Genomic DNA, 233,300 nt, shown 5'->3' on the forward strand with positions numbered 1-233,300 from the left:
CGCCTTTAAAAGGGGATTGGACAAGTTTCTGGAGGAAAAATCCATTATGGGGTACAAGCCATGATGTGTATGCGCAACCTCCTGATTTTAGAAATGGGTTATGTCAGAATGCCAGATGCAAGGGAGGGCACCAGGATGAGGTCTCGTTATCTGGTGTGCTCCCTGGGGCATTTGGTGGGCCGCTGTGAGATACAGGTAGCTGGACTAGATGGGCCTATGGCCTGATCCAGTGGGGCTGTTCTTATGTTCTTATACAGTTGTGTTTGGTGTACACCAGCAGCGCTCAAAGTCGCAACCACTGTGCAATGGGAATGCAGTCCCCATCTAGGCCGCATCCAAGCATTCTGCCTGGGCACCACACAAGTCCTCCTTGAGGACAGGGACCTCTGGGCAGTCAAGACAAAAGGCGGCACAACAAGACATCTGGCCAGACGCAACTGCCCAGAGCGTCCTGTCCTCTGAACGAACTTTGCACACTACTGGGCGGAACGGAAAAGACCACTCACCAGCTGGACGGATCTGCCCAAATGCTGGACCCGGCCCCCAGGGTGGGGTTTGAGCAACCCTGGTGTACACCGTAGGCCAGTGATTTTCAACCTTTTTCATTTCACGGCACATTGACAAGGCACTGAAATTGTCAAGGCACACCACCAGTATTTTTGACAATTGACAAGGCAGACCATGCTACCAGTGGGGGGGTGACATACCCCATTGGCTCTACTAAATGTCCTTCCCCCAAATTCCTGTGGCACACCTGTGGACCACTCGCAGCACAGCAATGTGCCATGGTACAGTGGTTGAAAATGGCTGCCATAGGCCAAAGGCAGGATAAATAATTTGGCAATTTACATTCCAAAGATAGCCCAACCACAAAATCCCTATATAGCTAGTATTGGTGCAAGCAGATTGCCCATGTCAAGTCCCCTGCTTTCTTTTGGCCTGTAGGCAAGGGAGGCAGTATTTGTTGAATCGGGCAGTACACCTGGATAATCAAATGTGCTAGGGATCAGTAAAGCCATTTGGGATGTGCAGGATGCAGAGGGAAGCCAAGCCCTCTTCCTAACCAATGAGCTCAGGTTTTGCTCTAGTAGTCCAAACAGAAAAGGGCAGAATAGTGGTTGTCTAATCACAATTAAGCTACATATATAGCGACAAATACAACACATCACTACCCTCCCATCCTAACAGGTATGCAGGAGCAAGGAGCTTCATTAATCAAAGTTTCTGTTTGTTCGACCAACGGTGTGTATTAAGCAACTACCTTTAGATTTCTATATAGTTGGATCACCAGAGGCAGGGTAATGGTCAGCAGTTGGTCATGTTGTGCACTGGCCAAACAGCCATGCCGATCCCTAAATGCTCAGAACTGGTGGCAGTGGTAGCACTTAATGTGCCATTGAGGTGAGCAATGGGTGCCATGGGGCCCCCAGTGACCTGGTATCAGTACTGCATAGCAGAGCAACATGGCTATATATGATGCACAACACACGACTCCACTCCCTGAAATTCTTGAATATGAGTTTCCTTGGATTTCCACAGAATTCCCCCCCCCCATTTAAAATGGCACATGGGGGATGGGGGCTTGGTTGAAATTGAATCAATGCTAGGAGCAAACTACTAATGCTCTTCTACCATGGTTTCATCTATTTTGCAGGGGTGCCTCCTTGTGCTATTTCTAATTAAACCTAAGCTCCAATCAGGGCATGTTGCATGATTCAGCACATGCACAACTGGACCCTAACACATCCCAGAGCAGACCTCCAGTTCTTACCCACTGCACCAGGATACTGACCTGGCATATTATGCAACAAGATCAGACCATCATGAGTCAGCCATGCTTTGCCATGCTTTGAGACATACAAAATTATGCAGGGGATGGACAGAGTGGATAGGGAGATGCTCTTTACACTCTCACATAATACCAGAACCAGGGGACATCCACTAAAATTGAGTGTTGGGCGGGTTAGGACAGACAAAAGAAAATATTTCTTTACTCAGTGCGTGGTCGGTCTGTGGAACTCCTTGCCACAGGATGTGGTGCTGGCGTCTAGCCTAGACGCCTTTAAAAGGGGATTGGACAAGTTTCTGGAGGAAAAATCCATTATGGGGTACAAGCCATGATGTGTATGCGCAACCTCCTGATTTTAGGAATGGGTTAAGTCAGAATGCCAGATGTAGGGGAGAGCACCAGGATGAGGTCTCTTGTTATCTGGTGTGCTCCCTGGGGCGTTTGGTGGGCCGCTGTGAGATACAGGAAGCTGGACTAGATGGGCCTATGGCCTGATCCAGTGGGGCTGTTCTTATATTCTTATGTTCTTATGTTCTTATGCCGCCACAGAAATGCAAAACACCAACAGAGCCTTGTCACCTGCACAGCTGTCACTGTCACCACTACCTCACCGGTGCCAATAAGGGACTAGTTTGGCAGCTCTGTCACCCGGCACACAACCTTGCTGCGTCCTCTTGCCAAACTTATCTTTCAGGCGCTTAATCCACAATGCTTGTATTCAATCACCTGCTAGAAGAGTGACAGAAAGGCTCCGACAGAGGAAATCCCACTGCTCTTTGCAAGAGAGCATTCAGACAAACTGTGCAGCCCCAGCATTCCCTGGTGGTCTTTCTTTTGGAAAATGTTGAAGGCAGGCAGGCAGCATTAACTTCTTCCCTGGAAGAAGAGGATACTAAGGAGAAATCAGGAAAGAAACCGACCTTATCCCAAGGCTGCAACTATGTGCAAATGGAACTTGAAACACCACAATCCTGTGCATATTTATCAAGAAGTAAGCCCCACTGAAGCCAATGGGATTTACTCCAAAGCACTGTAAATGGAAATAGGATTGCAACTCTTAAATCATATTCATCACCATTTGGATAGGCAGGTAATGAAGGGGATGGAAAGGACCAGGTAACCATGTGTGTGCATACATACAAATTTTAAAAGATATCCTTCCTCACTCCTGAAGGACTCAAGGCAGTCCATTAAAATAATAAAATGCATTGCAGTTCAATCACATGCATGTCTGCTCAGATTACATCCCATTCAGTTCAATGGAACTTCCTCCTCAGTAACTGCGCATAATAAGTTTGCAGCCTTACGGAGCTATAGTCAAGGATGGCTGAGGTTGCAGCTGGCCACAAAGGGCTCAGAATAAGCGTGATATAAGGGCTGATGTCAATGACAACTTCGTGGCAAGGAGATGGGAAAATCTGCCCAGTTTTCTTGGTGAATATAATACCTGGCCCAGCCTTATGGCCTCTTGAGTGAAATGCCTGTATCTTCATGTCACCACTGGCAGCTGCCAGGGATGTGCAATGCTGGCACCCAGATATATATAATTGGCCCAACTCAGAAGGGAAAAGCCCAAACCAAGCATCTGCCCCTGCCTCATGGAGCTCCATTACGCAGAAGCTTTTTAAGGCAGCCCTCATGCGGAGAAGTTTTAAATGTTCCTCCATGATACGTCCTGCATCTGATGGTTCACCTTTCCTGCCCCTTCTCCCTCACTGCTCCAACACAAGCACAGAAACCAAGAACAAATTCCAAGGCCAGCCGTTAGCAGAGGCATCAGTGCGGGAAGGAAAACCCAAACCCTCCCTGCTCTGTTTCAGAAGGCATCATAGGATTCCCCAGGAGGACCTAGAGAACCCTGGATCATGCACTGGCCAAACCATACAAGACTAGAAACCCAATCATTGAAGGCTCCTCCCTCCCAGTTTCTTAAACCCAGAAGCAGCCAATGGGGATTCTGATCCAATCGGTAAGGAAGTAGGGCCATTTTAATCCAACCCCTGCTGCTTTCCAAGTTTTTTTTTTATTTAAAAAACAGGAAGAAATCTTCAAAGTTCTCCCTTATTGGACAAGCATGGCACAGGCGCAAATCCTTCACATCCAAAGGAAAGGCTGGGGTCATTCTACAGCACTGGCAAAACTGATATACTTATGAGTCAGAAGTTATTATGAGTCACTTTGTTGCAGTTTCATCTTGAATATATATAAACCACCAGCAGACCTTTGAAGCTTGCTGTGAAACTTTTTCCACCTATTCCGTCCCTGCTGGGGCTGAAAACATTTGTGCCTCCTGCATGGAAATGGTAGGTCTGGCTCATGTGCTGCCTCTCGGAATGAAATGGAATAACTCATAGATCCAGCCAAATATCCACTGGAAGCAAAGAAGAATGAAGATATCATTTTGGTAGCTGCAAGACCAAACCGATCTGCTTTCTGATTCTTTGGCTTTTATCTAGTTTGTGAATAGCTCTGGGTGGTGCTTTTCAGACTCCGTACAGCCTGAGAAAAAAAAGTCAGAGTGTTCTGCCTGCCAGTGTTTCAAGCCCACAGGATGCCGTCGTCTGTGCAGTTTTCAAATACACACTATTTGTGCCACCCAGCGCACTCGGCTTGAGAACAATACCTCTCCCTCCTGGAATGGAGATGATGCCACAATTACCCGAGACCACAAGCTCTCCCAGAGCACCCGTGGAAACGATGGAACAGCAATCAGGGCTTTTCTTAAAAGGATATTCAAAGTCTTTGCAGTGTCAATAGCTTGTTGCCGTCAGCAAGCCGCAGAATTCCTGGCCACTTAGTTCCTGCAGCAGAACTAGCCTACAGGATACCAAATGCTGCCTTTTCTGATGAAAGTTAATTTGTGGTCATGGAATTTAAAAAATGTATACTTGTACACTCAAGAGAGTGCTAGGGTCATCCAACATTCAATTGGAAGAACGATGCCAATTTTGCCAAAAGCCCCAAACAAACTGGATATAGGAAAAAAAAACAGCTAAGAAATTTTGTTTGTTTTTTCATATGCATCTCTCCTAGGGAAAAACCAAACTCTTTCTTTTTAGGGGGGAGGGGGTAATCAGAACCTATTCAGAGGGAAAACATTTATTCACCCACTACTGCCATGGTCCTGATCCAGATGGGGGCCCCCATGTGGCTGATTTAAAAAAAAAGACCACACACACCCCTTTGATTCAAAAAGCACCCCTGTGCTTCTGTCTTTTATAATAATTTGTCCCCAGAGGGAAGCTGCTGTTAACACCTCATGGGCAAAGGAGTAGCTGGGGATGCATTTTTGTCAGCACCACAATGAGGGGAAAAGGGTTAAAGCCCTGTTCCCATTCACTGCATGCATGATATACATCACGGCCACTGTGGCTACTCTTTTTTTAGAAGATGTAAGCACAACAGTGCTTTTAGAATCTGGCCACCACCACCCCAAGTCTGTCTGGCTTGAAACCCCTTCCTAATCTTTTGGTCCTGGTGGGGCAGCAGAAGCAATAAACAGTTAAAGAAATACAGTATTTAAAATGATCTTGCTTTCTGAGAATGTTAACCTCAATCCTGTTTTTAATGCCTCAAACCTCCTGTATGTAGGGAAGCAAAACCACAACGGGAGGGAGAGGTGAGTTTTCATACTTGATCCCTGCTATGATTTTGATCCCAATGGCAGTCCCCCCCCCCCCAAAAAAAATGACCTTCAATTAAAGATTTGTTAAAACTGAAGATAAAGTGTGCCAGAGAGGGGACTGGGATAAAACCCCTGATCTCCATGATGTGGAGATTTCCACTCACAAACTACCATTCTGTCTTCCGCATGTGTTTTTCTTAGATGCTTTTGCTACTCATACAAAAATAGTGATGTGCAGGAGTTTGTGACCTGCTAGAACATCTGTACCAGTTCCTCAAAGGGCCTTTGTAGGAGGAAGCCGAATTTTGTTTCAGGTCAACTACAACTGCATCTCTGTACCTTCACAACCCAAGAGCAGGGGTGCCCAAACCCCGGCCCTGGGGCCACATGCAGCCCTTGAGGCCTCTCAATGCGGCCCTCAGGGAGTCCCCAGTCTCCAATGAGCCTCTGGCCCTCTGGAGATTTGTTGGAACCCGCACTGGCCTGACGCAACTGCTCTCAGAGTGAGGGTGACTGACCACTCGTGTGAGCTGTGGGACGAGGGCTCCCTCCACTGCTTGCTGTTTCGCGTCTGTGATGCAGCAGCGGCAGCAAAGGAAAGGCCAGCCTTGCTTTGCGCAAGGCCTTTTATAAGCCTTGAGCTATTGCAAGACCTTCATTCATTCATATAAGTTCATCTTTAATATATTCATTTATGTAAATTTATTCAAATTTTAAATGTAAATTAATTCTTCCCCCCCCCCAGCCCTCGACACCGTGTCAGAGAGATGATGTGGCCCTCCTGCCAAAAACTTTGGACACCCCTGCCCAAGAGGAATCCAGTTGGTTTTCCTTTTTTCACCCATTTATTTTGAGGGTCAACCTCCACTGAGTGGTGACCTTGGCTTCTGACGCACCCTTCATTTAAATTGCTTGTCAGCGTACAGCATACATAGCACATCATCAGGTCTCTTGCAACCTGCTGACATACAGTGTGGGAATTGGAGCATTACAGCAAGAAAGCGATGCCAAGCAATATTATTTGCACAAGGCCATCGCTTCCCTGTTGTCAGCTCGATACCTGCCTTCTTTCCCAGCGTAACAGAGTCATTACACAAAGTGCTCCAGTGGTGCAATTTTCTTTCCACGCTCTATTGTTTTTGCAGCATGACTGAAGACCATTTCTGGAGGATAGCAACAAGCTCTTCGACCTGCTGGGAAGTTATGTGCCCTTGAGAAGTCTCAGTAATAACATTTGCATACCACTGAAATTAAAGCACTTGTATTCATCATCTATCAACCAGAGCACTCACATTACGCTTGACACCAACAGGATTATTTTCTAAAGCATAGCTAATAGTGTTTATGGTACACAAGACTGAGGATGTAACGGCATCAGCCCTCAAATGCAAAGAACTGGCTGGCTACGAATAGCCCAATCCTATCCAGCCCCACGCTCGGGGCTCCAGCAGAGCTGAAATGGCTGTCACTGGATCCTATGGGCACTGGGCTAGCGCTGGAGGTCTCCTTGGAACAGTGGCGTCACTAGGATTCACGTCACCCAGTGCGGGAGGCCTGCACGTCACCCCATGCAGTGGGTGGGGCAATACCCCTGATGGTGGGCATGGTGATGTACCATCGCCCTACCCCCACTGGTTTTTTGGCTGTACCTTTTGATAGAACACTGATATTTCAATGCAGTTTATTTCATTGCATTCTGCATGAAATAATTACGCATCAATTGATATATACACATCAATTGATATATAACATGATGGTATTATTCCTCCAAACTCTGATTTTAGTGATTTTGAAAACTTGTAGAGTCACACACATATACCCGTGTCAACTTACTAACACCTTATTGCAGCAGTTCTTAATCTTTTAGCACTGGGACCCACTTTTTAGAATGACAGTCGGTTCAGGATCCATTGGAAGCGATGTCATGGCCAGAAGTGACATCATCAGGCAAATTAAAATAAATTATAAATGATTAAATTAAAAGAAATAATTAAATAAGGGGGAGCCAGTCCTGTTCCACCAAGTGAATCTTCTCTGTAGTCTGCCTGCAATAACACCCCCCCCCCAAAAAAAAAAAAAAGAATCAGTGAGATTTCCAGCCCTCCTCAGTGCCCAGTTTAAAGTTCTTCTATTTCAGGCATATCAAGATAAAGACCCTTCTGGCTTTATCTTGCAAAACAGAAAACATTCCCCTTACCAGTTCAAGCCTTTTTTTGTCCTTTTTAGTGAGGAAGGGGAGGCTGCCTTCTGTAGCATTTGTTGCTACAGTTCCATTTGTTACTCCAGTTCCATCAGATTGGGACCCTTCTGGTGTTCTCACATTCCCCTTTGCCTGGCCTGATCACAAGCCAAGGCATGTCTGCCTACTCATGAGTAAACGCGACTGTGAGGCTGCTTCGCTTTCCATCGGGCTCAATAGACCCACAGCTGGGAGGGAGGGACCTCCTTCTTGGGTGTTTTGGGAGGCTGCATTCATTGGATCAGGACCATTCTGATATTGTTGGAGTCCTCACAGCCTGCCGTTTCTGACAGACTAAGGCAAGTCTGCCTATTCACGAGTAAACGCGCAATACGGCTCGGTTTCACTTTCCATAGGGCTCCATGCATTTTTTCTTTCCAGGTTTTTGGCCATAACTTTTGAAGGAAAGGAACTATTTCAATTTGATTTTTTGCATTGCATTCTGCTGGGGAGTCCACATCCAACGGTGTATGGCATGATGGGTTTACTTCTCAAATCGCAATTTTAGCGCGTCATTCCCCAGTGCGCGTCACTCCCTCTTATGTGTCACCCGATGCGGCCCGCACCCCCTGCACTCCCCTAGTGACGCCACTGCCTTGGAAGAAGGGAGTATTAGCTCCCTTTCCCTGATAACATTGCTGTGACGCCATTGGGTCTCCTTGGCTCTGTGCCTGCCTTTGAATGGGTGCAGAGTCAAAGAGGCCCATGTTGGGCTGCCCAGCCCAGGAGGGGGGACAGGATATGGTGGAGGAGGCTGCTGCTGTCTTAACCCCCTCCCAACCCGATCCCTCTCTCCACCTGCCCAGTTCCACCTTCTTCCCCACCCTCCATCCATCCTGAATCGCTGTCAGGTGGCCGCATAACTTAGCATAACAGAAGCACCAGCTGCTTCTGTGGCATCCTCTTTGCCGCTAAGACCCAGCACTGATGGCCCCTCCTTGCAGGGTGCCACAGACATGTCTTATGGCATGTTTTCAACACCCAAAGACAGTAGTACGGGTGTACCACCAGCGCTGGGCCCAATAGCATTAGAGCACGTTAGCTCTACCTTCTCTCAGAACTGAGACCCCATCCACACAACTAAGTACCACTGAATGCAAAAGGGCAGAGTCAAAGGACTCTCTCTTTGCCAATTATGCATGCTTCCAGAAGAGTAAGTAAGGCTCACATGAAACTCCAGAGTAGCATGTCTAGCAAACATGTTAGAGCCTTAGGCCACCCCTTGTTGTTTTCTGCTCTAACATGTTTGCTAGACATGCTACTCTGGAGTTTCATATGAGCCTTACTTGATCTTCTGGAATCATGAATAATTGACAAAGAGAGAGTACTTTGGGCAGCATTTTGCAAACTGCATTGTGACCAAATTTTTGGTGGGTCGCAGGCCTGTGACCAGAATCCACTTCTGGGCAACGCCGGTCCATGACCTCAGTCATTGGCTGCGTCGCAACCCAGAATGCCCTATAGAAGCTGCCTGCAAGGCATTCTGGGGCGTGACAGGTGCAACGCAGCCAATGACATGGGTCATAAGCCGGCATGATCTTGAAGTAGCTTCCGGTTCACGCCCTGTATTGCCTCACAGCTTCCTGGTTGCAGTGGGCCTGGGACCTACCACAGATGACAAAGTGGGTCACGAAGGTAAGAAGTTTGGGAACTCTGATCTAGGGAAATCTTTGGGAATGTCTCTGCCTCTTGTCCTTGAAGAGAAACAGAGATTCACAGATGGAAGCAGCAGCCAGTGACAAAGCCGTGAGGTCAAATATTCCATTAACAGCTGCCAGAAAGGATGCCAACATCACTTAGTGTTACGGAAACGCATAGTGAAATTGACAAGGTCCAACTAATGGATATTAAACTTAGAAATTAGAAGGGCTGTGAGTTGCATGTTAAGGCACTGTCAAATGAATGGAGAGAGAGACGGAAAGGAAGCCTTTGACTCAAGTGGTATCAGTCTAATGCAAATGAGACACTTCGGCACAATGCTGGATTTCCCACTGATGCATGCCCAGTACAATTATGACACATTTTCCTGTATGAGAGGGGAATATGGGAAAGGTGATGAAAGATGCATGACCTCAACAGCCAAATTGAGTTTATTCAGCAGAGGGAATAATCTACAAAAGAAGCTTATGAATGCAAATGCCATCCTCCCAAGGTTGGAGGAAGTCCTTTGGAACCAGAATTAAGAAGAACTTGAATCTGACCATGTGATCAGTAGTACCAAACCGGAGAAAAGGAGAAGAGTGGTTCAGCTTGCAGAAAATTGTGGGTAGATTTTCAGGAGGCCAAAAGCGGAAGAGAGGTCTGTGGGTGTAAGAGAGAGACACACACACCATTGAAGAAGCAGAACGACAAGTATTAAAATGTAGGAGGTAGCGTCCAATTATCCCATGAATTAAAAATGCTCCACACACAACTATGTTAAATGTAAGACAAAACAAGTCTCCCCCTCCCAGAAATTGCTATATGTGATCCAGCAACGATATACACAAATATACAAAGGCATATAGTCATAAGAATGTTGCGCCACCGAGCACATTTCAAATGTGCCACCAAGTATTTCAAATGTTGAACACCTTCACAGATTAATATTTTAGCAAACACTGATAAATATCAATTTATCAATACGTTTATCAGTTTATGAATATCCATGACTGTCAACGGTATCATAAAAAATACTTCAAAGGATTGCCCCAAGGAAACTCACTGAAGAAACATACTATGGGCATCTGATAATGTTCTCATTTCATCTCCTCCTTACAGTTTAATACATGACCAATGACTCCAACAGGGACATGTGGTGCAGGGCAGCAAGTGAGGTTGAACTGCCCATTGTAAAGCACCACAGCTGCCCCACCTAGTTACATCTGGGGAAGCTCTCCTTACACCTGAGAAAGCAGGTGTAAGGTGAGCCTCCTTGTGTATAAGGAGGCAGGGCAGTTGTGGTGCTTTTCCATGGACTACAATGGGCAGTTCTGCCTCACCTGCTGCCCCCGTACCACATGTCCCTGGACTCCACAGGTAAGGTAAAACCTTGTTACTTCATGCAAAGTATAAATCTGTATTTTCTTCATCCAAGCATACACAAAAGTGTGAACTTCACCTCTCCTTAATGAACTAAGGGTCCAATCCTATCCACCTTTCCAGTACTGGTGCAGCTGCAGTGCAGCCTGGAGGAAAGGGAACAAATTTTTCCATGCTTTGAGGAGGACTCCGTGACTGCCCCATCACCACAGGATGCAGCGCACATCCCAATGGCACAGCTGCACCGGCACTGGAAAATTGAATCAGATTGGGACCCAAGTCATTATTTCCAGGCTGGTGAAATCTGGAATCTCATGTCTGCACCAAAGAGGCAAACTGCATAGAGTAATTTCTTAAGTGTATTTTCTATTTTGCTGTTAGCAGTTATACCCATCCATATCAACCAGTGTTTTTGATGTGTGCGGTACATTTGAATGTTACAGTAGGCAATTACTGATCACGAGGCACTAATAATACTGCATAATACAGCAAAAATCTCTTGTCTGTACACCTTTGAAATACAGTGTATTGTATAATGTCAGTGTGGTACACAAGTGTTAGGACTTTAATTTAAAAAAGTGATGAGATCACATACTAGCAGTTTCTATATTTTTTTCATCTTGGGTGTAACTGTTATATTTGTGTTATGACAACTGCTGTCTTTCATTTGGTTTGGTGACATCCCAACTCAACATGGTGACATTAGCAGACTGCAGAACGTGCAAGCAACCAACTTCATAATAATGAATAAAGGAAGGCTATGTTTAATTTCTTTTAATCATTAAATCATGATCGTTTCAAAGCAAAATACTGGACATGATGTGAAAACATTCTAATAGATTATCCGTAATTGTTTACAAGATGCAACCATAGACAATGCTCATTTTCTATACATACATGTTTATACATTTTCATTTGACGATTACCAAAATTACTCAGTACATAGCAATTCCCCTGATGAAGACAAAAATAAGATTTAGATTTCCCTTTGCCCATTCACTCATCAAAAACCTCACCAAAAAACAAAAACAAAAACACAACAAAACACAGGCTAGTTAACAAGAACATGAAATTGTGATATTATATCACGGAGTAAAATCCTCATTCGAGTTTCATCCATTTCAGAAAACACAGTACATTCACCAAAAGACAGATTTCCAAAAGGAGTTTGCAATGCCTCTAAATCCTGTTTTGACTTGTTTTTATCAAAAGTTTTAACTAAAATGCATCCTTCATAAAAAATAGTTGCATCAATAATTCTAAAGTTTTAGCGTGCAAATGCCATGTGGAAACAAAGCCAAAATGAAGGCAGATGTTGAAAATCAGTCTTCCCCCAAAATGAGAATGACAGAACTCATTTCTTGCCTTAATCCAATTCGTTTTTGTGGTTTGTTTTGGAATTACTGAATAATGACATAATCTAAAATGATGGATGGCCAAGACATTCCAGAGATTCTGGAGAATTTGCTTACAAGCCCTCAACAGTAAAATATAAAAATTCAGATGGATATTGGAGGAAATAAAAGATATTTTTCAGGGGTTCCAGAAACATGAAGGTCCAGGGATGGATGGCCACTAGCTTGTTACCCAGGACTACATGTTTCCAGGCCTCAAAGCCCCTCTTCAGGCACTGGACAGAATCAAAGAGTGCAACTCACCCTCTTACGATGGGCAAGGAAAAGGCAGCCTCTGAATTGAACAGACTGTTGTAAATATTAGGAGGCTTGCTATATGTACTCAAAATTCCAGGCTCAAGAACTGACTGCAGGAACCAGGGCATATCCAAGGATGGCTATTTACGATCTCAGCCCAATCCTGTACCACTGCTCATCTGTATGTATCCATGTCAATTAAAAGCCAAGTTGTTCATTGGTTAAGGAGCAGACATCAAGTTGTTGGTTAAGGGGCTTAAAACCAAGTAGCAGTGGTTGGGATTAGTTTATCACATTTTCAGTTAGCATTACTATAGGGTGAGCGTTTTTTCAGGGTTTCCAATTCTTCTAGAGTGCCCGCATATGGGGAAATAGAGATAGAATATTGTTTTCTCCACAGTTGTGTTCAATGGAAGAATTTTCAAACGGTAGCATCACTGGATACGTTCACTCCAAGGAACACAATGGGAAAACCTTTTCTCTTGAGCTTGTTTCACAATACGGATGTATCTCATTAAGCAGCCAATTGAAGGGAATAAATGGAATCTGATCTAAGGTTAGCAAGGCAGATAGTTAACATTCAATTCTCACAGTCTCTGGAATACTGGTTATGGTCTGAGTGAGACCCTCTGATGTTACCCAGCCAAGGTGGTAAAACAATGAAAATTCAAGTAATTTATAACACATTGACACACTGCTAGGGTTTCTCTGCTCCCCTCAAAGATTACTTGATTACAAAGATCAAGGACGCACATGAACTTCTAGTGAGCAAGTTCACAGCCAACCATGGGGGAAAAATCTCTTCTTGACATTGAAAGATAACATGCTAGATCACAGCTGTGATGTTTAAACCAGTGGTCTTTAACTGTGGCCAGAGGACACACAGCTTGCATATCCCATACAGGTCACAGGTGCTACGTTTCTGTAGCAGAATCATAAATCTCTTGTGGTCATATTTGAAGAGACATGATTTAGGCAACAGATAAACACCCATCAATTTGTTTCCAATTCAAAAAGTTAAAAACATAGAACAAGTTCAGATCCTGCGCCTGAACTTGTCTTCAAAGAAACATGCTACAATCCAAGTTTTTCAAAAACAGTGTCATCGGCGCTCGAGTTTCAGTTTCAGCACATCTTAATCACATTGTACTTCCAACTAAATGTTACAAAAACAAGCACAAGAGACTAGAAGGTTCCTATATTGCCACATCCATCTCTTGTTTTTTATTTGTGTAACACCAAAATCTCAACCTACGTAGTTGCCTTTAAGATATAGAAGTGTTAAATTTGTTTAAAATAAAATTTGTTCTAAATATTTTGTTTAGAATAAAATGAACTCCTTTTCATTCTATTCATTCGTTTAGAATAGAATGAACTATGTTTTCCCCCTCTTGGTATCATCAGGAAAAGGGTCTATAGCAAAGCGAGAACAAAAATGTGCTTTGCATGCAGAAAGCTCTGGTATCTCGAAGCATCACTGGCATCTTGAGGTAAGGATGCAAGAGACCCCTGATTGAAATGCTGAAGAGCTGTCACCAGTCAGTGTAGACAATACTGGACCAATTTCCTGATTTAGTACAAGGAAGCATCAGTTGTTCAAGACAGCAGAACCAGGAAGTGACCCTCAACTCAAAGCCCCACCAATTCATACTGATCCCTCACATAGCAACCAGCTAAAGACTCATCTATCAAACAGTGAAAGCTGTTCCTCCTTGCCCTCCCCAGTATGAAAATTTAGACTGTAAGTTTTCTTAAGGACAGGAGCCTGCCTTTTTTGCATACACTACTCTGTTCATCGGAGCTTTAGAAATATTTAAAATATTCCTTATAATGCCTTTGGCAGGTATTCAAGAAAGTTTTATTATACACATAAATAACCTAAGTGTAAAGCAACCCTCAGAATTGAGGCCATAACTGTAGCTCTGAGTTTTTACCCGACTTTGCTATAGCAATTATACTTTGAAACAACGGACTTCTAAATTATATTTTACAGGATTGTGATCATGGAATAATGGTTTCACATAAAACAAGGGATACCTGGTTACCACCTGACATTGTCTATACTTGCCTCATCCCTGAAACAAATTGCAACTGCAGGACATCTAGTTGAAAGTGAACAAGTTTTGTCTTGGTGTGGAATGAGTACAAGATGTGGTAGGCCTTTTCAAAGTTTTCATGGTTGCCACAATAATCTTGAAAATATATTAGATGTCCTGTGAATTGGTCTTCAGTGAGTGGGTCATGTTATGAATTAACATGGTCAAATGCACGTCACTGTAACAATTTCTGTGATTTTAAAAATTGATTCCCTCCCTTCCCCCAAGATTGGAAAACCTCAAAACGTTGGAACTATAACCAACTCTTCCTGCTGGAGAGCTAGCTCTAGTTCATCTCCCTCCATAACCTGTAGATATATTTTATTATGTCTTCACATCCCACATTCCATGTCATCAGCTTCCACTGGTAGGAAAGAAGAGACATACAGCATGGCAAGGACAACAAGGCTGTGGAAAAGTTTCACAACAGATCATGAAGGGACAAAATCTGACACAGGACTGCCTCTTAGATCCACCCATATATTAGTTCCATTCACAAAGAAAAATAAAAATATACATTAAGAATGTAAGTGGAGTCAATAAGGCAGGTATGAAACAGGATCAAGACTACTGCTCTAGATTGTGCCTATTACAATTGCACTGGAGTTGTTGCTAAGAACCAGCCTTTGACTGAATGTACCTGCTTAAAGACTAATAGTGTGCATTGAACATAGTGTACCAGACACTGAAAAGCATATTGATTGGTGATACAATCTGTCCACTGCAGCAGAGACGATACAAGTTGGTTGTGTTTTCAAATTACTGTTTTATTGTAGATGCAACCCTAAGCAGCTGAAGGGGTGGATCTCTACTTCTCAACACTCTCCATGATGCCTAACAAAGGTGTGCAGACTCTTTTGCGGGAACTGTTCCTCAAGAATTAATCTGATGAAAAGGTTCCAAATATAAAGACAACTATAATGTTATTCTGTAGACTAGTTTCTTTCAAAAGAACATTCTCCTGCTCAAAGCAAAAAACACTCCAGGATGAATAATTGGGGAAAAAACCAAGGTGGAACAAAAAAGCACTGCTCACCAAATTTATCCTACTGACTTTATTATACAAAATTTTCTCTCCCTGCTGCTACCAGCACAAAGGGTTAGGTTGTTATCAGTGCTATGGAGGACTATAGTAACCATTACAATGTTCAGCTTTTCTACCCTATTATACCAATTTCTCAGCCACATTGCCAGTGTTATTCATACTCATGATTTACACTGTAGGACCCAGAATTCAGATGACATCCAAAAGACAAAGCAGTCTTACTGACTAAATCAATGAAGTATGATTCTGAACACTAATCCAGTGAAGAAAATTTGGTTTATCAAGATTAAAAACATTCTCTAATGGGATGCTTGACCAACAGAGAATTAAGAGTTATAGGATAACTTCTACCCAAACTATCACCTCCTCCCAGAAAACTACAATAGTTTGCAATCCACTAACACCCCAATGCAACCATATGTATAATATGTGGGCTACAGCTCAGTGCCAAGTCCATTCAACTCTCTGGAGCCAATGCCCTTTGTGTGCTCACTGGAGAAGACCACAGGTGTCCCACCACAATTAGAGGCTTTACACAGATCAAGCACTATCCAGTTTATTGCTACATGTGTCACATGTTGCCTGAATGAGAACTATATATGTAAGAATTTCAGTGCCAACAGCAGCTCAACTTACATATACTATACTAGGAATAGCCAAATTGCAATACAGATGTATTCCACCCTTCTACGTATACATTTTTTTCCTGTGTCTCCCCCACCCTTGGATTTTGTATACCTTTCCAAGGCCAACAGCTACTTGGATATTTTATTATAGAACCCAACCACACATGAGAAAGATCGGTTGCTCAAATTCCACCCCTTGATACACAGTCTGAAGAAGAGCACTACATGATGGCAGCTGCCAGTTCTCCATTTGCTGCTGGGTAAGGGGGAGGAAGAGGAAGAGCAGTCAAGGATTGACAGATGACAAAACTTGGAATGAGCTTTGTTCAGAACCTGCTCACTAAAAAAAATCCTTCCCTGAACATGCCAAAACTCTTATCTCATGACTAAGTTGCAAAACCAGACTGAATAAAACTAGGATGGCTTGCAAATAGATTAAAGTTGAACGACAAAGCTACGTTGCTTATCAGATGACACCATAAACCCTAGGATGCCTATTTGAACACTTGCATACAGAACTAGCCTTGATGCTCAGTGCAGAGTATATTACATTCTTCTGCTAGCAATAGCAGAGCAAAAGGTGTGTTCCCCCTACTTTAGAGCTAGCCAGTTATTCAAGGGTACGTCAAGTAGTGGAAGCTTTTAAGGACATGTTCTGATCTCTGATCCACACACAAATGTTCAGTTTCAAACTGAAGTTATTAATGCCTGGTGAAAGCACACTCCCACTTTCAAAATGGCACCAAAACATTTACTCAGTTCAGTCAGACGAAATCAAAGTAGCAAACCTTTGTGCTCATGAAATGTCTCAGCATACACACCGAACTGCCTCTCTACTGTACAATTCAATTATGCCAAGAGAAGGCACAAATATCATTGAGTAAATTCAGGAGGGTGGAGGAAAAGGAGACAATGGATATAGTTTCCAGTGAACACCTTGATGACAAACTTTGCCTCCCAAAAGATAATAAATTAAAGACCATGCAATCCTTAAATTAAAGTCAAGATCTGCTTCCATGTTTACATATGATTTAAAACAAAATAAAAATAAAATCCAAGATTTACCCTTGCAAAACTTTTCCCAATGATGGGAGCATTTTGGTTAAACTACTGTCAATGCAGTGTAAGGAACACAGGTGTTGTCAGAAAATAGTTTTAATTATTTACAGAATGATTATCAGAATGATTACATAAAATACAGAAGAAAAATGTACACCTTGCACAGAAACAAGAAAAAAAAGACGCTGATCAAACTCACAGCTGATAACATAACTAAAGCACTTTGAATAAGGCAAACATTGAAATTAAAAAAAGAAAATCACAAGGGCTACAGGGGGGAACACACAGAAATGCAAACTGAGGTTATGTGTTTCTTCAAAGGAAGAGAACCAAAAATCAGGCTTTGAAATGGATGTTTCTGATAACACATTTCTCCTGTGCCAGCAGGCCATCATTAAAATTATAGGTGCATCCCCACCCTATCCAAGACGGTCCAGAACCTGCCACTCCCAGGGCACTTCCAATTGATGGTGGACCCAGAGTGCCATCTGTGCAACGTTTCATACAATACACAATACACACCAGGCTGGAGTGCATAGCTTTGAAACTGCGCAGGAACCGGGAATGTTGCCCCCCCCTTCCTGGATCTAAGGAGGTTACACTAACAGCACTCAAGATTTGATTTTGCTGCAAATACATTTTGAAATCCACCCTTCTGCAAAAGGGAGCATGTTAGAAAAGTGATTTGGATCCTTGGTTTTCAAATTCTGACCATGCATCACTCAGCTCCATAAAGATCATTTTGGCATATTGTTCATAAGGCTGTCCCGTGGCCTGCAGAAAGAAAAATGGAACAATAATCAGGATTTGACTGCCCAACTGTAAAGGCAAACAAACAATCTTTATTCGTGTGAGAAGTGACTAATCTAGAGCTAATACCAAGGAACAAAATTAAAATCACCTTGGGACAAAAATGCACTCAGTAATGTGCTATGTCCACAGCTACATCCAGCATGGAGATGGGTAAGCTTGCTACTGTTGAATCAAGAGTAGTTACAGTAAAAGGGAGCATGGAGAAGGCAAGCAGAGTTCCTCTAGTTCAGTTATTTTCAACATTTTTCATCTCACGGCACACTGGCAAAGCACTAAAATGCTCAAGGCACACCACCAGATTTTTGACAATAGGCAAGGCACACTGTGCTGCCAATGGCCCTACTAATAAATGACCCTCTCCCAAATTCCTATGACACTCCTGGGGACCATTCACAGCATACCAATGTGCCACAGCACAGCGGTTGAAAATGGCTGCTCTAGTTGCTCAAAACAGCAAGCCCCTAACCTGGAAGCTTTCTTAGGGGTTGGGACAAAGCCCCTGCCAAGCGGCTTATGTGGTGGTATGGTTGGTCTTTCTCAAATAACCCTTGTATGGGGAAAGTGCAACAATAGCAACACACAGGTTGAATTTCTGCCAGACAGTTCTCTGATCATCAATTCAACTTGCACTACAGGCTTGAGTCATCATAATGCTACTGTGATACACTGAATATGTACAATGCTACTTACGGACTCTAGCTAACTGATTCAGCAAAAAACCCTGCCCTCTGGCAGTCTGAGGAGATCAACTGGTGTCTGGACCACAAGATAGGAGCAAGCAGAGGGAATATTAGTTGCTTCTTAAGCGCATAGGAGGAATTTGGCAGAAGGTGTCAGGTGAATTGTCACTCATGCTCACTCACCTTATCTGGATGAACAACGAGCACTGCCTTCCTATAGTACTTCTTGACTTGGTCTGGAGTAACCAGATCTGCCATGCCAACTGGTTTCCATTTGGTTTCACCTTCCCAAAGCACAGTGTGAAGAGTAGATAATAATGCTCTTATATTTCTCTCTTTCCCATCAACCCAGTCTAGAAGCTAGAGATAAAAGGCAGAAGTCCAAATAAGCAAAAGCACCCCCAACATATTTGCAGTATTCCATTATCAACTTCAGGTGCTCCTTATGGACAAAGTTTCTCATACAGCCACCTATACACAATCATATTTTAAACTGACATCTGGGTTGATTATTGCTCATCACCAGGAATCACCTTCTGATAAGTAGGTAGGGAAAGTTTTGCAAACTAGGAGTTGGATATTATTTTCTTTTAGGCCATCAGTACCTAACATGTGACTAACCTAGTTATGGATGAAAAATTGGGATAATATTCAGAGACTTTGCACAAATGAATGAATGAATATCTGTGAGCAAATGGAAGCCTTGGACCCAACAAGCAGTGCTTTCCAACTAAGCCCCAGAATTGTTCTGTTGTGCACATTCACTTCAACGCACAAGAAAGAGAGAGAGGGAATTCCTCTCAAGCAAGAGCTCTGGTGGGGCCCCCCAAAGGGCTCGTAGGTCAGGGTCTTACATTAGAACTAGGAGTTGTATTCAAAGCAAGAGAATAAGAGGCAGTGGCATAGCTAGTGGGGGTGGGGAGGCGGTCCGCCCCTGGTACCACCCTTGGGGGGGGTGTAACACCACAAATGCCCCAACATTGCTAACATCTGGAAGGTTAGGAGTAACCCCATCATGCCATATACCGTTGGATGTGGAATTTCCAGCGGAATGCACTGCAAAAGACTGGATTGAAATACCCCCTTTCCATCAAAGGTTATGGCCAAAAAACCGGAAACAAAAATTGCATGGAAACCTATGAAAAATGAAACTGAGCCATATCGCACTTTTACACATGAGTTGGCGAACTTGCCATAGTTTGTCGGAAAGGGCAGGCTGAGAGGAATCCAATGACACCAGAATTGTTCCTATCCAATGAAAGCAGCCCCAAAAAAACACCCAAGAAGCAAAGCCCTCCCTCCAAGCAGGCGAATGTATTGAGCCTTATGGAAAGCGAAAGTAAGCTACACGGTTACGTTTATTCGCGAGTAGGCAAATGTGCCTTGGCTCCTGGTCAAGTCAGGCAAAGAGGAATGCAAGGCTAGCTGCATGGTCCTCATCTAATGAAAGTGGAGCTCAACAAATGCTCTAGAAGGCAGCCCCCCCCCCAAGAATAAACCAGAGGCTTGAGCTGGTAAGGTGGGCACTGGGGAGGGCTGAAAATCTCACTGCTTTATCTATGTTTGTGTGTGTGTGTGTGTGGGGGGGGGGGGGTTATTGCAGGCAGGCTAGAGAGAAAATTCACTTGGTGAAACAGGGCTTATTTATCTTTTTTTCTTTAATTTAATTATTTATAATTATTTTATTTTGCTTGATGATGTCACTTCCAGCCATGACATAACTTCCGATGGGTCCTGGACAGATTGTCATTCTAAAAAGTGGGCCCAGTGTTAAAAGTTTGAGAACCACTGCCTTAACTCAAACCAGGCCAATGAGACATCCTGGGGGGGGGGGTGACACCCTAGTGACCAAAATTCTGGAAATTATGGCTTTTAGGAATACCACCATCATGTTACATACCATTTGATGCAGAATTTCATCCATTGCTTGTGGGGAAATATTCACTGCATGATTTTCTGGCCATTATTATTCATTCCATGTCATGACTATTACTATCTCTGTCTCACCTACCTCACAGGGTTGTTGTGAGGACAAAATAAGGGGAGAAACCATGTACACCACCCTGAGCTGCTTAGAGGAAGGGTGGTATAAAAAGTGAATTAATTAATTAAACAATATAATTAATAATTAATAATTAATTAAGTCATATGGGGTGACAAAAATTTATGGGCCCTGGGTGTTAAATGACCTAGCTACGCCTCTGATAAGAGGTCCATAACAAGCATTTACAGAAGAACTTTTACACCTTAAAACTGGCTTTCCTGAGCCACCCCTTACTCTCCACTCCATGCCACACACTCATCATTCCACTTTACTTTTTCTTCCCATTCCTGTTTTAATGCTTTTGACTGGGATGCTCCCCAATGCACAATTTTTCCTCCCATCAGGCCAGACCGCTTGTCTCACCTTCTGCCTCAGCCCCCAAGTCTTTTGACTGAAGGGCAGGGTAGCTGCGTGTTTTTGTAATAGAAATAAACCAAACTGCAAAATCTTCAACTTATGAAGCTGCCTTACCCCAAGTCAGAAAATTGGTTCTCCATTGCCCACTCTGACCAGCACTGTCTCTCAAAGCCCTTTCCCAGTTCTGCTACCCAATGTCCTTTATCTGGGAAAGTTCCTATTTCATCCTGGGACCTGCTGCATACCATGCTCTGCTACTGAGCTATGGTCCCACCTTTTCCTCCATCCCCACCACCTCCAATAAAACTTCCCATCTCCATAGTTGTTTATCAGGCCCAAATTCTCCTCTCCATCTCTCCAAGCAACCTGGTTGGCTACTAACAGAAAATCAAGCATTTACAGCACATCAAACCTTTAGTTTCAAAGGATCCATATCTTTAGACATTTCTTGCTTCCTCATCTCAGCAATGGTCTTTGGTCCTTTTTTGTCAGATTTCGATGAGAAACCTTGATTAGGCAAAAGATCCTCAAAATCATTTTCTGAAACTTTGGGTTTTTGTCCTATTAAACGATATAAAAACAATGACGTTCACTGAAAAGTTATTTACAGCAATTTATTTATTACAGCAATACCTCTTGTAACACATGGGATCAGTTTCAGAAAGTTGAGAGATGTACAAAACAGTGCTAAAGAAGGTTGAACCATCACAGTGAGGGAGGAAACTGATGCTGATTTGCCCTGGGCATCCCAGAATGCACTGCTCCAACTGGCTATAACAACTGTCAATTATGCTGGGACAAACGGGCACTGTAATGAATCAGCAACATTCTGGGAGACATTGTCATATTGGAAACAAGATACCAATTTTTTTTGTATTTGAATCTATTCCACTCATCTTACTTGGAAAACTATTGACACATTAAAGTGACCTTTTATGTGATCCCAGGCATGAATTATCCCTTTACTCAAAGATCAGTGAGCTTTGCAGGGCAAAACCAATAAGACTGACCATTGACCTCCTATACATACACAATCAATGAGAGTGAGCTAGTGAGAGCAAGTGAGCAGATGTGGCATAGTAGTTAAGAGTATGAGCTGGGAAATACTTGATAGAACTTCATCTCAGTTCAGGTAGACCACTATCCTTACCTCATCCTCTCTCTGTCTCAGTCCCTATTTGGGACAAGGAGAAGATAAAAAGGAATAGAGACTCCCTGTAACTGGCAAGCAGTATAAGACTCTCAAATTAGGCACATCAGAAATAAAATAGCAGGGACTTGATGCTGTTCAGCCAACACCACAGCAGCTTTTACATGAAGTACTTCAGCAGCCTATCTAAGATACCTGGAAAACAGGTTCTCCACAGTCACTAGCCCAAACTCACCCAGTCAGCCTCGTATCCATCACACTACTTTTAACACCTGAAAATGATTCAGGAGGCAGAACAACTGCAGTCCCTAGGCTGTCCTGGTCCCAAGCCCCTGAGGTTCCCAGCTCAAGCCCTGGAGTCCTTCACAGTTTGACAAAGATGACTGATTGGTCACCCATAAAAGAAAGCTGGAGATCAAATAAGTAGCTGAAAGAAAAATGTATCTTGATCAAGAGGGGAGAATTAGATAGAAAGTAAAGACAATGTGCAGGTAAACTCTGTTCTGTGAACAAACCCTATTCTGTGGAGATCAACTCAGAATCTGGGAAACAAAGTATCAAGCACAACGTTATCTGTCATTATGTGCAGAACTTACCAAAGCCAGGGGCCCTGATGCCTCTCTCTTCCCGTCCACCAATCACACTGAAATTCACAGAGTAGTTGGGTTTTGGTTGTGTACTTGGCTTGGCATGCTCTGGTGGTTTCGGCTGTGCCTGAGATGGCCATGATGTGCCAGGTGGCTGCTGTTTGCCTGCTTGCCACTGATTCCCTGCTTTCCGAGATGGTGTGGTTTTTGAAGCAAAACTACCAGCTGGGAATCCTCCACTAGAAGTACCTGGACAACAAGGATCAGTTTTATTGTATTTGTAGCAATTCTATTTTCTTGAAGCCAAACACAAGACAATCAAGGACTATCACAAAAATGCAGCCACGTAGCTTTCTTCAACACTATAAACACTGTACCCTGAAGCAAAAATGTAGCACAGAAGCACTGTAACACTTACAGTCTGAACCACAAACTCAGTGGCAGAGATGTTGGGGGAAGGGGGTTAATGTGTTGCAATCTAGATTAGTCTGTCAAGGCAAACAGAAATTTGCAATGTCTGCGAGCTTCTCGCGTGGGCTTCTAAATGAGGTTAAGGAGTAGCCAGTAGAGATGTACTTTTCTCTTGTGGCATGTCCACCCCCCACTCTAAATGTAACCATCTTAAGAGTTCAGAGGAGCACGTCTTTGCATGTATATCCCAGTTTCAATCTCGCAGCAAAAAGTTTTCAAGGAATACAACTAGTGGGAGGTCTTTCTCCAAGCTCTTGGAGGGCAGTTAATAGTCAAAGTGGGCTACAGTCGGCATGATGGACCATGGCAGCTGGATTCATCTTGATTTCAGGGATCCTATTCAGATGCCTAAACTTTGCTACCTTCTAGATTGGAGTACTTCTACAATGCATTCTGTGGGGTTGCCCTTAAATACCATTTGGAAGCTATGGTTGATCCAAAATGTAGTAGTGAAGATTTTAACTTGGACAGGCCACAAGTCCAGAAACATTTACACTGGTTACTGTTGTTAATCTCTCTGCCTAAAGAGATTCACCTGGCCTCTCACCTCTTGCTGGTGTTTAAGAAGGTGACAAAGGCTCATTTTGGAATACATAACTGAATTTGGTCTATAATTTTAAGCTGAAGAAAGTTGGTTGAAATTGTTTCCTGGTTGCATTTTAAATATTAAATTACATGAATTTAAAAAACACACCCACACACAAACATTTTCATTTATTTAAACCACGCAGAGAGCCAACTTACTGAGCTATTAACTCTAAATATGCTGAATTTTAACACGCTTTAAGAGTTCACTTTCTTTTGATAGTCCCATACACACTTACTCGGAAGACTAGTTCTCAGGTTCGCAAGGTCAGCAAAAGGATCCAAGTTCTGCGATTTTGGTTGACTAAACGAAAGACCTGAGGAGACACTTGCTGAACTTCCTGTTGTAAAAGCTTGACCTACCCAGGAAAAAAAAAACCTGCCACATTAGTACAGTCACAGTCATACTTTTTTATACACTGATTTTTTAATCCACAGATTAGATAAACACTGATGGCCACTGCAAATAACAATGACCCAGCCAATCAGTGAAGAAGGGAGAAAAAAACACATCCTCATTCTAAAAACTGCATTTCTAGGGAATAAGTTAGAAAGTCAGACTATTAGAACTGCTATTTTCAGCTCCCTCCGAGAAAAATAACCCTGAAAAATGGAGTTGAGGTGATTAATCACTCTTACATTCCATTCCCCACTGAGTGAAGGTGAAGGGAGAGGCCACCCACTTGGAGCGAGCTGAAAACAGCAGCCCCAATTGACTACCCGACTGACTTGTGTTTTATTTTAACTGCTTTTATTTAATATAGTTTTTGGTACGTGCAGGGAGTCCCAGCACCAAACCCAAGCCAACACCAAGACACGACTGTAGTGGTAAATCATTTTAGTTACCATTGGGATAGTTACCATTACCAATGGGATGGTGACAACTCAAGCATGACCTGCAGGACAGTCAATGACTACAGCTCTGGATCAGGATTAGACTGGGTCAACCTTCTACTCCTACTGTATACTGTTTACGGAAACTCTTCCCTGGTTGGTTTACATGACCAGATACTCTCCAGCTCTAAACGCGTATGACATTCCTCTTGAATTCTAGTTCATTTTTTTCCTCAGTTATTCTGCTGCAATCTACATCTGTACAAGTCTCAAGTATTTTGCAGAATTGGCATGCCAGTCTTACAGAAGCTGATGGCTCAAATGATTTTATGAAAGTACGAAACAAACAAAGCCTTTACCTGTGAGTAACCAGTTCATTAAAAGACTATAAAAAGAACTGCAATCAAGAGGCTGGAAGGAGGGCAAGACAACTTTAAGATTATGTACATTGGCTTGCAGCCACCCAAAGGGGAAAAAGAGCAAATGTGAATTTAAAGAAGCCCCTGCTGGAGTAGTTTTTTTTTTTTTGGAACAAGGATGATTGGAAGAAAAGGCGAGAAACAAGGCAAGATAAATAAGGGAAGATAAAAGATCACCCTGTTGGAATGGTACGCATGGAAAAGAAATTAACAATTAATCTTTAAAGGATGGAAATAACTTTCACTTTCACTTTTGCCGCAAAAGGTTTGACTCAGGTCTGAACAATTAAAGGTATGCTAACTTAATTTGACAGTGTTATTAACTTGAATTGGATTACTGACCCACCCCTTTTGGATATAAAAACTTAAAGATTATCTTTGACAAGAAGGGATGCAAGATAATAAGAATTGGATGACTCTATAACTGTGGGAATGTTTAGACACTGATATTGACTTGAAATAGATTATTGACTTATTCCTTTTAGATATAAAATTTGGGCATTAGCCTTACAAGAAGGTGAAGCAAGATAATGAGTCTCGGTTGATTCTTTAATTGTTAGACCATTTTATTTTTATTTTTTATAGCCAGAGTTATATTGGCTTGATTTGATACTGATAAGAATGACATCAAAAAATTTAAAGGATGTTAGTGAAAGCCAGACCTCATTAATGGATATGTTGCAAGAATTCAGAAATGAATTGAAGCAAGGGTTGGAAATCTATCTGAACAAATGAGGCAAATAAACTCCTCCCTGACAAACAGACAAACAAAGAAAAGTATGGAGTGGATGGAAAAAAGCATGGATCAAATGTCAGATGAAACTAAAGAATTAGAGATTTTTGTAATGAGACAGGAGATGGAAAAAGCAGCATATATTATCAGAACTCAGAATTTTCAGGAAGAAAAAAGAGAAAGAGAAAGAGAAAAATTCTCAGAGAAAGAGAGCACGTCCTTTCAAGAAGAAGAATAATCTTTGGATTAAATTCAAAAAGAATAAAATGGAGGAAAATGGAGAAGAAGAAAATGGAGAAGAAGAAAAGAGAGTGATCAAGAAATATAAGAGAGTTAAGAGGAAGAAGAAGGAGTGGAAGGAGCAGTGAGAGGAGCAAGAAGGAAAATATCAACAAGACAGAGAACAAAGAAAATACTAAGACAGGAAGTGAAAATGGCTGAATAACAAATGGAATTTTTTTGTAGATATTAATGGATTGAATGCTTCTCAGAAGTGAGGAGTATTCCATTAATTATGTCAAATCAAAGCAGATGTAAATGAAAACAAAGTTGGAACACAAATATTAAGATAATAAAAGTGGTATTTTATATAATTGTTTTATAGATGAAAATTTAATTCCAGAGGAAGTAGCAAAAATGTACCCTGGGTCATCTAATAACCGTTAGATAAGCAAAGAGATTAAGGGAATTCTTTATTATATGCGGTGAATATGTGGAAAGCAAAGAAATATTGGAAAGTGACATATATTGTTACAAGAGATATTGAACTATGTAATACCATTCAAACTGGAAATATTCCTCTTAAATGCGATATTAGAAATTGAAGATCAATATAAGAAACATTTTATTGTACATATCAGTATAGCAGCAAGAATATTGTATGTGCAAAATCTGAAGCCTTTTTATGATTGGATAAATAATTTTAGTTAAACAATATTGATTGTTTAGTTAAAACATTAATTAGTAAAATGACAAATTTGATAATTTTTGTATCAATGACTATTTTTCTTTTCAGTCGTTGTTGATTTCTTTTTTGGATTAAGACATGTTGTAACCTATGTAGTCCCAGTCCTAAATTTAATCCATTTTCCTTACCTGTATCTGTAATAAATAAATAAACTTTGCACAAAAAACAATATAAAAATTAAATAATATTTTCTACAATTAATTCAAATATATTAAGAAGCATTAATACACTATCAATCTCTTGCTATGAAATTCAGCATGCTCTGATTGAGGCAAGGCCATAAAAGCAAGCCATTATGCTGAAACTAATCATTTATGTTTACTTATGTTAATAATGTTAATGCTATGTTATGGGTGTTAATAGTTAAACTGGTTATTGGTTTAACGTTTAAGAAATAAGGAAAATGCTATGTTCATATGTTTAGCAAGCCCACAAACAAATTTGCAAAAATCACTGCATTTGTCTGAAGCAGGCCTGAAACAGCAAAAGCCGACAAGCTGTAAATCAGTCTCAAGCAAGCTGTCAAGAACAAGATAAGGTTCAAGCTTCAAAGCACTGTTTGTGAAAGAAGCTGGAATTTCCAGCTGTCAAGTTTAATTGGTATGATAAATGAAGCTAAGCTGTAGTTTCATTTTAAATCAGAAATACACTCCCAAGCTTGAATGTCAGAACAACTGAACAGAGAATCAAAAGGGGATTTTTGCATTCAGGCTTCCTTAAACCAGAAAGGAAGAAGGCTTTTGGATTCTTAGAACATAAAGCAGACAGGCTTTCCTTTTTGAACCAAATACAGTTTGATAAACACTGGGAAGGGCTGTTGAGACCAGAGTTTCATGTCAAAGGATCACAAAGTTAGCATGTAAGCCAAATGATGCTTCAATATTTTAATAGTTATTGCTTAGAAGTGTAAATTAATGTTAGTAGCATCAGAAGTGAATTTTAGCTGTTAAAATAGTTTGACTAAAGCATAAATACACAGAATAAGTGGAAGCCATTAAATTAAAAGCCACAAAAGTGATTCAGTGAAAAGGCAGATGCCTGGCTAAAGTTAATTAGGAGTTTGACAAGGAGACTCTAGAGAAGTTACAGTTTACAGATAAAACTCTTATCTAGGCAAGGGCATTCCTAGTCCAGTTTCATCTGTGGGGAGATGGGAAGGGGGCTAGCAAGTTGGGCTTTCCAATGGAGTGCTTGAAGTTTATATACAGTAGGAAGGGGGGAACAAGAAGGAAGGAGGAGATGGACTCAGCTGTTTCAAATGACTGCTTCTCCCTCGCTCAGGTGCACCCCCCTCCCACACACAGCTCATTGTCTCCTGCTCTGTCTTGGGTGCCGCTCCAGCGATGCCTCCGTGGGCGCAGGTGCTGAGTGAGCAGGGGCTGCTGATGGCTGCGGTGGCAGATGCCCCTGCCCTGTCCTGCCCTGCACAGCCTAGCCCAGCGCATCGAGCTCCTGCAGCTGGGCAACAGCCTGAAGGAGCACATGGAGCGCACCCGCTCAGCAGCAGCCCCAGCCTGAACAGCCTCCTCTCCACAGAAGATCACTTTGTCGCTCTCTCTCTCTCTCTCCCTCCTCCCTCCCACAATAGTGATTGGCTGCCTGGCAGGCTCACTCACCTCCCCCCACCCTCGCTGCTTGCCTGCCCTGGAGATAAGGTGGGGCAATGATTCAGGCTGCGTTTCTGGGAAGAAATTTTTCGCCTTATAGGCGAGTATCTACAGTAAATCTAGCAAGTGCTTTGTATATACATGATACAGGTCGACCCTCGTTATCCATTGGGGTTCCGTTTCGGAACCCCTAGTGGATAAAAAAATCTGTGAATAAAAAAGCAGTGGTAAAATAGATTTAAAGACCCACTTCCAGGTTTCTTGTTTCTCCGTTGCTCTTAATGGATTATGGTCGTGCCTCGACATCCACAGGGGTTTGATTCTGGGACTCCTACTGATACCATAAAATGCGTTAAATAAAAGCAGTTAAAAAAATTAAAAAGTGTGTCCCTTTGCCATTGTGATTTAAAAACAGTTTTTCTTAGTGTTGTAGAGAGACAGTCAGCAATTAGAAATGCAAAGGATTCCCCCACCTTTGCCCGGCTCAGCTGAAGACTGGAACGATCACTTGCATGACTGTCTCTCTACAACAGTAAGAAAAGCAGTTTTTTAAAACTGTGATTTTAAAAGGAAAGGATTTCTTTCCCCTTCTCCAGGGATCAGCACATTCCTTCTCATTTGCAGTGGCCATTCGTTCTGAGTCAAATTCGTGTATAAAAAAACTCGTGTATAACAAGTTGGACCTGTATTTTAAAGTCTTTTTACCTACCCAGTAGTTAGGCTTCAAAATATTAGCCTTTGCTACTAGCAGCTCTACATACTTTTATTTAATAACAAAACTAATTACAACTCCTGTACATACCTTCAAAAGCAGACTTCTTAGGTTGCGTTGGTGCTGCACTGCTGATTGTTGGAGAGTCTGCCCAAGAATCCCAGCCACCTAGAAGGTCTGGCTGGCTCGCAGAAGAAGAAATCTTAGGTGGGTCTGGTGCCAAGTTTCCTAAAACATAAGCCAAATTCTCTGCATTAGGTAAATGCACATAAAGAATTTTGCACACAGACACAGTACCATACAAATCCGGGGTATCAAACTTGTTTCAGTCGGCCAAAGAGCATTCATGGGACCTGCTGAGGGCCAGAAGTGACGTCATTAAGAAGGTAGTGATGTCATTAAGCAACTGATGACCAGGAAAAAGGCAGTTTGTTGTCACCTAGGAACTCATTTGCTGCAAATGACAAAATAGAAAATATGCAAATCTTGATCATATTTTAAGATATGGGAGAGCCCAATTATTCCATAGGCTGCCTTTTCAGCAGCACCACTTCTGCCAAGGAATTACTTTACAGATCAGTAGCCGAGAGGTGCTCTTCAAAGTGATGCCTTGGCAGAAGTGGTGCAGCTGAACTGGTGGTCCATGTGATAATTGGGCTCTCCCAGCATCACCCTGTCAGCAGTGCTATGTCTGCTGATGCATCACTTTGCAGTTCAGCAGTTGAGAGCAGCTGGTGGAGGTGCTGGGACAGTCCAATCACCATATAGACCAGATAAAGAGCTTCCATGGGCCATATCCAGCCCCCAGGCCTTATGTTTGATACCCTGATATAAACATGCAGCACTGATACAGGTAAGCCCTCTCTTTTTTTAATTTCCTATTTCAATTTCAAGATGTTTATTACACTGTTGCTGTAAAAATGAATTTCTACATACTTCCAAAAAGTCATTCTCCCATCTGCAAGGGCATAAGATCTCTTTTATACAGCTGTGCATCACTTAACAACCTTCCCCTACTAATAGACAATGACCAAAACACAAAAAAGAGGCTCTTAATGAGGTAACCAGGTCTCCCATAGCCTGCAGCCTGTGCAGGGAGTGTTGGTAGGGAGTGTCTTTACACAACAAAGGCACTAGATGGGGTCGAATGCTTGCATAACAACCTAATCACATAATGACGGGGATTGGAGAATGTATCCCTGTCCTTAAGTGACACACCTGTAGGAGTAAGTACAATAATTCCACAGAAGTGGGTCCCTATGCTACACATTCAGGTACTGAGCAAGAACTTGGTTTTTCTGGGTGGCCTTTGTAACTGCCCAGATTTTTATTTGCTACTACAAGGACTCTCTGCTAGCTCGGATTTTTGTTAACTTTCAATTGACGTTGTGTTTTACTGCCGTTACATTTCCGTTATTATTTAAATGTTGTATTGGTGATTGATGTCTGTTAGCTGCTTTGATTCTAATATGAGAAAAATGAAATATAAAAGTTGTAAAAAAAAACTTGGTAGATTCTTATTTCATCACAACTGAATCACCCCCTTTTCCTAAGACATTAAAGGCAGACACAAAGTTTTCCCTCTCCATCCATACAACTACCCTTTGGGGTAGGCTTAGACTAAGACAGGGGTCTCCAAACCCCAGCCCATGGGCCAGATATAGTCCATGGCAAGGCTCTGGCCCTCCAGAGTCTCCCAGGCCCATGTAATCCTTCACAGGCAAGAGGAGCTCTGCTCCCTTCACCTCCAACAGGTGTTACAAGGGCCAGAGAGCACTCCCCAACTCTCAGAACACCTTCTAAGAACTCCCAAAGGCCTTAGAAGGTCACTTTCAGTTTTTTTCTGAAAACCAGAAGTGACATTTTAAGGCCTTAAAAGGCCTTCAGAGGGCCAGAGAAGCCGTCTGGAAGCTTCCAAAGGCCTTTTAAGGCCTTAAAACATTACTTCTGGTTTTCAGAGAAAACTGGAAGTGACCTTCTAAGGCCTCCCATAGGCCTTGGAAGGTGTTCACAGGTCTGTAGCCCTGTGATTTAATACTACTAACAGGAACATTATTTCTTCTAATGCTAACTTCTTCTCAGGATAGATTGAAAAGTTGCTTCAGTTTTCTCCAAAGCCAGTTTGTCTTGCTGTCCATCCACATCCTATCTCTTCTGCCCTAAAAACACTTCTTGGAGAAAATTTAATCCCTCTAACCATTTTTAGTCATTTGTGGAGGAGTAGTCAACATATTCTTACCTTGCCCTCTCAACAGTGTCTTGACTTTTGGGTAGTCATGAATTCTCTTAGGGTTCAGAGGGCAACAGGAAAAGCTGTTGTAAGCTACTTAACGATATGCCACACTGCTGACTAGTAGCAGAAGGTTTAATGGCAAACAGATGCCCATCATCTGATCTGATGTTTTCTTTTGGAGCTTCCAGAATCTTACCATGTATATACCCCGTTATGTTCCACACTTGCTCCAAGGATGACGAAACTGTTCATCAGGGCCACCTATCCAAGAATAAAATTATTCTCGATTCTCCTAACTTTGCATGTCTATTAAATCACCCTGACAACGCAACTTCATCATCGGAAAATATTTGTTTCACTACCAGATCTTCCCTGAGAGCCAAGGGGTTTTATTGGCATGGTGTACCAAGATTAAAGTAGCTCACAACAGTTCCAGCCGAAATTTCATTTGGTTTTTGCTACCATGCTGAATATTTCCCTGTGCAATGAAGACGCATTTCACATGCAACAAAGTGAAGTATGTTTATACACCAGAAAGTGGTACATTCTTATTTTCTCCTGTAGACTGGAGGTCATACCTCCTCAAGCACCTGCAAGTCTACAGAATTATGTTCCAAACATCTTCTGATGTGGCTTCTTCCACTTTGAGAAATACTTTTATATTTCAAAGTTTAAGTAAAAAATCACTAGTGAAATAGTGTTCATCCACAATAAGTTTACCAAGTTTCTCATAAGCCTTGACTTACAGACATTTACAGCTGTCACTTCTTTATGAAAGAAATTAAAAAACAAAGAACAAAACTCACATATAGAATAGATTAGGGTGAGCAAGACTAGCTACCCCATACTTTCTATTTGGTTGTGCCCAAATCAATCCTTAATCAATCAGCCAGATTTCTGTGTAGCCCCAGGGCCTAGATTCAGACATGGAGCTTTGAAAACACTTGAGACTGGAGGAGGGGGAGAGGGGTTAAGACAACTGACAGGACCACCATCTTCCCTGGAGAGCATGGAGTTGTGTTTCCCATAAACTCAGAGTTGAGCTTCATTTTCAGTTTCTGGCTGTTTGGATCAACACTGATTTCTAGGTGCCACTAATTTGTAGACGTAGCAGCATTTTATGTACATAAGTTACCAAACTCGGATCAATCTGCACATTTGCTAGTTATTTATGCATATTCTCCATTCATTTGCAGATAATCCCTGCTACCCAAGCTATATACTACACAAAGTTCCCTGTTTTTTTGTCAATTCATGTATACTGCATTAACATCATATGAATGAATACTATGGCCATATGCAGTCATCATCACCCTGTCTAAGAAAGTGTGGATTGCTGCCAGAAATTAGCACAGATCCTGCACACTTCTCTCTTCCCTCACATACCTGGTTAAACTGAATCCCAGTGTCTTATATTACAGTCTCCTATGGCATCTGAATGTGGAAACTCTGGTCAAAGCACTTCATACAAACTAGGGCATCAAAATATTAACATACATAGATGACTATGATGTTTAACATTATTCCCATTGACAGAGAGCAATGTCTGTATCAAAACTGAACAATGTTGATGAGCTTCTACACACTTCCCCCCAATCTAGTGATTTTCAATTTTTTTCATCTCATGGCACACTGACAAGGTACTAAATTTTTCAGGATACGCCATCAGTTTTTTTTATATAATTGACAAGGCATACCACACTGCTGGTGCGGGAGGGGCCTCAAATCCCCAATGGCCCTTCTAATAAATTATCCTCCCCCAAACACCTCCAGCTGACTAATCACAGAACACCAATGTGCCATGGCACACTGGTTGAAAATTGCTGCAGCTCCACATAGGGAAGACTGAAAACCAAGTACATTGTTCTCTTGTGGTTAAACCTAGCAATAATTCCTTAATACATTTCTGCTTGACATGTGTGAATATAATTTATGTCCAATTTCTCGCATTCTAATACTCTAAAAGAAAGATTTCTTCTGTACGAAGTTCAATCTTTTTGTGAATGGTCATTTAGCATACAATGTCAAGGAAGAAGGGCAATCAGTATTCCGGTGACCTTAGAAATGGGTATTTTTTAGCCTTGCACATCAGCCAGCATATGGTAGCTGAAAAAGGTTCAAATACGTCTCTTAGCCAGCATAATTTCTCCATCATTATCTCCCCAGCGCAGAATGGAATATAGGCCACAGAGTTTACCATCCTCTAAACCTCACTTGTAGACTGCAACTGATATTTTTAGAGAAAGACACTGTGTCTTTATCCAAGGTGCAGAGCTGCTGCTATTTATGTGTCATTAAGTCGGCAGAAAGATCTCTTCCCAATTCCACAAACAGCTATTTATAGAATTAATCAGAGGAGAAATCTAAGCAGCATATGTCTGTGTGTGTGCCTGCACTTCCTGTAACACCGCAGAGTTATTAGGAGTAGGAGATAATTCTATTTTACACATCCTGTAAAGCCCATAGATGCGGAGAGCACCTTTCTATGCCGGTGGCAACTGTGCTCGGGCACCCAAACACACATTCACATCATTTTCATGTATAAGTAAGCAGATGGAAAAAAGTGTTTATGTAGTTATGATCAAACTTCTTGTTGCCATATAAAAAAAATTATATAGCTGCACAATAAGAAGCAATTGAAAAAGTGGTCCCATGTACAAATGTGTCTTCTGGACTCTTAAAGTAAGCAAAGAAATGCATTTCCTCAGGTGCAGCTCTGTGCACAGGGAGTTTTTGCCCTGAGCCATGGAGAGACCACTAAAATCCTGATGGTATGATTTAAAAAAAAAAAAAATCAAGCGTAAGTACCATTGACACCACAAATATTTGCATTCTGTTCTTCAACAGTTATGTTTCATTTACAGAATAAATGTCACCGTCAGAAGAACTTACAACTTGATAACAAACATGAAGCAGTCTACTGTAATTTGTATTTCAGAAGCACTAAGCTATTTGTATGCTGGAAAAAAAAATCTAAAGACACATTTAGATCTCTGTTCTCCAAAAGAGAACTCAACTTTCTATTTACCTGTTTCCATTTCCCTCATATTTTCTAACTAAAACCGAATTGTACTCTAAACACAACTGATTAGTCTATATTAGGAGTGCCCAAACCCCAGCCCTGGGGCCACTTGCGGCCCTCAAGGCCTCTCAAAGCAGCCCTCAGGGAGCCTCCAGTCTCCAATGAGCCTCTGGCCCTGCGGAGATTTGTTGGAGCCCACACTGGCCCGACACAACTGTTCTCAGCACAAAGGTGACTGTTTGACTTCTCACGTGAGCTGTGGGATGAGGGTTCCTTCCACTGCTTGCTGTTGCATGTCTGTGATGCAGTAGCAGCAGTAAAGGAAAGGCCAGCCTTGCTTTATACAAGGTCTTTTATAGGCCTTGAGCTATTGCAAGACCTTCATTCATTCAAGTTCATCTTTAATATATTCATTTATGCAAACTTCTGTAAATTTATTCAAATTTTAAAATGTAAATTAATTCTTTTTTCCCCCCGGCCCCCAACACAGTGTCAGAGAGATGATGTGGCCCTCCTGACAAAAACTTTGGACACCCATGGTCTATATCAGTGGTTCTCAAAAGATGAGAAATACAGGATTTCCAATCTAGCAGATATTATCTATATTGTTAAAAGCTGATCTACCTTTATTGAAAATGAATAAAGAGGTGGCTGTTGACCTGCACTATCCAGAAAACCAGCAAAACTAACGAGATTAGTTATTCCTGCTTTACGGTATTACGCTGTGCTTTTAAAAATGACAAATGCTCTGCTTCGTGAAGTTTTAACAATCTGAAAAAGTAGTGTCCAATGTACCCCATTTAACTACCCTCCCACCTCAAAAGAAAACAAGGGTCACAACTTAGATATCTGTCAGCCAGACTGAAGTGGAAACTACAAACACACACCTCTGACACTTTGGAACACAAAGCTTGTTAAAGTAGCAACACCAACACGTTGATCCATTCAACACTAATCCACCCTGACTAATCCGAGTGGAGTGTGTCATTGAACAAGCCATGTGATGAGACAGGGAGAGGAAGGAAGTCACATCTAACATGCACTTACCTAAATTAAGGAAGTCTGTGCTAGAAGAAGGAGGTGGTGCACTGTGTGTCGAAGGAAACATACCAGGTGCAGTTGGTGCATTCGGACTAATAAAGTCACCAAAGAGATCAGGACCAGTAAGAGTTGGATTGTCGGGGCCAGAGGATATTGTAAATGGGTCAAATGGGTCAGCTAGAGAAAAAAAGTCATCAGAATTACTTGAGAGACTTCTAGAAGTAAGTTGCTGGCATTAAAAACCCAGTTGCACCCTGGCACATTTGGGTGCCACATGAGACTGATTTAGATCCCTACTTTCTAGGACACTGTCAAGACGACACTGTTTTCTGCCACCCTCTCCCTAGCATTAGAGCTTAGATGCTACTGCACAACACAGGGATTTCTGCCAGTCACTGACAGGAAGAAGGACGATCTCCTCTGAGATCATTTGTCAGACACTTGTATACGTTTCGCCTGCTAAGTCCTGTACAAGGAAAAAAATGTGCACCCACTAAAACTTTTAAATCCATCATGCTGAAAGAGCAATCATTTTACCAAGGAAACAAGTGGGAAATGCTACAAAGTAATCAGTGGAGTGAAAGCACAGATATTTTTTTTTTGCAAAAAGTAACCAAAGTTAAACTAACAGCAATATCAAAGCCATACTGTACCAGTCTGAACAGAAGGCATGGTCAATTTTTCAGAAAGTTGAACAAAAGGTTGAGAGAACAAATGAAGGATGCAGAGAGGCAGCCTCCGGCTGGAATGCTTTTCACGGACCACTGTCAAGCAGTAGCTAATTGAAGCTGCTCAGGAAACAGTATTTATACCCGGCAGGGAGAGGCACGCAACGGTCAGCAGGGAGCCTGGCTGACACTCTACCTTGCAATGGCTTGCACTGGGGCAAAATCCTTAAAGAGTCAAGAGCCTGTTCAACCACTCACACTCTCAGAAGTTAAGACACAGTAGAGCCAATTTACAACAGCACTGCAGCAAGGAAAGTTATCAATTTCAGGAAGACAGAGGTAAACAGAGGGAGATTTATTGCCACTGCAGGTTTTCATCACATAACTGTAGAATGTAATAATGAACAAAGTTCTCAGAAGCAGCCGAGGCTCCCTATTTGCATTCGCTCAAAACAATTGCAGCACTGTTGCTATCATGCAACAACGTTATTTTTAAAGCACAAGGGCAACATGCTCTCCAAATGTACCTTTTGTCCTGCTACAGAATTGGGGTTGGCTTTCACCAACTCTGCCATGTTTTAACAGCAACATCAATACTAAAAAGACATTTCCATTCACTAGAAGGCATATTCCTTGGCTTAGAAAACACATGGGCCTCTATAACAGAATGCACCATATAATAGTCCTACCTGAAGGTCAATACTCGGAACTTGAATTTTTTTTTTCTGGCTTTACTGAATGCGCAACCTCTAGGCATTTATCCAATCAGATTCTTACTACTGTTACAATGAATCATTCAGGGTCTAGCTCAATAACCAAATGGTAGGTCAGGACCACCCAGGGTTCAAGGAGCTTTTTTGCAAGCATCTACCAGGCTTCTGACATAGTCCTGAGTATCCCCAAGCAGTCGGTGGGTATTCCTTCCAGCTCAGGACAGATGAGCTTCAAACAATCACTCAATTTAGTCTTCTTAGCAAAAAGTGCGTTTTCAATTTTACAATAACTTTATACTAAGCTTGGAGAAGCTCTGCCACAAAATTCTGTTGCACATCTGTCAGCCTGAGCCATCTACACAAATGAGAAGCAGTAAAACTACACCCCACATATTAAAAGTCTATCATGTTAATCTGATCCAAGATGACAGTATGCTCACATCCAAGTTAAAGGAAAAACTAGAACAAAATTTCTTCTCATACTGGCCTCCTACTAAACAAACTTAGGGCGCAACCCTAACTGCACCTTATGCTGGCCCAAGTCCCTTGGGCCAGCACAGGAGCGTCACAAATGTGCTGTAAAGCATGTTTGCACCTCCGTTGGAGGAAGCCGCGTCAGCGTATTTAGATGTGCCGGTGCGTGGAGGCTTCCTTGCTGCTGCTTGTGTTGGCGCGCCCGCGCCGACACAACCAGCAACAGTAGGCATGGGGGGCAGGGAGGAAGCGGGAGGGGGCGTTTCTGGGTGGGGGGAGGGCGGGCAATGGGTGGCCCCGGGGGCGGGCGCTTGGGGAGCCGGGGGCAGGGCTGGGACCCGGCCTTTATGCCAGATCCCAACTCCTGTCCCCGCAGAGAACGGGGTGGCTTCAAGTCGCTCCGCTCTCCTCGGACTTGTGCTACCTCCAGAGGTGGCGCAGGTCCGAGGAGACCCATTGGGGCCAGCGGACCTTACCCAGGAGTAAGGGGAAGAGCTTCCCCTTGCCTCTGGTTGACTCGCTGCCGCCAACGAACCTGCGTTGGATGCAGTGCAAGCCTCCTTGCTTGCCTGCTCCAGTGCAGGTTTGGATTGCGCCCTTAGGAGCTAATCCTAAAGTGGCCCAGCACCTGCGCTGGGTGCTTTAAATGTGCCGTAAAGCACATGTATGGCACCGTCAGAATACGGAGTGCCAGTGCTGGGCCAGCACCAGTCAGATGCTGGACCCAGCGCCTGCAGGAGGTCGCACCACAGCCAGGGGTAAGGATGATCACTGGGTGGGTATGCGGCCTCTGGAGGGCAGGGGGAGGAACCGGGGCAGGAGGGGGGCAGAACTGGCGGAGCTCTGGTCCATGGTATCCTGTACTCTGTGTTGGGCTGGTAGCTGGAGCAGACTTCCAGTTGCTTCCTGGCGCTGGTTGGATACAGCAATAGCCGCTTTGGCACTGCTGCTCCAGCAGCTGGTGGGAAGCTTAGGATTGCTCAGGGCCAGTCAGGCTATGAAGCAAACAATGTGGCTCATGTCATTGGCAGGTGGTGAGCAGGAGAACTGGCAGATTCAGGTGACCTTTCACTTTGAGTCTGCTGCCACATCCCTCCTGCAGACTGAGCCACCTCCTGCTCACCTTTAGCAAGCAGGAAGCTGATAATCCACTTCCCTTCCACTCATCCCACTCCTTCCCTATCCCTTTAAAACTTAAAGGAATCACATGAGGAAAGCAAGAGGTAAGTCAGTAGGGGAATAGACCGCCATTGCCAGTGATCCCCCCCCCAAAAAAAACACACGAGGAACAGTGATCAGCTTCACTCACCCTGCTCCTTCCTCATGCAATCTCTTTAAACAAGGGGACTGCATGAGGAAGGACCAATTTAAGGGGGTAGAGGAAACAGTCACTTACCTGGCTCTTTTTTGCAGTCCCTTTAAAATAATCAGACAGTATGGTGCACGTTGGGAGTTCCTAGCATGATCAGAACTTCCCGTTTTGACTAATATGATCACACGGGAAGAAACATGTTAAGTAAAGGTGGTTTTGTTTTTTGCTTCACTTTTGCCAGCAGCAGATCCAGTGTCAGGCACTAGATCCATTTCAGTCATCCCTGCACTTACTTCACTTTAGTGCTACTTAGACACTGCTGCTCCTTGCAGAAGTTAACAATGTGGCTTATGTCATTATTAGCCCCATTCCATCCTTTTGTGCTCACGTACACTGGAAAAAGATCAAAAGCCAGCCAAAACCACTAGCAGTTAAGCCTTTCTCCAAGATTACAATCAAAAGGATATTCTTGCCACCGATTTCTACACAGGTAGACAGAGCTCATAGGTTCATAGCACAGGACCGTCCTCACAATACTGTTAATAATAATAATAATGGCAACTCAGCTGGAACCAGATGTTTCACCCCAAAGTTTAGAATTATTTTGGTACATGTTTGAAAAAGAGACCTGCCAAAAGCAGTAGTACTGAGCATTGCAGCTGCGGCCCTGAAAGAAGTTACATGGGATCATGCCCCAAGAGACAAAAACCAATCAGTAACATTAGGGAAGTTTAGGGATCACATGTATCCTTCGCCTTCCATGACTATAACTATACAAAGCAACAGTGGAACCAGACTGCTTTGTATCAGTCCAAATATACTATCTCCCTATTCCTGCTATTTGCCACCTCTTCTTTCCAGGATGGGACAGATCCGAAATGCAGATTTGTTTTACACTAGGGCTTGGTTTGAATATTACTTTCTGCCCTGATAAAGGGGCAGGAAGAAGGCCTTGGACTCCTTCTCTGTGATTTACTGCCTTAACCTGCTTTCCTGAATATAAAATCTGATTAGACCATGGGAAGTAGTGCTGAATAAACAAGCAATTTCCCAGTATAATTCAAAAATGCACATTGCCATGTAAGCAAGGGCCAGAAATTTATTTAGTGCATTATGCACCACTCTTCAGTTTATCAACACCCAGTGCAGACCACAAAACAAGAATATAAGTTGAACACTAAAACTTTAAAGGTTCAAAGCACAAGGCAACACAGCAGATAAAACCCAAAAAAAGAAAATAAGACAATAAAACAATCTGACAGGAAAGCTATGCAGAGAAAATATCTGCCTGGTACTAACGAGACATAGTATTTGGCAGCATGGGGGCTTCTTCTGAGGCAGCATTCCCTATACGAGCCACCTCAACAGAGAAAGTCCTCACCCCTCTTACTACCTACTTAACCAGAGGGCTGCGGCACTTGGATGAGGGCCTGTATAGTAACACAATGTAGCAATTACACATATCAATCTTTCAAGGCTTTCCAACTAGCTGCTAATAAATGTGTTCATGTTGCTTTACAGCTCTTTGTTTTGTTCACAAGATGGAGGAACAGGAACCCAAAACACAGGCTGGGGCTGACAACTATTCCACAGTCTCCCCTACCAAGACACTCTCCATTTTCTTTAACTGCTAACTCATTTGCTGTTTTGCTATAACCATGAAGGCCTGATATACACCAATTAAAAAACAACGAATGAAAATGGAAGATTGCCATTCAGACACAAAATCATGACATACCCCAAGTGCCCAAAGGGGCACAAAAATTCCCAGGAGCACAGTAGATCTAAACACAGAAAGAAATGGGAGGACAGTTGGCAACAGAAATGAAGGCCTAGAACAAACTCTCTCCCTGAGAGTTTGGAAGCCAAGTCTTTGCGAGGGCAGGGGGTAGCAATGTGACTGGGACAATTGAGCTGCTGCTGGGGAGGTAAGGGTTTTGTTTAACTTACCTGGGGGTCGCTATGACTCTCCAAAAGGTATGGGGAGCATGGAACCCCCTCTGCAGCCCTCTTGGCAGCTTCAAGATGCTTTAAAGGGGAAAAAAAACTCACTTCCCATTTCAAAACGAAAACAAAGTGGTTTTTTTTTTTGCTTTTCACAGGACTTGGAAGCCTCCGGGGGGTTTGCAGAGAGGGTTGCATGCTCCCCAGCTCCTTTGGAGAGCCATAGCAACCCCCAGGTAAATTAAACAAAACCATTCCCTCCCCAGAAGTAGAGTGATTATACTGATCATGTTTCTGACATCACTGTGGCCCTGCCCTTTAAGGAGGCAGCTACAGAGCTTCCCTGGCTGGGGCATCGCAATGCCCCAGTTTGGGAACCTCTGTCCTAGATAAATGGAAAGAGAAGCTGTTGTTCCACTTGGTTTTTATATCAGAATGTCAAAGAGAGAAAAGACCCCATTACACACCTGTGGAAGAGGAAGCTACAGCAGAAGGAGAAGCACTCCGAGTATTTGCTGAGGGCTGAGGCTGGCCACTGAAAAAGAATTCTGTGCCTCCTCCCAAAAGGTCTGCAGTAGAATCTTCTGAAGTCTCTGGTGCACCACCCACAAAGAGATCGTTCAACAAGTCTGCATTGCTTGAGGAACTCTTCATCTCTGAAGGAGGATGGAGCAATTCTGGTGGAGCTTCTGAATCCAGTCCGAGCAAATCAACACTGTCTTCCACAGAAATCTCTTCAGGTTGAGCGACTGGAGTTTGAAAGTCAGCTTCAAAAAGCTGCTCACCATCTTTTTCCAGCGTTTTTCTCTCTCGTTCATCAACGGGTCTACCTTCACTGGGAAATTTAGCATATTCTTCATCTGAAGCCTCACTTTCATCCCTTTCCTCAGTTAGATCAGGAGTGTCTTGGGAAAAATGACCCTCGAGTGCAGCTTCAGGATTTTTGCCCTCTGTTTAGCAGAAATAACACTGTTAGACATTCTTGCAACAAGTCTACTTTAGTAATTCTGGTCAGCAGCTAGCTTTATCAATGGGTCATTTTGATAAAGGAGAATGGGGTGAAGGACCAAAGTTCTGATTTCCACTTGTCTGCTGTCATCCTGTTGCCACTGGCCCAGTTCCCTCAGAAACGAGACGCCATTCCAAGAGCCTGGACGCAACTGAGAGAAGATGTTTTGGAAATCCTTATACCCAGAAAGCAAGCGAACTGCACGTAACGGTTTTGTTCTCGCACAGCAGAGGAAGTAAAGAGAAAGTCTACTTATTTAGATTTCAGAGTGACAGTTTGCTACCAACAGTCTTGCAGAGACCTCCTGCAAAACTTCACAGAGGAAAGAATGGAGGGGCTGAGCGACTGCCATTTCAGAAACACTGCACCTGCACAGTGGTCACAACGAAGAGACAAAAATGTCCACAAAGCAGGGCTGTGTGGAGGCTGACATGCTGAAGGAATGGGTCATGCTCCATTGTTTTGCAGGGCTGGGGCAGCTTGAAGGATTCTTAACTGTGACTGGGATAGGTAAGCAAGGCATAGCCAGAAAAGTGTAAGCTATGCAAACATAGGCTGCCACCATCAGGTCACCCCTAAATCCCCTGCACCATGACAGCATCCTTAGGCTCTTACTTGATGTTGGGTCAAAGATAGCACTGCTAATGACAGCTTTTCTTGGCACACAGTTTGATTGCAGAGTGAAGGATTTTTAGGTTTTTGAGGTACTGAGTGCATATAGCCCTGTTCATAAGTGGTTCTGAAATGCCATAGGGATGACTATTCTAACAAAATGAATGAAGGCCAGCACCATACAACAGAAAGTGTAAAGGCAACACAGCATTTGCTAGTGGGTTTCCTTTACCTTGCCAATCCAGCGTGTGGAAGAAGTTTGCCTCTGTATCACTGCTCTGAGGAGAGTCTGCCTCCATAGGGCCCCCCTCAGGAGATGGTTCTGACTTGGATGCTTCAGCTTCATACTGGGCAGTTGACCCTGGCTGTCTGGGCAGCTCAGGCTTACCTATCAGAGAAAGAATTCAGAGTGAGCAAGCCTTCTCTCTTGCAGGAGCCAGTAACTTCTTCCCAGACATTTGTGCTCATGATTAAGACCACAATGAAATGAAAGCTGCTGAAGCCATCAAACACACCCACAGACATACCCCCAGAGCTTGACAACCTAGCAGGAATCAACAGGGGAAGAACTTTAGGGAATTCATGATTATGAGCAAATTCCCCAACAAGATACAGCAGGCTAGAAACCCAATGCCGATACACCAGAAAATACAAGAGCGAAATGGACCTTCCTCGTATGCTGTATTGAAACTATTTGTCTAAACCAGCCTCTACTACCCAGATGTATATAATTTGCTACAATTCCTGTTTTTTATACCCTTATACCTTCAGCAGTCACTTGTTTGATAATATTTTGATGCAAGAAGTACTTCTCTCTCATTATGCAATTGTTATTTTTCTATGTTTAGGTGTAAGGTGTGTGTGGCTTTTAAAAAAAAAGTTTTCATCTTTCACAATCAACCTGCGTCTTGAAAAACTGTCCAGAATTGTGTTTTGGAAATTTTTTCTTTTAAAAATACACCACAAACTCATGCAGGCACACACACTTACCAAATTTGGTTAAAATCTCTTGCTGTTCTTCCCGACTGGAGAAAAGGATTTTGGGATTCAGGCCTTTGATGTTCAAGTTATCCCATGGGGCTCGCTCAGTGCTGGGTCTATCTCGAGGCTCCACTTCAACTTCTAGATTCACTTGGAACAAGTCAGGGTATTTCTCTTGAATATCACATGCATCCAGATCATACCTGCAGTAACATTTTTTAAAAGAAAGATTAAAACAGCACAGATCTTTAAAAAAATTATATACACATATAGATAAAGCACAATCCTTTGATAAGTTTCTTTGTGTAATACCCACTTGAAGAGAACATGAACTGCAATACGACTTGCTCAGAAAACTTCCTTGTAGGTTGTGCCATTCAACAGTAAGTATTTACCTAACTCGCAGCAAAATTCCTAGCATTAAGAAGCATAAACCAAAACTGGGGAAGGTGTTCCCAAATAGCTAGCCAACATACTTCGCAAACTTCACAGTGGTGGCATTCCGGGGTACAAATCCGGTGTGAAACTGGATCTGGAACATCTTCATTGAAGCCATCTTGTGAAGGAATAAAAAAAATGGATCATTGAATAGCCCAAGCAGCAATGCACTCTGTCTGATTAGCACTCATCCTTCCAAAGCTTAGCGCTTTGTCACTATCATTCTCTGACTTCTGGTATTATGGCAAGCAACTTTGACCAGGGAAGTTTTTTATATCATAGCAATTTAAAGTTACTAGAATTTGGAGGCTATTCTCCTGTCACGCCTTTCAAATTCACCGCAGGCACTCGCCTACCCCACAGATAAGTTGAGGGCAAGTTTTGAGTCAACAATCATGGAATTTTCTATGACCCTCAGATAAGTCAGGAGTTAAACTTAGGGGGGTGTCTGACTATAGTTTTGGCTGATTTTACCTGAGGCCAGATCCTGAAAAATAAACCTACCACTAATTGTTACCTAAGAACTGTAGTCTCTAATTTATTAAAAACACAGTAAAAGTACTGTTGCTTGAGAAACTTGGTGCCTGCCTGCCTGCCACTTGAGAAAGGAAACTGTTCAGAGTGGAAAGGCTCTGTTCTCTGATTGACCCGGAGATCAGGCAAAGTGAGAATTGGAGCTTAATTACTTGGCAAAAATTTCACATACTATACGTGAGTATCTACAGTAGGTTTCAGATGGTCACTCTTGTCCAACCACATGGTCAAATGCACTACGTGAAACCAGAATCAAATACCATTGCAGGTATGTGTACAGCCCAATGAACATCTCCCTCCCACGAAATTCCAGAAAACAAAGGACAGAGTTCCATAGTCTTCATCTTACCTTGGCTTGGAGTCTGCCACCTATAGTGGACCTAGCATGATAGATCACAATGAGGACATCTCCTTGGACTGTAATGCCTAGTGGAATTACTGCTTTGCCATCTTCAATTTTAAAATCCCTAAGCGGGGAAAAAAATGCAATCGTATATTAGTGTTCAATAGCAACCACCATTCATAAACTTTATGCCTATTCGTTCGTTTGAATTCTACAACTTCCAAGGACCCAGGGCCAGTGCTATTTAGGCCAACTAGGCAGCCGTCTAGGGCACAAACCTCAGAGGAGGTGCAGTACTGACCTTTAAGGGGCATAGTTTTATACAATTAGTGTTTTTTTAACCCATGCAAGAAGTGCAACTGACAATTTACATTTTTTTTTAAGGTAAATACCACAACAGTGCTATGGAATATAATTATAAAGTCTTATTAAATGTTTCTATTTCAGTTCACCTTGCCTAGAGCACAAAATAGAACAACATCAGCCCTGCAACCACCCACATGCCAATTTAGAAGTTCCAGAGTTTTGCCTTTTCATAGCTGAACTGTGAAAAATCTTACAGATACAAGAAGTGACCTTAAAAAAGTCAGATCCTGGAACAATATAGACTTTCTTTTGTAATGACTATACATGGAGTGGTAGTTACTTTGTGGAAAGAGTGTTTCTAGGACTGAGGATGGACAGTGGATGAAAGGAATGGCTAATTTGGGGGAGTGGAAGCCTTAATCCTTGCAGCCTTTTGTAGTTTCTGCTTACTTCATTTTATCATACTCTTGTGAGGTAGTAGTTACTCTTTCATCCCCGACATAAACTTCACAGAAAGGTCTACAACCGTTGCGCTGCTTGCTAAACAGAGGGACTGGAGTCATGTTGATGGATTTCACAAGTATCGGCTTGCTGTGAGGAATAATAGGCTCTTCTGCCATCATGTCACACATGTATTCTATATATCTGTGAAAACAAAGAATGCCACAAAATATGTACAGCCCTGAAGCATATTATATTTTTGGTTGCTGTATGTGCTGCCGAGTCAATCTTACACAGCCTTGCAAGGCAATCCACAGAAGTTGCTAGACCACAACTTATCTAACCATAAATCTATAGGCACATAGCTTACCTGAAGGGAAAAGAAATACAAAAACCACAAAACACATTTCCAATTTACAAAAGATACCTTGCATGGTCCCTGGGAGATGTTTGATTGACAAAAGCAAGTGACTATCTACAAGGATGGATTATGCAATAGTTTCTATGGTGGGTATAGTTAAGCTTATAGTAAGAAATTAACATTTTTTGTTTTAAAAAAATTGCTTTATACATGCAACTTGCTATTTGCCTATGGCTTAGCAGCCACTATTCTAGATGAGTAACAGATTCATGCACCTGCTCTCTCAGGTCACCCACAAGCAACTACGCAGTTATGTGTTTCCATAAACTCGGCAGACTGAACTCTCCAGTGCAGTGGGGAATTTCAGTCATGCCAGCTGGCTCCCATCCTTGCAGCGTCCTGCACAGTTAGTGTAACACTTGAATGTTAGGCAGGGGATGAAAGGAAGCATGTTGAAATTACAATTTTGAAATGCTGCTGCTACATCACCAGCGGACTGCGAGGGGTTAGAGGGGACAGCAGATTCAGGGTGCCTTTCGCCCCAAACCTGCCTCCACCACCTCCCTTCCATAAACCAAGAATGATCTGCTTTACGCTGGAGTGAGTGCGCACTTGAACACGAAGCAGAGAGTTCCCCTATTTACAGTACTTTGCACCTCGCGCACTGCCTTGAAACCCGGAAGTGTGGTTTCACCGGAAATCCTGCACTTTCAGATTACAAGGCAGTGTGTGAGCAGCATGGTAAACCTTTTGGTTTGTTGGGGTTTTTTTCTGACTCAGAGACAGTGGACCTGAACTGGCATTTCAGGTCGTGTTGCCCCTACCTCAGTCTCTCACTTCTACAGAGTATATTCACTTTTATCAAAGAGAAGACAGTTTCAAGGAATAAGACTAGTGCAGATACTATACCTTTTATGCGACGGCCAAATTCCTGGGGGACATCGTTTCATGCTAAACATATAAACAGCAGCTTCAGCAGTAGTAAACAGACGGCAAAAACATAGAAATGAACAAACAACAACAGCTGATGCTGCTTTTCCGTCCTACAAAAACAAAAACACAAAGCCTTGAAGTAGACCCAAAATCCAACAAAACAATGCAAGATGTATTTGCTAGGTATTCTTTTGATAAATGTTGGCAAAACATCTCAACTATTGATAGGAAATGGCATTAACTGCACAACTGCCAGCTTTTGAATGAAATAAAATCAAAAGTCAGAAATTCAGCACTGAATCCATGCGCTGGATAAGGGCATATCATCCAGTGAACTCAGACGTAGAAAGAAAGAATTATGTGAGCAGAATGAAGAATAAGGGCCTGTCCACTTTCTCTGTTGACTTATGTCTCAGTCTTTTTCCCCCCAAGACTAAATAGCTCCAAACCTTATTTCTTTCTGCACCTTTCCCAGATCTCTATATGCTTTTGGGGATGGGGGTGACTAACATTGTGCAGTGCCCCAAATGAGGGTGCACCATAGATCTGTAAAAGTTTACTGCAAGTTTTATTTTTCATCCACTTAATATAGATGGGCTCCTGTATTCGCGGATCAGGTACCCGCAGTTTCACTTATAAGTGGATAGGTGGATCTGGGGGGAATCCCCCACTCCTTCATTACAAGTCACTTTGTTTTACTGTAGTAACGCTTGCAGTGCAGGTGCTTCTTGCTTAACTGAAAAACTGAATGTGCAGGCAACCAGCCTGCACGCTGCATGCTACCGAGCAACTAAGAGGGAGCAGGACAGTTGACTGGATCAGCATTTCTTTCAGTCAGGAAGGTACTGCCAGCCTTGCCTTAATTCAAATACAATTGCTACTTACAAGGCAATGTACTATGCAAACATTCTTTGGATCCTGTTTCAGCCATATATGCATATTCTTGCAAATGCTATAAAGGTTTTGAAGACTTGGTGCACGTCTTGGTGGCCAGCCACATTCAGAAACCTGTAAGAGAGAGAGAGAGAGAGAGAGAGAGAGAGAGAGAGAGAGAGAGAGAGAATGTATATGGACCAGGTGAAAAGAAATTGTAAGTGTTCCTAGTGTTGAACTCAGAGAGTTACACACCAACAGGAACATAGCAGTTGTTTCAAACACATTCCCTACTTGCAATGCAACTGAACATGGATCTCATAAATCAGCTTCATACTTGAGCTCCATGATTAGCGAAATTACACTGCTGCAACTTCTCTTAAGTAATGGTTCATCCAAAAGGTACTAGCAATCATGAGACAATGTACATACATCATGGGGGCAGCACCATCCACTTGTTTAAAGCCCACTGAATCAATAACGTAAGCTATCACTCCTCAAAAGACAGGCAACATTGTACGGACATTAGTTCTACTGGTACATAACCATTCCTGCACAGGTTTCCAGAAAGGGAAAGGGAGACCTACGGCCCAATCCTATCCAACTTTCCAGCACTGATAAAGCAATACCAACAGCTTGTATGCTGCATCCTGCAGTGGGTGTAAAGGAATGTTTGTTCCATTACCTCAGGGCTGCACTGCAGCAACACCAACACTGGAAAGTTGAATAGGATTGGGGCCCTAGACAGAATGCTTTAGTTGGAAGTCTGAACCTTCTACTATAAAGGGTCCAGCAGCTTACTGGGACTACTTGGCCTGTCATCAGTCAGATATTTTAAAGAACAACAAATTTAATAGACCACTTGGATGAGACCAAAGGATCTTCTCGTGGCCCAGTATGCCATCTGCAGAGTGTTCAGCTGAAATTCACAAGCAGGGCACACACTTATTTCTGTATGTCCCCAGCATCTAGTATTCTCTAGCAGACTTTTTTTTTTTTAAACCTACCAAGGCCAAGAGATATGACCCAAACAGGTCTAATCCCCGTTTAAAGTGATTTAACCCAGTGATCTTCAAGTTGTCAAGAGCCACCTTAAATCCCAACCTGCAACAGGAAATCCAGCATCAAGAGCCTAGCTGGTCAGCCAGCAGATGGGTGGAAGAACAGACACATTGCCTCAATTCCTGAACTTTACTTGTTCAGTGGCAGCCAATCACTATCCGTAACTTTCTGCCCCTTCTTATATTTTAGGTCAATTGGAATGGAGGGGTGCAAAGAGTGGCACAGCAACAATGTGCACTAAACTTTGAAAAACAGGACAAGGTAGCAACAGGGAAGTGCAGATGTGAGACTGACAGCCCAATCCTATCACCCACTGCTCCACAGCACGCAGCTGTGCTGCGTCCTGGGCAGGGGGGAGAAGAGATTAGATGGCCAGCAAAAGTTAACTTTTTTAATTTACCTCCTGGTCATCCACCTGATGACCTATGGATCTCTTTGGAATCACACAAGCTGCTCTGCTGGAGCAAGTTCAAGAAGAGGAAGGGGCAGAGCAGGCTGAAAAACCGGGGATAGGATCTGGCATGCACCTTTGCCACCAAAATCCACCCCATTCAGCCCATTCCACACCCTAAACCTCCCCCCTGAACTACCCACAAAACAATCCACCACTTTACCTAGAATGGAGGCGATTTTGGTGAATGCACAGAGCTACTGGCTGGCTCCATGTGTTACAGTGGTGCAACATCTGCGCCATCACAGGGCTTTTTATGACCGTGGACTGATAGAGCAGCAGTTGCAAATGGCCCATAGGACTGGGGCATCAGTGAATCCACTGAAGATTTGAGGGTTTGGCCAAGTTAACCCCTCCAAAGCCAAGTCTCTGCTGGGATTCATCTCATCTAGGATCCTTAGTATAGTGTTCAAAATATGCAGGGTCTCAAAACAAAATGGCAATAGCAGTCACTGACACAATTCACCTGACATTTTTCACAGCCCACCTACTGAAGACCTGTGATCTAGCCTAATTGCCATTACCATATCTTGGTACAGTGGTGAATTTTATAATTCTGTATCTCTTATTCAATGGAGGGTTACCCAAGAACTAAGGCCAGTCTCAGAACATCCATCAAGGAAGGTTAGATACCACTAATCCATACTGCATACCATCTAGTGTCCACAAGCTCAACGATGGCCCTTGCAGAAGAAAGCCAAATAAGAAGAGCAGAAGATATAACAATTCCTTCCATCCCATTTCTACATCCTAGGAGCTTTCTTACAATTTCATACCAACCAAGAATCCATCAGGCTTACAAATTATCTAAGTGAGAAACAAGCAGTAATAGTTTACAAACCCTATTGTGAAATCTTGAGGGTCTGTATGTTCTTGAAGAAAGATTGTAAACAGCATAGCGTCCAGGATGTTTTGAGTCCAAGAACAACCGTACATCTTCTATGTTATTTTTTATGGCCGACTCAACACCTTCTGCGGGAAAGGACATCACTAGGAGGGAAAATGGACAAGGTTCAGGTTTGTGTCCCATAGAGACAGATAAAAAGGCAGATTAATAAAGGTGATCTCTTGCTAATTGGGTAAAATGCACTTTTTCAAGTGAGTGCGCCTCTTATTTAGCAGGGGGAGAGTAACTGGCCTTCCTCACCCCAGCAGTGTCTTTTCTAGCAGCTGTCTGCTTGTGTTTTGCATCTTTTAGATTGGGAGCCCTTTTGGGACAGGGAGCCATTAATTATTTGATTTTTCATTGTAAACCGCTTTGTGAACTTTTGTTGAAAAGCGGTATATAAATACTGTTAATAATAATAACAATAATAACAACAACAATAATAAACTTTATTTGTATCCCGCCCTTCTCCCTGAAAGGGACCCAGGGCGGCTTACAACATGTAAAAACCAAAAGCATGATTTAACACAGATAAAAACATATTAAAAACACATTAACAGAGGCCATAAAAACAGTAGTTAGAATAAAGTCAGAATAAAAAGTGCATAAAACAGCAAAATCATAGAGGAATCCAGTCTGTCAAAAAGAAACTAAAAGATGTATAAAAGTGTTAAAAAGGCCATGGAATCAGAAGGCTTGTTTAAAGAGCAGGGTCTTCAGGCCTCGCCAAAAAAACTCAAGAGAGGGAGCCATTCTCAAGTCAAGGGGAAGGGAGTTCCACAATGTTGGTGCCACTACTGAGAAGGCCCTATTTCTTGCCGCCGCCCCACGAACCTCCTTGGGCAGTGGCACTTGTAAAAAGGCCTTCTCTGATGACCTGAGAGGACGAGCTGGATTGTACGGGAGTAGGCAATCTCTAAGATAGCCTGGCCCAGAGCAGTATAGGGCTTTAAAGGTCAAAACCAGCACCTTGAATTGGGCCCGGAAACGAATGGGCAGCCAATGTAGTCCCCGGAGAAGCGGACTGACTAAGTCAAACACCTAGCTCCAGTGACAACACGGGCCGCCGCATTCTGCACTAATTGCAGTTTCTGAACCGTCTTAGGGGCAGCCCCACATAAAGCGCATTACAATAATCTAACCTCGATGTCACCGTAGCATGGATCACCGTGGCCAGGTCTGCACGATCCAAGTACGGACACAGCTGGCGCACCAGCCGAAGCTGAGCGAAGGCCCCCCTAGCCACAGCCGCCACCTGGGAATCCAGGAGCAGCTGCGAGTCCAGGCACTAGATTAATACTAATACTAATAATAATCTCATCATACCAACAATTCTGGAAGTGATGTATGATATATCCAGATCGCCCTTCGCGTAACTGAAATTTTAAAAAGACATTGCGAGTTAAAATATGCAGAATCTGAATTAGTTCAAAACAGCAAGGCAGAATTTTCAGTCTAAGAATCTTACCAGGATCACCCCAACCATCTTTCTTGCCTTTCAAACAGGAGTAATACCAGTCAAAGCAACCCCCAAAATCTTTTGAAATTATATATATATATAAGCTACAGGGTGGAAAAGGAGTGAAAAAGATTCTTCTCAATGCTCTACCTGAAGAAGCTTCCCGCCCCCCACCAAGATTAGTAGCCAAAGCACTATTCAAGAATTAAGAATTTAAGCCACAACAGAAAAAGAGTTTTCTTGACTTGACACAGTAGAGCAAACACATTTGTTGTATCTTTAAAACAGCAAAAGTTGCATCACTTTCTCCACAACTAGAAAGACACCATATAACGTTCAACAGAGTTACTGTGTGAACCTACAACTCTCTGCAAGTGCTATCCTATGTTGGCCCCTTGGGTAGCCATCCTGTGTTACAGGGGACAAAAAAAATAGTGCTGGAGTCACTGGGATAACAGCAACTAATGTACCAAAACAATAGCCAGGTTGCACTATCAGCAGCAGGGAACATGCTGCTTCCCACAATCAATGCTAAAATCCCTCAGATCTGCTGTCTCAAATGTAGCACAGGAACTGGCTTCTACCTGCAGGGTTGTGTGCACACTGCACTAACACACATCCTACAAAAGCAGGACTGTGCAAGTAAGCACACCGGCAAGATTGCTCTTAGTTTGCATAACTTATTCTGCTTTTGGAAGTCTAAAAAGTGAGTCAAGCTATCCAGGGCACTTGAGCCCCACCGTCTAGCCCATCCAACATAAGGTATATGGGCCGAATTCAGCCCTCAGAAGCTCTTTAACTAGCCCACATGATTATTGGGCTCTCCCAGAACTGCCATTTCAGCAGCGCCACTTCTGCCAAGGCTCTGGGATGGAGAGATGGAACGAGGCCTCAGAAGGCAATGAATGCTATGGGGCAAGGGGAAGACCAAGAGGGGTGAGAGAAGAAGCTGCTAAGGTGCTAGGATATCCCAGTTATTATGTGGGGTGCCCTTTCATCATCACTGCTTCTGCGGAGCTGTCACATCACAGACCACTCCTCAATTGCTGAGTTGCAAAGTAACATCTTAGCAGAAGCGGTGATGCTGAAAGGGAGGACCGAGAGGTCACTAAGCATTCCCAGTGTGATAACTGAGCTTTGCCATATCTTGAATATATAATCAAGACTTGCACGTTTTCTCTTTTGTCATTTGCAGCTAATGTGTTCCTAGGTGAAAACAAAGTGCTTATTTCTGGCCATCATCTGCTTAATGATACCACTTCCTGCTTAATGATACCACTTCCGGCCCTCAGCAGGTGCCATGAATGCTATCCAGCACACTGTATGAAATGCATTTGACAACCCTGATCTAGCCATTCATATTCAGCAGCAGCTGTGGATTCCGTTATTACACCAGGCACTAAATCCATGCATTCACAACATGGAAATCATAAAAGGGTGCTTGTTCAAATTCAAGGTGAGATCTGAGATGTGCCCAAGTTCCTGCATACTGGAAGCCACTCTCCTTGACAATATCAAGTCTACGCTGTCTCACAGAATAGTAAACATATCTGCATTGGGCTCAACAGAAACATTTTTAATGGCAAGTTACAAGTACACAGAAAGTGCCTCCATAGAAATGAATGGCATTATGCAGCATGGATTAAGTGAAGCACCTTTTAGGGGGAGAAACACACACACACACACAGAGAGGATGCAGCTAGGATGCAGTCAATGAAGATGTCATAAGGGTGTCACAAACCTAAACAGTTGAAGAGTGAACAGAAATACAAAAACATGTTAACCTAGCTCAGCACCACAGATGAAGGAATTTAGACTTTTTCGGGAAGGTAAGTGTGTCTACAGTGCGAAAGGGATAAGCACAGTCAATGAAATGCTGTCAAGGCAGGAAAGTTATACCAAGATCACAATCCACATTCACTCTCCAAACAGGCAACTTTAAGAACAAAACTTTTACATGCCCTTTAGACAAAAAGGATCTAGAAAAAAGTTTCTACTTAGAACAATACTACAACATCAACATGAAGACAAAAAGGTACTTAAAATATGCTGTGTTTCCTTGCAAACACTACTGTGTAAAGAATGGGTAACAGCTTATCCTCCATACCTACTTTACCCAGGCTTTGCGCACTGGAGAGGACACTTTGTTCCAGAACCACCATTCAGAGTGCGATACTATAGTCTTCCAAGACTGAAGACTTCCAACAACATGTGTAAAGAGCTCCTGTGCAAACACTACTGTGTAAAGGTTGCTTTCTTTTTTTAAACAAGAGCCATGCACTGAGACTTGAACTCAGTTAGTTCAATTTCAAAGTCAAGCTCCATAACAAAAAAAAAAAACCCAGTCAGCAGAATCAGTCCTGAACTGTACCCACTTCACGTTGCCAGCAAAAGGATGTGTGCAAATTTTTGAAGGATTCTGCACATGGAAAGTTAGCACATCAGGGACTCCCAGCACATGGAAAGTTAGCACATCAAGGATGAAAGCTTTATAGCAGAGTCATCTTCCTACCATAGAGTTAGAAGCCTTTAAACATAGTTCCCCTCCAATTCCATTATTACTAACAGTATTTATATGCTGCTTTTCAATGAAAAGTTCACAAAGCGGTTTACAGAAAAAAATAAACTAATGTCTGTAGTGAAGTGGTACAGTCTCAGAAAAGGTGATTCTGCTGTACAAGAATGCTGTAACACAGAAACTCGCATTTTCATTCAATATGATGCAGAACCTACGTGTGCTCTGCACATTTGTAATTTTCAATTAATTTTTTCCCCATCGCTACAGAAGGGGACACCAGCGAAGTTAAGAACTTTCAACTTTTATTCAGGCATCCATGAAACCCCAACACTGAGCAACTGACCTTTAGCTCTGTTTTGACTTAGCAGGCCTCTTGCCTTAGTGTCCATTCCTTTCCAACATGTATCACTTGCCCTAAAGCTCACGTTCCAAGACCTATAAAAAATTTTCTCTTCTTGAGTAAGAGAATGGCAGGGGCCAACTTCCCCCCAACACAATTTGCAAGTTGTCCAAAAAATAATAATAATAAAAGATCCTTTTATCACCACTATCATTTCTATAGATATCAATGCTGGGGGAAAAAATTTGCATTTCACAGTTCCTTGCAAAATTTTTTAGAATCTGATACATATTTTAGGTACATAACAGAATACAGAGGGGAACAGGTGAGGACTGTTTCAGGTATCAGTCTGACAAAATGCTCCACATGAAGAGATTCCTTACCTCTCAACTCTCTTTTAAACCAGATGAGGATAAACTCTACTGGTCCCCAACGTCTCTGGTATGTATAGCAAGGTCAGAGGAGTCGTCCATCTTACTGGACTTTGAAGCACTCAGAAAAAACAAGAACCTTTCTTGATGTTTCTGAGCAGCTCCAAACCATGGTATGAAGTAAAAAGCTAATCTAGTCCCTCCCCTGAATCTTCTTTCAGAAGATGGGGAGAGAAGAGAGAAATGGGCAGGTTCTGTGGCAGTAAGTGCAGCCAAAGTTGGCCAGAAAAAAAATGTGTTGACCACTTATGATCCAAGTATGTTGTTGAGCTGCTGCAAACTGAAGTCAGATGCTCATGTTAGATTTGCCCTTCCTTAATAATTTGTCTTTCAGTATTATCTGCTGACAAACCCTTGAAAACCATTTATCCAGGCAAAATGCAGGACTATGAGCCGATTTAGACAGCTAGAGCACCCTGGGGAGCTCTTAACCCAGGATTGCTTGGTCATCTGAATTAGCTGACCAAGTGACAAGGAACATTTTGCTACATCAACTTAAAGCACAGTAATGGGGTTGTTTGCACAGACTGTCTTTAATTGGCAAGTGGCTAATAACAGAGGTTGCTCACATAGTGAAGTCAAATTAAAAACATCATCCAGTTCCAGGATGTTGCAGCTGTTTTAGCTCTCAGTGTAGCATGAGGAAGCACTAAGGTAAGCCATGATGATATTGACTTGACAATGCTAAATGGGAAAATTAGCCTAACCTCAGGCAAACTGTAACAGTCCTTCAGCTCCTCAAACTCTTCTTAGTGTGAAGTTCAACAACTAGCTTCCACAATGAAGAACTCTGGGACATCCTCTTTGTCTCGACTCATTAAAAGTCTGCTCTGGTTAGCAGTACTTTCCGAGACAACATGCTTGAGGAACAATGCGAGTCAATTCAGCTGCTTCTGATCTGGTGTGAATTTGGCATGGCACAGGATCACGGCAGGGGCCAGATAAAGTTCTTAACCCACCAGTTATCTGCCCTATTCCATGCAATGGAGAGCTGAAAGAAGGCAATATAACAAGGACATCCAAACTTCATAGGCAAGTTTGGAATTCTGAATGAAGCCCAAATCCAAGGCTTGAAGGAAAGTGTTTTGACAGATGCCACCTGAGTACTCTTATACATTTTGTGAGATCAAGGTGATTCCTGGTGGGGACGACGACTGGATATTACAACTTTCGGGCTAAGGGAATGACAATTTAACAATTAATATGAACAGAACTGTGTGTGAACAAGCCTTAATTTATATTGACGTGATGCCAAGATAGGTAACAAATATTGCAGGAAATAAGCGGCTTTCATTTAAAATTGCTAAGTAGTTAGTACGTTAACATGCAGAGCTTCCAACTTATTTTGCCTAGTCATATACCACCTGGAAATGTAGAACCATTTTCCAACCCACTGAGTTTCATTGAAATGTGAGATTTGTGTCCAAGCTGGGGAGGGGCAAGATACTCAACAGCTTGCTTTCCTAACAGATGGGAGGGAAACAGTACCCCCCAAAATGGGAATGGGAAGATGCAGTCATTCAGCAGATTAATTCTTTAAAATCGTCATGCTCTGAAGTCGCATGTCGTGAAGACTCTCAACCTAAGGTTTCACATTTAAGTATCATGCAATGCAGCTGCTAGGTGGCAATTCTTCAACCCATAATGGCATATGTCTATCGACACCCATAGACTAACAGAAGTGATCAGCAAAACACTACACTCAGGTTATACTCATGTAAGTCAATAAATATCACAGTTGTCAGTTAACATTAGCAAGTAAGGTCACAGCTGGCTTCTTAGCATGCAGCACACAGAACACAGACCAACATATTTACCTTGGATTGCTAAAGAACGTGGGTATGGAATGATGCAAAATGAAGAGGGGAAAAAATGGGCAAAGTAATGAACATAACATGCAGAATCAAGATGCAAAAAAACCCAGAACCATCACAAGAGCTCCACAACCTTCCCCACCACCAAAATCCTGCTATCTTCCCCTTAGCAAACACCTTAAGCCATTACCAAGTCAGCAACACACCATTAAACGTAATAAATTAATAATGCTGAAGGCCAAAACAATCTCAGCTTTGTCGCTTGGGCTGCTTTGTAAAGCATTCAGTGGCACCACATAAATAAAATAAGAAGCTATTTATGAGCTTAAGCACCAAGTGCTACAGTAAATGTAACCAATTCATTCCATAAATGAGAACGGAAGTGAGCAGCGTCTACACTACAGGCCACAAAAAACTCAGCAGGTGCCAAAAGGATGCGTTTCAGTTAGCCTAATTTACACAATTTGCATCCAACAAGACATCAAACATATTACATTTTTGCAGTGTGTGTCAATTCCAGAGAGATACTGTAACACCACAAACGCCCCCCCCCCCAACGCTTACTAGGAAACAGCCTTGATTTCAACTGAATGTAAGATAAGTGGGCAGTCATAATAGTTGGAAGTTCAGACAATCAGCACTGCTCAGCTGCAATACTTCCATTGTCTACCCAGTGCACAGGGATAAAATCCAAAGAGCTATTTTAAATTAACTCAAAGGATGTTGGAATTTTTTATGCTTTCCTCCTTAGTAAGCAAACATGCACCCTACTGCCTCCCAGATTTCATTCTGCAAGATCCTTTTGAAATTCTGCTCAATTTCTCAAGGTTTGCCACATCACACAGAGGCTACCAGTGCCAAGTTCCCTTCGTGCGTGCAGAAGTATCTTGGTCCATGGACATAACAGGAGATACTTTGGCATGAACTAGCACAGGTATTAGACCACTCATTCTAAGACTCCCCTGTGAGCAAAAAAGGAGGGTACCAAAACAACCTGGCACCAGGTTCCATGTAGATCACCTGAAGCTGACAGTGAAACTTTTGCTTAAGTTTCAGCTAACCACTATAAAATCATGTGGGCTGAGTTTGGAATATTTACTTAGGGCCACCTTTGATTTCTGGCACAGACCTGATACATGATTTCACCACTGAGTGAACTAGAGCATCCCTTGGATTATTAAGCACACCTAGCTGCAAAGGCACTGAGACTGCCTTTAGCTTAAGATCGAGAGGTTGAGGTGCCTGGAGAGGAAGGCATAGAAACTTGCAGTGTTTCTGAGCCAGATACTGCCAAGTTCTTCCCACAATCAATGCCCAGATCCCCGTTTTCCTTACAAGCCCATCCACAGGGGGGCCAAAAGTCTTGTGGCATCAAAAGATGCTTAGTAAAGTGCCACAGTGTTCACCTCTTCCAGGAGATGCTCTGTTTGAAAGAAATGGTTCCAGTCCATCCCAGAACACTTTCTCTCTGACAGAATACAGCAGCTAACATTCAAGCTCTAAGCATCTGCAGTGGAGAAAGACGTACAGCTGAGTGATCTATTCCTGGTCTGTTGCCTGTAACCAACAGAGCAGATGCAGAAATGTATCATGGGTATCTGATTGGTTACCTCACTGCCAAGGTCATAATTGCTCCAGAGCATTGGGCCTGAACCTCTCTCCATAAAAATCAGTTTCAATTACTTACTAGCAAAATGCCTCTTGCCCTAACAAGGGCCTTTCTTCTTCCACCATCCGGTTCTTCTCGGTGGAGACAAGACTGTCAAGTCTCAAGGGAGAGGGGTATTTCCTACCCCTCGGTCAATATTTTCTCCCAATTTACCCAAGTTACTTCTATGAGAGAAAACAAGAGTGGGCACTACCAGCACTATGGGAATACTATGCTCAAGATGACCACTCAAGAAGTTTGGCATTCGCACCTGCAACAACGTCTTGCATAAGCAAGTGGCCAAGTATCACTTGAATAGGAAGTCATACAGCAAATGTCATTATTCAGGTGGGAGCAAGATCTCTCCCATGCCTCCCCCAACACTGGTGTCTACAGCATCTGGGCAAGGGTGGCTTTTGCACCCAGATTCTGCTGTGTCCCCAAACAGAGCACCTCCCTCCACAGACTTCAGATGGGAGTAGACAACTTCTATCAGAGGAAGCTTCCATTGCTTCCATGTGTGGATGATAAAATGTGTAAGGGAAGCAGGCATGACTGCATGGGTTTTGAAGCCTTCGTTTGCCCAACTGCAACAACTCAACTCCTCTGCCATACTGACTGCAAGAAAAGTGTGCTGTTGCCCTGTTCAAGATTAAAGGGCAAGGCCTGTGGGAGGATGGACAAGAACTAGTGAAGAACTGTGGTAAACTCTTCTGCTGACTACTCAGTTTGTCTAAAAGAGCATCTCAGCAGTACATGGAAGACCAGATTAGATGCCTGTTCGGTTGGGGAGCCAACAGACGGATTGATGCAGTGACTCATTTCTGGCCAACACACACCACATCGAGCAGAAGAACCATCACCTGTACGGCAAACATTACACTAAAAAAATTACATGACAAACTAAGGACCCTTTCTTATGTTATGGAGGCAGTCCGACAGCCACCAAAACCCCCACACTGCCTTGGACACTCTGAAAAGCATGCCCTGCAGCAGGTTACCCTGAGCACCCGTTCCTTTCCTCACTTGCACTTCTTCCCATATAGCTGCCACTGACTTAGGATGGAATGAAGCACAACCCCAATTGTTTAGCATTTCATAAGTTACTAAGGTGATATTAAGTAGACCCATGGAGAAGGTCTTCAAGATCTACCATCCTCATCAACATTGAAAGTGAATCCAAGGCTAGAATAAGAGACAATATCTGTGACATCTAAAAATGGTGCCTTGGGCTTCATTTCAGTAGTTCATGCTTCCATTTTGGCCCCAGATCTCTCTCTGAATTTATTCATTCTCTTCCCAAACCATTCTCTCCATGACACAGCAAGAAAGATTGCAAAACTACAACTCCACACTGGACCCATATCACTGTTTTTTTTTTCCAGCTAGAATATCACATTCTTCTATCAGGTCTAGCTATGGATTAAGTGGTGGTGATGTTCATGATATCAGTACATCAAGACACAAGAAAGTTTCATGAGATGATAGAACAGTATGAAGCAAACAAGTCATGTAGTTGCCGATTTCTGGCAACAGCCATTTGTTTATTAATCACACCTAGTTCTGCCTTGAGCTTATATAGTTTTATTAGTATCCTTTTTGACATTAAAAAGGTTCTGACTTTTCAGACCTGTAACATTTCTAGTACACTATAGGCTTAGGAGCGAATATTTTGTTTCTCTCTGAATTTTAAAGTGATCTTTCTAGTTGACATATGAAAAACTGTGCACACGTAGTGCTACTTGTGAGAAAGGCTTGCCCTGGAAGCCACAACATTCAGCTTCAGTAAAGGATGGTGCCTAGAGGCAGTGGTGGGCCTGGAGGAGGGGAAGGGGGCAAATGCCCCAAGTGATGCGTCCATGTGGCACTCCAGACTGCACAGGAAGCCTCTGGAGGCTTCCAACGCAATCTTAAGCAATACTTATGGTTTCCCGGAAGCACTGTTTAAGAACATGGGGAAGCCTCAGAAGGCTTTCCCAGTCATTCCTAGCACCGCACAAGGTTCCTCTGCACTGGATAAGTATGGGGAGTGGCATCGCAGACCTTTGCCCCGGAGCATGGCAAGGGGCAGTTCCGTTACTGCCTAGAGCAGTGTTTCGCAAACTTTTAGGGAGATTTACTCCCTAAGAAAATTTTTGCAGGGTAAGGGCAAGGGCAGCGACGCAATCCTCAGGATCGTGTCACTAAGGGGGGGTGAGGTGGATGCTATTACTCACACAGGGTTGCAGGACATTGCAGGAGGTGCGGGAAGCCCTGCGCAGCCCTCCGTAGGATTCCCCGAGGTTTGGAATGTTCAAAACAAGCGATCACAAAGCACCTCCTGGAAACCAAAAGTGCTTTATGCTCGCTTTTTTTGAACACTCCAAGCTTCGGGGAGCCCTGTGGAGGGTTGCATGGGGATCCCCACACTTCCAGCAGCCTGCTGCAGCCCTGTGTGAATAAAAGCAGCCCCCTCACCCCCCCCTTAGCAACACAATCCTGGGGATCGCATCACTGCCTCCCCCCTTAAAAGAAGGGGGAAATTTTACACAACCCACCAGTTTTTGAACTACTGGCCTAGAGCAAGGTTTCAACAACATAATACAGAGAATGAGAGATCACTTTTAAAACACAACAATACATGAAGCATCCACCGCATTGAGAGAGGGATTACCCTTTTCTCTCTCAGTCAAGTTGCTTAGCAGAGCTGCTTTTTACTTACTTGGCCACAGACTGGATAACTTTAGAAGACGTATCCTTTATGTTTGTCAGAAACCTCTCTGTTCCACCTCTGAGAATATCGAAGAATCCTCCATAAGTCTGATCGACTTCTGCTACTGTCATATCTAAAGCAAATACAAGTTTATGAGCCAAGTGTATTTCATCTCCATCATTACTTCTGTTCATGGCCAGCACTTTAACATAATCAGTTTAATTAACATGTTTTAATGTACGAACATTTGATATGAGCATTCACAAAGGTCTCTGCCACTTCCTGGGCAGACAGATTGAACTGCCCTTTCATTTATGTGTTACATTTAAAAAAAAAGCCTTAATCCTATTATTAAGCTAATATTTTTCTGCAGCAGTAAGAAGCTCTTGTGGACTGCTACCAAAACATTAAGCAGCTTTAAGCATGGCCTTGGACACATATACAGGGATTTGTGCGATCTAGAGAGTAACAAACAGGATGACCCTGTTAAGCGAGACACACAAAGCATCTGTTTTCAGTCAATATTATTTTAGGGAAAATGATCCTCTGACTCCCTATTACACTGTTAGCATTACAGACCTGTACTGTACATGCAGTACAACTGCTGCATTTAAATTGGTTTCAAATTTTCAACACCACCCCCAGCCACAGGAACAAAATACTTCAATTCTTCCTGTAGTTTTCCTTTAGCAGCTATGAGTCTAGGTTCTCACTTTCCGCTTCCTGTTCTAAAGTAAAAGGAAGAACAACCTTTGGCAGAGTGCTTGCAAATGAACAGAGGTGAGTCGTGAGTACAACGCGGGGGGGGGGGGGATTTGAGAACCACGGATAAGTGAAACTGCAGATATGCAACCTGCAGATACAGGGGGATGCCTGTACAGTTTTCATCAAAAAACTATGTCAAGCTTTGACATACATGAGCTACAAAAGCCTGAAATCCCAAAACATTTCTGAAAAAAGTTTCATTTCCAAAGTGCATTATACCTGCATTATACATATTGTTGAGCTGCCCTGCAGGTTTGGAGTTCTGCAGCACCACACCTGAAGATGTTCTAGGCTGTGCGTTATTTCCATAGCCTCCATTTTGCTCAAGGAGCTACAAAAAAAAAAACAATCATTTCCAAAATGAGCAGTTATACATAACACAAACAACGCTACAGAGTATGCACGAGATGGTGCAGCACAGAGCATGCATCTTCAGCTGGTGGATCATAACTCACAAACAGGTCACATCCTGACAACAGATGTGTTGTCCACAACTGTTTTTTGTTGTTAGTTTCTTTAGAAGAACACACTCTCCTATAGATAAGTGACAGGAAAATGGCTCTTACGCACCCATGCCAATTAATTAAGCTTGCCTCACTTTATGAGTCTTGGGCTGACAGTTTGGAATTTCTGTGCAAGAACCATAGTACTAGCTTTTTGCTATCACTTACCTCTGTGATAGGGGATTTTGGGTTCACATTCCTGGCAGCTGCAATTTCCTGCAGCTGATTCACAAGCTCAGTGATGGACAACCTCTCTTCTGGGTTTACCTTCAAGGCAGAACCTAAAAATCATTACAAAACAGGCATTTCTGTAAGCCACTGTAGGATTTGCTCATCTTCTGGATGAATCTCACCCAGTTTTTTCCCCCTTTGACCCTACCAGTCAAGTAAAGAAATACCCTAGGCAGCTAGCAGCTAAGTTACTACACTTATGTACTTAACATAAAATGTAATTCATAAAAGTTTTGTCACATATCAAGATGTGCTTTTAACTTTACATTGTGAGTTGTTATTTGATTGTAGTCCCTAGGTTTTATCCAGATTTGCTGGAACAAAATGTCACTCTACACAGGATCTTTCTTGCCCCCTCTTCTCCAATGCGGCTCCCTGAGCTGCCACCCTTCTCTCAGCAATACCTCACCTGAGGGCCAGGGGATTCCACTGAAAGTGGATGAGATGACACGCATAAGGCTTTAACAGCAGTACTGGTGGATCAAGCTAAAGGACCACACCACCCTTCCTATCACTTGTGCGTAGTCTCATAAAACTGAATTGAAGGCATAATTTTCTCACTCACTCTCATACTGATGCTCACCTAAACTGGCATTCAGAGGCACACTGTTTCTGATCCTGGAGGTCGCATGTGGCTGGTAGCCAGTGAGAGACAAATTCATGGACCATTACCTTAAAAGTAATCTAAGCTAATAGCCATCACCACAGCTTGTTGATGCAAATTTCACAGATAAATTATGCACTGTATGTGCATGCGCATACACAGAGGGGAGGATCACAAAAATGGCACCTAACCACACGTTATTTCTGCCCAACACTGCATATACACAACAGGGACCAAATGTGTACACCTGTGGGCCAGGCAGAAATGAGCCCTGAGGAGGGCTCCCCGGACCCCACAAGACTGCAACACAGGCTGCAGGTAAATAAAGAAAACCCTCCTGTTCCCAGCAGCAGCGTGATCCTGGGGAACGAGCTGTTGCCTTCCCCCCTCACCTACAACAACTTATCTTGGGTCTCAAACTCCTGACAAGTTTGGGAACCAAGGTCCTAGGACACATGAGGCACACTTAGGGAGTCCCTACAAAAGCCTTAACATAAAATGAAAATTGGACCTTAAATCCCTGAAGACCGAACAATTCATTCTCCCCTCATGGGAAAAATAACTGTACAGTGCATCACCGCCTTATACTTACGAATGAGATCATGAAACACTGTGTATCTTGTGTCATTTGTTGGGATGGAGTATTTTCCGTTGACTATTCGAAGTTTAGCTCCATCTTCAAATGGATGTTGCCTAAAGCACAATAAGTAGAGGATGCAACCCAGTGCCTGCAGTGACATACCAAGAACACAAAAGAAAAAACCCACAACACAAAAGGTTAAGTCAGTCAAAAAATTAATCAGTTATGGAAGCAATCATTGTGTTTCACCAGAGAATCTGATCCAGAGTTCAGGGCAGGTTGCCATGTTCAATAGCTACTAACAACAAACATAACAGCTAATAAATAAACCAACCATGTTTCACCCAACATTTCACCTAACCACAGTTTGTTGTCCCAATCCTGATCCCATATACACAGTGAAACCATGGTTTGGCTTAGCCATTTAAGCCCTGCTGCTGGAGAGAGATATCAGTAAGTTGCTTGTCATCCAAAATGGCACAAGAAATTCAATCCCATCCTTCATACTTCTTCAGTAGTATTCTCATCTTGATCTCAAGCCAACCAGACTACTCCATTCCGTCAGAGTGAACACAAAAGTAGCATCTTTGCCAAGATGCATGTAACACTATATGATAACCCTCCTGTCTGTAATGTCCTACCAAGCAGCAAAGGCAATTTTACCATTCCCCAGCAGCCCCAGATTTCTTATCAGGTACAGAAGTGTTCTGAAGTCCTTTCTGCCACCTAGTGGAGCAATATGGAACGGCCAGCATACCAAATGGTTCCACATACACTACAGTAAGTTACCACTCTGTAAATGGTCATTTATACTTGCATGCTGCTTTCACCACTGGATAACACTCATTCCCAACCTTGGTGTTTCTCCATTGACCTCAGGCCAAAATCTCCAAGTTAAGATACATACTGCCATAACAAGAGGGGAAATATCCAACTCCTCCACCAGTAAGGTTAGCTGTTCATTGCATTACTCTGTTAATACATTCATATCGCTACATCCCATCCAATAAAAAATAGCAATAGAAGCTGTTTCTTCTGCTTCTCTCTTTTTTTCTTTCCAACTTCTGATAAAAGATCTTGGGTTATGCTTTATAAAAATATTACATTCATGCAACAGTGGCCTGAAAATATACTATTGGGTTTTGAAAACTTACTATATTCCCCCCCCCCTTTTTTAAAGAAACGTTTAAAATGTTTTAAAGAAATAGTGGAAGTTCAAGTCTTCTCTCCTCCAATTCGGGCAGGGAATTAACAGACCACATGGTTCAAAACAAACGGATGTGAAGGCTTTTGGGGCTTGATCTGGTGATTTTATGAAGATTAACAGTGAGCTAGGGCAGAAACTCACCCATTTCTTACATAGCAACCAGCTACTTTCATGCTGTTGAACATCCAAATGTTCAGAAACAAGGCACTACACAAGGTCCAACAGATGCAAATGTGGTTGAAATACCTACCCATATATCCTGCTTTTCATCAATTGGAAAGTTTGAATACAAGTCTATAATCTCAGGAGTCCTATACATTGGTGTTGTGTTCCTTGTGATCTGGAAACAGAAAAGCAGAGATTTACGGTTACATGTCTTTCTTTTCTTAACTTTTTCTTAAGTTACTTTATATATCTAGAAAGTAAACCAGTTACTTTCAAGTACAAAGTTCTTCTTTTTCATCAAAATAACCTATTTGCCAAATTTTGGTTTCTGAGCATTATCTCCTGCAGAAATAACAGCTTAAAAAGGAAAAAGAAAAAAAGAAGCAATCTCAGCCTTTGCAGCACACAAATCAGATACACTACAACATGAAACTCAATTCCCTAACAGTAATGACCTGCAAGTTTGGTCACTTCTACCCAAATTCACTTTGCGCACTTATCCTCCTCTTTGAAAACTCATGGCCTTCAAGGAGAGTATCGTTGCCTACCATTGACACTTCCTCCTGTTCCCACAGAGCCACTCGGGTAGACTCCATATATTCATAGCAACGAAAAGTCGCTTTTTAACAGGGGCAAACTGTTGGTTTAAAGTCTGCTGAACAGTGGATATTTGAATAGGCAGTGGTTCAGAAGGATGAATACCAAAGAGATGGGGCACATGACGATGACCAACCGCTTCTTCATGTCAGTGGTTTCAAAATATCAAATATAAGGAAAACTAAGCCCTTTCAAGATATGATCCAGCCATCCCACTAGGCCAGAAATAGGGAAAAATGTATCCAAAGATCCAAAATTTTGAAAATAAATCAGTGGCAGGTTTCTCACCTCCTCTTCAACTGTTGCTCTTTTCTGCGCAGACCAGTTGTAGTCTGGGTAATGTGCTATGGTTGTGGCACTGCCAAAGTCACACAATTTAATTGTTCCTTGGTTACTCATCAGCATGTTTTCAATCTGCAGAGATAAAAGTCAGCAATTTAAGTACATAATGGTATACACATTTATTTAAAAGGCAGCTATTCATGCATAATGATAAACTTATGACTTCAAAATAGCAAGAGAATTTATCAACTCACACACTGAACAAATGGAAGGTTTACTGAGCATGACTCAATAAAATAACTCTGCCTTTAAATCCAGAGTATTTCCATTTCTGTAAACCTCCCTACAACCAGAATGCTTGTGAATAGATGATTCAAAAGAATAAACACACATGCAAGAATGTCTAATTTTTAAATTGTTTTAAATCATTCTTAAATTCCTTTTATTATGCATTTCACTTGATGAATTTTTTATTTTTCTTGAGAAGCGGCGTTTTAACAACAATAATATATGGATTCCCACATGGGGAAAAAAGATAAAAACAGTCTGAAAATGGAATGTAAATAGATACTCCTGTTTTTGGCATCACATATCATGTGCCTGCACATTTATGAGATTATTATCTACAGAAGTGTCCCAACAGATCCCATACAGGTTACCCCTGTAAATTTCCACAGATACGTATTTTAAATATTATTCAAACTCTGAAATTCTTCAGTTGAACATGCTTTACCAAGCGAAAAATCTGACATTTTAATCACACGGAGCACAAGATATTTCTGGAAATACAATTCTAAACAGAAAACAAAACATTATATGGCACTGACATGAGTCATTTCCTCCTGCCTGTCAGCACGCTGCAATGCCCTCAGCTATTACTTATAATAAGGCTCACAGGCACTGCCATAGGGACAGGTGTTGGTCCTGCTCTTCTGCAGGCCACATGCACAGACTACCTACACTCTGAACTAAATTAGACAGTGTGCCGGGGCCAAGAGCCACCGGAGCCAATATATCTCCTACAGGCACAAGAACACTCTCCCACTGGAAGTAATGAGCCGAAGTATCACAGTACACCTCCAGTACACTGGGTTTGCCTAGCGAGTGACCAGCAGGGGGGGTTAAAGAGCTCTATCAGGCCTTATGGGGAATCTAATCTTTAAAATATCCATTTCTTTCCTCAGCTCCTGGAGGCAGGTTGACATAGGACTACAAATATACAGAAGACTCACTTCTAAAGGCTTCATCTGTAATTTGGCCCATACCTGAAGCCACTTTGGATAGCTTTATACCATTCTTCTAATGTTTAAACATAGACTGTCATGCTGCAGTCTTTTCTGGCACCTATACTTACTATAGTATGTCAAGTTTCAGACGAGGCACTGGCTAGAAGAAGAAAATCCTCTGTAGGACTTCGGGTTGCTGAACACCATTCCTTAAATAGTTCAATGATTTACTAGGCACTGAAGGAAATCCATACTCTAAATGCCCTCCTGTCCCTCGGAAGTTAATGTTCACAATACTTGCTATCCCTGTTCAATCAGAAACCTGATATAATAACTAGAAACCAAAACTCAACTCTAACGCTTCAGCATATTATGCTATACCTATGTAACAGGCACTGAAATGTCTTAAACGTTACCATTTAAGCAGCTACTCTTGGAAGAATTTTGACTGGTCATTGAAACCAGCAATGTTTATATTTTTCTACCTAAAGGGGGGAGGAATAAAACCTGCTCTATGGTTTTCAGGCCCATGGTATATTATACTATGAAAGATGAACATGCATGCAAATACATTAAAAACGTTTTCTAATCTAGACCAATTTATCTAGAGATTACTCTGCATTTTAGATCGCCTAGGGACAGTTCACAGTCAGTCATATGGATCTATTACATGGACTATTTGATGTGGTTGGCCCATGCGTAGGTCCACAGTGCCTGTGACTAAACCGCATGCACACATAGCTAATCCCATAGAACCTTCCAGCTCTTCATTCTCAGTCAAACTAAACGAGCTGTTTTGTGATCAAAACACAAAGTATGTATTAGTGCCACTACTTCGGTTTTGTAAACAAACTGGAAAAGCTTCTCCTTTGCGTAAGTGAACTGTTAAATCACCTAAAAATACTGTACCTTTAAGTCTCTGTGAATAATAGGAGGCTTCTGCTTGTGCATATGTTGTACAGCACGGCATGTCTGATAAAATATCTTCAGAACTGTGTCACACGAGAGGGGCCCTTTGGATTCCGCTTTCTTTAAAAATTCGACCAACTGCCCTACTGACATAAAATTCATGTTGGTGTACACAGTTTTCATATTAAGAAAAGGAGATACAATGTTAAGGTTTGATCACACAAAGACATTTCAACTTTCCTAACAAATACAATGATAGAGGGCGAGTTTTGTGGTCTAAGCACATAGTCAAACTAAAGGAGGATTGCTTGTTTAGGGTACTTCCATTACCTCCTGCCCCAACTGGGAGAAGTAGCACTTACAGCCTGTCTTGCAGCATCTACTGCCCAAGAAAGAAAAACCAAGGAGGAGGAAGAATCAGGGCAGCAATTTTCAACCACTGTGGTGCAGTACACTGGTGTGCCACAAATGGTCTGCAGGTGTGCTGCAGGAGTTTGGGGGAAGGTCAGACATTAGCAGGCCAATTAGGGGATACAAGCCCTCAGCGGGCAGTGTGATGTGCTTAGTCAACTTTCAAAAAACTGATGGTGTGCCTTGACAATTTTAGTGCCTTCTCAGTGTGCTGAGATGAAAAAGATTGAAAATGGCTGATTTAGGGAGAGGAATGGGGTGCATCTCTTCACTGCACAAAGAAAATTCTAACACAAAGTGGGTTGGGCTCAATACCATCATGAGGAAACAGAAGCTGTGCTACTTCGTTTTTCCCTTCTTGAATGACAGGCACCATGAAACTATGTGGAAGTTCTCCCCCCAACTGCTACCCGAAGCCAGTAGGAGGGATTAATCTGGCCTCATGACTGCCAGCGTTCTTTATATCTCTCATCAACTAACTCATAATATTATGGTAAACATTTGATTACAAGTATTTTAGACCCTGGTAATTCTGCATGAATGAAATATTTACCACCCTATCTTCAATTCTTCATTCTCTAATCATGGCCTACCTCCAAGGGACTGGGTGGGTGGGAGGGTATGTGTGTGTCCTGAGCACTGTCAGCTACAGTTCCTGCTGCCAGACAACAAAGCCCAACAACTTCAAATGCAAAGTATCTAATAGCTTGGATACAAACCAAAAGGGGAAAACCAAACAAAAAATCTTTATTACTTTTTATTTCAGTTTGGCACAGGGATGAAAGCGTCACCACGCCTGTGTGGCTTGTGCAGCAATTGCCCTTCAGTCTTGGTCACACCAATTAATTAGAGAGCAAAATTTTAATCTGCAATTAAAGCTGTGATTAAAGCTTGCAGCCTTAATTAACATCCATCAAAGGAGGGGAAAAGTGTAACAATGTGGCAGAAAAGAAAATGACTTTAAGCTATTCCTTCATTATGCCTTTCCTCGCATTAGTGCTAAAATCCATGTCAGAAACAGACAGCTGGAACGGGCTGCCTCTGGTGAGAGGGCCTGGGGTAACAGCTATGCAAGTTGTATAGCCGTGTATTCCTAAAGGACAACGGTGGACTATAGTGTCTTTTTAAGCAGATGATGCCATCCTAGCTCAGCTGTAGTAGACCATCAAGTTATGATTCTGTACAAGCAGCATTTTACCTCTACAAAGCTCCGTTAGCAAAAGAAACTCCCCTTGCCCAGTATCAGATTCTTCTTTTCCTATCGATGCAGCAGAGCAGAACTGGACCACATTTGGGTGACCAGATAGCTTTTTCTAGAAGTTTGTATTTGTTAAGGCATATACTTAGAACACCTCTGCGGAGTCATGTGATATAACAAAGCACAATCAATTCCTCCAAGTCATTGCTCTCTCAAATCCACGAACACCCAGCTCACTTTGAGGACATGGTGTGTACCAACAAAGGCATCAAAAAGAAAACAGGATTTTCTGAATTTTGACAACCATTTGGCAGTCATGCTCTGCCCTCTTAATAGGTTATGGCTTTAAAGCAAAGCTTGACTTGTTAGGCTGACTTTTTAAAGGGTTAGCTGGGTGTGACATTAATCATACCACATCTGAAATCATGTATACTGGATGTAATTGCCAAGGAACTTCAAGAAATATAAATGTGACACACAGTACATGTGGTGCTCAAAGTGTCCTGCTGTGCCATGAATTAGGAAAACAGAGCCAAAGCAAACATTGTTAATGTTCAGGCCTTCACTGTACATAACACAGCAAAAGGAAGCCCGGTGTTAACAAACACGGGGTTTGTGAAGACAATTCTAGAACTTGTTGACACATGTGGTCCCTTAAGAGAGCTATTCAAAAAGGACCCCTCCACACGCCACTGATTTTGTAATAAAATTAGGCACGACTTTTGTATGTCTTCTAAAGGATACCATAAAACAAACTTCCTGAATGATGGCTTTGTTCTTTTCTTCTTCATTAGATAATAATCTCTGTAGAGAGAAGATAATATCTTTACTATAACGTTAGCTGCGTAACCTTATAATAAATAAATGCATTGGAAAGAAATATTCAAGATTCAGGCAACTCGGACGCCATCATGCGACTGTGAATTAAATGCTTGTGCTTTTCTTAATCAAAGTCCACTAATACCCAACATGAGGTTGCCTATGAAGACTGTCTGGAAGTGGCAGCTAATGCAGAATCTTGTGGCTTACTTCTGAAGGATGAGTCTATAGGAGGTGCATTACTCCTATTTTGGTTGCTCTGCTGATAATGACCTTCAAAGCCCTAAACAGAGTTTCACAGGGTTCTGGAGAAGCCAAATCATGATTTCACTGGAGGAAGGAAAAAGTTAAAATGCAATACATTTTCACATCTATTGTAGAGTTGGGAAGGGGGGATCCCAGGCAACAGGAACAGCAAAATTACTGCAGCCTCATGAGAATTATAAGTCAATTTGCAAGTGTTCCTTCACTTTCACCAACTGTGATCTGAAGCCTTTGCAAACCAAAGGTTTAAAATTTTATTCTTAAGAAAGTTTTTCTTTTTTAATTTCTCTCAATCAGCCAAATTCACAGTCAAATTATGGGCAGCTAGTTGTTAAATGCTGTGGAAGTGTCTAGTAAAAGTTAAAAGGTTTGCAATTTGTAAAAAGTGATCTGTAAAAATGCCTGCAACAAAAGCTTTAACATTGGACACTGTTCTAGATTGTTAAAAAACAAAGAGGCACTACAAAGGACAGAAACCCCTTTTGGAAGTTTTATCACTCCCTTCAATCACAATCCTCCTTCCATTTATTCCAATGAGTTTGCAAAAATGGACAGCATCACATGCCAAGATTACAATGATTCTCTGTATTAGCACTGCACTAGAAGAGAACATTCAATGAGTACACAATTAAGCTAGAGAGGCCTATACTTGGCATTACATTCTGTTTCCTCTATGAGTACTCAGAAGCCAGCAAGAAAGTATGTCTTTGACCTATAGGACTAATATGGTTGGGTGGAAGATGCAAGTTTTAAGATTGATGGCCGCTTCACCTACACCAATACCCATATTGCTAAGGTACCAAGCTAGTAAAAAGATACCTGCATGCTCACTTGGGGCCTTGCAGATGTCCACATGCTGTTAAGGCAATTTTATTTCAGAAAGTTTAGGTGGTTCTTTGAGAAGCTTGATACAATTCAGAACCTCACTGAGTTTCCTAGCTATTTGGATGAACTGCTCTGTGGTTGAATTGTTGAATTTTTCTGGTATGTTCTTATTGTTTATGAAGTAGTCCGATAATAAATACTACCTCTAATAAACAGTTTTTAATGTGGTTACAGTAGCCACCTTCTGAGGTGTAGGCCCTAAAGATGGAATATAAATGCATTAACTCTCTTCCCCACAACCAAGAAAGGAAGTTAGTATACTATTTCTTGGTTAAATCCGCAAGTGACTTGCAAGTATATGTGACCTAGTAGCTTTTGTACACTTACTTACAGGTCTATATTTAGTCTCACTTTGTATACTGAGGGAACCTACATAAAAAATTTTGCTAATGTTTTGAACAGAAACAACCAACAGAATAATCCCAAATACAAAAATTAAACTACTTTACTAACCAAAGTTTTTCCCCTAAGAGAGTCATAACCTCAGCGCTAACAACTTCACCACTGAAGAGTATGGGGCGGGGGGATGAGATGGGGGAAGTGAGAGAGAGAAATACAAGCAGTCAGTATGTACACCCGTAAAGGGACCAAATGCTGAACACACACTAAAGGAATACAGGGACTTGAAAAAAATATCCAGTTAATATTACGTTCAGCAGTTACAACAGTCTTAAGACAGGACATGGTGATGTATCATTTTACCTAATAATTTTTGTTAATTAGTTTAAAGAATGTTTTCAGACTCTAGGTTAAGGCAAATCTAACCACAGCATAAGCAGGAGGGAGGAATTTACTCCAGAGAAGAAACAGGTTGGAAAGAGGGAACATGCATTTCTGAGGCTGGCTCTTAAATTTCCTAACAATGGTGAAGAGGCAACAGTCATATCTACAAATACATAACTTACCAACATGTGAATATGTTCAAAATATATCGCATGCTATTACTTCTGAGTGCTTATAGAAATTAACATCAGGTAACCTATTGTACCAATAAGTGGGTCTCCAGAAGATGCCAACAGACTACCTGGGAGCCAACCCCCTACGTATTAATTTTCAAGATTACCACCGCAAGCGGTGCATCTGTCCCAAACCTCAGATTTCAAAGAAGAAAAAGCTGCATACTGGAAAGCAGGACAAAGAGGGTTTTCAAATAAATTTATTGTTAGTTATGTTTGATGGTCACTGAGTTAACTGTTAACCGAGTCACGACTCAGCTGGGGCTCCAATCCAGAAACAGAAAGTTAGCTTACCTTTAAAGCATAATCTTTGCCACTTCCAAGATCCTGAGCTTCATAGACAAAAGCAAAGCCACCTAGGGAGAAAAAGTGACAGTAATGAAACTGAAATGTTTCTGGACAATTAGCTAAGTTAATACAGAAAAAGAAGAGAAAAAAAGTTCACTGTGCCAAGCCTGCCTATATGAGGCCACACATTTAACCAAGATAAGAATGCAGTAGTTAATTTACCTTTCCAAAAGCATACCCATTCTTCCATTGCTCACACTGAAAGTGAAGTTAGAGGAGAAAAGGCAGAACAACACAGACTAACCTGTATTGGAACAACATCCTAAAACCTGAACCTTTTGCATGAACATTTTAGAAATAGGTTCTGTTCCTCCCTCTCAAGGTATCCTGTGTATATCCTGTGTATGCTATTTGTGTTACAAGTAACAGAATCAAAAAGAATTCTGCAATAGAACCTTACATTACTTGATATGTCTCTTCTACCATGAAGAGATGTTCTAGAAAAGCCCGAGATCCCTTCAGAACTTATTAGAAGTTCCTCAAGAAGAAAGGAATGTCAGACAAGTTTCTCTGAAGCTTGTCAACCAACTAGCAATTTTCCCTGCAATGTGCAGGGAAGCATTGATGGTGTTCTTGGGTGCAATCTCCTGGTCTCTCTGGGAAACAAAGTAGCTCAACAGGCCAGGACAGTGCTCACATGAGTCAACTGTGCAATGTAAAACATGCTCAGAAGCTTCTACAATGCCCAAGCTTTCCACCATGGACATGACTGTGTAGAAATTATTTCCTGAAAAGGAAAAAAAAAACCCTGAAAGCCATTGTGTCCAGATACAACCTCATGAATAACCCAAGTTCCTATGCTGTTTTCTTTGTGTAAAAGCTGGTCTAGAACACAAGAAGTCACATTAGAGAGTCAGATCAGTACTCCATAGTTCAGAACTTTGTAAAACACTGAGCTTCAGTGGAGGTGTAGGGGGGTCTTTCCCAGGCCTACCTGGAGATGCCAGAGATTGAACCAGGGACCTTCTGCATGCGAAGTAGATTTCCTGCCATTGAGTTACAACCACTAAGTGCCATAACTGGAAATCTAACAAAGCATATACAACCAATCTACAGCTCAGGTGCTACCAGTAGGTTGGTGACTGAGCCACTCCTGGACAGAGACAGGAAGGCTGGTTAGCCACCCATAGTTAGGCTAGAACTCTTTCCAGCAGCTCCCTATGCTGCATTGCTACATGTTCCCAGCAGGAAAAGCAACACACACACACACATACTGGAGACTGCCTACATAGTGTAGGGTACACTAGAATGGTGTGCCTCTCTCATAGGTAGGGATCTGCGGCACATTTGACAAAACAAGGAGTCACTACTGCTCAAACACAATGTATCAACAGTCTACCATTAAACACACACACCCAGGAGGCTATAATTTGAGATAATTGAGAACTACTCATGTACATAGACTGTAATTTATTAGCAGGCACATGATTTGTGCTCTCAAAAACCTTTCAGACCTTTAAATGGATAGTTGCAAAATAGTCTGTTCTCGGGTTAGCATTCGGTTTCCTGCTTAGAGGAAACACCACAGCTCTGAGTCAGAGGTATAAACCAGCTGCTTTGAAAATTGCATCTTCTTCCTGAAATACCATGCTGCAAGCATCTAATGCATTATCTGTAACAGCATTAGATGCTTGTACCTGTACATCAGGTTACTGAGACTCCTGGAGTCTGAATCTGTTACCTATTCTTCCAGAAAAACAGCTGAAAAGTTTCAGTCTCATAGATTGAGTACTCTTAGGCTACATCTACACATACTGCACAATGAGGTAAGAGACTACTAGACTGTACCATGTCAGATTGGGAGGGGACGTCACATTTTTGAATGCCTTCTTGTTTTGCTTTGTTGCTTCTTCATTCCCTGTAGTAAGAAGATCCACCACCGCACAGAGCAGTCTGAGTGAATCTTTCTTCCTACATGCCAGCTTTCTACTTTCAGGGAATTTTTGCTGCTGCTGCTGTTTTTAAAGAGAAACTATAAAATGAATCCTTCACACAGGGTCAGCTTTACCAACACATTTGTATACATACATACCCCCATGCATGCTTATCATTTGATGACTATCATCAGGCAATGATTTCCCTTGCATAAAAGCACCACAGACTAAATACTAGACAGCTATTGTCATCACCTCAGGTCGCCCAAATTTGACACTTTGAGGGCTCAATCCTGTGTTTCCCTGCTGCCCTGTGGTACAGCGGCGCTGAAGTGGCCGCTACTGTATTCTGCGGGGATAGGGAAGCAGCCGGAGGTCTCCTCAGGGTAAGGGAACTTCTGCTGGTGCAGAACCGAGGAGACCCATGTCTGGTTTTGTGGCTCAGGAGGGGGTATAGTATTCGGTGCTGGCCTCTGCCCCATCCCTGGCCCCTCCTGGGCCCATCCCTGGCCCCTCCAGCCTGCCCTCCCTCTGCCCAGTTCCATCCCCTCCCTGAGAAGCCTCCCTGCCAACCAGGGAGGGAACTCACTGTTCCATGGTGCCACCAGACAGCCATCCAGCACAGAGGGCCAGCACCAATAGTGCCATGCAGCACTTTTGCAACCTCCATTGCCGGGCAGCATGTGCACCACTGGCACCGCTCTGGCACTGGATCGAGCTGCCTGGCAAATAGTTTGCACATTCAGTTGTAAATCCTAAAACACCGAGCTTTCAAGTTATGTACATGCAAAGTCATGCTCCACTATTCAGAACTGTCTTATATCACCCCATTTCCTACTTTTTAAAACACTGTGGTCAGGTTGGAATCCGGTACCCCAAGTATAGAGATGTCGATGTGGCTAAATGCCTTACATTATTTTTTGAAGATTCTCTCGCGACAGGATAACTTTACTTATTTGATCTTTTCGGATCCTTTTGTAGGCACCTGGGAAAAAAGGTGCTTGGATCATTTCAAACTCTGTGATCTCTCCCCAGAGTGTTTAATGACGATGAGCCCGAGAGATGCAAAAGAAATTTTGCATCAGAGGTTGGTAGACCTTGAATTGAGATCTGCAAGAGCCAGACTTTCTGTGTATGTTTTTCTTGGGGATCAAGCTCTTGCGTTTTCTCCTGCCAGATATTTTTATAATGTTATTCCTAAATTTAGGGTTGCTTTTACTAAAGCTAGGTGTAATGCACTTTTATCAGCTGTTCTTTTGGGGCGTTATGCAAGGCGTCCCTACTCAGAGAGACTGTGCCCCTGCCCTCAAAATGTGGTGGAGACAACTGCCCACATTGTATTGCAATGTCCATACTATGATGATTTGAGATCAAAATTTATCTCCCCGATCTTCGGTATTGAAACGGGGATGCAGGTGGAGGAAAAGCTTGCTTTTTTGCTTTCTGATGTATACTCAGATATATCACTCAGGGTTGCCCGCTTCTGTTATGCTGCACAGTTGGTAAGGAAGAAAATTGAGAGTGTAAATCTCTGATTTTATGATTTTACGTATGTGTACATATTACACATTACACATATTTTACATATGTGTAACGGGGTGTTGGTTTTAATTCTGTGTATTTTGTTTTGTTGTTTGTGATCAGCTGGTCAGATGACCGTAAATAAAGTATCTATCTATCTATCTACTTTTTAAAAACAGAAGGCTCTTAAATTGTATTTCAAGGAAGGTAAAGCAGTGAAGAGATATTGCATACTTTTACAGAGATATTGGGTCTATATTCAGTATTTACTATTCTCTCCTACCGTTAGTGCTGTCTTTCTTTCAGAGTTAATGTTGTGCATGACAGCAATCCATTTCCCACCACAGCCAACATCTGTTTTACTAAATGATCAAATGGGGACAATAGTGCCGCTGTATGGTAGCTACATTTACCTGATTTACCTGACAGTGTGATTAGCAGTATTAAAGCATAGTCATGGCCTGGTCATCATTTTGCTCAGGGTAGAGCCATATTACTACATTACACTGTTAGGTGTTCTGGACCTCTTGGGACCAGTCACAGGCAGGTTTGCCCAAAACCTGAACAGTCTTTCACTAATATTAACTCTAGAAAAAATTCCTTGTTATTAAAGAGAGAGAGAGAGAGAGATCATTGCCAGCCCAAACTGCAGCTCTTTAAAACACACACCCCACCCCTAGGGACAGATCAAAGGCCAGAAAATGGTGCCCAAAATTTCTGTTTCATGGTCATGCTACACTTGGTCCAGGCACAGCCTAGAATTACACATACTGTACAGTACTACTGCCTCTTACAAATGCCTGTTCGTTAAAGCTTGCTTCTCGTTTAGTTGTTTCAGAAAGTCATGAGCAAAAATCCTTCAAAACTACTGAATGAACACAAACCCTGAGGAACACAGGAAATTCATACTGGGATCCAAATCAGGAAGCTGCCACATCAAAACATTTTTCCCCCTTCAACAAACCAATCTAAATTTTCTCTCATGTGCCTTCCACTGCCTCAAGCAGCAGTTAGCAGAGACTTGGGCATTCAGCTTCCATTAGAGGAGTACCATATGGAATCAACTGCTGACATGATATCTGGAAATACGGCTTCAGGAAGCCTGAGACAAAGAGCAGTATCTTATTAACTTTCACAGGTACTGAAAGTGATGCCTACATTTTAGGGTCCGGGACAGACATCAATGCTGCATTCCACGATTCCATCTCTAGTGGTCCTTACTCCAAATCAGGGGTGTCCAAACCTTTTGGCAGGAGGGCCACATCATCTCCCTGACACTGTGTTGGGGGCCAGGAAAAAAGAATTTACATTTCAAATTTGAATAAATTTACATAAATGAATACATTAGAGATGGGACTTATATGAATGAATGAAGGTCTCATAATAGCTCAAAGCCTATAAAAGACCTTGCGCAAAGCAAGGCCAGCTTTTCCTTTGCTGCCACTGCTGCTTCATAGACATGAAACAGGAAGCAGTGGAGGGAACCCACAGCTCGCATGAAAGGTCAAACAGTTGGCCCTCGCGCTGAGAGTTGTTACATTGGACCAGCACGAGCTCCAGCAAATCTCTGGAGGGTCAGAGGCTCATCAGAGACTAGAGGCTGCCCGCAGGCCAGATTGGGGGTCCCCAAAGGGAATCTTCAGGGAAACTTCTTTAGAGAATCTTCTCTCCCCATTCAGAAAACACTGCAATGAAATGTTTCGCTGATCTGTGTCTCATTTTTTCTTGTCTTCATAATACCATGCTGTCCAAACACCCATACAAATAAGACACAAAACCTTACAGTAAAGAACACATAACATACAGCAGCTCTCACCCCCCAAATTAGCTCATTTGCATTTTTATAGCTGAGTTGAACAGTATAGAGCCCATCTTTCTTAGTTATGACTAACTACTAAAACTTAGGACACAATCTTCCAGCAACTATGCTATTAACACCGTCAGTAGAAATTTGTTCCTGTTGAGCAGGTTAGTACAAATCTCTTTTCAATGAAAAAGGTGAGCTTTTTCCAGTTGCGTTTAGGAGACGTTAATAAAAGCATGAACCAAGCGTCAGGGTTTAAAAAAAAAAACAACCAGAAACAAATTTTAGTTCACAAGAAGGAAGACAGTCTGCAACTGTGAGTGATTCAAGACTGCAGTTACTGATTTCTCAGCCCCATTAGAAATACAAGGATTCATCCAGACAAGCAGAAGATATAAGAAGATAAAGCAGATTTAAAAGAAAAGAAGGAATCCCCACCCCCCATCATCCTTAGCAGCCCTAATGATGAGCTACTACCAGCACTGGGGAAGGGACACAGGAAACTATTGTCACACTGCAAGTCACAACTTCTTAGCAGAGGGAGGGAGACTGCCCCCAACCTTAGTTTCAGACCTAGCACTGGAGTTTAGCACCAGATAGTGCAAGAATAGTGCACTTCCAGCTGAATATTTCAGGAGAAAGTTCACAAGTCACGTAGGAGATGCTCTTGCACATCCACCACGGAGCAGATAAGGCTCACTGAAGTCAAGGGACTGACACAGGGGTAAGTTTTCATAATTTCATTGCCGCAGTAAAAGCTTCATATCTAGGATATTCAGACAACAAATTTCCAAAGAATCTTTGCTGTACAGGCAGATCCCATCACATAAGGCACTAGGGACATTCTTTTCAAAATACAGACTAGTTTCTCAGTCAACCTTGCCTTTAAAGACATGGGATGACTATGAAGGAGTATTCTTTACAGTTCTGTTCATGTTGATGCTTCCAAGCAAAGAAGTAGTAATAGGTGAAAACTAAACATGGAGAACAGCTCTTCTTGAAACTGGTATGGGTCAGTGAGCTGGTTGCCTACATGTAGCGCATGAAGACTTACAGCCCCACGGATCCTGCCTTTAAATTATCATATTTCATGATGTTGTTTTAGAGCTTGGATTCATCTAGGTTGCACAACAAAAGCTCTTTGAAAATATATTGTCTGAACATCTCAAATGTGATGGGTCTTACCAAGAAGATGCCATTATGCAAACTTACACCTGAGTTGTCCCGCCAACTTCAGCTCGCTTTACTCCATCCATCTGGGTTTAGCATTTTAGAAATAGGCCACCTCAGAATGCCAGGTGCAAGGGAGGGCACCAGGATGCAGGTCTCTTATCTTGTGTGCTCCCTGAGGCATCTGGTGGGCCACTACGACATACAGGAAGCTGGACTAGATGAGCCTTTGACCCAGTGGGGCTCTTCTTATGGGTCATATGAGAGCTTTCTCCAGGTGATCTGCATGCTTCCAAATGAAATATGCAGCCAATAGTCAGCTTAAAATAGCAGCAACCCATCCAGTAAGTAAGAAATTATGGAGCACCGCAGTTCTTCTGGAGACAGGAGACTGCCTCCTTGAAATCTCCCTACCCATCTCACCACAGGGTATACAGCAATACCAAGCTGCCTTAAAAGTATCAGACCAATGATTTATCTAGCCTAACCTTCTAACTGGCAATGTCTCTCTCTGAATCCCAGGCACAAGACTTTCCTGACCTGGCAACCCAAAGTTGTTTAACTGGAAGTTCCAGCAATTGAAATAGGGACATTCTGCACCCAAATCATGCGTTCTTTCATATAGCCACTTCCTAGGAGAGTTTCCCCTCCCCCGAGCCTGAACAGCAGCAGTACGGCTCACACTAAATAATAAACTGCTTTTGCAGAATCAGGAAAAATCAGAAGTACAAAGAACATGTCCTTCAAAGAAAGAACAAACAATAAGACAGTTGATCATGGTCAAGCTCCTACTCTGGTAATAGTTGTACCACTTGGAATATGACCACAGGGGTATTCCAACAGCAAACAGAAAGGTCTTTCATAGCCATTCGTACACTGCTCAGGGTTGAGAACTTAAGAGAAAGAGGAGGTTTTTGTGTGCTGAGGCTTTGGCCTCTAGGCACTATGGTAGAACAGGGTAAAAACTAGGGCAAGTAACTAAAAAGAAGAAAAATCACAATGTTTACAAAGTGTGCCTATTATACATCATATTTATTATACCATATAAAAATTGATTGCCAAGTTTGCAACAAATCCAAAAGTCTTATGAAGAGATTTAAAAACTCTACCTATTGCCAGAAGCAGCTTTTGGGGAGGGAGACAGCCTCCACATTATGCTTCAAGCTGCATGAAAGGACTCCTCAGGACCACTTCAATGTCCAGCCAACTCCCTGGTTGTACCCACTGAGAGTCTATTTACCATTGCAAACAGAAACAGGCCTTTGGATTAGGTATGAATGCCAAAGGCTCACATCTTTTCACTCAAAATGTGACTGTTCAGCATATGTTGACAGCTTGGAGCTACTGAGAAAAATAAAGGCTACGGTTGTTTTTCAGCTTGAGAACAGCCGGAAGCAAAGTCTCTAGTATACTAAAAACATGTAGTTTTCTGTGTAGTTTACTAGAACTAGAAGCACGATTCGAAAACAAACGACAAACTACACAGAAAATGGCATCCAATTCAAGAGTGTATGGAGTCTTTATAGCCTTCATAAATCTCACAAAGGCTTTCGACCTGGTCAGCATGGACGGCCTCTTCAAGATTCTCCCCACGAGGACATGAAGGGCACTGTAGTCTTTGATGGCTCAATATCAGACCCCTTGGACATCCAAAGTGGAGTGAAGCAGGGCTGTGTTCTTGCGCCAACCTTGTTTGGGATTTTCTTCGCTGTCCTGCTGAAGCAGGCCTTTGAAAATGCAACAGAAGGCATCTATCTCTGGACCAGATCAGACGGAAAGCTCTTCAACCTCTCCAGACTGAGAGCAAAGTCCAGTTGAAATGTCTACGTGACTTCCTCTTTGCCAACGATGCAGCTGTCACCGCCCACTCTGCCAAAGATCTCCAGCAGCTCATGAATTGTTTTAGCAAGGCCTGCCAAGACTTTGGACTGACAATCAGCCTGAAGAAAACACAGGTCATAGTTCAGGATGTGGACTCATCTCCCTGCATTACAATCTCTGTGCATGAACTGGAGGTTGTCCATGACTTTGTGTATCTTGGCTCAATGATCTCCAACACTCTTTCTCTCGATACCGAGCTAAACAAATGCATCGGTAAAGCAGCTACCACATTTTCCAGACTCACAAAGAGAGTATGGTCCAACAAGAAGCTGACGGAACATACCGAGATCCAGGTCTACAGAGCTTGTGTCCTGAGTACACTACTGTACTGCAGTGAGTCCTGCACTCTTCACACACGACAGGATAGGAAGCTGAACGCTTTCTACATGCGCTGCCTCCGACGCATCCTCAGTATCACCTGGCAGGACAAAGTTCCAAACACCACAGTCCTGGAACAAACTGGAATCCCTAGCATATATACACTGCTGAAACAGAGACGCGTGCGTTGGCTTGGTCATGTCGTGAGAATGGACGATGGCCAAATCCCAAAGGATCTCCTCTATGGAGAACTTGTGCAGGGAAAGCGCCCTACAGGTAGACCACAGCTACGACACAAGGATATCTGCAAGAGAGATCTGAAGGCCTTGGGATTGGACCTCAACAGATGCAATACCTTGGCCTTTGAGCGTCCCATTTGGAGGCATTCTGTGCAGCATGGCCTCTTCCAGTTTGAAGAGACACTTGGCCAACAGACTGAGGCTAAGAGGCAAAGAAGGAAGGCCCACAGCCAGGGAGACAGACCAGGGACAGACTACACTTGCTCCCAGTCCAGAACTCCTGAACAGGCCTTTTCAGCCAAACTAGATGCTATTCCAGAACCACCATTCAGAGCGCAATACCATAGTCTTCTGAGACTGAAGGTTGCCAACTAAGTGGTTTTAGCCATAAAGATGTAGTGGCTACCAGCACCACCCTGTCCCCCGAACAGAATCATTACAATGGAGGCAACCATGCTTTTTAGCACTGAGCTTGCAGGAAAGATTGCTGGTGTGGTGAGTGTGCTAGAGGAAGAAAAAAAACCAGTACTCGAGCACTGGAAGCTGAAAAACAAACAAAGCCAAAGAGAATGGCCACCATAAATGCTATATATACTTTCCCCTTTTGCAAATGTATCCTTAATGTTTTCAAAGACAGGGCTTTCAAAGACAGGGTTTTCTCTGAATGTTGCCCTCTTTACATAAAATTGCCCTGCTAACCAATGTGAAATGTCAGCCCTGCTGCCTGCCTGCAGAAGGTCTCCAAAGTGACTTTTAGTGCCCAATTGGGTTAAAACTTAGGGCAGCCATGTGAGACACCCATGTGAACAAGCCGGAATCAATGTGGGTTTAGCTGGGGGGGGGGTTCAACCTCAGCTTAGCCCTACATAAGTTACAATCATCAATCCATTGCTGATGAATAACCACACACAACACATTAAACTCCATGAACACAACAGTGCCGGCCTGCCTTTGAAATTTGGGCAGGAAATTATTCCTCGGAGAATCAAGTCTCTCTAAGCAGCTCTGCCACCCACAATTAAAATGTGTTCTGGACCAAAACACTTGCTCTTTAAAGCCTATGTATAAACGTACATAATTCCAAGTGGAACATGTTAACACAGGATTATTCAGTACCGCAGAACTTCCAAGGTTGCTTATCCTCAAGGGTATTAATCACATGTGAGTGTTCCTCCCCTTCTCAGACAAAGCTCTTAAACAATTCATGCCAAGCGACACTGAAAGTCTCATTGTGCTCAGAAGCACTGCTATTTCATTCTAGACAAAAGCTTCCAGGCTTTAAAACCAGTCAATTAAAAAGACTCCAGTGATTTTTAACCAATTCCACCATTAACAAGTATTAAACTGCAATACAGTATTCATCTTGACATTGCAAAAAGGATTCTTACAAACAGCTCAATTGAAACAGGTTCATTAGTATTTTTTTTTAATCCTATATTATAATTGGCCAAACAAAGCAGACAGTTAACAATTAGCTAGGCAACAACATAAGCATTACAACATTACAACATTAATAACAACATTAGCTAGGAAGCAACATAAATGGAGCTCTGAATAGTTCTGCAGCAATGTTTTATTTACCATTAAAACCTACCTACTGAACAAAGTAGTTTTTAACACATATGGCTACTTTTCATGTTATGTTCATAGTCGTCAAAGCTGGACAAATTTCATGCCCCTTCCAATGTTAGACTGTAGCAGTATGCGGTGCAGTTTGTGGTTCAGACCACTCAGAGCTCTGCAACACTGTAAATGGTTGTAACAGTATCAGCACGAAGAGACATTTTTATAATGTATGAACACTCTGCGCATAAGAAATTAGATACACTCAATGTGTCAAATGGTCTACAGCAGGGGTCCCTAATGTGGTGCCCACTGATGCTCCTGCAGAGGTGTCTGATGGCATCCGCAACCACTACCACCACAGTCTAGCTCAGTGATAGTGAACCTATGACACTTGTGTCAAAGGTGACATGCCACAATATTTTGGGTGACACAACAGCATTCACCAACACCCAACAAAACTGAGTTTTACTAATATTTCATTTTTGTAATTATTTGATGTTTCTGAATACATACCACCACACATGATTGTACTGTAATTGTTTTTTAAATAAATGAACACGTAAAAAATTGTTTCTCTTTTATTCATACCGGCGGGGGGTGTGAAACATCAGCAGAGTCGAGTTAGGCATTTTCCAAATTTGCAATGCCGAGCCCAAAAGGTTCACCATAGCTGATTCAGCTTCTACCCCACCTGCTGTATTGGCGTGTACATAATCAGGTACATAGGGAAAATGGAGGAGAAGGCAGAGCATCTCTCCTCTTCTCTTGCATGCACTTCTCCCACTCCTTTCCTATCAAGATACAAGTGGACTAAGCCAACAGGTTTCCAAGAGAAGTGTTAACAAGCAGAACAGATAAACGTGAGGCAAGGAGATGGTAGCAGAGACAACGGTGGGTAGAAGGGACCAGAGGAGGATGGCAGGAAGGTGGGTGTGTATATGTGGATGATGTGCAAAAACGCCCGTTGTTCCTGGTCCTGCCCCCCGCCCCGCCCCTCCCCGCACCGCCGCAGTGACTCTCACCATTTCTTTCCAGAACTCCAGTGAAGCTCAGAGGCTTCAGAAACTTGATGACTCCTACACTACAGCAAGCAGGGAACAGATAACTTTTGCTTCAGGTACTTACCAGCCCCCTTTCCCTAAAAACAGAGCAAGCTTGAAGTTAAGGTGCATGTGAATGTACATACCACATTTAATTGCCATCCCTGTTTCAATGCTCAAGGGCAGTGGTTCTCAAACTGGTGGGTCATGTGACCCACCAGTACATGTAACCCTTCCTCTGTCCCTTTAAGTGTTGGAAATGTAAAGAGATTGAGGGAACTTTTGACCATATGTGTTGGACATGTGAAAAAGAAAAGAAATATTGGAAAATGATACATAAAATGTTACAAGAGATAATGACTTGTGTAATACCATTCAAATCGGAAAAATTCCTCCTAAATGCGACATCAGAAATTAAAGACCACCACAAGAAATACCTTATGGTACATATTAGTACAGCGGCAAGAATATTATATGCCCAAATGTGGAAATCTATAGATGCTCCAATTAGAGAAAAATTAATAGATAAGATTTATGAAACAGCAGAAATGGATGTTTTAGCAGAAACAATAACAGAGTGATATAGGTAGAATAAGAAGATATTGGAAGCCTTTTTATGACTGGATAGATAATTTTTGATAAATAATAATGACTGTTTAGATAAATTATAAATATAATGACAATGTGGTAACATTTGTACTGATAATTTCTTTTTTTCTAGTCATTTCCTCCCCCCCCCCCCAAGAATTCATGTTGTAATCCATGGCCAAGATCCTGATGTGTAACCTGTGTAGACCTACCCCTTTGTCTAGCCCGTCTCCCTGCCCTGTATCTGTAATAAATAAATAAACATTTTAAAAAAAATAAGGGGCGGGGGAAGGGAGGCAGCGACATGATCCGCAGGATCAGGTCGCTAAGAGGGGGGCGAGGGGGGTGCTTTGCACTTCGAGAAGGCAGGGCTGCAGCAGGCTACAGGAGGTCCTGTAAGGCTCGGAACTTTCATGGAAAAGTGGGCGCAAAGCACTTCCGTTTTGTAGAAGATATTTTGCGCCCGCTTTTAGTGAACATTCCAAGCCTCAGGGAGCGCTGCACAGGGCTCCCCGCACCTCCTGTAGCCTGCTGCAGCCCTGCCTCCTTGAAGTAAGCGCAAAGCACCCCCCCTCGCCCGCCTGAGTGACACGATCCTGGGGATTGTGTCGCTGCCCTAGCCCCTCCCCCGCAAGAACTTACTGAGGGAGTAAAGCTCCCTCAAAGTTTGAGAACCACTGCTCAAGGGAATTCTTATATCTTATAAAATTCTCTTGCATTTCACAAAACATTCCAGAACGTGCTAGTGCCAGTTCAAATTTTGAGGTACATATAACAATAGAATGCATCTCACATTCCCCCTCCCACCCCCCTCAAAAAAAACCCAGGCACAATGATAAAGCTAAATTCCAACTTTGAACACTCTTGAAGATGGGCAACATGTTTCATTTTGATTCTTCAGTGTTTGTGAGAGTCACCTTGTATAAACAGCCTTAAAGAGATGTCACACCCTCAAGTTAAACGCTCGCATAATTCAGCCACATGTTGGGGGAGGCCCCACAGGAAAAGGAAAAGGAATACACCAAAGTCCCTAGAAACATGCAGCTGGCACCCAGGATTCTGAACACTATCCCAAACCTAATTGCTAGAGGTATTTGAGAATAGTGTTTTGTTTCAAAAATGTGTTGAATTAAAATGCAAAATGTGGTGTTTTTATTCACAGCTGAACACACAATTTCAATGTTCCTTACTCATTACCTATGGATAGAGGTGTTTGAAAAATGTGGTATTTTGTGTTTTTTTTGTTATCAACAAAAACACACACCTCGACTTAACCCATTTTTGCCCAGCCCATAGATCTGAGGTATTCAATCTGTCTGTTTGGGCCTCCCTAGTGAGGCATGGCTAGCCTCCAGGGGCATCACCAGGGAGAGAGGTGGCCACAGCTGCTCTGCTCAGCTGCAGGTGCTGCCTCCTGACTTGCTGCTTTTCTTCGGCTGTGAAGGAGGTGGGTGAGGCAGTGTGAAACATAGGGGGGGGGAGGCATCTCAGGGAGGCATCACCTGCCTCCTCCCTACTTGCTGCTTTTCTTCTGCTGTGAAGGAGGTGGGTGGGGCAGTGTCAAATGGGTGGGCATGGGAAACATGGTGGAGGAGGTGGGAGAGAAGGCTGGCTGGGCAGCAGCAGAGGTGCATCTCATCAGCTCAGGGCGTGCTCCTGGCAGGCTTCAAACTGGGAGGGAAGCCTGACCTAGAGAGAGCAGTGAAGCACTTGGGAAAGAGGGAGCCCAGACTGCTCTTGGGGGGGGGATGTCCAAATGCCCCAGCCTGCATTCCTCTGTCTTGCCTGGGGGAATAGGGGTGGCATCTGCATGTTGGGGTGTATGTGTGTGAGCAGCCCCCATCTACTTTGGGGGTGAGTTGTAATCTTGCTGGGTGTGGCTGCAATCCTATCCACACTTTCCTGGGAGCAAGCCCCACTGACTCAAATGGGACTTACTTCTGAGTAGACCTACATAGGCATAGGGTCGGTGTCAGGTTAACCAAGGATCTTTACCTTTCTCTTTTTCCTCCCCCTTCAAAAGAGAAAAAAAGCCACTCTTGACGGTTTTGTCTCCAAAAATTGATTAAAAAATAAAAACACCCATTCCTTTTCAGCCACCCCCCTTTTTCCTCCTGCCTCCTTTTGAGGGGGTGGAGTTACTTCCCATGTTAGCTGGTATTATAAGACAAAAGGCACAATCCTAGCTAAGTCTACTCAGAAGTAAGTTCTATTGTGTTCAGTGGAATTTACTCCCAGGAAAGTGAGGTTAGGATTGCAGCCAGTCTCTAGGTCTCAGTTTGCATCAGTTTGCAATTAGCAGATACACACAAAACAAAATCTTCCCCTCCCCCAGCAAATTCATCCCCCCTCCCTTTCCAAAACCCTCCAGGTGTGCTGCTAACAAACTCAGGGCACAATCCTAACCAGGTTTACTCAGAAGTAAGTCCTATTTTGTTCAATGGGCTTACTCTCAGGTAAGTGTGGTTAGGACTGCAGCCTCAGAGTGCTGGCAGGTGTTTTTTTTTGTTTCTAGTGTATAATTATAACACCTTCATCCCCATTTTGGGGGTAACTGAGGTGAGGTGATGTAATGGAGAGTCATGGCCAATGGCCACAAGGATCAGGGGAGCTGCAGGTTGGAAAAGTTCAAGAACCACTGCCATAGATATACACATTTGGTCCCTGTTGAGTGAATGTAATGTTGGGCAGAAATTGCTTAATCCCAAAGCAAAGTATATATACAACATGACGTGAAATTCCAATGAGTGTTTAGTGTGGTGTCATCAAAGCTCATTTCTAATGTAGTTTCTCCCCAAACCGAGATGCAAAATCCACACTGGAAAAATCAGTAGAAATACACATCTTTGCAGCAATTTGCATATAAAAAACAAACTTGGACAGCTGGGCATGCTTCTACTATCTGCTGAGAGTCCATATGTAAGATTTTAGGAACTTTCTGAAATACAGATAAGCAATTAGCAGCAAACATACCCTAGCTATCATCAGGTTACAGTAGGTGTGAACAGCCCACCCACTCACCCCCCTGCAACTCCTCTTCCGTCACAGTATGAGGCTCCCTTCCTGCGGAGGAAAACACAACTCAAAAACTGAACACATTTGCTAAGGGGAAACCACTCCCTTAAGACCCAGAGCAGGTGGCCTACGAGATAATATCCGACAGTCCCCAGTAATTTAACCATTTTACCTCACAGCAATTAAATATTCACATGCAACTGCATTGCAAACTTCTCACTTGGCCATTTAATACACAAAACTGCCACCGTCTCTCACAGCTCTTAAGAGTGGCTTGAGCGCCCAGCACTTTTGAGTATGCCAAGATGCTTCCAAGTTGGTTAATGTGGGCTTTAAATAGGGCACAAATTTAGTCATATGTAACCAAAAATTTTAAAAAAAACCACAACAGCTATAACAACTACAGGTGCCCAGTGTTTTGGCTAGTCATAGCAGGCAATTAAAAAAAAAATTGTGAATAAAAGCAAGCAGCTAATTTTCACACACAGTGTCCCAATACAAGATCAGGAACAACTGCTCATTAACTTTACCAGCTCCAAGTTGGAGTTGGAAAAGGCAATAAGAGGCATGTCAGTTTGGCCCTGTGCTACTGAGATTCTTCAGGGACTTCAGTGGCTTAAGCCACCTCCCCATCATGCTTCCTAGCTCCAGAGTGGGGGAATCTTAATGGTTTGGCTGTGCACCATTGGGCAGGAGGTCTGGTCTAGAGGGTAGAGCCTCCGATTGCCTGAAGATAACATCCACAGGTTGCTGGTTCGAGGCCACCGGCACCCTGAATGGTGAGACCTCGAAGCAGCTGACAAGCTGAGCCGAGTTATTCCACCTGCTCTTTGGTGCGAGCAAAGAAGCGTCTTGGCTGCCCTCCATGTGAGAGATGAAGGAGCTGCTTGTCAGCTTGTGTGGGAGGAAATTGGAGGCCAGAATGTGATACCAGATCAAAAAGATCCATCTGAAATGTTGTGGTTCTTGAAAGATAGAACCTTTCCTCGATTGTAAAAATCCCTACAGGGATTTAGAACAGCCTGCCCATGTAAACTGCCTTGAATAAAGTCTGAGGAGAAATCTGACGACCAAGAAAGGCGGTACATAAATACATGTATTATTTATTATTATTGTGCCTCAGTAAAAGAGCAGCCACATCATCCCAAGCCTTCCTCACAAACTGTGAGCTGGGAGGAGGAGGAAACAAGGATTGCCATGCAACTGCAAGGATGACCCCTGCAGCTCCACACTTGGGGAGAAGACCAAAGCTTGTTCACCCCACCCACCAAAGGACAGCAGCTTACCAGCCTCAACCACGATGGACCGCAAGAGCTTTAGAACCCCAACCATAGAACCATAGAAAATATCTATGATTTTTCAAACCAGTTTTGCCCGCCCTCCAACAAGCTAGCCTGTCAGTTATTGTTTGAAATTCCCTTACAGAAAAATCCATATTTTTAGAAGTGTTGCTTTAAATACAACACAGCTGATATTTTGCGGGATGCCCAGGTATTTTGCAATGCCCAGGCAGGTGGCAGGCAAAAACAGGATTACAGAGCCCCGAGCAAGACACCGCTTGCTATAAATGCCTGGTGGACTGCATTTGGCCTGGAGGGTCACCTGCTATACAAGTCTGTGCTACAACTCAGCCTCCTCAGAAAAGCGCTCAATTAACAGAGCTCCATCATCAGCAAGTCAAGTCAAGGTTGTGCAATTGGTTACACACACTACCAGGCAGTATATTTAGTTCAACATTGCCACAGCATGTTGGCATGCAATTGCCACCCACTGGGCTACATCTTCCAGAAGCCTTCGACTTAGGTTGAAATGTTCTATCATTCAAGCATATACTGCTTCCACGAATTGGTCTTGTGTTTCCAACACATTTTTCACTGTCAATGTCACATCCTTTGTAGGCTAAACCACTGCAACAGTTGCTTATGAAACATCAACTCCCTCTTCCTAAACTGGTGAAAAGAAAAATTGTCCTGCCAGCAGACTTCCTGCCTTTTCTCTCTCAAACCCACAAAAAAAATCTCAATTTGCAGCATTCAAGACTACTAGTGTTAGTAGACCATACTGTAGGATTACTAAGACAATAGATATCAAAAGCTCTGAAGACTTAAGAAAAGCACTAGACAGATAAGACTGCTGCTATTACCATCTACTTAAGGGCACATCCATACTAGAGACTTGTTGGTTTTAGACTGGTTTAATTATCACAATTTTCCCAAAGGCTCTTTGGAATTAGTTTGGCAGTGTGCCAAGAATGCTCCAAGGAAAGAAATGATTCTCAAAGTATAGTCTGCTTATTTCTTACCAATCCCAAGGTCAACCCCTTATCTTCTTTCGTCTGAGTTTTTGTACAGCTACATCTGAAACTAAAGGAAGGTGGTTCCACCTAGGTTGTAATCTTGAGGGTGACCTCAAGAGCTAGAAACTACTGATAGGTCTTGAGAATTGCAGCATGTCGGTGGCATCAGTGTGCACACACAACACACATTGTGCTCAGAGAATATCACAAGCCATGGGAATCTGAGCTTCCCTCTGCTTTCTCCCCTCTACCTTGTGAATCTTCCTCTTTCCCCCAGCCGCTTAATTCACAGTTAACAGTTACATCTGTGCTGACCCTTACAAAGATTAAAGTTAACCAGCATTCCCATCAAACCAGGTTTGACATGGGTTTACAAATCCCACTGCAAGCCTGGTTGCCTTTTAGTCATGACTAAGGACATTACAAGGAAAGATAGGGGAGATCTGAGAGAACGAGAAAGGGTTGCAGGCAACTCTTACAGTAGAGTCCTAAGTACATCTCCTCAAACTTCATTGGGACTTAGTCCCAGCTAAGCATGTACAGGATTGCTGCCTTAATCACTGGCACCAGGTTAGAGAGCTGAGAAGCTTTACCTACGCTGGACCTAACTGCTTCTGAGAAGCCAAACCAACAAAATCCATTGGATGAATTGTTACAAAAAGCTAAGAAAGGTGTGGGCAACTTTTATGTATTCCCATGCTGATTTTAAAAATGTCACCCTCGTATCAAATTCGCAGGCTCCTTTCTCAAATTATATTCTAAAACACAGAAGACCAAGACTGCACAAAATGAAATGCTAGCCTTGGCATTCACTAGAGAAATTACATGTAGGAGTTTTGATTCAATAGTGGGATTTTTTCCACTCTATGTTAATGGATCAAATATCTCCAAAGTGAAATTTTAAGCGTATTATGTCTTGCCACATGACACAAAAAGCCAGTTAGCAAACAACAAACAAGCAGACGGCTTCCATAAACCTCCTTTCTGTTCTCAAGTCTTGTAACCTCACATCCCCAAGGATGACAAATGGAAACACAAGAAACCTGATATTTACATCCAATCATTCTAGCACAATGCATTATTTGCCACTGCTTAGGCAACTCTTGAAAGTTGCTTTACTCTGGATGGAGAGTGGAGATGACAGAAATTTAGACTTCTTATTTCTTATCACAGGAAGGGAATCATAATTCTGAAACACCACCACCAAAGTTTCCTTTTAACTATTAAGTTAATACATCAGAGATAGGTCGTTTACGACTTGCAGGTAGCTTCTGTTTGGTAGTAGAGCATTCAAACAGTACCACAGAAAACACTGTATAAATTGCAAATAATGTTACAATGTATCATTTTATGTTTTTTTAAAAGCCATGCACTCCTGCCTAGCCCTGTTCCTCCACAACAGCTGCACTGTCCAAAGAGCGATGACTGCATGTTATCGCAATTTTCAACTGGTGTGCCACAGTACATTGGTTTGCTGCAAAAGCTCCAAAGGTGTGCCACAGGAATTTGGAGCACAGTAGTTGATAACTGAAAAACTCTTCTGGGTTCTGCAGCTATTTTTAGGGCAACTGTATGTAGTAATGAATTGCCTGTGGCCTCTTACTCCGCCAGCCCCTCAGAGCCCGAGGAGGAAGAGAGACAATTTGTTACTACAGGCGAGCCCCAGTATCCATAGGGGCTCCGTTCTGGAACCCACTCCTCCCTGAGTTAATTGAAATCAAGGATAACAGGGACCTCCCTGCTCTTCGGAGGCAAGGGAATGGCAATGTATGGACTTTCGCTCTTACAATTTGAAGAGATCGTATGAGCAAAGACGATGGGCAAATGAATTAACATACCTTGAATGAGATGCAGTGATGGCCATGTGCAACAGCTTTAAGGACTGCATCTCAGGCTCAGATACCCATTTGGTCATTCTTGCTTCAGGGCAGGGGTGTCAAACATAAGGCCCGGGGGCCGGATGCGGCCCGCAGAAGCTTTTTATCCAGCCCTCAGGCTCTCAGCTGCTGAGCAGTGCTGAGGTGTTACTGCTAAAAGGGCAGCCCCCAAGAAAATTCGGCTCTCCAAAACCCAGAAATATGATAAAGATTTGTGTTTTCTCTTCTGTCATTTGAAGTTAATGAATTCCTAAGTGAGAAAAAGTGCTTATTTTTTGTTATGACCTGTTTAATGACATCACTTCCTGCCTAATGACATTACTTCCGGCCCTCAGCAGGCATCACGAATGCCATTCGGCCCTCGGTATGAAACGAGTTTAACACCCCTGCTTTAGGGCATAGACAGAGTTCACACGGAGATACCAATCGGATTCATGGCACCTCACTGCTGTCCCAAATGAACAATGTGTGCATTTGGGGTCAGCCTACCCATAAGGCAAATGGCAGCAACTACATCAGGTAGTGGGCTGGACGAGATGACAACCTGACAAGGGGCACCCCAAACCTCATGTCTGTTTGCCACTGCCTGCAACCTGCATGAAGCAACCCAGATGCTTCACCCCGCACTCATTGAGAGAAAGTGGAGGATCAGGGAAGCCTTGCCACTTCCTCCAGCACCACTGTCACAAGTAATTAGGAGAGTACTGGAGGGAAAGGCAGCAGGGAGGCAAAAGTCCCGTTGCAGTTGCTCTCTTGGAAAGGGAGTAATTAAAACAGAATCACTCTGCTTCCTATTTGCCCACATCGCAGCAGTTTGGTGGACAAGGAAAAGGCAGACCAACCCCACCTGCTTTTACCTTCACCTCCACCACCACCTGTTTGATCTTGTCTAGCCATGTCTCCAAACAGTGTGGGCAGAGCAAGGTGGGAGTGAAAGAGAACTCCATTCCTATCATGCTCCACCCAGCCTGTTTGTCTGAAGACGCAGCTAGGCAGGGACAAACAGGCAGTGACAGTAGCAAAGATAAGAAAGAAGGGAGCACTTTGGGACTGCTGCACTCCCATTTCCTTGCTGTCCTAGCTGCTTCTTTAGACAGCCAGGTGGTTGAGGAGGCAGCAGTGACAGTAGGGTGTTTGCATCAAAACAGGGGCAAAAATTTGGCACTAGCTCAGCCACCGTTTAACCTTGGGCCAGGACTGAGTCAGCTACACCAAGCAAGCCCTGTGGCTTGTTCAATGTAGGGAAAAGTTTGATATGGTGGCTCTCAGTGAATCATCTCTTCCGTTACTGATCCTTAGAAGCTTCCAAAGAAGCTGAGAAACTGGACTGTGCTCAAAACTGTGCCCTTCCTCTTTTGCCCAACTAATACATATAGAACAAGATCATATATATATAAGATCATATAATATATGATCATAAAATATATGATCATATAAGAATCATATATCATCAACATAAGTAAACCAGAGCCAACATACAAAGCACCAGATTATCATCAACAAAATACAAGTTATCCTAATCCACTGAGAGACATCCACGTGTATTAACAGCCTCCCATGGGCGTTGTTGAGGCAGATTCAGACTCACTTTCGATTGCATATTCCCAACTGCATTACAACACTCATCTGAGCACTATTAAATGAAATTATCTAGCCCAGTGGTTCCCAAGTTTTAGGGGGAATTCACCACCAGCTGCCACTCTTGTTATCACCTGAGCCTCTGCTCAGCTATTTTCAGCCCATTCTAGGCCTCCTCACATCTTGGTTTTGTCACTCCAGCCAGTGAGAATCCCAGTACTCACCGCCAACTGCTGCTCTTGCTGATGAAAGCCTCAAATTTCTACAGACACTGCTCTCAGGAGGAACTACCGTTGCCTTATTTCAAATTACCTCAAATCCCTTATTTCAAATGACCTCCATTTTTCTAAGGGAATGTATCTTATTTTTACAACATCAGCTTTGTAGAACATCACTGAAGTGCCTTATTTCAGCACCAGATCCGGCAACGAGAACAGCAGACATTGGTGAATCCCGGACCTTGTGTTGGTCGCAATGTGCGAGTCACAATAGACTGCTATATTAAAAATTGGATTGTGGAATGAGAATCTGTCAGGACCCTCCAGAAGTGATGTCATGGCCGGAAGTGACATCAGGAAGCTGGAAAATTTTTTTTGCAATCCTAGGCTGCAATCCTACCCACACTTACCCAAGAGTAAGTCTCATTTATTATCATTGTTAAAAACATATACATAGTAGCCTGTTAAAAGTACAGATCTGTAACATTTCGCCAAATGCAATCACATACCATGGCCGGATCAAGTCTAATAAATTAAAAATAAAATATTGAAATGAATGGGGATCCACCTGAAATTGCCTCGCAACCCACATAGTTGATCCCGACCCACAGTTTGAGAAACACTGATCTAGCCAGTTCAAGTCAAAGCACAGACACATCTGGAGTCACTAGATCAGTGTTTCTCATTCTAAAAGTGGGTCCTGGTGCCAAATGTGTGAGAACCACTGCACTAGATATTATGTCTGACTAACCTATTCCTACAACCACACCAGGAACAATGTTGGGGTGGTCCCCTGGTGGGGGGTGGAAGTGGAGGAAAAAGACCAGATTTTGGCTACAGTACTTGCTGAGCAGCCCCAGTCATTTTCAACATTTTCTGTGTTGGACTGAGCACTTCCCATTAAGGTTAAGTGATCTCAACTGACTTGCTCACTTTTTAGAGACATCTACACAAATCTACCAAAATTATGCCCAAACACACAAGAGGACAATGAGACTGGCAATGCAGATTAACACTCCACATTCATCCAGATGATCAAAGCTAGTATAATCACAAGCTGCCAGACTGCACAAGCTGATAGAAAGGGACAATACATGATAATATATTTTCCAAGCACAATGAAGGTGGGGATCATTTCTGCTGTGATTTCCAGGAAAAGAATGCAGTAGGAAAAAGAGAGGTGCTTTAGTGTTAGAAAGACAGCACAAAAACGAAGGGCCAGCTTCAGAAATGCAGCCTGAAGTTCACAGGCCACCAACAAATGTGTATCAACATTGACACAAGGTAAAGGGAAGACACATAAACTACTCATAAGATCTGCAGTTCAGAGGGCTATGTCTTTCCGCAATTCCCCCCCCCCCTCTGGGTGGAGCTTTCTTAGAAATATGTAGCTTCCCATTATGCCATCTACAGGCTTCACTCTGTGAAGCTGCTACAGCCTCTACTCACCTACACTGTCTCCAGACAGTGCAGAAGTTGGTCTTGGGCTCAGAAGATCCAAACCTCACAGCCCACAAGGAGAGACCAGGTGAGCAAGTCAGACAAAGCAGATACAAGGAGCCAGTGCAACTTGCCCACCTGTATGCTGTCTCTCTCTCGCTGGGTGGCATTATAGCTAGGTGGTCTCTGGGCAGCACAGTGAGGCCCAATCCTAACTACTACACCACCCAGAGAGAGAGAGAGAGAGAGAATGAGAACATGAGCGCACATAGAAAGCAGAGTCAATAGCTTCTTGTTATCCTTGCCACCACTTGTCCATTCCTTCTGGGTGGCCCAGTAGACAGCTGTGCCACCCACTGGGAGAATACATGCAAACAACACAGACCATCGCACATAGAAGATTAGCAGCTTGCTTTCCCTAACTGACCTGTGGTCTCTCTGGGCTGCACAATAGTGAGGACCGATTCTGCCCAATTCCAACCCAAAAGAAGCAGACAGGTTACTAGCAAGACCAGGAAAAACCAGCAAGTGAAGAGGTGAGAAAAGAGCCATCTCTACTCACTTGTCTCGCCGGGTGGCTCAGCAAGAAGCTGCAGCACCTTACAAAGACAGTGATCCCAGCCATTGCACTGTCCAAAGGGGGAGTACAAATGAGTAAGCAAAATCAGCAGAGGCCCCTGCTCACTTGCCTGCCTTCTCCCTCTGGGCAGGGGTGGATATTGGGAGAGGAAGAAGAACAATCAAGCAGAAGCAGTAGCTGTCACTTGCCACTGTCACTCGCTCATTAGCCAGCCAGGTGAACAAGCTACCAGTGACAATAGTGTCAGAAGCCAACTTGGTTCACTTGCCCACTCCCTTTGGGGTGCAGTACCAGAAACACCCAAAAGGCAAACACAGGGGGTCAATCCAGAGGAAATGAGCAATGGTAACAGCAAGGAGCAGCCACTTCTGTGCAACCCAGCAAGGAGCTGCTCCTATCACCATCCCTTTGATCACCTGTGCGCTCCTTCATATTGGGGAGATGCAATGACAAAGAACAGCAGCCATTTCTACTTACCTGCCCACTCACTTTGGGGTGCAGTGCCAGCACCACCCAAAAGACAAGTGCAGAGGGTCAATACCGAGAAAACGAGCAGCAGTGACAGCAAGGAGCTGCCTCCTCTGTACAAGCAAGAAAATGTTCCTATTGCCACCGCCAATCCCCTTGGTCACCTGTGTGCTCCCTCTCACTGGGGTCATGCAATGACAAGGAGCAGCAGCCACTTCTGCTCACCTGCCCACTTCTTCTGGGTTACAAGGCTTGGCCTTGACGCAGAGGATGGAGAAGACAGCAAGTGAGCAAAAGGGAGGCAGCTCCTCTGCCACCCACCTACCTGTCTACCTTGGAAGGTTAAGGTAGCAATTCTGTCCACGCTTACCTGGGAGCAAGCCCGACTGACTACAGTGGGACTTACTTATAAATAGTTATGTATGGAATTGGGGTCTCAGTGAGCAAAGAAGAAGCTGTCTAGAAGCAAGGAGGTGGGTGGGGAGGCAGGTGAGGCAGAGCCTCCCCACAGGGGTCCTTGGCAAACCGCCATCGCTCTTCGCAAGCACCCACCCAAGCACCCACCACCCATGCACAGAGCTTGGGTGCCTCACACTGCGGTGGTGCTCTTTGAAGGACCCCTGTAGGGAGGCTCTGCCTCACCTGCCTCCCCACCCACCCCACCTCCCTGGCAACGGGGGAGGTTCCAAAGCTCCCAAGGCCAGCACTGAGAGGCCCTCCCCAGTGCAGCTGAGCCCCCACCACAGCCTCACCCTATAAGGCTCCTTGACCCCAACCAAGGACCCCAATAGAGAAGGTGGGGGGGCAAGAGGCTCATGCGGGGGCCCTTCCATGACCCACTCATCCCAGGGGGGGCTTCCCTCTCCCCCCCCCGCACCTTCGGCGATGACCTTCTTGATGCGCAGCTTCATCTCTCCCATCTCCACCACCTGCCCCACGAAGTCATTCTGGTCCCGGCTGGCGGCCCCCAGGGAGCCTGGTCCGGACAGGAAGTCCAGCGCCGACTGAAACAGCGACATGGCCAACGCACCAGCCAGGCGCCAAAGGGGAGGGGGGGAAGGAGAGAGCCAGGCCGGTTCAGCCGGCCGCTCCCGTTGCCGCCACCGCTTACTCCACCAATTCTGGCCTTTCTCGACCACCGTACTCTGCTCCTCCTCTCCCCCGCGCCGCTGAGTTGGGCTCACACGCCCCGCCCCATTCCACCTGGTAGCTCTGCCCTGAAACCGTAGAGTAGGGGAAAGGCTAGAGTGACACTAAGGGGTGCTTTCCGGGTTTTAGAAAAGAAAGTTCCCAGTGGTCACCATTAGCTATGAGCACCGTAGAGGCTGAATTAAACTTTTAATGTTCCATGCTAGATAAAACCTGGGACAGAGCAGGGGCTCTTGGCATTGCTGCTGCGTTGTCCCTGGGGGTGGGTATAGTCAGAGACTGCCCTTCCTTCCACCCTCTGGTATATGGCGGTAAAAAAAAAAAACTGGGTTGCTTCCAGTAGTGTGGTCATTAGAAGCCCTTCTTAGAGTACACTAAGAACTTGGTGGGCCACTAGACACTAGAGGACACTAGAGACTTGGTGGGCCACTGTGAGATACAGGAAGCTGGACTAGATGGGCTTTTGGCCTGATCCAGTGGTGCTCTTCTTAAGTTCTTATGACAAACCTATGCTTGTATATTCAGAATTAGGACCTATTATCTTCAGTGAGACTTAGGGTGCAATCCTAACCCACTTTCCAGCACCCACATAAGGGCAATGCAGCTCCGAAGTAAGGAAACAAACTCTCCCTTACGCGGAAAGTGAGTGCCACCTAACTGCAGGATGCAGCACATGCCCCATTGGCACAGCTACACCAGTGCTGGACAGTTGGTTAGGATTTGGTCCTTAAGTTGCAATCTGATCCACACTTGGACTATGATGCGACTTACTTCTAAGTAGACATGCAGAGGATTGGTCTGCAACTCAGAGCAAAGTGTGCCTGGGATGGCAGCCTTAGCCTCTCTGCAAAGTGAAGAGGACACCATGATGGTCACACAGATTCTCCATGCAAGGCTGCCCTACACCACAGGATCTCTGGTTTGCATCCCCTCTCCCTCCCTTGCCATCTTAAGACAACAACATTGAGTAAATATGTTTGTATTGGCAATGGCATCACATTTTATGTCTTTCTCAGAATTCAAAATACTCCTACACAGAAAAAAGAAGACCCGCTTGTGAGAGAACATGTTCTTACGTTATGTTTTTATGTACTGCCTTCGCTTCGACTAGAGGTGATGAGAGAGGGCACAATGAATTGCTACAGAAAGCAAAGCTAGGAGGAAGTCCTAACTTGTTTCATGATTTTCACAATTATTGTTTACTATTGTGACTATTATTACTATTATTGTTATTAAGCTCACTATTGACTACTAATACTATTATTATTAGTTTCAGTATTAACTGACTAATTACTATTATTATTAAGTGACTATAATTATTATTAATTGAAAATTACTTTCAATTAGTTCAATTCACTTTTCAATGGTCTTGAAAAGTTCACTATTATTATTATTATTATTATTATTATTAAGTTCACCAACAGCATTTTATGCAAGGAAACTTGCAGATAATACTCCATGAGTATCTGTCCTTTTTGCCTTACTAACAAGAACTGAAAACCCAGAGCAAAAGCTAGTGCGCTCAGAAGAATTATGACTCTAGTCTTTTTTACATCTATGGTTCTTATGCCACCGAACTACACCGAAAGCGCTTTTTTCCGCCCGGACAGAAACCGGCTTCAGGAGCGCAGGCCACGCCCATTCCTTCACATCAGACCTACGCTGTCATTTGTCGTCCCCGCCCACTGCCCGCAAGCCACGCCCACCTCCTGGCTTGGCACGTTCCACACTCTTCCGGTGCCGGAATCCTTTCCTGGTTCTGGTATCTGCCGCCCCCGCCTGTAGGTGCGGGGGCGCTTTCGTCATCGTTTGGAATGTTCGTCGCGCGCTGCGCAGCTGACAGCGAAGTGACGTCATTCTGAGGCTGTCAGCATTCCAATAGCTCCTTTCACAGGAAACAGGGTGCCAGTGGCATAGCTAGAGGGGGTGCAAAGCACTAAGCTTTGCTGGGAGTCTCACCACAGAGTGCATGCAGACCCCCCTCCTCCCCTTCAGAGCCATTCCAGGTGGGGGAGCAAAATGAAGGGGTTCACCCAAGGCAAGGGAGAGGTGCTGCTTGCACGCCGCAGCAAGGCTCCCTCCAAGACTTAACGCTTTGCCCCCCACAGCTATGCCATTCTCTGGTGCTGAAAAGGGGGCCATTCATTTCTGCATACAGCCTGATCCTGTGCATTGTGAAGGAGGCCTCACTGTCAATAAGGCATGCACCTCAGTGAATGTGCACAGGGTGATAGCCCCCCAAAAAGAATGCCCTTTCTGCATGGGAAGAATGATCTATCACTGTGGTTCTCAACTGGCAGTACGCATACTGCCAGTGGGTGGTATTGGGTAGTACACACAACACCCTCCACCCAGCGGTGAGATCGCAATTGGAGCTTCTAACAGCAATAGGAAACTAGAGCTGGCGGGCAGAGTGCTAGCACGTGGTTTTTGAGTGCAAGAAAAATCTCTCCTTCCCACCCACCCTGAGCCTTTTACCAATCTTGGAAGCTCCTGTTGCGGTCTTCAAACCGAAAGTAACTGGCGATATGTCATTGCCAGTTACTTCCGGTGTTACCTCCAGGGACAGCACAACAGCAAGTGGTACGTTGAGGAAGCAGTGTTGAGAACCGCTGGTCTATCTCATCATTTGTCGACATTTGTCCCCCGCCATACCACTTCACGTGGTCCACCTATTGGAAGTACCACCGGAAGTAACTGGAGATGATGTTATTACCAGTTACTTCCAGATTGGTAAGGCAGACATGATGTGACAAACACCGGTAAGAGGCTCAGGGCAGAGGGGAAAGCGTTTTCAAGCTTATGAAAAGCATTGCTGGAGCTCTGCCTGCTAAGCTGAGCCACCTACTGCTGCTTATCATGTTGTGTTGTTGGACTCTCTGGGTCTGGTCTGGGGATCCCATGAGTACTACCAGATATCACCTCAGGTCCACCAGTGGTGCAAGTACCACTGATTGAGAAACATTGGTCTATCAGATTCTGCTTCGTGATTCCTGCAGCAACCAACTGGAACCTCACTGGTGGGATCGAACAGGATAACTATTTTCTGTTGTTTAGCTTCAATATCTGATATTTAGACATACACTGCAACTAAACATGGAGGTTCTATTTAGCTATCAACACTAGGAAATGAGTTAAGATAACTTAGGTTGCAACCCTAATCAAGCTTACAAGAAAGTTAGCACCATTGGCTGCAATGTGACTTCTGAGTAAACATGCATAGGATTGTGTTACAAGGCTGCAATTCCATACAAACGGTCCCACTGAAGAGCAAGTTCCAATGAAGCCAATGAAGCTTACTTCTGAGAAAACATGCATGGGATTGCACTGCAAATCTTGGCAGAGGAAGTCACAAACAAGCCCATATTGGCTGAGAGGCTTGTTCTTCCCCACCCATTCCATGGGTAAACATCCTATACATAATCAGACCATATAACTCAAAACCGGTCTTCATTCCACTCCAAAATTCCATTCCTTGCACTCCAAACATTGTTGCAGAGTCAGCTTTAGGCCAGTTTAGTCAAACTGGGCCCCACACCTGTGCCAGCAGCCACAGCCTTCATATTGAGGTAAGACTCCATGTAGAGGTTAACACGGCAAGCCGAGATCTTCTTGGGCCTACCTGTCCACCCCTGCTTCTGATTGGTCTGAAATTGGGCCACTCCAGAAGCAGTTGACAGTGACAAGACAACATCAGTGTGTCATCGACACCTACTTCCAGAAGGGCGTGCCTTGTGCCACACACCATTGGCCCCAGCCCACAGTTTGTCCTGGTGAGCAGGGGGGCCCGTAGCAGAGGGAGGGCCTCCAAACAATTGCTCCTGGTTCCCAAACTTACCATGGTCATAACACCATTCATTCGTGGCAGCCTCTTCTTCCCAGCTGTCCCAGGTGGCACCATCTTGGAGAGCTGCCATCTTGGAGAGCCAGGAAGATGGGTGCCACCATCTTGGATCGCATGACATCCAGGAGAGCCAGAAAGAAGCTCCCAGGAACATCCTATGGTGGCCCTGTGAGTTCACCACAGCACCTTTAGTTGCCACAGCACACAGTTTGGGAACCACTACTTCACAGGAATATACTATACAGAATGCATACATTCAATTATCACACATTTAGTAAACAAGTATTACTATTTTATTCTTATTCATCACATGTTTATTCTGCTTCTCAACAAAAAAAGTTTTCAAAGCTGTTAATAGGAAAAGGAATGAAAAGGTAAGTTCTCTTCCAAGAGGGTCTCACAATTTAAAAAGCCAATGACAGCCAGTCGGAGGGACCCTGTTTGGGGATGAATATAGGCAGTTGCTCTTTTGCTGCTAAATATAATACAACCACTTAGACTTGAGAACCAAATGGAATGATTATATTTGGGACAATTTATAATATGCATTATTTGTAGTAGCTTCAACATTTGTTCTTCTGCCACGTCAATTTATATTCTTTAAAACCTATCTGTCAAAATAACTCTAATAAACCAACTTTTTAGGTTGCTCCCACGTAAATTCTTCTCTTCCGAAATGTCCATAGCATGCAGTCTGTTGATAAATGGGACTCTTCAGCTTCAGCTCCCTACAAGCAAACAAAAACAGTTTTGAGATTTAGGCTGCAGTCGTATAACACTTGCCAGGGAGTAAACCTTACTGGTCCCAACTGGTCTTACTTCTGAGTAAGTATGTGTAGGGTTGCACTGAAAGTTTTGTACTTTTATAAATTTTCCCAAAATCAGCAAAATACAGATTTATAATTATTACCAAATACTTCTATTATAGATTATTACTTATAATACTACAAAGGGCTTTGTCCAGTTCTGAGTCAGCAAGATCAGAATTATGGGTCTGAGTTCTCCAGAAAGATGTAATCAACTTCTAGCTAATTCTAAAATGTGTCAACTCTTTTTCTAGTTTCTCTGAAGGCCGAACTAAAATGCAACAGTCCTGTGTTCCATCTCATGTGTCCATCTGTGCTGACTGAGTTCCCCTTACTCTCTTTGTTTTCCCCATATATTTCACTTCAGGAAAGTCCCAGTGTAAGGTTTAATAGGAAGGAAACTTCCCTGAGACGATGTGAAATCAAATGTGTGCACTGAGCCTCCCCTCCTCCCACACTGTGCCTTCCCTCAGCCTGTTGTTCCAGCCACATTTCTCCATTCCCATCTCCTTTACAATATCAGAACTGGGAATGGAATACAATAACTGGAACTACTGGCTACAGAGAGGTGTCCCTGTCCTGCACATTCCTTTTACCAGTGGTGGTGGAACCCAGAATGCCTCCCGATTCCATCACCTCTCCACAACTACAAAAAAAAAAAAAAGGAAAGCGGCCATTTACTATGCTCTTGGGCATTTTGTTCAGTTGCAGAATTGGAGGACTTTGGATTTGATTTAAAGGGACTGCATGTGTGAAGGAGCTCCTTTGTTCATGCAGTTCCTCCAACTCAAACAGGAGTCCTGTACTTCTATCTTTGAAGAAACCATGTCTGGAGCAAGCTAAGGAGGCAGGTGATTCACTTTCTACTTACTTTTAGTGGGCCAGATCTGGCACCCTCACTAATCTCTCCCCTGCACAAATGGGGCTTACTGTTCTGCAGGGGAGGCTGCCATTGTCGCTGCCTATCTCCCACCATGTTTGCTCCACCCAGCCACTTCCACATTTTGCCACCCCAGCAGGCTCTGCACTAGGATTTCCTGGCAGACATGGCTGGGGAAAGCAAGGGGGGGGCAAGATTGGCAGCAACAATGGCAGCCTCCCAGGTGGAATGGTAAGCTCTGGTCACATCGGGAGGCTCTTTTCAGTGCACAGCAGACTCCAGTTTGAAGACCACTGATCTATGTGAATGGTATGAAAGGAAGGCACTACCACTCCATTCACTGGTATGGAATGTGGACACAAGGCAGTTCAATTGCCCTAACATTTCAGTTCATCTTATCCCAAGTGCCTGGGTGGACAAGAAAACTGCATTTCCCAAGATTTTCTCAATTGACTTGGGGAGCCCCAAGACACCCTGGGCAGCTGTCTGCATAACCTCTTGGACTGAGTAGGTCTTGCCATTTCTGTCTTGGGAATGTGCATGTGTGTGTGGCTCATATTGGAGTTCTGCACATCGCTGATGCAAAGGCAGACCACTACACTGTATCCCTAAATCCATTCAAGTCAAACAGACCTTATGATGGGCCCAAGGCGAAGATCAAAATTCTTCTGAACAATATGAAGCAGCTCTTCTTCCGATCTGTCCGAAGTGCCGTAGTGAAACACGGAGATGGCCAGAGGGTGACTCAACCCAATGGCATAAGAAAGCTGAGGCATACAGTACATAGAAAGTCATTGCAGCTAATGAGCATTTTAGTTAATAAGAAAAGATCGTTCAACACAGCTTGGGATCTCTTGCAGGTCATTTATCAGAAGGACAGGCTGTTAGGCCATTACTACATTATCCTGCTGGGTGATACAGCCCAGTGCTTTTCTTCTGCCCAGAAATATATAGTCTCAATCTTAAAGGTGACTACAAGGAAGTAATGAAACTGCTGAAAGCTCAAGGGTAACATTCTCAATGTATTCCCTTTTCGGCTCTTCTTTGGTACAAGGAAATTTTTAAAAAATTAAAGAGTATATACATTTGATGTATAAGAACCTTTGCATACCTGTTCAATTCTTAACATCTCCTGTTAAAAATGAGACCAGGGCTGAAACAGATTACTGCCCAAGGGCAAAATCCTATCCAACTTTGCAGTGCTGATGTAGCCGTGCCAACGAAAGATACACTGCATTTTGAGGTGGGGGGGGCAGTCCTGGAGACCTCCTCAGAGTCATGGAATGCTTGCTTGCTTACCTTGGAGCTCCACTGCAGTTGCATTGGCACTGGAAAATTAGATAAGATTGGGCCCTAAGATGCTGGAAGGTTGCCTCTGATCAGAAAAGAAAGAAAGGGCACAATGAACTAACAGCCCAATCCTATCCACACTTTCCTGGGTGTAAGCTCCATTGAATCTAATGGGACTTACTTCTGAGTAGACATGCATAGGATTGGGCTGCCGGGGCCTAAGCTGAAATCTGAACCAGGGGTTCCCAGTTCACAGGGTCTTAACCACTGCACAAGCTTACTGCTACAAGTCCTGTTTACGGAGGATGCTGCCTAAGAGGTAGGACTGGCTGTCTCTCACCTGGACCAGGACTCTCCTGCAGAGGCCAGCTTTCACCAAGGATTTTGCCACCCAGCGAGCCGCATACGCTGCAGAACGATCAACTTTCGAAGGGTCTTTCCCTGAGAAGGCACCTCCTCCATGGGCTCCCCAGCCACCATAGGTATCCACAATGATCTTCCTGCCAGTCAGGCCAGCATCACTCTAAATAAATAAATATACGCACACACAAATTTATCAGGACTTTTGGACACATGTCATATTCATTATTCAGGATTGTAGCAACATCAATGTACTTCTGCCATATCAAGAAGAAGGTAAAAATAAAGGTCCATCTTTTGTGGTATTTGGTGTCCACTGATATATACCATTGGTCTCCAAACCACGGGATGACTGCATTCTCAAAAAGCCTTCCCCTGGCGGCAGTGAGCTTTCTGTTCTGAGCAGCAGCATCTTATCCTTCAAGCTGATCACATACATGTTCCACCAGCAGCAACTCACACCAGGCAACCACTTCCACTGCCCATTATCCCAGCAGGCTTTGAGACCCACTTTCTAGGGCAGGGGTGCTCACACTTTTTTGGCTCGAGAGCTACTTTGAAACCCAGCAAGGCCTGGAGATCTACCAGGGGGGAAGGAAGCGTCTGACAGACACCCCCTTTAATGTATGGAGCCCCTGCTGGAGTCTAGTCAGTTTAGTCAGTTTTGTTGCTGCATGCCTGAAGAGCAGCTAAAGTGTCAGTTTCAGTGTCAGTTTAGTGTCAGCTAAATATGTCCTCTAGTCACTAGACGAAACTGACATATTAACAGTTTGGAGAGACAGGGGTCCGCGATCTACTCATTTTGCCTCGCGATCTACCGGTAGATCGCGATCCACCTATTGAGCACCCCTGTTCTAGGGAGAAGCGGCTGCCCGGCAAGAGTTGCTGATATGATTTTGCATTAAGTACAATAAAAATACAGGAGAGAAAAATGTCTTCTAGGGAAGCAGTGCAAAGGCATAATCTTATCTTAATATTAAAAAAATTAAACATACAAAATTAAAAGCCCTCAAAAAATTAAAAAAAGATATCACTGTAACTTTGTCTGTTTGCAAGAGCATACCGGCACTTCAGGATGGCGTAAAAGAAAAGTTATTAAAATTAAAAAGACCCTGCTAAATCAGAAGAAGAAAAAAAGTCCTTTAATTTTTATTTCTTTTTTGCACAGCTCCAGAGTTTAGGCCAACATAATAACTTCCTTTCTTCCTGTTTGAGTCCATTTATCATGAGCTCTTGCCCAAATTCCAAACATACGCTGCTGGAATGGACAGTAGATTCCTACATCATGAGGTCTGGTCAAAAGTTCTGGTGGTTTGGAAAGCCCAAACTGATAAAAAAAAATTCAGCAGGTGAGACTTTTGCAGGCATCCCTGGATGCCACCTGGTGGTTACCTACAATATCAGCTGCATCTGAGAAAGGCTACTGAAGGCAACACTGTTCAGGGAATGATCATCAGCCAGGAGTTTCCTGCAGGGCATATCCATGTTGTACACATGCCTTGAAACAAAATTGTCTTGATTTTAGCAACACTAAGTTAAATGGAAAATGCATGCAATGGCTAAAAATGTAAAGATTTAAACAATTCCTTGAGATTTCTTGATGCTCCTGGCAAAGTTAGAACAGTCCTATAGCAATTCCAGGCAATTTTGCTAAGGGGAGGTGAGGGTCAATTGCCTTGCGACCTGTCTGGGGGACGTCACACTGGCTGCAGCCAAGACGCAGCTGCCGGCATGCACCCTTCCCCAACAGCATCACAAATACAGTAAAGGCCTCCAGAGGCTTGGTGGGTGACTGGGGGCTGGGGGGGGGGAATGATGCTCGGGGGAGGTGGCAGAGCAAGGGGCGACGAGCGGCAAGGGACTGTGTTCACCACCACCTCTTGCAAACAGTTCCATTTGCTTTTTCTTTAAAGAGGTGGCTGTGGTGAACACACTCCCTTGCCGCTCGTCGCCCCTTGCTTTGAGGGCCTGGTGGGCAACTTTGGGGGTGCGCAGGAGGGGCCTGGTGCTGGGGAAGGCAGCAGAGTGAGGGGGCAAATTTGTTTTTCATTTTTAACTTTAAAAAAAACCACAGGTGTGACTTTGTACCAGAAGTGACATCATTGTGAGCTCAGCCCCAGGCTCCAAGATAATTAGCTACACCACTGTATGCAGTTCCTTATAAAAGGTAGGACCAGCAAACTCCTCTTTATCATTCTCATTTGCCCTTCATGATGATGGTGTGCATGGAGGGTAGTGTGTATGGAGGGTGTGCATGGTGCGCATGGAGGGCAGGCATACTATAAGGCCTCTGGGGGTTGTTGTGTATCTCTGAGAACTCAGCTACAAATCAAGAAGACTCCAGTTTAAATATCACCTTTGCCAAGAACTCACTAGTTAGTTCAAGGCCAACCATTTCCCCTCAGCCTTCTATCTGCAACATGGGGGGGGGGGATAAAGCTCACATATCTTGCAAGACTGTTGTATGGGCCGAAGCAAGATCATATACACGAAACATTCTGAACATTTGAAAGTGCTACACAAATGCCCTCTTTTCCTCTTCAACCAAACTTGCTCCCTGTCTCCAGCAACCCAAGTCATTGAGAATCAAGCCTACGCCTATCTTCATAGTTTCATGCCATTTTGTCTTGGCCACACTGAAGTGTGGCAGAACACTGACAACCGGCTCCTTTCTTGTGTTTGTGTGGGCACACGCACGAGGGCGTTGATAAAAAAAAGGCCCATGGATGGAAAGGATGGAGCTTAATTGTTGTGTTTAAAGAATATGGGGTGAGACTTCAAGATGAAGACCCCAAAGTCCCTTGTGGTTGACCATTGAAATATCCTGGCCCAACCCAGGAAGGAATTCCATTCCAGGTGCAGGGTTGACAGTTATTAGCGCAGTACCTTTGGACCACCTTCTAGAAAAGCTTTACTTGGCAAGAGGTGATAGACGGTGTTCTCATCCAGGTATTTTGCTGGAACCACTTCCTTCACAACCTTATCCATCAGCTCTTTCTGCATTTGCTCTAATGACACCCCAGGAGCATGATGTACAGAAATAACCAAAGTGTGCACACGGATTGGTTCCACTGCACCACCAATTTCTTTGTATTCCATTGTGACCTAAAAAAAAAAAAAATCAGCAATAGGGAATCAGATTAAACTTCAACATTTCTACAGTCACTTATTCAGTTGTTGGTTTTCACAAGCCCTTCTTGAACAAGTCTAATTTACTGATTTTTGTTTGTTTGTTTAATGCTCAAACATTTTATGCTGGTCTGTTCAATGATCAGTTATTTTCTTGCTGCCTGATCCAAAATATTTTTACTCAGAGATCATTTTTACTCAGAGGTCAACCCCATCAAAATTCCAGTAGCACTTTTTTTAATTGGTAAGTGCAGTTAGCACTGCAGCCTACATTTTCAGTATGTGACACATGGATTTGTGGATACAGACAATTTTGAACAGTGGTTCTCAAGCTTTACCTGGGTCATGGAGCTGCTGCAGCCTCTTCTTCCCAGCTCAGCCAAACATGGCTGTCTTAGATCTCAAGAAATCTTGCAAGACCCAAGATGGTGGCATCCAGATCTTGCAAGATTTTGTGAGATTCAAGATGGCGGCATCCAGAAGAACAGGAAGGAAAGGCCACTGGGGCAACCTGAGGTGCCCCTATAAGTGTGCCATGACACCCTAAGGCAGTGATTTTCAACCTTTTTCATCTCGTGGCATACTGACAAGGCAATAAAATTGTCAAGGCACACCACCAGGTTTTTGACAATTGACAAGGCACACCATGCTGCCAGTGGGGGCTCACATCCCCGTTGACCTTACTAATAAATGATCTTCCCCCAAATTCCTGTGGCACACCTGTGGACCACTCGTGGCACACTAGTGTGCCACAGCACAGTGGTTGAAAATGGCTGCCCTAAGGCACTGCAACGTACACTTTGGGAACTTCTGACTTAGAATATTGTTTCAAGAATAGTATCCTGATGTGCCAAGAGAGAGTTGTTCATCCTTTGTTAACCTGATGTCTTCCTAATAGGATGATATTGTCTCAATAGAGGACAATGGTTAGAGCTGACTATCTGACAGGGCAATTCCTCTGCAAGGTGGAGTCTGATGAAGTCAGCTTTCTGCCAGTGGATGTGAAAGTTTGAATTTGGCAGTCAGACAGAGAGCTGCAGATTTAGCTGGACTGGAAATGGCCTTGAGGGCAGGGCCTCAGAGAGGAATTTTATCAGGGAGCGCAAAGTTTCTTTTGGACCCCCTCCCAAGAGAGAGAGGAGTAAAACAGAGTTGGGGATGGTGGTGATGAGAACTGGCAGAACAGGGGTAGGAAGAGGGCAAAACAGGATGGGGGGTGTTGGTGACAGCCAGAAAAGTCTTGGGAGCCCAGGTCTACTGGGCTTCCCTGTGCAGACGGAGCCCAGGTCTACCTATCCATGTGGCATCAACAACTAGATATGGCAATATGGAAAACCAAACACACTCTTTAAGTCTTTCTAAAATATTTTAAATATAGAAAATCACTATGGAAAATTGGCATCATCATACTTAGGCTCACACTAGAATGGAAAGTGTCCTGCATGGACCAAAACTTACATCTGCAGCTGTAGTCACTTAGGCTGCAATCGTAACCACACTTTCCTGAGGGTATGCCCCATTGAACAAAATAAGACTTACTTCTGAGTAGATCTAGTTAGGATTATGTCCTTAGTTGTGTCCCTGAGCTCCTAGACACTTCTTCTGTGGTAAGTGGATCCACAAACCAAAGAGCTACTGTTGGTAGCTCCCAGATTTGACGCTGTGTTTAGGAGTGTCATGTATGCATTCCTCAGTCCAGTGCTTTTGTTTCGTGGAAGCCCCCAGCATCCCACATGGGAAATGAGTTCAGTTGAGATTGGAAAATATGATCCTTGGGAATTTCTGGGCCCTCTCCTTCGGCTCCTGGGCCCCCTTTCGGACCCTAGGCCCAGGTACAAATTACCCCGTTTTACCTCTCTCTCATGGGCCCAGCTTGAGGGCTGAGGGGGATCTACATTTGCTCTTCAGGTATCTGATGCAGGATTAGCTGCTAGCGAGCTGCTGTAGAAGTCTGTTAGCTTTTATTATAATCTGCTGCCATATTAACAAATAGTTCACAGAAAGATCAAGCTGCCTCCTCCATTCAAAGGAAATGAAACCCTGAAGGCTTGTGGACATCTTGTCACTTAGGGTGGGGAAGAGCATCTAAGAACATTCTGTTTGGATGTGGGAAGCTCAGATTCAGATTCAAACTCATCATGAAACTCATTGAGTAGCTTTGCACAAGTCAGACAGCATGTGATGCATATTTTAAGAACAACCAGGCATGGAAAGCAAACTTGAGCCCTCACTTCAGTGACGGAGGCCTCTCAAGGGAGCACTGCTGAAGAATTAATTTATCTGGAGGTGATCCCTGCAGAAGCCATAACAGTCATAAATAACTTACCAGAAGCAGCTACCCAGCAGGCACAACAGTGGAAAGGGGTTGTTTACTAGGGGATCAGTTTATGCCAGCATTTTTATTGGTACGTGTATGCCTGTAGGTCAGGACCCAATTTCTGGTGGGACCTGCAGAGCCTCCAATCAAAACAAAGGTGAAGGAAAGATAAGATATTGCCTCAAGCTATTGATATTGCCTGAGGTTACTCAAAAATCAAATAGCTGCTTACTGCTCTGCCAAGAGCCAAGCTCCTGCAGTTCGCAAGGTTGTGTGCATATAAGGAGATAATGTTTATCTTTTTTTCTGGTGTGTTTTTTTCTAAGTCAGTCAATGACAGGTAGTGAGGTCAGGTGAAGGAGGGGACACATAACTAAGCCCCTTAAGCCTTTAAGCTATTTATTAGGGCTGCTTCATTACAAGAAATTGATCAATTTTTTTGCAAATAAATATATAAATACTTGTAAATAAATAAATAAAATTATTGTTTCTTTCTAGATCGCTTTTTAAAGTCTCGTTAAACTAGGTGGGTTCCAATAGAGGGTCATTTTAAAAAGTGGTCCCAGTACTAAAAAGTTTGTGAACCACTGCTGTAGAAGATATGGTAGTGGATAAATGTAAGCAGAAATTTAAACATGTTGGTCTAAATCAGAGGTCTCCAAACTTTTTGGCCAGAGGGCCGCATGAAATATCTGGCGCTGCGCTGAGGGCTGGAAAAAAATTTAAATATAAAATTTAAATAAATAAGAGATGGAACTTAGATGAATGAATAAATGAATGAGCGGGCTCATTCACTCAGCCTCTCCGGCCCTCAGAACAGCCTTCAGGTGCAATCAGAACACAGCTCTGGTCACGTTCAGTCTGGTGGGCCAGAGGCTTTCAGGGGATGAGAGGCTGGCCGCAGGCTGGATAGAGGCTCACTGTGGGCTGCATCTGGCCCCCGGGCTGGGGTTTGGACACCCCTGGTCTAAATTGACAAGAACAAAAAGGCCAAGTAGCACCCATGGGACTTGAACCACCAGCAAGCTGGGATTATGTTTAACAAATGAAATTTGTATCTGAAGTAACCACTAGGCTGGCCCAAAGGCAAGCACCTGTGCAAGATGTATAAGAACCTGTTCCGCAAGGGCTTTGATAAAGCGAATAGTAGATCACCGGTTCCCAACCTGACCACAAGTGGTCCATGAGACCCTGAGAAGTGGTCCACGAAGCCTCAGAAAAAAAAGATTACCTTTAATCGCTTCCAGTGTGTTCCCCCATGGACCACCAGAGAGGGCGGAGAATGAACTGCCCACAGCCAGCAACAAAAGCAGCAACCCACAAATCCTCACTATAAATAATGCATCTAATAAATCTCTAATTATTACAAATTTAATTGTATTTTTTGTGTGAAGGGCTGGGAGTTGCATGCATGGCCCATGAGAGGGGGTACAGAGGGTAATTTGTACCTGGGCCCAGGTTCAAAAAGGAGGCAAAAGGAGGCTTCCCAAAAGTTTCCTGGGATCTTATATTTTCCAATCTCACCAGGACTTACTGCCCACATGGGATGTGGGGTGCATGGCAGCTGTGGCTGCTGCAAGCCATACATGCTGGGCCAAGGAATGCATACATGTCACTCCTTAGCACAGTGTCAACTCTGGGAGGAAACTGGCCTGCAGATCTGCTTACCATGAAGGAGTATATCAAGGACATAGCTGTGGAACTACAGTTGCTGCAGAAGTACATTTTGGTTCACACAGGACACTTTCCATTCTAGTGTGAGCCTAAATATGATCTAATTTTCTGCAATGATTTTCTACATTTAAAATTTTTTTTAGAGATTTAGGAGTCTGTTTGGTTTTCTGTATTACTGTATCTATCTGCTGACACTGTGTGGGCAGGTAGACCTGGGCTCCACATTGGGAAGTACAGTAGATCAGGGCTCCAAAAACTCTTCGTGCTGTTCAACCCTCCTCCTGCCCTGTTTTTCCCCTCCCCAGCCCTGTCGCCACCCTCCCTAACTCTGTTTCATGTCCTCCCTTTCCCCTTTGGGAAGGGGCCCAAAATAAACATTTTACCCCGTAATAAAATTCCTCTTGGAGGCCCTGATTGGATGTGGTCCTCACCAGTTCCAATTTTTCCAGTTCCAGGCAGGAGGTCTGGTCTAGTGGGTTGAGCCTCCATTTGCCTGAAGATAACATCCAAAGGTCGCCAGTTCGAGGCCACTGGCACCGTGCGACCTTGAAGCAGCTGACAAGCTGAGCCGAGTTATTCCATCTGCTCTGAGTGTGAGAGGATGGAGGCCAGAATGTGCAACCAGATCAAGAAAGAAACATCTGAATGTTGTGGTTTCTTGAAAGATAGAAACCTTCTTTCAAACTGTAAAAATCCCTATGGGGATTTAAATTGCCTGCCTATATAAACCGCCTTGAATAAAGTCTAAGGAGAAATCTGAGGACCAAGAAAGGCGGTATAGAAATACCTGTATTATTATTATTATTTTGTCTCAGTGGTCCACGGGCTCCTGAAGGCTGGGAACCACTGCAGTAGATGAATTCAATCCTCCAAGGGTAGAGCTAATTTCCACTATGCAACTGGCAAGATCAAATGGACTATACTACTTTGGCAGCAGATAGGGGGCAGTTTGCAGGTCTGGCTGCTTCCTCACTTTCATTTTTTTAAAATTATCCTTTGTAGAAAACTAGAATGTCAGCCTAGCCTCATCTGACATGCTGTTTTGTTTTGTTGCAGTTTTTTTTCCATGGGACATGATAATATAATTACAAATATTTTTATTCCACTTGTCAATAAAAAAAAAAGTTCACAAAGCAGTTTGCGTAGCAAAAATAAATCAATGTTCAAGTTGGCAATTCCTCCTATCGCTTGTTTACACTGTCTGGAGTAGGAACAGTTCAGAAATAGTTTTCGCATGACAAGTTTCAAACAAAAATTAAACTGTTTACAATATTTTGGCTTCTGAATGGCTTCAGCGGTGCACCTAGGAAGACCATAGCATTTGAACTGTCCCTAAGTCCTGATTATTCCCATGCAACATGAGTATTCATATGATTTTCAGGACCATAGCTACGCTTGTGTATTTGATCGTGCTGTTTACCAACCTGTGTTTTCCCATCTGGTCTAAGCCAAGGCAAAGTTCCATTTCTTTCCAGAGATTTGATTTTTGCATTAAGTTTGTGTGCAAGCAGGATAGTTAAGGGCATGCACTCATCATTTTCATCAGTCGCATAACCAAACATCAAGCCCTGCAGTAGAATTCACACAGATATTACAATAAATGCATTGGTTTCTTACATAGACTTTATATTCCTGCCATGTTCAAATGGCTACAAATATTTCCTATAAATCAAACCATTTACAGGTGGAGTTTGTTTATCTGCAGATTTTATAGCCATGTATTTGACTCATTCTGAACCTTCCAAAGGAGACTAGAGCTCTGCTCCAGTCGCTGCCAGAGGATTTAAAGGGCCGAAAACCACAAGTTTGCTTAACCATGGTTTTTGGTATCCACAGAGGGTCTGAGAACAGATCCCTCATGGATACCCTCACCTGTAGTATAGTAAATATAGTAAACCATAACGCCCCATGGCAGCCTGAAATACTCTTCTGGAATACCGACATGATGCAACTTGTCTCTTGTCCTTCAAAACTTGAAGTGAAACCAAGCCTAAGCTACAGGTGACCGTGTCAGATTCCCATGTGAGAATCAAGTTGCTACCACGTTTCTACAAAGCAAGGATTTGGGGGTCAGGGGGAATCCTTAGTACAACCCATGGGCAGGCAGGAAGGGAGGACGAAAATCACCCCCCACCTCCCCAAACTCTTTTTGAATAAGCAATTTTTCTTACTTTGGGAGCTAATTCTGGTCATGAAGCACCATCATGATGAAAAAATAGATTTTTTTAAAAGCTATGTGCAGGGGCATGCTGCACAGAACAGCTCCTCTCTCCTGCCTTTCCATGCCGGACTATAATGTTCCCCATTGCTCCACTTTGTAGAGGTTCAACACAACCTGGCTGCTGTCAGGTCTCACTACACCCTAAGAATGTGGAAAGGGTTGTAGCTCAAGAGAGTCCATGCTTTGACAGTGTAGACAGGACTGAGCGAGAGAGACCTCTTCCTCCCCCATTTTGCTTCTCCTAGTACAATACTGAAATTTAGGATGTATGTTTCTTGTGGCAGGGCCCTGAATTTTTTGCTTATGAACCTCTGTCACCCCCTATATCTGCGGACTCAGCTTCCATGGTTTCAGTTATCCATGGTTCATAAATCCCCCCCATCGCAGTCATGCTCATCTCATCGGTTTTTGTTTTGTTTGCCCTCCTATCGTTATCTCCTGTGCTGTCTGCTTCCCACTTCCCATTATCTCAGCCTGAGATGCTTTAGGAAAAGAAAAATTACTTGGTCTCCAGCGCCAATGTCATCATCACCCTTTCCACAGGAGATGGCCTGCTTGATTTCATGACACTGCTGTTCCAGGGCTACCAGCACAGTGCAAGTCTTGTAATCTAATCCTGTGAAGTTAATATTACGTATATGTATTTATTTATTAGATTCCCACCTTTCCTCCCTAAGGGCATCCAAGGCAAACATACAATATGCCGCAGACAGTCGCCTATAAGGTGATCTCACAGATAAGTCAAGGGCAGGTTTTCAGCCTAAAAGCATGGAATGTTCCACAACCCTCAGATAAGTCAGGCTAAAACTTGGGGAATGGTGTTTGTGAGGAGGAGCCACAGAGCCTGTTTGCCCTGAAGCCTGTTTGAAAGGGGGGAATGAATCTGAGCCATGCCACTGTTTTTGAAGACATTAACAAGGTGCAGTATGTAGTTCTGTATGCCACCTCCCCTAAAGCAGCAGAAGTGAACATTGCCTTGAAATGCTTAAAAAAAAGATCCAGGTTTGAAACTGCAGAAAAGCATACGCAATTTTAAAAACCATCCAAAACAAGGGCAGCACCAATAGAAAGCAACATAAACAACTTACCTCAGCCCAACACCCTGCTTCACTTGCTGCCAGACAACTTTTTATACGGTTACTGTCATTTATGAGGCACTTCTGGGTTTGGAGTTAACAAGCATGCTCGGAAGACTCTACAAGGGAGCTTCGGACAAATGTAAACAAAGTTGCCTGTTTGTAAGCTGTCTGCAATCACTCAAAATGTTCCTCAGACGTTTCACAGACCGTCTGCAGGCACTATTAAAGCTTCTCCTGGCTGCTTGAATCACCCTGACCCCACAGATAAGACAAGGAGACAATCTATGCTTAATTTATTGACAGAAATTTCTCACCTTATAGGCGAGTATCTACGGTAAAAACTATAAAATACATAATAAATAACAAGGAAATATTTTAAAAAACGTATAATACAATATTAAAACCAACCAGTGGCAATCAATCATCCAAACAGCCACAATAATTAGTAAAGCCACCCATAAAAACAGCAGACATACCACTAAAAGATACCTTGCTGAGGTCAGAAAGCTTTTTGAAAGTAGAAAGTCTTTAGACCTCGCCAGAAGGCTTCTAGAGAGGGAGAATTTCTTAATGCAAAAGGAGAGAGAAATCCACTACCAGAAGTAACTGCCACTATCAAGAAGGGCCTATTTCTAGCCGCCATCTCCCTAACTTCTATCAGTGGTGGCAAATCCAGAAGGGCCCTCTCAGATGACTGAAGAGGATGGGCCAAATTATATATGGCCCTCTCCACAAAATCATCACATAAGGCAGTTTTTACCATTTCCTTAAGTGTTAGGGATGTGTACCTCTGATTCTGCCCACTTTCTCATGCACGTACCCTTAGATATCACTCTTGTGGATGCCCAAAATAAGTATCTGACAAGGCTCACAACAGGAAGACCCACAGTGCCAACTCATCCATGAGGCCAATTGACAGCCCAATCCTGAGCTGCATGGAGCGTGGGGCTGTTGCGGCACTGAAAATGGCTAGCATGGCATCCAACGTACAACCAGGCAGCTGCTGGCAGCTCCTTGGGAGAAGGAGATGTTCATCCCCTTCCCCTGGGTGAGGAAAGTAGCCCTGCAATGGGGCTACTTGATTCTGTGGCAACCCTTGGACTGGCACAGAATCAAAGAGCTCCAAGTCAGGCCTTGTGGCCCAACATGGAGCTCAGAATTCGGTGAAGCTGAGCTCCACGGGTCCCACCCTCTTCCCACCTCACTTCCTCCCTCCACCATACCTCTCCCAACCCTCCCCCCACCTCCACCCACCCCCAGAACACCTCCTCACAGCCTCCTCCCGCTCCTACCTACCTCTTTGCCACCCAGTGGTTCGGGCGACTATAGCCAGCTGATAGAGAACCAGCTATCCCCCCCCCCAGCACTTGCCCAGCATCTGCTGGCGCTGGGCTAACTCCAACACTTGGCCAGTGCTAAGCCCCACAAATGGCAGATTGGTAGGCATGCCCATCTCTATCCACCTACTTGCCTCCACTGCTGCTACTCCTCCTTCCCCTCACTCTCCTTCCACTCCCTGGATTAGAAGAGGACATGGGGGAAAGAGAGGAAGAGGAGATGCGGAGGGGAGCAGAGTGCTGAGCTAGAGCAATGGAGAGGGGGAGAAGCAGAGGCCAACACATCATTGGCAGCATTTGGCAAGCCACCTCACGAGGGCTTACATATGCATGCTCTGCTCCAAAGAGTCGCAGAGTACCAGCGCTCCTTACACTTCAGGTAGACATAACCTACCAGTCAGCCCTCAAACCAGTTCATATGTCAGAGCATACCACTTACTGGCCCTGTCGACCAGACACAATCTGGATGAACGTGTTTCAGAGGAAGCTAGTGGCTTCGGTAGAGCCACTATGGCAGTCATTTTGGTAAGCACACAACCCACCTTTGGAAGAGTCATCATACCCAATCTTCTTGACTGTATCTCTCACAACTTGCTGGTAATCGACAACTGCTTTAGAAGTAATTTCACCACACAACAAGATCATCCCAGTTTTGGCCACACATTCTGCATAAACACAGGCAGTGCAACAAAGTTAATTATAGACTACTATGTACCAAAGATTTTTTGGGGGGAGGGGGTTGTTTTTTAAAACCATCAAAGACATATGTGAGCTCCCTTGTACTTTTGAGTTATCTGATGAGGTTCTGCTCTGAGTACTCCCTTTGCAGTTACTATTTCCAGCACAGTGCACTGCAGAGCTTTTTCTGCTGTGGCACCTTTTTAAAGAAATAATGAAATCTATTTTATAAGACACATCTGCAAGTAAAGGAAGGTGAATTTTTTTCAAGCAAGTATTTGGAGTTAAGTATTTGGATTCAGCATTTTATTTGTTTGTTTGTTTATTTGCAGCATTTTTATCCCCTTTCTCCTAAAGGGAGTTCAAGGCAGCTAACTATGAAAAACATAAATCTTAGAAAAACAATTAAAACATTGAAACAAAGCAAACTCCCAGGATCACTTTTATTAAAATATATCACTTTAAAAGGGTCAGCCCCTAGTATCAGTCAAAACCTTCCTAAATAAGAAGGTCTTGAGGCCCGACAAAAGAGGGGGAGCTGTTTTTAATTCCAGGGGAAAGGAGTTCTATAAGTGAACACCACCGCCAAGAAGGCCCTACTTCTAGCTGCCGCCACTCCTCACCTATACTGGTGGCGGCACCATCAAAAGGGCACCTCAGATGACCTGAGAAGATGAATAGGATTATATGGACAAAGGCGGTCCCTCGAATACGCAAGCCGTAAAGGGCTTTCAAAGTCAAAACTAGCACTTTGAATTGAGCCCAGAAATGAACTGGCAGCTGGTATAGCCACAGAAGCAATGGTCCGACTGAGTTAAACCAACAAGCTGCAGCAACCACAGGGGCGGCCACATTCTGCACCAGTTGCTGTTTCAAGACCGTCTTCAGAGGCAGCCCTGTGTTACAGTAATCTAATCTAGATGTCACTAGAGCATGGGTCACTGTGGCATTCAGTCTGAGTAATGCTGCAAGCCTTGTTAGATTTAGATCAAGCTTTAGTTGATTAAGTCGTAGAATAATTCTACTGTTAGCCCTTTCTCTTCAAACAACCCAGAAACACGTGTTTTTTATGTATTCTAAAACAATCACCTGCAAAGGTTCTAGCAAAACTCAAAGCATGAGCCTCTGTATTTTGTGATTCTGTTTCTCGTCTTTCAGTTCATAAATAAGGCTTACCACAAGCGACTTTGGCATCTGGATCAACCTTGATATGGGCATCGAGAACAGCATCGCTGATCTGATCGCACATTTTATCTAGAAAAAAAAACACATGAAGCAGCCATATTTTCTATGGGTCATGAAATTCTCCAAATTTGTAAGAATAACCCTAGCTATAACAAGAGCAAGAGACACCCTGTTGGAGTGGCACTCTATGACAATTACTGACAGACTAACTCTGCATAGGAATTTAGCCCAATGCACAAGTTTCATTAACATTTTGGCTTCAGTTTCCAAAAGGAAGCTAAACAGCAAACATGCAGCTGTGTGTGTGCATGGATGGGTGGCATTTTCTAAGGCAGTGCTTCCAAAACTGTGGGTCGCAATTCATAGCTCAGGCTCTTTGTCCTGACAGGGCATGCAGATATCCTTTTCAGTGCACAGACATCAGGCAGGTTGAAGGGGGGCAAACACAATTCTATATCCTTCCATCAGACATCTGCAGTAGGCAACTAGGATGTGATTATGTAAAGAAATTATCAGGGATGGGAAAACCCAGCCTGGCATGACTCGAGTTGAGTCTAGAGACACCGCCCCCTGCGACTCTACTCCAAAACGAGTCATAACAGAGTCACCCTTTTGCAACTCGATAGGACTGAGTCAAGTCACCCCCCCTTTAAAAAGCCCACAGAGGGAAACAGGGCTGCTGCTGGGCGGTGTACACACTTCGGGGATGCGTTTCAACATTCCCCACCGTCCCCACCCACCCCAATGCCTGGCAGCAGCATGGAATGCACCCAAACCTTCCTTTCCCCTTCATGATCTTCATGGCCCTCTAGGGGAAGGCCGACAGGAGCCGAGGGGCATCCGGTTCGGGACTCCTCATCCCTATGGGATGAGGATGGGGAGGTTAGAGAACAACAAGACAAAGGCAGGGTAGGAGAAGAAATTGGCAAAGGTAGCGTGATGGGATGTGATAGACAGTTTGGCACAATGAGAGGATGCGGGGACAAAGGAGCGAATAAGCAGCCCATCCTAGGGCATTCCGTGTACAAATGCTTTTATGCGAATGCCCGAAGTCTACGAGCAAAGGTGGGAGAACTGGAATGTCTGGTGACAAGGGAGAACATTGACATAGTGGGCATAACGGAAACCTGGTGGAATGCAGAGAATCAGTGGGATACCGCAATCCCGGGCTATAAACTCTACAGGAGGGACAGGCAGGGGCGTGTTGGAGGTGGGGTGGCCCTTTATGTTAAGGAAGGGATAGAATCCAGCAAAGTAGAGATTGAAGGTGGGTCTGACTCCACTGTAGAATCTCTGTGGGTTAAATTACCAGGCTTGTGCAGCGATGCAATACTGGGGGCGTGCTATCATCCTCCAGACCAGAAATCGGATGGGGACCTTGAAATGAGGAAACAGATCAGGGAGGTGACAAGGAGGGACAGGGTTGTAATCATGGGGGACTTCAATTATCCTCATATTGACTGGGTCAATTTGTGTTCTGGTCACGATAAGGAAACCGGATTTCTTGACGTGCTAAATGACTGTGGCTTAGAGCAGCTAGTCACGGAGCCCACCAGAGGACAGGTGACTCTGGATTTAATATTGTGCGGTATGCAGGACCTGGTTAGAGATGTAAACGTTACTGAGCCATTGGGGAACAGTGATCATGCTGCGATCCATTTTGACATGCACGTTGGGGGAAGAATACCAGGCAAATCTCTAACAAAAACCCTTGACTTCCGACGGGCAGACTTCCCCCAAATGAGGAGGCTGGTTAGAAGGAGGTTGAAAGGGAGGGTAAAAAGAGTCCAATCTCTCCATAGTCATGGAGGCTGCTTAAAACAACAGTAATAGAGGCCCAGCAGAGGTGTATACCGCAAAGAAAGAAGGGTTCCACTAAATCCAGGAGAGTGCCCGCATGGCTAACCAGCCAAGTTAGAGAGGCTGTGAAGGGCAAGGAAGCTTCCTTCCATAAATGGAAGTCTTGCCCTAATGAGGAGAATAAAAAGGAACATAAATTGTGGCAAAAGAAATGTAAGAAGTTGATACGGGAGGCCAAGCGAGACTATGAGGAACGCATGGCCAGCAACATTAAGGGGAATAATAAAAGCTTCTTCAAATATGTTAGAAGCAGGAAACCCGCCAGAGAAGCGGTTGGCCCTCTGGATGGTGAGGGAGGGAAAGGGGAGATAAAAGGAGACTTAGAGATGGCAGAGAAATTAAATGAGTTCTTTGCATCTGTCTTCACAGCAGAAGACCTCGGGCAGATACCGCTGCCCGAACAGCCCCTCCTGACCGAGGAGTTAAGTCAGATAGAGGTTAAAAGAGAAGATGTTTCAGACCTCATTGATAAATTAAAGATCAATAAGTCACCGGGCCCTGATGGCATCCACCCAAGAGTTATTAAGGAATTGAAGAATGAAGTTGCAGATCTCTTGACTAAGGTATGCAACTTGTCCCTCAAAACGGCCACGGTGCCAGAAGATTGGAGGATAGCAAATGTCATGCCTATTTTTAAAAAGGGAAAGAGGGGGGACCCGGGAAACTATAGGCCGGTCAGCCTAACATCCATACCGGGTAAGATGGTGGAATGCCTCATCAAAGATAGGATCTCAAAACACATAGATGAACAGGCCTTGCTTAGGGAGAGTCAGCATGGCTTCTGTAAGGGTAAGTCTTGCCTCACGAACCTTATAGAATTCTTTGAAAAGGTCAATAGGCATGTGGATTTGGGAGAACCCGTGGACATTATATATCTGGACTTTCAGAAGGCATTTGACACGGTCCCTCACCTAAGGCTACTGAAAAAACTCCACAGTCAGGGAATTAGAGGACAGGTCCTCTCATGGATTGAGAACTGGTTGGAGGCCAGGAAGCAGAGAGTGGGTGTCAATGGGCAATTTTCACAATGGAGAGAGGTGAAAAGCGGTGTGCCCCAAGGATCTGTCCTGGGACCGGTGCTTTTCAACCTCTTCATAAATGACCTGGAGACAGGGTTGAGCAGTGAAGTGGCTAAGTTTGCAGACGACACCAAAATTTTCCAAGTGGTGAAGACCAGAAGTGATTGTGAGGAGCTCCAGAAGGATCTCTCCAGACTGGCAGAATGGGCAGCAAAATGGCAGATGCGCTTCAATGTCAGTAAGTGTAAAGTCATGCACATTGGGGCAAAAAATCAAAACTTTAGATATAGGCTGATGGGTTCTGAGCTGTCTGTGACAGATCAGGAGCGTGATCTTGGGGTGGTGGTGGACAGGTCGATGAAAGTGTCGACACAATGTGCGGCGGCAGTGAAGAAGGCCAATTCTATGCTTGGGATCATTAGGAAGGGTATTGAGAACAAAACAGCTAGTATTATAATGCCGTTGTACAAATCTATGGTAAGGCCACACCTGCAGTATTGTGTCCAGTTCTGGTCGCCGCATCTCAAAAAAGACATAGTGGAAATGGAAAAGGTGCAAAAGAGAGCGACTAAGATGATTACGGGGCTGGGGCACCTTCCTTATGAGGAAAGGCTACGGCGTTTGGGCCTCTTCAGCCTAGAAAAGAGACGCCTGAGGGGGGACATGATTGAGACATACAAAATTATGTAGGGGATGGACAGAGTGGATAGGGAGATGCTCTTTACACTCTCACATAATACCAGAACCAGGGGACATCCACTAAAATTGAGTGTTGGGCGGGTTAGGACAGACAAAAGAAAATATTTCTTTACTCAGCGTGTGGTCGGTCTGTGGAACTCCTTGCCACAGGATGTGGTGCTGGCGTCTACCCTAGATGCCTTTAAAAGGGGATTGGACAAGTTTCTGGAGGAAAAATCCATTACGGGGTACAAGCCATGATGTGTATGCGCAACCTCCTGATTTTAGAAATGGGTTATGTCAGAATGCCAGATGCAAGGGAGGGCACCAGGATGAGGTCTCTTGTTATCTGGTGTGTTCCCTGGGGCATTTGGTGGGCCGCTGTGAGATACAGGAAGCTGGACTAGATGGGCCTCTGGCCTGATCCAGTGGGGCTGTTCTTATGTTCTTATGATCTCACCCCAGCAGCAGCAAAGGAAACCCCCCTTCACTCCATGGACATGGCAGGGAGCAAGGGTGCATCCCAGGCGTGGGGCAGCAACAGTGCATGAGCCTAGCAAGTGAGCAAGAAAAAGCCTGCCACAGCTCTGCGGAGGGAAACAGAGCTGCGCTGGGCTGTAGGTGTGTCTCAATGTTCCCTTTAAACATTCCCCCACAGCCCCACCACCCCACCTTAGGCTGGTGTGCAGAACGAAACAGAACATGCCTCCCCCTGCTTCTCCCCACCTCTTGCACCCCTCTTTCTGCTTGCAAACCCACTTGTCCATATGGGGAAAAAAAACCTGCTCTTGCCCTGTTCGCCCCCTCCCTCTCCAGGAGAAGCATCCTTCAGCCAATGGATGCAGCAGACACACAACCTTTGGCCAATGGATGCATCAGAGGACCAGCGGAAGTGCCTCGCTGTCTGGGTTCTGTGCAAAACCCAAGTAAAATTGTAACATTTTGCAGAAAAAGCAGCACGTGCAACATCATGAGACCCTGCCAATTTTTTGGAGTGAAAACAAAAAGTTAACCCTCTCGATCCACCGCCCCCAGCACATCTCTGAACATAGCAAACCCTTCTAGCTGCTGGTATTAGAGCTCGCACACGCAAAAACGGCTTCCCAGATGAATGCAAGAGGTTTTTCTTGTGAGAGGGAGGTGGTGCAACCCGTGTCCACTGGTGCTAGAGTCTTCCATGCACGTGAATCAACAAGTCAGCAAAATGCACACATTTTTGCGACTTGAGTTCAAGTCACGAAATTCAAATTCCCAACCCTGGAAATTACTGTGCTGAAGGCTGAAAAATTCAGGCACACACTGGTGACTGTTAGAGCATTATGTATCCTCCTCTCCAGGCATCCTACAGGCTCTCCTATAGCTGACCCAAAAAAACACTTCCTGAGACAACAGTGTCACTAGGGGGTCCGAGGGAAACGGACTGCCCTGGGTGACACCATTGGGGGTGCTTTACCACAGGTGCATTTACACACCATTGGCCAGAAGTGGGATCTCAAAACATAACAAAATAACAACAAAAAACAAAACCAAGAAAATGCAGTCCCTACCATTTTTTCTGATTCACAAAAACTGTGGAGGGCTGAAACATGTTTCCTGAAATTTTTTTTCCAGATTATTAGGATCACCCCATTTTATGCATCAAGAGGATTCATCACAGATCAAACACAACAAGCACAGCTGCATCAGTGCTGGAAAGTTGGATAGAACTGGGCCCAAAGTCATCTTTACTAGAACTTGCTCCTGTCCATTCCTGGCAACGAGAGCTTTTTTCTTGACAAATAGAGAATGAATGATCCCCACTGCAAACACACTGAGAGAAAGAATTAGAGCCCCCTCCCCACAAAAGCCATGGGAAATCTAAGCCAGCTGCTATTTACTATTTTAAAAAACCAGAACAGAAGGACTAAATGCTGGCTTCCTGTTAACATTCAGTTTGACCTTCAAGAGAGGCAGTTGAAAAAGCTCTGTTTTGCATTCATCTAGCTACAGCAAAGGAAGACTTTGTTAAAAGGAAGTATTACCTGAGTGTCCTTCAGCAACAGATTCAGAAGTGAACAGGAATCGCTTCTCTTTCATTGTAGTATTGCACGACATGTTCCAATTATCCAACGAGAAAAATTTTTTTGTAAAGAGAACAAATGAAAGAAATCTGCTGGAGACAATTTTCAGTTGGCTGTAAGAAAAAGGGAAAGGAAGGAAAATCTGAAAAATGACTTTATAGAAATCAACTGCCGTGTTAAGTATTTATTACTGCTTAGTATTCAAAGTCCACAAGATTAAAATGGCTCCTGACCTTGCATAACACTGTTGGGGCAGATCCTCCCCCAACTTCCCAAGTATCTCCCATAACTCTTTTATTTGTTTTCAGTATTATAAACTGCCTTGGGGTATTGACCAAGGTGAAAAATAGTATATAAATGTAGAAAGTAAATACAGTACGCACAAAAAAAGCCCACTGTGATCTTTGCCCCTTGAGCTTCCATCCAGTCCCTGGTATGTTTTTCAGGCAATACCTATGGCTATACCTTCAGCTGCCACCTTAGGGCCCAATCCTATCCAACTTTCCAGCACAGATGCCACTGCAATGCAACCCTGAGGTAAGGGAACAAATGCTCCCATACCTTGAGGAGGTCTCTCTGACTGCCTCCCCACCACAGGATGCAGCACATGCCCCACTGGCACAGCTGCACCGGCACTGGAAAATTGGATAGTGTTGAAATTGAAAATGTTCTTTTCCATGCCCTCCAATATGCAACCACACTTCTTAAATAAAATGTCCATGCCATGCTACTGTATTTTGCTGTAACTCCCCCGCCACCCTGAAATAACTTATTGTACCTCCAAGCACACCCAAACTGTTTCCACAGGATGCAGGAAAATTGCAGATAGGTACTAATTTATTCTAAGCTGTTTATTTAGAACATTGGACATCCTGCTCTTCAATGTAAAACCAAAGTAACGGTAATTTACAGTGAAACCATGACAAACAATGCTTTTTGTCCCTTTTTTAAGAGAACCCAGACATGAACTTTGGAGCAAAACAATGATTTTAAGCAGGCCATCTTCTTCTCATGAAGAACAGACATTGCTTAAATATTCCTATACTGGAACCTGTCAATTTAAATCTTTTTTTTTTTTTTTACTCTTTGCAGCACCTACTAGATTACCTTGTGGTAAACAGAAACAGGTTGCCACTTGAGGGAATAGCATTCTGCACATGTTCACAAATAGTCAATTCTCCTGTCAGTTAGAAGATACAGGGCACAATCCTAAACAGGTCTACTCAGAAGTAAGTCCTATTTTGTTCAATGGGAAAGTGTGGTTAAGATTGCAGCCACAGTACATATGCAAATCCACTCCATTTTCCATTTGATATGGTCAGGGGTTCCAACACTGAATTTAATTAATGTGGCTAACCTCTGCCTATTTCCACTCAGTGGAATCCACTGACTTCCATGTTGGAAATGCCACAAGTTTTTTCCCCTTGATCTTTTTGCTAAAAATGACCCTGGCTACCTCTGAGAAGATCACAGTCGCAACACCTTTACACAGCTGCCAAGATTGCACTGTTAAGTTGCAGAATGCAACTCAACAACCCACCAAAAATCCATAGAGGGAGAAGGCTTGGGAATGTATTATTATGAACAAACTCACTCAACAAGTTACAACAGGCTAGAAACCTGACATGGATACTAATACAACCATCATTTTTTTTAACAGCACAATACCCAGGTATCCAGAAATAAGGGTACAATCCTAGCCACACTTCCATGGGAGTAAGCCCCATTGACTATAATGGGACTTACTTCTGAGTAGGCATACATAAGATTGGGCTCTGAGTCCCACTATATTCAATGAAACCTACTTCCAGAGGGCAAGTGGGTATAGGACCACAGGTGAATTGCATGTTTTCTCTTTCATTATTATCTTTTGTATTTTCAGGAGGAAGAAGAACATTTATTATTGCATGTTCACATTTGGGTTTTAAAGCCATTGCAAGCATTCCAGACAGTATCAGGGACACAGTATGGGGGAGAAAATTTCTATTAAAACAAATAGAAGGAGGAGCTGCATCTCTAAAAAAACGATATGACCAGTAGAAATGCAAGGCACCCTTATTACTGTGCGCTTTGGCTTCCCTACACAGTAAAAACAAGGTCTTTTCTTTTTTTTTAGCAGGCAGCAATGATTACACAAATGACACCTGTTGAATTTCTGACAAGTTCTATATAAGGATATGGAGACTGTCTTTTTTTTTTAAAGTGACTTATCCTCATGATAACATGGGTGAGTGGGAACTTAGCTCAACAAAATGCAAATATGAGAAACAGTAAGCGTGCCCACTGCTCACCACTGAATAACCACAGCCTATTGCTGTCTTTATACATCTGAGGTCAAGGAGAAAGGCTTCTAGCCTCACAGGATATGGCTCCAGAGCCCCTCTCATTTTAAGGGAGCAAACAGCAGGTGTGAGAGGGATTTAAGGGCCCAATCCTATCCAACTTTTCAGCACTGGTGCAGCCACAATGCAACCCCAGGGGGGAAAGGAACAAATGTTTGCATACCTTGAGGAGGCCTCTGACTCACCACCACAGGGTGCAGTGCACACCCCATTGGCACAGCTGCACTGGCACTGGAAAATTGAATAGAATTTGGCCCTAAGTTGGGGAATCAATACAGGAGCAAAGGATTGTTTCTGCCGCCAGACGGGGCCTCTGTCCAGGTTGGGCCCTCCACAGGTGCTTTTTGAAGGAAACAAAGGAACATCTTTCTAGGGAATCATATCATGCTGCCTACAGGCCCAATCCTATGCATGTCTACTGAGAAGTAAGTTCCATGATAGTCAGTGGGGCTTCCTCCCAGGTAAGTGTGGAAACGATTGCAGCCTCAGTGAATCAGAGCCCAATCCTATCCAACTTGCCAGCACTGATGCAGCCATGCCAATGGGGCATTCACACAGTGGAGCACAGTCACAGAGGCCTCCTCAAGGTAACAAATAGTTACCTCAGGGCTGCACTGGTGCTAGAAATTTGGATAGGGCTGAGCTCTCAGACCCTTGGACTGGCTTAGTTTAGTGTTAGCTAACATGGTTTCTAGGGTTTCCGGCAGGTGTCTTTCTTTCCCAGTCCTACCCAGAGATGCCACAGCTGGGATATGGCACCTTCTACACTCAAAGCAGGTGTTCTGCCCCAGAGCCCCTCATCTAACTTGAAAAAGTCTCTCATCACATCAAGGGATGACTGACTGACACTTGTGGATGGTGCAAACGCCTGCTCCAGCCAGGAACTCACAGCCCAATCCTATGCATGTCTACTCAGAAGTAAGTCCCATTAGAGTCAATGGGGCTTACTCCCAGGAAAGTATGGATAGGATTGGGCTGTCAGTTGCCAAACCCCAAGCAATCAGGTGTAAAGAAGTTATGAACATGCACGTGCGAACCAACCAGGCAGCAGCAGCTTCCTAGCAGAAAGTCAAACTAACAGCCCAATCCTAGCCACACTTTCTTGGGAGTAAGTCTCATTGACTCTAATGGGACTTAGTTCTGAGCAGACATGCAGAGGGTTGAGCTCTAAGGCTGCGATCCTATGCACACTTTCCTAAGAGTAAGCCCCACTGAAGACAATGGGACTTACTTTCAAGTAGATGCGCCTAGAATTGGGCTGTCAGGCTGCAATCCCATCCGCATTTAATTGGGAGTAAGCCCTATTGACTTTAATGATACTTACTTCTGAGTAGACACGCATGGGATTGGGCTGTAAGGGGCGGCGGCCGCCGCCGCCGCCGCCCCCGATGCCCGCGGGCTACTCCCCGGGCTCTGCCTCCCTCCTCCCCTTCGACGAAGATCCGCAGCACCTCCCCGCTGGAGCGAGGGCGGCCCAGAGGCGGAGCGGACTGCGCTGCTTGCAGCCAGCCCGCCTCCTCCGAGCGGCGCCCTGAGTGTGCGCCGCAGCCGGTGCTCCCCCTGCTTATGTCGACAGGGGAGCAGCTGCAGGATGGCCGAAGCCAAGGACGACGACCCGGTCGCCTCCGCCACGCCGCCGCTCAGCTGGGGCCGGGCTCGTGGCGAGCTGGGCGGCGGCACGCAGGTCTCGCAGCGGCTCCTGGCCTACAGCGACGCGCTGCTCTCCATCATCGCCACCGTCATGGTGAGTCCGGAGGCTGCGCTGCTCCCGAGGACCGGCCGCGTCGCCGGCAGCACTTGCAAGGACGCCTGGGGGTCCCTCGTCCCTGCGCGCCAGGCTGCAGTCCTGTCCACCTTCCTGGGAGGAAGCCCCATGGACTCTGAGTAGACACGCACGGGATCGGGCTCAGGGGCTGCAATTCCCTCCACGCTTTCCGGGGAGTAAGCCCCATTGACTCTAATGAGACTTCCTTCTGAGTAGACACGCATGGGATCGGGCTCTGAGGCTGCAATCCCTCCATACTTTTCTGGGAGTAAGCCCCATTGACTCTGAATAGACAGGCATGGGATTGGGCTCTGAGGCTGCAATCCCCTCCACACTTTCCTGGGAGTAAGCCCCATTGACTTCAATGGGACTTACTTCTGAGTAGACATGCCTGGGCTTGGGCTCTCAGCTCTATCCAGTTAAAAGCAAGCTTTTTTTTTTAGCATACTGTAGTGAGGTAAGGTGTACCTGTTGAATTTCTGGCTGTCGCACAACAGCCCAGAACATAGAGCTTCTGTCCCTCTCTTTTTGGTGACAGTCCCTCAAGAGCACATAAGTGACTAAAGGTCCAATCCTATGCACATCTACACATTCCAGGAACTCAGAAGTCCTACTGTAGTCAATGGGGCTTACTCTCAGGTAAGTGTGGATCAGCCTAAGGGCCTGATGCCATCCAACTTTCTTGTACCTGTGCAGCCACAGTGCAGCTCTGAGGTAAGGGAATAAATATTCCCTTAATTTGAGGAGGCCTTTGTGACTGCCCCACCACTACAGGATACGGCACACACCCCATTGGCACAGTCCCTACTTGATCCAGGAACACAATCACATGTTGTTTTTACCTCTCTGATCCTTTTTCTGGATTTTATTTGGGGGAGTGGGTAGCACTTATTTTTGAATTGGAGCAGTTCTAGAGACAGTGGCCTCACTAGGGTTCCTGTCATCCTGTGGGATGCCAGTGCATCATTCCCCCATGCAGTGGGTGGGGCAACACCCCAGATGGTGGGCGTGGTGATGTACCATCACTCTGTCCCCACTGGTTATTTGGCTGTACCTTTTGATAGAACAAAGATAGAACACATACTGCGTGAAATTATGCATTGATTGATATATAACATGATGGTATCTTTCTTCCAAATTGTGATTTTAGTGATTTTGGTCACTAGCGGTGTTGCACGCACACACACACCCCAGTGTCAACTTACTAACACCTTATTATAGCAGTTCTCAAACTTTTAGCACTGGGTCCCATTTTTTAAAATGACAGTCTGTCCAAGACCCACCAGAAGTGATGTCATGGTGGAAGTGACATCATCAGGCAAATTAAAATAAATAAGTATAAATAATTAAAGTGAAACAAATAAGCAGAAGCCAGCCCTGTTCCACCAAGTGAATTTCCTCTGCAGCCTCCCTGCAATAACACCTCCCTCCAAAATCAGTAAGCTTTTCAGCCCTACCAAGTGCCCAGTCCAATTTAAGAACTTCTGTTTAAACCAGATCACTGGTTTAAACAGGATCACTGTCAGGATCCACCTGGCTTTGCAAATCTCAAAAAAGTTCATGTTATCAGCTGAAGCTTCTGTTTTGATCCTTTTTAGGGAGATGGGAGGGACAGGGCTTAGGAGAAGGGGTAAAGTGGGTAATTTGTACCCAGGCCCATTGTCAAAAGGGGGACCCAGGAGCCAAAGGAGGGGGCCCAGAAATTTCCTGAGATCTTCCGTTTTCCTATCTACTCAAACTTGTTGCCCTCATGGGATGCTGGGGACACTCCCACGACTGGGGATGCTGGGGGACCTTACTGATGCCACATGGGTTAGTAGACTTGGGCTCCAAAGACTTTTCCAGCTGTGTTTACCCTCTCCCCATCCTGTTTCGCCCATCATCACCCTTCCCCACTCTGTTTCACCCCTCCTCCTTTGCAAAGGGGTCCAAAAGAAACTTTGTACCCCCTGATAAAATTCCTCTCAGAGGCCCTGAGGGGGAGGCCACCTTCTGGAGCATTTGTTGAGCTCCAGTTCCATCAGATCAGGACCATTCTGGTGGCTTCACATTCCCCTTTGCCTGGCCTGACCACGAGCCAAGGCACGTTTGCTTACTTGTGAGTAAACAACCGTGAGGCTTAGTTTCACTTTCCATAGGGCTCAATATATTCGTCTGCTTGGAGGGAGGGACTTCCTTCTCAGATGTTTTGGGGGCTGCATTCATTGGATCAGGACCATTCTGGTGTCTTTGGATTCCTCTCAGCCTGCCCTTTCCGACAGACTAAGGCAAGTTCACCTACTTGCAACTAAATGTGCGATACGGCTCAGTTTCACTTTCCATAGGTTTCCATGCATTTTTTTGTTCTCCAGTTTTTTGGCCATGACTTTTGATAGAAAGGAGATATTTCAGTCTGGGTTTTTTGCATTGCATTCTGCTGGACATTCTGCATCCAACGGTATGTAACATGATGGTGTTACTCCTAACTAGTGAGATTTTAGCATGTCAGCCCCTGTGCATGTCACCTGGTGTGGCCTGCACCCTCCCAGTGATGCCACTGCTAGAGAGGAAAATGGGAAATTTTCATTTCTTGTTCTCTTTCTTGTTCACAGCCAGTTTTTAGACCAGCAGTTTTCAACCAGTGTGCCGTGGCTCGTCCTCAGGTGTGCCACAGGAATTTGGGGGAGGGTCATTTATTAGTAGGGTGATTGGAGGATGTGAGCCCTCCACCTAGTGTGCCTTATCAGTGTCAAAAAACTGTTGGTGTGTGTCCCACCCAAATATTCAACTCCCTTCTAATGCCTGCTTTTTGGCTAATTAACTCTCCTTTTCCAAGAAGAACAGCTGTGGTGTGCAAAGAAATGAACAGAACTCCTTATCAGTTGAGCAGTTAACAAGAATTTATTGCTACAAACACATACACTCCCTGCATGTCCTCTTATCCAGAGTCTTTCCCTCCCCAAAACTCCACTTAACTCAGTGGGTAAAGGTCTGTAGCCTCCAGTCCAAGTCCATGGTCTAGTCTCCAAGGCACAGTCCAGTCTTCCCAATTCAGTCTTCTGCAGCAGAGTCCCTCCTCTCCAGCAGTGTCTTCTCCAGCAGGGTCCTGGCAGTCCACTCTTTTGTATCCTCCAGCAGGGTCCTGGCCGTCCCCTTCTCTCATAGGTCCTGTAGGTCTGTGTCCGGGGACCTCTGGTCAGGTAGCCTTGCTCCTTCTGAAGCGGCCTTTTATCCTACAGCCCCTTGTTAAGTCCAAATGCAGCTCAGCTGTGAGCTACCTTGTTAGCTCATTCAAAGTCCCATCAAAGTCAAATGAAGCTCAGGTGTCCATCTAGGTCTCCATTGGCCTTGATTGATAACAGCTGTGGCGCTAGCCCTGCCCTTCCCAGAGCTGTCAAATAGCTGTCAAAACATGGAATTGCTGTCAACACCACATCATCCACCTGATGATCTTCTGATAGGCCATTATAGTGTGCCTTGACAATTTTAGTGCCCTTTTTTTGTGCCATGAGATGAAGAAGGTAGAAAATTGCCATTTTAGAATTGCACGGCTCCCAGACAGGGGCCACACTTGCTCATTCTCGTTCGCCTGGTCAGTTGGCGTGTTCTTCAGTGTGCACACAAACACAGGAATGGTACAGCTGGGAGCTAGGCTGCTAACATTGGAGCAGGCAGCATGGGGTATGGTGGTGTGATGTGTGCCAAGGAGCAGGGCCTGAAGGTTGAATTGTTAGCCAAGGTTGGAGAGAAATCTTAGGGCTGAATTGGAAGCTCTTGTGGGCTGGATTTGGTCTGTGGCTCTTACTTTGCCCATCTCTGGTTTTGAAGTACAGCTATAGAGAGAAAGCAAGCTTTGTGTGCAAGAGAAAACTTGTATACTGTTTAGCTGTGTGACTCTTCTCTTGCAGATTCTGCCCGTGGCCCATACAAAGATACAGCCAGATCAGGTACTATGAATTTCCTGCTACGAAAACAGTTGGATTGTAATTCAGTTCAGTAACATTGAACACATTGTACTGTGTTCCTACAGTGGTTGTTCCAGTACAGTGGGGAAGGTAGAACTGAGTACTAGAAGAAATGAGAGCAGCCGGTTCAAGTTTATGTTCAGTTTATTACAGGTTGGGTATCCCTTATCCAAAATGCTTGGGGCCAGAAGTATTTTGGATTTTTTTCCATTTTGGAATGTTTACATGTACATAATGAAGATATCTTGGGCATGGAACCCAAGTCTAAACATGAAATTCATTTATGTTTCATATACATCTTATACACATAGTCTGAAGGTAGTTTTATGCAGTACTTTTAAAAAAAATTATGTGTATGAAACAAAGTTTGTGTACATTGAACCATCAGAAAGCAAAAGTGTCGCTATCTCAGCCATCCATTTTGGATTTGCGAATTCGGGATACGCAACCTGTACTTATTATCAAGGGTGGCCATGAGCCACATGCAACCCTCACCCTTATTTCACCCTCTTTGCACCCTCCCCTCCCTTCATCCAAGGGGGAAGTAGGCTTCTTTTGATCTCACAGACCTGTGGGGCATCCTCTTATTTTGCATCTGTCTGCCAGGCTGAAAGCAGCATAGCATCCCATTTCCTGTTTTTCTCCTAGCAAAGCTGGTTTCCAGAGTAATGTGGGGAGTAGCACTCCTAGCCCAGGACCAGTGCATTGAGACTTAGGGATGTTCTTTTATCTTGTATTGGAAAGGATAGTTGCTGAGTTCTTCAGCCTGGAGGCCAGCCTTCCCTATCCTTGGCCAAGCTGCTCAGCATCGCATCTCCTACTCATCTGAAGAACTTGGTAATTTCTGATGTAAACCATAGGCAGTGATGTATGTGATACAAAGGGTCCAACTAATAGTGCCCTATCACCTGCTTTCTTTCAGACTACTTCTAAACCAGCGGTTCTCAGACTGGTGGGTTGCAATTCAGAAATGTGCCCTTCCCCTTTAAAGGGAGTGGCCCAGGAATGGGTCCCCAGGGGCGCCTCAGCGATTGCAGTGCTGCAGGGACCCAGGGACATTCTAATGTACCTGGGAGGGCTCTTGAAGCCTCCATGAGGGTCCTGGAGGCTCACACCCCCTGCGAGCCTCTGCACAGCTGCCCAGAGCTGGTTTCCACAATTGCAAACTGGAAATGAACTCTGATCATTGATCAAGCTTTGGGCAGCCACGTGGAGCCCCCTGTGCGAGCCTCCAGGACCTTCATGGAGGCTTCAGGAGCTCCCCCAGCTATGTTAAAATGTCCTTGGGTCCCTGTAGAGCCGCAAGGTCCTTGGGTCCCTGCTGTGGCGCTGTTGGGGCTACTGCCCCACTCCCTCCACTGCAAACGATATTCTCAATCAAATCAGGAGTTTGGGAACCTCTGTTCTAAACTATTGTCTAAAATCCCTGGACAAAGGCCATTAATGGCGAGAGGGCTGAATTGGGATTACACCCATTCTCATATCTGAGAGTTATTGTGGGTGGCTTCATGTTGAAATGTACATCTTTTGCCTTTCTGGACAGAAAGCAGCACGGGAGCGGAGAGGTGCATTGGTGGTTTTGAATATTCAGTCAGGAAAGCAAGTGTTAAACAAAAACCACATATAGTGGCTTTAAATAATAAATGAAAGAAGGGTGTGTGGAAAGAGGACTAACTGCAGACCTTATGAATATGTAGTTCCATCCTATAGGTAGGTAGGCAGGCCCGGTTCAGCAAAAAGCGAGGCAGAGGTTGTGGCAGAGTTTTTTTTCTGTAGCCATGAAGGTGAAGACAGTGTCTCAGAAAGAAAGTTGAGATTGCTAGGATATTACCAGGCTGGGATTGTCCTTTTTGGAGGACTTGAGTGCCTCCAGAGCTAGTTTAGTTTCTCTGTCTGGAAGACTTCAGGAAAGAATAGATGTGATTTGTTCCGCTTACAGCAGGGAAGTTACCCACTCAAGGAAGTTATTTTGCAATGTGGGTGTGCTTTATATTTGCTGCTGCTGCAAGTAATTGCACAATATAAATGTTTCCGTAATTTCTCTTATCCACAACAGGTATTTCTTTGACAAATGCTGTGCTTTATTTCAGAAATTCAATGAAAGCGTTCAGCAACTCCTCGCCACCAAAATTGCTGTTTATCTGATGACTTTTTTAATAGTAACCGTTGCTTGGGCAGCTCATGTCAGGTATGCTGTTATGAAACGGTGCACAAACTGACAGTGGCAGTGTAGGAAATTGTAGCTTATAGTTTAGCACAAAGGAAGGCGTCTTATGAAACTATCCCAAATGCAAGTTGTACAGTTCCCTGCCATCTTGATTACGTTCACTGCCTCTAAAAACAAATTATGTGAGCCTTGGAAAGAAGTCTGTGAAGAAAGCTCTTGTGACCTGCGTGCTCCAGCATCCTGTTTTCACAGTGGCCAACCGGGTGTTTCTGAAAAGTCCACAAGCAGGCAGGAAGGCCCAGTCCTTCTCCCACCACTTCTTCCCTGTCATCAAGTGACCTTGCCCTTCTGAACCTGGAGGGAGCCTAGAACTGGCGTGACTAGAAGCCTTTGATAGACTTGTCCTCCATGAATTTATCCAATCCCCCCATTGAATACACCCAAACTACTTGCCATCACTCTGTCTGCAGGCAGTAAATTCAAGAATGAATTGCATGTTGTGTGAAGAAGTGCTTTCTTCTGTCTGTGGTTACTGTCTTACAAAGACTCAGCCCCTCTGCTCCTCCCTGGGCACACCTCTCATATGTGGCCTAAATGAAGAAAATCCAACTTCTATAAAGCTGCTTCTGCTTGGTTACCTGGAGGTGATTCTCACAGGCCCAAGGGGAGCGGCTCTTACAAGTGTGAACATGATACTTCTCAAAAGCAAGAATAAAAATTGGATGGTAGGCCCTGTCTGATGAGTTTGCATCATTGACCACAGTAGTTAGTAAAGTGTTGCCAGTAATGCACATTCAGTCATACCTCTTTTAGCAGTGATTTGTCACAGCACTTTGTCCTGGTGTGAATGATAGCTGTTTTACAGCCCAATCCTATCCACATTTTCCTGGGAGTAGGTGCCATTGACTCTGATGGGACTTACTTCTGAGTAGACATGCCTAGGATTGGGCTATCTATCAATGGGAGCAGTGCATTCTAGGCATTAGTGCCCATTCGTGTTTGATTTTGTGGTGGAGGCAAAAAAAATCACTCAATTCTATTTCGTTCCCAGAAGTCCCCTGTTTTGGGTAGGTAGTTCTTAAATGAGAAAGATTTTTCAGTTATCTAAAACAGTAAGTAGTAGTTCCCAAGTGAGCGCTACTGAAGGACAAAAAGAGGCCAGAAAGAAATGGCAGTGAAACTTCAGAGAATTTCAGTAGTAATGAAATGCTCCCAAATATTGGCATGGCTTACTTGCCAGTCTTTTTATTTGGCATCACTCCCTTTCCTTCTTCCATCCCTTTCTACACTCAGTTTGCTTGGGAGAGAGGCTGGGATTTCTCTCATTTCTGCTTGGGCTTAAGGAAGATCAGAAACAGTGAAGAGAGATTCTTGCTGCCACTTATTTTATCAAAACGGCAGCATATGAGATGCTTGAGTCCTCTGGCCAAGCAGAGGGCTTGAGGGAGAAGCCAGGATTTACCTGAATTCATGTCTTTGGATACGGTAAGAAACAGCGCAAGAGGCTCCTGCCATGTCTTACCTAGTGGTGAAGGTGTTGATGTGGATCTTCTGACTCAAATAAGTTGTATTTTTGAAAAGTGTTGCTTCTGAATGTCGACTGTCCGTTTTGTATCCATCTCATTCCTACTACAGTATATAACTGAAAATGGCCATATGAGTGTTCTCGGGGAAGAACTGAATTGAAACAGAGGCTGTGTGGAGTGACATTGTCACTGACCTGTCTGTTTGGTGGGTGTGTCTTGTCAGTCAAAGTTTTCTATGCTTGTTTCACCAAACAGGCTTATCAGTGGCTTTTTCTCTCTCTGTCACTTGTAGGCTTTTCCAAGTGATCGAACTCATAGATGATGTACTTGCTCTCCTGAATTTGGTGAGTCTCAAGAGGCAACTGTAATTGAAATAATAATTTAAAAATAACAATACAGTTAAAGGATCATAGAGACCACCGGTGTAACTAAATGTTGCCAGCCTTGAATTATCACCAAGGATCTTACTACTAAGATGGAATGGTTTTGGGGACTCTGCTGACCTGGTTACAAATTCAAATATATTGATATTTTGCTTAACCCATTTTTGCCCAGCCCACAGGTGTACACATTTGATCCCTGTTGCGTATATGCAGTGTTGGGCAGAAATGGCTTAAGTTAGCTTTGAGTTATGATGCTTCTGAAACTGTTAAATTTCTTCTTCTACAATTTTGTTTTGGTGGTTACCAACCGTACTATATCTGCAGCAGGGATTCCACCTGGGACAAATTTGTTATGCTCATCACTTATTCAATATAAAAATACAAAATATGACCATAAGCCTTAAGATAGCAGAGACTATCCAAATCATCCCAGTCCATAACACACAGAAATGGTGCAATCCAGAGAGAAGTTCTTTTCTGTCAGCCCCATTATTCTGCATAAGAGAACTGCTCTTGGAAAATTCCTGCTCGTTTCAGGGGAGAGGCTTGTTATTTAGCTGTTATTTGTTTAAAAGATTTCTATCACACCATTCCCCTTAAAATATAGGATGCCCAAGAACAGTTAAAACGGTGAAACATCAGTACAGAATAAAACAGTGCTAAAAGTTAATTTTAGATACGCTGATGTATTTTAACAGGCTTAAGAATATAACAGATCTCAAATACAAAATGCAAACAGTAGAGATAAAAAAAATCCAGACATCAAACATATTCAAGAGGGGAAATACAAAAAAAGGAAAGTTTTGAGGCCTTGCTTGAAGAGGGGATAGTTCTTAATTCATCCGGGAGAGAGTTCCATCACATAGGAGGAAATGGCCTGGGTCACTCCTGCCTGCACAAAACTGTGGAAGGCCAGTTGTAAAAGGACTTATGAGTGAGTCCTTCTGCAAGGACTGCAAGCATCCAAGTTAGCAAGTCTGTAATAACACTGTAATTCATTACTATTGCCTAGGTTAGAGGAAAGCCTGAAGATTATAGAGGCTTCTTTGTGCAATATGTGCATGACCTTTATACTGTGGGAACTGCTGCAGCATTCCAAAGGTCACGTTGAAAGCCCCAGGGCATGCTGTGGCTTTTTCTCATGTTGGTCATCCCAGAAACTGGTGCAATGCTGGCATGGGCAAGGAGAAGCTACACTGCTATGTCTCCTATATATAGATGCCACTTCTCACTTTCCAATAGTTTGAATGTGCACAAGAAGCAATTTCTTATCATGTGTTGAATCCCCTTTTCCCTTTCCTAGGCATGTATGATGATCATTACCTTTTTGCCGTACACGGTAAGTAAGCATTCTGTGTCTTTCCTGCTTGATGTCACTGCTTGGTTTGAGTATTGAGGAAGTGCACTATTTTCCAAATGTATGGCCCAGTCATAAGAACATAAAATAGCCCCACTGGATCAGACCATAGACCCATCTAGTCCAGCTTCCTGTATCTCATTGTTGGCATCCTTCAGTCTCGAAAGACTATGGTATCGCGCTCTGAATAGTGTTCTGGAACAGAGTGTCCTCTCCAGTGCGCGAAGCCTGGGTAAAGTAGATATGGAGAATAGACTGTTTCCCATGCAGCAAATCCCCCCCTCCACGTCGCTGAAATGGTCCAATGGAAAGGCAGAAGCCAATACGGTTGGTTCCAGCGACATCGCAGGAGTTGCCAGAACGTGACTGTGTTCAGCCATGAACTGCCTCAGGGACTCCGGCTCCGGATTTTGCCTCGAGGTTGACTCCTGAAGCCTTTTCCATAACTGGATATAGCCACAAGGCAGTGGAGGTTTGGGATCAGAGTTTTCCTTCTCTCAGATGAGCTGCCTTCCCAGGCTGACGAGTCCCATCTACCCGGTGGCTGTTCAGTCGCCTCTTACGACAAGTACAGCCAAACTGAGGGCCTATTCTTATCCCCAGCCCTCAGGGCACACTGTATCTCATAGCGGTCCACCAAATGCCCCAGGGAGCACACCAGATAACAAGAGACCTGCATCCTGGTGCCCTCAAATCCTGTGATTTGGCTCACAATCCTGGCTCACAAGCCTTTTACGATTGCACTCCATATGTTGAAAAGTACTTGCTACATGTATGCATGTTTATGGTTTACCACGTTTGTTGCAATAAACCTGGATCTCTGTTTCTGTGTGACAGTGACAGGTTTTGTAACTCTAAATGTAACATTTGGCTAAGCAATATGTTTGAATTTTCAGAACCTCTTGCAGTAACTTGCAGAGTTTGCAATCTTACCTACTGGTGCAATTGAACACCAAGAATGGATAAAACGTGGAGCTAGTCAATGTATAACTTTTTAAAAAGCCGAGTAAGAGCAAACATTTTTTTTGATTTTCCTTTTCGTGTCTTATGTATTCTGTAAATGGCCTAACGTTTTATCTTACAGTTCTCCTTGATGGCCTCCTTTCCAGATGTACCATTTGGCATTTTCTTGTTTAGTAGCTGTGCTGTTGTCATTGGCGCTATCCAGGTGCTGTTGCCTTTCCCTCCCATATTTAAGATTAACTTTTCATCTACTGTACTGTTAGAAAATTGGCATAAGTAAGCAGGTGGCTTTGCTTGTGGGCTGATATATTGTCCTCCTTATGAAAGAACACATTTGTTTGAAGTCACCTTCCTTTTTTGGAATCCCAAAGGCAGGAGTAGACTGATTGTCTGATTCGTTTTTAAAATGTATGTGCGACTGTTGTCCTCCAACAGAGCACCCAAGGCAGATCCCCATGCACCAGTAACCAGTACCAGCAATGGGGTAGTAGGGACCTGCAGGACTGGCTCATTCTTGTGCCCAGTATTGAAAACTCAAAATCCCACACCAGCCCAGCAATCTCTATTTGTGGTGCATATTGGTATGAACAGAGAATTAGTTTGGGATAAAGAACTGTTGGTGAGCTATAGGGGTTGGATATTGGGAGACAGGCTGCTTCCTTTCAGAACTGCGATCTGAACACACCTTACAGTGCAATCTTAGGCATGTTTACTTGTAATTTAGTCTCAGTTTGTTCAATGGCATTTACTTCCAGATAAGTGTGTGGAGGATTGCAGTCTTAGGGCCTGATCCTGAGCCCATGCATGCTGGCTTACCAAGGACGTCCATCCCTGGCCTCTGCCGAGCTCAGGCCGAGCTCTAAAGCTAAAAAAAAAAACTTCTGGTTTCACAGAGAAACCAGAAGTGATGTTTTTAATGCCAGGACCGTGGGGATAAGATATTTGTCTATAGCCCCAGCTTCAGGTATCCAGGGAGTTCCAGAATTCCCATACACCGGCAAAAGCCACTAGAAAAGACATCAATCTGGAGTGGAATGGAACAGTTGCTCCCTTCCTCCAAATATTTTATTTATTTATTTATTTATTTATTTATTAATTAGATTTGTATTCCGCCTTTCTCCCCAAAGGGCATAAGAAGCCCACCAATTTGAAAGGTGCCTCTGCCCAGTTAGCTTTGCAATGACAAAGTGTAGTTTGACATCATGTCTGAACTGCCTCTTCATGCCCTATGCTGATACAATGTCTTCTTAACTTTGCAGGCAATCATTGTTCTTTATGGCTTTGACCATCCATATTTGCTTAATCATCAAATACAGATGTCAGAAAACCAGGCCTTTTATAAATATCATATTCTAAAAATTATACTAAGAGGACCAACACTTAGCTTTCTGGCTGCCGTCTTCTCCTTTTTCTTCATCCCACTGGTAAGTTCTCCTTAGTTTTAAGAATAGTAATTCTCAAACTGTGGACCACAAGAAGAGGTAGAATGTGCATTCACAGAACAAAGTCCCCATGTTGGATGCATTGACCCCCCTATCCCTTTTAGAGTGGTAAAGCCCTGACCGGCTTTACCTGTGACTCATCAGCCCTTGCAACTATGCTATGATAATGCTGTTGGACATCCTCAGACATGAGGATTGCCAAAAGTGTCACCACTAACCAGAAAACAAATAAATTAATTGTCCTTAACCAGGCATGGCTATACAAACTTTGGCCATCTTACTTTCATAGGCGGAATCTAGATGTATATAATTTCAGCAGTGATCTCTTTGAGGAAGCACACTTGTCTCTCTTCTGATGCACATGCTGTCTTCTCACCTAAATTTGACTCATGGAGAATCTTTTCTTATTATTTGGAGCAGAGATTAAATTTGCACTGTGGTGATTGGCCAGTTGGGAATCCATAACCACCATCTAGAGTTTTCAGAAACTTGAAGAACAATGGGAAAATGCTGGATGAAACAAAAAAGTCTTCACCAAGAGCCAGTGACCCAATAGGGAGGACCAAATAAGCCTCCAAACACCCTTTTCTGCCTGGAGAGCAGATCCTAGAAAGTGGTACAGGGAGATCGCTGTTTGACCCTTTGGCCTCTGGGTCCTGCAGAGTTTCAGCTCGTATCATGCTTTTCAGTGTCTATGTGGAACCACTGGGAGAGCTTGTTTGGAGGTGGGGACTCAGGTGTCATCAGTATGCAGATGACCTCCTGCCTCTCTTTATCATCAGGTGCTGGAGAAGCAGTGGATGTCCTGAATCAATGTCTGGCTTAGTGGTGAACTGAATGTGGGAAAACAAATTGATACCTAATCCAGACAAGACAAAGGTTGCTGGTTAATAGGACAAATGACCAGGAGTTGAGTGTATAGTCTGTCCAGATGGGTAGGACTCACTCTGTCAGATCAGGGTCACAGTTTGGGGATCCTCCTGGATCTCATTTTGTATCCTGCATGAACTGGTAGCATCCATGGCCAGTGATGCTTGGGCTGCTCTACCAACTGCACCCTTTTCTAGTGAAGGCAGATCTGGCCAGTGTATTGCACACCCTACTCACATTGAAATTAGACTAGTGCTATCTACGTGGGGCTACCCTTGGAAAGCATTTGGAAGCATCAGCTGGCCCAGAATGCTGCAGTGCAGGCTCTGGTTCTGGCTCAAGTCTGGGAGCATGCGCTGCCCATTCTATTTCGTGTGCACCATACTGATTTGTGTCCAGGCTTAGTTGTTTTTGTGTTTAGTTGTTTTCCAGGCTTAGTCTGAAGCTCTAAATGCCTTGGGAGCAGGTTATCCAAGCACTGCTTCCTCCCACAGAAATCTGCCCACTGCCTTCATTCATCATCTGAGGCTCTGGTCCGCATTCCCTTACCATTAGAAGTTCTGATGGGGGCAGTGCAGGACAGGACCTTCTCGATTGCAGCGCCCAGCTTGTAGAACTTCCTGCCCTTGAAAGGCTCATTTCCCCCCACTATGCCTCCTGAAGACTTTTTTTGTTTTACCTGGCATTTCAGTTATGTTGTTTATATGTACATGGGTTATGTTTCCCTGTTTCCCTTATCCCTATTGTCCTTTTTAAAAAAATATTACAGGTGTGTGCATGTTCTGATACCCCCTGCGGATACATGAATCCGTGGATACAGGGGTACACCTCTGAAAGGTTTTCTGAGCCCAGCAGAGGCTGCATACGTCCACATTTCTGAGCGCAGCAGAGGCTGCACACTTCTGCTTGCAGTCTCTGCCAGACTCAGAATGACTGTAGGGAATTAAAAAACATGAGTTCGAGTTTTTTGTGAAAACTGAAAGTGACATTTTTAATGCCTTATAAGGAATAGGGAAGTCCTGGAGGGAGCTGCAGATACGGGGCCCCCTGTATTAAGATATTTTAATAGCTATAATTGTTTATTGCTTATTTGTATATATATTGAGATATAAGTATTTGTTTTGTTTCATTATTTGAGAACCACCTTGGGGATCCCTCTAAGGACTGGTGTGGATCTACATGCAAGTTTTCCTACATGGAAAACAATGCAGAGAGCTCACTTGAATGGGTGGAAGGGAGTGACCAATTTAGAGCTAGGCAGATGTGTCAGTCTAAGTGTTCATCCCACTGCGCTCACTCTATAGGAAACCCGCCCACTCCTTGTGGCAGGGATGCTTGTATGCAGCCTCAGGGCCAAGAAGGGCTTCTCTCTCAAGTTTCTTCAATGTCCATCCTTATGGAAACAGGACTACCGAGGCACAGCCTACAAACTGAGGCATGCAAGTGTAGAGGCATGGTTGCATAAGAAGCTTTTTTTTTTCTTTGACAGTCCCTTTTGCTGACTCATTCATTGAGAATCTGTTTGCTGTAGCCCTTAGCTTTCAGTTAGGCTGCTCTTGCTGTGTAGTTAATTTAGGAAAATGGTATTTATCCTAGCCTACTTACTGCAGATGGATAATTGCAAAATGGATGTAACAAACGGGCTCTTACTTTGTTTCAGTCGTACGTGTTTCTTGGGCTCGTCATTTTTTTCCCACATATCAGCCACCTCACCAAGTGGTTTCGAAGCAAAGTTCTTGGTGAGTATGAGAAGCACGTATGCTTTGAGATGGATTTTGAAATGTATTTTGTCCAACAGCACTGTATAGATGTGGATGGTTTTATTTTGTAATTGTCAGACTTGTCATTGCAATCGGACCTGTACATCTTAATATGAAGCTGTGGTATACCGAGTCAGACCCTTGGTCCGTCTGACTCAGGATTGTTACTTTCTGATGGAGGTTTGCTGGGGTTTTAGACACATTTGGCTTCCAGCATCTTCAGGAAGGACTGAGAAAGGATCTTGTCTGAAACTGACTTCTGCCAGTCTGTGTAGACAGGGTTGAGAAAGATGGAGCAGTGTTCTGATTCGGTGTATAGCAGCTTCATATACAGTGGGCTTTCAGTACCCATGGGGGATCCCTGAGAATACCAATTTCCATGGATAATTTCATCTGTGGAAAGCTCTCAATGGACCTCTCAGACGTGACTGGAAGCTTGAACAGAAAAGTACCCTAGGGCGTGCCCAATGTTCCCTTTTGTGGTTGAACATAGCAGGGGAAGGCCGACAGTAGTGGGTAAGTTCCCTTTCAGGGATGTTTGTCTACCATTACTGAACATTTCATTGACTGACCTTGATAAGGTTTCAAAGAGCCCCCAGGACTCCCACAACACAAAAATAAAGAAACTGTACAGGGTAGGTTCTCCCCTCCCAGGACTCTTACCCTTCATAACAATATAGCTGAATATATTTATTGAGCTGAATATGTTTATTTTATGCTCAATGTGGCTTGCAGGTCAAGAAGAGGAGGCGCCTCTAGAGTCTTTTACTTTTTATCTCACAGAACCACTTAGTAAGGAACGGGTAGAAGCGTTCAGCGATGGAGTTTATGCAATTGTAGCCACCTTGTTAATCCTGGATATATGGTAAGTCTTCAGCAAGTTTAAGTTGTTGGAATACAGCTGCGCTTAGTGTTGGGCTTAACTGTTCATTCAGTGCTGAAAGAGGGAGAGGGTGGGTGTATTACTTCTTCTTCCTGGAAAGTCCTTCAGTGTCTCTTGAGTAGGAGTGACCCCTGCAATGACTTGCAGCATTGTATTAGAGCTTGCCCAGCCTCGTGATAAATAAATGTGACTAATCCACCCTCACAATAAATTTTTTACTTTTTTTCTCATGTTACTTTCGACTCAGTGCTATATGCCCTGCATATGGATGACTGTGAGCCATCCACAAGCTGATTCATGGAAAACTGAATTATGGGAGCTTTTAAAATGGTGCCTAGGGACCTTTTCATTTTTTCTTATTTTGTGCAGTGTGTTCAGCCGCTTAAAAATTTGTTTTGCAAAACTTTTATTTTGTTTGTCTTGGTGGGGGAGGGGGAGAGATTGAGTTTGTGCAGTACATTCAAGCGCCAGTCCTTAAATGAAAATTTGGTTTCATCTCTGGCTTCTCAGATCCCACTAGACCTTGTCTATACATTTTCACTTTCATAAGGCTTAGAAACATGTTCCATCCATATATGATTTCATATATATAATCCTTTTTAAGGGGGATCTTAGCAAGCTGAATCTCCACCCCATGCCACAGTCTGTGCTTTTTCTTTGTGTTGTAGAATCATCCTATACACACATTCCTGCTCATAGTAATGTGCTCAGACATGTCTCCCAGCTTCATCATCCCCATCCCCTTAAGTAGGAATGACGAGTTTTCCCTACCAAGTAATAAAATATTACCAGTGTGCTGTGATTCCCCTTGACTTGGTTATTGTCCTCAAGTAGTTTTATTTCTAAACATTAAATTGATGAGTAGAAATTCATTACTATGAGAAACACAGTACTACTTCTCTGTTAGCACTTTGTTACAGGGTTCTTCATCCTGGGTTGATTGTCAGCCATTGTAGCCAATGGGTTAGTGCATTCTGGGTAAAGCAGAGCTAGTCGGCTCTCATTGCCTTCAGGGGCATCTCCTTTAGTGCTGTTCAACTTTGAAATAACAGATCCCCTGCATTTGCAGAGATACTACTATACACTAGCCACAATATATTGACCTGGGTAGCATAGCGGCTGAGAGACTTCCCTGGTATGAATCTCACCTCTGCCATAAATTCACTGCAGCTTTAGACAAGTCACTCTCAGCCTCAGCTGCAATAGGGGGATGATACTTACTTTGCAGAGTTGTTGTAAGGTCATCAAGATGATACTCATGAAGCTTTTTGCACACCCACACAGTGCAGTATAGATGTTAAGTGTTATTGATGTGTATATATCGCAACCTAAAAATACCTGTTCTTTCCCTCAACAGTGAAGATAATGTTCCTGATGTCAAAGAAGTGAGAGAGAAATATAACGGTCATCTCATCAACGCATTGAGAGAGAATGGGCGTAATTTCCTTGCCTACTTTGGTTCTTTCATCACCATTGGCCTTCTCTGGTTTGTCCACCACTCGCTCTTCCTACACGTGACCAAAGCCAACCGGCTGATGGGTGTGCTTAATACCCTTTCGTTGGCTTTCATTGGAGGCCTACCTCTTGCTTACCAGCTGACCAGTGAGTTTGCAGAGAAGTCGCACAACGAAATAGAAGCCATCCAGGTCAGCTGCGTCACCATTTTTTTTGCCAGCATCTTCCAGTTTGGCATCTGGACAGCCGCTCTGTTCCATGAAAGGGAGACGTTGCATCCTTTTGCTAGATACGGCGGCAAAGAACACGCCTTCATGTTTGCCAAGCTTGCACTCTACCCTTGCGTCAGCCTTGCGGCCTTTGTCCTCACATGCGTCTTAAGTGAGCTGAGCACATCAATCTTTCACCTCATTCAGATCATCGTTCCGTTTGCCTTCCTTGTGTTGCGCATCTTTGTCAGAGTTGGTTTGATGGCATTCAGGTTGGTAATATCTCTGTCCAGACCAAGGCGCTCCGTATTAGAAGAAGAGGAGGCATGTTTGTCTCCTGCGGAAATGTCATAGCTTTTGCTGCACTTTACTTGGAAAGCTATGGTTTTTGCTATGACTTGAACCACAAGCCACAATTGGATAGATCCAGCCTTTAGTCATGTTTGAGTTCTTTGTTCCTGAAATACTCGTAGATACATTAACCAGTGGTTCTCAAACTTTTAGCACCGAGACCCTCTTTTTAGAATGAGAATCTGTCAGGACTCACCAGAAGTGATGTCATGACCAGAAGTGACATCATCATGCAGGAAAATGTTTAATAATCCTAAGCTGCAGTCCTACCCACACTTACCTAGGGGTAAGTCCCATTTAGTGTCATTGGTTAAAAGCATATATATAGTAGCCTGTTAAAAGTACAGAGCTGTAACATTTCCCTGGATGCAGTCACATACCAGGGTAGCATCAAGTCTAATATATTGAAAATAAACTACACATTGAAATGAATGGGGACCCACCTGAAATTGGCTCGCAACCCACCTAGTGGGTCCCGACCCACAGTTTGAGAAACACTGTGTTAATCTGTATAAAGGCTTCAGATGCAAACTCCAGGGAAAGAGAATCATCCAAGCCCTACTGCCCGCATTCTACTTGCATTTGGGTTAGTCAGGGCACTAAGATAATGTTACTTTCCAACTGGTCTTAATATTTTGGCTGGGAATGGCTATGCAGGAAGAGCAGGAAGCTTCAGGGATCATTATAGTACCTCCTCCATGTTAGGGAAATGCTGAACAAAGTCAAACAATGGTTGCTTTAGCCAGTACAGGTGACCAGTCAATATGCGTATGCTGTTGTTGGCTCAGTATGATCGGAAAGGCACATATTTAAAGTGAAAATCATCATGTGATCCAGGAAGTGTCTGTTGTCGTATATCAGCAGATAAACTGTGGAATACATTCTGCATGTATCGTATCTGAAATAGCAATGAGACGGAGTGGCCGGGATATGGCTGGCTACGTTGTTCTTAAAGCTAAGAATCTTAAGATGTATCTATCCAGCTGTGAATCCACAAGAAAAAATACTGTCAAAGACAGCAAAGGAACTGTTCTTCCAGGGCTGGAAAAAATTACAGTACTTGGCTACTTAGGGTGCCAGAAATGTGATGCTAGTGCTCTAAGAACTTAAAAAGATTTTACACAACTCTGTCCATGGCTAATGCTGGCTCCCCCAGAAAGCTGAGGTGGGCACCAGTGAATGCTAAATAGTTTTCCAGCCCTAGCTTTGTTTCTGTCCCAAGGCTTGTCTATCATCTAGGCCAGAGGTCTCCAAACCCCACCCTGGGGGGCCAGATTCAACCCACAGCAAGGTTCTATCCAGCCCACAGCCAGCCTCTGATCTCCTGAGAGCCTCTGGCCCAGTTGACCAAACACAACCAGAGTTGTGCTTGTGGGGTGAGGGAATGGGGGTCCATTTAAGTGTGTGCTTTATTTCTTGGGCTGTGTTCATGTTTGAAGAAGTCCTGGACATTTGAGCCCATTCATTTATTCATTCATCTAAGTTGCATCTCTAATGTATTTATTTAAATTTTATATTTAATTTTTTTTTCTGGCCATCAACACTGTGCCAGCTATTTGATGCAGCCCTTTGACCAAAAGGTTTAGAGACCCCTGATCTAGGCATTGGTAAAAAAAGAAGGCTGCCGACTTACCATAGGTACTGCCTTTAGCTTGAAGCAACAACTGTCTATTATCTAATATTTGGTGCAGCTTCTTTACAGAAAGCTCAGCATTCTGCCTTTCAAAAAACCAGTTGTCTTCTTGAAAGCTGGATCTTACAAATAGCTTCTTGCTTTCTTGTTCACTGCAACTTATTGTGAATGTAAAATGGCATTTGTGTCTTGAGTGGCCAGTGGTACTTCAGTAACTGTACTGTATGTGACTGATCATCATATATTTGCTTTGGGGTCCGTACACTGTATTTTCTGTTGCAATTCAGCCTAAGGCCTGAATGCTTTCTTAATCTCTTTGATCCTATATTTTATACCTCTGTTAATTTGAAATGCATTGAATATTTAACTTTTATTTTTTTATTAAATAAAATGCTGTGCTTACAGTTACAACTGTCAGGAATTGGTCTCTTATTCCATGTCAGCATCTCTGTTCTGAACTATGAGGGTTACCTGTTTAATTATTTGGAATGAAACACTTTCACTTGACGTAACAAGAGAATGAGTATAGAGAGAGGGATGTCAGAAAGCATTCGCAACACAGCCGCAGAAAAATGGCTGTTAAGAAACCTGCGCAAACACAGTCATGCACAGCTAGAATAAGGATACAAAGGTACTGAGTTCACAAAGTTATAGGCATCAGTACACTTAGTAGAGGTTTATACCTGGAGCATCAATTAAGCATGTGATCTGTACATGAAGCACTGTACAGTGATACCCTCTTTTTGGGAAGGAGTAGTTGTATTAACTTGTATTACAGCAAACACGGATATATGTTGATACTTATCTTCTTTTGAACTATCTACCTATTTCATGGAGGTTAACTGCAGGGCAGTAAAAATTGACTCTTTGTGCCCTTAATGTCGCTAAAAGACTCACTGCAACACTGGAAGGACAAGTGCCCCCTCCCCATATTACTCAATGGAATGAGAACTTTTTAACCTTATCAACCTTTGAGCATACAAATAGAAATCTGGACATTTGGAAGACGTGCTTAGAGATTTATGTATAGATTTTGTATTATGTTTTCCCCCCTTTTTAATAGGTTTTATTTCTGATTTTATTGCTGTACATCTATTTACCAATAAAGGAGAATTGGTAAATAAAAATTGTCTGCAGCTATGGAGAAGGCAGTTAATAAATTTCTCTTTTTATTCGTTGTGCACAGACGTAATGATGTTGACACCGCTGTCAAAGTACATGAAGGTTATTCTTTTTCTTCTCCATGTGTGATGGTGTAGCACAAAGCCTTATAGTCCAGATTACCTGCTGCATCAATAGAGGAACTTTTGAACATCTGGTCTATCTGTATATTTGTTGGGGAAAACATTTAGAGAAAGGATTTAGAAAATGAACATCAGCAAGAGAAGAAAAAAGCTACAGCAAAGCGTTTATGAACTCTAAAAACAGATATTGCTTTATACCTGCCTTATAAAATGTAAGGGTTATCTGATCTGAAGCAAACATATAACCACCCATACAACACCTAACAGTTGTATAGTGCCATGCACGTAGCTGATACAATAAAAACAGTGGCAAGAAAGACTTTTAAAACTGGAATTAAAGTCTTGGAGTGCTCTAATAAAGACTTGTCCTCCTTCCAAAGTTTCATAAGTGGTCTGCCACTAGGAGGAAAAAAAATCAGCTTGAACAGAAACAGTTAGCTAAGAGGAGGGTTGGCTTCTCAGTAAAGAACAGGTTTTAAACAAGTTATGCTCTCCCAAGAGCTGCCAATAATGTAGCTTCCTGTTAGATTGTCTGTTGCTAATGGCTATAATAGAATATAATAATAATTGGGAGGTTATTCACATTTGCTTTGGATCTCAGCCTTTAAGTTACAGGGCTGATCTTCAAGTCAAATGTTAGGCAGTCCTGGCCATCGTTGCAGAGAAAGGCCACAGCTCAGTGTAAGACTATGTGTTTTGCATTCCAAAAGTTCTCACTTCAGTCGTTGGCATCTCTTGTTAAATGGGTCTCAGGAACAAGCTAGATGTTGCTGATGTGCTTTTCATAGTGGCAGACAGATAGGTCCTGTCTCTTCATGGATCAGGACCCACAGTTCCAGTTTGAGTTGACTTCCTGCACCCTGACTCAAAACAAACTCCCATGATCCATGGTGTGTTCGTGCGTTCTAGTTGCTGTTTTTAAAGATAAATTAAGCCCACCACTACTCATGACAGGCTTATGGACTCAGAAACTGCTGAATAAGACTTCTACCTAAGATTCGGAAAAGCTTGTGACAGCTGGAGTTAACGGCAGTGATTTAATAGTCTAACAACTCCATAAAAGGCAGCTCTGTGTGTTCCTATATCACTTGCATGGGGTTCTTCTGCAAACTAGAAGGGCAGGAAGCCACTTAGTACAACACACAGCTATGCACCACACCCCCATCAGAAAGCAGAGCCATTTATATATCAATGTGATCCTAGCCGCAGCTTGGAAATGTTGCCTAATTTAGAAACTGGTCAACCCCAAAAAGCAACATACACTTGGTCAATCAAAATACAAACCTCTTCAGCATTAAACTTGTCACCTTGTGACATCAGTAAGCGTTTCATACTGTTAAAGAAACACAGTGAAAGTACTTGTTAATGTCTCATGGAACTGTTTAAAGCTACTTAACATTGTGAATGAAAAGTAACTCTAATGCTTGGCAATTTTTTCCCCTTACATGGGTCCAATTCCTCCCACTCACTGCTCAGACTTCATGGCAAAGACTTGGTTTGCTGCAGTGTCAAAAACTGACTCATCAGGCCAGCATTTGCACACCATGTTATCAAGTGGGCTTCGCAGTAGCACTCATGCTCAGGAGATAGAATCTGTAGAGGACCCAAGGCCATTTTCCCATGCAGTATGAAAAAGCGCATTTGGGCATCTCTTGTGCAGACTGTGCTCTATGTGAATGTTATTGCAGCACAGATGGTGGGAGCGGAATTAACTATATTGTAGCCAGTGCAATTTCACAGTCTTGGTATAGATCTGAAGTGGCCAACCCATGGCATGTGTGCCACTAGTGGCACACAGACACTTTAAGTGGCACTTGCAAAGTCATTCAAAAACATTCAAATAATAAAAAAGAAAACACAGCATTTTGCAGTGTGCTTGATTTCTTTGCTACTCCTTAAACCAGTGGTTCTCACACATTTAGCACTGGGACCCACTTTTTAGAATGAGAATCTGTCAGAACCCACCAGAAGTGATGTCATGACCAGAAGTGACATCATCAAGCAGGGAAATTTTTAACAATCCTAGGCTGCAATCCTACCTACACTTACCCAGGAGTAAGTCCCATTGACTATCATTGTTAAAAGAATATACACAGTAGCTTGTTAAAAGTACCGGTCTGTAACATTTCCTCAAATGTAGCATCAAGTCTGATATATTAAAAATAACATATTGAAATGAATGGGGACCCACCTGAAATTGGCTCGTGACCCACCTAGTGGGTCCTGACCCACATTTTGAGCCTTAAACATGTCCCCAAGTTTCTAATGCTGCAATGGGTGCACTCAGGGCAACCACACCTACTCTGCTTGATTTGCTCCAATTGGAAAATGCGGAGAAAGGCAGGAAAAGAATGATAGAAAAGAGAGAAAGCCAATAGGTCGGATGCTTGTAACTTGCGGGTCACTCATTTACCCAAGAAGGCTGGTATTGGTGGAGCCCTGATGGGGTGGGCTGCAGAAGGGAGTGAGGGCCAAGCAGGGCAGCACAGAGATAGTCAATGAGTCCAACAAAGCTCAGGTGGCCCAGCCAGGCCACTGTGATACCATCTTCAGGAAAATCATTCTCAAAGAGATCCCAGCTGAGATAATCTTTGAGGACAAGAAGATGGGCAGGCAGGGGTGGGGGGTGTGTGAGCTGAGCTGGGCTGTGCAGAGGGGCAATGAACACACATTATATCGACCTTGGAATGAATCCTGCTGGGCCAGACTAAAGGTTCACACAGGCCGTCTTTCTGCCCTCATCAGCTGTCAGCCATGTGTCTTTGGAAAGCCCCAAACAGGAAACGGCACTCCCATGATTCTTGCTCTGTACCTTCAGGCACTCAGAGATATACCACACTTGAACTTGGGGGCTCTATTTAACTACTGTGGTAATAGCTAAAAGTAACCTTAAGATGAGTGGCACATTCAAGATTACCTACTGAAAAGTGGAACATGGCATTCTGGGAGTTGGCCACCCCACTACAGATAAATGTTAACACAACACCCATGTCCTTCACATTGTATGTGGTGTAGCTTTGTAAACAACACCAAGTAATGATATTCGGGCTGAACTATATGTGACAGTACCAGACTTGTCTTCAGGCATGGCTCTGCCCATCGTGTGTAAAACAGACGGTGGGGTACAGCTCAAAGCACAAAATTGATACTATACCCTACCCATGTGTCGCCTCCCACAGCTGTTGGTGCTCTGTGCAGCCTGGTTTGGCTGTGAGAGGAGAAGGTTGGATGGCCTCCACCCACAACCCTTTTTGCACTCTAATGTTTGTGTCAAACTCTGCTCTCCATTTACATATGAATAGAGTAGACTTGAGTTTAAGAACATGGGTCTGTCTCCATTGTATGTAGTTTGGACCTTAGAAGCCCAAACCATCCAAAAATTAGTCGCCACCGGTCGACTTAGGACTCCACCTAGGTGGCTAATACTTACTAGTCCTTGTTAATGCGTCCTTTACCCTCTGGGTCAAACATTCTAAATGCTGTTAGTATGGTCTCTTCGGAGTCTGTACCTGCAAAAAATAATGGAATATCATGGAGTGAAGTTGGCAGGCAACACTAGATGAAGGGGGCAGCATTTGGTACTCTGCCTCAGAAGGTCTTGGGCTAGGCCTGAGGTGACAAGAATTCAGTTCACTCAGGACTGGTGCATGTGCATTCATCACTTGTCTGCAAAATCAAGTGATGACTTGCATGTATAATAAGATTATCCCAGATCTAACTCAGAGACAAAGCACCCTCAGAGATAAAGCTTTCATGTATTCAATCCATATATGGCCTCAAATATGTTTTATTGCCAGTCTTCAAATGCACAGTAACAGAGAAAGCAAGCGAAGGAAGAGGAAATATGGAGGAAAGTACTAAACTAGAACATTAGATTGTGGAAGGAGCATCGGCTGGCACATCAACAGGTAAAGGGGGCAGCATTTGGCATGCCACCTCAGGAGGTCTTGGCCAGCCCTGTTCAGTAGTTTGCCCCCACCATAGTCTTGAACCTGATGTCAGTCCTCCCCATTCTCCTTTTATATAAAGCACTTCCACTGGCATTCTATTCAAGTTTATTTTTTTTCATTTCAAAACAGTGCAGAGGCACAATCAGGATCAAAACCATGGCAGGAGGAAACAACTGAAGTCCACCTGACCCCAACATGAATTGTTTGGCAAGCAACTGTGCCTGCTTGTGATTTATTTTTTAAATCTAACATTGTGTCAGGTGAACCAGAGCAGTGATGTGCACACCCAAATAGATGTGCAAGAATTCATCTTCAACTTATTATGTGAACATCAGACCCATTGATTACAATGGGATTAACTTCCAACTTAGACTATTTAAGATTGGGGCAGCCCAGCCATGAAGCACCTGTTTCAAGCAGTGGGCTGGGAGAGGCCACAAACTAGTGGGTGGCACCCTATGCCACCTCATGCTTCCTCTGGTCCGCCATCTGCCTCACTACTGCCCCATCCTCTCCTTTGAGAGCAAGTGAGAGGAGAATGGCAACTTGTCTTACTTCCTCCTTCTCCAGCAGTATTGCTGAAGATCATGGCAGTGGAATGGGGAGGAGGGAGCCATTGCCACAACCCTATTCCCCACCACAATCAGAAAAAGGGCCACCACTACCTTCTCTGCTACATCTTTCCCTCCCCTGCTGCTTCATCTAAACTGGCTGGGTGGGAAGAATGCTGTGAGCAGAGAAGTTCCACTCCCAGGATCCTCCCTGCCTCGTCAATTTCAAAGAAGTGGTAACAGAGGAGATGGGGTGCTGGCAGTGGAGTGCAATAGTACACCAGCCACAGACAAGTCGAAAAGTCTGGGTAGTGGAATGTGGCTCCACCGTTGGGTGCCATCCCAACTTGGGTCACATCTGGTTAAGGTCAACTTCAGCCTGAGTTTATTTTTTAGATTCTATTCTTTTTCCCTTGCCTACCTTTTTCCCCCTTTGGGTGTGTTAGATTATGATTGTGGAAAACTGTCATTTGTAGCTTCCTGGATCCCTGTGAAATTATCAGAAAAAAAGCCAAGAAGAAAGCAAACAAAAAAACTAGTACAATCAGCTTACCTGCTATCAACCTCTCCTTTTTAGCTAAGTTTTAATTTTCTATATAGTACCAAGGATAAGCTGTACTGCTACAGAAACAAAAAATGAATAACTAGCTCTACAATGACTTTGATTAGAACTCTTTTGCAAACAGACCTCCTCTGTAGATAGCCGAGAACCTCAGATTATCCTTCTGGAAAACCACATCTGTTTAACAATCACTTACCGCTTAACTTTTCCCCAAATAAGTTCAGAAACATTGTAAAATTAATAGGTCCGGTGGCTTCTTTAAGCATGGATTCTAACTCATCATCTTTGACATTTGTTTTGCCTAAGAACAAAGGGAAGAATACTTATTTATTATATCTTCTGTATCGCTGCGCATCACATTGACATAACTATGCTTGATGGGTCAGTAGACACTGCCTCCAAAATTTACTCTCAAAACATCAGCAAAACTAGAGCATTCATCCTCTCCCCACTTCATTTCTCATTTCCTTTGTATTCTACGAAAACAGAGAGATCTAACTATTAGAAGCAAGAATAAAATGGAAAGTTGAACAAGACTCCCAATTCTTCCATTCTACCCATGGGAATCAGCTGGTGCAGATATTTTCTAATGCAAAGGATTTATGGTTGCAATTCTACACATACAGTGGGCCCTCAGTATCTGTGGGGGATCACAGATCACGGATACCAAATTCTGTAGATAATGGAATCTTTTTGGGGGTTACCCCCAAAACCAGCTATTGAGAAGCCTCTTGGAGGCCTTTCAAGGTGCAGGGAGGCTGCACATGACCTCCCAGCCCCTCAGAAGGCCTCCTGGAAGGCACTTCCAGTCAGGTCTGGGAAGTCTCTGAGGCCCTCCAGCCATGGGTCTAGCACCCACAGTGAGTGAAATCAGCAGGTGCTGAGCCTGCAGGTAAGCACAGCCCACTATACTTAACTGTGAGTAAATGCCACAGGACTTACATCTGAGTAGACAAGCAATTTATAGCATTGTGCTACACACTAAAGGAGAGGAAGCACAAGACCTGTGTACCTTACCACTAAATTGCATTTAAAGGGTGATGTGATCATTTCACACATTTGCATATAAAGGGTGATCACACTTGCCTAGTGAAGCATAGGTATCTTTCAAGTCTTCTTTGTCAATGAAGCCATCTCTGTTTTGATCCATTAGTGTGAAAGCCTACAGAAAAAAAATATTTATATACATACAAACCTTAAGTGAACAGAGATGTATTTCCTTCTAACGACAAAACTATATCCTGACTTTAACCCCATTGGGCATGCATAAGAAAGTAAAAAAAGCCCTATTGAATCAGGCCAAAGGTCCATCCCGTATAGCATTCTGTATCTCACAGTATCTTTCAGTGTCTAGGGCTAAAAGATAGAAAGCATGATCGGGCCAAAATTAAGCATGCTTAACAGCGCAATTCAATGCATTCCTGCTCAGAAGTAAGTTCCACTGAGTTCAGCGACACTTACTCCCAGCTAAATGTGTCGAGGACTGCAGCCAAAATCCCTTTCATGCCAAACATCTCACCACTAAAAATTTTCTTTAATTTACGCAAGTGCTTAACTTTTTTTAAAAAAAATCATGTTTCTCTGAGATAAACCGGTGGGTGCCTTTTTGTTTTAAAGAGAGAGAATGCAAACTAGTCTTTGCAATGATGAGAATTCCCTCTCTTCCAAGTTATGCAAAACAACAGACACCTACTGACACTCAGCAACAAGTATCTAATCCAATCCCACTTCAGATGTACATACATGATACAAACCGATTTTGTAACCGAAATACATCCTATATACAGTCTAAAAACTCCAAGTCACAGAGTAGGAGATTGTCTTACTTCCTTAAATTCTTGAATCTGGGTCTGTTCAAAGTTGGAGAAAACATTCGAAGATGCTCTTTGAGCACGCTTGGCACCTCCTTCCTTCTTCTTTGTTTTTCTACTGGCCTGAAAGGAAGATATTATGAATCCAGGCTATGAAACTAACATTTGGCAGGAGATGCCATAACGTATGGAATAGAACATGACTTCGGTTTTCAACAAATAACATGCGTTAGAGCACACATTAGAAGAAGATTGTTTTTTTCAGGTGTACTATTAAATCAAAACTTAATCAACCAATAACACGGTAACGGAAACAGCCTAGATGGTTTCTGTACAAGTTGAACTCACCATCTTTCCTGGAAAGCTACTCTGCCTGTGCCTGTCTCTCTGGGGCACTTTCTTAATGAAGTGCTTCTTATATAAAGGGGAGGGTCTTCAATTTATAGCTGGCATGTCCCAAAGGAGATCTCAAACGTCTGAAGAACCCAGAGCTCACAAGAACTACTCCATACATGGTCTGACCTGCAAGATCTCTTCTGTTCCCCAGGGGCTGAACAACTGTTGCTTCTCTTTGAAATTGTCTAGCAAGACTTTCACCCTTTATCCCTAGGAACTGAACTGTATATATGGTGGTAAAGCTCTATCACTGTGCTTTAGGTGTAAATCAAAATCATTGCTTTAGGCTACAATCCTGTCCACACTTCCCTGGGAATAAGCCCATTGACTGTAATGGGACTTGTGAGTAGACAGGCATAGGATTGGGCTCTTAGGGCACAAGCCTATGCAGGTCTACTCAGAAGGAAATCCTATTTCATTCAGTGGGACTTACTCCCAGGAAAGTGTGGTTATGATTGCAGCCTATGTCACATTGTAAGAACTGTTAATGATACTGGTGTCATAACATAACACTCAATTTCTAATAGGTATTTGGGCACAATCCTAACCAACTCTCCAGCACTGAGGTAAGGGCAATGCAGCTCCACGTTAAGGGAACAAACACTCCATTACCTTGAGGAGACCTCCGTGACTGTCACCCAACTGCAGGATGCGGCACACGCCCCACTGGCATAGCATACATACATAAGACCTTTATTGGCATAGATAATGGAAATAAGAAGCAACAACCAAACATTAAACATTCAGAACATACACACAATAAATAAAACACTCGTAATCATCCAATACACCCTCCCCCCATTCACCATAATATAGCTGAAGACCCAGAATTCCGTCCTGCCAGAATCCCAAAAACAAAGTTGGCAACCTTGTCAAGAGAGTCAGTTTCCTCTATGGAAAGAAGAGTTTGTAATTTAAATGAATCTTCCCAGCCCTGCATTTTGTTCAGCAGTGGAGCCAGATAGATCTTATGAAGGGTATCATGGAGTGGGCAGTAAAAAAATATATGATGTAATGTCTCCACACAATTCCTGTCACAGGTACATCTTCTTTCTGAGTAGGGAAGACTGGCATAGCTATATCAGGGCTGGAAATTTGGTTAGGATTTGGGCAAAACAGTAACATTATTCTAATGGTTCCCAACCTTTGCTCAAAGGTCAGGGAACCACTAAGTCTTTGCGGGGCCATTCTAAGGGGAGCAACTCTATGGTGACAATGGCAATGACACTTTTGAGTTAATAATAATATTATAATAATAATAATAATAACAGGTATTTATATACCACCTTTCTTGGTCTTTATTCAAGGCGGTTTACATAGGCAGGCTTTATTAAATCCCTTATTAAATAGGGATTTTTACAATTTCAAAGAAGGTTCTTTCTTTCAAGAACGACTACATTCAAGGTGTTTCATTCCGATCTGGCTTCACATTCTGGCCTCCATCCTCCCACGCTCAGAGCAGATGGAATTGCTTGGCTTCAGCTTGTCAGCTGCTCCAAGGTCGCACAGTGCCGGTGGCCTCGAACTGGCAACCTTGTGGATGTTATCTTCAGGCAGACGGAGGCTCTACCCTCTAGACCAGACCTCCTGCCCAGTTAACACCACTGCTGAAGTAAAAAAAGGGGGTTTCGGACTTATCCAGGGACAGTAGCAGGAACCTGGTTTTTGCGGCATCTCCAGCTGCCGCCACTGCTGGGTAAGTGCCCCAAAACAATTTTTTTTACTTTAGCAGCAGCAACATGAACTCAGAAGCGCCATCACCACTGTCCCATCAGTCACCACTCCTCTTAAGGGGAATTCAGTGTTTGTGGTTGCCTGGGGGGGTAGTGACCTCCAGGTTGGGAAACACTGCTCTAAGCATTTCTAGTGTTTGGGGGGAAGGACCTCATGTTCATACTTGCTGTGGTCTCACAGAGCAATCCTATGCATCTCTACTCAGAAGTCTCATTTATTTCCATAAGACTTACTCCCAGGTAAGCATGTACTGTATAGGATTGCAGCCATACACATGTTCTGCTGCTATGCGTTGCTGCAAAGCACCATAAAACACTTTGTGGCAGTGCAAGACCCAGGTATGCCGGCAGGAAGGCCAGAGCCTTCCTACTTGCGCTGGTGAAACAGCAGAGGCCTTTTGGAGCAGATAAATCTAGCACACAGGTGGGGCCGGGGCTGAATGGTTCTGAGGGAGTTAAGTATGCAATAGGGTTGCAGCCTTAGGCCACAATCCTATGCACGATTTACCTAGGAGTAAGTTTTATTTACTGTACTTCAGTAAAGCTTACTTCTGAGTAGACATGCCTTGAATTGGAATATTAAACTTCATTCCAAACAGCACCCACATCCAGGTAAGCTGCTAGGATATGAACAAATAATATAATATAAACACATACTTCAGGAATTTTTCTTATGCTGACAACACAGCTGTATAGAAATATTGTCTTCAGACATTTTCCTGCTTGAGGGCACAATCCTAGCCAGATCTACTCAGAAGTAAGTCCTATTTTGTTCACCAGGGCCTACTCTCAGGAAAGTGTGGTTAGGATTGCAGCCTTAATTCCTCAAGGTACAAACACAGTGGCTCCAACATTCTATTGTGATTTGTGACCTATTAGATCTCACTGGAGACTTTACAATATTGTGTAGGTTCCAAATGTTAATGGCAGGGTATCCATTTGCAGGTATTAATCTAAGGGTATAAAGGTGACACAATGACCTGCTAATGATACTTCCAGGGACCCACTAACATGACCATACCATAAACCATAAACATGACCATACCATAAACCAGTCCATTAAAATAACATGCTATGTCAGAAATATTCATTAGCTCAAGTATTTTAACATTCTTGTGCAGTTGCCTCTTGCTGTTCATATCTTTTGCTTGCAGCTGCTCATGCTAATAATATTCTCTAATTAGACTGTATTATGATATTCTCTCTGGGCTTTTGGTAGGCTGTGTGAATATCTTTAGCATCTGCTATTTCTTAGCTCCATGGGATCCAATTTAGGAAATAATTGCCAAACAACTTTAAAGGTGTCTGTGATACACAGTTCTTCAAACGGCTTTCAGATTTCAAGATGAATGACTAGCCAATACTATCTAACACTGTATTGTGGAACATAAATCAGTTGTCAGAGTAGTAGGTTTTCCCAAACCTTTATTGTATGAATACTGATTGTTATACATATTTATCACAGTACAGTATGCAACTGCTACACCTAGTAAGACTTTGAAGGTGCTGATCCTGCCAACGACTGGAGGGATGATGATTTGGAGAATTCAGAGAAGTCATTATGGGTCTTCTCTTGTCCCCCACCATTCTGCAAATCCCTTCTCAAGGATTGTTAAAGCCAAGGGTATGTAGATGGAAGACTAACATTCTAGGGTTAGTTTAATGGTTAGTTTAATGTAATGATACTTTAGACCAGTGGTTCCCAACCTGGGGTATGCGTACCTCCAGGGGTACTTGCCAGGATCTTTAGGGGGTACTTGAAAAAGAATTGAAAATGGTGGAAAAAAAGCAGGTCTGCACTAGAATGACTTGCAGGGCTGGCAAGACAGGAAGGAAGGCTGCTAGCTGGCTGCAAAAGTCCCACCAACACCTAGGTGTGACCAGATATGGATCAGTGGTTGAAAACTGGAACAATAAAAGAGCTGAAAATGTGGAAAGTGATCAATCACCAATACTTTTTCAGATCATGTCTAACATTTTGGTGCAGAACAGGGAAAAGGCATAATCTTCAGTTTTTCAAGCAGGTGAAAACAGAAAATACTGTTTTTTTCTGTAAAAACAGAAAATATGAATATATAGGAGATGAAGACTGTCCAAAGCCCCAGTGTGTAGTGTGTGGGGAAGTGTTATCCAATGGTAGCATGAAACCTTTTTTACTCTTGAGGCATTTACAAACAAAACATGCCAGATATACAAACATATACGGAGCTGGTGGAGAGGGCTTTCCCTTCTTATGCCTTTATAAAAATAACTGAAGTAAGCTGGATGCATTCCAGATTTAAGACTGTATCAGTTTAACCTGATTTCAACAAACTATGTGCCTCAAAACACTCAAGGACAGTGGCGGACCTGGCCCCGTGGTGCCCTGGGGCAAAGGTTCGCAATGGGACCCCCCTGCATGAAACCGCCCCCCCCACTTACCTGGATTGCGACAGAGCCTCACACGACTCCAGGACCAACCAGGGAAGGCAGTCTGAGGCCTTCCCCACAGTCTTAAGCTGTGCTTTCAGAAAACCTGAAGCATAAATTCCTACCACGTCGGGAACCTCAAGAGGCTCTGCGCCCAGGGCATTTGACCCTTTTGTTCAATGGCAGTTTCGCTGCTGCTCAAGCATCACATTGAGCATTTGCTGTGTATACAATATTTGTTGTGTTTTACACAAAACATTCCATTGTTTTCTAATCCCATTATTGGACCATTTATTTATAGTTATAACATATAAATTTGAAAGAACAGCAACTATATTAGAAATATTTTGCTACTATGAAGGGTACGATTTGTGGAAATAGGCTGTCAAGGGGTACGCAGGTGAAAAAAGTTGGGAACCACTGCTTTAGACATTTGACTGGTCTCACACTTTTAAAGATGTGTGCATTCATGGCCCTCCTGACATCCTGGTTAGTTTCTCTACACACTTTCCCTAAACAAGTTTTTAAACACATGGGACCAGTTAGATGTCTAAGGGCCCAATCCTATCCAACTTTCCACACTGGTGCAACCGCAACTCAGCCCCGACGTAAGGGGCTCTGATGCCTTGAGGAGACCTATGAGCCTGCCTCCTCACCACAGGAAGCAATGCATACTTCGGGCCCAATCCTATCCAATTTTCCAGTGCCAGTACTGCTGTGCCAATGAGGTATGCACCACTTCCTTTGTTAGAGAGGCATTCACAGAGGCCTCCTCAAGGTATGGGAACATTTGTTCCTTTACCTCGTGGCTGCACTGCAGCTGCACCGGTGCTGGAAAGTTGGATAGGATTGGGCCCTTCATTGGCACAGGTGCACCAGCACTGGAAAATTGGATAGGATTTGGCCCTAAACCAGCTATTTTCAACCAGTGTGCCACAGCAGGTCTGCAGGTATGCTGTGGAAGTTTGGGAAAGAGTCATTTATTAATAGGACCATTGGGGGATGTGAGCCCCCTCCTGGCAGTGCCATGTGCCTTGCCAATTGTAAAAAAAACTGATGTTGTGCCTTCACAATTTCAGTGCCTTTTCAGTGTGTCAAGAGTTAAAAACATTGAAAATTGCTGATCTAAACTATTGTCCAAATTGGGCCTCTTATGCAGGAGTATATAAACCATAAGAAGAGCCTTGCTGGATCAGGCCAAATGCCCATATAGCCCAGCATTCTGTAACCCACAGTGGCCCACCAGTTGCCTCTAAAAAACCCACAAGTAGGAGAGAAAGGCACACTTTTCTCACTATTGCTCTCCTACAACTGGTATTCAGAAGTGTTCTACCACTGAACCTGGAGGTTGCATATAGTTATCATCAGAACTAGTGTCCACTGATATACTTACCCTCCATACTTTGTCTTTGAAAGCAATCCAAGCTGGTGGCCATCACTATACTTTGTGGCAATAAATTCCACAATCATGTGCTGTGTGAAGAAGTACCCCCTTTTATGCATCCTAAATCACCTACCCAATCAGTTTCATTGGATGACCCCCTGGTTCGAGCATTGTGAGTTTGGCAGAAAAACTTCTCTCTGACAACCTCTCCAATCATGCACAGGGGCAAACAGGGAAACAGCACATTCCTTAGCTACGTAGCTCCTTCGGCTTAACTAAACTGCCCTGCCAAAGTCAGCTCCAATGCAAATACAGTCCATTATCCTAACACAGTGAGTCCCAGTGGGTCGCAGCCCATTTTTTGGTGGGTCATGAAACTGATAGCTGATAAGGAAAATGTACTGAGCTCTATGGAAAGCATGTGCCACATGTGTGTTGCGGTTCGGTTAATGTGCCTTGGTTCTTATGGAAGGCCAGGAGAAGGGGAACACAAGGCCACCAGAATGGCTCAGCTGGGAGCAAGGCCCATTGAACTGAATGGGGTTCACCTCTGAGCAGACCTGCCTATGGCTGCGCATGCTCAGCTGGGAGCAAGGCCCATTGAACTGAATGGGGTTCACCTCTGAGCAGACCTGCCTATGGCTGCGCATGCTCAGCAGGGAGCAAGGCCCATTGAACTGAATGGGGTTCACCTCTGAGCAGACCTGCCCAGGGCTGCACTGTACACTAGAAACAGGCGGGACTTACCTTACCCTCCATCCCCACCTCTGCTTGTTGTTGGGACTCTCGCCTTTCCCTGGCTCTAGCTCCTTCCCTCGGCGCAGGCGCACTAAGACCCCCGTCGTCCTCGCACTCCCACAGTGCCCCGCTGCGGAGCCATCACGTCCGCTGCGGCGCTCGGGCAGGAGGCAAGATGGTGCCGCCGGTGGAGGTGTCCCCGCTGATCAAGGTGGCTGCGCTGCTCGGGCGGGGCCGTCTGCAGTCCGCGGCCTCCGCCGGTGCTGGGGGGCCTGCAGGAGGGCGGGGCGGGCGGGAGGCAGGGACGTTCCCGTCTGCAGGAAGGTGACCGCGGGGAGGTCAAGGGAGGCACCGGGTGGCGGCCGCTCCTGCCGGCTGCCCCGGGCGCTGTGTGTCCCCTCCAGTGCCCTGGGCTGCAGTCCATGCACACTTTCCTAGGAGTAAGCCCCATTGGCTATAATGGGACTTACTTCTGAGTAGACATGCATAGGGCTGGGCTCTAAGGCTACAGTCCTAGCCACACTTTCCTAGGAGTAGGCCCCATTGGCTACAGTGAGACTTCAGAGTAGACATGCGTAGGACTGGGCTCTAAGGCTGCAGTCCTAACCACACTTTCCTAGGAGTAAGCCCCATTGGCTACAGTGGGGCTTACTTCTGAGTAGACTTGCATAGGAGTGGGCTGTCACTCCGCCCCTAATGACTTTTTCCCTCCCCACCCCTTCATTGAGCTCGAGTGCTGGGCACAAGCAGTCTTGCCAAGATACTTTGAGATCATGCAGGGAACGGGTAGAGTGGGCAGGAGGGCGTTCCTTCCCTTCTCGCACAACACCAGGGCACATCCACTGAAATGGAGTGCCGGGAGAGTCAGCTCAGAGAAAAGAAAACATTTCATTCCCTGGTACGTGGTTAGTATGTGGAACTCCTTGCCACAGCACGTGGTGACGGCATCCGGTCTGGGAGCCTTTAGAAAGGGGATTGGACAGATTTCTGGAGGAACAATCCATCACGGGTTACGAGCCATGATGCGTAGGTGCCATCTCCTGATCTTAGAAGTAGGCTACCTCAGAATGCCAGCTGCGAGGGAGGGCGCCGGGATGCAGGTTGTCTTGGACTTTTCCTCCAGGAAAGGGGAATTTGGACAGACTTCTGGAGGAAAAATCCATCACGGGTTACAAGCCATGATGGGTATGTGCAACCTTGTGGTTTTAGACATAGACTACCTCAGAAGGCCAGGTGCAAGGGAGGGCACCAGGATGCAGGTCTCTTGTCTTGTTTGCTCCCTGAGGCATATGATAGGCCACTGTGAAATACAGGAAGCTGGACTAGGTGGATCTTTTGGCCTGATCCAGCAGGGCTCTTCTTATGCTCTTATACTTTTGAAGAGTCTCTTGTCTCTATGCCCTCTACTAGCAAAGGCTCTCTAAACCTTTTATTAGTGATGGTAGAAGAACTGAAAGGAAGCTTTTAAAGGCTGTCTTCACCTGGTATCTAAAGCCTAGTTATAGTTCTATCCTGCAGTGTCCCACTCTAAAGTATTTTAGCAGTGCATGTTTATTTTGGCCGCGGAATGCAGGCTTAGAAATATATGACAAGAACTTTTAGAAAGGCATAAGTTGGTTACACTGCTGCTTTGAGATTTGGGAGTCTTGCTTATTCCAGTTAAAACTGATAGTCATGCGTTGCTTGGCAATAGAGGTGCAAAACAGCACCCCATTGCCAAGTGTGGCTAACAAAGTCTCCAAAGATGAGGGGAAGCTGCGCTCCCCTCACTTCTGGAGGCTTGGGGGTATGTATGCAGGGACCAGCGTCCTCCTCACATAGGCAGCCCGTTGCTGGTTGGAGCAAAGCAGGCGCTCACCTGTACTGTAACTTGTAATCGGTACAACTTTATTTATTGGCTTGCTTCTAGCCCCAGTTTCTATCAACACCTTGGATTGGCAGGGATGAGAAATGTACTACTGTACTTTGGTGGTGGTGGTAAAGTAGTGTGTGGTCCCACTACTTCCCACTTTTCTCCTGCTATTTTTAAGCAAGTGAGAATCTTTTTTTCATACAAATGGAGAGCTCAGTACTGTGGTGTTCATTGCTGGTCTGAAACTCTTAAAGCTCTTGGAATAAGCCTAGGTGAGATGCACAAATCTTCCTGACCTTGCTATTGGTGCACATAGGTGCCCTCCTATGCCTCAAGTTCTAAAGCATCGATTCCAAATGTATAAGTGGCAGACTCTCTGTTCTACCTTTTTACTTGTGATTCTTATCCCAGGTGAGAAGTTGCTCCCATTTGAGTTTTTGCTTCAGGTGCTTGGGTTTACAGCATTTTCTCATGAGCTAGGACGCACTTTTAATTCTGTACCTGCAAAGTTTTGAAAGTGCAAGATTAAATGTTCTTGTATTTTGTATCTGTGTGCTTGAGGTATATTCTTTCTATTTCATATTCTGATCATTTGTCTTGCAGTTCACCAGGTACTCAGCACTACTTCTTGGAATGATCTATGGAAAGAAAAGATACGGTAAGTGGTGAGGAAAAATTTAATTTAAGCTGCTACTTTTTAATAGAGGTTTTTAATTATGAGTTGCTCACCTTGGAAAAATTTAGAGAATTGGAGATGAAATTAATATTGAAATGGTATAGGACACCTGCCCAGCTGGCTTATATGATTAAGGAATTCAAATTGTTGGCACTGCAGGAAGGTAAAGAGTTATTATGCCCATCTTTGGTGGGAAGGTTCTAAGGTAATTGATTTTTGGCAATTGATATTTGAAAAGGTAGAGGAATTATGTAACCTTAAGCTGGAGCTCTCTGGAAAAATGTTATTTATGGGAGTTTTGGGAAATAATAAAGTAAAAAAACAATCAGGATTTATTCAAAACTATGATTCTAGCTGTCTATGCAGTTATAGCATATGGGTGGAAAGATGCATCAAAATGGACTGTGGAAAAATGGAATTGGTATTTATATGAATGGATACAATCAGACATAGTATCAATACTGAAACAGGATAAGACATGGGAAGATAAGAAAACTGAGACAAAAAAGAAATGGTTGAGAAATATAAGATGGGTAAGGGAAGGGGGGGCCAATACTGTTATAATGGATAAAATCTAAAAGGTGTGCTTATGGCTGCAGATACTTAATGTTAATGGTCGCTGTTCATGGGGGGAGGGAAAAAAGGGGAAAAAAGATTGTTGATCTATGATTATGTAAATATAAGTGGGATGTATACTTTAAAAAATTAAACATCAATAAAAAAAATTAGTTGCTCACCTTTTGCTTTTGCTTATTGACTTTGAAAATCACATCACCAGAAGATAGGTAACTATATCTTTAATCTGAGTAGATTCACATATGTAAATGCAGCTGTATTTCTCCCTGTGATGCCTTGTAACAGACATGTATGCACCTGTATTATGAATAATCTGATACGGGGTGTTTTGGGCTCAGTGTAGTAAAAACACATTTGACATGAATCTCATCAGTGCCAATAGATATTGGTTTTTTTAAAATTTGTGTTCTGACTCAGGATAATGGCAAATTCTAAGGCAGTACATATGACTTACTCTGATATGGAAAATATGGGCATTTAAAGCTTGTTGGCAACTCCTTCTTTTGAGAGCTGTTGTAGATAAAAAACAGATGTAGTTCGGTATCATCCAGTCTCCTTGCTCTGGAAGAAAGGAAAAGGTGGATGCTATCCTCTCTCAATAGAGCTTGACAGCAAGCAAAACAAAATGCCACGTTCGTAGGATTTATTTAAGGTGGGAAACATAATTCCTCAGTTGTGTCATCTAGAATTAGTCACCATTCTAATGTTAGTAAGGATACACTTTTCAGCACTGTATGAAAGCATGTGTTGCTTTATGCTCTGAGGACAAATGGAATTGCAGTTGTTAGTAATGAATATTCTTTGGAAAATTGGTTACGTATTGCCACAACTACTTATGTCTAAAAATGCAGAAGTAGCCACAGTCTTAATTGTCAGTGAGCCAAACACAACAGTTATTGCTCTTCAGAGACCTTCTTGATGTATTTAATGTGCATACCTTGAAACTTGCTTTGTTTTTAATGAGTTGAAGGCAAAGTACTGTAAACCAAAACCTCTTAAGATGTCTAGAAAACTATTCTGAGGAAGTTTTCTGTGGACCAGGTAGATTATAATGTAAACTTTACAGTGATCTTGAACATTAATTGCTTCTATTTAATGGCAGACTACTTGAAGCCTATTGCTGAAGAAGAAAGGAGAATAGAAGAAGAGGAGAAGAAAAAGCGTGAGGAAATGGAACGAATTGCAAAAGCACTAGCAGAAGGTATTGTTCCTCAATATGCTTACCCTTTTTAATTTTCAAATACTACTTTCTTCCTTGTGGATATTTCTAGCACATGCTCCCAAACTGCTAGACTGACTATGCAATTTAACACAAATGACACCTTTAAGAAATCTGATTGCTAAACATGACTGCATGTGAAGTGGTATAGTGCATTTTATGGAAACATAAAAGCAGAAATGGCTTGATTGTCATTGCTGGGAAATCTGCACACTGAATTAGGTCTGCACACCTAATCTGCACACTCCAAATTAGGTTCTTAATTCAAGGCTGGGCTTTGTATGTAAGAAATTCAATTTTTATTGAAATCCCCCAAAGCGAATTTTTCTCTACTGGTATCCAGTTTGAGGATAAGAACAACTTGAGTTGATGATGTCATATATTGCTGGCTCCCTTTAATTTTTAGCACATTTACGCTAAAGTAATTACCTAGTAGTTCATGGTGTCCCCGACTTGACAGCGCAGATAAATTCTTCTCAGAAAGGGAGTAGGCATAACTGCTCATGTCCTTAACAGCCATAAGACTTCCTTCAGTAACTTAAAGACTGAACAAGTAGTGCCACTATGATGTCAGGCTTGTTTTTGAGAGCTACCTGATCAAATTATGAATATTGTAGAAATATTTGCTAGGCTACATTTGGCATAGCTTATGGAAGTGGAATTTGTACGGGGGGCTGGTGTTCTGGCACAGTTAAATTCTATACTGATGAGCTTAATTGTCTCTTTTTTTTTTCCCTTTACAGCCAGTGAAGATACAATACTGAAATAAAACCTGCTTGATCCTCATCTTCTCTTCCATAACATCTACTCTTTGAAGTACTTATTCTTAAGGGTCAAGCACAAACGTTATTTTCCTTTCTTCAATAAACAGTTGTGAACAACGCTTCTCAGATTTCTTAATGTGCATTGTACAGTTTTTAGCATAACACCAGTCTCTACAGATTTAACTAGCAGCAAGTGTGCAGATGTTGCCTTAATGAGCAACATGTAGCAATATCTGTGAAAATGGAAGCAGGATTTGGTTCTAAGTTGCTAGTCGATGCTTTGTCCCTTTGTGATATTGCTGTCTTTCCCACACAACAGAGCAACAGCAACTGTCCAACCACTTGGGGGGAGGGTGTGGGAATACTGTTAGCCTGTTCATTCATGTTCTGGATGGATTTTGGTTTGGATTTTTCAATGCAACAAATGAGCCAAGAGGCTGGCATACCAAGACATGCTACTTTCCTAATCATGCTCTGCAGTAGATCAGTGACTGAAGCATTCCAACTTGGGCTGTACATAAAAAAGTTCAAAAGACAAATACGTTTGTCTGAAGTTTGTACTTCTAGAAAGATGGCAGTGATGTTTGTGAACTTCCAACTGCTGTTATCTTTATCCAATAAAAAGAAAGTAAGTTTGGTATATCAAAGTGTTATCTTTTGTTATGCCCCTGTTTTTGTTGCCTTTCCCCTGGGTAACTGGTACATTACACCAAAACTCTACACACGTCCATTTGAGTTGAGAGATGTTCAGCATAGAGGTTGCAATCCTTTGAGACATTGCAGTGGAGCTCATTGATCAGGATGGATTTAAGTGCACTTAAATCCATGTTGGATGACCACAATGTATACTTGTATCTGGTGTAGCAGACTTTTCTTCTACAACCAGTAATGTTTCTGTAAAGATGCCAGAATTAGTATCCCTTCTGGTCATGGTATAATTTTAAAAGTAACAAGACTTGTGTGGGTTACATAAATACAAAAATTTTTGGAATAAGAAGCAAAGGAGCCTCAGGAACGAAGTGCTAGGTAAGGCACTGTGAGTTTAGCAACTGTGTGAGGAGAAGGGGAAGGCAAGTGGACCTCTGAGTTTTGGAGAAGGAGAGGGAAGACTCCCTGAGTTGTGAAGAAGAGGAGGAAGAGAAAGAGAAGGTAAGTGTATTCTTTTTAACACTTTGTCCTCTAACCTTAAATCAACCTTAGATCAACATTGAAATTTAGCTTTACCTTTAGCTTAGCTTTACCTAACCTTTACCGAAGTTAGCACCTAATGTAACCTGAGGAAGGGATTCTGAGGTCCAGTTGGGGCTCAGGAGCTAGGTGAGAGCAATAAAAATAAATACGTACGTGCGTACAGAGGTCTACTCTGAGCAGGAGCAGAGTCCTACTTGTGAGTAAGAGCTCAAAGTACAGGCACTTGGAAAAATAAAACAGGAGGATAAAGTGGAAAGCAAGTTTTTCTACTTGGTTTAAATTAACCCTATTCTTAACCCAAGTTAAACTTAATCTAAGTTAGAACATAATCTAAAGGTTCAGTAAATTAGGACACAGGATCTAGGTGAGAGCAATAAATAAAGGTTTAATAATTAATAAATTATTAAAGGCACACTTAATAAAAGGATTTTAGCAGGGCTAAACAGGATTTAAACCTTAATGTGTAAGTTCTGCCAAGCCAAAAAACTCTTAAACCAGTGCAGTTTAAACTCAAATAAAAAACCAGCTTGAGGTTAAAAAACAGTCCAGCCTCAGAGAACTGAAGCAGGAGGGTAAGAACCTAGGAAGGGCCAGTTCCAACCCATCCAGGGAAACTTAGCAGTCATTGTCTTTTAGGTCATAGCAATTGACATTTAGGAGTTGATAAGAGCCCCATTAGGCAAATCCAAGCACCCCATTCAGGGAAATCTCACCTGGGAAGACCAAACCCTTCTCAATCAGCAAGGAGGGAGGGAGAAAGAGCTAGCTAGGAGTATAAAGCTAGTGCCTGCTGCCGCATGAGCCTCTGTAGAAGCGCGTGTGGCCTCTGGGAAACCCAGTGCCTTGGGAACAAAGTGCCAGGTAAGGCACCGCGAGTTCAGCAGCAGGGTGAGGAAGCCAGGGCCGCAGATACCACCCTTTCTCTTCCCTTGAGAAGAGGACTGCTACACAGTGTAGGGTGTAGACTGCTAAACAAAAACAAACAAAATTAAAAAAACTATGCAGTCAGCCAGCAGCAGGGTAGGGGCTATCCAATGTTTTGCGTCAAGTGGCACATGTATGATTGTATGCCTCTGGGGCATAAGTCATGGGTGTGTCCTCGGTGCAAGGAGCTCCAGGGACTTGGGGAACACGTCCGCTCCATTGAAGCCTTGGTGGCCAACATGGAGAAGCAGAGGCAGGCAGAGAAAGACCGTGGGGAGACTTCCAGGGACGATCAGGCTTCGTCCCAACCTCAGGCGTGCAGCTCCTCAGCTGCCCGGGTGGGAGGTCTTGGGGCTGGAGGATGTCATCCTGGAGAGGAGGAAAACAATCCCCTAGGGGGGACCCTTTCTCCAGGGGACGGGCCCTTATCCGAACGAACTCGGGATACTCCTCGGCGGGAGGGGGGTCGGGGGCTTCTTGTAGTGGGAGATTTGATTATTAGAAATATGGAGAGGGGAGTTTGCGATGGATGTGAGGACCGCATGGCGACTTGCCTGCCTGGTGCGAAGGTTGCGGACATCACTTCTCATCTAGACAGGCTGGTAGATAGTGCTGGGGAGGAGGTAGCAGTTGTGGTGCATGTTGGCACCAACGATGTGGGCAAGTATAGCCGGCAGGTCCTGGAGGCCAAATTTAGGCTATTAGGTAGGAAGCTGAAAGCCAGGACCTCAAAGGTAGCGTTCTCTGAAGTGCTTCCTTTTCCACGCGCAGGGCCAGCTATGCAAGTGGAGATCAGGGGTCTCAATGCGTGGATGAGACGGTGGTGTAGGGAGGAGGGGTTTAGATTCGTTAGGCACTGGAGAACATTTTGGGACAAGCAGGGCCTATACAAGAGGGTCGGGCTTCACTTGAACCGGAATGGAATCAGACTGCTGGCACATAACATTAAAAAGGTGGCAGAGCAGCTTTTAAACCGGCTCCCGGGGGGAAAGCCAACAGGAGCTGAGGGGCATCCGGTTTGGGACTCCTCATCCCTATGGAACGAGGATGGGGAGGTTAGAGAACAACGAGGTAAAGGCAGAGTAGAAGAAACTGGGAATGGTAGCATGATGGGATGTGATAGATGGTTTGGCACAATGAGAGGATTCAGGGATAAAGGAGCTAATAAGCAGCCCATCCTGGGGCATTCCATGTACAAATGCTTTTATGCGAATGCCCGAAGTCTCCGAGCAAAGATGGGAGAACTGGAAAGTCAGGTGACAAGGGAGAACATTGACATAGTGGGCATAACGGAAACCTGGTGGAATGCGGAGAATCAGTGGGATACTGCAATCCCAGGCTATAAACTCTACAGGAGGGGCAGGGAGGGGCGTGTTGGAGGTGGGGTGGCCGTTTACGTTAAGGAAGGGATAGAATCCAGCAAAGTAGAGATTGAAGGTGGGTCTGACTCCACTGTAGAATCTCTGTGGGTTAAATTACCAGGCCTGAGGAGTGATGTACTAGTGGGGGCTTACTATCATCCTCCAGACCAGAAACTGGAAGGGGACCTTGAAATGAGGAAACAGATCAGGGAGGTGACAAGGAGGGACAGGGTTGTAATCATGGGGGACTTCAATTATCCTCATATTGACTGGGTCAATTTGTGTTCTGGTCACGAAAAGGAGACCAGATTTCTTGACATGTTAAGTGACTGTGCCTTAGAGCAGCTAGTCATGGAGCCCACCAGAGGACAGGTGACTCTGGATTTAATATTGTGCGGTACTCAGGACCTGGTTAGAGATGTCAATGTTACGGAGCCATTGGGGAAGAGTGATCATGCTGCAATCCATTTCGACATGCACGTCAGGGGAAGAATACCGGGCAAATCTCTCACAAAAACCCTTGACTTCCGACAAGCGGACTTCCCTCAAATGAGGAGGCTGGTTAGAAGGAGGTTGAAAGGGAAGGTAAAAAGAGTCCAGTCTGTACAGAGAGCATGGAGGTTGCTCAAATCAACAGTAATACAGGCCCAGCGGAAGTGTATACTGCAAAGGAAGAAGGGCTCGACTAAGTCCAGGAGGGTGCCCGCATGGCTAACCAGCCACGTTAGAGAGGCCATAAAGAGCAAGGAAGCTTCCTTCCATAAATGGAAGTCTTGCCCTAATGAGGAGAATAAAAAGGAACATAAACTGTGGCAAAAGGAATGTAAGAAGGTGATACAGGAGGCCAAGAGAGACTATGAGGAACACACGGCCAGCAGCGTTAAGGGGAATAATAAAAGTTTCTTCAAATATGTTAGAAGCAGGAAACCCGCCAGAGAAGCGGTTGGCCCTCTGGATGGTGAGGGAGGGAAAGGGGAGATAAAAGGAGACTTAGAGATGGCAGAGAAATTGAATGAGTTCTTTGCATCTATCTTCACAGCAGAAGACCTCCGGCAGATGCCGCTGCCCGAACGGCCCCTCTTGATCAAGGAATTAAGTCAGATAGAGGTGAAAAGAGAAGATGTTTCAGACCTAATTGATAAATTAAAGATCAATAAGTCACCGGGCCCTGATGGCATCCACCCAAGAGTTATTAAGGAATTGAAGAATGAAGTTGCTGATCTCTTGACTAAAATATGCAACTTGTCCCTCAAAACGGCCACAGTGCCAGAGGATTGGAGGATAGCAAATGTCACGCCTATCTTTAAAAAGGGAAAGAGGGGAGACCCGGGAAACTATAGGCCAGTCAGCCTAACATATATACAAGGTAAGATGGTGGAATGCCTCATCAATGATAGAATCTCAAAACAAATAGATGAACAGGCCTTGCTGAGGAAGAATCAGCATGGCTTCTGTAAGGGTAGGTCTTGCCTCACAAACCTTTTAGAATTCTTTGAAAAGGTCAATAGGCATGTGGATGTGGGAGAACCCGTGCACATTATATATCTGGACTTTCAGAAGGCGTTCGACACAATCCCTTACCAAAGGCTACTGAAAAAACTCCACAGTCAGGGAATCAGAGGGCAGGTCCTCTCCAGGACTGAGACCTGGTTGAAGACCAGGAAACAGAGAGTGGGTGTCAATGGACAATTTTCACAATGGAGAGAGGTGAAAAGCAGTGTGCCACAAGGATCTGTCCTGGGACCGGTGCTTTTCAACCTCTTCATAAATGATCTGGAGACAGGGTTGGGCAGTGAGGTGGCTAAGTTTGCAGACGACACCAAACTTTTCCAAGTGGTGAAGACCAGACGTGATTGTGAGGAGCTCCAGAAGGATCTCTCCAAACTGGCAGAATGGGCAGCAAAATGGCAGATGCATTTCAATGTAAGTGTAAAGTCATGCACAATGGGGCAAAAAATCAAAACTTCACATATAGGCTAATGGGTTCTGAGCTGTCTCTGACAGATCAGGAGAGAGATCTTAGGGTGGTGGTGGACAAGTCGATGAAAGTGTCGACCCAATGTGCGGCAGCAGTGAAGAAGGCCAATTCTATGCTTGGTATCATTAGAAAAGGTATTGAGAACAAAACGGCTAATATTATAATGTTTTACAAATCGATGGTAAGGCCACACCTGCAGTATTGTGTCCAGTTCTGGTCGCCACATCTCAAAAAGGACATATTAGAAATGGAAAATGTGCAAAAGAGGGCAACTAAGATGATTGCTGGGCTGGGGCACCTTCCTTATGAGGAAAGGCTACGGCGTTTGGGCCTCTTCAGCCTAGAAAAGAGACGCCTGGGGGGGAACATGATTGAGACATACAAAATTATGCAGGGGATGGACAGAGTGGATAGGGAGATGCTCTTTACACTCTCACATAACACCAGAACCAGGGGACATCCACTAAAATTGAGTGTTGGGCGGGTTAGGACAGACAAAAGAAAATATTTCTTTACTCAGCGTGTGGTTGGTCTGTGGAACCCCTTGCCTCAGGATGTGGTGATGGCATCTGGCCTGGATGCCTTTAAAAGGGGATTGGACAAGTTTCTGGAGGAAAAATCCATTAGGGGTTACGAGCCATGATGTGTATGCGCAACCTCCTGATTTTAGAAATGGTTATGTCAGAATGCCAGATGCAAGGGAGGGCACTAGAATGAGGTTATCTGGTGTGCTCCCTGGGGCATTTGGTGGGGCTGCTGTGAGATACAAGAAGCTGGACTAGATGGGCCTATGGCCTGATCCAGTGGGGCTGTTCGTATGTTCTTAAAGGAGGCCTTTAATTATCTAGCTGAACATTTGCATGCAATCTAACAGTCTTGCCGAAATGGCTAAATAATTTGTCACAAAATAGTTTTTCCCAGTCATAGTATCTGCAAGTGGGTTGAGCAAGCTGGCATCAGTTTCTTCAGAAACACAGACACTGGAAGAAGATGGGTATGAGAGCTGCAACTGTGCCTCTTCATGATAATAACATCTAGGCAGGTTTCTACTTGTCATTCATCCTTAACATGGGGTTAGGGAGTCCTAGTGTCCTGCACAAAGCAATATGTTTACATAAAAAGCATATTTTTTTTAAAGAAGGGGGCATAATTGTGGGCAGATTCCTGCTTGTTGGAGTAACCTAGCATATCTTTATGGAGCTGTATAGGCCTATCTGTGAAATGGTGTGGGGTTTATACTTCTTGACACTCTATATTTGATGAATAAACTTCATAAATGCATCATCTTAGTGATTCACTGCACCCCTGCAATAAAACAGAAGTCTTCTCATCACCAACAAACATTTCAGAATTCTAAAATTGAGGGTATATTTTTGTTTCACATTTTTATACTGTCCTTCCTCCAAGGAGCTCAAGGTGGTGTGTGTGGTTCTGCCCCTCATCTTTATCTGCACAATAACCCTGTGATGTAGGTGAGGCTGAGATGGAGTAACTGGCACGAAGTCACCCAAGAAGCTTTGTGGCTGACTGGGGATTTGAACCTGGATTTTACAGGCCTAAGTCCACATCACTCTGGCTCACTGTGTATTCTCTACAGAGAGAACAGGGCAATGCTATGTATATCTACTCAGAATACCCCTGGGGGCTGGGGGATAAGAATAGGCCCTCAGTTTGGCTGTACTTGTCGTAAGAGGTGACTAAACAGCCACTGGGTAGATGGGACTCATCAGCCTGGGAAGGCAGCTCATCTGAGAGAAGGAAAACTCTGATCCCAAACCTCCACTGCTTTGTGGCTACATCCAGTTATGGAAAAGGCTTCAGGAGTCAACCTTGAGGCAAAATCCAGAGCCGGAGCCCCTGAGGCAGTTCATGGCTGAACACAGTCACGTCCTGGCAACTCCTGTGACACCACTGGAACCAACTGTATTGGCTTCTGCCTTTCCATTGGACCATTTCAGTGACGTGGAGAGGGGGGGATTTGCTGCATGGGAAACAGTCTATCCTCCATATCTACTTTACCCAGGCTTTGCGCACTGGAGAGGACACTGTTCCAGAACCACTATTCCGAGCCTGATACCATAGTCTTCTGAGACTGAAGGATGTCACCCACTCAGAAGTAAGGCCCATTGAGTTCAGTGACACCTACACCCAGGTAAATGTGCAGAAGATTGCAGCTTAAACCATTACTGCCCAACGTTGCATATACACAACAGGGACCAAATGCGTACACCTGTGGACCGGACAAAAATGAGCTAAGTTGGCTTGTTCCTCCTCTCCATTGATCTTGGGAACTCTATTTCTATAATGGCTGGGCTATGTGTTATATTTCTCACCCAACTACTACTGGGCTGGTTTAAAAACTGCATTGTTGTAGAAAGGTCCTAAATAGTGTTAGTCAACTACAACTGCCCAAAGTGCCCAGGGATGACATCATGCCTCCTCCCACTCCCACATAATCAAACTGATGATGTTCCTGCCCATTATGATGCTCTCATTGTTCTCTCAGTGCTGGATCACGCTTGGCAGTTAGAGTCAGTTGGCTGGCAAGGAGGTGGACAGAGCAGCAGGATCTCAAGTGGATAGCTTGGGTTTCATTTAGTAGAGGGGTCTCAAAACCCAGCCTGGGGACCCAATGTGGCCCATGGATAGCGTCTACCTGGCCACAGCCAGCCTTTGGTCTCCTGCAAGCCTCCAGCCAACTAAAATGAACACAACTGAAGCTGTGCTCTGGTTGTGTCTGGAGAGTGTTCTGGTCCTCTGAACTTCTAAAGGCCTAAAAACATCACTTCCTGGTTTTCATGAAAAACCAGAAGTAACTTTTTGTGGCCACTTGGAAGGCTTTCTAAGGGTCAGGGGGGCCTCCCCACTCCCCAGAACACTTGCCAGGTGTTTCCTGTGATGTACTGGTTCTGAGGTATTTTCTCCTGTATATGTAAGTACAATAAGCTGCTTGGAGGTGGGGGAATGGGGTCCATTTGAGTGTGGCTCTCTAGTGGAGAGAAAGATCAGGCAACAAAGTGAGCAGGAACAAAAAAAGAAAGTTAAGACTGCAGTCCCCTATATACTTCCCTGAGATTAAATCCCATTGAACTCAAAATGGCTTATGTCTTGATAGATACACATAGGATTGTGACACATTGAGCAGTCATTTCTGGCAAAAGATAACAAAGCCAAACATCTATGTCTCAGTCAACATTTCCAAACTGCCTTGCTGACCAGGTGAGCTCTCAAGATTTCTCATTCATTGATCAAATATCAGGGAGGGACACAGCCAAACATAGACACAGTTTAAATGGGGTGACTGCTAACAAATCCTCACTGTAGAAACGGTGGAGGCTGGAAGATTTTGAGAATATACAAGAGAAGCAGCTGAACAAAAGTGGTTGAACAAAAACAAAACAATGGTGAAGTTACCTGGTGACAGGTAAGAAATGTTTTTCAGGTGCAGAACAAGCAGGTAGTATTCATCAGAAAGGTGGACTAGCAACTAGCAAATCCGGTGAGTATTTCACCATCCTCAAATGCTGTTATCTTCTTTTGTTGCCTGGCTCTCCAAATGATCTTTGTCAAGACTTGACTGTAGGGGGAAAAAGTTATCTCCAGGAAAGATTACACCTTCATATTTGCAAACATATATTTATACAGAAAACAGGATCTACTGACAGCAAAGAGAAAACCACTACTTCAGGATTGGCTGGAAAAGCTGTATAGTTCGTACTTATGTTCGGACATATGCAAGAAAGCAATACATTCGCGACACAAGCAGGTTAAGGAACATAATGCATTGCTCTTCCTTAAAACAAGAGAAGTATAGAACATCATTGATCATCATCACCAAGATGGAGGTAAATCCTTAACAAGGATCTAGATATTTGATCACTTTTTCTGGCTAGTGGACCTGATCAAATCAATTACTGAAAACATCTGTGACAACTCTTTTTCTTTTTAATCTTTTTGGTGACTTCTTTGCAGAATGAATGAGGAATTGGAGATTACATATTCTCTGAAGAGAGAGATATTTTTCCAAGGTAAATGGAAAGATATTTTCATCTTGTAAGAGCAGGGTTGTATGCAGAATGGAAAAGGATAACAAAATGAATCTTCTTGTGCAGGGCTTAGCTTAAAAAGCATAAAGAAATTGTACTCAATACAGATTTTAAAAGGAACACTCATAAGAAAAAAATCTGATGCAAGGTAAGAAATTTGTTAATTTGTTGCACAACTCAAAGGAGTGGAAAATGTAAAACAGCACATCTGAACATCATGAAGAGGTAAGTCTTTAGGCTATCTCTTTTGCCAATGAAAGCAGATATTTGCTCATTCTTCAGGACATGCTGGTCTTTTCAGACTGATGGTTGAAATCTATAATGAGTGAAAAGGATTTTTACTCGTTTTGAGTGGTTTTTCTGTTGTTGTTTTTTTAAACTGGCAGATTGAATGAAAAATTTCCATCATCCATTCTCAAAATAGAGTTATTCTATCACTAAGAAGAAACCAAGAGGGCAAGGCATATTTTGAAATAGTTTATCCAAAAAAATCAATCCAGTTTCTTTATGGACCCAAGTGGTATGATTTGTCTTCAGAAATGTCAACAGCACAGGTACTTTCATTATACAGCTCATTCAAAGAGAAAGGGACAGGAAGCAATGTAAGTCTTTAACCTCTCCATTGTCAAATCAAAAACCTCCATTACATTCCTGCAAAGAATAAATTCATGCTTTCCTGATCATTACAGTTGAAAACATGCTAAAAAGGATAGAGAGCAGCAATGAATCATGGCTCTTGTAGTGGATTGTATGCAATTAAATCATTTTCTCTGACGGAAAGAGTGCTTCATCCCACAATGTTTGAGTAATCCAAGATGGAGGTAAATCCTTAAAAATATTTTTCCAAATATTTGATTGCTTTTTCTACTAGTGGACCAGTTCAAACCAATCTGTGAAACATCTGTGATTGGAAAACTTTAGTTTGACTCTTTTTGGTGACTTCTTAGCAGAACATAACGTGTTGCCTTTTTCAAAACGAGGGAAGTATCGTTGATAATCACCACCAAGATGGAGGTAAATCCTTATAAATAATCCAGGTATTTGATCATTTTTTCTGGCTACTGGACCTGTTCAAACCAATCGGTAAAACATCTGTGATTGGTAAGCATTTGTTTGATTCTTTTGGGTGACATCTCTACAGAACATAATTTGTTGACCTTTTTCAAACCAAGGAAAGTATAAAACATCATTGATGATCATCACCAAGATGGAGGTAAATCCTTATAAATAATCCAGACAGTAGATCATATTATCTAGCTAATGTGACCTCTTCAAACCATCCATCAATCTCTGAAACATCTGTGATTGGAAAACATTTCTTTGACTCTTTTTGGTTACTTCTTTGTAGAATGAGAAACTATTATTCATGTATTCTCTGAAGAGGAAGATAGTTGTCCAAGGTAAAAGAAAAAATATTTTTGATTTGTAAGAATAGAAATTTATGGAGAATAGAAAAAAAATAATTAGATTTCATTTGTAGGGAATGGTTTGTCTTAAAAAGCATAAAGAAATGTCTGATGCAAAGTAAGAAGCATAACTTGTTGCAGTTATTCTAAAAGAAAGGAAAATGTAAAACAGCATAGTTGAACATTACCAATGAGGAAGTATGTCCTTAGGGTATCTGTCTTGCCAAAGAAAGCAGATATTTGCTTATTCTTCTGAGTCTTCTGGTCTTTTCTGGCTAATTGCTGAAAACGTATATAATGAGTGAACAGGTTTTTTGCTCATTTTGCCTGGTTTTTCAATTTTTCTTTTAACTGGCAGATTAAATGAAAATCCATCCATTCTCAAAATATAGCTATCGTACCACTAATAAATGACCAAGAGGATAAGGCATCTTTTGAAATCCCATGAACAGTCCAAAATAATCATCCCAATCTCCTTATGGACCCAAGAAGTAAAATTTGTCTTCAGAAATGTCAACAGCACTTTCATTACACACCTCATCCAGAGGGCAAAGAACAGGGATTTGATTAAGTCAAATCAAAGATCTCAATTCAGATCCTGCAAAGAATAAATTTGTTCTTTCCTGATCATCACAGATGAAAGCATGGGAGAAAGGTCAGAAGGCAGCAATGGATCGTGGCTCTTATAGTGGTATGGTATGCAATGAAATCATTTTCTCCAACCGGAAGAGGTTGCTTCTTCTGTTTGAGTAATCTGAGACGTAGGTAAATCTTTACAAAAGAATCCAGATATTTGATCACTTTTTCTCACTACTGGACCTGTTCAAACCAATCTGAAACATCTGTGATTAGAAAACTTTTATTTTAATCTCTTTGATGACTTCTTTGCAGAACATAATGTCCTTCTTCAAAACAAGGGAAGTATAAAACATCACATCATTGATGATCATCACCAAGATGGAGGTAAATCCTTATAAACAATCCAGGTATTTGATAATTTTTTTCTGGTTACTGGACTTGTCCAAACCAATTGGTAAAATATCTGTGATTGGTAAGCATTTGTTTGATTCTTTTGGGTGACTTCTCCGCAGAACATAATTTGTTGACCTTTTTCAAAAACAGGGAGGTATAAAACATCATTGATGATTATCACCAAGATGGAGGTAAATATAAATAATCCAGATAGTTATAAATAAACTATAAATAATCCAGATAGTTGATCATATTTTCTGGCTAATGGACCTGTTCAAACCATCCATTAATCTATGAAACATCTGTGACTGGAAAACATTTCTTTGACTTTTTGGTGATTTCTTTGTAGAATGAGTGAGAAACTGTCATTCATGTATTCTCTGAAGAATACTTGTCCAAGGTAAATGAAAAGATATTTTTGTCTTGTAAGAACAGAAATTTATGGAGAATAGAAAAAATAATAGACAGATCTTCATTTGCAGGGACATTGGCTTAAAAAGTATAAAGAAATAAAGAAACATTTTATAAGAAAATGCATGGTAAACAACAAAACTTGTTGCAGTTATTTCAAAGAAGGAAAAAGTAAAACAGCATAGTTGAACATTGCATATAAGGAGGTATGGCCTTAGGGTGTCTCCCTTGCCAAAGAAAGCAGATATTTGGTCTTTCCTCTACAGCTGCTGGTCTTTACAGACTAATGGCTGAAAGCATCTATAATGAGTGAACAAGTTTTTCTGCTCATTTTCAGTGGTTTTTCTGTTTTTGCTTTAATTGGCAGATTGAATGAAAAAATTCCATATTCCACCCATTCTCAAAATAGAGTTATTCTGCTGCTAATAAATGACCAAGGAGGTAAGGTATATTTTGAAATCCTGTAAACAGTCCAAAAAATCACCCTTATGAACCCGTGGTAACCCATTTGTTTTCTGAAATGTCATAAGAACATAAGAAGAGCCCCGCTGGATCAGGCCAAGGGCCCATCTAGTCCAGCTTCCTGTATCACACAGTGGCCCACTAAATGCCCGAGGGAGCACACAAGACAACAGACACAACCTGATGACAGGTACTTTTCATTATACAGCTCATGCAAAGGGAAAAGAACAGGAAGCAAAGTATGTCTTTAACCTCTCCATTAAGTCAAATCAAAGACCTCCATTAGGTTCCTGCAAAGAACAAATTTGTGCATTCCTGAGCATTACAGCTGAAAGCATGGAAGAAAGGACCGAAGGAAGGAATGGATCGTGGCTCATGTAGTGGTATTGTATACAATGAAATCATTTTCTCCAACTGGAAGAGACTGTTTCTTCTTCTGAGTAATCTGAGATGGAGGTAAATCCTGACAAAACAATCCAGATACTTGATCATTGTTTCTGGCTAGTGAACCTGTTGAAACCAATCTGTGAAACCTCTATGACTGGTAGACATTAGTTTGACTCTTTTTGGTGACTTCTTTGCAGAAAGAATGATAAACTGGAGACTATGTATTTTCTGAAGAGAAACTCAGATACTTGTCCCAGGTAAATGAAAAGATACTTTCGCCTTGTAATAAGTGAAATTGATGGAGAATGGAAGAGAGTAACAAATTTTCATTAGCAGGGACTGGCTTGGCTTTAAGGCATTAAGAAATATCATACACAATAACAATTAAAAGATATCACTAGTCATAAGAAAACGTTTGATGCAAGTTGAGTAACATCTTGCAGCAATTATCCTAAAGAAGAGGAAAATGTAAAACATCACTGTTGAAGATCACCAATTTTGAGTTACATCCTTAGGTGATCTGTTTAGCCAAAGAAAGCTGATAGAGTATTTTGACACTTTTTGGGGTTTGCTGGTCTTTTCCTATGAATGGGCTGAAAAGATTTATAATGACTGAACAGTTGTTTGTTTTTTTGCAAGAGAGAGGTTTTTTTCTCTTTTTTTATTTGCAGATTGAATGAATAATTTCTGTATTTAACCAAAAAGCTGTAGTTCATCCATTCTCAAAATATGGTTATCCTGCCACCAATAAATGAACAAGAGGGAAAGATGTATTTTAAAATCCTCATTGGCTTTTTGATTTTTAAAAATCAGTCTAGTTTCCTTATGAACTCAAGTGGTACGTTTTGTCTTCAGGAATGTCATCAGCACAGGTACGTCCATTACACAGCTCCTCCGGAGAGAAAAGAACAGGGAACAGCTAAGTAATTAGCCTCTCCATTAAGTCAAATCCATTGTGCTGCAAAGAATAAATTTGTGCATTCCTGATCATTACAGTTGAAAGCATGGGAGAAGGAAGGAAGGAAGGAAGGAAGGAAGGAAGGAAGGAAGGAAGGAAGGAAGGAAGGAAGGAAGGAAATGGCTCATATAGTGGTTTTGTATGCAATAGATCATTTTTTCCAACCAGAGGAGATTGCTTCTCATCACAATATTTGAGTAATCCAAAATTGCTCACTATTTATTCTTTCAGGCAGATTAAAGACAACATTAAAGCTGGTTGTGCATCCATAAATCCAGAGTCAGCCAGATGAGCAGCAGACACAGAGAAGATTCATGGCAAGGATGTAAATTTAAATATAATAATATGCACGAGAGGTAATTATTTAGGAAAAGGTACTCCAGTGGGAAAGAGATCATTCTATCTTTGTCATAATTTGTCTCGGCACAACCTGTTCAGTCGATTCAGAGGGTGGCCGCATCTAGTCTGACTCCAAGACAACAGAGTGGGAAATGGGAAGAGGGCCCCAGAGATTTAGGGCCCAATCTTATCCAACTCTCCAGCACCAAGTCAGCTGCAATCCAGCCTCAAGGTAAGGCAACAAACATTCCTTTACCTTGAGGAGGTTTCTGTGCCTGCCTCTCCCCCCTACAGGATGCAGCACATGCCCTGTTGGCATGGCTACATCATCGCTGAAACGTTGGATAAGATTGGAGCCTTGGTTGCTTATGGTCCTTGCTCACATGCCCAGGATAGCGTTGACCGCCACTTTTGGGGTCAGGAAGGAATTTTCCTCCAGGGCAGATTGGCCAGAGATCCTGGAGGTTTTTCGCCTTCCTCTTGGCATCGAGCAGGGGTCATCTGACAGGTCAGTTCATTTAAAATGGATACAGCTTAATTTTAAAAGAGGAAATAGAAGATAATAAAAGAAAAATAAATATTAATAAAATAAACACGTTTTGCCTCCTTTGGTATTATTCACTGATTGAGCACAAACAGTAAAATTTGGTTTTTGTGATCCCACAAAGGTTGTGTTCCCTTTCTAATCTTTCTTTCTGTGATACAGGTCCAGCCTTTTTATACACTGATTTTTAATACACGGATTTGACTCAACATGAATGGCCACTACAAATGAAAAGGAATGTGCTGATCCCTGGAGAAGGGGAAAAATGCATCCCTTTAAAATCAGATTAAAAAACTGAACAGTACTTTAACACAGCCTTCCTAATGAGAGAGAGAAAGAGAGACAGGGCAGCTGGCTGACAATCCATCAGTTCTTCTCTCTCCAGCGGGTCCCTCCCTTCCCCCTGAGCACTAGTGAAGGGAGGGACTGAGTGAAGCACCTTTGTAAGCGCTTGGAGGAGGACTGATTGATGGATTGTCTTCTTAATTACTCTTATCTTACATCACAAAGGTCAACAAGGCTGTTTTTAAATCACTGGAGCAAAGGAACTTTGTTTTTTAAATTGATTTGCTATAGTGCCTTTTCTGCCATCCAAGTGAGTGCTTGGAACGGAACCCATGCGAATAATGAGGTTCAACCTGTATTGTGTGTACTTGCTTGGAAGCAAGTCTCATTGAACTGGATAGATTACTTCTGAAGGAGTTACTTCTGCATATCATCATTTCTTTGAATTAAGTCTCATGGAAACTAATTAACTCTCACTGAAACTAATGGGATGTACTCTACAATAAATTTGGAGTATGCATAGAAAAGCAACCAAAATCTATCTTCAACTGAATGTGAAGAGCTTCCATTTTTTTCTAACCACAGCTAAGGTTAGGGAAGGTGCTTTTTTTTCTAGAATCCAATTGTCAAAGGGTTCAAGGCTTGGGCTGAAATACAAGGGGGGGACCCTATACTTGGAATTTCTACTTGCACATTACGGTATCTAAATTGCTGGCAGAATCAGTCTCAGGAGAACACAACAGCTTCCTACATGAACTGCCAGATAAGCTTGGCTGTTTGAGAAGAAAGCACAAGCAAATTGGACAGAAGTTAATGCTCTGGTAAAAATACCAGTCCCCTGATTCCTCTCTGGCTTTTTAAAGAAGTTCACTGGTAACAGACAAAAAGCAATTCATAGATAATGCAATAATTCATGAGATTGATTTGCATAATTCAAGAATTTGAACATATGCAGATTAGATTGTCTGTTAGAACACTTGAGTATGGCCACCTTACTTTTGGGAACAGAAACTACCTCATCAAGGGGTGGTGATTAAGCAGCAATTCACTGATTCCTCAGTTGTGCTGAATAGGAAGTAACAATAGGTAGAAGGTATAAGAGGATGCTTAATGAGGTGACCAGACTGTGTGGTGTGGATCCAGGAAGTGGGAAGGAACCAACCAACCAATGCCAGGGGAATAGAAAGGGAGAGTCAGGAAGGGGCTGTTTGAGGGCAGGAGACTAGCTGGAAGGGAGGCTCCAGAACCCTGTAGGTGAGGCCCTGGAGCTGCTGAGGAGTAGGGTCTTGTAAACTCCCTCCCTGCCTTTGTTCTGAAGGCTGTGGGAGTTAGCAGACAGTCCTGAGGAGACAAGCCATGTGAGCATGGCCCTGAATGCCCTACATGGGCTGCTGCCCCATATGGGTGAGGACCCAGGTGACGGGCAGGGGCCCAAGACCCCCCCCCCCACTTCTCAGTGCCCCAACATGCTGATTTCAGTTAAAAGATGTTAAATATAGTATTTGCAATGCAGTGGAACATTAAGTGTAGTGAAACCTAGTGAGCAGGATGGCTTTAAGTACACTTAAATCCACATTGGAATGTGACTACAATCTATGCCGGTATCTGGTGAAACAGACTTCCTCTACAACCAGTAACATGACTGTAAAGCTGCTATAATTATATCCTTTCTGGTTGTGGTGTAATTTCAAAGGTAATTTGTCTTGTGTCTTGTGTGTGTCTTACATAACTTTGGAATAAAGAGGCGAAACTTTTGGAATAAGGAGCAAAGGAAGCCTTTAATAATCCACCTACAAATCTGCACACAGTGTTAACCATCTGCTGTGGAAAAGGTTAAATAGTTTGTCTCAAGTAGTATTTTCAAATTACACTGTCTAAAAGTGAGCTAAGCAAGCTGGCATCAGTTTTCTTTATAAACAGATTCAGGGAAGAGAACAACTATAGCGAATTCTCAGGGATTTGATAGTGAAATCTGCCCAGCGTTATACTTACTATTTAAATGATTGCTAGTAATAAAGAAGGGGAAAAGAGACATGCTATCACATTTGGAGGCTTCCCATTTTCAAATGGAAAGTATTAGCCAAGTCTAAGTGTTGCTATCAAAGTTTATCAATGGACAATTCTGCACACGAAGACTTCAATCCACTGCAGAGTTCTCTCACTAACGTGAACGGGCTTAAATACATTGGACTGTGGCCAAAGTGTGCGGGTTGATAAACAGGGTTCCCTGTAATTTTCCTTCCTGCTGTGTGAAGCTTTAGCATGGCCACAGGGTGGTAGCTCTGGAGCAGACAGTAATGATATAATGGCCAGGTCCCAGGGGCCGAGCTGCATGGGGCTTGGTTTAGAGCTGCGCAGCCATGCAGCTTAGAGGGAACACTGCTGATAAAGTGTTTCTTTTTTTTTAAATTTGCAGGATGCATGGAGTCTTCCATGTAATACATACTTGCTATCACAAGTCACACTTATCCCCAGCAGCAGCCATTCTCCTTCAGCAGCTCCCTACTCCCTACAAGGCACAGCACCAGTGCTCCCTACTCTAAAGGTGCTGTAAACATGCTTTTCGGCATGTTTATGGTACCCAGTACCGCCGCTGGGCCTGTTTAGGATTGGGCCCTTAATTACAATTATTGCCATATGCAGTTCTATTTTGGCAATGGGGCACCACCCTAGCACTATCCAGTTACAATCTATCACCTGTTTCTTTAGTTAATGAGAGTTTCGATGCTATGGTTTGTATATAGCAGCAGATCTTGGGCAGTCAACACACTCCAAAATCTGATAAAATTTAACTGCTGCCTTTAAAGTGCCATTGTAAACTACTAACTTCCAAATGTGTGCCACAATAATAACTTTACTTTGAAAAATCAAGCCACTGATGGATCTACACATCTATACCCTCTGGCCCGGGAAGCACTGTGTGGCATTGACTGCCCTATTCTCTGCCACTATACTGGCAGTGATATCAGAATAGAATAAAAACACACTGGAATCCCCTGATATGGTCTATGTTACAGCTGATAGAAGTGGGGGCATCCTAGAAATGTTGTCATGGCTCAGGAATCTATGTCTCATCTCTGATTGACAGGGTAAGAGGTACAGTGGGGTGCAACAAAGGCAACATTAACAAGACTTTAGGTACAAAGAGAATAGCCTGCACATAGTGCTGGGAACTTGAGTGAAATGTGCCCTTTAACAAAGTAGACTTTTAGACTTTAATTGCCAGAATCCTGCACAAAGCAATGTGTTAAATCAGGCATATTTCTCATTGAAAGAAGGGGGTTGTAAATGGAAATGTAAATGGTACTTGGAATACTCCATCAGATCTTTATGGGATATTCTTTATCAGATCTTGTATTGCCATTTGAAATTTTAAAGAATACTTAGAGAGAATGCAACTATGGTATCCCATCACTACAGAATGCGATAGAAGAGGAACAACACTATATACAAACACACAACATTCCAGGTGGAAGACTATATGGTAATAAGTTGGGCTTCTCCACACATTATGTTACCTTTAAGCTGTTTGGAGTGTACATCTAAACTAAAAAGAAAGTGGGAATGAAATGTATTTTCAGACACATGTATGCTCATCTAGGAGACAAGATTGGTTATGTTTTCTGGCTGAGTATACAGTGGATGCCAACTTCAACGGCCAAGTTTTAAATTATACAACAAGTTGAAGATGAGGCAGTGCTTCGTCCGTTAGAAGTGGACATGGCTCCTGTGGGAGGAAAGAAGAGTTATTATTATGAATGAGCTGTTTCTGAGTGGCATTTTGGAAAAACTAGGGGACTCTGAAGCAACCTTAATTTCTCTCTGTTGGACTGCTGACAGTGCAAAAATAATGTCAGGCAGAGGGTGCTTGAAGGTGGGGCGCCTGGGGAAAAGGAGGATTCTGGCGATGGTGTACAGCAAGAGTTTCTGGCTGCAATCCTAACCATACTTTCCTGGGAGTAAACCCCATTGAACAAAATAGGACTTACTTCTGAGTAGACCTGGTTTGGATTGTGCCCTTTGTTGTTAGAAAGGGGAGGTGTTGGGCTGGTATAACTTCCTGGATTTATGAGCTTGAAAAGGACTGGGCTGAGCTGGGTAGGATTTGCCTCAGTTCTGGAAAGTTGCTAGCAGCTTGTATGTAGCAGATTGCGCTCCTGCTTCGATTTCAGATTGATAGGCTAACAACCCTATTTCAGATGGAATATCTTGGTATTTAGTATTTCCATTCTCTCTAAAATCTGAAACATACACACTTCTAATAACTCCAGTAATATGAATTGTTGTTTCAAAAGCCACAAACATGAAGAGAACATTCCAAAATGTCCACTTAAGAGGCGTTTCTTTTCTAACCTTTGCTGGTAGCTTTCTTCTCTTCTTCTTTCTGCTTTTCTTCTTCCAAAGCTTTCGTTTTCACTTCATACTCATCTGCCAGGGCTTTCCATTCTTTTCTGTTGTTCAGCAGCCTTTCATACATTGGCTGAATTTCCTCATGGAAGCGTGAGAATTCCTGAGGCAAGGAAAAAGAAAAGCAGCAGAAGCCAACAACAGAAATATTGCTAGGGCTTTTGAAGGGGAGGGGAGAGGCTTCCAAAAGTTCCAGTCTTTTCCATTGGGCATCATTACCTGTTCCCTTCTTTGTATGGCCTTCACAGATACACCCTGCCTTCAAGTGCATTTCTGCACCCTTCCTCTGCCTTTCTTGCTCTCCGCAACCTCAACCTTACCCAGTGAGTGGCATCACTAGGATTCGCATCACTTACCCAGTGGCTTCACTCCCGGTGCGGGAGGCCTGCGCATCACCCCATGTAGTGGGCGGGGCAACACCCCAGGTGGGCGTGGTGATGTACCATCGCCTCGCCCCACTGGTTTTTTGGCTGTACCTTTTGTTAGAACACAGATATTTCAATGTGGTTTGTTTCATTGCATTCTGCATGAAATTACACATTGATTGATATATAACATGATGGAATTATTCCTCCGAATTCTGATTTTAGTGATTTTGAAAACTTGTAGAGTTTCTCTCACACACACCCACCCCGTGTCAACTTACTAACACCTTATTGCAGCAGTTCTCAAACTTTTAGCACCAGGACCCACTTTTTAGAATGACATTCTGTCCAGGACCCATTGGAAGTGATGTCATGGCCAGAAGTGACATCATCAAGCAAATTAAAATAAATGATTATAAATAATTAAATTAAAATAATTAAATAAGGGGGAGCCAGTCCTGTTCCACCAAGTGAATCTACTCTGAAGTAAGTCCCATAGTGGTCAATGGGGCTTACTCTCAGGAAAGTGTGGGTAGGATTGCAGCCTGTGAGCCCAATCCTATGCATGTCTACTCTGAAGTAAGTCCCATAGTGGTCAACGGAGCTTACTCTGTAGTCTGCCTGCAGTAACAGCCCCCAAAAGAATCAGTGAGATTTCCAGCCCTTCCTAGTGCCCAGTTAAAGTTCTTCTATTTCAAGCAGATCAAGATAAAGACCCACCTGGCTTTGTAAGTGCAAAATAGAAAACGTCCCCTTACCAGCTCAAGCCTCTTTTTTGTCCTTTTTAGTGGGGGGGGGGGGAGGCTGCCTCTGGACATTTGTTGCACTCCAGCTCCAGCAGATCGGGACCATTCTGGTGTCCTCACATTCCCCTTTGCCTGGCCTGACCACCAGCCAAGGCACGTCTGCCTACTCGCAAGTAAACACGACATGAGGCTGCTTCGCTTTCCATAGACTCGCAGCTGGGAGGGGGGACCTCCTTCTCGCGTTTTTGGGGGCTGCATGCATTAGATCGGGACCATTCAGGAGTCATTGGATTCCTCTCAGCTTGCCCTTTCTGATGGACTATGGCACGTACGCCTACTCGCGAGTAAACATGCGATACAGCTCACTTTCACTTTCCATAGGGATCCATGCATTTTTTCCTTCCGGGTTTTTGGCCATAACTTTTGAAAGCAAGGAGCGATTTCAATTCTGTTTATTGCATTACACTCTGCTGGACATTCTGCATCCAATGGTGCATGGCATGATGGGATAGCTCCTAACGCTGCGATGTTAGCGCATCCTCCCCCAGAGCACTTCCCCCCCCGTGCGTCAACTGGTGCGGCCCGCACCCCCCGCACCCCCCTATCGCTGCCTATGACCTTACCAGAACATTCTGAATTTTTTGAAAAATGGAACTAAATGAGCACCATTATGTGAATACCTCAGTAAATACCAAGGGCCTGATCCTATCCAACTTTCCAGCACCAGTGCAGCTGCAATGCAGCCCCAAGGTAAGGGAACAAATGTTCCCATGCCCTGAGGAGGCCTCAGTGACTGTCTTCCCAACCCAGGAAGCCGTGCATACCCCATTGGCAGAGCTGCAAAGGCACTGGAAAACTGGATAGAATTGGCTCCCAAGTCATTTAGGCTATAATCCTATGCACACTTTCCTGGGGGTAAGACCTATTGAACACAATGGGACTTACTTCTGAGGAGACATGCATAGGATTGTGTCCTTAGTGTATATTTGTCTCTGAATAGCCATGAAAGAACTAAGAGCCCAATCCTGAGCTCGGCACATCGGCTTCCCGCCAGCGCACACTGTCGCAATCATGCTGTAAGGCACATTTGCGAGGCTTACTGACGGGCAAGCACCCGTGCTAGCCCAGCGCTGGCTGGCACTGGGCTAGCACCAGGTGGGCACCCATCCTCCGCCGCTCGGCAGTTGCACGCACCACCGAGCCATGGCATGGTAAGTGGGGGCAGGAAGGGGGCAGGGAGGAGACATTCCAGGGAGAGGGGAGGCAGGCAGAGGGCGGAGAGAGGGCAGGGAGGGGGTGTGACAGGGAGGCGGGAGGCAGGGAGAGGGCGGGTGAGAGGTGGGGGTGGAAGGGAGGCCCGTCCGGTGGAACTCTGCTACACCCGATCCTGTGCATTCGTGTGGGGCTCAGCACCCTACATGAACACCTTTACCCTACTGCTGACCTTTTGCAAGCTGAGTTGGTTTGTTGTTCCTTATCAACATGGACTTCTGGGGACTCTAGTTCTGTGAGGGTTGGGCTATCAATCTGTTTGAGAATTACTACTGGACTGGTTTTAAAACGGCCGTGTTTACATTGTACAAGGGCCCTAAAATGTGTTAGTCAACAACAACTGCCTAAAGTGCTTGGGGATGACATCATGCCTCCTCCCACTCCCACATGATCAAGATTATGATGTTCCTGCCCATTATGATGCCCTCATTGTTCTCTCAGTGCCGGATCAAGCTTGGCAGTTAGTGTCAGTTGGTTGGGAATGCAGTGGACAGAGGAGCAGGATCTCAGGTGGGCAGCTTGGGATTCCTCTAGTGGAGAGAAAGATCAGGCTAAAGTAAAGTGAGTAAGAACAAAAAAGAAACTTAAGTCAGTCCTGCGCATACCCCTGGGAGGAAGTCCCATTGAATTCAAAGGAGGCTTATCTTTTGAGAGATACACACAGGATTGTAACACATTGAGCAGTCATCTCTGACAAAAGATTACACAGCCAATCACCTATGTTTCCAGCAACATTTCCAAACCGCCTCGATGACCAGGTGAGTTCTCAAGATATCTCATTCATTGATCAAATTTTAGGGAGGAACACAGCCAGACATAGACACAGTTTAAATGGGGCGACTGCTATCAGATCTTCACTGGAGGAAAGATGGAGGTTGGAAGATTTTGAGAATATTCAAGATAAGTAGTTGGACAAAAGTGGTTGAACAAAAACAAAACAATGGTGAAGCTAACTGGTGAGAGGTAAAAAATGCTTTTAGTTGCACTAGAATCATCAAAAAGGTGGAACTAAGTAACCATCACCATCCTCAAATGCCAAGCACCATTATTTTCTTTTATTGTCTGGCTCTGTCTATTGTCTTTGTCAAGGCTTGACTATGGGGTAAAAGATACCTCCAGGAAAGGTGACACCCTCATCCTTCAAACATATATCTGTACAGAAAACATGACCTACCGACAGCAAAGAAACCACTTCAAATTTAGAAATTGGTTGAGAAAGCTGCATAGTTCATAGTTTCTGACATAGTTAAGAAAGAAAAATTCATGACATAAGCAAGTTAAGGAACAGAATGTGTTACAGTTTTTTAAGACAAGGGAAGTAAGGTGTATAACATCATTGATGATCATCACCAAGAAGATGGAGGTAAATTCTTCACAAGAATCCAGATATTTGATCACTTTTCTGGCTGGTGGACCTGATCACACCAATCACTGAAAACATCTGTGACTGCTAAACATTTTTCTTTTGAATCTTTATGGTGACTTTGCAGAATGAGCGAGAAATTGTAGACTATGTTTTCACTGAAGAGAAAGATACTTACTTCTCCAAGGTAAATGAAAAGGTAATTTATCTTGTAAGAGCATGACTGTATGCAGAATGGAAGAGGATAACTAAACAAATCTTCTTGTGCAGGGACTGGCTTGGCTTAAAAAGCATAAAGAAATTGTACTCAGTACAAATTTTAAAAAGTAATATTCATAAGCAAATGTCTGATGCAAGGTACGAAAAATAACTTGTTGCAGTTATCCCAAACAAGACAAAAAAGTAAAACGGTACAGTTGAACATCACAAATAGGGAGGTATGTCCTTAGGGTGTATTTCTTGACAAAGTAAGCAGATATTAGCTCATTCTTCAGGACATGCTGGTCTTTTCAGACTGATGGTTGAAAACATCTATAATGAGTGAAAAGGATTTTTACTCGTTTTGAGTGGTTTTTCTGTTGTTGTTTTTTTAAACTGGCAGATTGAATGAAAAATTTCCATCATCCATTCTCAAAATAGAGTTATTCTATCACTAAGAAGCAACCAAGAGGGCAAGGCATATTTTGAAATAGTTTATCCAAAAAAATCAATCCAGTTTCTTTATGGACCCAAGTGGTATGATTTGTCTTCAGAAATGTCAACAGCACAGGTACTTTCATTATACAGCTCATTCAAAGAGAAAGGGACAGGAAGCAATGTAAGTCTTTAACCTCTCCATTGTCAAATCAAAGACCTCCATTAGGTTCCTGTAAAGAATGAATTTGTGCATTCCTGATCATTACAGTTGAAAGCATAGAAGAAAGGACAGAAGGAAGCAATGGTATTGTGGCTCAATTATCCTTAGGGTATCTGCCTTGCCAAAGAAAGCAGATATTTGCTCATTCTTCTGAGCCTGCTGGTCTTTTCACACTAATGGCTGAAAACATCATTATGAGTGGTTTTTCTGTTTTGTTTTAATTGGCAGCTTAAATGAAAAAAATTCCACAGTTCATCTTTCCACAAAATATATTTATTCTACTAGTAATAAATGACCAAGACGGGTAAGACATATTTTGAAATTCTATAAACAGACCAAAATATCAACCCAGTTTCCTTATGGACACAAGTGGTAAGATTTGTCTTCAGTAATGTCAGCGGCCGAAGTACTTTCATTATACAGCCCATCCAAAGGGAAAAAACAGAAGCAACGTAAGTCTTTAACCTCTCCGTTAAGTTCAATCAAAGACCTCCATTAGGTTTCTGTAAAGAATGAATTTGAGCATTCCTGATCATTACAGTTGAAAGTATGGGAGAAAAGAGAGTATGCAGCAATGGATCATGGCTCTTGTAGTGGCAATTATTTTCTCCAACTAGAAGAGATTGCTTCTTGTCACAGTATTGGAGTGATACGAGATTGAGGTAAATAATTACAAAAAATTCAGATATTTGATCACTTTTTTCTGGCTAATGGACCTGTTCAAACCAAACTGTGAAACATCTTTGATAGGTAAACATTTGTTTGACTCTTTTTGGTGACATCTTTGCAGAACATAATGTGTTGCCCTTCTTCAAAACAAAGGGATGTATAAAGCATCATTGATGATCATCACCAAGATGGAGGTAAATCCTTATAAATAATCCAGATATTTGATCACTTTTTCTTGCTGGTGCAACTGTTCAAATCAATCTGTGAAACATCTGTGATTGGTAAGCATTGGTTTGACTTTTTTGCCAATGTCTTTGCAAAATGGGTGAGAAATTGTAGACTATGTATTTTCTGAAGAGAGAAATACTTGCCCAAGGTAGATGAAAAGAGATTTTCATCTTGTAAGAGCAGGATTGTATGCCAAATGGAAGAGGATAACCAGACAAGTCTCCATATGCAGGGACTGGTTTGGCTTAAAGAGCATAAAGAAATTGTACTCAGTACAAATTTAAAAAGTAACACTCATAAGAAAAAGTCTAATGCAAGGTAAGAAACATAACTTTTTCTTAACCCATTTTTTGCCCAGCCCATAGGTGTTTACATTTGGTCCCTATTGCAGATATGCAACAAGGGCAGAAATGGCTTAACTCAAAGGAATGGAAAACATAAAGCAGCACATCTGAATAGCACAATTGAGAGGGTATGTCTGTAATGTGTCTCTCTTGTCTATGAAAGCAGGTATGTGATCATTTTTCTGAGCCCACTGTTCTTTTCAGACTAATGGCTGAAAACATCTATAATGAGTGAACATGGTTTTTTGTTCATTTTGAGTGGTTTTTCTGTTTGTTTTTTAAGCTAGCAGATTGAATGAAAAATTTCCATAGTCCTTCCACTCTCAAAACTGAGTTATTCTACCACTAATAAATGACCAAGAAAGCAAGGCATACTTTGAAATTCTGTAAACAGGTCAAAAACATCAGTCCAGTTTCCGTATGGACCAAGTGATCAGATTTATCTTCAGAAATGTCAACAGCACAGGTACTTTCATTATATAGTTCATCCAAAGGGAAAAGAACAGTGAGCAACATATGTCTTTGACCTCTCCATTAAGTCAAAGACCTCCACTAGGTTTCTGCAAAGAATAAATTTTTGCATTCCTGATCATTACAGTTGAAAGTATGGGAGAAAGGACAGAAGGAAGCCGTGGATCATGGCTCTTGTAGTGGTATTGTATACAATGAAATCAGTTTCCTCAACCGGAAGAAGTTGCTTCTTCTCACAATATTTATCTGAGATGGAGGTAAATCCTTACAAAACAATCCAGGTACTTGATTGCTTTTCCTGATCATCCGTGCTATTCAAAAAAATCAGTGAAACATCTGTGATTGTTAGACATTTGTTAAACTTGTTTAGGTGACATCTTTGCAGAACATAATGTCTCGCCCTTCTTCAAAACAAAGGAAGTATAGAACATCATTGATGATTGTCACCAAGATGGAGGTAAACCCTTATAAATAATCCAGATACTTGACCACTTTTTCTGGCTGCCTGAGCTGTTCAAATCAATCACTGAAAACATGTGCGATTGGTCAACATTAGTTTGACTCTTTTTGCAGAATAAGTGAGAAACTGTCATTGACAAATTCTCCGCAGAGAAAAAGGGGTACTTGTCCCAGGTAAATGAAAAGATACTTTTGTCTTGTAAGAATAGAAATTGATGGAGAATGGAAGAGAATAACTTGACAAATCTTCATTTGTAGGGATTGGCTTGGTGTAACAGTATAGAGAAATGTATCATGCTCAATACAATTGAAAAAATAAAAATCCAGTTTCCTCATAGACTCAAATGGTAAGTTTTGTCTTCAGGAATGTCATCCGCACAGGTATGTCCATTACACAGCTCCTCCAGAGAGAAAAGAACAGGGAACAGCTAAGTAATTAGCCTCTCCATTAAGTCAAATCCATTGTGCTGCAAAGAATAAATTTGTGCATTCCCGATCATTACAGTTGAAAGCATGGGAGAAGGAAGGAAGGAAGGAAGGAAGGAAGGAAGGAAGGAAGGAAGGAAGGAAGGAAGGAAGGAAGGAAGGAAGGAAGGAATCAGATAATGAATTGAGCTCATATTGTGGTATTGTATTCAACTGATCATTTTTTCCAACCAGAGGAGATTGCTTCTTCTTACAACATTTGAGTAATCAGAAATTGTCGCTATTCTTTCAGACAGAGCAAAAAATAAAAGCAACATTGAAGATGGACACACATCTATAAACCCAGTGTCAGCCAGATGAACAGCCAAGAGAGAGAAGAACCATAGCAAGAATATAAATTTAAGTATAACAATATGCACAAGAGGTAATGATTAGGAAAAGATACTCCAATGGGAAGAGAGCATTCAGTCTCCTTTGCCATAATTTTACCATTCAACTTCCTATTATAGTCTTATTGACTGAATGAATCTGTAATTGCACAGCCTATTCAGTCAATTCTGGGGGTGGCCACAATCTAGTATGACCCTAAGACAATGAATTGGATGGCAGGAGGAGGGAGCCCCAGAGATTTGGTGGCTCATGGTCCTTGCTCACATGCCCTGGATAGTGTCGACCGCCACTTTTGGGGTCAGGAAGGAATTTTCCTCCAGGGCAAATTGGCCAGAGATCCTGGAGGTTTTTCGCCTTCCTCTTGGCTTTGAGCAGGGATCATCCGACAGGTTACTCCTTTTAAAAATGATACAGGTTAATTTAAAAGAAGAAATACACGATAATAAATAAAAATTAAGATTTATATAATAAATACTTTTTGCCTCCTTTGTTTTTTTTTCCACTGACTGAGCACAAATAGTACTGCCTGATTTTCTGATGGCAGAATAATTATGTTCTGTTTCTAACTCTTGGTAGAGAGAGCCTCTCATTCTCAACATTCCATAGGGCTTAAAGCTGCTACACTGGGCACACCTGCTTGGAAGCAGGTCCCATTGAACTGGGTAGCATACTTCTAAAGAAATGAGGAGATTATTCTAACCATATCCTGACATAACTGAACATAATGGAAATGAATTAAATCCCCCTAAAATTAATGGGATGTACTCTAAGCGTGGAGTGCGCATAGGACAGTAGCTAGGCAGCCTAACTTGTGCTGGAACAGGCAGGCTGGAAGGTGGCGCAAATCTGAGCAGCTCGGGACTGCTCTGAGGCCCCCAGGAACGGGGCTAGGATGCGGCATAAGCGCTGGATCCTGGCCCTGACTCCCACTCCCCGCCTGCCCACCCTCGGGAACGCCTGCTGCCCGCCCGCCCTCCCCACGCCCCCCGACCCCTGCACCAGCCGCACTCACCTGACGTAAACTCACCCAGTCTGAGACCTGTGTTGGCTCAGGGAGGCCGGCGCACATCCATGCACCGGCCTGTCTCCCCTTATGTTGGCGTGAAAGTGCTTTACAGCACTTTTTCAATAACATTGAGAAAAGGGCACAAGGGGCACCTTTGGGCACCTTTGGATTTCACCCTGAATCTTTCTTCAGCAGACCCTGAAGACATTCCATTTTCTTATCACAAGTAATCTCTAGAAGCTAAGGGAGGGTGCTATTTTTTAAAATCCAACTGTCAGGGGTTCATGATCTGGGGCAAAAAACAAAGAACACTTTCTGCCAAGACTTGAAATTTCTACATGCACAGGGTGACCAGATGCAGTGAAGGACAGAGTGCCTAAACCTTTAACCATTGTATAGAAGAGGCAGTTTTGGCAGGTGCAGTTCAACATGGAAGGGTTTCATAAGCTGCCAAAATTCCCTCTTCTATACATTAGTTCAGCCATTTTCAACCACTGTGCCATGGTACATTGGTGTGTCACAAGTGGTTCACATGTGTCCCACAGAATTTGAAGGAAAGTAATTTATTATTAGGGCCAATGGGGGATGTGAGCCCCCCCCCCACCTGGCAGCATGGTGTGCCTTGTCAATTGTTGAAAACCTGATAGTGTGCCTTGACAATTTTAGTGCCTTGTCAGTGTGCCATGAGATGAAAAAGATTGAAAACTGCTGCAATTGTTAAAGGTATAGGCATTCTTCCTCCATTGCATCTGGTCACTCTATACATGCATATTAACTGAACGACGGAAGCACTGCAGAGCCATGTAATATTGGCAGAATCAAACACAGAAGAACTCAGCAGCCATCTTCCTACATGCCTGCCAGATAAGCTTTGCTGTTTGAGAAGAAAGCCTAAGCAAACAGGGTACGCATAAGCTAACGTTCTGGTAAAAACATGTCTCCCCTGATCCTTCTCTGGCTTTTTAAGGTTGTTAGTTGGAACAGACACAAAGTAACTGATAGACAATACAATAAATGAGCTTGATTTGCATAGTTAATAATTTACACAATACGAAAAGGCTGTCTGGTGTTGGAAGACTTGAATGTAACACTGTTGCTTCTGAGAACAGAAGCTGACTAATGAAGGGGTGATTAAGCAGAAATTCACTTATTCGCAAATTGTGCCGAACAGGAAGCAATAAGGGGCAGAAACTACGAAGAGGAAATGTTTAACTATAGCCAGAATAACTCTTAACAAGCCTCAGTAGTCCTTTGCAAACAAATACACCACAGATCTGATCTGAGAAAGCAGTGGAAAGCAACAGTTTGATCATGATAGTGACTTGATCTCCTGTAAAAAGTACATGAAAGCATGGCAATTCCAGAAACAAGAGCTACCGTAGAAGCAACCATAGTTTTCTAAACTACTGTATGTCATGACTTGAAAATATTGCTGACCAGCAAGAAGAAGAGCTAGTGTAGAAGCAGCCCTGGTTTCCTACCAGCATTCTTGGAAGAGCCAGAGATGTCCGTACTGTAAAACATTTGCTTTAATTAAATATTCTTTGCCTAAACTGAAATGTTGTCTGAGGTTGATGAATAGATCTCAAGTGACACTGCTTACCTTATATACAAATGTGCACACAAAGTCAATGAAACCAACTTGAAGCTTTGGAAGCTCAGCAGCTTTCCTTCTGTCCATCATAGGCTAGCAGAAAACAACAAGAATTACATTTGTATAGGCATAAATACTCGTATACAGATAGATCTATGTCTATTGCACATGCGTGAGTTATGTTTCTTTTTTGTTATACCCTAGCACAGGGGTAACAAACTTGTTTAATACAGCAGGCTGAATAGCATACAAAGCTGCCTGTTGAGGGTCAGAAGTTACATCATGAAGCAGGAAGGGATGTAATTAAGTGGATTAATGGTCAGAAATAAGCACTTTGTTCTTACCTAGGAACACATTAGCTGAAAATGACAGAAGAGAATATGCAAATCTTGATCGTATTTTCAAGAATGGGAGAGCCCAATTATCACACAGGCCACACTTTAAGCAATGCCACTTCTATCAAGGCATCACTTCATAGCTCAGCAGCTCTGTGAAAGCATGGCCTGTGTGTTAACCAGGATCTCCCAGCACCTCAGCAGCATCTCCTTCGCCCCCTTGGTCTGCCACTTCCCGTGTAGCATTCCTTCCATTCGGAGGCCTCCTTCCCTCTCTCCCTCCTAGAGCCTTAGCAGAAGCCGCATGGCTGGAAGCGCAGTGCTGGGAGAGCTCCATTATCACATGGGCTGGATAAAACGCTTCTGTGGGCAATACCTGGCCTATGGGCCTTGTGTTTGACACCCCTGCCTAGCCTAACCAATAAAATACCTCCAGGGTGGTGTTCTATAAGAACATAAGAAGAGCCCCGCTGGATCAGGTCAAAGGCCCATCTAGTCCAGCTTCCTGTATCTCAGAGTGGCCCACCAAGTGCTCCAGGGAGCACACAAGACAACAAGACACAACTTGCAACCTGGTGCACTCTCCTGCATCTGGCATTTTGAGGTAGCCTACTCATAAATAAAACTAATAAATAATAATAAAACTTTATTTTTATCCCGCCCTTCTCCCAAAAAGGGACCCAGGGCGGCTAATAAAATCAGGAGCTTACACATATCTACTATTACTTGTAACACGTGATGGACTTTTCCTCCAGAAATTTGTCTAATCCCTTCTTGAAGGCATCCAGGCGAGATGCCATCACCACTTCCTGTGGCAGGGAGTTCCACAGACTAATTACATGCTGAGTAAAGAAATATTTTCTCTGTCCTAACGCTCCCATAATTGAGAATATGCTATAGTCTAAGAGCCAAATTACAAGAGCATGTAAACGTGTGCTCTGGAGGTGTGCTTTGAACCAGAGACTCTTTTTTCATCCTTGTGGGTGGCAACTTTTATTAGAATCAGAATTCATGTTTCTGCCCATGCAAATATTTCTCCCGTTTGCTCCAAAAATGGAATTGCAGCTTCATGGGCAAATCTTCACCAGCTGGGTGATTTTCCGGGGGGGGGGGGGAAAGCGTGGTGGGAGAATGAACCCTACCATCCCCCACACTCCAGTTCTAACCAGCATTACCGTGTCATACAGCTGTTTTAAAAGAAAAACAATAGGAAGCGCATTTCTAGAGCTCACTGAGAGTTTGGCCATAAATGGCTCCCATTAAGTTCTGTGGACTAAGTAAACAGGTTGCAATGCAGAAGACTTTGTGGGGAGGGGTGAAACTGGCTCTCCTCAAAAGAGTGGGTACTGGCTGCAACCTCAGTGATACCCTTGAATGCACCCCTTCACTTTGATATAAGTGAGTGGCTCCCATTTCTACCATTGTGGGAAAAAGCAAAGTGCTGTGAATGGGGGATACCAAGCAGTGGTAGGGGGAACGTGGAAGACTCTTGGAGGAGGGGTAGTCCAGTATGATGCTCATGCTTCACCAAGGCTTGCGCACCACCTGAATGCCTGTGTTAACAGAACTGCGACTATCCTGCTGCTCTGCTTTCCTGATTCAGTGGTGTGGGCCACAGGACAGATAGTGCAAAATAGGACTGGAAATGGAGATGCTTTGGTGAGGAAGAACTTCCTTTTTGATGCAACCCACTTACAATAGGCTGTTGCTGAAGTACAGACATTTCCAGATCTCCTTGTTCCCAGAATTCAGCTGCTACAAGCAGTGCCACCTACTCTGAGAAAAGACAAAAACACCTAAGAGTTTCATGTTTTCATTTTATCACCTTTCATATTGGACCAGAGATTTCCTTCTGAGAATACATTACTAGCAAGTTCATGTCTTTTTGGATTGAGGTTCTTCTTCCTATCTCAGATAGCTACCCTTCCTCCAGGACTGGCAGGCACCTGCCAATTAAGAACATAAGAAGAAACCTGCTGGATCAGGCCCAGGGCCCATCTAGTTCAGCTTCCTGTATCTCACAGTGGCCCACCAGGTGCCTCAGGAAGCACAGAAGACCACAAGATACTTTCATCTTGCTACCAGTCTCCTGGGTCTGGCATTCTATTTACTCTCACACCCTCCCACGAAATGGGTAGCAAATGTATCTGTCTAGATCAGGGGTGTCCAAGCTTTTTGGCAGGAGGGCCACATCATCTCTTGGACACTGTGTCAGGGGCCAGGAAAGAAGGAATTAACTTACATTTCAAATTTGAATAAATTTACATAAATGAATATATTAGAGATGGATCTTATAAGAATGAATGAAGGTCTTGCGATAGCTCATGGCCTATAAAAGGCATTGCACAAAGTAAGGCTGGCCTGTACTTCGCTGCTGCTGCTGCATCACAGACGTGAAACAGCAAGCAGTGGAGGGAGCCCTCATCCCACAGCTCACATGAGAGGTCCAACAGTTGCCCTCACACTGAGAGCAGTTGCATCAGGCCAACATGGACTCCAGCAAGTCTCAAGTCTCATTGGAGACTGCGGGCTCCCCATGGACCAGAGTGGAAGTCCCTGAAGGTCACAAGTGGCCTCTGGGCTGAGGTTTGGGCATCACTGGTCTAAATCCTTTGTTTTGATGGAGTGATCTGGTGGTTGCCACTTCTCCAACAAGGTTACTGGGTGACATTATCTACCAAAGTTATTTAGGTACAAGCACAGAGGAAACTTCTTGTTCTCCTAATTGTTGCAAGCTACGAAAGGAGCACCTGCTTGCAGACTTGCAAGTGCAAGGACTTCCTTGGAGACATGTTAAATTGCTAGCAAACAGAGGCTGTACTTCTAACTAGATTGTGGTCAGGGATTTATGCTTTGTCTGCTCTTTTCCATCCAAATTGCTTGCAAACATCACCAGCTAGCAAGGCTACTTATTGTGGGGAGGAGGGTATATGGGCTTAATTCTCTGAGTAGCATCCTACCTCTGATGACATCTGATGACATGTTTTCTTTTTTGCTTTCCAACCAAGCGTAGGCATCTTCTAGCAGCCTGCTTGTACTTTTATGCCCAACCACCCCCATTGTTGAATTCCCTTTTCATTTAGACTTTCAATAAACTAGTAATATTTTGACCCTTTGCCTGGTGCATGTTGACAGCTACTTCAATGGACTGTCACATGTCCTTGCCCTGCAGATACTACTGTGGGTTTAATTTTTAAATCCCTGTGGTTCAGTGCGCTAAGGTATTTTTTCCCCCAGGTGGCCTTCCTCTGCCTGGTCTCTGTAGTTTATGATGGTGGCAATGGATTCAAATTAGACGTTTTTTCCTCCTGTTCAGTTGCTGGGAAAGAAGGGAGCAGGAAGGTTCTGCAGGCACACTAACCACTAGGTACTACTCCCCTTGGTCAGCCTGCCTTCTGCTGGAACTCACTCTTCCCTTTCGCTAACAGTTGTCTTCAGCACTGCTGAGTTTTAGAGACTGTACAGTTTAAACTCATTGGGGCAAGCACCTATCTCCCGCTTATGTTACTCTGCGAAGTGCCATATATCGATTGTTCAGTACATATAATAAACCTACAATAATTAAAAGATTAGGAAATTTGGGGCCATGCAATGTACTGTGAGTTTGTGTGTTAAAGAAGAGACACTGAGTCAGGCACCTGACCTTACTCTGCACTTCCCAGGGTTTTGTGATAGCTGATAAGTCACAGGCAGTCATCATCATAGCCCTGTAGAAAAGGAACCAACAAAATGAACATGTCATTTAATCAGAGACTTTGATGCTGACCTATGAGAATTTCTTTGGGGGCTGAACTGTTACACAAGTTTACTACTGCTTCCGCAACACTGTTTTTTGGGGGGTTTGTGAGGTACTTATTGGTGCCATATGCTTCTGTCCCTATTTCTACTTTGCTACTGCAACAAACTATGGCCAGAATTCAAAGATGAATCCAACAAGGGTGCTTTGGAGCTGGACTGGCCCAAGACTGCCTGAGGTCTAGCTGGGCAGAAACAAAATGGAAAATATAGAATTTACCTTGTGGAAAAAACTGCTTGGTGAGGATGCATAACGAAACGTGTGGGAGGGAGATTATACAGTGACTACAACAGCTGTAGAATGGTTTGCAGTCAGTCTGTCTTGTGAATATTTTATATCCCAGTGTTTCTCAAACTGTGGGTCAGGACCACTAGGTGGGTTGCAAGCCATTTCAGGTGGGTCCCCATTCATTTCAATATTTTATTTTTAACCCATTTCTACCCAGCACACAGGTGTACACATTTTATCCCTGTTGCGTATATGCAACGTTGGGCAGAAATGGCTTAATACATTAGACTTGATGCTGCCATGGCATTTGACTGCATCTGCGGAAGTGTTACAGATCTGTTCTTTTAACAGACTACTGAGTATATGCTTTAAACAATGATAGTCAATGGGGCTTACTCCTGGGTAAGTTTGGATATGATTGCAGCCTCGAATTGTCAAAATTTTCCTGCTTGATGATATCAATTCTGGCCATGACACAACTTTCAGATTAATGACATCACTTCCGGTGGGTCACAACAGATTGTCATTCAAAAAAGTGGATCCCGGTGCTAAAAAGTTTGAGGACCACTGGTATATCCTATAAACCCTATACTGAATGCAGTATACACTTGTTAAATACAGCATTTGGTTATCCTTAATCAATTGCCTTGATTATATTTTTGAAAAGTGGAATTTAAATTCAGTAAATGAAAAAATATATAATATTACTTGCCCTTGATTCAAATTACACTTTGACTCAGGATGGTAGAGTTGGTTGTGGTAGTCTATCATCATGTGAAGAGATAATATAGATGTCCCTTTTGACCTTGTATACTTAAACCTCCATAATCCTGGGTTTATAGTTCTTAACAAAGACTTAGTAGTAAAGACTATAGTGAGCTTTCATGCCTATATTTAAATGCATACACTGTATTTATTACAGGACATTGGCTAAAGCTATTGCAAAGTGCGGCTTAGATGCTGCAAGACAGATGCCCACAATGAGATATTGAGTAGAACTCTTTCAGTGTGTGTGTATGCATGTGAGCATCAGTCTGCTAGAGTGGCCCTGAACCACATTTGCCCATCACTCAAGGTTCCATATGGATCCTTCCTTCCCAGAAGACAACAGGTTCCTATAGGCTCCAACTAAAAATGACTCATCCAACCCAGCTGGCTTTAAACATTCAGAACCACGCTCTGCTCTGAGTAGCTCCTCCTGAGAGGAAACCATTAAAACCCTTTGAAATCTTTCAACTGGCCCACCATTTTTGCCACTTATTCAGTGTCACCCATCTCCTCAGGTGTGCCACTCCTTTGACAGAAGCTTCTTATTCACTTACATGACAATCTCTTTTCTTGTCATCTCCAGTGATAAATATTCTGCCCACTCTCTCTTGTTGTCATATGCCTTGGATTCATCAACAATCTTCTGAAACATTGTTCTCTTTCTGTAGGAAAAAAAACAAGATTGTAGACAACAAAGAGCCCAGTCCTATCCTCCCCCCCCCCTCCACTGGTGCAGCTAACCAAAAACAGGTGTGCTGTATCCAGCGGGGGAGGGGGGCAGATTGAAAGGCTTTAGAGGAGAAAGGGGATTTAAATCCACAATGGATCTCCTCAGACCTGTGCCAGCAGTTTTGCTGGTGGAAGTCCTAAGAGGAGAAGGGGGAGGGGAGGCTTGAAAAAGGCAGGATAGGATCTAGTGTGTGCCATCACAATTGGACCCACTCTGTGCCACAGCCTCCCTGCCCCCACCACTTTGTTACCTGCTCTGGTGGGTGCTGGGCGGCCTGGCAATGGTTGGGGAGTGCTGCTGCCTCTTATGGCAGTGCTCCCAAAATGGAGCATTCTACACTCCGTCGGCAGCCATTTTACAACAGCAGAACTGTGTTTCACTGTTGTAAAGCCCTGCATGCACTGGCCCAATCCTAGAAAAGATTGGTCCGAAAAGTTTATAACCATTTCTGTGGCTTGAGTTTCACGGACGTTCACGTCAGCTTCCCAGAAGCCCCCAAATAAGAACAAAAGCCCATGACGTGTTTTGCACTAGCCAGGTTCTATTGGGAAGAAGGTGCATAAGATATACTTCCCCTCCACTCCTTCTGGAACACTCCCACAAAGCATGACAAAGGCATTCTTTATGAGAAAGAGATCGCCATCGCTACTCAATTGGACTGTGATTTCTCCAGGAGCAGCCTTGCCACTAGGCAGCGTGAGGTGGCTGCCTCAGGGAGAAGGTTCCAGGCACCATTAATGGACTGGGGACTGTACTGCTGAGGGAGTGTCATTTGTGTTTTTCCACACACACACACACCCGCAGGTGCCAAATGGTCTTGTCTAACTGTAGATTATTTCTCAAGAAAGTACATCTCGTGACACATCTCATGGCATCTCATACATCTCATGACACAGGGAATCCATTCCAGAAAGTCAAGTGCTATGGAAAAATAAGGAATAGACAGTTAATCTAGTGGTCAGGAAACAGGAGCTGAATAGCCCAGAAAACACTGCTCCCATTGTCTAGATTAGCTGTCAAACAGGCTGAGACAGAGCGCTGCAACAAATCCGTACTAAGAGAAGCAGTGTGATGGGAGGTATCACTGTAGTTAACAGCAGGGGCCTATCTTTGAGCTTCCTGTGTCCTAGCTCAGTCTTCCTTAAAACGTAGGTTAGCCTTACTTCATATTCCAGCTTGTTAAAGCTACTCACAAGATGTGGAATGGATCTCTCAACACCCCATGTAGTGTGTCTAAGGACATTTCTAAAGATTTGTAGTCTCAGAGCCCTATGACTAACTTAAAACAGCACTCCTTGCAACACCGTCTCTCTTTGGTTGCCTCTGTAAAATCCTTTAGCATCCCCCTCTCCATTTTTGGAGGGGGACAAAAGTAGGGGAATCTTGATTCTGAAATAACTCAGCAGTAGCATAAGGGGATTGCAAGAGTCTTTGAGAAGAAAAGCCAAGGTGGTAGCCAAGTAGCCAAGGCTACTAATTCTGCTAGTTCTCCATTGGGCGCCACTACCGATTTAACCTCCCTCTATGGCACTGGTTCCCAACCTGTGAGTGGTGTACCATAGGTAGTCCACGAGATCCTGAGAAGTGGTCAACTTCTCAGAAAAAGGTCTCAGAAAAAAAGAATGCCTTCTATCACTTTCAGTGTATCACTGAGGGCGCAGTCCTTTCCAGCACTGGCATAGCGGTACCAATGGGACATGTGCTGCATCCTGCAGTTGGGTGTCACTCACGGGGGCCTCCTCAAAGTAAGGAAATGTTTGTTCCCTTATCGCAGAGCTGCATTACCCTTATGTCAGTGCTGGAAAGCACTGACATAAGGGGTTAGGATTGCGCCCTGAATGAGTACTCTCCCACCTGAGAGGGTGGAGAACAGACTGTCCACAGCTGGCACTGCAGTGTCAGCTGCAGCTGTGGGCGGTCCATTCTCCACTCTCTCTGGTAGTACATGGGGGGTCACTCACTCAGGAGATGCTTCCCCATGGACCACCAGAGATGGCAGAGAATGGACCACTCAAAGTTGCAACTGGCAACAAAAACAGTAACCCACAAATCTTCTCTATAAATAATAAATCTCTAATAAATCTCTGATTATTACAATTTTAATTGTATTTTTTGTGTGGAGGGGGTGGGGGGATTGTACATGGTTCACAATGATTCCAATTTTTGCCTCAGTGGTCCATGGGTGCCTAAAGGTCAGGAAGCAATGTTCTATGGAGAACATAAGAATGTTTTAAAGAAACACGTGAACGAGTGTCTCTGTATCAAATACACGGGTCACTTACTTGAAGTACAGTGCCAAGTCAGTTGCTATAATGGCAATATCCATCAGGTGAGTCACATGTTCAAACTGCCTTCTGTTGAGATTCTGGTAGATGTTCAGGGACTGAAGAGAGGAAATGCATAGGACAGAGTTGAAAATGGGTGCCTCTTTCTGCAGATTACAGTAACTGGCTTTTCCAGTAGTCAAGAGCTGACGCAGACAGAAATATTTGAACAGAAGCTCCTGATCTAAACTTCACCCACAGTGGAAACATGTGGAATTACTGGACTTTGCTCTATAACAGAGTCAGTGTAGCCAAATGGCTAGAGCAGGGCTCTTCAAACTGGGACGTCGCGACACCCCAGCCTGTGGGCCCTGGCCTCTGCCCCCTTAAGGAGCGGGGGCAGCCTGGAGGCAGGGAGGAGGATCCCCAGGATCGTCCCACACAGGGGGCTGCAGCGGCTTGGGAGCACTTACCCAAGCCTCCTGCAGCCTCCCCGGGGTGCGGGCAGGCCGGTGCAACTTTTGGCAGGGCTCCCCACAGCAGTGAAAGTGAAAGCAGAGCGATCGGAGGTGGGGCACAATCGCTCCACTTTCACTTTCACTGCTGTGGGGAGCCCTGCCAAATGTCGCATCGAGCTCCCCGCGCCCCGGGGAGGCTGCAGGAGGCTTGGGTAAGTGCTCCCAAGCCCCTGCAGCCCCGAACAGTGTGATCCTGGGGATCGCGTCACTACCTTCCACCCGCCCCCACTGCCTCCCTTCCACCCCTGAGAGCACTTACAGTGGCTCAAACTCTCCATGAGAGTTTGAAAACCACTGGGCTAGAGAGTTGGAATTCAGCCTGGTTCAAGCTCCAGCTCTGCAACGGAATCCCAGCATGGCCTTGGGTAAGTCATTTCTTCTCTTGGTCACAGCTCAGGCCCTGCAGCAAGAGTTAACAGCACTGGGCAGCTGCCAGGGATCCAGGACACTCAGAAGGGCCTACTGCTGATTTCCGAGACTACCTTTGAATACATAGCTTTTGCATAGTGGTGACTCTCTTGGGACCACCCAGGTAGGTGGGGGGGACCATGGAGGGCAGTTTCCTGAGGGCCCCCTGAAGCCTGGGCCCAGCCTTTCCTTAGCTGACTGTCTACAAAGTGTACCAACCATGACCTATACCACAAAATTGTTGGGAAAGCCAAATATAATTATGGCTATACAGTACTTAGCAAAGTACTAGATCAGTGTTCTAGATCAGTGTTTCTCAAACTGTGGGTCGGGACCCACTAGGTGGGTCGTGAGCCAATTTCAGGTGGGTCCCCATTCATTTCAATATTTTATTTTTAAACTTGATGCTGCCATGGTATGTGACTGCATTTGGGGAAATGTTACACATCTGTACTTTGAACAGATCAATATGTATATGCTTTTAACAATGATAGTATATGGGACTTACTCCTGGGTAAGCATGGGTAGGATTACAGCCTAGGATCCTATGGGAGCATCAAATCTAATTTATTAAAAATAAAATATAGTAACTGAGGGTAAGTATGAATGTTGGAAATGGAACAGATATGAATAATTTGATTGACTGAGAAAGGTCTGGTTCTGTGGGAAACAACTCTTTTCCAGGAGTATGTACTTATTTAATTTGTTATGTGGACATAACCAACTAAATTTAAGCACTTTTGTATCCCATTGATTCCAGTGTGCGAGCTGACCAAATCCTTAACTCCCTTTTGTGAAATCAGTGGGATTTCACTTTGGCTGCATTGTGCTCAGCTTGAATGTGCAGCTTTGCACATAACTGCAGATCACTCGGATAAAGCCATAGAGCTTTTGGTAGCATTTGTTGCTGGTTACATTTTCCTAGAAAGCAACTTGGAATGAACTAAACCAATTCTGCATTTAAAACTGTGGAACACAAACCTCTTCTGAGAGTAGAAACTTGCCAAACTCCAAGTGATGTCTCTCTAAAATGGAGGAACCATGAAGTTTTGCTAAGGGATTTTGAGATCTGTTCGGAAATATTTTGGAAGGACAGAATGAAGAATAGTTAGAACAATGCCCAATGTACACAAGCACTGAGTGCATCAACCACAACGCTTAGGAATGAAAGAACGAAAACAGCAACTAGACATTTCTTTTTTCACAAACTGAAAGTAAGGGCACAATCCTAACCAGGCCTGCTCAGAAGTAAGTCTTATTTTGTTCAATGGAGCTTATTTTCAGGAAACTATGGTTAGAATTGCAGCCTAAAGCAATTAACTCGAATCGAACTCAGCCGTGAAGCTTCCTGGGTGATCTTGGGCCAGTCACTATCTCTCAGCCTCACTTACCTTACAGGGTTGTTGTGGGGACAAAAGAAGGGGAGGAACTATGTACACTACCCTGAGCTCCGTGGAGGAAGGGCAGTATAAAAATGTGAAAATTAAAATAAACGTGGCACACTTCAGTCTGCAGTTTTAAAAAATGGTTCTGTATGGATAAGTGTAGGAAGAACTTAGAGTCACTGAATCTATGGCGATTAAGAAAGAAACAAACTGGCTGTTTTGTGTGAAAGCAAGAGATCAATTCCTCTGGCATGGATAGAAATCACTGGAAGTGATAGGTGAGTCCACTGTGGGCAGAATGTGGCATGATCTCAGCTCCAGCCCACACACCACTATGAAAACTGCATAGCCAGTCATAGAGGAGCACCTACTTCATTTGATAAAGATTATTAGTCCCCCGATGATCAATATCGTGACACAAAGCCGCAGTTACCATAGCAAGGGCTTCAAGGTCTGTGTAGTATTGCTTCAGATTGCCTGTCTGCAGGGAGAAGATCACACTTGGTGTTCTTAGTAGAAATGACAATCAGCCCTGCTAGCTACTTGTACTGAAAATTTAGGATAGGGAGCTAAAAACTTGTGATACTTGTAATACTATTCATTTTGTGCTGTACACTGAATGTCTCATTACAGTGAGGTAAAAGGGATAGCAGACAGTACTTTCAAGGAAGTCAAATGCCTATGCGAGTCCTCCAAGAAAAAAAAATGTCCTTCTGGTGAAAACATGTCAGGCAAAAGAATTCTAGCCTAGCCGCCTTCCTGCCATGCTAGTTTTCTACATGCATAGTGATTTTTCATGGGGGAGCACTGCCCCCCCCAGCTGGAACCTGAAGTAGTACAGCCCAGGAAATCTTTACTACTCGATTCCAGTGGTTGTATAAACTGGGCCCCAGTCTGATGTGGCTTGAGGGGAGGTTCTCAATCCAGAATCTTAAGTACTCCATTCATAGGGTAACAAGGGCAGATAATCACAGCCAGAAGCTACTGCAGTTGCAGACTCAGGGAACTCTTAGATAAACATAAGAACATAAGAACATAAGAACAGCCCCACTGGATCAGGCCATAGGCCCATCTAGTCCAGCTTCCTGTATCTCACAGCGGCCCACCAAATGCCCCAGGGAGCACACCAGATAACAAGAGACCTCATCCTGGTGCTCTCCCCTACATCTGGCATTCTGACTTAACCCATTCCTAAAATCAGGAGGTTGCGCATACACATCATGGCTTGTACCCCATAATGGATTTTTCCTCCAGAAACTCGTCCAATCCCCTTTTAAAGGCGTCTAGGCTAGACGCCATCACCACATCCTGTGGCAAGGAGTTCCACAGACCGACCACGCGCTGAGTAAAGAAATATTTTCTTTTGTCTGTCCTAACCCGCCCAACACTCAATTTTAGTGGATGTCCCCTGGTTCTGGTATTATGTGAGAGTGTAAAGAGCATCTCCCTATCCACTCTGTCCATCCCCTGCATAATTTTGTATGTCTCAATCATGTCCCCCCTCAAGCGTCTCTTTTCTAGGCTGAAGAGGCCCAAACGCCGTAGCCTTTCCTCATAAGGAAGGTGCCCTAGCCCCGTAATCATCTTAGTCGCTCTCTTTTGCACCTTTTCCATTTCCACTATGTCTTTTTTGAGATGCGGCGACCAGAACTGGACACAATACTCCAGGTGTGGCCTTACCATCGATTTGTACAACGGCATTATAATACTAACCGTTTTGTTCTCAATACCCTTCCTAATGATCCCAAGCATAGAATTGGCCTTCTTCACTGCCACCGCACATTGGGTCGACACTTTCATCGACCTGTCCACCACCACCCCAAGATCTCTCTCCTGATCTGTCACAGACAGCTCAGAACCCATCAGCCTATATCTAAAGTTTTGATTTTTTGCCCCAATGTGCATGACTTTACACTTACTGACATTGAAGCGCATCTGCCATTTTGCTGCCCATTCTGCCAGTCTGGAGAGATCCTTCTGGAGCTCCTCACAATCACTTCTGGTCTTTACCACTCGGAAAAGTTTGGTGTCGTCTGCAAACTTAGCCACTTCACTGCTCAACCCTGTCTCCAGGTCATTTATGAAGAGGTTGAAAAGCACCGGTCCCAGGACAGATCCTTGGGGCACACCGCTTTTCACCTCTCTCCATTGTGAAAATTGCCCATTGACACCCACTCTCTGCTTCCTGGCCTCCAACCAGTTCTCAATCCACGAGAGGACCTGTCCTCTAATTCCCTGACTGTGGAGTTTTTTCAGTAGCCTTTGGTGAGGGACCGTGTCAAACGCCTTCTGAAAGTCCAGATATATAATGTCCACGGGTTCTCCCGCATCCACATGCCTGTTGACCTTTTCAAAGAATTCTATAAGGTTCGTGAGGCAAGACTTACCCTTACAGAAGCCATGCTGACTCTCCCTCAGCAAGGCCTGTTTGTCTATGTGTTTTGAGATCCTATCTTTGATGAGGCATTCCACCATCTTACCCGGTATGGATGTTAGGCTGACCGGCCTATAGTTTCCCGGGTCCCCCCTCTTTCCCTTTTTAAAAATAGGCGTGACATTTGCTATCCTCCAATCTTCTGGTACCGTGGCCGTTTTGAGGGACAAGTTGCATACCTTAGTCAAGAGATCTGCAACTTCATTCTTCAATTCCTTAATAACCCTTGGGTGTATGCCATCAGGGCCCGGTGACTTATTGATCTTTAATTTATCAATGAGGTCTGAAACATCTTCTCTTTTAACCTCTATCTGACTTAACTCCTCGGTCAGGAGGGGCCGTTCGGGCAGCGGTATCTGCCCGAGGTCTTCTGCCGTGAAGACAGATGCAAAGAACTCATTTAATTTCTCTGCCATCTCTAAGTCTCCTTTTATCTCCCCTTTCCCTCCCTCACCATCCAGAGGGCCAACCGCTTCTCTGGCGGGTTTCCTGCTTCTAACATATTTGAAGAAGCTTTTATTATTCCCCTTAATGTTGCTGGCCATGCGTTCCTCATAGTCTCGCTTGGCCTCCCCTATCACCTTCAGCCTTCTAATGGTTTCTAATAAACCATTAGAAAACACCAAGAATTGTGTTACTTCAGCAAGGATTGTTCTATCTCTGAGCAAATCTTTATTGAAGGACACAGAACATCTAACCCAGTTAGGGACCTATCCTACCCAACTTTCCAGCACCGATGCAGCCACGCCAACGGGGTGTGTGCTGCATCCTGCAGTGGGAAGTCATTCACTGAGGCCTCCTTGAGGTAAGGTAATGTTTGCAAGGGCTGCACTACGGCTGCATCAGTGTTGAAAGTTGGAGAGGATTAGAAATGAGAGTTGTTTAATGAAACATGCTTGCTGTAAATGACACAGGGCCAGGAGAAGCATTATTAAAGAGATACCATCAGTAGTGTGAACATGGTCTGTGCAACATTGAAGCCATGGCGCCAGTTGTGATAGGTGATCTTCCTATAGCTCTTGCTGACCGAGTAAACAAATCTCACCAGCACCTGTGAAAACAGAATTGTAATGAGCACAGGCTTTCATGCCTTTGAAGGAATGAATGGAACATGGATTCTGTTGGACCAAGGATTCTGTTGAATCCTTGACTGCTGATTCAGAGCCCAATCCTGTGCTCAGCGCGCCAGCTCAAGACCATAAGGCACGTTTGCGAGTCTTGGTGCTGGTGCTCCGCTGGTGGTAGCCCAGCATCGGTCAGCACTGGGCTGTTGCTGGGCAAGCATTGGAGGTCTGCTGCTCGGCGGTTGTGTGGACCACTGAGCAGTGGTGACGTAGGTGGAGGTGTGGGGGGAGGTGGAGAGGCGGGGAGGAGGCATTCCAGGGCAGGGGGAGGTGGGGAGAGGGCAGGGAGAGGGTGAGGAGAAGGTCTTCTGGGGGAGGGAGCAAGTTGGGAGGGAGGCTGGACTGGTGGATCCACCAGATCCAGATCCTCCTTGTTGGGTTCACTGCCCAACATGGAGACTCTTAATTCTCTGCCAACCTTTCGGAGACCTCACTTTACCTGGAGGAAGGGGACAAAAGTCCCCTTCCTCCTGGGAGCTGCCAGTGGCTGCTTAGAGTACGCTGGATGCAGCGGTAGCCATTTTTGGCGCTGCTGCAGCCCCATGCCCCAGGCAGCTCAGGTTTGCGCTGTCAAGCTCCACACAAGTGGTGTAATATAGCATATTTATTAATCAAGGTTTTAGGGCTAAAATCCAGGGATGGGAACTTGAGTCACTTGAGTCCAAGTCGCAAAAATTAGTGTTTTTCACTGACTTGTTTACACTCAAGTTGCGGGCGGGGAAGACTTGGTAAAACACTTTAATCACAACTGAGAAGGCCCTGGACCTTGCTGACATCCCCTTAGCCTCAGATGGTGGTGTTATCCTAAGCAGGGCCTTCCCTGATTATCTTCAGGAAGGTTGCTTGATATTCGTATGTGCCTGATCATGTGTGTGGATTGCTTGATACAAGTTTTCACTTACCTCCTGTGGGATTTGGAATTTTTTCACTACTCCAAGTTCATAGTACATCTGAATACCGCATTTCACAAGGTCCAGTTCAGTCCATTCCAGATCAGAAAAGTGAAAGTCATAGATTTCAAATTCTGTAGGATTCGGAAGCTGTTCTTTCTGAAGAGGGAAAAATGATATCTTCCTTAAGGGGCAAGTGTTTTGCAAAATTACCCAGTTTTAATCATGGGATATGTCTTTTACCATATATGACTATGATAATGGAGAGGAGATTTTACTCATATGAAAGAGGAAAATCAATAGTTAAAGATTTCTTGATTTTTCTGCCAATTGATATGCCATATCAGGGGTGCTCAAACTTTCAACTTTAGGGATGCTGGACCTTTAACAAGTGTATAGAAGAGAGAATTTCAGCAGGTGCAACTTGTCATCCCACAAATGACAAGCTACACCTGCTGAAATTATCTCTCCAACACAATTTTAAAGGTCCAGGGTCCCTAAAGTTGAAAGTTTGAGCACCCCTGTGCTATATGAATGTAGGAGTCAAGCTAGATGCACTGTTCTGACCCTAGGACACTGTCACCTTACTTCACTTTTCCAAGTGTCTCTTCTCTGCCTGTTTTCATTTTGGTTTGTGTGGCCAGTAACTGAAATGGCAACAGAAAGGTTTGTTGGAGTAGGTTTGTCCAACTTTTGTATTCGTGGGATGATGGACATTTAGAATCCAGCTTCATTGCAGGTGATAACAATCTATAAGAAAATCAAAACCGGCAGAAAGGGCTTAGCCTGTACAAACTACATGCACTTGGGCATGGTTGGGCATTATGTGCCAAACACACAGAGAGAAGTAAATTTGAAGTGTAGAATAGTCCTTGTTCTCTCATGGCTTATGAGAACAAATGTTTTTCCTTCCAAATGAAAATCATGAGTAAATATATTTCCTGCACCTTGACTAAAATCCAGAAGAGCCTCAGTGGATGAGAAGTGCAGATAAAATTGCTTGAGACACTGGTTTGCCAACTCTAGTAACATTAACTGTATTGATTGACGTTGCACTATGCTGGAATACTGTACATCACTGAGGGCCCTGTTTCCCCCTCTGTGCCCTGTTCTGTGTGCCCCCAAACCTGGCTAACCATCAGTGGTAGGGGCAGCTAGATTCAGTGATGAGCCTCTGGCACCACTGCTGTTTGCAGCTGTGCTCCCCAAATGGCTGTCGGGGGTATGCACAGTGCACCACCAAAAGCCATTTGACCACAGCAGGTCAGTGTTCTATTATTATGACAGGCAGTGCAGCCCTAGTTAGGACTGGGCTGTGAATCTCTAAGAGGAGCTGCATCAAAGAAGACAGCCTGCCTGTAGGAAATTCAGACACACCGCATGGTAGAATAGAAGGCTTCTCAGTTTAGATCTGTAATGTTTCCAAGAAAAGAGGTTCTCCTGTCATGGCAGGCTGTGTGAACAACACTCACTAAAACTGTTGCCAGCTCTTCTTCATCACAATCAGTCACTTCTTTCCCAAGCTTTTCTTGAGTGGGCTGTGGAGACAAACACATGTTGAAGCGATGACTTGCAGCACTTAAAGATTGCCCAAGACATTCTAGTGCTTGAAGGGGACAATCTAAACCAGGGTCCGTTTGCTGGTGGCCTTGGGGGCAAATCCTTGACCCACGTGGCTTCCCTGCCTTCCCTTTCATGCTACTGTTGCTAACAGTACTGAGGATTTAGGTGTCTGGCCAAGTGGATCCTCGGATGAGTGAGAGCTTTTGGCGCTTGCCCAGCCTGGCTGATGTCTTGTGCCACACCTGATTCAACTCTTGGGTTCAGCTGCAGTATGCTGCTAAATACCCAGTTGCAGAGGAGCAATAGTGGAAGAGAACTATGCCTTTCTCTCCTGCTTCCTGGAGGCAGCTGGTGGTCCATTGTAGGAAACCGGATGCTGGACTAGACGGGCTTTTGGCCTGATCCAACAGGACTTTTCTTACATAATGATTGCCCTTTAATGGTACCTTAAACTGTTCTGCTTTCTCAGCTTCTTTGTTGAACCGCTATATAAATACTGTTAACAATAATAATGTTAATGGCAGGTCTTGGTACACATGGGCGAGTAAGTAGAAGCTTTGAAAGTCATACCAGAATTGCTTGGATTTCATCCTTGTCGCATTTCACATGATAGAGCACCACATCTTGTGCAATATCCTTTCGGTTCTCCAGTTGATTCATCCTATCATAGGTATCAGTATTGAGCACCGACCAGCCAAGGAACTGTGTCAGGGACTTGAGAAATAAAGCAGAAGTCACTGGAACAGGAGGCGACACTTGTCTCCCTCCCAAACCTCGATGATGATGATGATGATGATGTGTGTATATCAGGGCAGCATGACCTGAAATGCCACCCCATGCCCTCTTGGCTCCATGGCCTCTGTACTAAAAAAAAACAAACCCCAAACTCTTACCATGATCCTTATGTGCTGTCAAGCCCAGAAGTGCAGGACTTCCAGTTTTATTTACAGAGTCAGCACAAATGCTTGCAAATGTTTGTGCATTCCCTATAAATGAAACCAGAAGTCCCACACTTTTGGGTCTGAGAACGGCGCACAAGGAACACTATAAGGAGAGAAATGATCTACTTCCTACTCAAGTGACCAGGAAGCAGCTCATTGCAATTTATCTCAGTAGTGAGTTGGATGGAGGCAGCAGAACACTCAGGGTGAAAGACACCTCAAGTCTGCTTCCCCCACAGGCCCCCTTGCAACTTGCCACCGATGCAACCTCATGGATAGGTGGCCTCGTGGTAGGGCTTGCTGTGGTTTGTATAAAGGGATAATAATAATAAGTCTTAAACCACAAAGAACGGGGCTGGGAAATGAAGGGGGTAGGGGAAGGAAATGCCCCCGGGGAAGGCTTGAGCAAAGAAATGTGTCCAAAAAATCTTTTTGAGGATGATGGGGAGAGTGAGATGGGAAAGGATTCCAGTGATAAGGGGCAGCTATGGAAAATGCAGGAAGTTGGGAAGTGAAGGTGGAGATCCTGGGCTTGGAGCAAAGACTGGTGGCAGGTGATCAAAGAGAACAAGAAGGCAGAGAAAACTAAAGAAGAGAGGACATGAAGAAAGAGAGAAAACTGTGACACTTAGAGGCAACTAGGAAAAGCTTGAACTGAACTTGTTAGGATAGAAGAAGCCCAAGGAATGGTACAGAGGAATAAGGTCATCAGCTTGAAAGTTTAAAAAAAAATGAGGTTAGCAGAAGGTTTAGGCACAGATTGAACTGGCCTAGAAGAAGAAATGGAGAAGACAAATCATTTTAAGTAACCATTAAGAAAATCTTGGGGCACCAAACCTATTGCCCAAGGCAGACAATAGCTACTCAGTTGGATGCTCTTCAATGTCATCTGTGGCTGTAATCCTATCCACAATTAGCTGGAAGTAAGCCCCATTGTCTATAATAGGACTTACTTCTGAGTAAACATGCATAAGATTGGGCTCTGTGTCAAGAAGTGATTTTTCTGTGTGCTGCATTAGGTAGAAACCCACAAGTACAGGATTCTTCTGGATTGACTGGATCATGCACATACAAGTAATGTATGTGCTACAAACATATTACAGAGGCTACTGAATAGCTGTGTGGGAGCAAAAGGGAAGCCCTGCAAAACTTAGTGCTTTGCACCCCCTCTAGCTACACCACTGCACACATTGTATCTCCAATCATCTCTGTTAAAGAGGCCTACCTCCATCAGGGTCTCATCCTGTTCATCAAAGGGCTTCATGTCTTTTCTGTTGAAAAATGTAGCAACACCGACAAGTTCTTCCTTCTTGTTGACTATTGGCATAGAGAGAACATTTTTGATGATCCATCCTGATTCATCAAGAGGGCCTTCCTTAAAAACAGCAGCATGTGGGTATGAAACATATAACAAGCTACACTGAATGTTGCTTCAATGGAAATCATCTTGCTAGATTTATATTATGTCACATGAAAAAGAATATTGTATTTAAACTACAATTTAGGGCTTATCTATACTACAAACGTAGGCAGGTTTAACAGTCACCCCTTTTCTCAGGGAATACAAAACTATTCATGAATGGTTGTAACCAGTGGCATCACTACGGGGGTGTGGGCTGCACCAAGTGACATGCACGGTGGGGGGGTGGTGACACCACTACTGGCCAAAATTTTTTAAATCTTGGTATTTTCAAATAACACCATCATGTTATATATTAATTGATGTGTAATTTCATGAAGAATGCAATGAAACAAACCATATTGAAATCTCTCTATTCTATCAAAAGTTACAGCCAAAAAACCAGTAGGGGTGGAGCCATGGTACATCAACATGCCCACCACCAAGGGCATTGCCCCACCCACTGCATGGAAGAAGGTCCATCATAGGGGTGTTGTGCTGGCATCCTGCATTGATGACACAAATCCTAGTAATGCCACTGGTTGTAACCACATCTCACCTGAAATGTAAACATTTCATCAGAAGCTGCATTCATAATGTTGCAAATCTAGAAAAAGGCACAAATATTTAGTGTTATGATCAGAATTGGTTTAGAGGAAAAAATACATTTTTTTTAAATTGAAAGAATTGTTTAACCAACAAGATGAAACATTGTGGCTGAGGTCCACATAGTTGCTTGAGGTGTCCCTCTGGTTTTCCACCGATCCGGTAGGACTTTTAAATGTTTTTCTTTGGTAGCAAAACATCTCCCATGCCCGCATAGCAAACATAGTTTCAAAAATGGGTTTCAAGTGGGTGCTCCTTTTTTTAGCAGGGGGAGAGTAACTGGCCCACCTCACCCCAGCACTGTCTGTTCTAGTGGCTGTCTGCTGGCATCTTTTCCTTAGCAAACATAGTTTCAAAAATGGCTTGCCATTTCTATAGGAAAAAAACAAATCTAAAGCCCTCTTGGCCATGCAAGTACCATCAGATGGTACTTTAGCCCCTGGCCATAGCTGTCTTGATTGCTTGCAGAAATATGCTCCCATGGATACTTACAAAACCAGTTTCTGCTACGTATGTTGGGAGTCCACTAACCAGTGCCCAGTGATCAGCCTTTGGGTTTCTGAATGGAAAGGAAAAATACATGAACACACTGATCAAACTGTTTGGCCACATATGAAACTCATTTGTTTAGTTAGGAGACTCATGCAGCTCAAACCTTTGCATGTTCAGTTGGAAGTAGTCCCAATACATTCAGCGGGGCTCACATCCAGTTATATGTGAAAAGGACTGCAGCCACCAACACTTAGCTGAACATTTGTTCTGTTTGAAGAACACTTTTTCAAAAGGCTATCCATCCACCCATCCATCCTGTCTGTCTGTCTGTCTCTTTATATAGCATCATGCAGGTGGAGATCTCTCAAAGCGGTTTGTGTATGATTCCAAAGAACAACAGCAACAGAAGCAGGTTTTCTCCTCTGCTGGGCCACAGATAGAAAAGCCGCTCTTGGCCGCTTCTCTTTGCCCTCACACAGCAGCTCTGAGTGACAGCAAGGGCTGGAGGGGACAAGATGACTGGGATCCTCACCCTACCCAGGTATTTTGGAGGCTGCTGGCTTCTGCTATGGAAATCCAAGAATATTCACTTGAACAAGAAGTGGGAAGAAAAGGTCGCACAGTAATTATTGTGTTTTCAGTGTTTCAAGAGCACTGTATAATATCTTACAAATATATTTCAGAGAGGTGAAAACGGGAAAGCCTAATGTGACTCAAAAATGGATCCTTCACTGTTTTAAATAGTTTTTAAAACAATATGGCAGTTCTTAATCTGTTGAACCATATAGGCTCTCATAACTTGAAGACATGACAAAGAGCTGAACTGAGGTAAAGTAAGTCTGGTCTTACAGGTTTTCCTCAGCTGAACTGAGGAAAAATAAGTCTGAGGAAAAGTAAGTCTGAGGACCAGGGTGACCAGATATAATAGAACATGGGGGGTTCCTCCCAAGATGGCCTCCAGCCCAGCTGTATTCTAACTTGCTCCGCTTTTATTTTCTTTTATCACTTTAATATATTATTTAATAAGTTTTAAACCATACCACCGTTGTTTTAAGATTGTTGTTTTTAATAGATTTTATTTTTTAATTTTTACGAGCTAGTGCTGCTAGCTAATTAGCTTGTTAACATTTTTCTGGCGAAGTTTCAAGAACTTCTGAGTCTCCCTGCTTTTGATATTTTCGTTTCTTCTCTCCTTGAAACTGTGAGTTAACTTGTTGATTTATGAGTATGCAGCAATAGACTTTTAAAACTGATAAGATGAGACGCAAACGACAGCTCTCCCCTGAGATATCAGTCTCGGAAATACAACATGACTCCCAAAAACTATCCAAGCAGTCTAAGCTGGAAAAATATTTTGAACCTGCTGAGAGTCTTCAACCTATCTCCCCTCAGAACTGCGTCTGTTTTGATCCACCGGTGGCTATTGACTTTGAAAGTTTTTCACCTCTTACTAAAGGTTTAATTAAGGACTTAATTGACGATCAGAAGACTAAGGCTCCCTTGGTTAAAGGGAAAGAGCAACTCTCTTGTTCAACGGATCTGTTGTTGCACCACATACTTAATATAGCAAAAGACGTCAAGCACAACCTTAGCACTTTGGAAAACATTCTTTCCCTCTTAAAGGAACGTTTTTTGGAACCCTCGGCTCATATTACTCATCAGCAGGAAGCAAATTACCAATCTCAAGCGACAGAGTCTCAGCTTTTGGAGAAATTCCCCTCTTCAAAACTAATGTTAAAATCCTCGAGCATAGCTCTCTCAATCATCCATCAACCTGGAGTAATTGTCGACTGGTCTCAACCGTGGATGATTAAGAAACACTTGGCATCAATCCTGAAGATGAATAGCTCTAATATTGATTTATGTAACTACGTGAGATTGCCTTCTGTGCTTCGGCAACAGCGCGTTCTTCTCTATTTCAATACTTGTAGAATTCCAAATCGAATCTTTCTTCAGTCTCAACGTTTTAGAGCGTTGGGAATTTTTCCTCAGAGACATTTCCAAAATATGATCATCCGAAAACTTTTTTCAACTCACCTACAAAATGTATCCTCTCCCTTGGAAAAGTCTATGCATTCAAATGGAAATTCTACATCTACAATAAAAGATTCAGTAACTGTACAAGTTAGCCCAGCTCTACCTAATCATGTTCTTCCCCAAAAAAACCCTCCGCTACTACCTTCTCCTCCTGGTCGTCGAGGACAATCTTCACTACTCACATCCAAGACAGACCGGCCTCAGCAAAAATCTCGCAGTCTTCGAAGGACTAAGAACTCCTTAACACTGCGACCAAAGAACCTGTGCCCCTCTCTGTCGATTCCCTTCGTTGGATCTACTGAGTCCTCGAACTGTTCTTCTTTCCCTTCCCTTCCACTATTGCAAACTCCTAAGTCTTATGACCAGTCAAGACTCACTCACTCGACAGCTGTTTCTCTCTGTTCCAATGACCCCCTTTCTCTCTGTCCCTCCTCTTCTCCTATATCAACCCAATTACCCATTTCTCCTACTAACTCAATAGAAGTGGACCAGCAATCCTTACCCACTGTTACTGGTCCAACTAAGTCTATTAATCAACATCTATTTCCTGTTTGTGTTGTTTCTAAGTCCCTACCCTCTGAACCCTTTGTATTGGTAGACGCTACATCCCAATTCCCTCCTCCTTTAAATTTCGATTTTACCTTTGTAAAGGATCATTTTGATGGTTCTCTCTCCACATCCTCTAAGCACTGACTAGAACCAACTTCCCTAACCCCTTCCTCTTCCACTCTTTTCACTTTGATCTCATGGAACATTTCCGGTTGGTCATCTAAAAGCTCAGATAAGGACTTCCACGCTTTTATTAAAAAGTTTAATTTTATTTTATTTCAGGAGACATGGTCGTTGGTCCCACTGTCCCTACATGGGTATACTTCCTTTGTGACCCCAGCATTTAGGAAGAATGCCCTAGGGAGACCTTGTGTGGGACTTTGTTGTTTTGTTAAATCTGGCCTTTCTTGTTTAGTTTCTCAGTTAGATTCGAACTCTCCTTATTTTCAAACTATATTAATTCAGTTTAAAGATATTCAAATTCTTCTTTTTAATGTATATATACCCCCAGCTAAACTTGCCCCATCCGACATTTGGTTAGATCTTGATAACACTATATCCCGTGCTTCTAACTTATATTCTGATGCTTTTATGATTATTTCTGGAGATTTTAATTCTAGAATTGGCCCTTCAAATTCTACACTTGCCCAGCAGATGAACTGGTACTCCGATGACCTTATCCCCCCTTGGTTTCAAACCTCAAGGTCTTCCAAAGATTCTGTAATAAATAGTTTTGCCCCAAATCTTATAAGTTTATGTATTTCATTTAACGTCTTTATTCTAAATGGCTCAAAAGGCCGTGACATTCCAGGCGATTTTACCCACCTCTCTCCAAGAGGTGCTAGTGTAATAGATTATGCCCTAGTTTCTCCTGCCCTCCTGCCCCTTTTATCAGATTTCTGTGTCTGCACCCGTTCTGAGAGTGATCACTTGCCAGTTGCACTTATTCTTAATATTCCCTTTGATTCCCCTGTCTCTTCTCTTTCTCTCCCCAATCCAAGCCGTCCCTACAGATGGTCACCAGTTGTGGAGCAAGCCCTGTCCCAGTGGACTCAGGCACCTGAAACTAACTCCCAATTGCGTTTACTATTTGCCTCTCGGGCCACTACTGATGTGATTGAAGCTTTCCAAGTTATAATCTCTTCCTTGGTAGATCACTTGAGGATGGCTAGCCCAAGTAATCCTCCTCGTTTTACAAAAAATACATGGTTTGACGAGGAGTGTTGGAAATTAAAAAAGCAGGTGCGTACCCTTTTTCTTTTTTTTCAGAATAATCCATCTTCTTACAATTTACAATATTATTTTCAACTACGGACCGCCTGCCGAAAGTATTTCCAGGAAAAACAACATCTTTTTGCCCTTGGGAAGTGGTCCATTCTCCATCAAGCCATTATTTCCAAAAACCATAAAACTTTTTGGGACGCAGTTACTAGGGCAAGTCATCCAACCCCTGTCATCTACTCTGACATTCCAGAAGCCACGTGGACAGATTATTTTTCCAAAATTTTCTATTCTTCTTCCCTCCTTATCTCTAATATTGATCTCCAAAAAGTCCCTGAATGGCCATCGGTTTCCCCACTGGAAATTTATCAACTCATAACTTCCTTAAAATCAGCCAAAGCCCCCGGCCCAGATTTTATCATCAATGAAATTCTTCTTACTAATCCTGGTTGGTGGGCTGCTCCCCTGGCTTCTCTTTTTACCACGATAAATTCTACAGGTCTATTCCCAGATATCTGGCGCTGTTCATTTCTTCTTCCAATTTTTAAGAAAGGTGACCCCGCTTCCCCGTCAAATTATCGTCCTATAAGTCTTTTATCTTGTATAGAGAAGCTTTATGCCAAATTCCTTCTTCAAAAGCTGTCATCCTGGGCTCGTTTGAAAAACCTTCCAGGAGTCGAACAATCAGGTTTTCGCCAGGGTGTTTCTACTCTGGATCATGCCTTTGCACTTTCTTTTCTAGCCCAGAAATATTCCATACATCATAAATCAAATCTATATGTAGCCTTTATCGACCTACAAGGTGCTTTTGACTCGATAAATAGAGCCCTTTTATGGAAAAAGTTATTCAACTGGGGCATTGACCAGAGGCTTCTGTTTTTGTTACAGCAACTTCATTCCCATAATAAATGTCAAATCCGTCTTCCTTTTACCAATATTCTCTCTTCTAGTTTTCCTATCAATAAAGGAGTGAGGCAAGGTTGCATCCTTGCCCCTCTTCTTTTTAATTTATTCATTGCCGATCTTCCTGCCAGCTTAACCACCACCTCTCATTCCTTTCCTGTAATAAATAAAAAGCCAATTCCGATTCTTCTTTACGCCGATGATACAGTACTTCTCTCACTCACAAAATCCGGTCTTCGTGAGCTCATTTCCAAATTTCAAGTTTATTGTCATTCAAATGATCTTGTAATTAATGCCAACAAAACAAAAATTATGGTTTTTTCCCACTCCTGGGCTCCTTCTAAATGGTCAATCAATTCCCAATCTTACACTCAAGTTAAATCTTTTAAATATCTAGGTTTACATTTTCACTATAATTTATCATGGACTCAACATAAAAAGTCAGTTATTTCTTCAACAACTACCCACCTTTTGGCTATAACAAATTTTTATTTTAATGCAGGAAACCAATACATCCCAGCAGCGATTCAAATTTTTAAAGCAAAAATTATTTCTCATTTATTATACGGTATCCCGATATGGATACAGGCAGTTTCTAAGGATTTGGATCATATTGCTTCTTCCTTTTTTAGAAAGATATTAGGTATTCCTAATCTTATACGGTTGCCCACTATTCTTTTAGAACTTGGTTTACACCTTCCCTCCACTTATGCCTGGCTTTTTACCTTTAAGTTTTGGTTAAGGATTCATTTATCTCCTTCCCCTGACTCTTTAATTACAGAATTAATGAGTGACACGTATATCTTTATTTGGTTTAAAATAGTGGAAACTAAACTCCACTCCATTAACCTATCAGTAGAATTACTTGCTGATCTAAATTTATCTCAAGCTTATAAAATTATCAAAGACCACCTTTTCCTAGCTGAATTCAATACTTTAAAAAATTCTCTTAATTTGACCTGTTCCCCCCTTTCCCTAGGTCTTTTTCCTCAACTTGTTGTTGCCACTTCAAACTATTTTTTTCACCTCACTAATCCTAGACTGAAGAGAGCCTTCATGCTCGCTAGACTCAACATATTTCCCTCAGCTGTTCATTATGGTCGTTTCATGCGAGTTCCTCGCGAGAAACGATTATGTTTATTCTGTGGGGAGACCCCGGATACTCTTTTACATATTTTGCTTTTTTGTCCCTCTCATGACTCCCATCGTAGGATTTATTTAGAATCCTGGATTTCTAATTTCCCCCCTCAGGTATCACCCCTTCCCCAGTTGTTGGAAGACTCTATTGCTCCCTTGACGTATTCAGTGGCTAGTTTCCTGGCCTATATATTACAAAAAACGCCGGACTTTAGTTCTATAAAATCTTCTTTAAAATTTTTGTAGTCACCTTTCGCTATCTAATACCTGTTTTACTGAAAGGATAAGGTTGTCCCTTCTGGCTCCTTTTCTTTCTAGACCCTATTTCTTTTTTCTCTATTTAGTTTTCCTGAACTAGTCTAGTGGATAACGGTTGTATTGTTCCACTTTGTTGTCAGTTGTCTGCTGTAATATTTATAATGCCAATAAAGGTTAACTAACTAACTAACTAACTAATAGAACATGGGATTTGGGCAGGTGTAGCTTTTTCAACCCTTCCATTTTGAGCTGCACCTGCCAAAATGCCCTCTTCTAAACAGTTGTTAAAGGTATAGGCGCTCTGTCCTCCATTGTATCTGATCACCCTGAGTAAGATACAAGAAGGGATGAGCAAGCCTCCTATGTAATGATTTCCTATTGAAGGCATTCCATTAAATATCTTCAAAACTCCGTTTTGCTTTTAACTTTTTTATATTGCTTGTTCTGTTTTGTTTGTTCTTTTTGGACTGCCAGTTGGGTGGTCTCTTGGACTAACTTCTGAATTAAAACTCTGCCTTCCATTACAGCTGTTCTGAGTGTTCAGGGTGAAGGGTAAGGTGAGGTTTTACTTGATGAAGGGTGGAAATAGTTAGGTTTTCACATGTTCTGTTTCCCTGAAACATTTCCAAGTTCTGTTAAGGGGTGTTTCTATTGATTTAAGCTGCAGTCCTATACATACCTGACAGCAAGCCTCAATGAAGACAGTGATGCTTACTTCCATGTAAATATGTATAGGATTGTGCTGTCAATTACATAACTATGCTTTGACTAATAAGAGTCTGCTTGTTCAGTACTGCTACAACTGAGTGAAGAAGGAACAGTGTTCCTTAACAATGGTTCTAGGAAAGCCAAACACTATTTCCCCCTTATTTTCAATGTGTTCTAATGGATTAGATACAAGTGGGCATGACCACAGCTCAAGAATTCCTACTATAAAGTAAACCTGAATAATTTAGAATGGCTAAGACTGTATGCCACCCAACCAGATGCTGTTTGTTCTTTATTGTTCCTTTTCTAGAACTTTCTAATGGAAACATCTCTGTTGTTTGTACAGCAGGTTAGATTAGGAGGATTTGACTCCATGCTGTAGCCATTTACTATTTACAGATACGCTGAAAACAACTCAAATGGAGTCGTTTGACTTTACTTACGAGATAACTTTAATTTCTTCCTTTCCGTGTAAGAAATAATCAATGACTTTATAAAATGCAATCTCCTACAAATAGAAGAGAAGCAGGAGTCAATATTCAGGGTGAAAGATCAAGTGACAGAAAATGGGAATATTTCTTGTTGACCTACTCTGCCATCTGGAGTTCGAGGTCCTGAATAAGGCTGAGCTTCACCCATTAGGACAGGCCACAAGTCAAAGAATTCCTGTAAAAGGAAACAAACATTGTAGCAAAAATCAACTCTGCTTCCTTCACAGTGTCATAATTCTGGACCAATATGTATGTTTCCAGAGGTAAGAAACCATTTTCTTCATACTCTCACCACCCTACTTGATAGCAGCTGAACAGCTCTACATACCTGAGGAGCTTAGCTTACCCTTTTCTTGCTCATATCCAGAAGGCCTACAGAATACCTGTCGCAGTTCAAATATGCTCTCACTGTGTAAAATGCCTTGTGGAATTGCCTCTCAATGTCTGTCAGCTCCTCAAACACCTTATTGGCTGACCACAGAAGGACCTGCAGCAGAAGTCAATGAGATCTCAGTGTAAGTTGTCTAGACAACATCTCATGGACTGAGGAGCATAATTTCAGATTTCAGGGTGCAGATGAGTGGGCTAAGTTTGCCAGCTTTTGATTAGGAAAATAATCAACATGCCAAAACTCCTGCACATTACACATTGGTGCCGCTGTGCATGTGTGGAGAGTTAAATAGGATTGGGCTGACAGTAACAAATGGAGGGCACAGTTATTACTAGATGTTTGTGAGTCCTGCTTGCTCTTGAAGGGCTTAATTGATCATAACAAAGAAGACAAAAAAGACAAGTAATCAAGGGAAACACTAAAATCATATTTCAAAACAGCCTTTAGGCATATACATGTGCACTGTCAAAAACACTTGCAAGATTGCAGTGGCAGTATGAAGGATGGTGTATGTTAGTGATGTCACACAGATACTAGCCAATAGGCATCCACTATAATTATTGACAATTTTCGTATGCAGTTTATCCCAGGGTAGAAAAATGTCTGTGTGTTTGGGGAGCACTGAAGGTGCTTTCAAAGCATTTCTGCCATTGTTAAAATGTTACATTTGTCTTTAACCTCCACTTCAGAGTGACTATTAAGGCAGATGGGCTTTTTGTTAAGGTTTAGTCTGGAGGAAAGGAGGCCATTTGCTTCATGAAACCGTTTCCTCACCTGACCTCTCCGAGTTTCACAATTGTGAAGGTAACTCAGATGATAAATTTTCAGGTTCAAGGATGCAAGATGGAGATATTTCAGGAAAAGCTAAGAACAGAAGGGAAAAAAATGCTTAGTTCAACACCGTGCAGCAACGCTTCACAAATTATAAGTAGAATTTGTGGGCAGAGGTCTCTTGTCTGGGTTTTCCCAGCACTTACACTTTCATCTACCGTGCTGAAGTGTGGACCGCCAATCTTATTCACAGCCATGATCACAGCAACCACATCTTTGCCATTCATGATGGGTGTTGCCAGGATGTTCCTTGTAGTGTAGTTGGTGAGTTTATCAACAAAAGTACTAAAATGGACACACTGGTTAAAAAAAATATTAAAACAAAATTATGGGGAATTTCACTTTACTCATCTAGCTGAACAGATGGCATGGATCAGGGGTGTCAAACATAAGGGCCACAGGCCAGATAACCCTCTTGGAAGCTCTTTATCTGGCCCATGTGTTAATTGGGCTCTCCCAGCACTGCCCTTTCAGCAGCACTGCTTCTGCTCAGGCTCTGGGAAGGAGAGGAACACAATGGGATAAGGGGCAGACCAAGAGAAGTGAGAGAAGGAGGTGCTGCCAAGGTGCGAGGAGAGTCCAGTTATCACAGAGGCCTTTCAAGAGAGCCCTTTCAGCAGCATAGCTTCTGCTGTAGCATCATTTCACAGACCACCTCATGCTGCTGAGGTGTGAGGTGCTGCTGTAGCTGAAATTGGGCTCTCCCATATCTTGCAAATGTGATCAAGATTTGCATATTTTCTCTTCTGTCATTTGCAGTCAATGAGTTCCTGGTTGAGAACAAAGTGCTTATTTTTGGTCATCACCTGCTTAATGACACTTCTGGCCCCCGGCAGGCACCATGAATGCTATTTGGCCTGCTGTATGAAATGGGTTTTACACCCCTGGCATGAATAGTCCAGTTTTTCTACTGGAGTGTATGTCTATTACGCAAATTAGCATGCTGGGAAGGAGTGCGATTCACACACCCAAAAAGTTTTTAAATATTGTGTCTGTCTTCCCATATAGTCCTCAGTCTCTCTGAATGTGTTGAGGTATTCAAAATGTAGCTGAGAGTGCTGCAAGATTATTAAGATGTGATACTGAAAATCAAGACATGCTTTTTCTTTTAAAGTATATGTACATAATTGCTCTCTGATTTGGACTTGGTATCACCTTTAAAATACTGTTATTAACCAGGCTGTTTTTTGGAACATAAAGTTCCTTGTTTGGGACTCTGTTCTGACCTTATTGTTGGGGGCCAATATACACTGGGAATGCAGGTCCCAGCCTCCTGCTGGTGTGGGGGCTCACCTCAGATCACTCTTGGCTGCATAAAGGCAAAAGTAAAAAAACAACTGACTAGCCACAGTTGGGGCTGGCAGGATGATTAAGAAATGCCTGGGAAGAAGCTGTAGTGGAAATTGCAGAAGGGGATATTGAGGAGTCAGTGATGGCACAGATCCATTTCAATCCTACTGGATGCTTTAGGGCAGGGTGTCAAACTCATTTCATGCAATGGGCCGAACAGCATCCATGACGCCTGCTGAGGGCCGGAAGTTGTGTCATCAGGCAGAATGTGATATCATAACCGTGATGTCATAAGATGTCATACCCAGAAATGAAAACTTCTTTCTCACTTAGGAATTCATTAGCAGCAAACGACAGAAGAGAAAATACGCAAATCTTGATGATATTTTAAGATCTGGGAAACCCCAATTATCATGCAGGTCGCCCTTTCAGCAGTGACACCTCAGCACTGCTCAGCAGTGAAGAGCCCAGCAGCTGGATAAAAAGCTTCCATATGCCGCATTCGGCCCGTGGGCCTTATGTTTGACACCCCTGCTCTAGGAGCTTTCAGCCTGCTGTAGCATATACTCATTAACTTGTAGAACCTTCGGAAGAGTACTGTTTATGTTCCAGGTGTATCTTCTAAACTCTTCCAGTGTTATCTTAGAAGGTCCCAAGCAAGACTCCAGGATTGGGCATCTGGAGGTGAATGCAGAGCTTGTTATAATTCTTTGCTAATTGTTAGAGGCTAGCTAAGAAGTAGTGTTTATGTCTATTTTAATTCAGTGACAGCCCAATCTTAATATCCGATTTACGGCAGCGGGACTTCCTTCTGTTGTTTTACTTGCAGCTTTAAGGAGACTCTGAATGGGCACCAGGGACCATAGTTAAAGAAGCCACTGCCCCTTTAAAATATAGTTTTCTTTGCTTATAATATATAAGTGGACAAAGCTCCCATGCAATCTCCTAATAGCACAATCTCATCCACTACCAGTAGGGCAACATACTAGGTAGCCTACCTCATCAACGTTTTGAACATTCATTGTCTTCTTGGTCTGAGCAACATACCCCACAACGCCAAAGTCCAAAGGGAAAACAATTTCACAGTCAGGGGTCACCAGGCACTCCTCCAGTGTGCTCTCCTTATGGACGTTGAACAGCTGGGTAGCAAGCTCTGGCGTGCCATTTCTCTGCCTGTACATGAAGAGGCTGCAGCGGTCTGCGCCAATAACAGTACTGATTCGTCTTAAGGTCTTGAAGACCACCTTCTCCATGTTGATGCTGTCTTGCATGTCTTGGATCAGCTCAAAGAAGGTCTCACTCTCCTCTTCCTGGCCGAGCCCTTCAAAGCCTGTACAATCTTCTGAGAGCTGGTTGCAGCTTGATCTTGTGGATGAGGCCCCGTCCCCCAATTTTCTTTCAAAATAATGCTTAGCAAAATCTGGATTGCCATCAAGGAACGTTTCCACGTCTTCTTTGCTGAGGCTCATTGCAAGAATCTTTGACCCTAGAAGCCGGGTTTTCGACTTCCTTAAAAAAGAATTTCGTTTCAGGAATATATAATTTCAATGTAAAATATAGAGGCAATGCCCGGTGAGGTAATTATCCGTCAACAAGCTAACTTTCAGTGTGTGTCTGTGGGGTGCCTGTGGGAGGGCAGATCTTCTCAAGTAAACAGATTAGACGACCTGTTCCAAAGCTGTAAATAATTCCCACCCCCCCTTCTGCGACGTAAGCTCCGCTATTATACTTAAAATGTTTAGTAGAATGTCTCCTGCAAAAGGCTGCCTAAAGTCTCTTACTCATTTTCTAAGTAATGTACATGTGTGTGATTGTGGTAATTTCCCCCCTTTTTTCAAGCAGTGGTTCTTATGAATGAAATAAGCTGTCTAATTAAACATGCACTGCTTGGTTCTAATCTTTCACTGACCAAGTGAATATCTTATTATTCCTGCTCTCAGAAGGGTGGTTTATCAGACCTGAAGAGAAATGAGCTAAGTGACTTAGGGACTGGTGCTTTACAACCTCTTCATAAATGACCTGGAGACAGGGGTTAGCAGTGATGTGGCAAAGTTTGCAGATGACACCAAACTTTTCTGAGTGGTGAAGACCAGACATGATTGTGAGGAGCTCCAGAAGGATCTCTCCAAACTGGCAGAATGAGCAGCAAAATGGCAGATGCGTTTCAATGTAAGTAACTATAAAGTCATGCTCATTGGGGCAAAAAATCAAAACTTCACAGACAGATCAGGAGAGGGATCTTGGGGTAGTGGTGGACAGGTCGATGAAAGTGTCGACCCAATGTGAGGCGGCAGTAAAGAAGGCCAATTCTATGCTTGGGATCATTAGAAAAGGTATTGAGAACAAAACGGCTAATATTATAATGCCGTTGTACAAATCGATGGTAAGGCCACACCTGGAGTATTGTGTCCAGTTCTGGTCGCCACATCTCAAAAAGGACATAGTGGAAATGGAAAAGGTGCAAAAGAGAGTGACTAAGATGATTACTGGGCTGGGGCACCTTGCTTATGAGGAAAGGCTACGGCGTTTGGGCCTCTTCAGCCTAGAAAAGAGGCGCTTGAGGGGGGACATGATTGAGACACACAAAATTATGCATGGGAAGGATAAAGTGGATAGAGAGATGCTCTTTACACTCTCACATAACACCATAACCAGGGGACATCCACTAAAATTGAGTGTTGGGAGGGTTAGGACAGACAAAAGAAAATATTTCTTTACTCAGCGTGTGGTTGGTCTGTGGAACTCCTTGCCACAGGATGTGGTGACGGCATCTGGCCTGGATGCCTTTAAAAGGGGATTGGACAAATTTATGGAGGAGAAGTTCATCACGGGTTACAAGCCATGATGTGTATGTGCAACCTTCTGATTTTAGAAATGGGCTATGTCAGAATGCCAGTGCAAGGGAGGGCACCAGGATGCAGGTCTCTTGTTATCTGGTGTGTGCTCCCTGGGGCATTTGGTGGGCCGCTGTGAGATACAGGAAGCTGGACTAGATGGCCCTATGGCCTGATCCAGTGGGGCTGTTCTTATGTTCTTATGACTTCTGTAAATGACCCCATATAGATTGTCCATAAGAGATGGAATGTAGTGGACACTAAATTTTCCTTAATACAGGGCAGGGCCAGCTCTGCCATGAGATGGAGCAAGGCGATTTCTCTAAGTGTGGCGGATTTGAAGGGGGGCACAAACGAAAGGGCAGCAAAGTGTTCGTTCTTTTAACTTTTTGCCAAATTTCTTAAACCAATTTGAGGGGACAGTTTTGAAGGAGGGGGACTTGGTTTGACAGTAAGGTGCAGAAGGGCAAGGGATCAGGCAAAGGATCCCTCAAGGGATGAGCATGATGCAGGGCTAGACATGTATAAGATTGGGTCATTGGAAGCAGTTTATTAGGTTGAAGTGGTGTATCCAAGTTCAACAGGTGAAGTAGGAATCAGTCCCTGAGTTTCACCCATGAGACTTTATTTTTTTTGCAAATCCTGCAGCTATAAAATTTACATCTGCCAGCATGTATACCCATTTTAGCAATGATTTTCTTATTTTCCATCTCACATGACATGCATGTATACAGCGACAGGGTGCAAGGTTTTCAAGAATCCTGCACCAAGCCCCCCAGGCATCCCCTGTTGCTTCCAATGGTACATTGGATGCTACTACTGAAATAGATACTGAAGGTTTAGGTGTTGGTCTGACCCAGTGGCCTCTCTGAACAACATGGACCGTCAGGTAGTGCTCATCCTGGTCAATCTCTGATGACACCCTTGCACATATACACTGAAATGGACAGCCTCAAAGCCTTGACTAGGCAAGTTGGCACCTCCGGGTATGTCACCATATTTCACTTCTTCATCAGGCCTTTAGGTGGCACCAGAGCACAATTTGTAATCCAAGGGAGCTCCTGAACTGATGGGAAAAGGTTTTGCACCTGTGCAAAAGTAAGATGCAATATTTTTTGCAGGGGTATGCACATGAACTTGATTTGCAAAATACATGGAACAGCAAATTCTTAACAGAGCAGGTCAGATTGTGTAGAGCTCTGGCAGACCCACCTGAATAAAGGTATCACTGAACTGGCAAAGGTACAGGAAAATGTAGTCAAAATGATCAGGAGATTGTAGCACTTTCCTAAAGGGAAAAGTTAAAGCATTTGGGGCTTTTTAATTTAAAAAAAATGACTGAATGGGTACATGATAGAGATTTACAAGTATTTATGGTGCTCTCTCTCTCTCTCTCTCTCGAACTCAAGGTGACCCAATGAAATCCATTGGCAGTGGATTTAGGACAGACAAAAAGGTGTACTTTTTCACACAATGTGTAATTAAATTATATAATTCATTGCCAGAGGATGTGATGATGCCCAGTGGTTTGGAAGGCTTTAAAACAGGATAAGGCAGATAAATGCAGAACAGGCCTAACAACGGCTCTTTATTATTATTATTACGACTGTTTGAAACTCCATATTCAGAAGCAGTAAACCACTGAAAGTGACTGAACAACAGCAGGAGAGAGCTACGATCTTCACATCCTGCCTGTGGGCCTCCTTGGACGTATCTGTTGTCACTGTGGGAAGCATTACATTTTGGCCTGATCCAGCAGGGACATTCATCTGGTCTTGTTAGTCTTCAGTCTTGCACTAGTCTGCATGTTTATTTAACAAGTCACTGGGGCTTACTTCAGTTGCTTCCATTAATTAATAATAGTGTGATTATAATAGCGCTACATGCATTCAATACATACATTGTTTCATAAGTCCTTGCAACTTGCAAGGATTATAAGGAAGGCCTGTATTATTATAAATGTTTCTTATCTTTAACTAATGTTAGGGAACATAATTGTTCTATAATATCAGGTATTTAAATCTGTGACAAGTGCTTCAGGTTTTTTTTCCTGAAGTATTGCATGGATAAGGATGATGAGGGTGATGGCCAGTTTAAAATTTAATCTCACTCACTAACTCCGGTTGTGAACTGGCAAGCTGTTTACTACATGATGGCTTATTATTGTGAATGTTGTGAGACTGCATTTATGAGCATGTGAACAGAGCTCAGGTGCATCCCCTCCCCACAAAGATATCACCTCTGGCAATTAGAAGAGGAGACGGGATGGGGATTGACTTTAAGAATGGTAATTCTTGTGCATGTCTGCACTTATTAACATCCAAAGGCATCCTCAATATGTATCCAAGAGCAAAACGTGAACATTAATTTATCAGAAAAATGTTTGTCCCTGGGAAATAGGGGTAATTGGAACGTATAACCATAGTTCAGGGAGCAGTAATACTCATTCACAGATTACAGAATGCTAAAGCAGTTATTCATTCTTCATCTGTTTATTTAACCAGTGGTAAATCCTATGGATGTCTGCTCAGAAGTAAGCCCCACTGAGTTCAATAGGCCTTACTCCCTGCTAGGTGTGTATAGTAGCAATTTTCAACCTTTTTCATCTCCTGGCACACTGACAAGGCACTAAAATTGTCAAGGCACACCATCAAGTTTTTTACAATTGACAAGGCACACCATGCTGCCACTGGGGGGTTCACATCCCCCATTGGCCCTACTAATAAAGGACCTTCCCCCAAATTCCTGTGGTGCACTTGTGGACCACTCACAGCACACCAATGTGCCATGGCACAGCAGTTGAAAAATAATTGGGGTTTGCAGCCCATGGATCTCATATCTTTCTTGAATTAAATTCTTGACATCCACAAGAGACAGAGAGCCCAATCCTATTCATGTCTACTCAGAAGTACATCCCATTATAGTCAATGGGACTGACTCCCAGGAAAGTATGGATAGAATTGCTGCCATAGTTTCTCCCATTGCATTATATTTGTTTCATGCATTCTTTTTCATTAGATCCTCATAATCAAACATGATGTTAACTCTCATATATTCCCATATACCTTTCACTCATCTGTGCCAGAATCTTCTTGCTGTCTCCTCCTTAACAATGCCTAGGATAAGGTGGGAGTTTTGGGCCATTAACAAAATTTCAACTCAGATGAAGGGAGCCGTAAATCCAGCTTTTGCAGAGTTGTTTTTGGAGAAGTGACTCTCAGGGCACTGACTCAATGACATTGAGGTATGAGAGGCCATTGAGGCTTAGTTCCATCTTCTATTTTGTCCTGGTTCAGCCATTCTCATCCAGCAGGTTGCTGGGAATCTTGGGGTGGAGTGTTGCACTGGGCCCTCATGATGCTTCTTTCCCCCCCCGATGGTGGAATGGGCATTACCATTGACGCTAGCATGAGGGTTCAGGGGTCATCTCAGCCAGGTGGGCCCTCTGATGGTCATGGGCCCTCAGTCAGTGCCCCACTGTCCAACTTCTGATGCCACCCTTGCTGCCCACACAAATGTGCAATGAGGCACATGCATGTGCATGTTGTGCTTCCCCCCCTATACCATCCCACCAATACATAATCACATGGGGAAGTAGAATGTGTAAATTATGGGACAGGGAAAGATATGTGGACCAGCACTGTTTACATTCTCCATGCAGTTTTAGATGATGGCTGTTCAGTTGATCGAATATGTTCCTTTGAACTGCATTTGGCCTGCAGATGCCCCCGTAAGGTATTCTGATATATGTGCTCTGCAGACTGTATCATCCTTCTGTTCCTGTTTGAAGCGGCATTCAGTAATGCTAACATGTGTCTAAGCAAGGGTATTTGCTCTGTGCGCACATGCTGGATATAGATGGAATTCCTTGGCCTTTGACAATTTGTCTCCTTAGTGTTTTAAATCCAGACTCAAGATGGGCAGGCACAAGCTGAGCTTATCCATAACTGAGCAGGCTGATTCACATCCGTCCGTAAAGCACTGAGACACATGGCATGGAAGGAGCCATTGCACACTGAAGTGACTGACTCAAGGGACTGAATGTGTACTGGACTAGACTGAGCCTGCTGATTGGATGGATTACTGTGCAGCTCTGCACACTGACCAGGGAGACACAGGGCTGCTGTTCTTGGCAACAGCCACACATCCCTCATAACATCTAACTTGGACCTTGTCCTGGAAACAAAACAGTCATTTTGGGGTACTGATGGTGGTGTGAAGGTGGTGTCATTTTCCACTATGAACATGACCATGGTGTGTTTTTTTTGGGGGGGGGAGGGGGTGTCACACTGCCATAATTGGTCAAACAAGTCTTCCTGTTTTTTGAAGCACTACAAAGCTCTGCAATGCAGGGT

The 233,300-nt window shown here is 43.5% G+C and overlaps 6 protein-coding genes across 7 annotated transcripts; 2 read left to right on the forward strand and 4 right to left on the reverse strand.

Moving 5' to 3' along the window:
• Positions 1–13,546: 13,546 nt before the first annotated feature.
• GAK (cyclin G associated kinase) lies at positions 13,547–97,165 on the reverse strand. Of its 2 annotated transcripts, XM_066614195.1 has the most exons (28): positions 96,951–97,165; positions 72,547–72,608; positions 70,073–70,132; positions 69,329–69,443; positions 67,720–67,862; positions 65,591–65,716; positions 64,791–64,880; positions 63,346–63,481; positions 62,087–62,199; positions 61,635–61,746; positions 60,660–60,783; positions 51,075–51,124; positions 49,704–49,852; positions 47,362–47,484; positions 46,453–46,586; positions 45,192–45,386; positions 44,442–44,559; positions 43,597–43,676; positions 43,130–43,323; positions 42,372–42,527; positions 40,986–41,468; positions 35,414–35,584; positions 29,202–29,339; positions 24,079–24,198; positions 22,793–23,032; positions 21,459–21,607; positions 18,829–19,005; positions 13,547–17,926 (listed from the first exon to the last, which is right to left on the reverse strand). In XM_066614195.1, exons 1-28 carry the CDS (start codon positions 97,090–97,092, stop codon positions 17,825–17,827), a joined length of 4,002 nt encoding a protein of 1,333 aa, XP_066470292.1. In that variant the 5' UTR covers positions 97,093–97,165; the 3' UTR covers positions 13,547–17,824. The 2 variants fall into 2 exon arrangements, with proteins under 2 accessions (XP_066470292.1, XP_066470293.1); XM_066614196.1 differs by lacking the exon at positions 35,414–35,584.
• Positions 97,166–101,404: 4,239 nt separating this feature from the next.
• LOC136640025 (S-adenosylmethionine synthase-like) lies at positions 101,405–127,354 on the reverse strand. Its single transcript, XM_066614824.1, has 10 exons — positions 127,306–127,354; positions 123,601–123,752; positions 118,014–118,091; positions 116,702–116,824; positions 114,247–114,359; positions 112,947–113,090; positions 107,289–107,507; positions 104,383–104,565; positions 103,386–103,519; positions 101,405–101,794 (listed from the first exon to the last, which is right to left on the reverse strand). Exons 2-10 carry the CDS (start codon positions 123,671–123,673, stop codon positions 101,692–101,694), a joined length of 1,170 nt encoding a protein of 389 aa, XP_066470921.1. The 5' UTR covers positions 123,674–123,752; positions 127,306–127,354; the 3' UTR covers positions 101,405–101,691.
• Positions 127,355–127,563: 209 nt separating this feature from the next.
• Positions 127,564–147,100, forward strand: TMEM175 (transmembrane protein 175). Its single transcript, XM_066616004.1, has 10 exons — positions 127,564–127,725; positions 131,634–131,672; positions 133,781–133,878; positions 135,676–135,727; positions 137,070–137,105; positions 138,208–138,291; positions 139,346–139,510; positions 142,059–142,137; positions 142,894–143,023; positions 144,399–147,100. The coding sequence occupies exons 1-10, from the start codon at positions 127,573–127,575 to the stop codon at positions 145,057–145,059; spliced, it is 1,497 nt and encodes a 498-aa protein (XP_066472101.1). The 5' UTR covers positions 127,564–127,572; the 3' UTR covers positions 145,060–147,100.
• Positions 147,101–147,876: 776 nt separating this feature from the next.
• MYL5 (myosin light chain 5) lies at positions 147,877–161,827 on the reverse strand. Its single transcript, XM_066614345.1, has 8 exons — positions 161,495–161,827; positions 155,816–155,894; positions 154,823–154,930; positions 154,083–154,158; positions 153,193–153,297; positions 151,364–151,442; positions 149,218–149,266; positions 147,877–148,013 (listed from the first exon to the last, which is right to left on the reverse strand). The coding sequence occupies exons 2-8, from the start codon at positions 155,879–155,881 to the stop codon at positions 147,915–147,917; spliced, it is 582 nt and encodes a 193-aa protein (XP_066470442.1). The 5' UTR covers positions 155,882–155,894; positions 161,495–161,827; the 3' UTR covers positions 147,877–147,914.
• On the forward strand, positions 161,568–166,673 carry ATP5ME (ATP synthase membrane subunit e). Its single transcript, XM_066614344.1, has 4 exons — positions 161,568–161,678; positions 163,923–163,977; positions 165,674–165,772; positions 166,534–166,673. Exons 1-4 carry the CDS (start codon positions 161,643–161,645, stop codon positions 166,557–166,559), a joined length of 216 nt encoding a protein of 71 aa, XP_066470441.1. The 5' UTR covers positions 161,568–161,642; the 3' UTR covers positions 166,560–166,673.
• Positions 166,674–186,166: 19,493 nt separating this feature from the next.
• PDE6B (phosphodiesterase 6B) lies at positions 186,167–227,580 on the reverse strand. The gene is made up of 21 exons (XM_066612625.1): positions 227,110–227,580; positions 224,968–225,120; positions 224,765–224,854; positions 223,946–224,086; positions 223,700–223,774; positions 223,552–223,616; positions 216,296–216,362; positions 215,757–215,804; positions 215,024–215,173; positions 213,428–213,571; positions 212,767–212,832; positions 211,307–211,453; positions 210,224–210,331; positions 207,218–207,327; positions 206,443–206,530; positions 204,554–204,654; positions 202,096–202,203; positions 200,393–200,456; positions 198,446–198,520; positions 196,424–196,507; positions 186,167–186,328 (listed from the first exon to the last, which is right to left on the reverse strand). The coding sequence occupies exons 1-21, from the start codon at positions 227,578–227,580 to the stop codon at positions 186,167–186,169; spliced, it is 2,517 nt and encodes an 838-aa protein (XP_066468722.1).
• Between the last annotated feature and the right edge of the window lie 5,720 nt (positions 227,581–233,300).

The sequence above is a fragment of the Tiliqua scincoides genome, chromosome 2 (assembly GCF_035046505.1).
Source record: "Tiliqua scincoides isolate rTilSci1 chromosome 2, rTilSci1.hap2, whole genome shotgun sequence".
NCBI lineage: Eukaryota > Metazoa > Chordata > Lepidosauria > Squamata > Scincidae > Tiliqua > Tiliqua scincoides.

Coding starts and splice junctions, on each gene's coding strand:
- ATP5ME (XM_066614344.1), top strand. CDS start 161,643: ATGGTGCCGCCGGTGGAGGTGTCCCCGCTGATCAAG. Junction 161,679..163,922: donor AGGTGTCCCCGCTGATCAAG/GTGGCTGCGCTG, acceptor TTTGTCTTGCAG/TTCACCAGGTACTCAGCACT. Junction 163,978..165,673: donor CTATGGAAAGAAAAGATACG/GTAAGTGGTGAG, acceptor ATTTAATGGCAG/ACTACTTGAAGCCTATTGCT.
- LOC136640025 (XM_066614824.1), bottom strand. CDS start 123,673: ATGTCGTGCAATACTACAATGAAAGAGAAGCGATTCCTGTTCACTTCT. Junction 116,825..118,013: donor AGATGCCAAAGTCGCTTGTG/GTAAGCCTTATT, acceptor GTGTTTATGCAG/AATGTGTGGCCAAAACTGGG. Junction 101,795..103,385: donor CGCCTTGGGCCCATCATAAG/GTCTGTTTGACT, acceptor GTTTGCTTGTAG/GGAGCTGAAGCTGAAGAGTC.
- PDE6B (XM_066612625.1), bottom strand. CDS start 227,580: ATGAGCCTCAGCAAAGAAGACGTGGAAACGTTCCTTGATGGCAATCCA. Junction 212,833..213,427: donor ATGAAATCCAAGCAATTCTG/GTATGACTTTCA, acceptor TTGTCTCCACAG/CCCACTCAAGAAAAGCTTGG. Junction 196,508..198,445: donor TACTTCAGCAACAGCCTATT/GTAAGTGGGTTG, acceptor GTTTTCTGCTAG/CCTATGATGGACAGAAGGAA.
- GAK (XM_066614195.1), bottom strand. CDS start 97,092: ATGTCGCTGTTTCAGTCGGCGCTGGACTTCCTGTCCGGACCAGGCTCC. Junction 60,784..61,634: donor CAACAATATGTATAATGCAG/GTATAATGCACT, acceptor TATTTGCTTTAG/ATATGACAGTAGCAGAAGTC. Junction 23,033..24,078: donor CCTGAGAACTAGTCTTCCGA/GTAAGTGTGTAT, acceptor CTTGTTGTCCAG/GTACTTCTAGTGGAGGATTC.
- MYL5 (XM_066614345.1), bottom strand. CDS start 155,881: ATGCTATGCCAGTGGGGCGTGTGCCGCATCCTGCAGTTGGGTGACAGT. Junction 153,298..154,082: donor AGATACCTATGCTTCACTAG/GCAAGTGTGATC, acceptor CTTTGTTCTTAG/GCAAAACAAATGTCAAAGAT. Junction 151,443..153,192: donor ATTTGGGGAAAAGTTAAGCG/GTAAGTGATTGT, acceptor TATTTTTTGCAG/GTACAGACTCCGAAGAGACC.
- TMEM175 (XM_066616004.1), top strand. CDS start 127,573: ATGGCCGAAGCCAAGGACGACGACCCGGTCGCCTCCGCCACGCCGCCG. Junction 135,728..137,069: donor TACTTGCTCTCCTGAATTTG/GTGAGTCTCAAG, acceptor TCCCTTTCCTAG/GCATGTATGATGATCATTAC. Junction 142,138..142,893: donor GTTTCGAAGCAAAGTTCTTG/GTGAGTATGAGA, acceptor TGTGGCTTGCAG/GTCAAGAAGAGGAGGCGCCT.